At 35.9% G+C, this 236,623-nt stretch overlaps 13 protein-coding genes and 1 non-coding gene across 32 annotated transcripts; 8 read left to right on the plus strand and 6 right to left on the minus strand.

Moving 5' to 3' along the window:
* The first annotated feature begins 13,324 nt into the window (after nucleotides 1-13,324).
* On the plus strand, nucleotides 13,325-19,425 carry LOC128231442 (uncharacterized). Of its 2 annotated transcripts, none has more exons than XM_052944273.1 (4): nucleotides 13,325-13,585; nucleotides 15,233-16,475; nucleotides 17,718-17,777; nucleotides 18,173-19,425. In XM_052944273.1, the coding sequence occupies exons 2-4, from the start codon at nucleotides 15,298-15,300 to the stop codon at nucleotides 19,035-19,037; spliced, it is 2,103 nt and encodes a 700-aa protein (XP_052800233.1). In that variant the 5' UTR covers nucleotides 13,325-13,585; nucleotides 15,233-15,297; the 3' UTR covers nucleotides 19,038-19,425. The 2 variants fall into 2 exon arrangements, with proteins under 2 accessions (XP_052800233.1, XP_052800232.1); XM_052944272.1 differs by lacking the exon at nucleotides 13,325-13,585 and adding an exon at nucleotides 15,102-15,134 and having other exon boundaries at nucleotides 15,211-16,475.
* LOC128231444 (leukocyte receptor cluster member 1 homolog) lies at nucleotides 19,420-26,594 on the minus strand. Its single transcript, XM_052944275.1, has 9 exons — nucleotides 26,577-26,594; nucleotides 26,418-26,477; nucleotides 25,207-25,306; nucleotides 24,857-24,956; nucleotides 24,339-24,475; nucleotides 23,789-23,906; nucleotides 23,231-23,285; nucleotides 22,568-22,664; nucleotides 19,420-20,132 (listed from the first exon to the last, which is right to left on the minus strand). Exons 2-9 carry the CDS (start codon nucleotides 26,438-26,440, stop codon nucleotides 19,842-19,844), a joined length of 921 nt encoding a protein of 306 aa, XP_052800235.1. The 5' UTR covers nucleotides 26,441-26,477; nucleotides 26,577-26,594; the 3' UTR covers nucleotides 19,420-19,841.
* A 13-nt stretch (nucleotides 26,595-26,607) lies between these two features.
* On the plus strand, nucleotides 26,608-41,216 carry LOC128231443 (uncharacterized). The gene is made up of 10 exons (XM_052944274.1): nucleotides 26,608-26,722; nucleotides 34,369-34,408; nucleotides 34,717-34,911; nucleotides 35,281-35,358; nucleotides 35,602-35,727; nucleotides 36,060-36,131; nucleotides 36,720-36,908; nucleotides 38,694-38,801; nucleotides 39,939-40,082; nucleotides 40,461-41,216. The coding sequence occupies exons 2-10, from the start codon at nucleotides 34,384-34,386 to the stop codon at nucleotides 40,487-40,489; spliced, it is 966 nt and encodes a 321-aa protein (XP_052800234.1). The 5' UTR covers nucleotides 26,608-26,722; nucleotides 34,369-34,383; the 3' UTR covers nucleotides 40,490-41,216.
* A 412-nt stretch (nucleotides 41,217-41,628) lies between these two features.
* LOC128229653 (mediator of RNA polymerase II transcription subunit 19-like) lies at nucleotides 41,629-51,106 on the minus strand. Its single transcript, XM_052941431.1, has 6 exons — nucleotides 50,896-51,106; nucleotides 48,104-48,260; nucleotides 47,522-47,621; nucleotides 45,593-45,698; nucleotides 44,753-44,899; nucleotides 41,629-44,099 (listed from the first exon to the last, which is right to left on the minus strand). The coding sequence occupies exons 1-6, from the start codon at nucleotides 51,083-51,085 to the stop codon at nucleotides 44,086-44,088; spliced, it is 714 nt and encodes a 237-aa protein (XP_052797391.1). The 5' UTR covers nucleotides 51,086-51,106; the 3' UTR covers nucleotides 41,629-44,085.
* A 183-nt stretch (nucleotides 51,107-51,289) lies between these two features.
* LOC128230163 (vitamin K epoxide reductase complex subunit 1-like protein 1) lies at nucleotides 51,290-54,582 on the plus strand. The gene is made up of 3 exons (XM_052942214.1): nucleotides 51,290-51,572; nucleotides 52,229-52,338; nucleotides 53,121-54,582. Exons 1-3 carry the CDS (start codon nucleotides 51,391-51,393, stop codon nucleotides 53,357-53,359), a joined length of 531 nt encoding a protein of 176 aa, XP_052798174.1. The 5' UTR covers nucleotides 51,290-51,390; the 3' UTR covers nucleotides 53,360-54,582.
* A 6,795-nt stretch (nucleotides 54,583-61,377) lies between these two features.
* LOC128229858 (peroxisome assembly protein 12-like) lies at nucleotides 61,378-73,382 on the plus strand. The gene is made up of 8 exons (XM_052941737.1): nucleotides 61,378-61,518; nucleotides 62,971-63,079; nucleotides 64,068-64,171; nucleotides 64,619-64,702; nucleotides 65,346-65,557; nucleotides 66,326-66,500; nucleotides 67,589-67,677; nucleotides 71,043-73,382. The coding sequence occupies exons 1-8, from the start codon at nucleotides 61,399-61,401 to the stop codon at nucleotides 71,158-71,160; spliced, it is 1,011 nt and encodes a 336-aa protein (XP_052797697.1). The 5' UTR covers nucleotides 61,378-61,398; the 3' UTR covers nucleotides 71,161-73,382.
* A 534-nt stretch (nucleotides 73,383-73,916) lies between these two features.
* On the plus strand, nucleotides 73,917-106,935 carry LOC128230554 (neural-cadherin-like). Its single transcript, XM_052942941.1, has 36 exons — nucleotides 73,917-75,285; nucleotides 76,971-77,156; nucleotides 77,412-77,661; nucleotides 78,411-78,660; nucleotides 78,992-79,103; nucleotides 79,276-79,402; nucleotides 84,384-84,634; nucleotides 84,756-85,030; nucleotides 85,251-85,709; nucleotides 87,458-87,820; nucleotides 88,046-88,255; nucleotides 88,371-88,548; nucleotides 88,987-89,130; nucleotides 89,387-89,508; nucleotides 89,870-90,034; nucleotides 90,360-90,678; nucleotides 92,302-92,619; nucleotides 92,808-92,950; nucleotides 93,248-93,498; nucleotides 93,678-93,817; nucleotides 94,053-94,349; nucleotides 94,535-94,741; nucleotides 95,965-96,076; nucleotides 96,426-96,604; nucleotides 97,214-97,473; nucleotides 97,692-97,981; nucleotides 98,165-98,513; nucleotides 98,692-98,916; nucleotides 99,032-99,224; nucleotides 99,397-99,578; nucleotides 102,659-102,950; nucleotides 103,228-103,417; nucleotides 103,557-103,683; nucleotides 103,923-104,082; nucleotides 104,385-104,513; nucleotides 104,937-106,935. Exons 1-36 carry the CDS (start codon nucleotides 74,199-74,201, stop codon nucleotides 105,293-105,295), a joined length of 8,901 nt encoding a protein of 2,966 aa, XP_052798901.1. The 5' UTR covers nucleotides 73,917-74,198; the 3' UTR covers nucleotides 105,296-106,935.
* Nucleotides 106,936-110,404: 3,469 nt separating this feature from the next.
* On the plus strand, nucleotides 110,405-127,245 carry LOC128231458 (apoptosis-inducing factor 3-like). 6 transcript variants are annotated; one of them, XM_052944311.1, is made up of 18 exons: nucleotides 110,405-110,577; nucleotides 113,079-113,260; nucleotides 118,658-118,769; nucleotides 118,973-119,085; nucleotides 119,310-119,419; nucleotides 119,637-119,873; nucleotides 120,063-120,149; nucleotides 120,428-120,519; nucleotides 120,944-121,074; nucleotides 121,757-121,872; nucleotides 123,938-124,073; nucleotides 124,285-124,361; nucleotides 124,657-124,774; nucleotides 124,993-125,091; nucleotides 126,024-126,099; nucleotides 126,322-126,426; nucleotides 126,696-126,722; nucleotides 127,113-127,245. In XM_052944311.1, the coding sequence occupies exons 2-18, from the start codon at nucleotides 113,086-113,088 to the stop codon at nucleotides 127,144-127,146; spliced, it is 1,845 nt and encodes a 614-aa protein (XP_052800271.1). In that variant the 5' UTR covers nucleotides 110,405-110,577; nucleotides 113,079-113,085; the 3' UTR covers nucleotides 127,147-127,245. The 6 variants fall into 6 exon arrangements, with proteins under 6 accessions (XP_052800271.1, XP_052800272.1, XP_052800273.1 ...); XM_052944312.1 differs by lacking the exon at nucleotides 121,757-121,872 and adding an exon at nucleotides 123,372-123,487 and having other exon boundaries at nucleotides 110,406-110,577; XM_052944313.1 differs by lacking the exon at nucleotides 121,757-121,872 and adding an exon at nucleotides 123,372-123,487 and having other exon boundaries at nucleotides 110,407-110,577; nucleotides 126,696-126,764.
* Nucleotides 127,246-128,648: 1,403 nt separating this feature from the next.
* On the minus strand, nucleotides 128,649-133,506 carry LOC128231460 (39S ribosomal protein L18, mitochondrial-like). Its single transcript, XM_052944317.1, has 6 exons — nucleotides 133,349-133,506; nucleotides 132,045-132,135; nucleotides 130,990-131,067; nucleotides 130,174-130,281; nucleotides 129,680-129,800; nucleotides 128,649-129,316 (listed from the first exon to the last, which is right to left on the minus strand). The coding sequence occupies exons 1-6, from the start codon at nucleotides 133,422-133,424 to the stop codon at nucleotides 129,152-129,154; spliced, it is 639 nt and encodes a 212-aa protein (XP_052800277.1). The 5' UTR covers nucleotides 133,425-133,506; the 3' UTR covers nucleotides 128,649-129,151.
* Nucleotides 133,467-138,686, plus strand: LOC128231461 (zinc finger matrin-type protein 5-like). The gene is made up of 4 exons (XM_052944318.1): nucleotides 133,467-133,649; nucleotides 134,758-134,817; nucleotides 136,380-136,454; nucleotides 136,877-138,686. The coding sequence occupies exons 1-4, from the start codon at nucleotides 133,523-133,525 to the stop codon at nucleotides 137,116-137,118; spliced, it is 504 nt and encodes a 167-aa protein (XP_052800278.1). The 5' UTR covers nucleotides 133,467-133,522; the 3' UTR covers nucleotides 137,119-138,686.
* Nucleotides 138,687-138,726: 40 nt separating this feature from the next.
* Nucleotides 138,727-208,431, minus strand: LOC128231457 (unconventional myosin-XVIIIa-like). 13 transcript variants are annotated; one of them, XM_052944307.1, is made up of 40 exons: nucleotides 208,325-208,431; nucleotides 205,570-206,584; nucleotides 183,087-183,281; nucleotides 181,747-181,923; nucleotides 181,329-181,539; nucleotides 180,895-181,037; nucleotides 180,251-180,351; nucleotides 179,926-179,986; nucleotides 179,538-179,682; nucleotides 179,127-179,385; nucleotides 178,709-178,901; nucleotides 178,408-178,494; nucleotides 176,351-176,391; nucleotides 173,648-173,699; nucleotides 172,415-172,633; nucleotides 171,696-171,840; nucleotides 171,312-171,474; nucleotides 170,828-171,011; nucleotides 170,506-170,701; nucleotides 170,153-170,250; nucleotides 168,997-169,062; nucleotides 161,916-162,044; nucleotides 160,073-160,216; nucleotides 156,346-156,435; nucleotides 154,795-154,914; nucleotides 154,449-154,563; nucleotides 154,114-154,241; nucleotides 152,237-152,391; nucleotides 151,316-151,439; nucleotides 150,617-150,820; nucleotides 148,936-149,046; nucleotides 148,213-148,336; nucleotides 146,074-146,201; nucleotides 145,706-145,819; nucleotides 145,220-145,420; nucleotides 144,809-144,946; nucleotides 143,464-143,649; nucleotides 143,107-143,234; nucleotides 141,472-141,650; nucleotides 138,727-140,602 (listed from the first exon to the last, which is right to left on the minus strand). In XM_052944307.1, the coding sequence occupies exons 2-40, from the start codon at nucleotides 206,569-206,571 to the stop codon at nucleotides 140,592-140,594; spliced, it is 6,267 nt and encodes a 2,088-aa protein (XP_052800267.1). In that variant the 5' UTR covers nucleotides 206,572-206,584; nucleotides 208,325-208,431; the 3' UTR covers nucleotides 138,727-140,591. The 13 variants fall into 13 exon arrangements, with proteins under 13 accessions (XP_052800267.1, XP_052800259.1, XP_052800257.1 ...); XM_052944299.1 differs by lacking the exons at nucleotides 205,570-206,584; nucleotides 208,325-208,431 and adding exons at nucleotides 187,577-189,575; nucleotides 193,692-193,940 and having other exon boundaries at nucleotides 141,552-141,650; XM_052944297.1 differs by lacking the exons at nucleotides 205,570-206,584; nucleotides 208,325-208,431 and adding exons at nucleotides 187,577-189,575; nucleotides 193,692-193,938.
* A 2,479-nt stretch (nucleotides 208,432-210,910) lies between these two features.
* Nucleotides 210,911-227,446, minus strand: LOC128232846 (trafficking protein particle complex subunit 11-like). The gene is made up of 29 exons (XM_052946611.1): nucleotides 227,325-227,446; nucleotides 226,256-226,514; nucleotides 225,726-225,895; nucleotides 225,198-225,383; nucleotides 224,841-224,940; nucleotides 224,575-224,648; nucleotides 224,329-224,425; nucleotides 223,709-223,842; nucleotides 223,211-223,352; nucleotides 222,898-222,988; nucleotides 222,653-222,732; nucleotides 221,571-221,649; nucleotides 221,385-221,439; nucleotides 220,884-221,029; nucleotides 220,594-220,655; nucleotides 220,149-220,272; nucleotides 218,258-218,388; nucleotides 216,755-216,913; nucleotides 216,130-216,305; nucleotides 215,648-215,773; nucleotides 215,148-215,191; nucleotides 214,755-214,906; nucleotides 214,259-214,384; nucleotides 213,773-213,880; nucleotides 213,618-213,666; nucleotides 213,211-213,316; nucleotides 212,673-212,910; nucleotides 211,739-211,906; nucleotides 210,911-211,433 (listed from the first exon to the last, which is right to left on the minus strand). Exons 2-29 carry the CDS (start codon nucleotides 226,457-226,459, stop codon nucleotides 211,401-211,403), a joined length of 3,360 nt encoding a protein of 1,119 aa, XP_052802571.1. The 5' UTR covers nucleotides 226,460-226,514; nucleotides 227,325-227,446; the 3' UTR covers nucleotides 210,911-211,400.
* Nucleotides 218,687-218,879, minus strand: LOC128233123 (U2 spliceosomal RNA). The gene has a single exon (XR_008260621.1). It is a non-coding gene; the product is annotated as a U2 spliceosomal RNA (small nuclear RNA).
* Nucleotides 227,447-229,410: 1,964 nt separating the features above from the next.
* LOC128230282 (lys-63-specific deubiquitinase BRCC36-like) lies at nucleotides 229,411-231,817 on the plus strand. The gene is made up of 3 exons (XM_052942421.1): nucleotides 229,411-229,906; nucleotides 230,421-230,576; nucleotides 230,860-231,817. Exons 1-3 carry the CDS (start codon nucleotides 229,497-229,499, stop codon nucleotides 231,062-231,064), a joined length of 771 nt encoding a protein of 256 aa, XP_052798381.1. The 5' UTR covers nucleotides 229,411-229,496; the 3' UTR covers nucleotides 231,065-231,817.
* Nucleotides 231,818-236,623: the final 4,806 nt, after the last annotated feature.

A 236,623-nucleotide genomic window follows, 5' to 3' on the forward strand; every position in this document is an offset into this window, starting at 1 on the left:
TCTGCCAACCCTGAACTGGGTACTCAGGTGAACATATAATGCCTTATAACTGCAAAGAGGACTTCCTCTGCCAACCCTGAGCTGGGTACTCAGGTGAGCATATAATGCCTTATAACTGCAAAGAGAACTTCCTCTGCCAACCCTGAACTAGGTACTTAGGTGAGCATATAATCTGCCTTATAACTGCAAAGAGAACTTCCTCTGCCAACCCTGAACTGGGTACTCAGGTGAACATATAATGCCTTATATCTGCAAAGAGAACTTCCTCTGCCAACCCTGAACTGAGTACTCAGGTGAACATATAATCTGCCTTATAACTGCAAAGAGAACTTCCTCTGCCAACCCTGAACTGGGTACTCAGGTGAGCATATAATGCCTTATATCTGCAAAGAGAACTTCCTCTGCCAACCCTGAACTAGGTACTCAGGTGAGCATATAATGCCTTATATCTGCAAAGAGATCTTCCTCTGCCAACCCTGAACTGGGTACTCAGGTGAACATATAATGCCTTATAACTGCAAAGAGAACTTCCTCTGCCAACCCTGAACTAGGTACTCAGGTGAGCATATAATGCCTTATAACTGCAAAGAGAACTTCCTCTGCCAACCCTGAACTAGGTACTCAGGTGAGCATATAATGCCTTATATCTGCAAAGAGAACTTCCTCTGCCAACCCTGAACTAGGTACTCAGGTGAGCATATAATGCCTTATAACTGCAAAGAGAACTTCCTCTGCCAACCCTGAACTAGGTACTCAGGTGAGCATATAATGCCTTATATCTGCAAAGAGAACTTCCTCTGCCAACCCTGAACTAGGTACTCAGGTGAGCATATAATGCCTTATAACTGCAAAGAGAACTTCCTCTGCCAACCCTGAACTAGGTACTCAGGTGAGCATATAATGCCTTATAACTGCAAAGAGAACTTCCTCTGCCAACCCTGAACTAGGTACTCAGGTGAGCATATAATGCCTTATAACTGCAAAGAGAACTTCCTCTGCCAACCCTGAACTGGGTACTCAGGTGAGCATATAATGCCTTATAACTGCAAAGAGAACTTCCTCTGCCAACCCTGAACTAGGTACTCAGGTGAGCATATAATGCCTTATAACTGCAAAGAGAACTTCCTCTGCCAACCCTGAACTAGGTACTTAGGTGAGCATATAATGCCTTATAACTGCAAAGAGATCTTCCTCTGCCAACCCTGAACTAGGTACTTAGGTGAGCATATAATGCCTTATAACTGCAAAGAGAACTTCCTCTGCCAACCCTGAACTAGGTACTCAGGTGAGCATATAATGCCTTATAACTGCAAAGAGAACTTCCTCTGCCAACCCTGAACTAGGTACTCAGGTGAGCATATAATGCCTTATAACTGCAAAGAGGACTTCCTCTGCCAACCCTGAACTGGGTACTCAGGTGAGCATATAATCTGCCTTATAACTGCAAAGAGAACTTCCTCTGCCAACCCTGAACTGGGTACTCAGGTGAACATATAATGCCTTATAACTGTAAAGAGGACTTCCTCTGCCAACCCTGAACTGGGTACTCAGGTGAGCATATAATGCCTTATAATTGCAATGAGGACTTCCTCTGCCAACCCTGAACTGGGTACTCAGGTGAGCATATAATGCCTTATAACTGCAAAGAGAACTTCCTCTGCCAACCCTGAACTGGGTACTCAGGTGAACATATAATGCCTTATAACTGCAAAGAGGACTTCCTCTGCCAACCCTGAACTGGGTACTCAGGTGAGCATATAATGCCTTATAATTGCAATGAGGACTTCCTCTGCCAACCCTGAACTAGGTACTCAGGTGAGCATATAATCTGCCTTATAACTGCAAAGAGAACTTCCTCTGCCAACCCTGAACTGGGTACTCAGGTGAACATATAATGCCTTATAACTGCAAAGAGGACTTCCTCTGCCAACCCTGAACTGGGTACTCAGGTGAGCATATAATGCCTTATAATTGCAATGAGGACTTCCTCTGCCAACCCTGAACTGGGTACTCAGGTGAGCATATAATGCCTTATAAATGCAAAGAGGACTTCCTCTGCCAACCCTGAACTGGGTACTCAGGTGAGCATATAATGCCTTATAACTGCAAAGAGAACTTCCTCTGCCAACCCTGAACTAGGTACTCAGGTGAGCATATAATGCCTTATATCTGCAAAGAGAACTTCCTCTGCCAACCCTGAACTAGGCATTCAGGTGCGCATATAATGCCTTATATCTGCAAAGAGAACTTCCTCTGCCAACCCTGAACTAGGTACTCAGGTGAGCATATAATGCCTTATAACTGCAAAGAGAACTTCCTCTGCCAACCCTGAACTGGGTACTCAGGTGAGCATATAATGCCTTATAACTGCAAAGAGATCTTCCTCTGCCAATCCTGAACTAGGTACTCAGGTGAGCATATAATGCCTTATATCTGCAAAGAGGACTTCCTCTGCCAACCCTGAACTAGGTACTCAGGTGAGCATATAATGCCTTATAACTGCAAAGAGAACTTCCTCTGCCAACCCTGAACTGGGTACTCAGGTGAGCATATAATGCCTTATAACTGCAAAGAGGACTTCCTCTGCCAACCCTGAACTGGGTACTCAGGTGAACATATAATGCCTTATAACTGCAAAGAGAACTTCCTCTGCCAACCCTGAACTGGGTACTCAGGTGAACATATAATGCCTTATAACTGCAAAGAGAACTTCCTCTGCCAACCCTGAACTGGGTACTCAGGTGAGCATATAATGCCTTATAACTGCAAAGAGGACTTCCTCTGCCAACCCTGAACTGGGTACTCAGGTGAACATATAATGCCTTATAACTGCAAAGAGGACTTCCTCTGCCAACCCTGAACTGGGTACTCAGGTGAACATATAATGCCTTATATCTGCAAAGAGAACTTCCTCTGCCAACCCTGAACTAGGTGAGCATATAATGCCTTCTTGTTTATTTTTGCTATCTCACTTCAAATCAACTAACCGTTCCTTTGAAATACCATATAATTGTACATTCAGGCCTGTCATTGATACTATTATATTTTCATGTCACAACGCAAGCGCGTATAGATTTCTCAGAACGGTTACCTTAGTATCGGCATGGCATTGAAAACAGAACATCATTGATATGATCGATAAAGGCGTGGTGGCTGTGTACAGGTATCTCTCCAACTGCCGTGTTAAGTTCAGTGTTTGTCACTGCAGAATGAATATGTAACTGAAAATTGTTATATAAGGGTATAGTATCTGCAAACCAATAAATGTGAAATAATACCTAAAATTTGATGAAAACTGGCGTTGTTTATAATTGTGTGTCAAGGATATTCTAACACCATGCTGTTATTTCTCAGGTGTGCTCCTTAGTGCTGGCATTTCTCAGGCGTGCTCCATATTCCTGCCGGCTGTGTGTGGGGTCGTGCTGAGCGAGATGGACGCGTGGCCTGCGGACAGCTGGGCGACCAGAAAGCCCGTGCACCACTCTCGCCTTCGGAGGGTCGCCAACAGAAGGAAAACGACAATAAAAGGTAATACGTTTTCGTGTAAGAATTTATTTCAAATATTCAGGAAGTTTATGCAGAATGTATACTTATTTCTTCTAGTTCGTGGTTTGTGATATACAAGTATGCTTAATGTATTTTAACGACACACGTTGGTAAATGATAATGCTTATAATTATCATAACAAAAAACATATGTGACTCTGAAACGCAAAATCGTTAATTTTATAAAACTTTATCCCATCAATATGCTTCAGTGTCTCTGCTGGACCGGGTGTTGGAAGTTATGAGGGATATCGTGGAAATCCTGCTGCAATACGCCCTCTACTTGTGGGAACATAACCCCGTCAAGGTCCTCTCCCGCCGACACAGGCGCCTCTACTTCGTTGAAAACTACGGCGAGATAATGATCAAACCAAAGTTCCGGGAACGCGTCCTAGACCTTTTACTCTCCGGTATGTTTTTTATCCATCCTACATATAACAGATAATGACACGAATCTAATACAATACGTATAGCAATTACCATACTTAGTCCCTTTTAGAACTGTGCTAAGCTAATGTGTAAGACATGTACAACTGATGTTCTTTTGTCACTTGTTGTAGACAGTTGGCGGCGGCAGCGGCTGCTAAACTGGGTTCACAAGCGGCTGGGATTGCATGTGGCAGTGGACAACTTCAGCACGAGCTGGCAAGACGGGACGGCCCTATGCGCGCTCTTGGAGTCTATTTGCCCCGGCGTCTGTCCCAGCTACCACCTCCTACCAACCCACAACCGCGTCAAGAACTGCCGCCTCGGACTCAAACTGGCCAATAAGTACCTGTATCTGCCTATGGTAAGTAGTACTGGAGAAGAAATATTTTCGAAAAATATAACATGATTCATGCTTTCGTGTCTCGCTCAATTTATTTATAACTTATTCCTTACAGGATCTGGTATCTGCGGAGGAGATGTCTATCGCGGCCCGGGGGACGGAGCAGCGCCTCATCCAGTACGTGTCCATGTTGAAGTGGGCCTCTGAGAATATACGGGATAAGTGGTCCGCCCTGCACGAGAGCCTCATTGCCGCCAAGTCGGGCCGCTGTTTTGCGAAGGGTTTGAACCGTTTTTACCAGTATCCAAGTCCTTGTACAAGTTCATTGAATGGCATCATATCTTCTTCATATAAGAACAAATATAGTATTGATTTATTCCTGTGACATTTGTGATGTCTTTGGAAAATGCGTGGCAGATCTATTTTGCATGTAGAAAGTGAGCAAAATAAACAGCATAAATAGATATTTACGTAAGGTTAATGATAATATTGATATACTAGCAGAAAACAATAACTGTCTTAACCATGATAGGAATATTGTCTAGATTGATCAAGAGACATTCTGTGATAATTCGCATGTCGTTTCAGAATAAACTTATTTTCAATATTTACTTTTTTGGAGGTATTGAAGAACCGGAGCGTTTTGAATGCTTGTCAACTTCCTTTCGCTATTATATTATGAGCGTTTTTACCTGTTTCAGGTTTGGGTTTAAAGAGCGGAATCGTGGATAAGAAGTGTAAGTTCACGGTGCTGGTGTCGGACACGATCGGTGTGTTTAACCTTCTGGTGGAGGTGAGGGGACCTAACCACGAGTACTGCGGGGAGCGCATCGTCTCCCTCCATCAGGCCAAGGCGCTGCTGGACAAGAGTTTTGACTACGACATCCCGCAGTCGGAAAACATCCGCTACCTCGAGGACTGTGCGGGTAGGTGTGGAATGCTTTATTAACCAGCTTTTCAACGAAAACCAGGTTATTAGAATGGGGATGTCGTTAGGTGGGCGGGCGGTCGCGCGTCAAACATTTGTTTCCGCCGAAAAACCTAAGCTAGCATTGATGGAAATGATGGATAGTGATAAAAGTTGGTGTGTAGGTAGCTTATGTGAAGAGCTAGCTTAGGGTTGCTTTTGAAGGGAGTTGGATCAAGGTCAATGTTACTATTACTAAAAATAGAAAGGGGTTACCGCCAATTGACTTAAGTCGAAATTGATGGACAGTTATGAAAGTTGGTGTGTAGATAGCTTATGTGAAGAGCTAGCTTAGATTGTTTTTAGGTGTATCGGGGTCAAGGTCACTGTTACTTAAAATATAATAAAAGGTTTCCGCCCAATTACTTAAGTGAGAATTGATGGATAGTGATGAAAGTTGGTATGTAGGTAGCTTATGTTAAGAGCTAGCTTGTGATTGCTTTTGAGTGGGTAGGAGTCAAGGTCAAGGTCACTGTTAATAAAAATAGAAAAATGGTTTCCACCCAATAACTTTATTAAGAATTGATGGATAGTGATGAATTTTAGTATGTAGGTAGCTTATTTGAAGTGCTAACTTGGGATTGCCTTTGAGGGTGTCGTTAAGGTCACTGTTCTTATAGAAAATGATTTCTGCCAAATAGCTTAGGCTAGCATTGATGGACAATAATGAAAATTTGTGCGTATTTTATGTGAAGAGTTAGCATTGGATTGCTTTTGAGGGGGTGGTCGAGGTCAAGTTTACTCAAATAGAAAAAAATGTTTTCCGCCCAACAAATTTAGTTAGAATTCATGGATAGAGATGAATCTTTGGGTGTAGGTAGCTTATGTGAAGAGCTAATTTGGGATTGCCTTTGAGGGCAGTGGGGATAAAGTTAAGGTCACTGTTATCAAAAAAAGTTTTCAGTCCTCCAACAACTTCAGTAAGAATTGATGGATAGTGGTGAAAGTTTGTGTGTTTGTAGCTTATGTGAACTAGCTTTTGGTTGCGTTTGAGCGGGCTTGGGTCGAGGTCACTGTAACTAAAAAAAGAAAAATGGTTGCCGCCCAATTACTTAAGGCTATTATTTCTGACTGCCCATATTTAAAACCTGGTTTCGTCGCATTGCGGCTTTTCTAACTTTTTATTTGATATGATAGTCACAATGTACAGTACTGTCTACTGACATTAGATTTTTAAACTCAACGTTACGAGAAGTCACAATATTGACGTGTATCATTAATATAATGCAAAAAAACCCCATACGATTAGTGTATTATATCACCTGACCCTGATTACATTTAAGGGAACACGTTTATTCGGAAGAAAGTGTCGTCGCGGTATGCGGTGGATGCGGTGGCAGGGGATCAGCTCTTCCTGGACGTGCAGTGCGGGGATGAGGGCACGTTCTACGTCACTTATGTTCCCAAACGCGCAGGCATGCACACAGTCGCCATCAAATGGCAGAACCACCACGTGGAATGCAGCCCCTTCAGGGCAAAGGTGGGTTAATTGTTTATGCAAACACCTTCGTTTGAATAGCAACTGTTGTTTTTAGTCAATACATATCGTAGAAGGTGTCCAATGGGTTGTGAGTCGATACTAATTCAACAGATGTTGGCTTTTCATTCACACAAGCAGGTATATAAGGCATCGGCGGTGTCGGTACGGCAGCTTAAGGGCGCCAAGGAAAAGCGCGTTATCTACGACTCTCTCTCGTTCTCCAGCACCAGCGGCGACTTCGTAGACGCTCTTGACAGCGTGGACGACATCGGCACTTCCGCCCGCTCTCTCTCACCGTCCACCATCTCAAAAACAAAGGCTTACAGCAAGGTACATTCAATTTGAGATAAGGTATTAAAACGAGAGAATCAGCAGTTTGTGTACATAAGTATATAAAATATCGCATAAATATACGGCACACACGTTACAAAATGTTGCAGAGAAGAATTGGTACTAATTTTCATTTATGCCAAACTTTCAGTTACACTATTATTCTAATTCTGTGACGATGTTTTGTTACACCTAAACTAATATCAAAAATCATTAATGAAACTGACGGCAGCAATTAAACATATAACGTGCAACGTTTTGTTCTTAATAAATATAGTTTAGGTTATAAAGAATATTTTGGTGTACAAGTATACAACCGTAGCTGACATATGGGTGACATCCTGAAAAACGTAAAGAAGAAAATTATAAAATAGTACATGTATTATAAAATCTAGAAATACAAATTAGTACAAATCGTAGTGGTTGTCTGTTTTATTTGTTTTCTACGATATTGAAAATGTGTATGAGCAGGGACGTCAATTGACGGTGACGCGGCGGCGAGTATTACGTCGGATCATCACGCGGAACGGCGTGGACATTGTGATCGAGGAGGCCATTTCACCGTCTCTCTCGCGGCAGTCGTCCATCAATGACAATTCAGATGACGACAGCAGGTATCATAGACGCCATGTATTTATTACTTTATCAAAGTTTATCTTTGAAATGTGTCTTCAAAAATATGTTTCAGTGTATTCTGGTTACCAAATTACTCTTTAATATTCATGTTAGTCCCGTTCCCTCAATTACTTATTTCAGGCAAGTCAGATATGCTAACGACGACAAAGTCGTCCATGATTCCTTCTCGGTGGCCCGACACGCTCTGTTGGGTACCGTCCCGGAAGAGCGGGGCTCCAAGGACAGTGAATTTCCGGTCACGTCCAAGGATGAGAAACAGTCTCGTGGTTCTCCGCGCAGGTCGCCGCATAGGTGCAAGGAAATAAATGAACACAATCAACTCGAGAAGGATGCGTGTACAGCCTATAATCCAGAGCAAAACCATGCACTGAGAAGCATGCCAGTGGACAGACACAATGATGGACAACGGCCGGATGTTGAATCTCACCTTAGAAGCCCCAAGACAATTCTTAAGCGGACACCTCTCCACAGGCAATGATATTTTGTTTTCGTAGAAGATAGTTCGAAAAGTGTACGCAGCTTACAAGTTATGAAAATATTTATTGGCTTTCCTGTCAGTGTGATACCACAAATACTCATACACTGTTATTTTTACCAGGACGACCTCGATCCACCCGTACAAATCGCCTGCTCGGCGCACAAAGTCGGACGGCCCACTCTACATCCGGCGGAACCTGTGTACGTACATGGATTCTGACTCTGAGGCTTCATCGGATGGTACGTACTAACTTCCACCACCTGCAACTCAGTTACCAACTGCATGTCGTGTGGCAGGGCGAATGTAGAAGCATGTTTTTATCTTAAAAAAGTAGAATGCATTTATATAACTTACGCAAGTCTTAACCGATGTACTAGTATTGATACATTTATATGATCATTCGTAACTATGTGACGAGGCATTTATTACTTTAGGCTCATACCGTGCCGGAACGCGGGCGGCCTATTCAAGTGATCACAGAAGCAAAGGCATGGACATAAGCGATGACGCGTTCTCCCGCACGTTCTCCATCAGCACGGAAGAAGATGTAAATCAATGTTCTTTTTTGCTTAAAACAGGCAAATCACCAGCTTCAAAGTTTTTTTTAATTGTAGCTAGGTTCGCAAAGAACACATGTATACATTTTTGCGCTGCTTAAGTAACTTCAACGCCTTAAAATGTTCATGAGCAGCAATGAGTTTAAGGTTAGGGGACCGTTACAAAAAGATAACATAGTCGTAAGATACACCCGTAAAGTTACGGGAAGAATCAAAAGAATAAATGCTTTCGATAATTTCATTAAAACGCAGTTTACGCCTAAAATTGGTTTACTGAAACGGGGTCCTGGCCTCTGTTAACTTATAAACATAGACACGCAAATTAGTAATAATTGTTAATGTATCGGTTGAACAGCCGTTGACAATGGATAGATCCCTGTTCTTGGGACAAGGAAAGACGAAACTGCGTGCCAGCCAGTCCATGCCGCTAATGCATAAGTACTGGCATAGGGACGCCGTCACAGACGAGACCCTACACTGCCTCATCCAACGCCTAGAGACTATGAAGTCGGAAGTGGGCAAGCTCGAGTTCCCAGTAACCAGCTCGGTGGGTAGCGCTTGCTCCCTTGCTGTTAGAAGTGCCGACAGTTCGTCCGGTTCTTCGATTGGCAACAATTTTGGAAATGTCAAAAAAAATGTATTAAACTTCCATCAACAAGCTATAGACAACAACAATGAACTTTCTGATAATGTACGGGAAGATGTGAGACCAATCGACACTGGATGCGGTCGACGAGGGCTGTCTTACGACGTGGTTCCGCCTACTCCATCTGCGATTCTTCGTGCTGCCGGCTTGACGAGACAGTTCCTCGTTACAAAGAGCAGCGGTGAGTCTTCCAGCGACAAGACAGACTCTGTAGAAAAACGGACGATAAGTCTGGACAGTGGCGCCAGTGACCCGACTTTTTTCAAGGCGAATTACGAGCACTCCCCGTCAGTGGTCATTCCTAAAGCCAAAGTGGACAAAATGACTCAAGTGTCGGCCGCGGAGATCACCAGTGCCACTGGCTGGGACATGATAGAAAAGGTTTATATCCTCCTACAGAGGCTAACCTTCAGTTCAAATACAGACATCGGCCGTACAAAATCATTAGATGACAAAGTTGGGAGTGACAACAGTTCTTCGAAACATAAGTCCATACGTATAATGAACGTCTCCGATGTTTCCGAAAACGTTCGCCTGGAAAATACTACAACCGCACACAGTTCCACACGCGACGAGCGTAAAGGTTTACAGATAGCTTCGTGGCATGACAGCCCTGGTAGCCTTGATAATGTGAACGCCTGGTTTGAGAAAAACAGACAGCTGATGCACACCTTGAGGACGCCACCCCGACAGGCGACCGTCGAGACCATTGACAGCGGGTTTGATGATAATACTGCACCCTTCAGTCGGCGTGGAAGACTCAGCTTACCGTCGCTTAGAACGGGTACTGTTATGTATAAATTCTTATACAAACGTTCTTATTTTTTCATCAACATTACAATTTTATAACATGAGATTAATTAAACAAATATCGGATAATTTGAATGTTAAGTTTGATATGTCGACAGAGAATTCAGCTCTGACATAATTTTTAGTTTTTTTATTACCACTTCTTCCCCCAGCGAGCGGACACACGAGGTTGTACAGACAGTCATACAAGGGTCCCAAGTATCCCTTTGAACCGAGCTTGGTGAACAGCGGAAGTAGCCAGAGCATCTCTGTAGAACGAGGGGAACTAGGAAACGAGGCAGATGATGAACTGATCAGAGGTAACCAGTCGGAATTGTTTGGATTTAAAGAGTTTAAATATTGTGTGCATGCATGATAAGATTATAACGATTCGCACAGGCTTCGTTCAATTTAATCAGGTAATATATCTATAATGAGAATACTTGGTTCAACAATAATCTGATAATGGGTATCATTTTGGAAATATCAAAAGTTAAAAGACATTTCGTTTTAGGCCAGGACTCCCTAGGGAAACTTCCAGCCCGCCAGATGAGACGGCGACATCGGCGGATCAACCGTGAGGACTCATTTAGTTTCTCCGACTCGGAACTTCATGAGCGGCGGAAACGGATGAAGCGCCGGACCTACACGTTCCATCACAGCGTTTCTCGTGTGACGGACTCGTCATCTGACATCGAGCAGCAGAGACAACACTTCCGGGAGATCTTCTTATCGCCAACCAAAAACGCAATCCCTAGTTTTAGCTTCATGTCCTCCACAGAAGACATGTTTGGATGGAATAGTGCCATGGAGAAAACCGACGTTCAAAAAGATTCACCAACTGTGCCGAAAAGGTCGTTCATCAGACCAGGGCTGCGGCACAAGTCTACAACTGACAGTATGGACAGTAACTATGCAGGGTTCGGTGTATCTAAACCACACAGGAAGGACCTTCTGTCGCACTTGGATGCGTTCCAGAGGCTGTGTCCCACGGAAGAGGAGGCTTCGGATTACAGCTCCCTACAAGAGTCAAAGTTCACCCACTGGAACAACGAACAAGAGCTTATTTCGTGCAGTGATGACAACTCCAGGGTCAATGCACTCACCGGAAATGAATCGGAGTCCCAAAACGACACAGAGTCAACGTCTTACGGTGATGACGAGCAACAGCGCAACATGTCTCGGTACCAGGGTGCACAGAATGCATCTGACCATTCCAACATAGACCTTGATGTCAGGTATGATTTACAAAACATCCAAATTGACCCGGAGCAGACAAAAAAAATTGACATATTCGCGAGCATTGGCCGCACTGTTCTTGACGACAGCGTTTTGAGCCTTGGAGACACCTTTATCCTAGATACGGGCACCAGTATGCCTATGACTATCAGGCTTGCCGGTGCGGGGCTAAGGTTCGGAACTGTCAATCACAGCAACTCGTTTCAGGTGAGGCAAATTCTTTGAATGAACTCGGCGAAAAGATAAAAAGTATACATTTTTATACCTCCAATGATTTTCAATAGTTTCCTTTCTCGGGCTTTTTTCTGAATGAGGATATTTTTATCCATTGTTACCAGCAAATTCTCATCTCGCGAATTGTGGTCATTTATTATGAATACCATTTCTTCCGAAAAATATAATTCCGGAGAACGTTATTATTGTTATTGTGAGTACAAAAGTACCTTAATAGAAAAAAAAAAGAAATATCAAACTGAAAAAGTAAGCAAAAATAATAAGACGGACTCAAATTCGGACGATTTCCCCTACCCTTTTTGGGCTTGAAAATAGCATTTATTCGTAAAAAGGTAATTTTACTGCACTAGCAGAGCTCCACTTTAGTTTGCACTAAATTTGCACTAGGTTTTGTCTTAAAAAACTATATTACAACAGTGTGTCATTCAAAGTTATTTATCTGTGTTTAAGACAAAATTATGTCCATTGCATTAAGAAATTAAGAAATAACCACCACATTCCAAGAAACAATAAAGAACTTTTGAAAAACATCGCGGAAAAGGGATAATGAGTCCTTTATTTGGTAGTTGAGACGAGGAATTTGATAAGCAACAGGACCAGTTTTTGAAAGCGAGATTACGTTCATTGATCAAAAGTTAATTCATTTCCTTGTATTTTATTACACGTGACGCGATGTTTCAGCATGTGAAAAATTATTAAACAACATAATTGTATAAAACTGTTCACAGGTATGGGTTGACAACCCCACTGATGGTTCCCTATCTGTGGTCGTCGCGGGATCCAGCGGGGGTGCGGTAAGGGAGACAAGCGTTATGTACACGGGCGACAACCTGTACGAGGCGGCTTTCACAGTTACCCTACCTGGCACGTACAACATCTACGTGAAATGGGGAGATAAATCACTGACAGAAACGCCGTATAGGTGTGATGTCACTCTGTAAAGTGAAGTGTAACCTGCGTTTCTGTTTAATAGAATTTCGTACACTCCGTTTGACATAAAATTTACATACTTGAAATATGAACGGAACTAGCACAACTAAATATTCAGTACAGATCTGTAAGTTTTTGAGGGTCTGTGAAAAACTAAAGTTTAATTCATGGGGTGTGCAAAACTTGCCAGACGGTCGGAAGGTCGCACAATGATTTCAGTCGATCTACATTCTCACGTATTGATAGTGTGTCTTTCTTCATTACATACGATCTGTGAATGCATGTTCACGTGTCCCAGTAAGTAACTGACACAGGCATAGAACTATTGGACAAGGGTCTGCAGCTGTTACATGATGTGAATACTAGTATACTGCTTGGCTTCACTTTAAATCTTTATCTCTAAAACTGTGCAGTATTCATTTGTCCATATAAAGCAAAATGTGGCTTGAAAATTAAGAGCGTTCGGCAATATTCAGCCACTTGAGCAGTGTTTATGTACGCGCCATTAAAGCCAACCATATAATCTTACTCAAACATTGTCTTATAGTTTATCCTGTCTTTCAAAATAAAAACGTCGTTCATTTTAGGCTTCTGATGATTGTGGAGTGTTTGTATAGATTTAAAACCAATGTGAATCGGAATATCGGAATAAGAGTAATTCTGCTGAAATATTAAGTATAGCTGATTTCACTTTTCATATCAGAGAGGGGAATAGTCTGTATATTTTTCACAGCATACTCCCTAGATCGATATAAACTTCACTCATAAAAAAGAACGCAAGAACAGTTATGTTGGAATTAAACGAGCATTTAATCGAACTCAGCGACTGACAGTGATACTTAGATAGATGAAAAGAACTTCGTGTAACGCAACTTTTTTATTTGAAAATACTTTATTTGCTCATTGACAAGATGATATGTTCTTGAACAGAAGTCTAGCAAGCTAGTAGACTGGATTTACGTGATCAAGTTGCTTATTCATCAAGGTAATGATATACTTGTGTTGCTTTATTTAAAAAACAACAACAACAACACCAAATAGTAATGAACTTGAGTGTGTACGCCCATGTTTCCGTCAATGGAATCCCCGGAAGTATTTAGAACGTTACAAAACAAAATGTGATATGTTTGCGTGTTGTTGTTGTTGTTGTTGTTGTTGTTGTTGCTGCTGCTGCTGCTTGTTTTCTCAAACAAAGGTTACAAAAAGTGTCATGAGTTCTTGCATTTGTGCGAGCCATTTCGCAAAAGAAAATCAGTACTGTATTCCCTTTATGACTTTCTCCTATGGTTTTTGCTTGACTGTACAAGTATTCCAATGATTCTACAGGAGATACATATCTGGAAACTGTAAAAAAAAAATGTGATCCAAAATTGTCAAAACAGCATGCACTGCATTTTACAAGTCGGCCCCATTTTTTCTAATCATGTTAAGTCCCTTATAATAAGATTAAGATAAGTTCACTATTTTCGTTTGTGTATTATTTGTATTATGTTTATATTTAAAGAGTTTTAGGAGTTTAAAGAAAATATTTGTTATGATAATTACGAAAAAATCAAGATTAAATAAGAAACTTGGCCTAATGAAATGGGGTACTATGTCACCTCTATGCCACAGAAGTTTAGAAATTAAAAGTCGTAGAAAAATATTTACCGTATTAAGCAAAGCTGCTTGCTAATTGGGTTTCAAATGAAGAAAGTTCAATTAAAATCGAAACGTTTTCACACATGTGGACCAAAAATTAATAACAGGCAATATTATGTATCAAAATTGTACCAGGTCTGCCTAATTGCTATGTGATTCGAAGTTTATTAAGAAAACGTTGTTTACTTTGGTGAACTTTGTTGACACTGTTGCCTTATTTTTAAACCTTTATAATAAGAAACCTGCACTGTATTAAAGCCAATCAATTTGCTAATGAAATGTGGCTCGGTGCAAAAAAAGGGACTTTATCGCAATTCCATGACGAAACAATCCACTCGAATGAACAGGCGTTATCTACATCCTAACTGACCATGCATCGTGTATATACATGCACAGTGTTTTTATTTTATAATTATGTAATGAATATTGAATCTTATTTGCAATTCATATCGCAGAATTGATTGTATTAGCACTTCACAAAGCCGAACTCATTAAGTCATTTTAGTTGTAACACAGACATTAAGTTTTGCATACTTTGATTATGACGGTACGGAATAATAGTGTTACAATGAGTTTAATTGCAGTCTATTAAGTATCAAATTTTCATTAATCTCAATCATTTCGTAGTGTCGTGTCCGTGACAGGCATTCGAAATGCGACATTTCGTTCAAATAACTGGATCTGAGAAAGTGAATTTGAAATTCGATATGTCGTCTGCTTATGAACAAAAAGATCTTCTTAATTAACATAAGATAGTGGGTGTGTAAATCGTACCATGCAACAAACCATAAACTGTTATGAAAATGAGAAAACAACAGATAGTGTTTCAGGCGTCTTTGAACTTAATTGACATGGAACGACTGATTTTCATTATTCAGACGAAAGAAATATTGGTAACTACAAACACGTTTCATTCTTAGTTAGTCACTTTAATAATTGTGGTATTTAAGAAAATTCTTTGCGGTGAAGTTTATGAATACTTGTGTTTTAGGAATATTGGCATCCGCATCTATTGAGTTTTGGTAATAGCTGGACGTTGCTATAAGACAGTCCCATATGCCGGACAAGGATATGGCGTCACTGTCATCCGCCGCGTCACACGCGGATATACTCGGACATATTCAGAATCTCCGTGCGTCCATGGACCTCACAGAAGAGCGCCACGTGGACGGCTTCAGTGACAGCGACCAGAGCTTCGCTGAGGATAACAAGGAAATTGTACCTAGAGCAGCAATTGAACAAGAACAGGATGGAATTCTAGTGAAAGATAAAAGTGACACTGGCATTTTCAACAGACATATACCAGGAATATTCTATAAGACACATGACCACACCAACCCAAATCACAACCGACCAAAGTCATCAACCTCAAGCAAAAGCAAAGCGTCTCCACAAACGGTGAAACAATCCGATCACAATGACAACGACAATAAGCACCACTCGGGTCATCACCATCACCACAATGACCGTCATGGGGACAATAACCACAGCCATAACCACCATAAACACCACCATAGCCATCATCATGACCAACATAAACATTCCTCACATCATCACCATAGCAACGGACATCATCACCACAACCAACACCGTTCAAACGATAGTGAAAATAATGCAGAACCTAAACAAATTTTGCAGTATGATTTACTTGAGCTGATGCCGATCATAGCGGGGCAAAGATTAGAGGACGTCAACATGCCGATCATGACCCCACCCCCGGAAGATACTCGGCCAGTTTCCTGTTTCAGTATTAACAGTCGGGGTGTCGGTAATTCCCCGATGTTTGCAACAACTATGTCATTCCGATTTTTTACTGCCGGTGAACAATTACCGTGTTCATTCCAAAAACCAACAGTTGAAAATAAATCAAATGACTTATTAGAAATAAATGATAGAGACCCCGTAAATCAGTGTTTTTGTTCTGCCACCAACACAACAGAAGATGTGCTCTCAGGATGGGAACTCCCTCCCCGATTAACGAAGACAAAATGTAACCGAAGGAAACGTTCCTCGATGAAGCACGGCTCGTCAGACGTCGCGTTTAACCGGCTAACACAGACGCTCGGGAAGGACCCTGTGATTTTCCACCACTACAAGGACCTGGTGAAGTACATTGAGCGGTACCGGTTCTACCACACGGTGGGCAACGTGGGACGCCCGCCCGCCTACTCCCAATACGGCGAGAAGACAATAGACACAGACCCGTACGTCAGCAAGATGAGGTCAAACATCAGGTACGACCCATTTCAGAAACTCGTTTATTGTTTCAATTGAATGTTTCACATTAGTTTCTATTTTATTATTATATTTAAATATATCAATTTATTTTTCATTCATGTATTTATTGGGTGTTTTGGGATGGCAAATGGGTCAGCGGGTTAATTTGACTATACTCAGTTACAAAATCAGTTTGATTTGAAACATTACAAAATTATTAATTGAGCAATTGGGAAGTCTTTTTCGAGTATTTTGTAGTTATGTTAAATGTGAATGCCGTTTAACCTCTATGACACTTGAGGTATGTCTCAAGTAGGTAAAATACTAAGGTGTTATACATTTCATTGCGCATCAGAAAACTTGCATTTTAAAATACGAAGTCAATACTAGAATGGAGGGAAGTATTTTTGCTGCGTTATGACGATCAAACTACAGACTTATAGAAGTCGGGCCCGACCGAGTGATACATTTTCGGTTATCCTTTCTCCCGTGCATTTTAAAAGACGCAGTGCTATGAAAGGAATATTGACGGATTATTCCAGATTTTTTATAAAATAGAAAACCAAACATGACCTTAGTAATACTTATATAAGTAAAGCATCTTTGTGTACGGCAATGTTTTGTATGTCAAAGAAATTGTGGACATAAATATGTATAAGGAACTATAACCACAGCATGGTCTCACTGAAATGACTTTTTCTACAATGAGCAATTCCAATTTAGGATCTTAGGACCGCAAGCTTGAATGGTGTATCCAATAAAGGTTCGTAAAAGTGTAATTCAATATATGAAATGAATGTTTTAAAGTATTGTATTATATTCGGTAAATGAAAAACGTCATTTTTGTTGACCCGCGCTTACTGATCCATTCATGCTGTCAAAATTGCGCCGTTAATACCATATTCAAAAAGAAACCTCATAACGAACCTAAAAATTTACCATTATTGAACAAAATAATTGACTTTCGTATAATCTGCCACCAACGTCCCTAACGTACCCAGCGTTCCTTACTTAGACTGCGGGACGTAACGTTTACAAGACATTACATGTTTTTTTAAGGATGGAAACATGGAAAATTGTACGAACATAATAAAACCTAGGCTAAGGATTCTTTGATTGTATGCCGCAAAAAGGCGATTTGTTGTATATGTTATTGGCGTATTTCATGAATAAAGTAGACATACAGATAAAAGCTGTCACGTTCATGTCGACTTCATTGAAACAATCACACACTCAGAATCTCGTTCATGTATTTGCAGGGCCATCAACAGTCCCATCTACAGCCATATACAGAGTCAGCTACGAGAGCGGCGAGTCGGGTAGGTCTCCCTGGTACCATTGGGAGTGGGTACAACTGGTACAGACCGCGCCGGAAACATGCCAACTTCCTGCTGGCTTCCGGTCCAGCAGTATCATCAATACGTTAACATGTGCCATTAATTGAAAACTATGGTAGTTTCACGCTGGAAAATTTGAAACCATTTGTATACGCTGCTCCAGAAGAACTAGGCTCTATAACGAGTTAATAATGAGATCCAGAGAAGACCAGACAATCTGATCAATGGATCTTTTCAATATTAACCTTCGATCTCAATATTTCCTGCAATATGACATGATCCATTTGATTGACCGATAAACTAAACATATAACAAAGAATATCCATATCACTTGTACCAGTAACTTGCTTTAGATCTGTGATTTTGTCTTACTGCAGATCGGCGTCGAGCACCGAGAGCAGCCGGGAATGGCCGAACGTGGACGAGGAGAGTCTGGAGGCCAGCAGCATCGACAGCCGCCTTGTGTCCATGCGCGAGCGGGGCAAGGCACTCAATCTGGCGCCCGTGCGCGAGTACACCGTGCCCTGCCTCCAAAAGAGCGACAAGATGGACGTCATTCAGATTAACCAATACCTTAATCTCACCACACCACCCACAAATTGTATCCAGTTTGAAATGGATGACACCAAGGTGAAACGCTATACCACGCGCAGCTCCACTGAAAGCCTGTTTCCTCTGTCCACTGTCCGCCGTGGAGCCCGCCCGCTCCGCTTGGGGAGTGCGGAATTTATAAAACCAGGAACTTTAATTCAAGACGCGAAATGGACACAAGAGAAGGGAAATGCCGCCAACCGTCCGTCCACCTCCACGCCCAGCACCGTGCCGGGAAACTTGATAGTAGGAAGCACTGCCCCGTCGCCCATCTTTCGAGCCAAGAGCGCAAAAATGTCGCCGTATATACAATTTCAGAAAGAACAGCACAATCTCATAAAACCGCAGACGCCTCCGCAACACGTCGCCGGCCGGAAGATGACCGTCACTCTGACAGACCGCGGTGAGGCGTCGTCTGCTTCTAGAGAACGGCGCGGGAAATTCAGCTACACACATGCAGCGAAACCCGAAAAACCACCGCCTATTGTAAAAACGGCAACTGTTATGGACTTTAACACACAGTACCAAAATCCGATGCGCGAACGTATGAAAACGATAACTTTAGACGTCAACCATCTCGGTATACGGGGCACTACGTTCAAGCGGAGTGAAGAAATAGCGGTGTATAAAATAAGTGGAAGGACGCACTAGAGGGATTTCAAACCAGTGACATTTGTTTGAATGGGTCCGACTCAAAATTAGTAACAAGCTAGAAGTCAGGTGCAATCTATTTTATGCAAATTTGACCTCCAATTATGTATTATAAGAGCACAACTTAATCTGAGACATGAAGTGTTGCTTTGAAATAAATGTACAAATAAGTAGAATATGAAATAAGTGTTTCTACGAATTAGGCACACATGACCTTGACCTTAGGAATGAGAGCACAATCTAAAGCGGAAAACACCTTCCAAGAGTGATCATCATGCTGCCTAAAACGGGCACTGTTGACTGAAACAAAAACAGGGAAAACATAAGAATATTTTTTTTGACAGAAAGGAGAAGTTTGCTTCATTAATGACAAAGGCAGGAGGGTATTTCTGTATTTTATTTTGTTTTATACAACAAAAAAGACACTTATTTAGAAATAAAACAGATGAAAATTATAAAATCTATAGGTACCTTATATGTAAACAAGAGCACTGCAAGCGGATGCCAACGCTCCTCTGTTATTTTTCAGTAAAAAAGGGGACACAATACAACACTTATTTCAGTCAGAGTTGTTTGGCCTTGCTACATGTGTGCATATAGTCTCATGCAACATACATACTACAGTTTCAACAGAATAACTTGAACATTTTTGAGTTGTGCCCAAGGTTAAACCTGACCACACGAAGGTTATCACAACTCATTTCACTCCGAAAAAACGGCAAGCTAAGAACAATCTACAAAGTTCAACAGTTTAAGCCAACATTATAAATACATGAACAATTATGTGCAGATCAAATGTTTAAATTAATATCTATCAGTGAACTCATGAGGTCTTTTACGTTTTGGTTTTCTCACAAATTCTGGGTTAAACTGAGAGTTATATCCCCTGTCCCTCTCACTGATTGGCTCTTCAATGTCCTTGACCTTTGACCCCTGACCAGAGAACATATCTCTGACCTTCTGTCTCTCCATCTGCTCACGTTTTAACCTCTCTGCACGCAGCTGTTCGATGGTTTTACTGGATGATGAACTCTTTCTATGTTTTTCTTTGTCCTTGTTTTTCTTCTTTTTATGCTTTTTCGTGTGTGAACTGTCCTTAAAAACAAGACATAATATTTGGATCATAAGCAAATTCCTTGAAAATGAAGTTTATTCAATTTATATGAAAATATAAGCCCTGGCCACAATTTCGTTAACAAGCTTAAAGCTGCAATCTCACAGATTGAACGTTTTGACAACCTTTTTATTGTTTATCTTGGAACGAGACAGTTTTTGCGAAAATCCGTGGAAACCATTTATGTAAGACTGCTGACAAAAATAAGCTCGCATATTTTTATATTTAAGTTCAAAAAATGATGTTTTAAGCAATTTTCTTAAACCATTAGTAAGGGTTTAAGCCATTAAACATTAATTTTTGAACGGAAATATGAAAATCTACAATCTGATATTTTGTCAGCAATCTTGAATCATTGGTTTGCAGAAATTTATGCAAAGATTTGCTCTTTCCATGACAAAAAAAAAAGGTGTAATAATGTTATATCTGTGAGAGTGCAGCTTTAAGAAGCTTATTTCATTTTTAACTTAATCTTGATTTTACTTAATAACAAGAGCTGTCACAGAGACAGTGCCCTCGACCATTCCGCTACTTCTAAGTTTAAGGATTGCAAAGTTTTTGTGAAACATGCATGGATCAATGTCAAATTAAATTACATGCAAAACCGTAACCAGAATTTCTAAGTGAAATAATAAAGGGGCAACATTTACATTATAAACAGGATAGAGTTATTGTACTTGATTGTATAAAGTTTCAATGCAATACATCAAGTAGTTGCTGAGTTATTGACTTATATGTGCTTTCAAGCAAAATCTGTACCAAAAATACTAAGTCGAATAATAAAGGGGCAAAATTTATATTATATGTAAGAGATATCAAAATTGATTTTTGAAAAAAATGGATGGTTGGGAGCCCTAGTAGTATAAAGTTTCATTAAATTCATGATGTATCTGCTGAGACATTGACCCAAATGGGGTTACATGCATAACTTGAGCCATAATATCTAAGTTAAATAATAAAGGGCAATAATTAGCCTTATATGCAAAAAAGACTTATCTAACTTGGTTATTCAAGTACATGTAGGTTAGATACTTAAATACCTTTGCGTAAAATCTCAATGCAATACATCTTGTAGTAGCTGATATATCAACCTGTTTGTTTTACATGCATTAACCTTAACCTGAATTTGTAAGTCCAATAATAAAGGGCAATAATTTGCATTAAATGCAAGATGAAAATATCTGACTTGATTAATCAAGCAGTATGGTTAGTTTGGAACACATGGCTGAAGTTTCAATGCAATACCTGATGTATTTGCTGAGATATTGACATAAATGTGGTAACATGCAAAAACTTAACCAGAATATGTAAGTTGAATAATAAAGGGCCATAATTAACATTTAATGCAAAATAGAGTTATCTAACCTAGTTATTCAAGTAGGTTGGATGTTTGAGAACCATTGCTTATAGTCTCAAAAACAACAACAAGTAGCTGCTGAGATATTAACCTATATGTGCTTAACATGCAAAACATTAACCAGAATTTCAAAGTTCAATAATAAAGGCCCATTCTTTGCATCATACACAAAATAGAGTTATCTTACTTATTGATTAAGTAAGTTGGAAAGTTGGGAACACATGTCTAAAGTTTAAAATTCAATAATGAATACTTCGAGATGAATGCAGTAAAGCATGGTAAATTTCAACGTAATTAAATCTAACATTGTTGCTATGCTAATGCTGGTTCATTCACATGCACTGAATGTGTATAAGATAGAAACTCATGTGACTTTACTTCTGACACATTCTTAAACTTATGGCACTTCATGCATACATGTAGATCTATAATGTCGTTCAATGGAAGATAATGTCAAATACCTTCTGCAGAATAGGGAAAGTAACAAGTGTGACAGCCTTCAAGCAGAAACATGAAGGTTACTATGTAGTATATGTGACAACCATGAATGACCCTTGAGATGAAAACTAAAATGGCATGTAGCCGAGTTTGATCAAAATCTGATTAAAAGTGACAACGTTACAGCTGAGAAACAAATTATTACTTTGAAATCACTATCAGTCTTCATTAATCACATAGTGTGACCTTGACTTTTGAGGTGAGAGCCCCAATTCTATGGCACATTCCCTTGCTACTCCACATTCAGTGATGTTTGATTCAAACCTGATTAACAGTCAAAGTTATAGATGAAACAGGATGTTAACAAATGAACTGACAGAAAGATAAACAGTGCAACTACCGGTACTGTATATACCTCACTTCAGGGACATAAAAAACACTAAAAACAGTAAAAAAATTAGGGAATTGCTGCTATTTATATCTTATTAACATCTACCATCTACTTCATGACTTTCTCTGCAGTATCATGGCAAAAAAGTACCACTCTATGTATGCACTATGAATCAAAGTCATATTGTCCAATATACATTGTCCCCTAAAACCTGGACTATGTCCCCTCACTTTGTGTCTGTCCGTGTGCTTGTGTTTGGTGTGCAGGTACGAGGACATCTGTCTCAGTGGATCATGGCTCTCCTTTAACTTACGGTCCTTTACATCACTGGAAACAAAGCACATACATTTATTCACATGGAATAGAACTTAAATGGTATGCTGATTTATTTAAGGTAATGGTACAAGGTTTTTTCATCCCACCATCTGATGAAGAAAATACAAAAGCTTTACAAGAGTTTTTATTTGACAATATCATAACCAGTATACTAGTATGTCATTAGGATTAAAAACCATTTAGCATTCCTGTAATATAACCAGTATTTATATAATATAACCAGTATTTATTAGACCAGTATTGATCTTCCGTGAGGATCAAACCAAAGGCCATCTAATCCAATGATCAGCTAGCCAGTAGGCCCAAATTACATGTACAAGTTGTGAATTTATCAACACATGCCATTTAAGATGGAAGTAACATAGTTGTGCTAAGAAGCATTCTTAAACACCCATTATTTATTCAAAATATTGATAGTATCTCAGACTTCTCTCAGTTACAAGACATAGCATGCTTCTAAAGTAAACAAATTAAGCATAAAGTTTGTCAGTGCAATACCAATGCCAGTGTGAACATTTCATTTGCAAAAGAAACTGTAATGAATTCTTACAACTTACAATTTCTCCTCTTTAGTCAATTCTTTTCTTTTTGCAAGGTACCAGGGTGTTTTCTCTGAAAAACCAGAATTTAAAGGTAAAATTAAAGAATCAACTTTATTATAAATATAGATAACACCTGGTTTATTATTAATTTGGTACCTGAAAAACATCACCATGAAGATCTTCTTTACAATAAGATTGAGTCAAATTGTCAAATGTTGGATGATATTGATAGTAGAGATCAAAGAAATATTGTTCATGCATTAAACCAGTAATATCCTATATTATATGCATATCTTTTGTTACAATGACAGGCAACAATGTGATCCCTTTACTACAAACTAAAAACCATTATAATGTACTATTTCTCTCCTCTCTTGGATAACTATGAGTAGGTTTACCTTTAAGACAAGAGAAGTTTTGAAAAGAGTTTAAGACACAGTTCCGATATGAAATAATAATACCTGGAGGACTAACCAATTTCTCTTTTAAAAACAATTTTACCAATACCAGCCCATGATCATAAAATAACACTAGTTGGCAATACAAAGTTTGAAATCATAACTAAATCCTAACCTTGTGTCTCAACAGCACTCTGGCCGAGGTATGTAAGCAGGCCTATATCCTTCTCCCACTTCTCTTTCTCCGCAGCTTTCTCCGCCTCATGATCCTTATTGGTCCCTTGTTTCTCCTCCTGGAACATGTCAATACAAGATGATAAGGGCTTTAAGTGTCCATTTTTTCCATTTGCAACATCTGAATATGGAAAAGAGAAAAAAACTAAAGTCTGATAAATGTGTATTGCATTTTTTAAGAGTATTTCCGATTCATTTCATAGTTAACCTTGACCTATTTTACAACAATTGTTAACATGACATTAGGTGATACTAAGTCACTCTCATTGGCATGATGTTGGGCAAATGTTTGGTCTTGTGTTGTGAGGGAAACTGGAGAACCAAGATAAAAACCCACTTGTCTGGCTTCGTGATCACCATCCAAGCTCACATGCACCCAGAACAGGAATTGAACCCGGGTTCCCTTGGTGAGAAGTAAAAGCCCTAACCACTGTGTTTACCACACAACCATATCTCTAAAAAGTTCCCAAACAACTTGAAATGGTTCCTACCCCTGCCTCAAGTTCCTTGAAGAAATTGATGTGCCCTGTGGCGGTGTAGAGGTCTCTGGATGTTTCTGCGATACTGCTACTGCCAGGGGCTACAAGACGGTCACCAGATGGTTCTGCAAGACTGCTGTTGCCAGGAGCTACAATATGACAGTCAAAGATTCAACGTAACAGAACAAACTTTTTTGCACAATTGTTTGTTAGAAAATTCTTAATTTATAGTATTCATTACTATTAAAGGAATAAGAGGAAATGCTCAAACATTTCTTTTAATCTTGCAGCTCACTGAAATTTTTCAAAAGAATTATATGATCTATTCCATTCAAAATGGTTTCTGAATTTTTTTCTTTCAAATGTGAAATGTCCAATCAAAATACATATATGCAATGAAGAGAATTAAATAACTTTGCATTTATATTATATATTTTTCCAAATAAAGTGCAATCAACCTTTTAGACAATTGTGCATACAGTGTTTGTTTCAGAAGCTGTCCAAGTTGTAGAACTGTTTATACTACTTACTTTCTTCAATTCTTCGTCTTTTGTTGGCTGAGTCTTCAATGGCTGTTCCATCTTTGTCTCTGGCCCTTTTTCGTAGCAAGTCTGTTCTAGCCTCTTGTTCCTAATGAATTATAAGATTATCATCAGATAACATCAAAAGTTTGCACTTGACATATGAATTCAACAATATTATATTAAGCTCTGTCAAGCCTTTTAACAGCCTATAATATTAAAATCACTGCTATTCAAGTTGATTTATAGACTGAAATGTAACTTTATTTTACTGTAATGAATTAAGATAATCAATTTATTCCGAAGGATCTAAATATATTTGCAGTAGAAGAAGATGAACAACTTGAGACTGAACGCACAGCAAGAGCTATCTTTCTTTGCCTTTCTTTCTCCTCATCTGCTGCTTTTGCCTCATCTCTTCGTACACGCTCAATATTCTTCTTTGTGCGTACATGCCAGCTGAAATGAAATGGTACATGTTGGTTTATTATGAGTGTATAATTTAATGACCACACAATCTGTAGTTTTTTGTTCCATCAAAGACCATGCTGACTAAGTCCAAAAATTGGTGTAATCAATTAGAGTGTGTTGCTGGAATTATTTTATAAATGATAAAATTAATAGTCAAAAGATTATAATCTTGCTCAGGGCAATAATAATTGACTTAAGTGAATTTGTTAAATAAATTAATGCTATGAATTGACATGATGATTTTATAATCTAGGTAATCTTTTCTTATCATTTATGTATGTAAGAGCAATAAATAAATAAATAAATGTAAGTAAATACTAATTCAGATTTCTTTTTTTTTTTTAGTCTTATATTAAAAATGTTGATATTGTGCTCAGTTTCATTGAAAACAAATCCCCTGGTCTGATATGATATCAACATTGCATGGAATTCAGCCCAAAATCCCTATGAAGCCTCTCAGAAATATGGCATCTATTATGCACCAGTCAATTGTAATCATGCCCCCCCCACCAGATTCGGGCAATAGCCGGGACTTTGACTTTGGTCCAGCCAATCTCAGGTAAAATCCCCGCCCTGCGAAGACAAACTGCTGGTAAAATCCCTGACAAATGCCTGCATTCCCCCCCCCCCCCGAGACATTCTAGATAAGGCCCATTCCACGCTATTTTTGGTGCAAAAACAAATCCACTGCATTCATTAGGCACTGCAGGTCATCTGGAAGGTAAAAACATGGCCCATTTCCCCTGCTTTCTCCAATATACCCCTGGACTTCAAGGGGGGGGGGGCGTGGTTAATAATGGACTAGTCCATTATGGAATAATAATACTGCATATGGTTAGATATAGTTGTTTTATTTTAATCATAAAATTAATATAAAAACCTACCACCCAGGCCTGTATTCTGCTTTATAGAATCTATATAATTGATTTTTGTTTTTCACAAATAAAATATGTTCATCCGAATTGTAGTGGTCCGAATAATGGTCGCAAGAAATAAGTAGAAAATCACATATATATTTACCAAAAACGTATACATATTCGAAAGATAATAACAATTAACATGTTTCACTCATGAATAATTATAAAATGTATAAATATACCTTTTATGTGGTAAAATATTCATTTTTCACAAGTGTAGTGCAGAATGGGACGTTGGGCTAGAATATCCCGACTGACTAGACTGGTACCTTATTCTCCTTTCTACAAAAATATTTTTATCAAAAAGTAACGAAGGGTACCAGTCTACGACTGACAGTCTGGACATTCGGAACTCCTCGGCCATTTATATCGAAAACAACAATAAAAATAGCCGAGGACTTCCGAATACATTTTGGAAATCCCAAGACTGCATATATGATCACGTGATGTACACACCAATGACCCTACTTTAACAAAAATAAAACAAGTAAGTTTTTAGATAAAAAATTAAAATCAATGACTTAGAAGATATGAATACGGTCTTATTTTGCTGAAGACTGTACATAGAAGTGTTTTGAAGGTCTGTGTTCACCCAATATATATCAGATATCCCTGTACAAACTCAATTACTCATACAGTAGAACAAATGTAGGCAGTAATGAACCAGGTAATATGTAATCTTCTAGAGCTCGAACCGAAGACAGGCGAGACACTAGCTCGGCGCTCTTACCAACTGAGCTAATAGGGCGGCTCGTTCCAACCCACACACACTCCTCCCCCATTAATATTTATGGCTGATCCAGGCACTCTTTCCGCCAGTTTAATACACCTCCGAGGAGTGTAGTCTACCTAAATGGCGACGAGTTTTTTTGAAGATTTTTTTACTATGGCAGACTCAAGAATTCCACCATCATCTGGAACACCTGGGCCATTTTTATTGAAAACAAAGTAAACCTGGGAGGAAAAGTGCGCCCGGTGTGGGGCTCGAACCCTTGACCGCCGGAACACTAGCACAGAGCTCTAACCAACTGAGCTAACCGGGTGGCTGGTTCTAACCCACACGCACTACACTCCTCCCCCCATTAACCTTTTAGGCTGATGGAGGCACTCCTGCCCTTAACCGCTGCCACCAGTAAAGTAAACCTGGGAGGAAAAGTGCGCCCGGTGTGGGGCTGGAACCCTCGACTGCCAGAACACTAGCATGGAGCTCTAACCAACTGAGCTAACCGGGCGGCTGATTCTAACCCACACACACTACAACAACAATAAAAATAGCCGAGAAGTTCCGAAATAATTTGGGAAATCCCAAGACTGCACAATCATGATCACGTGATGTACACACCACTGACCCTATTTTAACATCAGACTGAACCCATACCTGTCTCCCCGGTTAGCTCAATCGGTAGAGCGTTGGACTCTGAATCGTACAACCCAGGTTCGATTCCTGGGCGGACCAGTTCACTTCTGTTGTGATTGGTTATGAAATAATTTCTACGACCAATCACACTGTACCACTGCCCCTAGCATGTACAGAAATGGTCAGTTCCTTGCAGAGGTGAAGGCACCTAGTACTGGTTCTGTCCGGGATAGGTGTGCAGTGTTTGAACTGTCACTCTGGGACCCTTCAATGTGCTCACTCCGGGACCCGGAGTATAAACTACTAACAACACCACATACCTGTCTCATCTGGAGTCCCCCAGGGATCTGTACTGAGGCCACTTCTCTTCTTAGTCAACATTAATGACCTTCCTCAGTTTGTTCAATCCAAAGTCAGACTATTTGCTGATGATACTGCCATTTATTTGACTCTGTCAACAGCAACACAATCAGAAATTCTCCCAAAAGATCTTGACACACTTGAACATTGGAGCTATGAATGGTACATGGAATTTAACCCATCTTAATGTCAAGTCGTTCACATAACAAGGGCCACATAACAAGGGACAAAAACCCCAATTCCAACACAGTACACTCTTCACCATTGCTTACTAGAATCTGTATCCTCAGCAAAATATCTTGGTGTTAATCTGTCCTCAGATCTATTGTGGGACACACACATAAATCACATCTCTAAGAAGGCAAACAACACATTGGGCTTCCTGAGGAGAAACATTAAGGTACACTCTGAACCACTGAAATCTTCTACCTACAAAGTTCTTGTCTGCCCAGAGCTTGAATATTGCTCAACAGTTTGGTGTCCTTTCACTGATACCCACATATACCAACACGAATCTGTCCAACGTAGGGCTGCTAGATAGGCCAAACATGACTTTAGACAAACATCCAGTGTCACAGACATGATGCAGTCTTTACAGTGGTGTAGGCTTGATCATAGAAGAATAGATAACAGGCTTTCTCTTATGTACAAAATAACACATAACCTTATAGCAATCCCTATCTCTGGCTACCTTATCCCACTAACAAGACCATCTCGACATGATCACAGCTCCTCTTACAGATTAATATCTGCCATCACCGACTACTACAAATTCTCTTTCTTCCCAAGAGCTGTCTTCCATTGGAACAACCTCCCACCCAACAAAGTGGCCTGCCATACCCTGGAGCAGTTCAATCAGGCTGTCTGCCAGATTGATCATGTCTCGCCATTAGGAGCTATCAAGACTCTTTTACTTTTTAAACCTAATCTGTACCTCCTTTTTTTAACTTTGTTTTTAAAAAGTACTGTTTCTTTCACAACTTTTACTAACATTCTTGCAGTTTGATGCGCAAATGTCTAGGTCCCCAGTAGGTTTTGACATTAATGGAAGATAGATAGATAGATAGACATCCCAGCAGTGTAAATTCAAATTTCTATGAAAAATATTATTGCCTACTATTAAACACATTTTTATTTATGTCATAACGCCCAAAAAACATGTTCATATATCATAAAACAGTAACATGTGTCGATTGTTTATCAAGTATCCCGATATCTGTAAATCTGGGACAAATCTGACGGGTTATGTACATGTATAAAACGGCATTCGTGACCAAGAATATATTTAGTGTGAAAATAACGACTCTATTGACAAATTCAATCCAGTTTAGATCACTGTCCAATATGTATTGAACAATTTTGTCATTATTATTCAACATTGATGCATAATATTACTATATATTCTTTGCACAGTGTTAAATGGTAGAGAGTTGTAGTGTTACAGGGATACATAAGAAATGTTAAAATAATAAAAAAGTATCCCTGATCGCTCATTAAAGTATCCCAGATCGCTCATTATTGAAGCTAAGGAAAGTGTGCCTAGTGCGCTCCTTGAACCCATGACCACCGCAACAGTAGCATGGAGATCAAACCAACTGAGCTTACCGGGTAGCTGGTTCTGATCCACGGGCTTCACACACTGCAGATCTGTAGTGTTATAAAGGAGACCTAACACCTTCCAAAACCCCTCTTTCCGTTAGAAAGTATTACACCTTTTTTTATTTTTTTGTCTTGGAAAGAACAAATTTTTCGCGTACAAATTTTTGCGTAAATGTCTGCCAATGATAAAAGATTGCTGACAAAAGATCAGATCGCAGATTTCCATTTTCCGTTCGATAATTAATGTTTTATGGCTTAAACCATTACTAACGGTTTAAGAAAAATGCATAAACATCAATTTTTGAACACAAATATAAAAATCCGCGATCTGCTTTTTTGTAAGCAGTCTTATATAACTGGTTTCCATGGATTTTCGCAAAAATTTGCTCGTTCCAAGACAAAAAATAAAAAAGTTGTCAAAATGTGCAATCTGTGAGAGTGCAGCTTTAAGTAAGCAAATATGCTGGCCAGAACAGATCAAGAGATCTGCTTTAAGATAAATCGGAGGGCGCCTAATTGCCTGGCTTGATCTCTGCTTGGGTTTACACCTACACATGGGAAAAGTGAGTGAATTAACATGTTTTCCACCATTAAAATTTTTTAGAGCTTAATGTTTATGATCTTTATACTTATCATCGTAAGTTAAAATAGATCTTACCTTCTACTTCACACACACACACATATATATATATATTTATATATACATATATTGTAACGGTCTGCTGAAGGCGGCGGATAAGCGCTCATAAGTCAATTGTAACAGTCCGCTGTAGGCGTTTGATTAGCGTTCATAATAATGTAATGGTCCGCTGTAGGCAGCGGATGTGTGTTCATAGTATCACATTTCTTTATAGACGGAAGTATGTTCATAGTCCGTATGTTTACGTGGTTGGTAATATGCAAATTAGCAAAAGTCTGGGTTCCATGTGGATAGAGAATTGAGTGTATATAAAGACCAGTGGACCCCTTCAGGGTCGAGCATGCTTTTCTCTGAAGGGATCTGTTGGTGTTTGTTACTTCCTACTTTACAAATGATGGTGGTGGCAGCGGTCGGATGTTGGCAACTGTGGGAATGACCACGACTCAGAGGCGAAAATGTAACGGTCCGCTGTAGGCGGCGGATAAGCGTTCATAATAATGTAACGGTCCGCTGTAGGCGGCGGATGTGTGTTCATAGTATCACATTCCGTTATAGACAGAAGTACATACATAGAACATATGTTTACATGGTTGGTAATATGCAAATTAGCAAAGCCTGGGTTCCGTGTGGATAGAAAGTTTAGTGTATATAAAGACCAGTGGACCCCTTCAGGGTTGAGCATGCTTTTCTCTGAAGGGATCTGTTGGTGTTTGTTGCGTCACACGTTACAATATATATATATATATATATATATATATATATATGTGTATCTGAACACCACAATGTTTTTGTTATCAGTTGTTACATGGCCAAATTGTCACTAGCATATTAAACCCAAGGTCATATCTTAATGATGAAATTGTGTATTAATTAATTGTAGATGTGACAATCAAAATTGATGTATATGTATGATTATGTCTTGTTTTTATTCAATGACAGTTTCTAGATTCAGTGTTAGAGGAAGGTTTAATCATCATTGCATCATATGCAGGGAAAGTAACATTCAGGATTAATCATGAAATCCAGCTTGAGCTTTAATTTCAGATTGTGGGTCATTTGTTTAGATTGTTAATTGTTTTTTTAAAGAAATTTGCAACAAAAATAGTAAAAATGCATCTAATTTGTAAAAAATTTTACTTGGTCTAAAAATAGCCCGTTAACTCAGTTTTAGGCCTGTCCAATCCATCATACATACATGAACCACACTAATTTTTCATTCCAGCTACAAGTTTAGTATGTGGTTGATTCTTGTATCAAATCTGCTAGCCACTGTCAGATTGCAAGTTAGGTGCTACGCCTAACACCCAACAAAGTGGCCTGCCATACCCTGGAGCAGTTCAATCAGGCTGTCTGCCAGATTGATCATGTCTCGCCATTAGGAGCTATCAAGACTCTTTTACTTTTTAAACCTAATCTGTACCTCCTTTTTTTAACTTTGTTTTTAAAAAGTACTGTTTCTTTCACAACTTTTACTAACATTCTTGCAGTTTGATGCGCAAATGTCTAGGTCCCCAGTAGGTTTTGACATTAATGGAAGATAGATAGATAGATAGACATCCCAGCAGTGTAAATTCAAATTTCTATGAAAAATATTATTGCCTACTATTAAACACATTTTTATTTATGTCATAACGCCAAAAAAACATGTTCATATATCATAAAACAGTAACATGTGTCGATTGTTTATCAAGTATCCCGATATCTGTAAATCTGGGACAAATCTGACGGGTTATGTACATGTATAAAACGGCATTCGTGACCAAGAATATATTTAGTGTGAAAATAACGACTCTATTGACAAATTCAATCCAGTTTAGATCACTGTCCAATATGTATTGAACAATTTTGTCATTATTATTCAACATTGATGCATAATATTACTATATATTCTTTGCACAGTGTTAAATGGTAGAGAGTTGTAGTGTTACAGGGATACATAAGAAATGTTAAAATAATAAAAAAGTATCCCTGATCGCTCATTAAAGTATCCCAGATCGCTCATTATTGAAGCTAAGGAAAGTGTGCCTAGTGCGCTCCTTGAACCCATGACCACCGCAACAGTAGCATGGAGATCAAACCAACTGAGCTTACCGGGTAGCTGGTTCTGATCCACGGGCTTCACACACTGCAGATCTGTAGTGTTATAAAGGAGACCTAACACCTTCCAAAACCCCTCTTTCCGTTAGAAAGTATTACAACTTTTTTTATTTTTTTGTCTTGGAAAGAACAAATTTTTCGCGTACAAATTTTTGCGTAAATGTCTGCCAATGATAAAAGATTGCTGACAAAAGATCAGATCGCAGATTTCCATTTTCCGTTCGATAATTAATGTTTTATGGCTTAAACCATTACTAACGGTTTAAGAAAAATGCATAAACATCAATTTTTGAACACAAATATAAAAATCCGCGATCTGCTTTTTTGTAAGCAGTCTTATATAACTGGTTTCCATGGATTTTCGCAAAAATTTGCTCGTTCCAAGACAAAAAATAAAAAAGTTGTCAAAATGTGCAATCTGTGAGAGTGCAGCTTTAAGTAAGCAAATATGCTGGCCAGAACAGATCAAGAGATCTGCTTTAAGATAAATCGGAGGGCGCCTAATTGCCTGGCTTGATCTCTGCTTGGGTTTACACCTACACATGGGAAAAGTGAGTGAATTAACATGTTTTCCACCATTAAAATTTTTTAGAGCTTAATGTTTATGATCTTTATACTTATCATCGTAAGTTAAAATAGATCTTACCTTCTACTTCACACACACACACATATATATATATATTTATATATACATATATTGTAACGGTCTGCTGAAGGCGGCGGATAAGCGCTCATAAGTCAATTGTAACAGTCCGCTGTAGGCGTTTGATTAGCGTTCATAATAATGTAATGGTCCGCTGTAGGCAGCGGATGTGTGTTCATAGTATCACATTTCTTTATAGACGGAAGTATGTTCATAGTCCGTATGTTTACGTGGTTGGTAATATGCAAATTAGCAAAAGTCTGGGTTCCATGTGGATAGAGAATTGAGTGTATATAAAGACCAGTGGACCCCTTCAGGGTCGAGCATGCTTTTCTCTGAAGGGATCTGTTGGTGTTTGTTACTTCCTACTTTACAAATGATGGTGGTGGCAGCGGTCGGATGTTGGCAACTGTGGGAATGACCACGACTCAGAGGCGAAAATGTAACGGTCCGCTGTAGGCGGCGGATAAGCGTTCATAATAATGTAACGGTCCGCTGTAGGCGGCGGATGTGTGTTCATAGTATCACATTCCGTTATAGACAGAAGTACATACATAGAACATATGTTTACATGGTTGGTAATATGCAAATTAGCAAAGCCTGGGTTCCGTGTGGATAGAAAGTTTAGTGTATATAAAGACCAGTGGACCCCTTCAGGGTTGAGCATGCTTTTCTCTGAAGGGATCTGTTGGTGTTTGTTGCGTCACACGTTACAATATATATATATATATATATATATATATATATATATGTGTATCTGAACACCACAATGTTTTTGTTATCAGTTGTTACATGGCCAAATTGTCACTAGCATATTAAACCCAAGGTCATATCTTAATGATGAAATTGTGTATTAATTAATTGTAGATGTGACAATCAAAATTGATGTATATGTATGATTATGTCTTGTTTTTATTCAATGACAGTTTCTAGATTCAGTGTTAGAGGAAGGTTTAATCATCATTGCATCATATGCAGGGAAAGTAACATTCAGGATTAATCATGAAATCCAGCTTGAGCTTTAATTTCAGATTGTGGGTCATTTGTTTAGATTGTTAATTGTTTTTTTAAAGAAATTTGCAACAAAAATAGTAAAAATGCATCTAATTTGTAAAAAAATTTACTTGGTCTAAAAATAGCCCGTTAACTCAGTTTTAGGCCTGTCCAATCCATCATACATACATGAACCACACTAATTTTTCATTCCAGCTACAAGTTTAGTATGTGGTTGATTCTTGTATCAAATCTGCTAGCCACTGTCAGATTGCAAGTTAGGTGCTACGCTATTCTACCAACTGAGCTAACCTGCCCAGATTACTTACATACAATCTATTCCATGGAAATGATCATCATAACAATTCAGCACAAATCTAGCCTTTACCAGTACTTTTTAAGTTTGTGCTGTTTGTATTATATTTCAATCTTCTTTTGTTCCAGACATTCAGTGAAAAGATGGAAAAGCAAGATGATGTTGAAAGTAAGATCATTACAAAAAGTTGAATGTTGTATTGTGTTGTTTTTGTATTATTATTATGAAGCCTTAGTTAAAGAAATTACTTGTCTTTTGAATTTATCGAAAAAAAATATTGATTTATCAAAGTGTAAACATAATTAAACATTGTCCTAAGTAAAAAATTATTTGTTAAATTATTCTAAAAATGCTTGCCATTATTTTTTGTAAAATATAGGCAAGTATGGTGCTAGTATCAAAAAGGTAAATATGTGTTCCAGGAATTGTCTCTTCTGTCTTGTATTTGTTAGAGATAATATCATCTTTATTTTCAGAGTTGACCGGCATTATTTTCACAGCATTAAGTACAGAGCATGTTCCTTTAAGTCTAGATGAAATCTGCCTGAGAAACAAACATCTGAGAAAGCGGAGAACTGCTACACAAAATGTGCTGAATACATTTGTCAACAATGATATATGTATGATTATCAACCAAAAATATATCCTTATAGAGAATGCTGAGAAATCAGGTGAGTTAGACACATTAACATAAGGATGATTTTGTTTGGCGTCAGCATCACACGTTTCAATCTCTTTTGAACGACTTGATGTACTGTAGAGATATCACTTTATTATGTACATTGCTCATAGTAAGTCAAAAGGTTCAAGGTCATTGCAGCCTTTACTAAAAAAAATTATGGCTTCCAACAGGCTAAAAAATAAACAATTATCATAAAATTAAATTAACTCAATAGTTATGACTTATTTAAACACAGTTACATGCATAAAAACATATTTTTTCCCTTTCAATTTATTAAATATTGTTTTTATGCTTCCAAAATTTACTAGTAGGTGTATGTTATTGCATTTTTGTAACCATGGTACATCTTTTCTTTCAGAGCACACATATCAAACACAACTAAGTAACCAACTAAGTAGCCTTGAGGTGGATGGTGACTTGACTTCCAGTTTTTCAGGTTAATTAAAAGTAAAGGTGAAGTGCCTATTTGTGACATCAAAGTGTGTGCTCCTTGAATCCTCAATATTTGTGGATACAAAAACAGGAATTTGTTTTGGTCTTTTCTTTTTGACATGTAATTAATTTATTATAAACAAATTTACAAAACATGTTCTCTTTAGTAAATAGATTTTACGATATAAATTATTGTCTGCAACTGAGTAAACAGAGATACATTGAAATAATGATTATTTTATTACAGAGGGGACAAATCACAGCAGAGAGTTGCCCCGGGTTGAGGCTAGAGGGGGTCAGGCCACAGGGCCCAGGCATCAAAGGGCAATGGAGAAGTGCAGCATGGATATGGCAGTGGCTGTCAGATCAAATAGTAGGTGTTGTTAGATAGTTCAGTGATGGCTAAACACAGGGAGAAGGGGGTTTCTGATATGATAGAAACCTTATTTTTATACATACTGATTTTCATAATTTTAAATGCCTTGAATCTTTTTTTAAATGTACTTGTATAAGCAAATGGATTTTGATACAAACAGTAAGGGCAGGTGTTTAATTTCTTGAGACCAACTATTATATTTTTATGGCTTATAGTTAAATTTGATTGAATTTCCCTTTTCAGTATGTATTGTAATAATTTTGAATTTTTCATTAAAATCATGACTTAAAAATTAAACAATATGACTTTAATTACTATATTTTTTGCAGGTACTGTTCAACGTCACATTTCTGAAAAGTCCTTGGTTCCTTGTGATTCGCCAGAAGTCAGGCAGTATATAGGTCAGTCATGCTAATGTTGGCTAATATGGGAAATTGTGCACTGCAATTTTTGCGACATTTTACTCTGTCTAGAGGAGTTAAGGTCCTTGACCTTTTCAAAAATGGTCTGAAAAATATTGTACCACACGAAGCTCCAAAAGTATTGCAACTAAACAATTGGAAATTCATAGAAATTTTGTTCATCATGGGAAATTGTCCACTTTCATTTTGTGTTATATTTCACTTAGTCTGACAAGAGATTTGGCCCTTGACTTAGTAAAAAATGGTCTGAAAATTCTTGTGTTGCATGTAAGGAAGATCGAATAGGATTGAACCTAGTTTACTCACAATAATCTTTATAGGAATGTATTTATCTTGAGAAATGATGCACCTACAATTTGTGACATTTCACTTTGTCAAACAAAAGTTATGGCCATTGCTTTTAGTAAAAATTGCTCTGAAAAATATTTCAATGTCTTGTATAGAAGAAAGAATTCTAAGAACTAATATGGTTGATTTGTGACAAATAATTGGAATTCAGATGTTTTCCATCTTAATAAACCTTATTGTCCGTTATATCTAAAACATTAATGTATGAATTGTTTGCAGATATTTTACAGTCAATAAATGACTTCATGATGAAACAGTCTCTCCCCTTAAAGGCTAAGGACATTGCCCAGGGAACCAAGCTTGGACAATCACGAACTAGTGTCAACCGCTATCTGTACTGTTTAGAGAAAAAGGGAATACTAACTGTTAATGATAAAAGAGAATGGACATTTTCTCGTGCAATAACAGGTATGGTATACAACCCGAAAAGCCATTACATGACCACTGTTAGTAGATGCCAACTCTTATCCATTGTTGTTGTGTAATTTCCAGTCAATAAAAGGGCATAACTCGACATTAATAAAAGCAATAGTTATTGACCTTGATTCACAAACTATGTATTGTTATTGGTATCAAGTTTGTGCTCAAGTACAAATCCACTGATGACAAGGCTGATGAGGACATCAAGTCTATTATGATATCTTGAAAAAAGAAATTGAAAATAGACTAGCTCAACTTTCATTAAGATTCGAAGGTCTCTAGAACTTCATTAGCTTTAAGTTTAACTTGGTACTCGTGTTGCCAGAGACAATAAGCACATGTACAGCAAGGCCCATTTTTAGTGATGATTAGCTTATGAAATACAATTGAAATATTGTTAATGGGCTACCAACATCGGCAATTAACGATTATGATTTTCAATTATCAAGTTTTTTAATCATTATTTTACATGTACTTAAAAAACTACATAATCAGATTATCATTTGTTGAGTCATAGCATCTTATGTCCTTATTGGTTCTATGAATGTGCTAAGAAATACTTCATTCATTTTTTTAATTTCTCTTCGTCATTCCATATATTTGGCCAGCTTTGAGATATAAAAAATGGCATTAAAGTTATTGCAATAAACATATTTGTTTTTTTTATACCCATGTTTAGAATGGAAGCGTATTTAGAATTATTTCCGAATTGTTGATTGTTTAATGTTGTACATTTCGAAAAATTGACAGAACATCTAACACTACCAATTACTCTGGCTTTAATTATTGTCATAGTTTGAAAAAGCAAAAACGTGACCATGATTTAATAACCAATCAAGTTATTCTGTCTCCACAATTCATTGGGAGACATATTGTGTTTGCCCTGTCCATCAGTAAGTCCATCTGTCACTCTTCATTTCCACTCAATAACTATAGAACACTTGGACTCAGGGAACTTCATACTTGATATGCAGGTTGGTCATGACCAGAAAATGGCCCTTTTGATCTTGAGATCAGTAGGTCAAAAGTTGGTGACCTTCAGATGAAAAATATGGTTTCACTTAATATCAAAGAACAATACCATGAAACTTTGTACCATGGTTAACATTGACAATATACATATGTGTACTAGTAGTAAAGCATACTGTTCTGGCTTTAATGACTGTTAACTCCTGACTATTGACATTTTAAGAAAATTCTGCAAACTTGTTTTACTTGGCAATAACTTAATAAACATTTAAAATATTCCCTTCTCCCAATTCAGATAAGAAGATCCAAAAATTTGGCCATGCTGGAAATCCTTATCTTGCCCATGGGCAAAGATACAAAAAGAACCTGTATGAAACTACTCTTTTATTGTCATCACACAATTACCTCTCTCGTTGAAGACCGTCTTCTGTAGCACCATGGAAACCTTATCTTGTTGCAATATTTAAAATTCTAATAAATCTTTTATCGCTTCAAATGGCACCAAAAAATGTTTTCACACTGCATTCAAGAAATAATGCTGTACTTTCTTGAGAACTATTTATTTTAAAGAATGATTTGACTATTTACAACAATGAATTATCACATATCTATATGCGGAATATTTTCAAATGCACAAACGAGTTCCAGCGAAATAATACATTTAAAATTTAGGTTGTTTTATTAAATATCATTAAATAATTCTTTGCATAACCAACTCCTTATGTAAGTAGTTACATGTATTGAGTCAGAAGGGATAAGTAAATATATTTTTGATATTATTTCACCTTTGCCAATGTCCTTCAGGTGATGAGATGGAGGTGTGTGCAGCTCAGCTGGCTAAGAAACCATCGTCATCATCATCATCAACGTCAACGTTGTCATCATCATTGCCATCATCGACATCAACAGCAGGTATATAGACAATGAATCAGTCTGAATTGTTTAGTCTTTTACCACCATTAGCCAGTGTTTTGAAGTTGACTGTGAGAGACACGTAAATTGTGCATGAAATAAGTTTAATTATTTCTATAACTTTCTGCCACATGTGTGGAAACCAGTGATATAAGTATTCTGGCAAAAAATCTGATGAAAGCTTTTCATATTTACATTCGAAAATTGATGTTTTACTAACACAAAAGTAACATTTTCGGCTGTTTTGACGATTGAGATCTGTTCTATCGAGAGTTATCTTGCAGGACTGAATTGAAAGCATCAGTTGAAGCATCGATATGTCATTTTACGAACTTCAGTGTAATACAAGAACCATAACTTTGTGACCAAATCTTATCAACTTGATATGAATACGAGTACAATTTGTTTTAGCACTATGTACTGAGAGAAAATAATGAAAATTGAATGATTGATTAATTTTTCAATGGCTTTAGTTTTTATTGCAGAATTTCAAAAGCTTTCAATAGAAGTAAATGAAACTTAGAACATTAATTGATGGTGACTTTACGTATTTTAAGAACAATAACTCTGTGACCATTTCTGCCATAATTGCCTCCATTGACAAATATGTTTTAAAATTTAAGTCATGAATAATGATTATTATTTAACAGAAATTGGTTGATGCCTTACATGTGTGTACCCATTTGAAGAACTGTCACCCCCAACCCTTCATATGAATCATGTTTTGACCTTACTAAACTTAGTTTGAGCTGTATTGGCATTGCTTTTGCTTCATTAAGATGGGTTTGAGTAGTTGTACACAATGCCAGAAACTGACAGAAACATAAAAATAATATATATCTTTATGGTCATCTCCTCTTCCTGAAAAATTGGTTGGTGTATAAATATATTGTATGTAAAAAGGTTTACATGTGTAAATAAATAAAATTAAATAACAGAACATGATTATAATCTGAGAGCAACATTTTTATTGCTATTGGTCCATATTCGCATAGTTACCCAAATTGGCTGTTAACCTTCAAATTGCCCCCTCTGTGAAAGATATTACCATTGAGGGTCCTTAGTCCTTATCAATTCCTGTGATGACTTTAGTGTTGTTAGTAATGAATATCATGTCTCATCACTGGTTTGTTACAGGTGGTCCAGGCGCAAGATGCCCATGCCCGAATGCTGGTCCCAGATGCACCCACAACCATTACGAGGTCCACCAGCACATCCACAAGCACGAACACCACATACAGGTTGGAGACAACAATGCCATGTACACGAACTCACCACACGGTCAGTCACTTTGATCAGCTTTCAAATTATTTTAGGTTTAATTGTTTGAGCTTAGCAATTAATCATCCCAGTGTTTGCATGATGTAACAAGTTTGGGTATGCCTGTTTACCTGATCCAGATTTTTAGGCAGGGCATTAAGGAAGGGAATAATTGTTTTAAGACTATGAGATGACTTAACAAATAGCAAACACAATGGCATAAAGAACGATCATCATGCTGAGATAGGTGACTATAATTATGTTCAGGCTTATTTTATCTATGAATCAAAAGACAGGCTGAGGCCAAGTGGAAGGTATTTTACTGCAGCTTTTAATTTTAAGGACAAGTTGTTTTTTCTAAATTTCTGTACCATAATATTGCATCTTCTCTATTAACAGAGGGCCAGCCAAACTATAGACTCCAGTGAGCCCAGCAACAAGCTCCAGTGGAGCAAAACTGTGAATCTGTGATTGTATTGATTGTTTGAAAATAAAGCCATATTCTGCTAAATTACTAACATACATGTATGTGTGAGCCTCTAAGGCATGTTCAGATGAATTAATAGCTCATTTATCATTATCTGGAAGAAAAGATACATGGTAACAGATTTGCTTAAAACAATCCTAGAATGAATCTGCAATACAATGTGTGGGGTTAGTACCAGACGGTATCAAAACCTTAGATATTTTTATCACTTGGTACATTCTGGGATTAACCCCACAAATTATGTTTCGCAATTACCATTGTGTTAGAATGCATGTTCATGTTTCTGTACATGTAATGTACTTCATCATTTAATAGGTTTTGTTTGTTACTGTCCAACAGTTATTGTTATCTGCTAAGAATGACCTTTGTGTACACCCTGTAATACTTAGTATTGCTCATTTGCCTGAAGTATTGTTCAAGTCTTTCCTTTGTAGAAGCATGATTTCATGCTCTGACACTTGGAAATTTTTATATAAATCCACATCATTTAATCAGAACATGTGTTCATCATGATTTGATCTTGTATTATATTTTTCTTTTTATTTACATATACTGCATGGAATAGAAAAACAAACATTATTTATGAAGTTGATTTTACAGGCTTTGGTTTTATCTTCCATTAGTGATAATGCCAGTGATATGTTTGTGAATAAAATATTTTTATCATGGAGGCTTTATCGTTTATCAGATTTTATGCTAGATACTAAGTGACTCCAGTCACTCCAGTGTAATGTCTGGTTTCAGTATGAAAACACAGGACTCTGACCTAAAGGAGAGGGCGCTTTTTACTTGGCAAGAGATGCAGCCAAAGAGCTCTGAAAATCTGACACACAGAAATACAAGGGCACCGTATCCAAAAGTCTTTTGCTTTTCTCAATCAGTCAGTAAATGGGGCATTGCTCAGTGAATACTTAAGTCAGAGTAATTGGACTTTATATATAGGTAATGGCATCTGTTACATGTTAAAATGTTTGATGGAATGTGTGTCACCGGCACTAAATGTATAACACCAATTTTTTTCTTTTTTCTCTTGACAAAGGAACCCCTTCACATTGGTACTTTTTATAAAATAAGTTGAGATATTTTAACTTATCTTTATTTACAATATACAAATTATAGTTAAACAAGAGCTGTCACAGTATGTGACGAATGCCCCCGAATGTGACATTGACCTACGAACAAGGTCAGTACGTGAAAAGTTGATCTTGCCTTTACGTGTCAAATACATATGGCAAGTTATTTTAAATTGCCTCTGAACATAAAAAAATACCACCAATACTTGACAACCTACACTGTTATGTCCTTATATTCAGAATTCCCTTGTGAATAAACACTTAGTGTATCTTTCACCTTAGAGGTAGGGACATGGGTCTTGCACACGACACGTTGTCTTCGTATGTGGAACACATGTAGCAAGTGATTTTAAAATCTGTCCATACAAGGGAAAGTAACAGCCCTGACACAACAACCTATACTCTATGTCCTTATATGCAGCACTCCATTGTGAATAAACACTAAATGTGACTTTGACCTTTGAGGTAGGGACACGGGTCTTGCACGCGACACGTCGTCTTGGTATGTGGAACACATGTGGCAAGTTTTTTTAAAATCTGTCCATACAAGGGAAAGTTACAGCCCGGACACGACAACCTATACTCTATGTCCTTATATGCAGCACTCCATTATGATTAAACACTATGTGTGACCTTGACCTTTGAGGCAGGGACACGGGTCTTGCACACGACACGTCGTCTTGGTATGTGGAACACATGTGGCAAGTTATTTTAAAATCTGTCCATACAAGAGAAAGTTACAGCCTGGACACGACAACCTATACTCTATGTCCTTATATGCAGCACTCCATTGTGAATAAACACTAAGTGTGACCTTGACCTTTGAGGTAGGGACACTGGTCTTGCAGGCGACACGTCGTCTTGGTATGTGGAACACATGTGGCAAGTTATTTTAAAATCTGTCCATAGAAGGGAAAGTTACAGGCCGGACACGACAACCTATACTTGTAGTTATATGCAGCACTCCATTGTAAATAAACTCTAAGTGTGACCTTGACCTTTGAGGTAGGGACACGGGTTTTGCATGCGACACGTCGTCTTGGTATGTGGAACACATTTGGCAAGTTGTTTTAAAATCTGTCCATACAAGGGAAAGTTACAGCCCGGACACGACAACCTATACTCTATGTCCTTATATGCAGCACTCCATTGTAAATAAACACTAAGTGTGACCTTGACCTTTGAGGTAGGGACACGGGTCTTGCATGCGACACGTCGTCTTGGTATGTGGAACACATGTGGCAAGTTATTTTAAAATCTGTCCATACAAGAGAAAGTTACAGCCCGGACACGACAACCTATACTCTATGTCCTTATATGCAGCACTCCATTGTGAATAAACAGTAAGTGTGACCTTGACCTTTGAGGTAGGGACACGGGTCTTGCACGCGACACGTCGTCTTGGTATGTGGAACACATGTGGCAAGTTATTTTAAAATCTGTCCATACAAGGGAAAGTTACAGCCCGGACACAACAACCTGTACTCTATGTCCTTATATGCAGCACTCCATTGTGAATAAACACTAAGTGTGACCTTGACCTTTGAGGTAGGGACACGGGTCTTGCACGCGACACGTCGACTTGGTATGTGGTACACATGTGGCAAGTTATTTTAAAATCTGTCCATACAAGAGAAAGTTACAGCCCGGACACAACAACCTATACTCTATGTCCTTATATGCAGCACTCCATTGTGAATAAACACTAAGTGTGACCTTGACCTTTGAGGTAGGGACACGAGTCTTGCACGCCACACGTCGTCTTGGTATGTGGAACACATGTGGCAAGTTATTTTAAAATCTGTCCATACAAGGGAAAGTTACAGAGCCGGACGGACGGACGGTGCGATTTTAATATGCCCACCTTTGGGGGCATAAAAATATGTCATAAACAAAACATTCAAAACATTTTTACACGAAATACAAGTATATGCCCTGTAAAGCTCAACAGACTTTCCATGATGAGGAAAGTATTAGCAGGTGAATCTGTTTAGATCATGAAAAAAGTCTTGTACTACAACTTTAAATGATTTAACTTGTCCATAAAATACCACACCAATTCCTATACATCAGTGTAATTTAACACAGGTTGAGCTTCACAATTTTGCATCAGAACACAAGATTTGTTTCTAAATGTATTTAGTGTAAAACAAAAGATATGGTTTCATAATCTTGACAGTACATGATTTGATTTTTTTCTTTAAAGCGTCTGAGATTGCCACGGAAGATTTCTTTTATATTGCACTTCACATCTGCTGCGGTATATTTGTGATTTTTTACAATGAGCCCTATAATTTCTTCTAACTTGAAGAACATTTTTGCCATTGCACTTGGATACAAAATAAAGTGTATCCTTTGAACAGTATAGCACTCGGTGGAGCATCTCCATGCTGGCATTGAGATCCATCACAGAATCATTCAGTGTTCACACATAGACCATTGTACATCTCATAAGCAGTCAGGTTCATGATGCTGGATCTGTAACAGTGAAAATATGGCATTTTATATTGTGTGGCAAAAATCAAAACAAGAGTGGTGCATGATACAACCTGCTCAACAGTTCATGCTTCATTTGAAGACTGCTAAAGACTAATTTTTCAAGAGACAAAGGCCGTGAACTCATAACCTTCTTCAGAGACCTGCCCATCACCTCTTATTTAAATATCAAATGCATATAGCATTAAATTTGATTTTTTTTTAGAAACAGTAACCTTGACCTTAGGGGTCCCAAACACAATCCCATGAAAGGTATCCATATACTCATCCTTTATTTCAAGTTTGGACACTAAATGTCAATCTTTACTATAGTTATCCAGTTTCACACTGCACGCTGGCCCGCCCGCCCAAACAACGACGTACATCATTCTAAATACCAGGTTTCACCATGTAAAATCCTGGTTATTAAATCAAGCTGATACTGAGATGTATGCATAATTGTGGTTAGTGGTTAATCAAGCTTAAATAGTTCATAACAATATTCACCAGCCAAACATTTTCAATATAAAACATTCATGAAAACAGATTTACACATGATGAAATAGCTGAGTTTAACTATTGCATTTTCAACAAAACAAGATTAACAAATTCAAAGCACTAAAAGGACATCCATCCTCCAACACAAGTTCACATACCTTCATCTTTCTCCCTGCCCTTCTTTTTCTTCTTCTTGTTCCTCTTCTTGCTATCTTTCTTCTCCTTCTCCTTGCTGCTCTCCTCTGCACTCTTCCCGCCCTTCTTGTGCTTTGCGGGCTTCTCGTGTGACCCACCATCAGCATTATCTGCAGGATGGAACAATTTATTCAGTTTTGCACCACAAGCTGATGCCATTTAGCATAATAAATCGGTAATTATTAATGCCAGAGTTATGGGCCTTGCTACACACACACCAATGTATCTGGCAACATATTTTGCTATTGTATCTGGCAACATATGTTCCTATTATATCTGGCAAAATATGCATCTATTGTTTCTGGCAACATTTGTACCAAGTTTCATTTGAATACTGTCAATATTTTTAGCTAATGTTAAAGTAATACTGTAATACATGAACAAGTTGCAACCCAGACGAGCCAAAATATAAAGACTTGACCAATGAGGAGTTTTTACCATTAAGTGTGACCTTGAAATTTGACTTACCGACATGGGTCTTGCACATGTCAGGAAGTCATGGTATTTCATTAATCATCTGACTTCCTAAAAGCATGACCGAGTTACAGCCCAGAAAAGCCTAAATACTCGCAATTTTGACTAATGAATTTTGATGTGACCTTGAACTAAAGACATCTTACTAGTCTTGCTAGTGACAGACCGTCTTCTTTTGGTAAACATTTGTGGCTAGTTATTTCCAATCCCCTTAATTATGGCCATGTTAGAGCGAATTCCCATCTGTCAAGCACTTCTGCCCAATGACGTACACCATTCTATTAACTGTATGCATGAAAATTCATAAATCCTTTTAATTCCTGTCTTACCGGCTGATTCAGGAATGCTACCATTAGCTGTAGACTCTCGTTTCCGTTTGTGTTTGTGTTTCTTCTTCGTGGGCATCTGACTCATGAACTTATACTGCTCCGGTAACTGGAACCAATACATGTTAAATACAATGTGTAATATTGAATTTATGGACAAACCTGTATATCACACAACTGTGTTTCTAAACTGTTTTTTTTAAATAATTTTTAAATTAAAACAGCTGTCACAGTATGTGATGAATGCCCCCGAATGTGACATTGACCTATGAACAAGGTCAGTACATGAAAAGTTGATCTTGCCTTTACGTGTCAAATACATATGGCAAGTTATTTTAAATTGCCTCTGAACATAAAAAAATACCACCCATACTTGACAACCTACACTGTTATGTCCTTATATTAAGAATTCCCTTGTGAATAAACACTTAGTGTATCTTTCACCTTAGAGGTAGGGACATGGGTCTTGCACACGACACGTTGTCTTGGTATGTGGAACACATGTAGCAAGTGATTTTAAAATCGGTCCATACAAGGGAAAGTAACAGCCCGGACACGACAACCGATACTCAATGTCCTTATATGCAGCACTCCATTGTGAATAAATACTAAGTGTGATCTTGACCTTTGAGGTAGGGACACGGGTCTTACACACGACACGTCTTCTTGGTATGTGGAACACATGTGGCAAGTTATTTTAAAATCTGTCCATACAAGAGAAAGTTACAGCCCGGACACGACAACCTATACTCTATGTCCTTATATGCAGCACTCCATTGTGAATAAACACTAAGTGTGACCTTGACCTTTGAGGTAGGGACACAGGTCTTGCACGCAACACGTCGTCTTGGTATGTGGAACACATGTGGCAAGTTATTTTAAAATATGTCCATACAAGAGAAAGTTACAGCCCGGACACGACAACCTATACTCTATGTCCTTATATGCAGCACTCCATTGTGAATAAACACTAAGTGTGACCTTGACCTTTGAGGTAGGGACACGAGTCTTGCACGCGACACGTCGTCTTAGTATGTGGAACACATGTGGCAAGTTATTTTAAAATCTGTCCATACAAGGGAAAGTTACAGAGCCGGACGGACGGACGGCGCGATTTTAATATGCCCACCTTTGGGGGCATAAGAAGAGCTACAGTGGTAAAAATAACAATCTTATTGTTTCAAAATGAAGTGTGAATCAGCTCTTGCTCAGTTACACAGTAATCAGGTCGTTTGTACATGAAGACAGTTATCAAGTAAATTTGTACATGTTAACTTTAACTGGGTATATTTGTACATGTACACTGTAATTTGGTATGTTTGTACATGTACACTGTAATTTGGTGTGTTTGTAAATGAACACTGTAATTTGGTATGTTTGCACATGTAGATAGTAATTGGGTATGTTTGTACATGTAGATAGTAATCCTGTTTGCTTGAACATGAAGGCAGTAATCAGGTATGTTTGTACTTGCACTGAGACACATTTTTACTTCAAACAATGTCTCAATCATTCGGAGCTCCTCGGCCATTTTTTTTTTCAAAAACAACCTCGGATGTATTTGGACGGTTTACATACTCAAAAAGTGGCACGTTTAAGTCCGCTGCAAGTAGATCGCGTAGTAATTTTATTAAGCAGTTAAACTTTATGACTTTACTCGTGGGCATCTTAATTTTGTTTACAATAACTCACTTCACTTACAATCAATTTAAACTAAGATCAATAAATACAACTCTAAAACAATACATTTAATTAATGATATAATTCAAAAAATTACGAACTACTTCAACTGATGTACCGGCATACATCCGAGGTTGTTTTCGATAAAATGGCCGAGGAGTTCCGAATGTGTCTCAATAGGTATAATGTGTACATGTTTTTATAAGAAGAGATCATCTGATGTTGCTTGAAGCAGGTAACATGTATGCATACCGGGCCAGGATGGAGTCTGAAACTGGCGAGGGCTGTGTTGGACAACAGGTTCATCTCCTTGCCAGTGATCGGAGGCTTCTCTATCAGGGAGTGCAAGGAACTGAAACAGTGAGATATAGCATTTTAAATTTTAATCATTATGAGGTGCAATGTTATTACTATTAAAATGTTCTTTAGTTTCATAATGGCCAGGAAGGTATACATGGGCACTGCATGAACAACCAAACGTGTCCATTTTTCTACGTGAATAAAATATTATTATGACATGTTAAAAGAAAAACTAAAAAAAGAAGACCTAAATGAAGGATATTTGCAAATATTACGCTGCCTTAGATTGAATTAAGGTGTTTAAACAAGAAATTTATTGATAATAAATGGGCATCTATTGATCAAGGGCAACCCAAAACTGAAGTTTCATAAATGTAGGTCAAACTTACTGTAACTGGAGTTATTGAGTGGACAAGACATGGTCTACTCTACTGATTGAAAGACCATCAGACATCTTTAGTCACATTCTTTGAAGGTGGCATTAATGTAAAGACTGAATTAAAAATCTAAAATTGAATGTGATCAAAGGGCCACCTGTTATCTTGTATTCCGGGAGCATCAATATAGCCAGGGAGATGAGGCAGGAAAGAACTCAGCTCCTCTTTGCCTTTCTTGTTGCAAAACTTATTGTAGGTGTGTTCAAGGCCATGGTAGTCTATCAAGTTTGTACAGCCCGTCAACTCTGTCTTCTCTAGAATCACACCCAAATATAACAATCAAATAACTTAACAAATCAAGAATTGTAAATGACGTAAAAGAGGAGAGTGAACAATGCTTCTAAATGGGCCAATTATTTGTTATATTCCTTCAATGTACTACAACATAATTCATAAATTATAATAAAGTTATAAAACAATAAATAACTACACAAAAAATAAACTGCACATAATAAATGTATAATATATACAAACACAAAATTAAAGTGTGAAAAATCTGTGTGATTTGATAAACAAACCTCAACCATGAGAGACATGCTTAGCCCTTAGTTTAAACAATAACTTCAGTTTAAAAAGTATACATGTATTAATATTATTCAAGGATAACACATGAAATACTGAACAGACAAGAGAGCAGAAGATTATATAAAAAAATATTAAAGGGGGCGATACCCGGGATATTTTTTTAATAAACCCTATATTTTTAAATTGTTCTTTATTGTGCTCATATAAACATACTTGGGACACAAATTTCCTTGAACTACCCTCTAATACAGAGTACAATTTGATCGACTATGATGCAGTCACAATGGGAATTCAATCCAGAACCTCCAGCATCAGAAGCTAACACCCTTCCAATGAGCTCTCTTGGATATTTTATTAAATTCCCTTTATTTTCACTTCCACTTTGAGAAAATCCATTATCTTATAAAAGTGCACCACAGAACTAACGCTAACACTTGACTTTATAATACCTAAATTGAAAATGTAAGATAACAGGGTTTTTTTCTGTTTATCTTGAGAACAAAATAAAAATTTATTAATTTTGAATGTATCGGCGTTTGCGGATTTCGAGGTTAATTTTGTATCTGTTTATTTTCTGTATTTACAATATGTTGCCAATGGGCAACAATCGGAACACCTTGGAGATGGCCGAGTTGTAAGGATTATATTTACGAGGTCTATCTCAAAGTTTGTCGGAGATGGCCAAGTTGTAATGATTAGGATAATATTTGTCTGTGTCAAATGAAGTTTCGTTTTATTTGAAAGGTAAATCCCGTGTTTTAATGCATTTAAAGATTGTTTTGTGAAAAATATCTTTCCTCTTACATGGTAACAAAATATTTATATAAACCTTAATTATCTATTTCAAACATAAACTAATTCTCTAAATACAATTTCAATAATTTTCAAGACAACCCTGTTTTTGCACAAACCTGTTTAGACGTTAGGGATTAGAAGAATCATGTATAACACGTCTACTATTTTCGACTACCTGATTTGCAAGCCATGTCCAGCACAAAGGGATGATGACTTGCAAAAACAATGGAAAATGGGTAAAAAAGTTTGATTTACAAAAATGAAATTCATCACGCCGAACAATATGGTTCCAACTAATGTTACATGACTCGATTCACAAGGGCCATATCTAAAGTGCGGTCTTTACAGCGGCCAATATAGAAAGCGTTGAAAAGTGCGGACGACATAAACAAAGAAGGGTTTCGAAAACTGCGGCCAATATAGACAAAGAAGGAATTTATTTGACAAATGCATTTAAGGTTGATTGACAAATGTGTGTTGATAATACAAAAATAAAATGAAATTGATAATGTATGGATAAAAAATCTTGGACTTTCAAATGAAGAAAAAAATCTTTTAAATGACCGATTTGGGAAATTAAACTCACAACATATTGATGCAGCAAATAAACTTTAAAAAAAACAATTTGGAAATAAAATTGGCGGTTTACAATTACCGGAAAAGGTGCCGATATACGACGATAACAAGAAGATATGGACCACAACCATTCCCCTGCAACAAACAGATGAAGAATTTTCCTGCCAAATTTACCGTACACATAAAGATCACTGGGTAACTTCAATGGACTATAAAAACAATACTTACCTCATAGACAGTTTAGGATGTGACAGACCAACTGATATAATACCAGACGGTTTAAAAATACAACTTTCGCAAATTTATGGTAAAAAAAAACAGTATTCAAATTATTGTGCCTGCTGTTCAAAGGCAAGATAATTCTGTGGATTGTGGGCTATACGCAATCGCACATGCGACATCATTTTGTTTACATAAAACACCTTGTCATGATTTCATATTCAACTCTGTTAAACTAAGGGAACACTTAATACAATGTTTTGAATCCGAAAAAATGACGGAATTTCTGTCACACAGTGTGCACACAGTGTATTTGAGTTCATTCATCTTCATATGATGGATGATTATGTTTGCATTTGTATTACACGTTATAATTTTTCAAGATGATTTTATGTCATATTTATATTGCTGTTAATCACTTGATTATATATTTGTATGAATAAATACAATAACACAATTTGCTTATTTTTTCCACAATAAAGCCGATGTTTCGATACTAAAAACATAAATAATAAACAAATAAAAGCTCTTTTAACATGCTAGATATTAATTATAATTAAATCATTAACATTTGTAAAATTTAGCTATCGTGAATCGAGGAAAATGCAAATATTATATTTCCTTCTTTGTCTATATTGGCCGCAGTTTTCAAAACCCTTCTTTGTTTATGTCGTCCGCAGTATTCAACGCTTTCTATATCGGCCGCTGTAAAGACCGCACCTGAGTGCGACCCATTCACAAGTACTTAAAGCGCAAGCAACAAAAATAAATCACCCGCAGTAGAAATTGGCATTTCTTTCATCAAGTAAAATGGACCCGAATGAATCACTGAAGGGACTTTTCCTAAGCTGATGGTTGTCTTCAAAGTTCCTGATGAATCTGGCCTTTGATATGCCGGAGAAATTGAGCCACGAGGGCTAGATTTAGGAGAAATTTGCTCCGGTCTTCGCATTTGGTCATTCATTTTTGGTTTTTCACCATTTTACCATCGCCTATGTCGTCAAGGTAAATAATATTAAAAATGCATCAAATAATCTTGTCCATCTCAGGCAGTGTTTTTTATATTTATAACAAAAGTTGATTAATTGTAACAATATATGGAAATGGGAGCATGCCTCCGGTATCTATTTTGAAATGTTTATTTAATCTTTGATACAAGCGGCTCAAGATGGCTGCGCCCATGGGTTGAATTATTTACGTGTCTTTGTCAGCGCTGCTTTTTTCCTTATTCAGCTAGATAATTTAGAAAAATACTCATTTGTCTTCATAATGAGGGCTGGTAGCAAAGTTTTGCGAATTACAAACATCATTGTGCCCATGATTTGTGTAGCTGGCATGTTTTTGTCAGTTTATGCATACCATGTAGAGACAAATGTTCACAGTGATCCAACTTTCAAGGCATTGTGTGATTTTTCAGAGCATATGAGTTGTTCAAAGGTCTTTTCATCAAAGTAAGTTTGGTATTCTGGTTTGTGGTACTATTTATATCCCATGTCATTCATTATTTTTAGGGAGTGAAACATAATGTTGAAATCTCAATCTGAATTGTTCAATAATCAAACATAAATTATTTAGGAGCCAATACATTAAACTAATTATCCTAGTTTTCTATGACAAACTGATGCAGAAAGGCCTCTGTCTACTTTTCTTCGCCATTTTGGTTTAGGAAGGTGACTCTTCTTTTTTCGAAAACGAAAAAAAAGTTCAGTGGTGTCCCATTAGTGCAATTTTATATATTGATAACTGCAAAAATAGAAAAATACACGTTTAGGTTTCATTGCACATATTTAAAAGAACACAGTTTCTATGTTTATGTATTTGATTTACAACAAAGCTGTACTCTGACACTGCAAAATAAATTTTATTCATTGCAACTAAAGAAATAATTCAAAACTTTTGAACTAGAATTAACAGCAGCTTTTGTGTTGAGCTTGATAGTAAAAAAGGATGATGAAAGAGTACATGTACTCACTTTTATATTTAATGGTAAAAATCTGTTCAACATTTCCTTGTTTTCTTATGCAATACTGAATGTATTGTACTACAGTGTACAATTTAATTGAAAGTCTGTTGACTGCTTTAAAAACTGTTATATGTCTATTTACAGGTATGGAACTGGCCTTGGCATTGTTGGCAGATTATTGGGAAAAGATAGCTTTATTAATCAACCTAACAGTGTTTACGGAATGATTTTCTACACATTGCAGTCATTGCTTGGTACGTTGATTTTAAATTTTAATTTTCATAGCATTAAGATACAATTTTTAAGTGATCTCATGTAACATGTTATTAATTGTTGACATGTTCATTCATAAAATATTATTTATTAAACATATATTCTAAGCCTTATTTTCATTAAGTCTCTCCAATGAAACTTTGGTGTGAGATAATAGTATGGTTTCTGTGCAGTCTATATGTAATAGTTAGATGACATGAAGTGAATTCTTAATGATTAAGACTGGGCGGAGTGTGCGTAGCGAATTATTATGAATTTGCTTTTTGTCATCTAACTGACTTAGAATACAACGTTATTAGCTGATAAATAGTCTACGCAAAATCTGACGCAGGGAGTGCGTATCCGATGATTGGCAGAAGGCAGACTCTTTAACACGCGTGGAAGTTGAAATTCTTAATGATTTAGTATACTACTTAATGGTTGCCTTTCTGCAATTTCATTGGCAGAAAATGTAGGTTGTATTCTAAATAATTCTTTAAAATGACAATTCAAAATTTTACTATTATATGTGGCGAGTCTGATGCATTTTCAAGATTCAGATAGTAAAACATTCAACAAAATGTTTTATTGGGTATTTATATTCATTTAAAATTTCACTGACACTCCAAGTTGAATGTGTAGAAAAGACATCCATTTCCTCTAAAACTAACAACTGATACTAGTTAAAGAAGGCAAGTACATGATATTTTAAAACTTTATTATGATATTTTATGAAAATAAATTGTTTAAAAACATATCATTGAATATTAGTTGTATTTTTCAGCTTTCAAGTCAAGCTACAAGTTGGCATTGGTCCAGTTCATGAATTCCATTCTTGCCATGGGTAGTTGTGTTTACCTTGCTTACATTCTATTATTCATCCTGGAGGACTTCTGTGTTGTTTGTGTTTCCACCTATGTGGTGAACATTGTCATCACTATTTGCTCGTACTTGAAACTGCGAGCACTTTCGGAAATGGAGGCAACCAAGAAACAGAAAAATGCCAGCAAGAAAGCAAGTTAACAAGCTGATAATGGAGGTGTAAGCCTTTTATAACCCTGGTATCCGTATCACTGATTGAATGTGTCAAACTTTCTGAATGATCAAGGTTTAGTCATGCTACAAGCATATGGAATATTTGTGTTTTATAGCATTGTTGTGTTACTGTATACATGTATGTGCAGATTTTTTAAAGATAATTTACTAGTTTATGTTATTATAATGAAATATTTATTTCCCTTTAGTGTAAGATATCTAAAAGGAAATCTTTTCTGTTTTTGTAATATTGTTTAAAAAACCTTCTCTCTTTCCGGAAATTATCACCGAGAACAAATAGTTAAGGAATAACTGTTATAGGTCTAAAATGCATATTAAAGAGTGAATAAGATGGTTTGTATTGCATGACTGATTTTGCTGTATGTATTACCGATTGCAATGCCCTTAATTGTATTGAAAAACTTTGTTGTTTTTTCATTGCCAACTAGTAGATCAAAATTATGACATTTTTAAAGTAGAATTGTTGGGTATAGTAGAATTGTACAGGTATATGAAGGGCCAATCCTTTGGGATAACTGTACAATGTGACCTTGCATACACAATGGACTGCTTTTTTATTGCATCACCTTGTTATTGTTTTAAATTTGTACATTGAACATAATCAAATATTTAATTGACTTTTTAAGAGTTGTAAAACTTGTTGTAATTAGATTTCAGTACTTACATTTTAGAGTAGCCAAAAACTGTCAAAATATCCACATTGGAACTCACACTGCATAGTCATGCTTAAAAATGTAAAAATAGACAAGTTTTGTTTTGTGTGTAAGTGATTGGTCTGAAGCTTATCAATGCAAGAACTAGTTGTCATTATCACATAGTATAAGGTCCTTTATTTTGGGGAATCACTAATGAGTTTTTCAGGATGTACATATATCTGTCTCTATAAACACATGGGTGCCATGCAAATCAAATTTTGTGTGTTTTCAGATTTTGGTCTGTAATAAATCTTTCTGCAGTTAAGTTATTGCAATGTAAATGTATGTAATTTATATTATGGCCTATATATATTATCAGTTCCAGCATTAGTGAGATGGGTCACAAATACATCATTTTTAACTTTGTGTGGACCTGCCTTAACCGTTAGCTGTCTTTGTAGTTGTTTTACCTGTCTTGTTTATGTCCATTACATGATGCTATTTGTAAATGAATGTGCATACAAAAATAAAAAGAAATACAATTTATATTAACAAAATGGATACTCCTATTGTTCTTTCATCGTCTGTTGGGCATAGCAGCTACAGTAGCAATATTTAAACGTTATCAAACATGCGCTCTTCCTTATTGTTCCTTATTGTGTAGGTCATGTAAAACTGATTACGTGAGTACGATCATTCTTGTAAAACGTCTGAAGAATACTATACAGTTCCCAGGTTGAAACAAAAACGCAGGAAAATGGCTTTTTTCTATCTATGATTATTATTAAGTGTTAGCTATTTTCATCATGTCGACGTTTTTATGGCTTTGGTTAATTTTTGCGTTAGTTTTTCTATTTAAATACGATCTTACTAAGTAAAATGGAACAATGTTGGAATGCGACTAACCACTACCATGTATTTTCGGTGACATTGTGCGTCCTTTTGTTCCATGGAATGGGGTATATAATGGTCACACTAGGCCAATATTCACTAACGCCGTGAGACTCGGACTCCGATGTTAAGTTTGAAACTAAAATACTCCATTTATATCGTTCTCTTTTGTTAACGATATATATGTGAATTAAAATATTTGTAAATCACAATGGGGAGATGTGTCACGTATTAGACTTCAAGTTCGCTGCCCAAAATGAATTTTATAGCAACATTTTAAGTCTGTTTATATCATAATATGATTTCAATCAAAATTTGATTCAAGATAATATCAATATTTACTGCATTAAATTTTATGAATAACTATCCGTCTGACAAGGCCCAATCAGTGGCATTTGTCACATTCTAATGATCATGTTGGAATGAGTATCGAAATTGACAAAATTCAGACGGGCCTCAATGCTTGCAGCACTCGTAGGTGAACGAACACACAGGCTGTATGAATGATTATAAACTCCGTTCGTCCGATTTATGCTTGTCCGGGCTGTAACTTGTTTGACATCACTTTCTTGCATATGACGGTGCGGACTCGACATGACTACGTTTCACCAACAAACCCCTAATATAAATTAGATTTACGTTTATTTAACAATTAAAATTAACATTCAAACATTTTGGCAGATTTATTGTCAAAACAACATATATATCAAAATTGCCATACGCACGCCGCAGGAATTATGTTTGTGGATAAACACCCGGGAGCTTGAGGAAACGCACACATATAGAGTATGTTAATTAATTGATTGGTTGGTCAACGTCCTTAAATGTAATCACACTATAGCTATAAAGGCTGAGACAACAGCTCTAAGTTTTATTCCGCATCCTCAACGATTCATGGTAAGCCGAGTTTGTGATTATATATATCTTCTAGTTTAAAAATATTTTATCAGATGACAACATTACATGTTTAACTATAAGATATTGAAACGGATTAAAACGAAAGCAGAGCTTATAATGTTTCTCTCGTTTGTCTCCTGAATTCAATAACATGACATAATTTTTGTTAAACTATTGTCTTAAGTATTCAAACTTAAGTTCTTACCATTAATGTAAATGAATGAGTATTTACATGATACGTCTTTGTCCAATGATTGTGCATTTTTTCTGACAGTTCTAAACCTGAAGTTCCAGCGATGTCATCCACACATTCCTTGTTTCTTGTCGTGTTAATGGTGACTATGATGTGGGAACCATGCTCCGCGGCACCCACGGGCTTGATCGATTGCTGGAACACCTGGTCACGCTGCTCCACGTGGAGCTCCGGGGCTGAGGGCATCCTGTGGCGCTCCTGCAGCTCAAGGTGCACGTGTTTAGGGTGGGAGGCCGGAAACTGCCAATCTGTCCCGTCTAACTGCCCGGGAGTTGACAGCGCGCTGCAGTGCCAGTGTAGTGGCACATTCACGGAACCATCGTGGTACAGTATCTGCCTCCTGTAGCGTACACTGATTAACATTACATCTGTGAACGCGAAAACTTGCTTCCATCAAGACTCCCAGGAGAATTTCCGTACATAGATAATCAACAGTGCACTACTAGTCTACTGACATTTATTTTCTCTAACCTTTTTTTTCAAAGATGATAAAAATTATGTTACAACTATCACCTTTGTCGTTGCTCCTAGTTAAATTGGGAGTTTAGTTTCTTAACTAATTTGTAAATATAATTGTTTTTTAATGTCAGTGTTTAAGGTCTAAATCGATTTACATTGTTGTCACCCATTTCGGGTCTTTAGTTATTGAATGTTCATTGTCATATTTTTATTTCCTCCCTATAGATGTTGTTCGTAACAATCTAGAGTGTTTATGCTAGGAAACCTTGTCGAAACACAAACTAAAATGATGATTTGTAACGGTCTAAATAATAAACTTCTGTATATGATATTTAATATTGTCACATCATTTTGTAAGTAATTCTTATGCTTGCCTATTTATACTATGTTTGATATTAAAAAAATCCATAATCACACACCTTTCTGTTACTTGATTACACCTTACACCAAACTTATTTTAATTAAATTTTCGGTACACATAGTTTGATATTTTATTCGGAAATACATGTGGACATAATGACCATTAGTATACATCTGAGATGTAAGTATATATAAGCAGTCAATAGATCAATGCAATATTAATAACGTATACAAAGAAAATATAACTTTGCATACATTACAAAATCAAATTATTATTATAAATAGAGTTATAGGCAATACGAAACATGTCAATATATCAAATATGTGGCATCGAGAGATCAGCGTTATATATATTTTTGTAAAAATAGCAATGCTACGTATTTCTTAAACTAAATTTATGCATACTGAACATATACATGGCTAATTTTCTATTTACTTTAGCAATTTGGATTGCATTAATTCAACAAACTTTGGTCAATACAATAAGGTTTATACATACGATTGCGTATGTAACGTTTCTTCCCTAGCTAGCTCGGACACGCTACCTTAAATTAAACTATAAACCTATTCTCGGACTGCATTGTCCCAAAAATTATGTATGAAATTAATATTATATACACGTGATTGACAATGATTGCTTACAAAACCGAATGATTAGAAATAATTGGTATGGTTCAAGAATCAACGTTCAATTATCCCAAAAGCAAGAACGAACAAACAGAAACACTACAACAACTATGCTATAACTTCAAACAGGACCAGCATACAAAACGCTTATAAACCAATCACAATATATCAACGAAACCCACAGTCCTAAATGTATAGCTTTTACGGGGAATCAAACCATTGACCCTGTTCCGTCTGTATCGCAATGATCCAGGCTTACTAAGAGGCCAAAAAGAAACCCCACGGATGTCCGAACCTGGAAACTAGAAGCTGTAGCGCAATGCTTCACTTTAATTCTCCTAGCCTCCAATAGTTCAGAACCCGCCCTAAACAGTACAAAAAGATACTTCAAAGCTTCCCTATATATTAACTTGATGTTTTCACATCGGCGTCGAGACACGAACTAACTAATTCTATGCATTTCGCTTGTTATATACCCTCACATCACGTGACCAGAATGGAATGGTCCATTCTTAACAAGCTCTAAGGGTGAAACCATTATATATAACTAGCGTTACAGAGTAGGGGTGTCAAGTTTATCAAACATACGAAAACGTAGAAAACTATTAAGAATACAACTTATTCGTATTAATTAATCATTTACTAGCTAAATTTAGACATTTAATACTAAAACCATAACATAAGTATAAAATACACGAAATCATCATAAAGAACTCATAGCGATAAAGCGAAAATCAAATACTCTATAAAATTCACTAAAACAGAAATGATTATTTTCCGGGCTCCGGACTACATGAATCCATGAACATTACATTACCCACGCCTCCGGGTACATGCGTCCGCGCATAAAAAAGTATATCACACGAGAAATAAAATAAAAATATTATAAAAAAAAATTGTTCAGTTGCTTTGGTTTCTTTAGTTTGGCAGTTGCCTCTGCATATTCCGAACCAATGTCTCAAGCCTTGAGACAGACTTTGTCAGATTCTCAATAGCCATAGCCAGTGAATCAGTCTCAGTGGATGCAGACCTCATTTGTTCCTGCTGTCTTTTCTCAGCCCGATAAAAAGCTTCCAACTCCACTGCATGCCTCACAGCATCATTCAGGTTGGTTGGTCTTGACTGCTTGATTTTTAATCTCATGTCTGAATTAACCAACGCATCCATAAACTGCTCTTTTGCTAAGGTTTCTCTTACATTTATAGGAGCACTAGGGTACGCAAGGTTCGTAAGGCGTCTAATATCCTGACCTAGCTCTCCCATGGACTCCATGGCCTTCTGTCGCCTATCCCGAAGTTGAACCCTATATAGTTCAGTCTGGTTGGCAGGCGAACACCGGTCTTCTAATGCTCTGACTAACTCCTTGTAGTCAGTTGCGTTTGAGCTAAGGTTACCAAAGACACCTTGGGCATGGCCCCTCAATGATACCGAAAGGTACAGACCTTTTTGTTCTTCAGACCATCCGTTTAGCTGAGCGCATGCCTCAAAATGTGCCTTGTAGTCCGTCCATGCTCCCGTGCCATCATATGTAGCAGGCTTCACATGGCACGTATTCTGGCCTGTACTACTTTTAGGTTTTATAACCGGCCGTTTTATACGCTGGGTAACATGTCTGTCCATGCTCCTGTCCAGGGTCTCATCCGCTATTGGAGACGAAAAATTGCTATAGCCAGTTTGAGCATCATCCGATCGTCCACTCTTTATATCAAACCGTATGCGTGGTTTAAGCTGAGGTTTGGGCGTAGACGTCATGCTCGGTGCTGCAGTTTTATCGAGCTCCTTTTGCAACGACGAAATTTCCTGCTCCAACTTAAGCCTTGTAATTTCTTGTTTCAAGACAGCATTTTCGTCGATCAGCCTCGAAACCTCGTTCTGGTTTGGGCTGTCCATGCTTCTTTCGTATTCAGGGTAAGCTAGATTGCTATGAATCTATATTGTCCCTCGTTGGGCGCCAAATTTTGTAACGTTTCTTCCCTAGCTAGCTCGGGCACGCTACCTTAAATTAAACTATAAACCTATTCTCGGACTGCATTGTCCCAAAAATTATGTATGAAATTAATATTATATACACGTGATTGACAATGATTGCTTACAAAACCGAATGATTAGAAATAATTGGTATGGTTCAAGAATCAACGTTCAATTATCCCAAAAGCAAGAACGAACAAACAGAAACACTACAACAACTATGCTATAACTTCAAACAGGACCAGCATACAAAACGCTTATAAACCAATCACAATATATCAACGAAACCCACAGTCCTAAATGTATAGCTTTTACGGGGAATCAAACCATTGACCCTGTTCCGTCTGTATCGCAATGATCCAGGCTTACTAAGAGGCCAAAAAGAAACCCCACGGATGTCCGAACCTGGAAACTAGAAGCTGTAGCGCAATGCTTCACTTTAATTCTCCTAGCCTCCAATAGTTCAGAACCCGCCCTAAACAGTACAAAAAGATACTTCAAAGCTTCCCTATATATTAACTTGATGTTTTCACATCGGCGTCGAGACACGAACTAACTAATTCTATGCATTTCGCTTGTTATATACCCTCACATCACGTGACCAGAATGGAATGGTCCATTCTTAACAAGCTCTAAGGGTGAAACCATTATATATAACTAGCGTTACAGAGTAGGGGTGTCAAGTTTATCAAACATACGAAAACGTAGAAAACTATTAAGAATACAACTTATTCGTATTAATTAATCATTTACTAGCTAAATTTAGACATTTAATACTAAAACCATAACATAAGTATAAAATACACGAAATCATCATAAAGAACTCATAGCGATAAAGCGAAAATCAAATACTCTATAAAATTCACTAAAACAGAAATGATTATTTTCCGGGCTCCGGACTACATGAATCCATGAACATTACACGTATACATGTACTAGAAGTAGTGTTCAAACTGTGTCAGTCGTCGAAAGGTTTGGATTTTAGGTCACTAGACTATGAAATTCAGCAACGTCTTTAAAACGGTTAGATCAACTGGTTGCCCGTTTTGACATTAAACAATAATATCTAAGGTGTCTAAGGTAACCAAAATTTCTTTTAATCACAATTTGACTGAAATCCGGACCTGATCATCAGTTTCATTCGCCCGGTCGTGCCCGGACTTAAAATTCATACTCCATCAGAATTTCGAGTCAAATGCCCTAATTCAAATAATTGCAACATATGTCAGAATCATGCCGCCGTTCGCCATTGCGACTATGAATGTTTAAGGAGTCCCTCTCCACACTCAAAAGCGGAAGACTAGACACTATTAATACAGGGACAAGTCCAGCAAAATCCTGTCACTTAAAAACACAACGTCACAAAACATCATAGAAAACATTCACGTGTATTAAGATATATTCATATATGTAGGGATTACGGCTTTGGAGCGATCAGTATAAAATGTATAAAATGTGCGAGTATATAGCCGTTCGGCTAGCTCAGTTGGTTAGAGCGCGTTTAAGTAAATAGATAGCCTGATAGATAATTTTTTAGTTCCTCTTTTGAAGAAGAGATTGAACATAGCATTACATACATATACATAAGCGTCGACCTTAACAAAGGTAAATTGGGGAGAAGCCGCCCAGTTGATTAGACCGCCCTGCTAGTCGGGTCCTCCCTTCCTCGAGCCTTACACCGGACACACTTTCCTTCAGTGAGGTACTTTAAATGATATTTTGTTTTGATACGAAAAACAACACTGTTAACAAACACGTGTTAACAATAAGTAATTTTCCAGCTGCTATCTAGACCCAAACCTCTAGCCTAGAGGCAACTGTCGGTTCATAGTATGGGATGTAGTTGCGCAGAAGAGGTAATTAAGAAACTTATTGTTGTGTGCTCCTTTCCGGGGTTAAAATGTAGGACGTTGAAGATGGCTGAAGGGGCGCACATCACATCAGCTTTTTCCCACGAGCGCCCGTCATTTTTTGAAGTTCTGGCACAAGAGAGTTTAATTTCAACGATAAGACCTGCTCTCAAACATGCTATCAGGGTAAATAACAAGTTTGTAAATTTATTGAACTGTTTGTCGTTGGCCATTTTCGGATGCAATGAATTTCGGATAGCTGTGTTTGATATGGGGTTTTAAAAGCTGTAAATCACAAAATCACACACATCGTAACAATGCAAGCAATAGTTAAAAATATACAGTCATATTCGGTTTGGCAATATGCAGTCATCAAGAGAGTATCAGTTCAAACTACGTTTTGTTAACCGGTAAAAATGACCGGTTAGTGCTGAGGGCACATCTATACCCTGGTAGGTTAGCACTCATGTGAATGAATATCTCTGTAAGAGATATAGCATAAATTTATAACAAAAATCGCCAAATGGGCATATCCCTCATGGTTTACACTTTTTAGTTGCACATTTTGCATCAAACCAAATCTTTTGACAGGCATTGCGGATAAACCACACAATTGTTCATCATTATATAAATACCCCGGTACCGGAAATTGTAATTACATATTATCTCACTGGAAACAGCACCCTTTTAGCGCCTGGATTTAAAGCAAGTTAACAATATAATCACCAGCTCTGATAATTATTATGATTAAAATCGGATTTATTTCTATAAAGGGGTCATCTTTCATGAAAATAGGGGTAACTTGTGCTAGCTTAAGACTATTTGGAAATGATCCATGCCAACTGTGGCTTATGATTTAATTGGCCATGTTTCGGATGGGAACCATTCAAGTATCTTTACCGGCAATGATGATTTTTGGTGGAATCAGATATATTCAAGTTGCTTTTTTTTTATTTAACCTATCAATATATTTTCCAATAGTTATCGTTGACCAGGGTGACATGAAAATCAGGTGACATTTGGCAATTTTCCTGTATTTTGTCAAGACAAGTGTGTTTATCTTTAAGCTGAGTTCAAGATATTCCAATATTTTCGGCTATATTGATGAAAATTGAGTTCATTTTGTTCGCCACCAGCTTTTAATCAGAAGCCAAATTCCCTATGTCTTCTTTGAATATTATTGGGTTATCCGATTTATTTGTAGGTTGTTAAGGTGTTGTTTTTTTAAACTTCTATAATGTAATATCGGCAATTGCGGTTATCATCCGATGAACGCAACATCTTCAGATATGTTAGGATCGCAATTCATTGCATAACAATATACATGAAAATTGTTGAACTGTTATTGTTTGTATTGTGTCAGCAGGTCCCGTAAACTATAAATCAACATTTTAGAAAGTGTTAATTTATTCTCAACAAATCTTCATGAATAAATTCTAAAACTATTATAGGGAAAAACATTTCATGAATCAAGATCACTTAACAATGAAACTAGGCTATTAAACAATGAAGTACTTACATGATTGAAGCATATTGCAATGGAAAAAGGGCAAGTACTTTTTTCACCATTGCCATTATTGAATGATGTATAGAACTCCTTGACTAAGTTCTTGAGGAAATGTTGTTTTTTTCTGGCAGGTTGCTGCAGAAAGCCGTCCTGAAAGATTTGGATGGCTACTCAGGCACTTTGATGAAGTCTATGTTGGTTTGCATTTACTTCTGGAGCAGCAGCACCTCCATAAATACTGTAAGTCCCACTGGTTGACAATAATTATTATTCCATTTTCTATTTTCCTTCCTTTTTATTCATGTTAATCTTGAGGAGGCTTCCATTTAGCCTGCATTATTTGTGACTTTGTGAGTGTAATATTAAAAGGACATAGAGGCCACATCAAACTGATATTTCATTCGTCAGATTTACAATACCTATATTTCAAAAAAATAATTCTATATCGCTTGTTTCAGTTTTATGATTATTTATTTTGCTCACTAAAATCAGTTAAACAAAATATTGTTTGGTCTTAAAGGGACACAATATAGGTTGATGCATATTTGTTGTTGTTGACTTTAATGCATTATTATGTTAAACTCCTTTATAATTAGCCTTTATAAATGTTGTTGTTTTTTTCAATTTAAAGCTACGTGGCCACAAAGTCCCTGGTTGAAAAAGCTAAAATATGGCTTTTACATATAGGTGTATATTTGCTATATCTGGCCTGTCTTTTTTTATGTTACCTGTGACCCATGGCTGAAACACTACAGAGATCACTTTGACTGCTTTGGTGTAACACGTTTGTTTGGGACCAATAACTTAAATGAGTTGGTGTTGTGTCCTCAAACTTTATGTCATTTGTCATGGTCAGTAGATTATCTCTATTCATAATCAAATTTGAGTCAGAAATTTAAAGGTCAAGATTGTGGTGTCCCCTTTATTAAAAAAAACTATTTTCGATCAATAACTTTTAAATGTCTTGTTGTCATACATTTTTGCACATTTGTCAATAGTCAGTAGATTGCCCCAATTGCTTTCAGAGACAATTCAACAAAGTTCATGGTAATTGTGACCTATACTTGATAAATGGTTACCGCTGTTTGTTCTTATTAGTATCAAAGAAAATGGATCTAGGGGCCTCATTAGCAGTTAGAATATTAGTCATGACCAGTATGTGACTGATTATGAGGTCAAACCGCGCAGTGACATTTACTAAGTTTGAAATAATGTATTTCTATAACAGGTGCCACATTTTCCGAGCATTTCTACAACCTGCAGAGACACTGTCCAGGATCTCAGTCAGAACAGCTCCCAACACCTATATTCTTGAAGTCCCTTTTATTTGTGGTAAGCAAATTTGAAAAAAATAAATAATGTCAAACTTGTGATTTCATCATATTTTGCCCAAATGGCACTCTAAGCAATGGCCATAAAAATAGTAGTTGTTATGAAAATGCTTGTCAGACACTTGACTGACAACCTGGATGCAATCTTCAGACAATGAAGTTCTTTGACAGACTTGTTTGACTATTAAATTTGTATGTGGTGACTGAGTTATTATATTCTTTTAACATATTGTGGTTTATTCAGAATAACTTCCTGAATCTATCTATTAAAAATATCATTCATTATGAACTGCCTATTTTGGAGCAGACTCAGTCACTGTTGGTCTAACTTTTCTATTCTGATTGGATAAAAGTCTCTGTACAAACTTTTCTGTTATGATACTGTAATTGTCTCTGTGTCCGAGCTTCTATTTGCATGTTTGACTTGTGAATTTCTTGCTATTTTCAGGTTCTTATACCATATGTGAAGCAGAAATTAGATGACTACTTTGAAAATCAGCGGCATTTACTGAATACTTATGCAACAAACAAGGTTTGACATATTTGTAGTAGTAGGAAAAGGGACAGTATACAGTTCAAATGCTATTTAGTTGCTTCCCTTGAATCTATGAAACATGTATTTATGTAGATTTATAGATAACAAACCTTAATATCTATATATTTTATATCATTAGTTTATAGTTACATTGTTTTTTTTAAAGCGACTCTCTTATGGATTGGCACCGAATTGAAATCAATCCATGATCATAAACACACTTAAAATGAATGTATTTTATATGTTTCTGTTTCACAATAATGTTGATTTCGGCCAAATATAGCAATATTCTAGTAATTCTTATCAATGCTAATAGGGAAACCTGTTTTAAATTTAATGTTAGATCCAGCAGTAGTGTATGGACAGTATCTGTATCATAGTATTGTCAGCTGCGTGTGCACGATCTTCTACTTAATCTGAATCACATCAATAACACAGTTTAGAGTTAACAACTTCAAAAACAGTGCTTGAAAATTTAAGACATTACCCGCATGGTGCATGGTGTCAGGTATTAAGGTTTACTTTTACGAACAACTTGCATTACTTGACTTTGGACCAGGCTTTTTTCTCTCTCAAAAGTTGCTTTTTGCCAATCTATATCTCTTTAACCATAATTATATAATTTTACGTTTTTCTTCAGAATGTGCCTCCACTGACCAAAGCCTTTGTAGCCATTTATCCGTACTTGCATACAACCTGGGAGGGGGCCATCCTGGCCTATCAGACAGCCTACCTGTTCAAGAAGTCAAATCATCACTCTCCATTCCTGCACATGTCTGGGGCCAGACTTATAAATGACCTTGACACTGAACCCATTGAAGGTCAGCTGCTACAGCCGTGGGACCAACTAAGGTAAGGCTGGTTAATAATAACAATAACAATACAAAACCTGAATACTGATACCAGGTAGTCTCATAGCTGAGTACTATAGTTTGATTCTGCAAAACATGTAGATCATTATGAAGGTTTCTTATTCTTAGCATGTCTGTCATTTAAAAAAAAAAAGTATGTTCATGTGACAGCCTTGTGTCAGCATCCAAAAACTAGGCCATATCTCAAAAACTGTTCCAAGATATTCACAAACACATGTTGCCTGAGACGGTACACTCACGTACACTAAGGTCATAACTCTTGGTTTAATAATTGTCAACTTATGCCCCTTGATTGTTTAAAAAAGTCATGCAAAAATTTGGCCACTTAACATAATAACCATTCAAGATAATTACATGAAACTTGTGCACATGTACCTGGATACAAAATGCACATGCACATGCCTAGCGAGGCCAATTACTCTAGTTGTAATAATTGTCCCTTCATAGTTGGAAAAAGTCTAGTAAAAACTTCAACTTGGCTATTGCTTGATAACTGTGAAATATGATTACATGATTTCTTCATACACAAATCACCTGTGGCAATGTGCTTATGTGAAGCAAGGCCCATAACTGTTGCCATATAACCTGTATAGTTAAACCCCTTATTCAACTAAAAAAAGCAGACGAGCATTGTACCTGTTTTGTTTATAACATGATGTTTCAAAAATATCAAATTATAGACTTGTAGATTTTAATAAGAAGTACAAATGTACATTATTATGAAAAAGAATTATCAATTGTTTTGCAGTGGTTCAGAAAAGGTTATTCATGTCATCAAGAAGACATCTAGTGTTGCTGCAGGATGTGTAACAAGTGGTTTGTCTGTGGGAGTGTTTTTCGTGCAGTTCCTGGACTGGTGGTACAGCGGTGAGACAAACCATGCCCCGATAACAGCGCTGCCTGTTCCAGACCCGCCAAACAAGGTGGCAATAACACAGTCTGGTTTAAATCATGTGTCTTCTTCTCGTATCTGCATATTATTGAGTAAATTTTGTAAAACCAGATACAACAAGGTTGATGTGTGTATACATTATTTTGTCCAAAAAGCTGTATACATGTATAATGAGGTGTTTTTTTTTCATTGGTGGCAGCATCGCTGATATCAGTTTAACCTTAAGCAGACAAAAGATAGAAATAGGTTAAAAAGATCTCAATCCTTTTGTGGTATGCCCATTTTTCCTAATCATGATGAACCTTTATACACATTATAGGGCATATTGTCTCAATCAAGTTTGATTGTGAGATAAGTTATGCCCCATTTACATAAAAAAGTAGTATATTGTTCAGACAATAGCTTAAGTAATTATTTTCCATTCAAAATGCAACTAGGTGACCATGCTTATGCTCACAATGTCCATGCCAAGTAAGGTCCTCAGATGATGGGGGGGAGGGGATGGGGGGATTATATTTCCCAGCATAATGTTTAGGACCAGTTTGAATATGGGTTATTTCGGGTCAAAAACTGGGTCACAAGATCATGTTAAGGAATAAAATGCTTTGATAAATTGAACAGTGTTAATCCAGTCTTCATAATACTTGATCAGAATATTTGTCAACATGATATTTAAGATGAGTTTGAATATGAGTCATGTCAGGGTTAAAAAAATATGTCCCTGTAAGTCAATTATAGACAAAAATGAGTGTTTAAGTTTTTTATTCCTTTCATATTTTCTACAGGGTTTAACCTATCTTCAAGAAAATCAGAATATTTGTTAGCATAATATGAAGGACCAGTGTGAATATGGGTAATCATTTGTCAAAAACTATGTTGGACCAATGTGAATATCAGCAGCATTTATACATTCAGCTGCAAAATCGTATTCATCAAAATGAATAAAATGGCTTTAATGCGGCTTCCGTTTAAAAGCCTTCATGTGTGTATAGGATTTACAATTGTACTACATGTACACACCTTTCTTCTGACTTGTAGATTGAGATGATAGTACCGGGAATGTGCAGGTTATTTGAGAAGCCTGGTTTGGTTTTATTACTAATGTACAAATGTTTTCAGGAAGATGAAGATGAGGACACCTTCCACTTTAGTGTGTGTCCAGTGTGCCACAGAACAAGATCTAACGATACAGCACTGTCTGTCTCAGGGTAATTTGTAAACAGCATTTGAAACAAATAGCTGATACATTAATGTAGACTAGGGGATAGCCATACTCATTCATGTCACATTGATATATTAAAATGGACATTGGTATACATGTCACACTGAGATATTAACATGAACCTTGGTATACATGTCACACTGAGATATTAACACGAACCTTGGTATACATGTCACACTGAGAGATATTAACATGGACCTTGGTATACATGTCACACTGAGATGTTAACATGGAGCTTGGTATACATGTCACACTGAGATGTTATCATGGACCTTGGTATACATGTCACACTGAGATGTTATCATGAACCTTGGTATACATGTCACACTGAGATATTAACATGGACCTTGGTATACATGTCACACTGAGATATTAACATGGACCTTGGTATATATGTCACACTGAGATATTAACATGGACCTTGGTATACATGTCACACTGAGAGATATTAACATGGACCTTGGTATACATGTCACACTGATATATTAACATGGACCTTGGTATACATGTCACACTGAGATGTTAACATGGACCTTGGTATACATGTCACACTGAGATGTTATCATGAACCTTGGTATACATGTCACACTGAGATGTTATCATGAACCTTGGTATACATGTCACACTGAGATATTAACATGGACCTTGGTATACATGTCACACTGAGATGTTATCATGAACCTTGGTATACATGTCACACTGAGATGTTAACATGGACCTTGGTATACATGTCACACTGAGATATTAACATGGACCTTGGTATACATGTCACACTCAGATGTTATCATGAACCTTGGTATACATGTCACACTGAGAGATATTAACATGGACCTTGGTATACATGTCACACTGAGATATTAACATGGACCTTGGTATACATGTCACACTGAGATATTAACATGGACCTTGGTATACATGTCACAGTAAGAGATATTAACATGGACCTTGGTATACATGTCACACTGAGATATTAACATGAACCTTGGTATACATGTCACACTGAGATATTAACATGGACCTTGGTATACATGTCACACTGAGATATTAACATGAACCTTGGTATACATGTCACACTGAGATATTAACATGGACCTTGGTATATATGTCACACTGAGATGTTAACATGGACCTTGGTATACATGTCACACTGAGATGTTATCATGAACCTTGGTATACATGTCACACTGAGAGATATTAACATGGACCTTGGTATACATGTCACACTGAGATGTTAACATGGACCTTGGTATACATGTCACACTGAGATGTTATCATGAACCTTGGTATACATGTCACACTGAGAGATATTAACATGGACCTTGGTATACATGTCACACTGAGATGTTAACATGGAGCTTGGTATACATGTCACACTGAGATGTTAACATGGAGCTTGGTATACATGTCACACTGAGATGTTATCATGGACCTTGGTATACATGTCACACTGAGATGTTATCATGAACCTTGGTATACATGTCACACTGAGATATTAACATGGACCTTGGTATACATGTCACACTGAGATATTAACATGGACCTTGGTATATATGTCACACTGAGATATTAACATGGACCTTGGTATACATGTCACACTGAGAGATATTAACATGGACCTTGGTATACATGTCACACTGATATATTAACATGGACCTTGGTATACATGTCACACTGAGATGTTAACATGGACCTTGGTATACATGTCACACTGAGATGTTATCATGAACCTTGGTATACATGTCACACTGAGATGTTATCATGAACCTTGGTATACATGTCACACCGAGATATTAACATGGACCTTGGTATACATGTCACACTGAGATGTTATCATGAACCTTGGTATACATGTCACACTGAGATGTTAACATGGACCTTGGTATACATGTCACACTGAGATATTAACATGGACCTTGGTATACATGTCACACTGAGATGTTATCATGAACCTTGGTATACATGTCACACTGAGATATTAACATGGACCTTGGTATACATGTCACACTGAGATATTAACATGGACCTTGGTATACATGTCACACTGAGATATTAACATGGACCTTGGTATACATGTCACAGTAAGAGATATTAACATGGACCTTGGTATACATGTCACACTGAGATATTAACATGAACCTTGGTATACATGTCACACTGAGATATTAACATGGACCTTGGTATACATGTCACACTGAGATATTAACATGAACCTTGGTATACATGTCACACTGAGATATTAACATGGACCTTGGTATATATGTCACACTGAGATGTTAACATGGACCTTGGTATACATGTCACACTGAGATGTTATCATGAACCTTGGTATACATGTCACACTGAGAGATATTAACATGGACCTTGGTATACATGTCACACTGAGATGTTAACATGGACCTTGGTATACATGTCACACTGAGATGTTATCATGAACCTTGGTATACATGTCACACTGAGATGTTATCATGGACCTTGGTATACATGTCACACTGAGAGATATTAACATGGACCTTGGTATACATGTCACACTGAGAGATATTAACATGGACCTTGGTATACATGTCACACTGAGATGTTAACATGGACCTTGGTATACATGTCACACTGAGATATTAACATGGACCTTGGTATACATGTCACAGTGAGGTGTTAACATGGACCTTGGTTTACATGTCACACTGAGATGTTAACATGGACCTTGGTATACATGTCACACTGAGATGTTAACATGGACCTTGGTATACATGTCACACTGAGATGTTATCATGGACCTTGGTATACATGTCACACTGAGATGTTATCATGAACCTTGGTATACATGTCACACTGAGATGTTATCATGGACCTTGGTATACATGTCACACTGAGATGTTATCATGGACCTTGGTATACATGTCACACTGAGATGTTAACATGGACCTTGGTATACATGTCACACTGAGATGTTTTCATGGACCTTGGTATACATGTCACACTGAGATATTAACATGGACCTTGGTATACATGTCACACTGAGATGTTATCATGGACCTTGGTATTCATGCCACACTGAGATATTAAAATAGGCCTTCAGGTTTACATGTAAGTCACAGTTACAATGAGTATGTCTGACTTTGATTAATTGTTAAGCTATGCTCTTAAGGAAAAATAGTTAAGAGCTTTTATTTTCAGTGGTCACATCATTAAAAAGGTTTTATTTTCAGTGGTCACATCATTAAAATTCTGTTATGTAATATTTTACTATGTTCTGAGATGAATTTGAAATAAATTTATTTCACAGAGCAATTGTTAGATCATAAACGTTTCTGGTATTTTAGGATAAATGTGCAATAGGAATGTTTTAATTTCCAGGTATGTGTTCTGCTACCCATGTATATATGACTATGTGAGAGAGTACAAAATGTGCCCAGTGACAAAATACCCTGCACAGACAGACCACCTCATCAAACTCTATATCTCCGAAACCTAGCAGAAAGTGAAGTGTTTTTGAGGTCTTCTGTGATATTTTAATGTCCTTAAAGGGCACAAAATGTAAAGTAATTTGAATATTGAGCATGATGTGTCAAAGAAATCTGTCTTGGTAACATTCCTGCTTTCATAAACAAATATGTGGGTGAATATGTGAAATGAAAAATAACCCACTCCTAGGGCATGTCATTAATGATTCGCTATTTATCCTATAATTTGTGAAGCATACACAGATATTTGTATGACTACAAAATATTGATGAATGAGATTAAAAGACAAAGGGAAGTGTATTGACTGTCCGGGTAATGTAGATGCTATGGGGAGCTATTCCTTTGACTCCAGTTAAACTGTAGATAAATGTTATCTGATCATAATGCTGTGTTTAAACTCCAAACCAAACAGACCGGATCATATATGGCAGTTTTCAGGCTTAAGAAATAGTTTTACATGTATAAATAATGCCAACTTTATTCTATAAAATTTATCAATTGATGGTCAATATATTTCCTGTATTTTGGTCAACAATGCTACAATGTTCTATGCATGATTATTCTCATTTTTAAATTGAAAAGTATGGGACAGAATAGGATAATTTTACTACAGTCAATGATCATTTGCTCTTGAAGAATCCAATTTATACTTGAAATTTCATTTAATTGATTTTAATGGGATGTCCAATAATGTAACACTCAGATCTATATCCTTCAATAATCAGGTAATGAGTATAGTTGCAAATTTTATGAAAGTAATGGGCTGTAAATATGCCGTTGTGAATGGTCCTTCAAGGTAGCTTTTATGTTGACAGAAGAATATTGTAAACTGCAATTTAGATTCCTTCCCTATGATTGTATTGCTGTTTCATTGTTTGAAGAAATGTTAAGTTCTCATGAAAACAAACCTATACTTTTGTTCTGGCATTCCTGTATACAGGCCATGTTATTTGTTCTGGCATTCCTGTATACAGGCCATGTTGTTTGGGGTACTGCTTATATAATAACACATTCTAATTTTCTAGCTATTTTGGGTGGAACAAGTACGAGTCTACATTATATATTAATGCAGAACTATTTTGATATAGAAGCTTTGGATGAAATTGTAAGCAAAGGACTTTTAAATTATCCTTGGGCTGTGCCGTTTGTTCCATTTCACTGAAAGGGTTTCTTTGGTTTCCATAAATCTACATGTACATTATGTTCCTTTCTATTTATACTGACTTAGTGCATTAAAAAAAAAATGATGCCTTTTCTTTTAGTATTTTTTTCCTATAGGAATTCATTAAGCTTTCTATTAAGCATTTGTTTTTACTTGTCATGTATGTCTGTATTATATGATGAGCTTGATTTAATTGAATTGCAATGTTGCCTTTGAATAATTCATGAAAGAAGATAATAAACACAGTATCTCCACTTTTGGTCAGTGAAGCAGATGAGCAATTTGCCCTGGGTGACATACCAGGTACGTGGGCTAACCTGCTCAAATACCATTAAGGTCATTCTATCGTAATTTAATCCAATAAACACTTGTTCTAATGAGATCTAAGGAGATCAAAACAGGTTAAATACACTGAATACTTTCAGCTTAAATCTTATGGATATATCCCCATTGTGAAATAATTGAATTACTTGTCTCAGTTAACAATATTTCTTCACATAAGTTTGTCAAAGATTCATTGGGTGTTATCTTGTTAAAATTGTGTATGTCTTAAAATAGTATTTTTTGGATGTAACAGTAATACATGTTTTACATTTTAGGTTACAAATACATGTATTAATGCAGTGATTGTTAATTAAAAGCATGTCAATGCGGAATCATTTAGCTGCTTAAATAAAATGGCTATACAATTTTATATTCACAAATATATTAGTAATCTATGTGTGAATGTATGTGCTGCAGGGCTCAAGGTGTCCAAACCCAATGCCTAGTTATCTTGGTAATGTTGACATTCATTTTGAAATTGATGTGTTGAGCAGTCTTACTTTATGTTCAACATATCATTAGATTGCCCTGACCCCGGTGATATCTACATACATTGTTCAGTTGTTTGACTTCATCTTAAAGCATTTATGTACTGATAATGCTGAAAGGATTTTACCTAATGTGGGGATTTCTATTTGCAAATAAAAGTTCTAAATGCATACTCTGTCTGGTTGAACGATATAGCTATGTATTTTAACTATAAAAATGATATATTTACTATTTAGTACAAATAAATATGCTAAAATCGATGGTTTACCTATGATAAATTCCTAGCGTTCTCATCACTCTTATTAGCCTAAATGATTTGATATTTGTCAAATATGTACATGCAGAATTAAAAAATTAATTTAAGAATGTCCTTTCTATGAGACGAATTCAATGCATGGTGTATGAGATCTTTATCTTGTCCACTGTCAATTTTCACTTAAGCAATATTCTTGTTTCAAAACATGTAAAACTATGCATAGCACAGCTAGGGGCTGATTGAAATGATATACACGTTTGGTCAACATCCCCTATCTTTAATCGCCCGAGGCCAGTTTCAAGTGTAATGACAACACGCAGTAATAGGCCTGTCCTCATCTTTCACACAATACCCGATAATTAGATAAACGCCAGTTTTACTACTCCTATTTATAACTTCATCTACGCACCGTGTAGAAATTGATGCGTTCAATACAGTAAACTAAAAAATGTTCTTCAAATTGCATGTTGAAATGCATTTTACATAATAAGACCTTTCATAAAAAGCTCTCTGTTTTCCTTCTATATTTAGTTTGAACAGTCATACAGGTGTGTTCAATGGTTAAGCGCTGTATGTGTCATTATCGTATACCTGCACTTTACCTGTCGAGGACTTAAACGGCGTCGTACCGACTTTTTAATAGGATCGCTCTGCTGGACCAAAGTAGAATGGATGGATTTACCCAAACGTGCTGAATTAATGAACATGTAACTTTTCTTTGTAAGGATATAGTTAATAGATGGACTTTGAACACCTTTGTGACTAATTACAAATATTCGAGGAATTTGTTTTGATTGGTGTGATTTTCAAAATCCAATATGGCGGCTTTCTCAGGTAGAAAGCGTCACAAAAATGTGGTTTTTCGTGCCTTATTATTGTGTTATGTTCTTCAAACCGTGCCATATTGCTGTGGATCAAATATACCGTTCGAGGACTTAAAATTGTCTGTGTCGGAAGATGCCGAAATCGGAACAATTGTAATACGGGATGACATAATTGTGAAAGAATGTATACAAATACTTCATATACAAAGGTCAAGACAAGCCCCATCTCATCCGTTTTCATTACAACCAGATGGATCGCTAGTCACCAATTCTTCATTAAAATACTTTGTTGGGGACCTTTTTGTTGTTAAACATCAGAGCTCAGAGTCGTGCTCTGTCTCATCACCAAATCTCACGCCCATCCATATCGAGGTGATCCCGAGTAGGGACGTCCTTCGCTTTCAAAGGAATGGCTACCGCGGCCTCATCCCAGCTCGCCCGGTGTATGGCACCTTGGTCGAGGGAATCTCAGACCTTTACGCTGTCTCTGACGCTGGGCATGAGAACAATGTGGAATACAAGATCGTTGGGTCGGACAATTTCTTCCTTCAGACATTCTCAAAGGAGGGCCACATCCAACTTGCTGTATATGTTAAACGCCCATTGTCTCAAACTAAGCAGAGCGAGAAATTCATGATTATTGCAATGAATGCCAATGGCCAAGAGGGTTATACACACATTGAGGTGAAAACCATTGCATCCATAGACCATTACGCTGTAGCAAAAATTGATGACTCAAATCTCTACTTCAAGCCGACGTACAATGAACACAAATCACGCCACCGGCGTCAAACAGCCGTTGACGTAATTCTTCCTGATAAAACGGTACAGGAAACTGCAACAGGTACACTATTCAGCGTCCAAAACGCCACCCAGGACAATGACAACTACCGCTACACGCTCAAGAGCTCCACCTACCAGAACGCATTCGCGGTAGACAGCGTTAGCGGCGGCGTTTCCGTAGTTGCTGGTTTTAAACTGGACTACGAAACGTTTGTGCCGTTGAACAACGGTTCTGCAAGGATCGAACTTACAATCACTGTGACAGACAGCTCCAAAGCAGAGAACAGCAGTGAATATGGTAAGAAGCACACCGAAGTTATTGTAAGTGTGCCATTATTTAAGGTACGTTAACGAGTTGCCGCTCGATTAGTGCCCATGTGAACAGAATGTTCTGGGGCCCCTTTCAATGAAGGATCTTAGTCTTATTTATTTGCCTACTGGTAATTTCAAAGATCTCCAATCTGTAGGTCTATCACTGTTGTCAACAAGTTATTTTTTCTTCGTTTCTTCGTCTTTTTTTTTCAACTTGAAAGCTGCACAGATTTACCGCTTTTACAAATTTTCATTTGTCTCAGAATGAGCAATTTTTATGTAAATTTCTGCGAACCAGTGATAAAAGACTGCTGACAAAATATCAAATCACAGATTTGCATATTTCCGTTCGAAAATTGTTGTTTAATGGCTAAAAGCGTTATTAACGGTTTAAGAAAAATGAAAAAAAACATCCATTTTTGAACTGAATTATAAAAATCTGCGATCTTATTTTTGTCAGCAGTCCTATATGACTGGTTTACGTTTTTGTTTTTGTTTTCTCATAAGTTGGCTCGTTCCAAGACAATGAATAAAAACAGTGGTCAAAACGTTCAATCAGTGAGAGTGCAGCTTTATACTGGCTTATGTTTAGATATATATTTCACTGTATCGAATATCGGACCCTTACATAATTTCATTTTGCGATGAAGATCTTGATTGAAACAGGCCCTAGTTCAATTACGCGATTATCCGGCAACGAAATTATGACAATAGATTTGTGAAAAACACTGACAGCAGTGTCTGAACAAGGACTTCATATATAATAAAATAATTTCTTAAAATATTTCATATCAAACCAGGGTTGTTTTATTCTATGCATTCTGTGTTTACATTATTGCAAATAAGAACTACAGTAATGAAATGAAATTACAAAATCAATATGGACTTATTCCATGATAAGGATAAATAGCGAGCTGATACGAAATTCAATGGACTCGAAAGTCTCAAGCTTTGTCGAAATTGAACCATGCATTTTCTTTTGCGGATTTGTTTGAACATGAGTCAGCCGGGCAGGAAGTACAAGATTAGTTTCACGTTCGTAATAGACAAGCGCAACGCTCCGTGCTAATAATATTACACATGTACACATAAATACCTCGGATATGACTTCGTCAATCAGAAGTAACACTAGTTAAAAGGCACAAATCCGAACTTATATTTTACATTTTTGTTATGCATTCGCATATAGTTTCATGGTCTTAAATCCGTACATTAAATACTGCACTCGCGATTCAAGTATGTGCACGTGAAAATCTCAGTTTGACGCTACCGACGACGTTTACGGTGTGTCATTAAAAGACACGTTACGTCGGACTATACTGAATATGCGTTTGAATAAACGTAACTTCACATCTGGCACCAATAATACTGTAATCCTACTCCCAGCTTCACATTAAATACTTTTTTTGCAATTTTATGTCGTGTCAACTTTAACAAAAAGTCATAAGCTTTAAAGCGTCCTTTCAAAAAGTTCGTGATGATTTTGTTTACTGCAATTATCACTTTTCGATGTTTAAGTATATGCTATGATTATGCTTCAACTTATCTGGACATTGAAAATAACTATTGTTTAAAAAAGTGAAACTTGACATATTCATCGATCAGTGAGCTTGATGGTTTTATTTTGACAGTTTCAGATGAATTTTTAAATGTTTTCTGTCTTAATTTCAGTTGTTAAGACGCTCCTTCAGCCCGTGATACTGTCGGACGTCAACGACGAGTCGCCGGTGTTCACCAACGAGTTTTTCCCTTATTACGCGGTCGTGTCGCTCAACGCCGCCGCCAACAGTCTCGTTTACTCCATCACCGCTAGCGACCCCGACAGAGACGCCCAACTCTCGCTCTCACATGAGTTTGGTATGTATCACATTATGTTTTGATCCTGTTATACATTTATATATGTACATTTTAGTGCAATATTTCGCCGTGCGTTTGCGTTCTTAAAGGAGATATACCACAGTGGACATTCGTCTACGGTGTAGTTTTAAGAAAATTATAATATTTACAATAATATTACGTTAAAAACAAAAATTTCATTGAATGGAGTTTAACTAAATTATAGTGCTATATTATAATTGGCGTTTACTAATTACCAAATGGCCGCTGTTTCAGATGGCAATGCCGGTGATTTTTTCGACGTGACGTTTAACAATGCCGTGGCTGACATCAAACGTAAGGGCCAGCAGCCATTCACGCAGGACCAAGTGCTGCGAATCACCATCAAGGCCACGGACACCGCTGGGGCAAGCTCCCAGGTGACGAGTGCAGTTGTGGAGGTCAAGGTCGGCACGCGGCGCCCGCAGTTCAGCAAGGAGAACGGATACAAATTCCAGTTCCAGGAAGACAATGCCGTCAACCAGAAGTAAGTGCCGAAGAACTAGTCCACACAGCCTTTACTGTAACCATTGAACTCTTATAAATACGTACATAAGTTAAAGGGACAAGTTCACTGAATTTTTTTTTTTTTTTTTTTTTTGCTTTTCAATATGTAGTTTAAAACCTTAATTGCTTATATAGAAGTTAACTTTAACACCATTCTCCAATGATGACATTCTTATATAAAGCCTAATAAAAAAAATAAATAATAAAAATAATAAGCCTACCTACCCTACCTATTTTTGAAAAGGATGTAACCCTAACCAAACAATTTTTTTTTAGGCCTAGGGTCAGACATCAGTATTGTTTTTTTTTATTGAAATGTGAAAAATGCTTTCAATATTAACTGATAAAAAACATCATCAAAAGTTCAAAATAGAGCTTTCCTTTAAATGTTAAAGACTGGAACGAAAAATTAGTAACACTTTGTTCAGGCTTGGGTCTACGTAATTCAGTTCAAATTTCTGTTTGTTGAGAAAAGTAAATCAAGTGACCATAACTCAGTTTTAAAAAAAAAGGTCACCAACATTAAATATGTGAACGAGTATGTCTCTTCAATAGTTCGTTATGTATTCTGGTTACTTTTACTTATTTATGTTTTGGATTCTTTTTTGGCATCACATTCAAGCAGCTTGATGTTTTGTTCTATACAAACATTGTTTGGTTTCATGTATGTATAGATAATGAATGAACCAGGCTACAATTGTTGTTAAAACTCTTTTATTTAATTTGTAGGATAACCACACCACAGAATAGAATAAAAGTGAAGAGTTTCCAGCCCAACAGCATATCTCTGGCAGTTCTAGATGAGTTCAGCCAGGTGTCCCAGATGTTCGAGGCACGGGTGTCGGACTCATCTGTTGGGGGTGTCTACAATGCTGACCTGCACGTGAAGCAGGTGGTGGACTATGAGACGAACCCACAGATCTACAGTCTCACCATCCGGGCCACAGAGGGCAGTACTGGCCTCACCAGCACCACTACAGTCAGTACTGTCGAAATTTTCAAAGAGAACATGGGGCTGCTTTCAATAAACAACTTAGATCTTACTTAAGTCTAAGAGTAGAATATCTGACTGTTTTAATTAGAGTGTAAAAATAACTGGCCAATACTAACTTGGGCATATTTAATGATAAGGGCGAGAATAATTGTGTCTACTGCCCATGGTTTTGATGGAGTTTATTGATGAAGGGAAACAAAATTTGATCCTGTCCAATTGAAATTTGAGTTTTGTTTATTTTTGTTTTCACATTGACATCTTTATTTTTGTATATTGCTGATTCCTAAATATATTACCGACTTTTCTTATTTTTCAGCTTGAAATTGATGTCACAGACAAGAATGAATTTGACCCAGCTTTTACCATTTCAACATACAAGAAAGAGAATGTCAGAGAAGATATTGCCACTGGCAGTGTTCTACTTACTGGTACACTTTTTCTTTAAAGTGTTAACGTGATCAGATATTAAGCTATTGATTGTTTATGAACCCATTTTTTACCATTTAATACAACAACAATTGATACCATTTGCGATTTTTAAAGAGCATATCATCAGTGAATTACAACAGAATGCAAAATGATGCACATTGTCATTTTCAGTTACTGCAAGAGATAGCGACCTCAATACAAAGATGTCATTTTCTGTTAACAACGACCACTTTAGAGTTGTACCACTGAATCCAGAAAACACAACCAGTCCATATACTGCCAACATTGTTGTTAACAAGTAGGTGTCATTTGTGCACTAACTAGTTTATAAACCAATTGAATATGGACCATAGATGTAAATAAAACAGGATACCATTCTCATCCCCAGTATATAATGTGCTTATACTGTTACATCATTACTTATAATATCATAATTAGTCATTGATTTTCTGTTAAAAAAAATACCATTAAAGATAATAAGAAAGTACACTTATATTTAATTTTACTTTTTTTGAGAAGCTGATGGGTTTTGATTAAGATTTTAAACCATTTTAAAGTTGTATACAAAGTAAAGTGTTCAAAAAGACACACCATAAAACATTTGATTGGATTACATACAGCAGAGTGAAACTAAATGGGTGTGACAGGTAGAACATCAATTTCATTCACTTTGTTCCTAAAAACACTGAATGCTGTTCAGTTAAGGGGAACAAAACTAAAAGAAGCATTTTAGATAGGTGATCAGTGCACAAGGTTTTTGTACTACAAATTGAAATGATTTCTATTAATACTAAAAAAAAATCATACTTTTCAGTATTTATATCATGGAAAGATATGCCCTATGTCAATTCACCTACCTGTTACAAAAATGGAAATCCACTGAAATAATATGACCATTGTGATCCACTATATATCATGCTTGACTTATTTTGCAAAAGGCAAAAAATGTTCTAAGCTTTAATGCCAGAGATGGCTGAGTTGTTTTGATTGCATTCCTTTGGCATTCAGCAACTAGATCAGTACCTGAGTACTATTCTAAAAATAACCTTTCTGATATAAACTACAAGTATTTTTTCACAACACACTAAAATCCTAATTACTATGTCAACATGAAAAAGTAGAATAATAACAGTATAGAATTATACCATTGAAACAACTGAGTGTCTCTCTTCTGCTCTTTTATATTATCTTGCATGTTTTCTTATTCATCATAAAATAGGGTTTGTTCATAAATTTTGCAGAATTCTAGTATTAATATGAATTTTGTTAAAAAATAAATAAGCTCAATACAATCCATATTGATGATAGAAAAATGAGGTATTTTTTATCAAACACAAACATTCAGCATCCTTGATAACACATCTAAGCCATTTAGCTTTTTTTTTTAAATCTCTTATTAGTAGTACCATCTTTTTAGCTCACCTGTCACGTAGTGACAAGGTGAGCTTTTGTGATCACTCTTCGTCCGTCGTCTGTCCGTCCGTCCGTCCGTCCGTCCGACCGTCCGTTCACAATTGCTTGTGAACACAATAGAGGTCACAATTTTGACCTAATCTTTATGAAACTTGGTCAGACTGATCATCTCTATAAAATCTAGGTCAAGTTCGATATTGGGTCATCTGGGGTCAAAAACTAGGTCACTAGGTCAATTAGTAGAAAAACCTTGTGAACACAATAGAGGTCACAATTTTAGCCTAATCTCAATGCAACTTGGTCAGAATGGTCATCTCTATAAAATCTAGGTCAAATTCGATATTGGGTCATCCGCGGTCAATAATTAGGTCACTAGGTCAATTAGTAGAAAAACATTGTGAACACAATAGAGGTCACAATTTTAGCCTAATCTCAATGCAACATGGTCAGAATGATCATCTCTATAAAATGTAGGTCAAGTTCGATATTGGGTCATCCGCGGTCAACAACTAGGTCACTAGGTCAGTTAGTACAAAAACCTTGTGAACACAATAGAGGTCACAATTTTAGCCTAATCTCAATGCAACTTGGTCAGAATAATCATCTCTATAAAATCTAGGTCAAGTTCGATATTGGGTCATCCGCAGTCAATAACTAGGTCACTAGGTCAATTATTAGAAAAACCTTGTGAACACAACAGAGGTCACAATTTTAGCCTAATCTCAATGCAACATGGTCAGAATGATCATCTCTATAAAATGTAGGTCAAGTTCGATATTGGGTCATCCGCGGTCAACAACTAGGTCACTAGGTCAATTAGTACAAAAACCTTGTGAACACAATAGAGGTCACAATTTTAGCCTAATCTCAATGCAACTTGGTCAGAATGATCATCTCTATAAAATCTAGGTCGAGTTCGATATTGGGTCATCCGCAGTCAATAACTAGGTCACTAGGTCAATTATTAGAAAAACCTTGTGAACACAACAGAGGTCACAATTTTGACCTAATCTTTATGAAACTTGGTCAGACTGATCATCTCTATGAAATCTAGGTCAAGTTCGATATTGGGTCATCTGGGGTCAAAAACTAGGTCAGTAGGTCAATTAGTAGAAATACCTTGTGAACACATTAAAGGTCACAATTTTAGCCTAATCTCAACGCAACTTGGTCAGAATGATCATCTCTATAAAATCTAGGTCAAGTTCGATATTGGGTCATCCGCGGTCAATAACTAGGTCACTAGGTCAATTAGTAGAAAAACCTTGTGAACACAATAGAGGTCACAATTTTAGCCTAATCTCAATGCAAATTGGTCAGAGTGATCATCGCTGTAAAATGTAGGTCAAGTTTGATATTGGGTCATTCACCGTCAATAACTAGGTCACTAGGTCAATTAGTACAAAAACCTTGTGAACACAATAGAGGTCACAATTTTAGCCTAATCTCAATGCAACTTGGTCAGACTGATCATCTCTATAAAATCTAGGTCAAGTTCGATATTGGGTCATCCGCGGTCAATAACTAGGTCACTAGGTCAATTAGTACAAAAACCTTGTGAACACAATAGAGGTCACAATTTTAGGCTAATCTTAATGCAACTTGGTCAGAATGATCATCTCTATAAAATCTGGGTCAAGTTCGATATTGGGTCATACGCAGTCAATAACTAGGTCACTAGGTCAATTATTAGAAAAACCTTGTGAACAAAATAGAGGTCACAATTTTAGCCTTATCTTAATGAAACTTGGTCAGAATGATCATCTTAACATAAGCTAGGTCAAGTTCCATATTGGGTCAACCCAGGTCAAAAACTAGGTCACTAGGTCAATTAGTAGAAAAACCTTGTGAACACAATAGAGGTCACAATTTTAGCCTAATCTCAATGCAACTTGGTCAGAATGATCATCTCTATAAAATGTAGGTCAAGTTCGATATTGGGTCTTCCGCGGTCAACAACTAGGTCACTAGGTCAATTAGTACAAAAACCTTGTGAACACAATAGAGGTCACAATTTTAGCCTAATCTCAATGCAAGTTGGTCAGAATAATCATCTCTATAAAATCTAGGTCAAGTTCGATATTGGGTCATCCGCAGTCAATAACTAGGTCACTAGGTCAATTATTAGAAAAAACCTTGTGAACACAATAGAGGTCACAATTTTGACCTAATCTTTATAAAAATTGGTCAGACTGATCATCTCTATGAAATCTAGGTCAAGTTCGATATTGGGTCATCTGGGGTCAAAAACTAGGTCAGTAGGTCAATTAGTAGAAATACCTTGTGAACACATTAGAGGTCACAATTTTAGCCTAATCTCAATGCAACTTGGTCAGAATGATCATCTCTATAAAATTTAGGTCAAGTTCGATATTGGGTCATCCGCGGTCAATAACTAGGTCACTAGGTCAATTAGTAGAAAAACCTTGTGAACACAATAGAGGTCACAATTTTAGCCTAATCTCAATGCAACTTGGTCAGAATGATCATCGCTATAAAATGTAGGTCAAGTTTGATATTGGGTCATTCACGGTCAATAACTAGGTCACTAGGTCAATTAGTACAAAAACCTTGTGAACACAATAGAGGTCACAATTTTAGCCTAATCTCAATGCAACTTGGTCAGGGATGTTCCTTGCATGAAGCTCTACCAAAGTTGTTCAAAGACTTGGATTCCATGCGAAACTCTGGTTGCCATGGTAACCGATAAGAAAAACTTAAAAAAAATTCTCCTCCAAAACCACAAGGCCTAGAGCTTTGATATTTGATATGTAGCATCACCTAATGGACCTCTACCAAGATTGTTCAAATTATGCCCCTGGGGTCAAAAATGACCCCGCCCCGGGTCACGTGGTTTACATAGACTTAGATATGGAAAACTTAACAAATCTTCTCCAAAACTAGAAGTCCTAGGGCTTTGATATTTGGCATGTATAATTACTTTATGGACATCTACCAAGATTGTTCTAATTATGCCTCTGGAGTGATAAGAGGCCCTGCCCGGGGGTCGCAAGTTTTACATAGGCTTATTTAGTGAAAACTTAAAATCTTGTCTAAAACCACAAGGCCTAGGCATTTGATATATGGTATGTAGCTTTACCTTGTGGTTCTCTACCGAGATTATTCAAATTATGCCCCTGAAGTGATAAGAGGCCCCACCTAGGGGGTCACAAGTTTTACATAGGCTTATATAAGGAAAGTGTTTAAAAATCTTCTTGTCTGAAAATGCAAGGCCTACGCATTCAATATTTGGTATGTATCATAACCAAGTGGTCCTCTACCAAGATTGTTCAATTTATGCCCCTGGGGAGAAGAGGCCCTATCCTGGGGGGAGTCACAAGTTTTGCATAGGCTTATATAGAACAAAAAACTTCTTGTCTAAACCAACAAGACATTGGCATTTTATATGTGGCATAACCTAGTGGCCCGCTACCAAGATTGTTCAATTTGTGCACCTGTGGTGAAAAGAGGCCTCACCCTGGGTGTCACAAGTTTTACATAGGCTTATATAGGAAAAAACTTTAAAATTTTCTTGTCTGAAGCCACAAGGACTAGGTCTTAAATATTTGGTTTGAAGCATTGCCTACTGATAGGGTCATGTGGGGTAAAAAACTAGGTCAGTGGGACAAATAAAAGAGTGGCCTCTAGGGGCCATACTTTTCATTGGATCTTTATGATAATAGGTCAGAATGTTCACTTTATTTAGCAAAGCTACAGGTGAGCGATACAGGGCCATCATGGCCCTCTTGTTTAGAAATATACAACACTATTACATAAGTACAGTTGTAAATGCAAATGAGCATCCATTATATATTGATTAGAGAAACAATTCTATTATTGTTACCGAACATATTCAAATTTTACAGAATACTTGATTATGACCGGTTGCCAGTGAAGCTGTACGGTTTTGACATTTATGCCACTGATGATGGGGACATTCCTAGGTCAGGAAGCGCTACTGTTCAGATATTTATGACAAATGTAAATGATGAGTCTCCGGAGTTCCCCGCCGACATGCAGTCTGGCTTGCGATATGATGCGGCAGTCGGCTCTGATGTCTATCTGGCCAAAGCCACTGATGCTGATGGTGATAGAATCACCTACAGCTTTCTTGAAAGTAAGTCTGCAAACATGAATAATGGACCTTTCTGTATAATAATTGAATTCTAGTTAAATTAAATCTTAAAATTGCCATGTACAAATTTTCCAGTACGTAAACCATAATACATCCATTTTAGCTTACCAAAAATTCCGCCTGGATACAAGCACAGGAAGTGTGACACTGCGAGAGACCATAGCTTCAACCCAGAGTTCAATCACACAGTTTGAGTATCAGCTCAAGGTGATCGCTGTGGATGATGGCTCATGTTGCGGAAGTATCACCACACGGAGCAGCACCGGTACTCTCACTGTCAACATCCTTACCGATAATGAGAACCGGCCTCGGTTCCCTGACTGTCAAAGTTTGACACCTCACATCGAGGAAGAGCAAGCTGATGCATTCATAGTTAAGGTATATATATGTGTCTGAACTTATATTGTTGAATGAACAATGTGTTGAATATAGTAATATAATTTGAATTATTTGAAAAGTTGAAGCAACTGATAAGACAAATAAAAATGTCTGCAAATTAAGGTTAGATTTCCTAAATTAAAGCTGCTTTAATGGGACTTATGAAATTAGGATGAACATAAATTCATGCATAGATGTTATATACCTGATGACCTTTTAGGTGACTGCACTAGATTCAGACTTCGGCAGAAATGGAGATGTGACATATTCTCTTCGTGAAGGCACAGCATCCCAATTTAGGATAAACAGCACAACGGGGGATTTATACACGAGGATAGCAATCGACAGAGAAACCCTAGGGAGTACGAAAATAGCTGTGAACATAATCGGGACAGATGGAGGTGGCCTAAATGGAACCTGCCCACTGTTGATTCAGGTGGATGATATCAATGACAATCCACCAACGTTTACAGAATCTGAGTTTGTTTTTCCGGTGTTGAAGACAGCCCTTCCTGGAACAGTTGCTGGGCTTGTTGAAGCCAAGGATATTGATATTGGAGTCAATGGACAGATTGTGTATTCGTTTACTGATAATCCTGGAGGTTACTTTCGTTTTGATGACTCTGGACAATACATAGGCAGCTTCAAAGTCAACCAAAGTCTCCCTCTAGAAACACCTGTACGTTATTCATTTGTTTGACAGGAGAATAATTTGAGAATTTTTTGTTGTCTTATTTATTTACAGTTTTTGTGTCGCCTGAAAAGACGACATATAGGGGTTACTTTTGTTGGCGGCGGCGGCGTCCGCGTCCCATTTTCGCTTGTCCGGGGTATATCTCCTAAACTATTAGTGGTATCAACTTGAAACTTCATATGTAGATAGATCTAATTGAGGGCAAGTGCAGAGCACAAGAACTGTTACTCTTGCTTCCATATTTTTAAAGTTATTGCCCTTTGTTATTTTTCATGCTTAAAGTTTTGTCCGGGGCATATCTTGTAGAATATAAGAGTTATCAACTTGAAACTTCATATGTAGATAGATCTCATGGAGGGCAAGTGCAGTGCACAATAACAGTAACTCTTGCTTTCTTAGTTTTAAAATTATTGCCCTTTGTTAATTTTCATGCTTAAAGTTTTGTCCGGGGCATATCTTGAAGAATATAAGAGGTATCAACTTGAAACTTCATAGCTAGATAGATCTCATTGAGGGCAAGTGCAGTGCACAATAACAGTAACTCTTGATTTCTTAGTTTTAAAGTTATTGCCCTTTGTTAATTTTCATGCTTAAAGTTTTGTCCGGGGCATATCTTGAAGAATATAAGAGGTATCAACTTGAGACTTCATAGCTAGATAGATCTCATTGAGGGCAAGTGCAGTGCACGATAACAGTAACTCTTGCTTTCTTAGTTTTAAAGTTATTGCCCTTTGTTAATTTTCATGCTTAAAGTTTTGTCCGGGGCATATCTTGAAGAATATAAGAGGTATCAACTTGAAACTTCATAGCTAGATAGATCTCATTGAGGGCAAGTGCAGTGCACAAGAACCATTACTCTTGCTGCCATATTTTTAGAGTTATTGCCCTTTGTTAATTTTCTTGCTTAGGTTTTGTCCGTGGCATATCTCGTAAACTATAGGAGGTTTCAACCTGAAACTTATTCCGTAGGTATATCTGATTGAGGGTTCAAATGCCACCTACAATTGAAAGTTAAATGGCAACATCATTGTCTAAATGAATAAAATGCCAATCTAACAGCTATAATGTCGACAGTAAATAATTCGTCAGGCGACACATCCGACACGCGGAGTTCTAGTTTAAATTAACTTTTTTTTCATGATGTGAAATCAAAACTAGTGTTTACTTTTGCTAAAAAAAAACACTCGTTCAACAAAAAGTTTGTGATAGAGAAGATAGTTTTGTTTCTGGGCTGTTATATGATAACAATGGAAATGACCATTTTAATACCTTTGCCAAAAGAATCTGCTCTGTCTTTTAGCTACTACTCAGTTCAGGGTATTTGCCAACCAAACATTGAGAAAAGCTACTGAGCTCAGTGTTTATTAATAATATGATAATGAGATATTTAGCAAGTTAGCATCTTATTCTGTAGGCTGTGATCACATTAAATGATCTACATGTACACGTACAATAAGTTGTTTTGATATAATTTATGTATTATATGTGAAATTCAGACATGCTTGTTTTCAAATATATAGAAAACTTTTTTTGTTTGTCATACAAGTATCTTCTGCTTTGAGTAGTGGTTATTTTCAAGTTGTAAAAGGTTTACATAGGTATCAAACTCATCTTTGTTATTGTCAATTGTTATCAGAAAGCCTAAAAGGTTTTCAAAGGGCAGTAGCACATGACTATGTACAGCCTGCCAAACATTTTTTACAAGTGATAACAACTGATTTTTCGTTTTTCAGCGACTGGTACTGAAAGTTATGGGTCGCGATCAAGGCGACCCTGCTCTGTCTTCATCAGCAACAGTTGTTATCAACTTAATAACAGATGCCGATGCCCAGCCCCCAAAATGGCTAGGGGCCGATAGCAGCTTCCAAGTGAGCGTACCAGAAAACCATATTAAGGCCAATGCTCTGATTAATTTTGCTGCAAATTCTAGCTCCGCAATGCCAACCCTTAGTTTTGGAGTAACAGACAGCTTTGATAAACTCTTCTACACATTTGCTCAAACTTCGAATGGTCGCATCCAGGCAGGATCACTACGACATCTGTACGACTTTGACTATGAGAAAGTTACTCAGTATATTGTCAGGCTGAGGGCAACTGTGAGTATAAAACATTTACTAACAATCTTTCAATATTCAGTACAATGATAATTATATGAGTCTAATGAATGATGTTTAAATTATATGTTATGCAAATTTTGTAAAGAAATAGAATTTATCACTTTTCATTGATGTTGTAGTTGATGCATTTGAATGCAATGTATTTATTTTATAGAAACACTATGAACATCTTTAGTTCACATGGTTTGTGATTTTTTACCCCAGGATGTGGAAAACCAGCAGGCCATCAAAATCAGCACAGTGACTATCACTGATGTAAACGATAATCAGCCAAGATTTCTCGGAATTAATCCTGACAACTCTTTCCTGGAACTGCGTATCCAGGAGGGTGACTACACAAATGCTCCTCAAGATGGGGAGTTGGTCGACACTATAAATGCGGTAGATGATGATGGCACCGCTCCAAACAATCAGGTATTTACAATATCTGGATATTAAAGATAGATTTCTGCATTTGACTTCTTTATACTGTGGGGGTCATCTTAAACATATACATAATGAATGTGATGTTTATGATTTTCCTTTACAGATTCAAGAGTACCGCATCACCTCCGATGACAGTGGCTTCTTCCAAATAGATGCCACATCAGGAAGATTGACTACTAGAGCAAACATTGACAGGGAGCAGAATGAAGTTTACACAATCCAGGTGGAGGCCGTTGATGCTGCCCCCTCATCCTTCCTGCCTAACGGACAACACAATACAGGTAAACACCAGAGATACCATGAAGTGTGGTGAATACTATATGGACTCATTTATTAATCATAAGATCATAAAGGTATTTGTTGAGCTTCAGTTGTCAATGAATCAGTTGACTGTTTCATTTGAAACTGTTCTTGCCAATTTTATTCATGTTCATTAAATGAATGTAGTATAAAGAATCAGGCACATTTGCCACAGCAAATTGTTTTACAAAGGAAGTATGTGGTGATAAATAGCAATTGAAATGATATCTTTGTTTTTACACAACAATATATTCTTAACTTCTACAATCATGTATGCAATTGAGTGTATTTTATAAGGTTTTACCTAAAATGGAACCAATGGGCTGGAAAAAAACTGTAAAACAATATCTTGATGAACACATCTCCGTACAAGAAGAGACAAATTGAGCAAATTAAACGGTATTAAACTCCATTTGCAGGTCAGGTGACGGTGAAGGTGATCATTGGTGATGAAAATGACAATGCACCATACTTTGACAAATCAGTGTATACATTTGATGCGAATGAAGACATGCAGATTGGAACAGTTGTGGCCAGGGTATCAGCAAAAGACCTAGACTCAGGTATGCAGCAAGTGTACTTGAATTTTTTAATCAGGCATTTAAAATTAGTAATTTTATTAACTGGAATAAATACTGGTTAAAGCAATCATATCCAGTCTCTAAACATTGTTTGTTTATATAGGGGTAAGCGTCCTATACATGATATAATACGGTGTGTCAAATGTTACGCACCATTCCTAAGGCTTCTAGATCAGTATGGAAGCAATATCATAAGGATCCTTCATGAGGTTAACTCAAGATAATGTAAATGTTCCAGATTCTGTGATGACGTACCGGATCCTGGACCCAAACTCTGGCAAGCCGCTACCGTTCTCCGTCATTCCCCAGACAGGGGACATAACTGTGGCTGGTGACCTTGACTACGACGAAGGAGAAAGGGTAAGGCCATACAAGATGTAATGAGGTTTTACAAGAGTATAAGTGTACCAAGCTCTAGCTAGGGGTAAAATAAGTTATTATTGCTTATAATTGATTCTGGTTCTCAAAAATTGATTATTGCTTATAGTACGTACAAGTACATATAAGACATATATCCTTCTATATAATTATTAAAATGTATGATTTTTTATTCGAACATTTGGTTTTTGTCAGATTTTCAATCTCTAGCGCTAAGTACTATTTTTTCTATTTGTTTTCGTTGTCAAAGATCTATAAACCTCAAGTAGTCCCTCACTACTATCAAAAGTAGTCCCTCACTTTCAGAGGCTTTCTTCTTTAGATAAAAGCTTTTCTTTTCCAGAGATATGTTTTTGCCATTGAGGTGTTTGACTTGAAGTTCACCGGACGTACCAATGTGACAATAAACATCATGGATGTAAATGATAACCCGCCAGTTGTTCAGTCATACACATTTGACAACATCACAGAAAACGACCTCAGTGTTGTTGGCCAAACTCTTGTCAAGGTTGGTGGATTGATAGTTTCTGATTTAATACGTTTTTGATTGTACTTTAAAGAGTATTCTCCTTGTTTTTTAAATTGTTTACAGTTAAATGATCACATTTTTCATGGCTTGTTCAGCAGTTATGATGTAATTTATCAGAAAGCTTATCTCACTTTTAAATGTAAAAACTTTTTTTTTTTCACTATTGTTTGCATCTAAAACTAGTTATATTCGTAATGTGGTATGGAATTGTGCAGTTTCAATATATTGTAATAACATTCTAATTAGAACCAGAACTGTCCAAGACCTATAAGATACATGTGAATACATCCTTGACTATTTACAGGTTCATGCTACTGATAAAGACAACAATGGTGTAAATAGTTTCTTCTTCGATCTGAAATTCACCGATGATATTGGACCTCAGTACTTTGAGATTGGCCAAGACACAGGAGACTTAAAAATAAAGAAAGCTCTTGATCGAGACTATCCGAATGGGTTAGCAGAATTCAAGTTCACTGTAGAAGTATCAGATGCCCCAGCAAACCAGAGGCCACTGATTGGTTATGGTGATGTGACAGTGAAGCCCATTGATGTGAATGACAATGCCCCTGTTTTTTTGGACCAGTATATGCAGCTGAGTGTGCAAGAGGAACAGGATCCAGGTTAATACTTCTTCAATCTGGTCCAACTGGTGGTCTTGATATATCATAGTACCTATGTATTGTTTTTCTCTTTAATGGAATTACGAAATAGTCTGATATTTGAGCTGTTTTTAACCAGGTTTTCACATAGTGAAACCTGGTTATTACAATGGCGAACGTCGTTGTTTGGGCGGGCGTGCGGCCGGGCGGCGTCAAACTCACCTATGAAACTTAATAACTTTAGTAAGGGTTGACATATCTTGACCAAACTTGGTCTATAGAAAGAGTTTATGGGTACCTTTCATGGGATTGCGTTTGGGGTCCCTAGGGTCAAGGTCAAGGTCACTGTTACTAAAAATAGAAAAACGGTTGAAACTGAATAACTTTAGTTAGGGATGACATATCTTGACTAAACTTAATCTATAGGAAGAGTTTATGGAGACCTTTCATGGGATTGCGTTTGGGGTCCCTAGGGTCAAGGTCAAGGTCACTGTTACTGAAAATAGAAAAACAGTTGAAACTGAATTACTTTAGTTAGGGATGACATATCTTGACTAAACTTGGTGTACAGGAAGAGTTTATGGATACCTTTCATGGGATTGCATTTGGGGTCCCTAGGGTCAAGGTCAAGGTCACTGTTACTAAAAATAGAAAAATGGTTGAAACTGAATAACTTTAGTTAGGGATGACATATCTTGACCAAACTTTGTCTATAGGAAGAGTTTATGGATACCTTTCATGGGATTGCATTTGGGGTCCCTAGGGTCAAGGTCACTGTTACTAAAAATAGAAAAATGGTTGAAACTGAATAACTTAAGTTAGGGATGACATATCTTGACTAAATTTGTTGTACAGGAAGAGTTTATGGAGACCTTTCATGGGATTGCGTTTGGGGTCCCTAGGGTCAAGGTCACTGTTACTGAAAATAGAAAAACAGTTGAAACTGAATAACTTTAGTTAGGGTTGACATATCTTGACCAAACTTTGTCTATAGGAAGAGTTTATGGATACCTTTCATGGGATTGCATTTGGGGTCCCTAGGGTCAAGGTCACTGTTACTAAAAATAGAAAAAGGGTTCAAACTGAATATCTTTAGTTAGGGTTGACATATCTTGACCAAACTTGGTATATAGGAAGAGTTTATGGATACTTACATGGGATTGCGTTTTGGGGTCCCTAGATTCAAGGTCAAGGTCACTGTTACTAAAAATAGAAAAACAGTTGAAACTGAATAATTTTAGTCAGGGTCTACATATCTTGACCAAACAAGGTATAAAGGAAGAGTTTATGGATACCTTTCATGGGATTGCGTTTGGGGTCCCTAGATTCAAGGTCAAGATCACTGTTACTAAAAATAGAAAAATGGTTGAAACTGAGTAACTTAAGTTAGGGTTGAAATATCCTAACACAACTTGGTATAAAGGAAGAGTTTATGGATATCTTTCAATGGATTGCATTTGGGGTCCCTAGGGTCAAGGTCATTGTTACCAAAAATAGAAAAACAGACACAGGATGAAGTTTTTCTGTCAATCATTAAAAACCTGGTTTCGTTGCATTGCGGCGTTTCTTGTTTTTCTTTTTATTCATCATGATGATACACAGTCATGCAATATTAATTTTCTTTTAAACAAATTTATATTTCAGTGGTTCAGGTTGGCAAAGTTACTGTTTTAGACTATGATGACCCTAACCTGGACAACAGCAAGTTTGACCTTTCCCTGCTGGGTCAGACTCCGGACTCCACAAACCCTCACTTCGAGTTGAGGATACAGGACGTGAGTGCCATATCGAGGCTGGACCGGGAGACACAGGACAAGTACTACCTCTCACTGCAAGCCGTGGATAAGGGAAATCCTAGCATGACAGGAACTGGAACACTGACAATAACGGTCACCGACATCAACGATAATGCCCCGTTCTTCAACCAGTCATACAAATTTGTCTTCTCAGAAAACCAGAGAGGTATCCTTGTTTCCTTATATAATTTAACTTTATTATTGCAGATTCATAACTATTATTTTGTTTGATTGCTTAAATGTGTTTAAAAGAAAACACAGGGGTACATGATGTCATCATTATATTATTCCTTAATAGCTACTTTTGATACTAAACCTTTGGTTTCTCTTAAACATATTGTTTGCAATTTCCAGATGAGTTTGGGCGCATTCAGGCATATGATGCTGACATTGGGGTGAATGCAGAGTTGACGTACTCCCTGGATGAGGATTCATTCAAGTATTTCAAGATGATGCAGGACCGAGAGGAAAATCAGGGTGTTCTTACCATCTTCCAGGTATAGGTCACACTTGTGTTGAGGCTAAATTATGAAACACTACTAATTGTGTGGAAATAGATATAAAGGACTTCATTTACAAAAAAAATCTACATTATTGATCAAGTTTAAATTGGTATTTGTATAACTATTGAATATCTCTTATAAGATGTTTCAAAAATGTTGATGTCATGTTTTGTAACAATCAAAAGACAAACTAAAGTTGCTTGTAGAAAAATGAGCTGTAGTGTGCAATTGATGTACAACATGTTAATCTCTCCCCTTGGCCTGTTATGATAACCAATCCTTGTATGACAGGCTGTGGATTATGATGACCTGACTAACCTTCAACGGAACTTCAACCTGACGGCGTATGTCGTCGACTCGAACCCGGCTCACCGGGCCCAGACGTATATTGAGATCGAGGTGACAGACTATAATGACGAAGTTCCGAAATTCGTAGAACCACAGAAGTCTGTGACACTGAGAGAGGACGTGGAGGTGGGAAAATCCATCGCTCATTTTAATGCCACCGATAGAGATGTCAACCCAGACTTCAGTCACTTTGAGTAGGTTTTCATAAATAATGTTATTGTGCTGATTACAAACTGAAATCAATTGATTAAACTAAACCGTTGAGGGTCATTTAAAGAGTCATTTGCCTGTATTCGATGACAGTTTCTTTGTTATAAGTACCCAGTACCATTGTGATGCTGTACTTGTAATTTCTCTAATACGCTTCCAACAGATACTATATAGCCCAGGCTTCAGACCGCTCAAACAGGTTCAGAATAAACCAGGATGGGGAAGTTTTCATTAGAAACCCCCTGGACTTTGAAACACACCAAGTTCACATTGTGCACATCCTGGCCATTGACAATATAAATGGTAAGCACTTTACTAAGAACAAATAAATAATTCAAAATAATTTCATCCATCAAAAAGGTCAACATTAGCTTTTATTTGAAAGCTTTATAGATACTGATTTTGTTAGAATTGATTATTAAAAATACATCTGTAAAGCAGTGTTTACACAATTTTATATACCCGGTTATCTTCTTTCAAACAGATACTATCTTCATTCCTGTTTCAAGTTCTTATTTAAAAATGTTTTCATTTCCAGCTTACCCACAGAATACAGGAACTGCAACATTGACAGTGTCAGTGCTTGATGTCAATGACAACTACCCTGACTTTGCCCAAACCTACACACCCTCTTTGATGGAAAACAAGGAGTACAATGCGAACCAACTCCTTGTGTTCTCTGCAATTGATGCAGACGGGCCAGGAAACGGGTCCCCTTTCTCATTCGAGCTTGAATGCAGTGCAGTGGGTGCCTCCCCACAGTGTGATTGCAGCAGACAGGGAGCCAACTGCCGAGACAATGAGAAAGAAAACCGCTTTACTCTCAGTATGACAGGTAATTGAAGTTTTCACCCCAATGTAAAATACTGTTTGTTTTTACAGTTTACATCACAATATTCTACGCCCAGAAAGCAAACATCAATAGTATTTGCATATCACATTGTAGCATTTTATTTAATCACAATTTATTAAGTTATGAAAATGTTCACTGTTTTACAAATACCTACAATTCTAATGTAGCAATAAGTGCAACAATTACTGTGACTGGAACCTTTGATCGCGAAAATGAGAAGGTTGTAAGATTGCCAGTCAAAATGTGTGATGTTGCCGGGATGAATCGGCAAGACCAGCAGTGTGGTATCCGCTTCCTAGATGTCGACATAACTGACGAAAATGACAACATTAATCATGATGGGAACCAGTTTATCACTGTTTACAATTATAAAGGTAAACTATATCTGTATGTTGTTTGCCATAAAATGTGCTTAAATAAGCTTCAGAAGTTTAACCAGAATGCTTTTCAAAAAATGTCTTCATAAAATTATTTACATAATCTTTGTTTTAAAAAGTGCAAGCACATATCATCATTATATCCCCCTTCCAAGAAGAAGGGGTATAATGCTTTGCACATGTCGGTCGGTCGGTTGGTCAATTGGTAGACCAAAGCTTGTCTGAGTGATAACTCAACAATTCCTAGATGTCAGGTCATCAAACAAGACATGCAGGTTGAGTCTGACCAGTAGATGACCTCTATTGATTTTAGGGGTCATCAGGTCAAAGTCACAGTGACCTTTAACCCAAAAAGGATATCAAAAGTTCTGCGAGTGATATCTAAACAATGTATGGATCTATGATCATCAAACTTTAAGGCTGGGCATGACCAGTAGATGACCCCTATTGATTTTAGGAGTCATCGGGTCAAAGGTTAAGCTCACAGTGACCTCGAACGGGAAAAGGTTTGAATAATAACTCAACAATGCCTGCACCCTTGGCCCACAAACTTGACTTTGGGGTTGGGCCTGACCAGTAGATGACCCCTTTTGATTTTAGGGGGTCGTCGGTCAAAGGTCAAGGTCACAGTGACCATGAACATAAAAAGCTTGTCTGTGTGATAACTCGACACTCCCTGCACCCATGGCCCTCAAACTTGACATTAAGGTTGGGGGTGACCAGTTGATGACTCCTATGGATCATTAGGTCATAGAGTCAAAGGTCAAGTTCATAACTTCATATTCATCATTAAAATTTAGGTCATATTTACTTATTCCCTGCTGCTATGAGGATAAATTTCTATCTGCAAATATCAGTCACCATCTGAACATGATTAAAAACTGCACCTACTATCCTCACGCTTTGAATGGTCATAATATTAAAACTGCCTCAAATGCATCCAATGACAATCACAAATCAGCTTTCATTTCTGTCCATGCATATTTCATTCAATTGTCCAAATAATCCTGACAAATGGTGCTTAGGGGGAGCATATTGTTTGACAAACATCTCTTGTCTATATAAAGGCCAGATAATCATACATATATATCTCATTCTTCTAACATGTTAACAGCAAAGTGTTGGAGCTTTAGGGATTCTCTTTGACATGCATTTAATGATACCAGTTCATTCTGTTGAAAAATATCAGTCATTTACAAAGCTGAGTTACTTTATTGCAGGTTTGTTCGGAAACATTGTGATTGGAACTGTGGATGACTTTGATCTAGATGACAATGATAACGATAAAGTCTTCAGTCTTCAAAATGAAGCTGTTTCTGGAAAATTTGTTATGTAAGTGGAACCTGATATCAATTACAATAGACTTAAGTTAAGATTATAGAAAACAATTACAAGAATTTAAATCACATTTTGCTTTTAATATTTATCTTAACATTTGTTAAAAACATAATTTTGTATTCAATCATGCAATAGGAACTGTTGTAGTATGTTTTTGAACTTTGTTAAACTTAATGTTTATTTCTTATTAATCTTTAAAGACTGAATCAACTGTACTTCAAAATTGTAAGAACCTCTGAATGTGAGATTGACGATTTGCAAAAGAAATTGACTCATGAAGTAAAACTATTTTCAACCTTTTTGTGTTTCCTGAAATGAATTTAAAGATATTTCTTTTTCATAGGATTGACCCCACGACAGGTGACATAACCCTCAAGCCTAAGGTTCCAGAAATGAGTTTCTCCATAAAGGTTAGCGTTCAGGATCAGACAACTCGCCCTGCAACCACTACCAATGTCCGCATCACCGTTGTGTATGTCACTGAGGATGCTGTCTTTAACTCCGGATCTATCAGAATCAATGGTAAGATGATATAGTGTGTCGCCCGTTAGCCACTATGTAAATAATGTTTGCAATTGAACTAAGCAGAGGGTACTTGTTAATCAGTTAAGAATATCACTTTCTCAATGCCACATTGCAATGAAAAAACAATTTGTCCTGCCCCAAAAACAGGTTTTATCAGAATGCTTTTTGGCACTTCAAAGATATTGGATTGCAACTGTACTGTTCATGTAAGCATAATTGACACTGTTTAATTGGTATGTTGATGTTAAGCCAATGCAAACTGTACATGTATGGATGGATGCCTTGGAGAGGTATGATTCTGCATCTTTAGTAGTTAGTTCATGGTGATATGTCAAAGTATATATGCAAAATAGCTGATGACTGCAGTCGGTTCCTTGTGGGTAGTCAATTAACAGGCTATAGAATATGCACCTGATTTGAAATTCACATGTTTGATTAAGTAAAACATAAAGCCATAATTTTATAATACATCATTTGAAAACAGTAGTCATTTACAACACAAATGACAATTTATGGAGCAGTAGTTAGATTTATCATTAAGAGCAAAGTTATTTGTTATTTTTGTTTATTACTGTTTTCTGATGATGAGTATTTATTTTTGTACAGGAGTAAGCCCATCTGATTTCCTGCACCAGCCGTTTCTGCCAGGTTCAACTACAAACTACCGTGACAGCATGTACATAAAGTTCCGCAAACTGCTGGCAGTGAAGCTGTACGGGTCAAGCAGTGGAACAGACGTGGAGAAGGTACAGATTGTCAGTGTGATGGGCAATAGCTCGCACACAGATGTACGGTTCTCAGCCCATGGCTCACCATGGTACCAGAGCAGCAGGATGGACGGCATTGTCACGGCAAATAAACAAGAAGTATGTGATAATGCAAAAACCAAACAATAATTATAAATAATATAAATAAATTATATATTATTTAAATTTAGAAGAACAGAAAAATTTAGAAGAACAGAAACATGCATAAATGTATCACTTTTGTAAGGAATGTCATCAGTAAAGTGTCATATTAAGTACATAGTCTTAAAACATTGTTTAAATTTCCTTCATTAATTTGCTATTTTTTATTTTTTCAGTTCCAAGATACATTGACAAACGAGGACTTAACAAACACTGGCGAAATTGACATGGTTCCTATAGACATGTGCCGCTTTGAGACATGCGAGGGAGGCTGTTTTAACAAACTTGTTGTCAATGACAACCCGGTTCTGGTGAAGTCTGGAGGAATGTCATATGTTGGTGTTGACACAGATGTGCAAGGCAGATGTGGATGCAGGTCTAAAGACTTTAGTGGGGGTGTAGAATGTACACTAGGATACTGTTATCATGGTGGAACTTGCCTCAAGGACAGCTGGGGAAAAGTCGGGTAAAACTTTTGCATGGATAATTCTTCCCTCTTTAGCTAGAACTGTCATGAATAGTGATATTCATGTGCTGAGGAAAAAACAATCATTGGTAATCTCTTCATAGTGTTTTATGAGAATTCATGTCGATTTTTTGTGAATGAAATCTTATGGTACACCACATCAACATAAACCATTCATTTCAGTTGCACATGTCCCGAAGGGTTTGAAGGACCAAGATGTCAGAAGTTACGTCAGAGCTTTAATGGCACAGGATATGCCCTGTATCGACAGCTTGAACAGTGTGAGGAATCCAGGACCAGCATCCAGATACTCACATCCAAGGCAACACAGCTTATTTTGTACAATGGTCCTATAGCTGACCTAGAGCCCATCGACCCAACAGACTTTATCCTGTTGGAGCTGGTGGACGGCTTCCCGAAGCTGCGTATCAACCATGGTACTGGGGAAGTCGCCCTCAATCTCACCGGCAGTAGTAAGAAACGACTCAATGACAACACCTGGCACACAATTGACATTCACAGGAACAAAAAGGTGAGCTTTCCTTTCAGAACAAAATAAAGTTTAATGATCGCCTTTCAATGAAAATTGGTTTGAACTTAAACACATATAAGTAAAGTAGAATTGTGTGTACATCTTGTTACTTTAATAACGTTGAGTTGAATATATCTCAAAATGAAATGTGGTACCAACAATCCTATCATTTTTCCAGTATGTGCGGATGGTAGTGGATCACTGTGTTGACAGCACCATGGTCAACGGTGTGGAGGATCGGTCAGGCTGTGAAGCGTCTGGGTACACGCGCGGAGAGAACATTTACGTTAACGTTGTGCAGGTCTTGCAGCTCGGAGGGCGCATGACCCAGCCCTCATACCCAGCTAACGTCATCACAGAAAAGTTCAACGGTTGTATGAGGAACCTTATCCATAATGCTGAGGTGAGACACATGCTCAGAATAAGATAGATAAGGATACATTCACATTTTAACAAAATACATTTTACCAAGGTATAATATATGATTTTCTCAATACCGGACATACCTTTTTTACCAGATATATGACCTGAGCACAGGGGGTCAGTTCATCGGATCACAGGATGGTTGTCCAAGGGAGGATGAAGCATGCGGCACTGCGGGATGTGGCGAGGGTCAATGTCAAGTGACCGGGGTTGTCGGGGGTCAACTCAAGGGCACCTGCATCTGTAACCAGGGTTGGAGGAAATCCACTTCAGACTTATGTGATACAAGTATGCCTTTCTTTGATTCAGTTAGAAAAGTTGTAAAATAAGTAAGAAATGAATTCTTATACCAGTAGTTATTGATTTCATTGTATATATATTTCATATTCTGCATGTTCAGATTCAGAACAAAAAAGGCATTTAACAGACAATGAAATATTCATGTTTCTTGTATTGCTAGTGGTGTCTGAGTGCTCTCTGATGACTGAAAGCTTCATGGACTGGAAATTGAAGAACACATTTAAGGCAGCCTTGAACTCAAAGGAGATGACGATCAGCTTCCACATCCGCACAAGAGACACAGACGGACTCGTCTACTCGGTGTCAGACGAGACTACCAGCTCAAAGTTCATTAAGTTTATGGTGTGTACATTGTTTACATGTATAATTATGATATACTCCTATTATTATTGTGCCCCTACTAAAAGAGGGGTTTGGGCATATAGTTTTGCCCTTGTCACATCTTTAGCCAGAGTGATTAATCTTGACAGAGTGATAAGCATGTGAAGTTATGCACCTGGTGTTTAGTGTGTGACTGCAAAGCCATTGCCTTTGTAAAAAAATAGCCTGAAGACCATGCAATCTTGTGTCACCCATATCTCCAAAAGTGAATAAACCAGAGTAACTTCACACTGAACATAATTGTTGAGCAGCTCGTGACAGTGTGCAGCAGGAAATGTTTGACTGCACCCAGTAAGTGGAGAGTTGTGACCCTTGACTATGTGAAAGTATGGCATAGAGAGTATGCAATCATGGGGATATCTCCAAAGGTATGAGAGCCAGAGACAGTCAGTAAAGACTGAAGGCTTGAGATCGTAACCTTTTAGACATAACTCCTTTTTGTGTCGCCTGAAAAGACGACATATAGGGGTTACTTTTGTTGGCGGCGGCGGCATCCGCGTCCCATTTTCGCTTGTCCGGGGTATATCTCCTAAACTATTAGTGGTATCAACTTGAAACTTCATATGTACATAGATCTAATTGAGGGCAAGTGCAGTGCACAAGAACTGTTACTCTTGCTTCCATATTTTTAGAGTTTTGCCCTTTGTTATTTTTCATGCTTAAAGTTTTGTCCGGGGCATATCTTGTAGAATATAAGAGTTATCAACTTGAAACTTCATATGTAGATAGATCTCATGGAGGGCAAGTGCAGTGCACAATAACAGTAACTCTTGCTTTCTTAGTTTTAAAATTATTGCCCTTTGTTAATTTTCATGCTTAAAGTTTTGTCCGGGGCATATCTTGAAGAATATAAGAGGTATCAACTTGAAACTTCATAGCTAGACAGATCTCATTGAGGGCAAGTGCAGTGCACAATAACAGTAACTCTTGCTTTCTTAGTTTTAAAGTTATTGCCCTTTGTTAATTTTCATGCTTAAAGTTTTGTCCGGGGCATATCTTCAAGAATATAAGAGGTATCAACTTGAAACTTCATAGCTAGATAGATCTCATTGAGGGCAAGTGCAGTGCACAAGAACCGTTACTCTTGCTGCCATATTTTTAGAGTTATTGCACTTTGTTAATTTTCTTGCTTAGGTTTTGTACGTGGCATATCTCGTAAACTATAGGAGGTTTCAACCTGAAACTTATTCCGTAGGTATATCTGATTGAGGGTTCAAATGCCACCTATACTTGAAAGTTAAATGGCAACATCATTGTCTATAAATGAATAAAATGCCAATCTAACAGCTATAATGCCAACAGTAAATAATTCGTCAGGCGACACATCCGACTCGTTTAGCCTAAGCTTCGTTTCAATAAAAATATTGTCACATAGATTCTGCCCATAACTTTGCGGTAAAATCCAAGCACTCTTAAGGGGCATTGGGTTTACGACTGAGATATCTTATTGAAACTGGGCCCAGGGGTATAATGTGTGGCCTCCAAGAAAAAGGGTAGAGTTATGGCCCTTTATTTAGTTAAAAAATGCATTTAAAGGATGGAACCTTATGTAACCCTTATCAGGATACGTATGTGAGCCAGAATCATAAAACTAAAAAAACAGGAGGCTGAGAAGTTGAATCATATATCTTCACTAAGATGTAAGTCTGCTTGACTTTGTGATGTTGTGCAGCTGGGGTCAAGGTAAATTTTGCTAAAAAATAGGTTTCTTTCTCATATCTTTGCATTCAAATTAATTATAGGGTTAAAATATGGTATGCCGGTACTTCCTCTTCTTTTCAGCTCGACTATTTGACGAATAAGGGGGGCTATACTACTCGCCCCAGCGTCAGCGTCCGGTTGAAGTTTTAGGGCAAGTTGGGATATTCACTTATAAGTCCAATACCCTTTATTCAATTGACTTAATACTTCACACAGTTGTTCAGGGCCATCACATGATTAGGTTCGATAACTCCATATTTTCCTTTACACAGATTATGGCCCCTGATTGACTAAGGAACTAAGGTTAAAGTTTTAGGGCAGGTTGGGATATTTATTAATAACTTCTATACCCTTCGTTCAATTGACTTAATACTTCACACAGTTGTTCAGGACCATCACACAATGAGGTTACATAACTCCATATTATCCTTAATACAAGTTATGGCCCCTAATTAACTTAAGTTAAAGTTTTAGGGCAGGTTAAAGTTTTAGGGCAAGTTGGGATTTTCATTTAAAAGTCCAATACCATTTATTCAATTGACTTAATTCTTCACAAAGTTGTTCAGAGCCATCACATAATGAGGTTAGATAACTTCATATTATCTTTTATACAACTTATGGCCCTTGATTGACTATGGAACTTGGGTTAAAGTTTTATTGCAGGTTGGGATATTGTTTAATAACTTCTATACCCTTCATTCAATTGACCTAATACTTCACATAATTGTTTAGGACCATCACCCAATGAGGTTACATAACTCCATATTAACCTTATTACAAGTTATGGCCCCTGATTGACTTTTAGGGCAAGTTAAAGTTAAGGGCAAGTTGGAATTTTAATAAAAAAACTTTTGTACCATTCATTCAATGCAATTAATAAAATTAGAAATTATTTACGACCATCTTACAACAAGAAACATAACTCCATTTTAACCCTAAATACAGATTATGGCCCTAGATTTAAAAAAAATAAATATTTTAATTTCTTTTGAAAGGTATATTTGTATATACTTTACCACATTTTCATAATGGGAAATCAAGTTATTTGAATGACTTGCGTCATTGTTCTGGCGGGCTGGTGGGAGGGCAGCATCAAAGTCACCTTATGTATTGAATAATTTTAGTTAGGTTTGACATAAAGAGACCAAACTTGGTAATATTACATCGTTATTGTATTCACTTCTAAGTCAAAGCGGCGTAGTCGAGCGCGATGTCTTACGACAGCTCTTGTTTTGAATTCCTGTAACTTAATTGTATGTTGTTACTAACAAACTTTTTGAAAAATCAAGCAAGAATGACTTTCAAATTATCAAATTAATGTATCTATGTTTGTACTGCAGGTTGTAGGAGGGCGTCTGCAGGTGGTTTATAACCTTGGCGATGGGGAGGTCACTCTTAGGTTGTCTGAGGTTGAGGTAAACAATGGTCAGTACCACCTTGTCAAGCTCGAGCGGTACGGCAAGGAGTTTATGTTGAGGCTCGATGGAGGTGAGAGGCAATTCTACACAGAGACAATCGGCCCGACCAATGGCATGAAGGAGTTCAGAACACGGCAAGACCAGATCTACGCAGGAGCCACTGTGTCATACACCTCTGGGTCTCCAGTATTCACCAGTGATGACTTCTCAAGCTGTATGTACATACATTTCATGTATCTGTTTAGAACTTTATTAAGATATTACATTGCATGATTTCTAAATGGAAATACCAAGGTTTATGTTTAAACCGACTTGTTATATATATATAGACAATACACTTCAAGGCTAATGAACACATTGCTTTGGTTTTTTCTATCATTAAAAACTCTTGTTTCTATTATAATGCAATGTAAAACAGATTTAATGTTCTGTTGTGTTAAAATAAATTGTGCTTGCAATGAATGACAATTCAATATGTTTATTTTTTACAGCATGCATGAAGGACATTCGCTATGACAATGGCTGGTTTCCAGTAACGAATGAAGAGGAGGGTTTGAGCCCTGCAGCAGAGATAGTCTCCATAGTGAACACGGAGGCCAACTGTAGCCGTAATGACTGCCCAGTTGGCAAGTGTACCCCACCCCTCATCTGTGTACCCTTGTGGGAGGACTTTGCTTGCAGGTGGGTCAACAAGTTCTCAAGTTGGGATTAAACTCTTAATTGATCATTTTTATATGTAATTACAAGTTCAGATTCATTACATTTGATTGTGTTATAAAAGATATTTTTTTGAGAACCTTCTTTTTCTTTTTATGTTCAGCTGTCCAGAACATTACATAAAGAGTGGAGCAAACTGTGAAGAGATAGATTATTGTGCCGACAACCCTTGCTTTGGAGGAACCTGTACAAACAATGTACCCCCTGGTCTAAATGAAGAACCATACATGGTAAAAAGATATATTGTGTTACTTAACTAAGTCAAATCTCGGACATACTTTATAACTCAGAATTTTTTCTGCAGAAATGTATTAGCATGCAATATTTTGTCTTTTGTTTGTTATACATGTAATAGATACCTTAGTCAATTTGGTTCTAGCATTCCTTTATTTTTGATGTTCAAGGAACACACATTGTACACAAGATAATACAATATAAATATATACATGCCCTAAATTGTGTATTTCAGTGCACGTGTACGGGAGAATGGTACGGAAGCTTGTGTCAGTGTCATCCATCCTTGGAATCCGGGGGAGTCCAGTGTAATAAGGAGACAGAAGAAAAAGCAGTTGTCGGCATGGCCGGTGGCATCATTGCTGCCATCATTTTAGGCATCCTCTTTGCCATAGGTATGGCTTTCATATTAGCAGAGTTTTGTGCTAGTGGCTCCCAAAGATTGTTAAGCAAGGTTTATATGGTACCCTATTTTTGTGTTTTTAATCTACTATATGTTATCTAAGAAATTGGCATGATTTTAGTAAGAGGTGCAATATTATGTTACTGAAATAGAAAAGAAACATAGTTTTAAGCACATGCATAGAAACAGTGCTCAAATGCCTATAAAAAAATGCAAGTCACAGAAAATTTGTCTTCCCAAACTTTTGTTCCCTCAACCTACATATATCATCATATATCATCACTCCATGTGCAGTTGCTGTGATTCTTATCATCTACCTCCTCACTTGCCGAAAGAAGGGAGAAGAGAAGGGCGAGCCATTTGAAGACGATTTCGATGACGACATTCGGGAAAACATCATGTATTACGATGAGGAGGGTGCAGGTACTCCTAGACCCACATGATACTTCTGTCTCTTCTGTCTTAAATGAGAACTAATATTATAAGTTGCGGGGTTAGGAGTTCACCCGATATGGGATATACAGGGCAAAGGAAACCTGCGCCCCATATACCTACTTACCCCGTAACTTATGATATCACGTCGACAACCTGTTAACATGTTTAAATGTTTCATTTATTCAACAGAATCTGAAAATAGACGTCATTTTGGTATGATATAAATTTGGTGACCCAATATGGAAAAATATTTCAGAAAAGTTGGAAATTTTGATATACATGTATACATTGACTACCTTCTATGTTCAGCCAAATTGAGGGGAAAAACTTTTAAAGTTATGATATGGTGAGAATAATTTTCTCGCTAAAGTTAATCATAGCCATTTTTCACCATTTTTAATTCTTTTACAGGTGAAGAGGATCAGACACGTTATGACTTGAGTCGCTTGCGGAAGCCAGACACAGGAGACCATCCGGCAATCTGGCCTGATGTTCGGAAGGATTCAGTCAAGCCCCTGGGCAATGCTGATCGGCCAGACATTGGTGATTTTATTGGGGACCGTCTGAATAATGCTGATGATGATCCTAGTTCCCCACCATATGATGTGCCTCACAACTTTGATTATGAGGGTGGCAACAGTGATGCAGGCTCCCTCAGTTCTCTCAACACATCAAGTTCTGGAAGCCAGGACTATGACTATCTTAATGAGTGGGGACCAAAGTTTGCCCGTCTGGCTGACATGTACAATAACTATGATGATGCAGAATAATGATCAACATAGTTACTTTTATCCTGTTGAAATGTGATCTGAATAACATGCCTGTGTCAATATGTGTGAGCTTTAAATCGTGTGAACAAAGACTGTGAGTGAGAAGGGGTGTTTTTTTGCTAGCATTTTGGTACAGACTTTGAATCTGCAGTGCTCCTTTATAACACTAGCCTTTCTTTTGCAATTTATCTGTTTTGCAAAATTTAAATTCATTGTTTGAATGAATTGTTTTGTGTTTTGTTACAGTGAAATCTAATGTTTAACAGAATTTATGCAGCATTTGATAGTCATATAATATATTAACATTCCAGTTTTACATGTGATTTTTATACACCTTGTACTATTTTTTAAACACTTTATGACGATTTGAGAGGCCTTCTTTATTACAAGACACTGGATTTAATACTGATCATTCATTTTATGAGTACAAAAACCAGACTTGTACATTTTTCATGAATGACTATTGTACATTGTTTGAAAATTGTCTACGCAATTTTTAATCATCGTTTTATTGATCAATCTTATGCATTTTCAATGAACATTTGCATTCCATTATATTTGTAAATATCTCTCCCAATTCACTAATTCACATGTATGTAGATTGTTCCATATCATAACAACTGTGATGCATTTTTAAAGATTTTAAGCTCCCTATAATTAGTGTCAGACTGTGGAGTTATAATGAAGTGTATGGCTATTGAGGTATAGTGAAGTGTCCAACTATAAAAATATAATGAAGTGTCAGACTATTAATGTATAATGAAGTGTCTGACTATAGAAATATAATGAAGTGTCAGACTATCGATGTATAATGAAGTGGCAGACTAATGAGGTATAATGAAGTTTCCGACTATTGAGGTAAAATGAAGTGTCAGTCTTATCAAGGTATGATCTTTCTCATTATTTTTTTAATACAGATAGAGAACACCCATATTGTTAGAAACAGCATATTTTTGTGTATAAATGTAAATATCAATGATGCTTTTCACATAATGTAACAAGCCATTTTGGCTATAAACATGAGAAGAATGTTCAGTTAATTGTTGTTTTAATAGTGTCCTCCATTCATCCATTTTTTATTTTATTATTTTTATCAGTAGTACAAATATTGCTAAGCGCTGTTAGATAGAGATGTTTCTTTTCTTATATTTACATGTGTTATACTTCCACAATACTTTGTGAATAAATTGTGAATTAAATTCATTTAAAGGATTTTGTCTTACAAACAGAGCTTTTTGTGTTGAACTGTTTATAAAGCTACTGGGTGATTAATTTCTTTTACATCAATTATGTGGTCATTATTTCCACGCAAACACGCATGACCTTTTTGTTTTAACATACAGGATATGTGTCTGTGCTATTGATTGAGATCAAATAGCCAGAAAAGGGAATTATGTTTGCTTGAATATACAGAAATCCAAATGTATGTACTTGACTAAAAGATGATCATCATGTTTAATAATTAATAATATGTTGTACTTGGAACAATGCATTCCACTTATGGTAACTTCTTTATTTTACATTCATGGGACCTATTTCTGTTCCTTATATAATCATATTTCATTATGGAGTTGACCGAATATTTTGTGATTTTTTAACAGATTGTATATTTTGTCTTAAAATAAAATGATATACAGGTATGTATTTGTTTGTTTTTTTACAAATGTTTCAAGAGTCACATGCAGCAATACAAGTACAAGTAACTTGTGACATAAAGATCAATCTTCCCAGTTGTGTGCAGAAACAGGAACTGCCGTTATCCACTCAGCAAAGTAGTCATAACTGGAATATATGTGCAGTTCTTCAAGTACAGTTTTTGCTTTTATTATATCACATTAAAGGTGATTCTTAGCCTGTTACTCTGAGCTACCAAATTCACAATAATTTATTGTAAATGACATAGCGTTCTTTTATACTTAGATATTAGCCATGGAATGTTGCAAAATAGTCCTTTCTTTGTTAAAGTTCAAACAAAGTCGAATTAAAGTACTGTAATCTTTTATCGAACTAATTTTGACAATAAGATCACCTTAGTGACTTATCTTTTTATTTTTATCTCATATTCTTAAAAAGGTACAATAAATATTGGCTGGTGTAAATGCACCAGTCCTTTTTAATCAAATAGCTGTAAGTTTTTTGTCAAATAATTAACTCCGGATATGTGAGAGCGCAAATTTAAATGTGGTTATTAACATAATTTTTTCAACAATGGCGTAAAACTTGTTAAAAGGACAAGTTTATTTAAAATGCATGTAAATATTAATGGTTTCAACGCTAGATCACTTGACTCAGTCAATAGATTTAATCCTGAATGAAATGGAGAGCAAGTGACAACGGTTGATGTTTGTTTATACGCACGTAATCTTAATTTCTAAGGGCAACATTGCTTGTTTTTAGCGCCACTGACCAACATGAAGTTGTAAGTTACAAGTTCTAAGATGGAGGTGGATCTTGAACATGAGCCTGTTTTTAACAAAGCTGTCCACTTTCTTCTATTTTAAACCGAGAAATCAGGGCTTAATGAAGTAGTTTCATTCTGTTACTTGCAAACCATACATGTTATCACAAATCAAGGATTGCATTAATCATTCATGACTCAAATCGTATTTCCATTTAAGGTAGCACACCCCTAATGGGCACCATTTCAAACTATGATCAGTTTGATAATTTCTTAATGTGTATCATTTCCTGGATTCAAAAACAAAATTTAAAAGAAATTTACTGTCAAATAACAATATTATTTAAATTTGAATTACCCTACCCCCATTTCAGAATTGTCGATAGAAATGACATCACCCGAGAGACAAGAACAATCCTTTATTTCATTTATTTTTCAACATTTTGATAATAATTTGGTATCAGAGTAACAAGAAATATATTTGCTTTCAGAAATGATACATTATTGATCACATCATCAACATATATAATCATACTGTACTGAAATAGCCAATGGTATTTCAATTTTAACATACTTTTTTGACCGCGTAAAATTGGAACATCGATGTTTAATTACAAAAATAAAAAAATCTAGAAATACTCATGACCTGTTATTTATTAATAATAAATCTTTTGGGAACATTATGCCAAAAAATCAAAATGTTTTACCGTCTCATTTGAAAAAAATCAAGTTTGTTATTCCCAACCACCTATTTCAGCCGTGCTTGCAAGTTATAAAATCTTCACAGAAGCTAATATTTATGTGTAAAAATGTATTTAATTACTTTTTAATGAAAATAGAATATTAGCTTTTGTAAAAAAATGATAGCTAATGAAAACAGAGAAAAAAATATATTTGTGCTTCTGGTTGGATTCGAACCACTCCCTTGAAACCCTCAAAAGATTTGTAGTCATGTGCTTAACAACAAAGGCTAAAACATTAAAATTGAAGAGTTTCAAGTGGAGGTTTTCATTAGGGGTGTGCTAGCTTAATCTATTTTTTCATCACATCATGAAATCCATGTCAAATAAAATGTTATCTCTTAATTACATGTACATCAAAACCATACGATAAAATTTGAAAATTGGCATTACTGTCATGATATAAAAATAAATTAAATTTTGGGACTTTCCATGCCAGACGCCCACACATGGCAAATATGCTTTTAACGTTTTAAGTTATTATTGAACCGTATTTCACCTACATAATTTATTAGGGTTGGTAAGGGTCTACCTTTTCCGAAAATTGATTCATCTTGCGACTGATAAATATTTGTTTTCAAATATCGACATAAAACGTGCAGTGTTGCATGACTTTTTGCCCAGTATATATTAGTAAAAAGTCGATAAAAAGACATGGATATGATATATTGAAATGCTGACATGCTTTGTGGGGGTCATGAAATGGTTTGGTTTAGTAATACTAGCAATGATAATAATGAAGTAAATACCTTAAGAACTTTTCAAGTCATGCTCCGGACAAAAAAAAATAATAAGTATAAAAATAAACGCACCTGTGTTGTTGGTTATCAATTTAACTTAACAGTCCCGTACGAATTATAACGTAGTTCAAACGCAACTAAATCAATTGGCATATAGTGCTTTTACGGACGGAAAAGGCGACGGACGGACGTGTCGGGATGCACAAACTGATAGACACACGCACACAAAGTTTTTTTGGTCATAGAATGTATGCAAAATTTATATTAATTCTTATATTATGTTCATCATGGACATATAAGCTCTCTCTTTATATATATCATTGACATCATTAAGACTTAATACATTGCTATAAGTAATATACAAGGGGATAGATTTCACACTTGTCAACTGTTTCGACTCTTCAGAAAATAGTATTTTCACATTTAAAATTCTTTCGGACCTTTCGCCCCCAGTGGTAGAAGTGGCACCCAGCCATTTTGTATCATCAATGAGAACTATCAAAAACCTTCAGAAGTATTATGCCAAGGTTACTCCAAGATATCTTTTTCTCGTGTTCCTTATACTAAGTGGTGACGTGCACCCGCACCCTGGACCTATTGAACAGGACAAGTATGCTGATAACTCAAAATCCTCATATATGAAGAAAGGGAGACAACCTAGATTTCCTTGTTCAGTTTGTGGAAAAGGTGTAACTGCCCGTAGTCAAGCTGTCAACTGTGATTTTTGTGAAACACGTACACATATAAGATGCTCTGGTTATATTGGTGATTCTCACTACTCAACTATATACGTAATTGAAAAATCATTTGGATGAACTTGGAGTGAAATACACAGTTTTATAGGAAGTAAGCAGCAATAATATAAAATATTGCTTTTAAATAAAAATAACTTACTAGTTCGCTTATTTAAATTTAGTATTATGTGCATTTTTGAGGTGTAAGGAATGCTTATATAATTTTCAAACAGTTACACAAGCCTAGATGTTTCTTGTGTTTTTAAGGTATTTTACACATCAGAAATATCCTAACCCTATATGTTTCTCAATGTTATCGTCTGTGGTAATCACGGCCCATTTCACTTCATTGATCGATATATTAGTCAATCGGCCGTTAGATAGCAGTTATAATTCCCAACAAACGCTATCAGTTGAATGTAACCTTCAACTGCTACACCAAATTTACTTCCCCTGTTAATTAATTTGACATGAGCTGCTAAAGCCGATAGTAACGGGCCGACAATAACAAGGCTTTACTTGTATTTTCGGCAATACAGATATATATTTTTAACGGTAAAACCTGTTCCTGTCATACCCTTGGGGAGTACGTAAACATGAGGGTGTCACCTCTCGGAAGAGGAGTTGACATTAAACAGAGATAGATAGATAGATATTATAGTGTGTGTAGGTAAGAACCAGCCGCACGGTTAGCTCAGTTGGTTAGAACTTAGAGCAGCGTGCTGATGTTACGCACAGGCGGCAGTGAAGTTGATATGACCCACTCTATGGCCACACACCCTCCTTGAAAAATTAGAAGAAAAAAAATCAATACCAAAATTATCTATCGCACTGGCACAACCCTAAAAATCAACCTAAAATTAAAAAAAAAAATCCCCCAAAATACTAATATTTTAATTAATGGTTGACATGTTAAGACCCTCGTATGGACGATGGGTTTTCATATAGCTCGTAACTAACTTATTTTTTAACCAATTGTCTTCAAACATCTTCCATTCTTCTCAGAATAATTATAATAAAGTTTCAGAAAATGTACAACTACATTTCCGCCAACAAAATGAATATTTTTAGACCCAAACTCAAAAAAACCCTGAAAAAAATAAGTTTAATTTTGTTTAGGAAGGGGGTGTGGCCATAGGGTGGGTCATGTCAACACAACAGCCGCCTGTGGTGTTATGGCGGCTGTGGGTTCTGAGTCACACAACATGTGAATTTTTCCTCCCAGGTTTAGATATTAATGCTGTTAATTTTTGCATCAGTATATCCGTAATCACCTCTGACGGAAGTCCTATAGATGTTTAAAACTCCTGTTTCTATGTAAGGCCATTCATATGATCACAGAAATATAAACTAAGAAGTCCACCTAAATGGAAGTTGATGAGTCTGTTGACAATTTTATGACTACGGTATATTACAGGGATACATAAGAAATGTCAAAATAATAAAGAACTGATTAAAGACGGTAAGGAATTTTGTTTAGTGTAGACACAAAACCAAGTGTATGTCTGTGTAATTAGCCTGTTTGTAACCTTGGTCTCTTACTGAATATTGATTTGTCCTCGTATATTTAATTTTTGAACATTGACTTTAACATCTTGTTATGTTGATTAAGGGTATTATAAGATAAATTTTAGTTAAATTTAGCTCAATCTATGTTCAGGTTATACATAAATGGATTTTGAGTGTTCTTGTCATTAAAGATCAACCTTATTTCTTTATTTAATATCATCACACTGTTGCATATTGCAAGAGCCTGGTTTGAATGATATTGCCTTTTGATTTAATAAACCTTTGTTTGCCATAAACAAGCAGGCACATAGCTGACTGTAGGCAAATACGCAGTGTGCGTAATGAAATTTTGACAGGTCGAAGTTTTTGTCATACCAAAATCGCCTAATTTGAAATACCTCCTCTCACACGAACCCCCAACCCCTCGTCCATCTTAAATAATGACATTCTTACTAATCTAATGGTTCTGCATATATATTTGAAAAAAACGTGTTACTGGTGCAAAAATACTTGGGTCAGTTAGGTGCAAACCCTTTACTGTGTATATAGTATAATAGGCTATGAAATAATAAAAATAGTTTAATTCTGCCCCCTGTGAGTGAAACACATTTAAGATTATTTTGTTTTAAGTTTTTCCTAAAAAAAAAATTTTTTCAGTTTTTTATCATGGGAAGAATCATTTGAGACATAATTTTTGTATCTCAACTAGACCCATTTCCAGGAAAGTGACTGATATGATTATATAGTTCATAGGTAAATTAAGTGCATGGATAAATTAGCTACTTTTCACTGTATAATTTTTTTGTCTTTTCATTTGTCAAAATCAATTTTGTGCACTTAAATCTTCGATACAATATTTATCTATGCAAAATGGATTGATCGTTTAATTTTGTGTTTTTCCTTGTTCAAAGGGACTTGTTCACAGATTTAAACTTGCATTTTTTTGTTCATACTTTGTTAAAATAGATATATATTACATTATTTCAGAGCACTCTTACTCCCTTTAAGATGTACCACAATTAATAAAATTGTTTTAATTAACCGAAAAGGATTAATAGATATTGAAAGCAATGGTTCTTATGAAGAAGACTGTTTACCTTTAAGGAAATGTGTAGCAAACTCGGTATTTCTACCTTATGAGATGATAGTTGATCACTGTAAATCTTTTAGGACCCACCAGTCATTTAATATTTGTGCATTTTCAGCTATTGAATACATGGTTACAATCTAGTTATTAGTAATTTAATAATTTCCATAAATGCATAAATTAGAAAGTAGTTAAAGGTTTATCACTCAAAATTTATATTTGATTTAAAAAAAAGTGTGTTACTTTAACAAACACCAAACGACAACTGACAGGTACTCATTCAAACAGAATGCCGTAATTTTTAGCCTAAAATCCTTCAATCGTGTTACTAAGGTGTTTTCAACAAACAAGCAATTGTATGTGGCATTTTTAAAAAAATATTTATAATACTGCTGTTATTTGAACCTTTAATTGTGTTTTATCATTGTTACAAATGTTTTGTTCTAATTTCATACAATTATTTTTTTGATGGCTGACCCTCGAAAACATGAATGAGTTCCTTTCAACAGTGAGGATCAGAGTTGCCTTTTAAGTCTTCCTTTCCCTAATGCAATATATTCTACTATTTTTAACAGGTTTGATATGAACATCATTTGTTCACGACTGGCTTTACAAGCGTCAAACGGTGGAGGCCATTTGTTGAAAACAGCTGTATATTTGACAAGAAATGTATGCATAAAACACAGGACTGTGAATGACTTGTGGCCAACCAGTAACAATCGATTCCAGCAAATACAGTTTCAGCAAATACTTTCAGGTAACAGCATCTATCTAGATAGTGTTCAGGTAATAGCACCTAGGCTTTGTGGTGTTCAGGTGATAGAACCTAGGCCATGGTGTTCAGGTAATAGCACATAGGCTTCATGGTGTTCATGTAATATAACCTAGGCCATGGTTTTCAGGTAATAGAACCTAGGCTTCATGGTGTTTAGGTAATAGAACCTAGGCTTCATGGTGTTTAGGTAATAGCACATAGGCTTCATGGTGTTCAGGTAATAGCACCTAGGCCATGGTGTTCAGGTAATAGCACCTAGGCTTTATGCTGTTCAGGTAATAGCACCTAGGCTTCATGGTTTTCAAGTGATAAAACCTAGGCCATGGTGTTCAGGTAATAGCACCTAGGTTTCATGGTGTTCAGGTAATAAAACCTAGGCCATGGTGTCCAGGTAATAACACCTAGGCTTCATGGTGTTCAGGTATTAAAACCTAGGCCATGCAACTTATAATAAAAGGACGGGTCAACTTTATGACCCTCATAAATTCTGTATTTCTTATCTGCCTTAATCTTAAACATCTTATTATGTTGATTATCTATTGCTCATTTTTGTTTAGTTACTTAGCCTGGTTTGTTAGATTATGGTTGCTACGGTAAAGTTGTGGGAGGTTTTTGCAGTGGTCGTTTTGACTGTGACCTGTCAATTGGATGACTGATGACTGTTGTAAATGTATGTTGACACAATGTCAAGTGCGCTATATTCATCAAATCCATCAAATATATTTTAGGTGACTGTATGACTGACATTGCAGCAAATGAAGGTTGTTCACAAAGTGCATGTTTTCACTAAAGAGGTGTTTATGTGTACTTAATTTTCTCAACTTTGTCAGTGAAGTTCCTTGGTTAACAAGCAAAATTTGTGTATCATGGTTGCTATCCATTTTCATTCCAACTAACCTAAATGGACTGTTGATTGAACTAACCTGCCAACTCAATTGAAGCGCATGGTGTAATTATTGCATAAATATAATATTTGTATATATGGTGTAGGTAGTAAAACAAGCTAAGCAGGGCGAATAATAAATATATAAAGCTACGTGTAGTGAAGGATACAGAACAAAAGTGAATCACACCAATCATGGGAGCAGCTCTCACAAAAAGTTGCAGAGATGGTAAATTTATTTTACTTCATTCTGTTTTACTTGTATAGAGAATTCATGTTTGAAAATATTATGTAAGTAAATTCTCTATATTCTTTAACTTCATCTTTATGAAGAACAAAGCATATACATGTATGTGTATTTTTTTTTTAAATAAAAATTCATTAACTTGATATATTTATCTGAAAACAATACCATCTATAGATAAGAGTCTCGCTCATTTCGCACATTTTGTTAGGTTGTTCTAGCACATTTAACATAAAAAGAAATGCACCAGCAAGCATGCAGGAACTTCTCAGGAATTTGTTCACGGCAAGATTTACAGTAAAGAAATGACTCATTGTCCAAATACAGAACAAGTAACAAAATATTCCTTTTTTCAAACATACTGAATACATGTTGATAACTAATAGTATTAATCATCAGGATACTCCAAGCAGGGTTCAATCCTAGGACCCTCTGATCAAGAGTTTTATAATCCACCATTTGGCTGTTGCCACCATCCTAGGACCCTCTGATCCAGAGTTTTATAATCCACCATTTGGCTGTTGCCACCATCCTAGGACCCTCTGATCCAGAGTTTTATAATCCACTATTTGGCTGTTGCCACCATCCTAGGACCCTCTGATCCAGAGTTTTATAATCCACCATTTGGCTGTTGCCACCATCCTAGGACACTCTGATCCAGAGTTTTATAATCCACCATTTGGCTGTTGCCACCATCCTAGGACCCTCTGATCCAGAGTTTTATAATCCACCATTTGGCTGTTGCCACCATCCTAGGACACTCTGATCCAGAGTTTTATAATCCACCATTTGGCTGTTGCCACCATCCTAGGACCCTCTGATCCAGAGTTTTATAATCCACCATTTGGCTGTTGCCACCATCCTAGGACCCTCTGATCCAGAGTTTTATAATCCACCATTTGGCTGTTGCCACCATCCTACCCTAGGACCCTCTGATCCAGAGTTTTATAATCCACCATTTAGATGTTGCCACCAGATTACTTGCATACATACTAGTACACATACACTTTGGTGAAACTTCACATCCAAATTAACATACATGTGGGTGAAACTATACATACTAGTACACACACATGTGGATGAAGCTATACATGCTAGTACACTAGTACACTTACATGTGGGTGAAGCTATACATTCTAGTACACGTACATGTGGGTGAAGCTATACATTCTTGTACACGTACATGTGGGTGAAGCTATACATACTAGTACTCACACATGTGGGTGAAGCTATACATACTAGTACACATACATGTGGGTGAAGCTATACATAATATTATACATACATGTGGGTGAAGCTATACATACTAGTACACGTACATGTGGATGAAGCTATCAATACTAGTACACGTACATGTGGGTGAAGCTATTAATACTAGTACTCATACATGTGGGTGAAGCTATAAATACTAGTACACGTACATGTGGGTGAAGCTATCAATACTAGTACACGTACATGTGGGTGAAGCTATTAATACTAGTACTCATACATGTGGGTGAAGCTATACATTCTAGTACACATACATGTGTTTGAAGCTATACATGCTAGTACACATACATGTGTTTGAAGCTATACATGCTAGTACACATACATGTGGGTGAAGCTATACATGCTAGTACACGTACATGTGGATGAAGCTATACATTCTAGTACACATACATGTGTTTGAGGCTATACATGCTAGTACACATACATGTGGGTGAAGCTATACATGCTAGTACACGTACATGTGGATGAAGCTATACATACTAGTACATGTACATGTGGGTGAAGCTATACATACTAGTACACGTACATGTGGGTGAAGCTATACATACTATAACACGTATATGTGGGTGAAACTATACATACTCGTACACGTACATGTGGGTGAAGCTATTCATACTAGTACACGTACATGTGGGTGAAGCTATACATGCTATTACACGTACATGTGGGTGAAGCTATACATGCTATTACACGTACATGTGGGTGAAGCTATAAATGCTAGTACACGTACATGTGGGTGAAGCTATACATTCTAGTACACGTACATGTGGGTGAAGCTATACATACTAGTACTCACACATGTGGGTGAAGCTATACATACTAGTACACATACATGTGGGTGAAGCTATACATAATATTATACATACATGTGGGTGAAGCTATACATACTAGTACATCTACATGTGGGTGAAGCTATACATACTAGTACATGGGGGTGAAGCTATACATACTATTACATGTGGGTGAAGCTATACATACTAGTACATGTGGGTGAAGCTATATATACTAGTACATGTGGGTGAAGCTATACATACTAGTACATGTGGGTGAAGCTATACATACTAGTACATGTGGGTGAAGCTATATATACTAGTACATGTGGGTGAAACTATACATACTAGTACATGTGGGTGAAGCTTTATATGCTAGTACATGTGGGTGAAGCTATGTATACTAGTACATGTGGGTGAAGCTATATATGCTAGTACATGTGGGTGAAGCTATATATGCTAGTACACGTACATGTGGGTGAAGCTATATATGCTAGTACATGTGGGTGAAGCTATATATGCTAGTACATGTGGGTGAAGCTATTTATACTAGTACATGTGGGTGAAGCTATATATGCTAGTACATGTGGGTGAAGCTATATATGCTAGTACACGTACATGTGGATGAAGCTATACATGCTAGTACATGTGTACATGTAGTGTTTTGCAATCTTTCTTATATTTAAAACCTCACTTGAAATATGTTGATGTTTGTTGTAAAGTTGTATGCCATGATAATTTACACTCATGTGATGTGATAGAGAAGTTGTTAATCACAACGTTAATCAGGACATACAAGGTTGCCGCAGGCACACAGCGATGTTTATATCAGCTATATCACATGCCAATCCTTAGCCACATCCTGGATTGTTTTGTATTCTTTTGAAATTATCAGGTATGCTATTTCTTTTACAAAATTGAATAATGCATTTTAAAATGCCACAATTTGCATAGCAAACAACACTATATCTTGTTTTATTTTAGAAAAATATAAAGGGATTTTTTTTGGCTATTCGATGTTATTTTCAAAGTGAAGGGTTTTCGTTTTGATTTTATTGCCTGATATTCTGATAGTACTGAAAACAAATTAAAAAGAGAAAAACCCTGATAAACTTGTTATAATGATATGTATGATACCAGATGAAAAAGATACCAAAAGCACAGCACAAAATGATTTTCTGGTAAAAATGGAAAACATTAAAGAATCCTTCTCTTTCTTATATTGGTCACGAACTCCTGGTTTTTGTATGTTAACTGTGAGGAAATGTAATGAGATTGATGATTAATAAACATTTATGTAAACACTATTGTTCAGAAAATCATGTTTTCATTCATGCAGGGAGTGAATACCAATTATAAAAAGTTGGTCATCTATTCATATTCAAATAACTTGAAGTCACGATTTCAAGTTATTGAATATTGGTTTTTGAATTGAAGGCTGATTCTTGTGTTTTATATTGCGGTGTGATTCAAATGAAATTTTAAGTTAAAATTTGTGATGTACTGAATTATGGCCTGGATATATACTCAAGATAAAGTCACTAATAATTTACAATCAGTGAAGTTTATGGAGACCCAATATATTTGTGTACAATGTGCTAATTTATGAGTGAAAGAGCATTCACTTTGAATATATCAGGAGAGTTTTGTACCTATATTTAGAAAAACAATATTGGATGGTCTTAAATCATTGTATAAGATTAAACGGAATACATGAGTGATAAAATTGTAAATTTTAAATACTTAAGTGTTTTGCCTGATTGTATCCGGGAGAAACAGAATCATTTGAGACAGGGACAGTAAATCAAACATTTGTGGTGGTTGGATTAAGTTGTGTGTGCACAATGTACAAGGCTTACAGGGCAGGGGATCCAGGTACTGCACAAGAAACACATTTAGTGTTAGCATATTAGGCGAAATTCATACACATGTAATAGAAGCTGGTTGAGAGTCTGAATTTTAAAAAAAATATATGGAATGAAACTTTTCATTTCATTTAAAAATGTGTTTATGGATTATTTTTTTCTGTTTTTATTTTTTACTATAATAAGCAGCTTTGCTTGATAATTTAAACAAGTAAAGATTATAGTTTTAAAACCAGGAATTGACACTTGTCAGTTGAAGCAAGGATGTTTTATTTAAGAATTTTACAGTTTATATGCATCAAATCAGAAGATGAACTATATTTTAAAAATAATCTCATGTATTTCCAGGTTCCAGTGGAAAGTCTCCAAAGAACACCTTGGATACACAGAAAACAGTTACCATGGCAACAGAACAGGTGGAGGCCATTGTCTGTGATGTGGACGATCTCAAGTCAGGAGAGTAAGAAAACTTTTTATTTTTTGTATGCTAAATATATAGCATAAAGGTGTACATAAAAGCAAGATAATAAATGGAATATTAAACCTGTTAAATGGATTCCTTATTTTAGTTCACTGTCCTGAGATACTCATATACCCTGTTTTATGACCCCAGTGGTAATAATTGTGACTGTGTTGTTATATTGTGACATGTGTTGTATGCAGGATGAAAGAGGTAGATGTGGGTGGAGCGGGCACGGCCCTGCTGGTACGGGATGGGGACAACTTCTATGCCATGGGTCCTAAATGTTCACATTATGGGGCACCCCTAATCAAAGGTCTGTTCTACATTTGTTGTATGTACCTTAGTTGAAGTTTAGGTCACTTATTTCTAGTGAGATAATAAGTCATGAAATGTAGAAAATTGTATCCATTTGTTACATATTAAAACATATTTTTGTGGCTGTAATACCACCAACTAGTGTGCATTTGTAAAAAATTGTCAGTTTCTCAAAAACTCTGGCCCAAAAGTATTCAGAAAACAAATGTAACATTTTCACAGGAGTGTTATGCAATGGGCGTGTACGTTGTCCATGGCATGGTGCATGTTTCAACATCAAGTCAGGAGATATAGAGGAATTTCCTGGTCTGGATAGTGTCCCCTCATACAAAGTAAGTGAAATTTTTACTTAAGGAAACATTCTCTTGTTAGTTAAGACTTAAATTTTCTCTTGTAGTCTTTAAAATCCTTTTCAATGGTCACTGAGTTTTAAAATCTTCCTTGTTTAATGGTTTATGTTAAACCAAAAACATTTCTTCAGTAACATGTCAACACGGTATCATAATAAATAAAAAAATATACCATGTAACCCCTCCATTTCGTCTTCAGGTTGAGGTTTCTGATGGAAAGGTGAAGGTCCGAGCAGACAAAGCTGCCCTCACCAACGTGAAACGCCAGAAGGCCATGTGTCAGTCCTCACCTGGAAATAAGGGCGTGCTAATCATTGGGGGTGGGCCATCATCTGTGGCGTGTGCAGAGACCCTGCGACAGGAAGGGTTCCAGGGTGACATCACGATCATCAGCAGGGACAAATACCTGCCTTACGATCGCATCAAACTCAGCAAGGTCTGTGATGGTTTTTGTTTATTGATAAGAGGCCATTTTTCACAGAGTAAAATTCTTGTGAAAAATATGATTATTAGATTCAGCCAGACTCTATAAATGTTATTGCATTCTTAACCAAGCATTTTGTTACATTGTTGCATGTACATGTATTGAAATATATATAAATGTTGAACATTATTTTTTTTGCAGGCAATGGACATAAAGCCAGATGCTATAGCTCTGAGAAATGCTGACTTCTATCAGTCCAATGACATCACTGTAAAGACGAACAAAGAGGTACATGAGTATGCCATCTCACTTAAAGTGCACTTGCTTAAAATGTGTTGGGATATACTTTACTGACACTGGAAATGCCAATGATGAATACATAAAAAGTAACCACCCTGGCAAAACTCAGTCTGGGATATAATTTGGATGAATAAATATGAATAACCCAATACATTATTTTAAAAAATCAAATTATCATGCATTGGACATGCTATTATGATTGAGTGTGTAGTGTTCACACTTAGGTTGCCTTGTTGAGAGATAAACACTGTTATGTATTGTTGAAGGTGAAAGCTGTTAACACATCAGACAAGACTGTCAAGTTTGTTGATGACTCAAGCAGCTCGTATGACTCACTTCTCATTGCCACAGGGGGACAGTATGTAATGTTACCTTATTGTTAATAATTTGAGTCCTATCAATTTTGTGTAAATAAACTGAAGGCCATTTTTGCAAAAGTGTGATGAGGTAAAAAGCATTTGATATCCAGACTAACTGGCCAGGTCTGTACCAGGTAGTACGTATCCATTGTACATGTACACTTCACACCACAATAAAGATGTGGTTTAAGAAAGATAGTTTTAATTTCTGTTACTACTTTATTCATACTTTTGTTTCTATTTTGTGTTTCCAACTTAAGACTCTATTCCCAAAAAAAATTAAAATCCATTTGTGAAATGTATATAAATAGTTAAGTTGTCAAGATGAAATAGTTTTTAGCTAGTTCGTAAATTGTAAAGATTGAGCTATTGGATAAATAATAAAGAACACCTTTTAAAATGTATACCTTCTATTTAATCCAGACCCCGTGTGCTGCCTATACCAGGAGTTGACCTGAAGAACGTGTTTTCTCTGCGCACACCAGACGACGCTAACGCTATAGCTGCTGCTGCCACAGGCAAAAATGTGGTTATCATTGGATCTTCTTTCATTGGTTAGAGGATAGATTTGTCTGATACATATTCCTTAAATTCAGTTCATTGGTAGTAAATTTGTATATTGATCCTGGAATATACAGTAATCAAGTTTTAAAGTATTTCACAGCATTCATCAGTACATGTGTATTGACAGTTTTAAGAGTTACATTACCATTATTGTTAGTGTTTTCTGCTTGCTTATCTGTTCACACTAACATAACTGACAAAATCTTCTATTTTTGCTTGTTGTTGCTGTTACAATTGAACTTTTTAAGTTCTACTCAAGAATTTCCAGGCTATTCATTTATAAAAAAAAAAAACCATATGGTAACTCTCCTGTTTTATAAATTTGAAAATTTTGCTTCTGTGAACTAGCTGTTATTGCTAAATAGAGCACTTTCTCCTTGTCATATACACTTTAAAATTACTTGATGCAAAACACAATTCAATAGATCAATCCACCATAAAATAATAGGATATTGTGACTGTTTAGAAATTGTATAGTATTTGGAAAGGGTCATGGGTTCTATGAGAGAACAGTGTGCGAGTCTACACTGTATATAGTATTTGGATGGCAACAGTAGATTTCTTCATAAGAAACAATTTGAGAACTCTATAAGTTTTCAGCTTTTTCAAGATCCAGCTAAAAATATATAGCATTTACTAACACAAAGTGACCAATGGGCTGGACACTTGCAGGTATGGAAGTGGCTTCTTACCTGGCGGAACGGGCCGCCAGTCTGTCCGTTGTGGACATTATCAAGGTGCCGTTCCAGCTCCCCCTGGGGGACAAGGTTGGGGCAGTCTTGCAGAAGGTACATCCACAGTTATAGCACCTTGCTAACTCCCTCCTTCCCTGTTGTTGACTGGGTGTGGGATATGCGCTTTATTCTGCTCTGCTTCATAGCTTCACAGCCATGCAGATCTTATTCTTGTTGATAGAAAACCAGCTTAGTTGTGCAGAAACAGATGGAGAAAATAAAATCAACAAGGATCAGATATAATTAAACAATAACCTTTGCTTACATTTTGATTCAACCTAATACGGAAACTGTGTATTTATGTTTAATTTGCTACATTTTACCCACTGAGCCAAATTTGTCTAAAACCCCAACAAAACCGCCATTCCAAAATATACATGTATTTGTAAAACTTGATGGTAGCAAACATTTCACTGGTGACATAGATAGGGGATTAAGCAAGTTTGTTGTTTTCCATAAAAACATTCAGTTATGGTATACTTTTAATATTGTGTAAAATATTGTTTACCAGTGTCAAAATCAAAATGTAAGCATTTGCTTGTAATTAGTGCTTTTTGAGGCCAGTATCTCATGTCCAGGCATACCCCTATGTATTATACAAATTGCCTTTATTTGTTGTTAAGTGTAAAACCGTGAACCGTAGACTCGCTCATTTTTTGTCACTAAATATTAGTTTTTTTTGGTAATGCATCTAACTTACTTATTTTATAATTATTTTACTCTTTGATACCAAAATTTCAGAAAAAAAACAGGTATCAAAAAACCCTGGTTGTAGTGGGGAGAGTACTCAAGCTGGTACAGCGAAGAAAAAAAACTGATACCATATCCAGTTGCCCACAAGGATTCATACATTAGCCGACAGATATTTTAACCTTTACGGAATACATTTGTAGCATCATGTAATAATGTCAAACAACCAATAACGCTACAGCCTTTTGCTGTATCGCTTTCTAAGGCTTAACAAAATTGTGGACTTCAAAGACAAAATTTGAGCATATATCAACATTTGTTGAAGGGTTCAAACCATCAGTATTATTTAACAACAAAAAATCATTTTACAAACTATAAAATAGTCCCTTTACAAACAGCAATTAAAGTTAAGTACTGATTTGAGTCACTAGCCAATATCTTTTTATGTCAATGTCAGAGAAAATAATCAATAAAACGCACACCAAAATGCACAATTTCAGACTAAAAAAATGCTGATGTTTTAAAAGGCTATACCCTCTACCAACATGTCAACAATATTTATTTAACTTCTGTAATACCAATTCCAGGATCTGCACCAGCGAGTATTGGCACTATGGCCATAAATGTTTCTACAGATCATGAAATGAAGTCTTACGAGCAGTCTTTAATCATCAAATAATTGAGTTCAAAACAGATCTAGTGGTTGAGACATTGTTATTGATACAGAACATGGATCCATTGAAATACTGGCCTCTTTCTTAGCTTGCAATGTTTCCAGCACTCCAATGTTATACCTCCACAGATTAACATACATCTTTTACTGTGGTCCATGGCTTTTATGTTGTTTTTCTGTTTGAATGTAGGGTTAGAAGTGGCGTCATATATGCATGACAAGGCTGCCAGTGTTCATGTTCTATGTCGAGGTCAGTGCCCTTTAGAACATGTTTTTGGAAAACGTGTGGGGCAGGTTTTCACAAAGGTAACATTTTACAAAAGATGATTTAGTCTTTCCTAATACAATGTCAACCATTCCAACTGCACAAGCACTCCTTGTCATGCCAGTGATGATTTCAGTTCCTTAACTATGTTGTAAATACATGCAATCAGAGGATGTAGACTTCTAGTCATGGTGTTTTCTTGTAATTGGAAAAGCAATTCCCTTTTATTTAACATTGCATGATGGTTAGGTATGAACTAATATTCTTTATTTATTATAAATTGTGATTAAACTATCATAAAAGTGATATTCTTAATTGTGAGTAAAGTCATGATCAGAGTTTACTTAAGAAGTCAAGAAAGTTCTGTTATTTCTAAGATGTAAAATCTAAAAAATATTTCTTATTTTATTCAAGATCAGTTAGAATAAATTCACTTGTTATGACAAAAACCTAACACAAGTAATGCTTAGTTCATTAATTATACCCTGCAGCTACATGAGGACAAGGGTGTCAAGTTCCACTTTGAGGCTGGGATCAAAGAATTTGTGGGCGTGGATGGAGCTGTGACAGAGGCCATCCTGTCCACTGGGGTCCGCATCCCTGCCGATGTGGCCATCCTTGGTGTAGGTCTGTATCTGGTTATGGTTGGTAGGGCGGGCTGTACATTGATACAGGCATGCAATGTGGACATCAAACACATTAAGAGAATTATTCCATTTAAGAATATTTGAAATCAGCTATTTGTTGAAGACATTAATATGAAATATATTACAATTATGGTTAGATATTTTTTCTAAATGTTTTAAAGGTTGTTCTCATTTTTCCTATGTGTTTATAGGGGTGGTGCCTGCCACCAGCTTCCTAAAGGATTCTGGGATAGAAATGACAGACCGAGGCTTCATACCCGTGAACGAGGTAGTGCAGATTAACATATGTTTACTGGAATTAGATTTTGCTCGCATAACTTACAATAATTGAATACGGTATCTTATTCTTCCATTCATCACTGTTAAGCAGATTTCAGGAAAAAAAGATACATGTAAGTTTGGAAAAGTAGAAAAAATTTAACAGCAAACACTGAGTCTGACACTGCCAGACAATTTGAACTATATTATGCTAGGCAGATGACACAACCAATTTATCAGGTTGACAGGTCTTAAAGCAAAAGATATTAATATTAAAGGATTTTACATTGTTTTGTTTGTTTCAGAACATGGCGACAAATGTGAAAGATGTGTATGCGGCAGGTGACATTGTGGAGTTCCCACTGTTCAGTGTGGGTGGGAAGTCTGTCAACATCCAGCACTGGCAGATGGCACACGCACATGGTCAGTAGCTGGGCTTAACAGCAATATGAAATGGATTGAATCTTAGTAATAAATAGTTTCTTTGAAAAAGTGCACAGTAATAGAATATTACTTGCAGATGTTCTGAGAATTAGATATATATTAAATTATATAGTGAACAAAGACAGTGTAATATTTTGTCATTATTATGTGAATGCTTTTAGAGAATATTTACAGAAGTGAAATATTTTGTCTTACAGGTCGTAATGCTGCATACAGTATATTGGGCAAACCCTCGCCTATACGCAGTGTGCCGTATTTCTGGACAGTCATGTATGGCAAAAGTGTTAGATATACAGGTGCTTGCTACTTTGATGTTTTTCTATGTAATCGGAAGTTGTTGTTTTTCAAGAATTTATTTCAATCACTAATGCTTAGTTCTATATTGGTTTTTAGCCATTAGTTTATCAAAGAAAGTCATGATATTTTGAGAGCATTGGTGTCAAAAAGTTTAAACTTTTAATAATTAAAAAAACATTTTAAGATATTCATATGAAATTTGGTATACATGTTGCCAGAGACAATGTGCTCATGTATAGTAAGGCCTCTTTGGCTCTAATAATTGTCCAGTTATTCCCCTTTTTGACTAGAAAGATACAACAGTATGTTGGGTTCCATCCCCAGCGCTCTTGTTATTGTACCTATAGCATAACTGTTTACCATCTGTAATGCACTCGTATTGACAGGAAAAATCAAATTCCATTTGAAGTCATTATTATATTTATTGTGTGTATTCTTTTACAATATAATATATTTTAAAGTAATTTGGAGAAAATGAGTTTTTTGGGATCACGCAACTGACAATGAAAGAATGTTTTGAATAGAACTTAAAGTAGAAAGTGCAATGTTGTTGCGGTTATCTTTAAGCTTCAAGACATTAAGTTGTCCTTGTGGAGAAATATACATTTTTACTATTTGTTTAAAGGTTGGCTTTACAATGAGAAGTTACGTTTTACTTTTCTTCAAAACTGTTCAATGAAAAAACAACCCTGTTATTTGTCATATGAAGCAATATAAGATTTGATACAATTCACCCTATTTTGATAACGATGGAATGTATAACCAAGTTGATATTATCAACCCTTTTGATCCTTGTTTCTACATATGTGAAACACACAAAATTTAATATTAATAACTATAGTCACGTTTTTAAACCACCGGATTGTTATGTTAAACAATTTCAATCTGAGGATATTTGTGTTCATCCTTGATGGTTCTGTAATTAACACAGGTTATGGCCCTGGCTATGATGACATTGTGGTTCATGGTGATCTCGAGGACAACAAGTTTGTCGCCTTCTATACAAAGTAAGTGCTTTGAAATACCTTATTCTGTCACTTTTTTCTTGATTAAAACTGTTGCTAATTAAGTTACTGAGCTGAAATGTTTCAAGTGTATACAAGTAAATGGATGGTTTGAGAGGTGAATGAATTGAAGTAAGCACATTAAGGGAATGGTTTTAAAAAATGACTACTGGTACTAAATTTGGTAATAATGATTTCTAGTTTTTGTGTTTGATAACTTTTCAGAGGTGATGAAGTTGTAGCTGTGGCTAGTCTCAACTTTGACCCCATAGTTTCCCAGGCAGCTGAAATGTTCCAGGCCGGGAAAACTATCACCAAGCAAGAGATACAGTATGTAAAACGAAGAACTTTCATGACAGTTTCACTTAAATGTAAACATGATCATTTTTCAAAATAGCTTTGTTCTTGAAAATTACTTAGTGAAATACATGCACATTGCACTGAAACTAATAGTTATCTTATATGGACATATATCTTGCTACAGTACAAAAATAGTGGAAATAGTTCATTGATTAGAATATTAAAAGTTGAAGTTATAAACTAATCAAATCAAATGTTTACTATTGGTACATTAAGAATAATATTGTTTTCTATTTCAGAAGTGATCCAAAGTCTTGGGTGACCAGGTTGTGAAAGTCCCAATATGACAGCATTAATATATTTTTTGAGTACATATGTTATTAATTAAATGTGAATTAAATGTTTTACAATGTTTCATTGTATTTAAAGTGATGATTATGTTTCCTTTTTGTTCACAGATACATGTATACCATCTGTGGTAACAGTACATGTTTTGAAGTTTGTTATTTGTGTATTTGTTATCTTGAAAATTACTTAGTGAAATACATGCACATTGCACTGAAACTAATAGTTATCCTGTATGGATATATATCTTGCTACAGTACAAAAATAGTGGAAATAGTTCATTGATTAGAATATTAAAGTTGAAGTTATAAACTAATCAAATCAAATGTTTACTGTTGGTACATTAAGAATAATATTGTTTTCTATTTCAGAAGTGATCCAAAGTCTTGGGTGACCAGGTTGTGAAAGTCCCAATATGACAGCATTAATATATTTTTTGAGTACATATGTTATTAATTAAATGTGAATTAAATGTTTTACAATGTTTCATTGTATTTAAAGTGATGATTATGTTTCCTTTTTGTTCACAGATACATGTATACCATCTGTGGTAACAGTTCATGTTTTGAAATTTGTTATTTGTGTCTTTGTTATCAGCAGTAGTATATCTCAGATGTCTGCTTAGTTTCCAGTCGTCCTAAGCAATATGTGCACAAGTAGACAGGAACAGAACATTTGAAGTGCTCAACAGCTTGTATATCACAGCAGGTTTCATTCAGACTGACATATACTCGAGTGTTTCATGGTGAAATTCTTCATTTACTCTCATGCACAATTTTATTTGGAGTTCTTCTTTTTAGCTTGTCTGCTTTTCAAAGAAAAGGTCAGGGTGTTTTGATAACATTGGTGTCGTGTCTTATGAAACTTAAACATTGGACATAACTCAAAAGCCTTCGAAAGTACATTCAATGAAACTTGTATAGCAAGCTCCATCATTCTGGCTTTGATAATTGTTGTTGAAGTATGCCCCAGTAAAAATTAACTTATAGCCCGAAACTCAACAAATGTTCAAGATATTTAGATAAAACTTGGTAAACATATTGCCCAAGACAATATGCACATAATAATATTGCCTCGCCCATAGCTGTAATTTTATTTATTCTCAAGCAATGCTCCATTTTCAAGGAACAAACATACTGACAAGAATTTGGAGTTCGCTCCACAAAGCTTTTGTTTATCATACAGTAGTAAATATGTTTTTGTATAATAGTACTTGTGATAAACTATTTTTTGAGAAATAGTAGAATTCACATTGTTATTACAATGCAAATAAAATGCTTCCAGCACGGTTAAAATCTGCTGTCTCACACTGTAAATATAGTAGAATATCTTCATTTGTTACTTTTGAATAATTCAATAAAATGTTTTAGTTATAACCCATTTTTTTTTATAATTACCCTTACAAGAGCACCCAGAGATGGAGCAATATGCCCCATTTTTGCACAGAAATATCTACAAGACAAGGAAATCGATAAGAAACTTCTTAAATATAATATATTGCATTTGCGCACATTGTGATGAATTGATCAATTGTCCAGGAAATTATACCCATGAACATGGTAAAGAAGTTTGATAAAGAAGTGCTTGAGTGAGAGATTTGATGACAGGGGCATGATAGCCAATAATCCTGTTGAATATCAGTCTTGTCTAACAGCAGTGGTCAAAATAAGCACATGCATGCCAGCTTTACTCTGGTAAATGGCTTTCCAGGCTTGCTCAAATTCTAGATTTTATATGTATATGTTTTATATTACGGCTTGTCTAAATTGTCAATGCAAAGCAGTATTGCAAGAATTTGAGGTTTATCTGAATTTTAAAGACTGCAACAGTTGAACACATGTCCACAACAGTTGGGCTGTGAAAAGTAAGATGAAAAATGGTCAGGTTAGACTCCCAAGCAGACAAAGTAAATTTCATCATTTTTTATTATTAATAAATGGCCCTTATTGGGGAGTAACAAAATGACACTGGCTGTTAAGTGAAACTTTCAGAGACAAAATGGCCATAAGTTTGTAACAAAGTTTGGCTGAAAGCAGACCAGGTTAATTTGGAAAAGTGTTGACAATTACAGGGCCAAACTCTAGTTACCGGTACATGATGTGAAGCATTTGGGCTGTTATTAAACTCTTCTGTGATATCATGACGATAAACTTTGTATCCAAGGTTGCAAGAGATTATATTTGAACTGCTCATGTCAAAAATATACATTGCTTACTGCTAACAAAAGAAGACCCATTAGCTTGTTTATTGACATATTCACAGAATAAAGTTCAATATCATTATGAATTTTGTTCATATAGATTATATCAGACAACACTTTATTAGGAACAAGCATTATATGGACTAGTCTTTATTTTCAGCCAATGTCTTTTCTAGTTTCCGATCTTCATAAACACTTTGACACTGCTACTCATTCATCCCTTGTGAGTTTCTGGTAGTCATGTCTGTACACTGGTTTTTCACCCAACCTGCTGTAGCCCTCGTAATCGATCCCCGGTTCGCTCTCAAACTTAACAACATCAGGCTCACTCAACTTGATAGCATTCTCCTCTAGCGCTTTGAAAAAGGCAGATTTCTGGAAAGCAAAGCCAAACTGATATACTGTATCTGTATATATGGTAGTTATTTACAAGTCAAAACTTTCAACTACAATATATTCACAAGACCTTGGACATTTGTCAGTTCTTACTAGGTATATGATTGTGGTTACTGGTTACTACAAGTAAAGGAAATTTAGTCACTTTTAAGAAGGATAGAGAAAATAATATTTCACATACAACAAAAGGTTCAGTGGTTGATGAAAGCAAACTGAATCTTTATGAAATGTGTCAAACATTATTGTTTTTGTGTGAGAGCAGTACTTTAATATGGGAAAATATTTTGTCTGATACTACAATGAATGTAGAACTGTGTAATGACAAAAGCAGACATAAGGTACCTTCTCTGAATTAAGGTCAGTGTCTAAGTCATGGTCATAGAAGACATCGGTAATACCAGCCTCCAACATCCGACGGGCCAGCAGGATGCCAAGATTGTACGAGGCACTTACATCCTTTGTACTGAAAGTGGATTGCAAAATGGCATTTTCATTTTTAAAAACTTACCAGTACTAGGATTTTTTTTTATTATTTTAACAACTTTGATAAGTTTAGCTTTGCCTAATTTCTACTATGTTTTCTTAAAATAAAGAAAGAATATTAAATTCTGAAGATCGCACACTCAATTAATTTTTTTTGTATATTCAGAAACAACAACATGTTGAGTTTGTGTATTTAAATAATTTTTAAATTGTGATCTTTTTAAATCTGTTTATTTCCAATAAAAATCAATGTAATTATTACAAAATATTGAGTTCTATGAAAACTGATTTTCTACTGAAGTGGTAGGTGCTCCCTGACTTATGTAACGTATGTAAGCCTTCAATACACATACCTGTAGAGGTATCTGAGGAGGGCAGGTTCAGTGCTGGAGGCCTCCAACACCAGCTTACCAGACCCGTGTACCACACATGCATACATACGACTCTTGTCATATACCAACCTGCAACACACAACAACACATTGTTGTATTCAAAGCAGAAAAGTTGTCAATTATACACGTCGCATTTCAGCATCTACTATAAAAAACTTACATATAATCATAGTGTTGGGGCGGAAGAAAATTGGTTTGATGTAAACATTAGGTGAGAAAAATGTTCTGTTGCAAACAAAGTGGTGCATTTATAAGAAAAAATACTGTTACCGTTGTGCATGTTATGGGGACTTCTTCTTTATATTTTGAAATATGAAGTATGCATCCGATATGTGTCGAAAAGTATATTCTTTGATAGGTATCTTAGCTTGGTATCATAACTTAAAATATTGAGCAGGTTACAAACTTTGATGTACCGCATGAAAGTGTAATGTTTTGGTATATACATTCTTTATTTTATTCCATAGTCACAGTATTTAAAATGACAATAAAAATTGACTGTGCACCAGACCTGGAAAATGACACTGAACAGGTTCAACTCACACAATTGGCAAAATGACACATGGAAGATTTTCTAATAGCTTAATTATTTTTATTTCTTTAAAATGCCCAGGGGTGTTCTTATACAGAATGCAAAAGTTTGATTTTGACAGACAATATGATACAAAACATTTTTTTCACTGATCCTTAAAATTTAAATTCTACATAACTCATGCTTTTTGCTTGTGGTGTATCATTTCAATAACTCAAGAAGTGAGTACATTAGCTGTTACCTACTTATGATAAAAATCCTTTCTTGGGGACTGGAATTTCCAGCCTTTAATCTTTGGTGCTATCCCCTTGTGTTCCAATGCGCTGAAAAGTTAGAAATCAGCAAACATTTCATTGATGTTACAAGACATTTTTTTACAAAGTTCTTAAGAATTGTTATTTTCATAAATGTCTGCCAATGAGAATGTTTCATATGTGTTATAACATACAAGGCTTTTCACCTTCTTTTAGCAGCTCAAGGCTGATTTACAGCTTCTTGCTAATTCAATTGTTCCCCAATTCAACATGTATTTCCAAAAACAAAAAATCACGGAATTATTTTTTGTCTTGATGTTATTTTGGTGTTTGTTTTAAATTATATTGTCAATCTTACGTACTTTTGAATATACAAGCTTAAATCTTTTGCATGTTAAATGTTCCAAATTTGAAGCATGTACTTGTAAAACTTCCCCAAAATAAAATGCCAAGCCCCTTCCCAATTATTGTGTAAAAAGCCCTAATAAATATCAAAATGTAAACATTATATATTTTAAAATCAAAATTATACTTTTATCATTACATGCATATAACCTTACCTGAGGCTATACCAAACTAATTTAATGTTTTAGTTTAGCGCCAGGTTACAATTTAAAAACCTACCTCCCCGGCAGAAATAAACAAAGTGACAAGTTTCCAAAACCCTTAGACGACAAGCCACAAGGGTTTTATCATGAGAACTTAAGGATAAGGTCATAAAACATTTTCTAGCGACATATCTTACAGGATATAAAAATTTTACAAACATAAATAATTTTCTGAGCATATTTTATCATTAGCTCCTTGAATCTGATCATTTTGTCTGAATTTCGAGTTCTGTAATTGTTGCTTTTTTAAAGAAGAACAAAAACAACCTGTCGGATGACGTTAAACATAAAATCACTTTGGCATGGTCTGATAGAAATCCTGCAGGAATATTTTATAAAAATAGAGAGAATTTCGATATTTATCAAAATATCATTTCTACAAGTACTAATGATGTATTTGTTTACTTTCAACACAGTCACATATTAGCAGAAACATACCGTGGATTTCTGTTCAGGAACAGTGGATTAATCTTGATGTCTCTATTCGGTATACTTTCACATCTACAGGCAGTATGGATGCTTCGTAGCCCTAAATAATAGAGTTATAGTAAAACACCTTGCATGATTATATCATAGTCAACCACAGTGAAATATTTGTAGTCACATGGGGAAGGTTGCATCTAGTCAAAGTGCTCAGAGAATTTGCCATTTATAAAAGCAATATATATATATATATATAATATGTATATTAATATTGTGCTCTATGCAATGTCCTATGAATGAGCAATCTCTTATAGTGACATATTACTCAACAAATATAAAGTAAGCTAAGCAGGTAGTTAAAAAATGCCTCCTGAAAGTCTATTTGATTTTAGTTGATTATTTCAGACAGAGGTTTACAGATCTTGGCCTTAACCCAGTGTATTTAAAACAGCACTTCCTGCAAGAGTGTTAAAATGATAAAAAAAAGTGTTTTTACTGCATACATAACACCATTTTATACGGGTCTATTTACATTGGGCCGCACAGTTAAAAAAATAATAAATGGATCCTGCTCCTTGTTATACTGATAAAAACTTTGTAAAAATTGAGATTGAAGTGAACACAACCTAGAGTCGTAAACTGATACTGGTGGAAATACAATGTGTAAGATACACTGTCTGGTAGGCTTTATCAGTAGAGATCTTTGCTGTTGTTCCAGTGGTCAACAAAAAAACAACTGGAAAAAATCAGACCCATTCACAATCAAAACCCATAAAAGTATTCTTTTGTAATGCACCAGTCAATTGTTACCATGCCCCCCCCCCCCCAACATCCAGGGTATACCGGGGATAGTGGGGGAAATTGGCTGTGTTCTTACCTTCAAGGTGGCCAGCAGTGCAGAGTGAATGCAGGGGTTTTGTTTTAAATAGCGGGGAATGGGCCTTACCTACATGTAGGTCTCCCGTGGTGTGGGGGCATTTGGTGAGGATTTTACCAGCAGTTTGTCTCCGCAGGAGATTATACCCAGGATTGACTGGACCTGAGGGGTCTTGGTTAAAATTGACTGGTGCAGAAGAATTTTGGCAGACATTGGCTAAAACTCATAATGGATGCACATTTCTATCAGATTATCTGCAAACCTTCCTGTCATAAAAATATAGGTATCTTTCGTTTAAGACTTCTTTATGTATTTTGTATTATATTAAATGCATTTTCGATTGATTCGGTTATAAATTCAATTCATGGCTCATCCGCCAACTATGCCACTTTTTCTTGGAATCCTGGCAAAATTTTATAAGTTTTCACGATTGTATATTTACCTGGTACATTGAGAATTTTGCAAGAAAATACTGTTGTATCAAGAACGGCAGGTGAAATATTTCTTAAAAATGACATTTTGTTTGTTTATTACACCACAATGTCAAGTGTGTATAACTTGCTTTTCTCACAAGGTGTTATTTTCTAATCATGAAGTAGTGAGTACGGTACAACAAATGGGCAAGAGGTATTATTGTGACTTTTGTGATAGGTCATTCGCAGACACGGGTGTAAACAGGAAAAATCACTTTAAAGGCGTTCAACACCAACGTCTAAAGAAGCAACACTATGATTCTTTTCGAGGTAAATTATTTTTTATAAAGTATTTTATCTTTCGTACTCAAATTTGTCGTACCGAAAGAAAAAAAGGTTACATTATACTAAGCATTCTTTCCTACGATTGGTCCCAACTGTTATGAGAGATGATTAACAACTTGTATATTATTTAGTTCAAGATTGCTTCAAATTGATGTAATATTGCCCCGGCCGAAATAAGCACAAACCTGTACGGGTAAATCGCTATCCTGGCTTGCTCAACATTTTAATTTTATGTAGCTTCAGCCTAGTTTAAATTGACGATGGCAAGCACTACTCTTGTAATAAAAGTAGTATACAGACTTAGGCTTGTTCATCCAAAACAATGACTGATATTTACATGAACATGCCCTCTCAATCCATATTTGTTTGTGGTGCACTTTTGGTAGTGGCTGTGTACATGTGTGTAATGTAAATGATTATCAGCAGCTGCACTACCAACCATGCGTCAAAAACGCGTTGCCAATGCTGTAACATGTTACAGTGGGCATTATTCTTCAATTGCGGCATATAGTGAAAATTAGAATTAAAAGATATTGTCCGAGGTAAGGAAAAATGTGGCAATGTGCAAAATGTGCAAAAAACACGTGGTTGGTAGTGAACAGTAACTGTACCTAAGATCATATAGACATATATGTATGACCTCTTGTTTGTAATATATTAATGTTTTTAAATTTGTAGGACTTTTAAATCTACTCTAGTTCTGTTCTCCAGTGCTTATGGACCTATTGATAAATCTAGGCACATTTGTATTCGAATAGTCAGGGTGGTGAGCCACCCTTAGTGGCTGTTGCGGTGTGGCATATCATTATGTATACTGTATAATAATTGAAATTTCAGCACCTGTCCTGTGTCTAAAATGTGAATTAGCTAATTAGTCATTAGCTTTGTATTATATTCAATTTATTGAATGACTTGAAGTTTTTTTTTATTACAAATACTTTAATTTCATTTGTTCAACTTAGTCATTTTTAGTTGATTTTTTTTCCTATTTTGCAGGTCTTGTAAATATAAAGAGCTATTGCTTCGACAGCTATATTATTAAACTTAATTATATGGTTAAACTGTTAAATATTTTTGTTGATCTCCTTTGTAGACCCAGCCACCATTCTTTCTGATGATTCTGGAAAAATGCCCTGCAAACGATTTCATGCAGGTCAGTGGTTAAAACCAAATATATTCTATATATTTACATTACTAAAATGAAAGTTCAGTTAACTATTTGGATATCCAAATAACATGTTACAGTCACTGATTTATATATATATATACTGGGTACAAGTTAAAAGCATTCAAAAAGAATTATGACAAACTTTAACCAGTAGAGAATTACATGTGTATACTCTCCTGCGCCTTCTTAATTTTGTTTTATTCTGAATAATCAGATTTAGGCTGATTTGTTATTTCGAGAGAACCATAATTAATTTGTATGCCCAAGCTTACTAGAAAATGCCTAGGTACACCCCTGGCAATATAGGAGCTGTATTTGTTCATCACATTCACACGTCACATTTTTTGCCAAAAATCTTTTTTGTATGTAGTTTCAAAAGTATTGAAGTAAAATACATTAAACTGCATAGAATGTTGGTATGCACCTACTATTTTTGTCACATTTCTCAAAAATTAACCAGAGTTATGGCCCTTCACTCAGTAAATGATGAATTTAAAAAACATGATGTTGCATTTAGCTCCAAAAATATACATGTATGGTTCCCACACTCATGAAAACTCGGGAATGTTTTTACAATATACAGTCATTCACAGCTAAAATTGAAACCTTTGCAAATACCTGCCTTTGACAATGACTTAGTACTGTTTTCAGTAGTAAATAGAATGTATTCTTTTTGGTCTTTTATTACTAAAATATTGCAAAAAATTATATTTGTCCATGGTCCAGCTGTGTCTCTCCTTAATTTTTATCACTCTGACTAAGTTAAGGGCCATAACTCTTTTCTAACTGAAGGAAGCCACACACTGTACTCCAGGTCCACAACCCGCTGGCTAATTCTTGTCTGGAGTCATGACACTAGCTCTCATATATTTGAAGATATGCATGACACAAGAGTGCATGCTGTAAGAGGCACATTTTTTCCAAAGAGCCACTTATTGGGCAAAGCACCACACAAAAAGCTGTAGAACTAAAAATGCTGGTGAATGCTCCTGTAAATTTTTATGACTCTGGCTCATATACTTTTGGAAATTCGTCCAACACAAGATTGCATGCTCTTTAGGCTATTTTTTATTAGATGTAGGGCCATAACTCTGCACTTACTGGCTGCATCCTAGCATAAAGCCCCATCATGCACATTTTCACATATGGTTCATTACTCTGGCAATAATACTTACCAGTATGGAGATACACTACACTGGATTTTGTAAAGATATCAAATGACTGTGATAGGTTCAATTTTATATTGAGAGACAATGAAAAGAATTGTAATGATATTTTCATTTAGTTAAACATGCAATAAATAATCGGTGACCATTGGCTGGGGGCTATCACCTTAACCAAGATATTTTGACAACTGATAGTGCATCAAAGTAAAAAATAAACTCTTTTGAATAGCTTGTTAAAAGTATACACATTGGGCAATATCGTTGTTTTCTTGGTGCAACAATGAGATAAATTGGAGGTGACTATATGCACTTAGCTCAGAGTAATATAATAGTGGTTTAGTAATTTAAAGCTTGTTTTGTACCTTCATGGATGTTTTTCAGGGCAGTGTGATTATGGTGACAGCTGCAAATTCTCGCACATGACTCAAGAGAGACGACAGCAGTTACAGAGCATGGGTATGTACTGTCTGCATTTGATCTTCACAATGTCATGAATGCAGCTGAAGTATGATATATTTTCTCTATGTAAAACAATACACATGAAAACACAGCGAAGTTTCATCATTTTACTAGTCATGATTTGAAGAGCAGAAGCTTTTTAGTGAAAATAATCATTAAAACAAGTTTAGAGAGTTTAAAAACATGACATAATTGTTCTCTATTTGTTTACCAGTAAAAAACATGACATATTTGTTCTCTATTTGTTTACCAGTTATGATCTGCTTGAAGGTTTTTGAAGAGCAGATTCTGAAGCTTTTAGTGAAAATATTCATTAAAGCCAGAAAAGAGATTTACATAAAAACATGACATAATGGTTCCATTAAAGCTATATATACAGTATGCTATTTGTTTTACTACTATGTTTTATGTAATTGAAGTTGCCCATCAACAAGCAGAGAAAAAGAGGAAGCTGCATGAGCAATTAGCAGAGCCAAGTTTGGATGAGTGGTTGGAAAAACGGCAAAAACGATTAAGAAAGGAACAGACACCTGGTGCTCAAGAAGTGTCAGATGTGACATATGAATTACCTCCCTTCTTGAACAGACCAAACTTACCTCCCTCCCTCCTTCCACCAGCCAGTGAAGAGCTCAAAAATAAACCCCAGTGTGAGTGGGGTTGAACTGGAAGGAACAAGATAGGCCCTGACAAATCATGAACTTTTGGAGGAATGGATTATGTTCAGATGTATTTGTTTGCCATTTTTTTTAATACTTCACTTGTTTCTGCAAGCACAAACAGTATTGCTTAAGTGGCAATTTAAACTCATCTTGTGTTGGCATCACTGCCACTTTTGCAACTTGGATAAAGTTTTACATGCAAAGTTTTCTACTGTGCACACCCATGTATCTCAGATATTAAACTTTGATGTGGTCGATTAAATCAATGTTCACAGTGAACAGTCAAGATAAATACATATTTGTGTCTCTTTGGCAGCCTGCTTGCGTTGAGTGAGTCATAGTTGTTACAATGGCAGTTCAGTGCCATGAAAGTTTACCAAAATGAGATTGTGTGTCACCCACAAGTCCCAAGTCTGTACCTCAAATGTCATGTGCACCCTCAGAGGTCAAAGGCTAAAATGATCCTCATAAGTCCACCATGAGGAGATGGCATGTTGCCCCATACCCCCAGATCTGTACCTCAAAGGTCAAGGTCTAGCTTAGAGGTCAAAGGTTGAAATGATCCTTGTCCGGGCGGGCTGTATCTTGAGCATGCGTTATAGGATTTTAAGAAAAAAAATACCTTGAAGGTAATAATTGATTTAAATGCAGAAGCAATATTTTGTTTTGCAAGTCATTACTTTGTAACTATAAACAGAATTCCTATCAAACTTGACAGAACTGTAGTGTACCATTTCATGATTGGTCCATTTCCATAGAACTTAATCAGATAAAATAAGTCAGTGGCCCTTTTCAATCACTCATTGAATTGATAGACAGAGCAATAGGACAGGTTTCTTACGATTATGAAATATTAAAACAAGAGCAGTCACACACTGCCACACAGACTGCCAAATCCCCTGTCAGATTAAGAACAGTATCATTTTTGCCTTTTGAAAAAGAATGGCAATGAACAGTAACAAAGCGCAATAACTGAAATTAAATACTGCAGCCAGAGTTATGGTTACTGTGCACTGCACTTCTTCTCCATAGGATCTATCAGTATATGCAGTTAGAACCTTAAAGACTTGACAAGTGGTCAGGATAAAAAAAACATTCTGCAAAAAAATACTGCACCCAGAGTTAAGGTCCTTGTGCACTGTACTTTATCTCAATGTCATCAGCCTGTATATGATGTTTGAAGTCAATACCTCAGACCTTTTTGAGTTATGCGTCAAACAAAAAAATAATTATGAAAATTAATAAAGTGCTGTAACTAAAAAATACTGCAGCCAGAGTTATGGTTACTTTGCCCTGTACTTCTCTTAAATTGGATATATCTGTATATGAAGTTTGTAGTCAATACCTGAAAGACTTGACAGCTCCGAACAAAACATATGTATGAACATTCACAAAGAGCAAAACCTAAAACAATACTACAGCCAGAGTTATGGTTCCTGTTCACTGCACCTTTTCTCAACGAGATCAATTTGTTTAAACAGTCGGAAGTCAATTCCTTAGATCGTAAATTGTTTTTATAATAGTATATTTTGTTTTCATGAAATACGATAAAAGTGTCTCATGTAACTGCAGTGGCTCTGTTGGTGAGGAAATAAAACAAGATAAATGTGTTGTTTTTTATTTTTATATTTTATTTCTATATCCTCATTAAACAATATTAAAATTAATTATTACACTTGAACATTTCATTACATGTTTTATAGGTTTAAACATGTACAATAAATAACATGTATACAGAGAGCACTCGGTTAATAGTTATTATTACATGTATAAAAGATCATTTCACACTTCTTGAAACAAATGCAACTGCAATGGCATAAATTATATATAGTTATAACATTTTACGAGTCCAATGCATGTTGACCCAGGTATGTAATCAAAAGATAAATATTTAAGATGATTACAAGCTAGCAAAGTTTACTGTCGACTGTATTTTGATTGAAACATGTCATGAGAGATGGGCATCTTGTTAAACTCCAGCATTGCTTTGATGGCCATAGTTTATGAAACTCATGTAATATAAGTTTGAAAACTACCAGTTTTACAGTTAGTTTGTAGTTGTTTCATGCATAAACTTCATTGAAGAACAATACATTGAAATTTTAAGTACATGAAGATCCAAGTTTGTTAGTCAAATCTGTATTCCAAATACAACTTTTAGAAGCATTTAATAGGAGAAATTATCGAGCATACACAAACAAGGCTAATTGTTTGGAAATTTGTTAAAGTTAGCAACATGATTTACAGCACAAATGTTGACTCTAAAAATCAAAATACTTTATGATAAGCTCATATATTTAGACAACACATATAAAACCAGTTTGCAAAGCTGAAAAAGCTGTCTGAAATATTTTTTTAAATACTGCAGAGAACATATTTTTCCACATAAGTTGCAGATCACTGAATACTTAAAAACTGAACAAGAATTAACACATTAAATTCTGAACAATCTGAATGAAAAATGTACATTGTACCTTGTTTCTTGAATGCGAAAAAGATCACTACAAAGTTTAGTAACAATTCATCAACTGTGTCTTGATGTGTAGGCCAAGAAAATGATTTGATGTTTCTTTTTTATTTCCATATAAGAAATAACCTCGGTTGTATCATTCCAATGCTCTTCTTGTGGACATGAGCAAGGTTTTGTAACAATTCAGCAACTGTTTCTTGATGTGTAGGCCAAGAAAATGATGTTTCTTGATTTTTTTTGTTTCTAAATAAGGAATAACCTTGGTTCAATCATTCCAATGCACATACACCAGCAAGGTTCTGTTAAAGTAGAGATCAATTTTGTGCTGAGTTTATGATAATTCCATACACTATTTAAAAGTCATTTGTACATAAAGGAGTTACCTTTTTATCCAGTTAGGAATCAATGAATGGTGCTACAAAAAACATGTACACAAGAACTGATGCAATCGTTTTTATCAACATGATCAGTTGAAATCCATGGTAAAATGTTGCCATTCCAAAGGGACTTGACATAATATTGTGCTTTAAATAATACTTACAATTAACAAAGCTAAAATACTGAATAGATTAAATTAATATTGAAATAGTTAACTATAACATCAAATTACATTTGTATGAACATTTAAAGACACTTCCAACAAATGCATATTGGGTGTGGACAAAAAAAAACTACACTTGCAATTAGATATATTGGCACAATACTGGCATATTTATAATAAATATCTCCCCTCTTATTTTTAATGTCCTTACTTCCATCTAAGCACGTTATCACTTCTCATCAATGTGGGAAGAATAATTACATGCATTACATAGCTATATCCATGTGGTTCCACAAAAAATAAATGTGTAAGATATAACAGTTCCTATGTGTTTTCGTGGCTGTGGTGACCTTGCATTGGGTGTTGGTCAAGGTCTGCCAGGGTCAGAGCTGCTGTAATGGAGCCCAAAGTTGCACATGCCCGGATAGGTGGAGAAGGAGGATGTAATTACACTTCATCTACTGTCATATCTCACCTGGAAAACATACAGGCATACACTTGATACATGATTTTACAACTCTTAACAGTATGGATAAGTTTACAAGATATTTTTATATATTCGTAACACAATCAGGAAAATCTGCAACATCGCACCTTACATAATCAACTTATTTTATTTAAATTTATTGTGTTTATTTTAGTTCACTAATTCTACTTTCTAATTCACACACAGTCATGCAGGACATGCTTGGTATAAAACACAAATGTTATGTGGAATCTACAGGCTGTTCATAATCAACACAAATCTCAACTTGATTGTTGTCATATTAAAATATGGTTCATCATAAGCAAGGCAAAGGACAGACTTCTTCAGTCTTTTGTCACATACTGCTACTGCTTCTTTCCAAACAATTTCTTTTAAAACAAAAAACTAAATGCATATTTACATTTCGATGCATACAATAAAATAAGAGCCACTATTCTGACTAAAAGCTGCACTCTCACAGATTGAAGGTTTTGACAACTTTTTTACTTTTTGTCTTGGAAAGAGCCAATTTTTGCGAAAATCCATGGAAACCAGTTAAATAAAACTGCAGACAAAAAATTAGGTCACAGATTTTTATATTTAAGTTAAAAAACAAACTGCTTTTATGCATTTTTCTTAAACCGTTAGTACGCCATAAAACATGACTTTTCGGACAGAAATATGAAAATCTAGGATCTGATTTTTTGTTAGCAATCTTATATCATTGATTTGCAGATATTTACGTAAAAATTGTTAAAATGGTCAATCTGTGAGAGTGTAGCTTTAACTACAAGTTCATGTAATATTAATATTACCATATACCAGTGAATATATGTATGAATACATGTATAAATGGAACTAAACAACTGCATACATACTATGATCAAGGTTATTAGTTAATCTGGGACTAGAGGGGATGTCTGTCATGACACTGGACGAAGATGATGTAAGACGGGACCTGCTGTCACTGTCGAAACTCCGCTGTCGCAGCACAAGGGGTGAACGTTTATGACTCGACAAATATGAACCCACATCCGAGTCAGAATCATCTACATCACTGTAACAAGACGATGGCAAAACAACGCTTACATAACATACACACAATAACGAAACCATACTTGGATGTTGTTGGCTTCTCATACCAGGGTCAGTTGTAAAGTTTCCAGACTGACCAAGTAAAGAAATAAATCAATAAACTTGCTTCCTTTGAATGCCATAGCTATCTTTGATAAATCTACATTTTTTATTGTCAAACAATATTAAATAATAGATTTAAGGGGCTAGTTTTTATAACTACGGTATACTATTAAACCCTACTGTACACTTCGGGCATACTTTTGGGCGTTGTATGGAAATTCTTGGTTATGGAAACTAATGGCTCTTTACTTTGAACAATTTAAACAAGTTAACCTCATCATCTTTTATTTATAATGTGATCGTGAAAATATAATATAAGAGATTTTGTTTTATAAGAAGCTGGTTTGTTTGTATACATGAATTTTTATAATTAGTATGTGTGTTAAGCCAATATTATACCTAACAAGGCCTTTATTGATAATGAAAATGTCCTTTTAGAAATGTAATGATTTTGAAATGTCAAATTAATTCTTTGTTTATACATACAATTATGTACCAGTCATAAAAAGGTTTTCATTTCATTCTATCATAACAAGCCAAAACTGCAACAGTACTGCTTCACGTTGGTTGAGGTTTCATTTCCTTTTTATGTCACTTTAAATTACACAACCTTGTTTAGATGTATTGAATATTTCTTTAATGTCAAAAGATAAAACATCAATGATGAATGTATGTGTTACAGAGTTTGAATAACAGAAAAAGTACAAGCATTTTTTTTATGGTGACATTCCACAAACTTAACAACTGCCCCTCGTATGTAGACTGACCATACCTTATCACCAGGTGCTAAAATAACAACATAATACAATATAAATTATAATGTCTACAAAATATTAAATTCATAACAGTGAAAGTACTTGTTATGTTACATGTAGTGTATGTTAGTTACTATGTTCTATAATGCACTAGTGAAAAACCCTGTCAGAAATCACACTTAGACATGCTTTTTTGACAGACAAATATCCACTGTGACATATTATATTCTTCACTCCTAACTGATCAAGTATGACTACATAATTATGTTACAGTAACACCATCTTTAACCTACGCAATTACTCATATTTCAGTAGTTAACATTATCAGATAGCTCTATGTTATTTATCACACCTGTGTTATTATTTTCTCAAGATTACCAAGATCAAATTCCACTTTCACTGTAGCCTCATCAGGAACCTTGTTTTCTTCCCTCTCACTTGTATATGAATGCATGTATGTAGTTATACCTTAGTTGGGAGTTTTTACTTTCCCCAAAACATGAGTATATAAGTTAATTTACAACATATATAAAGATAGAGAAATACACGTTCCTACAAAACATGGGAGATAACAATGTGTGCAAATAAATGGCAGTGCAGGAATCAAGGGACATAACCTACCTGTCAGAGAAGTCTGTGTCTATACCCTCCTCCAAGGCAGCCTGAAGGTCAGATATTCTCTTGAAGGCCAACTTTAGATCTGACTGGTTCTGCTCAAAGTCACCCTCCAATTCAGCAACTTTGTTCTCCTATATAAAAGATTCATTTTATAGATACAGTATTTTATTAAGAAAGGTGACCCTATGCCAACAGTAAAACAGAACAGCTTTGGGAGCAATTAGGTTGTATGTATATTTATCAAATACAAGCTTGTTAACCAATCATACAACCATTTGATCAGATTGGCTAGTAATCGTCTTTTACTTAATTATATTCTGATTTAACTGGGTTCTTTGCACGCCATAATCCTAGACTCACATTTTCCTTGTATTTGTGAGCCATTTCCATTTCGCGTTTCTGCACATCTGAGAATTCCTCACGTAAGTCACGTAGCTGCCTCTGTACGCGCTTGATATTTTCCTCGGCATGTATGCGAGCTGCGCCAAGCTGCTCCTTCTCCTCGTTAGTACGGTCATACTGCTCCTTGGTCCGCGTTACCTGAACCTACATGAACACATTTTCACGCTTGGTAAATGACTGGTGCATGTTATATTGTACATGTCCTCTCTTAATACTAGGGATGCAAACGAATGGGAAAATTGATATTCGAATATTCGGTTATTCTTTCGATCGAATATTCGAATATTCGATTAACAAAATTAATATTTAAGAAATGTAGTTAACTACTATTATTATTCTCTACATTTATAGCCGGGGCTTTTGCCATAGCCGGTACACGCGACGGACCCTGATAAATCCAACAAAAAGCAAAATATTTTGAACAAATAAAAAGCCATATTAATTTCAATTCCACAGCATTCATATTTGCAAAAAAAAACATGATCGTAAATTCCCGGTCGAATGTCGTGATCACCAACGGAGGGTCTTTCCGTAGGACGAGAGCCTCGTTCTGGGATTGATCTCTACTTAATATATCTATGTAAATCCAAACCTAATCGGGGATTAGTTCAGTAATAAAACGAAAATGACCCTGAATTTTGACTCATTTATTGTACAACATTATCCTAAAACGCTATACTATACAGTTACATTTCATCGCACGAGCGACATTTTGAAACATGGAAGATAGTTTAGAGCACATAACTAGCACATGTCATTCATATTATTACAGCGATTTGAGCTATATTGCACAACTTAATTGGCAGCCATGACACCACTTTGGTTGCTGTTTCCGTATATCTTTTATTGGCATGGTCATTAAAATTTACCGAAAATAATTGTTTGATGTCACTTGTCTAATAGCCATTTTTCGTAAATTTACGGGTACTGTTTATATAGTCGCCGACGATATGTCCCTTATTAACATGTGACACGTGTATAGTGTCATAGCGTTCACGACCCTGGCATAAGGGATCAGTCGTTGTAAAAAGACAAGTGAATAAATACAACAACACAGTTGTAGGCAAAAGGTTTATTTGTTATCAAACAAAAAAAACATCGAATATTCGAATACCGATTTTGACATTCGAATATCAAACGTTCGATCGAATATTCGTTTGCATCCCTACTTAATACCCTACTTAAACTAATGATTGTAAATATTTGATGAATGAAATTAACTTTTAAATGCATGAAATCAAAGGATTTATATAATGTATATTTATGCCACACATTTTGATAACTATTACTCTACGAGGTGTACCTCAAGCCTGTGTTTGTTTGTTGTTTCTAGCTCAAGGCGTGTCTCCAGGTCTCGGATCTTGTTTTCCAGCCTCTGGACAACAGTTTTGTCCACACTGTTCTCCTCATACGTCTGTACACGAGACTTCAGGTCATTCACCTGAAACAAACATTAGCCCTATTGTAGTATAATGAAGATTGTCAGCATCACATGCTGGACTTGGTTCATCTGACTAGGTCAATGTAAGTACAAATACTTCCTTCAAGTAGCTTAAAAATGAGATGTGAAGAGGATAATGTCACAACAAAAAAGACAGGATATCCAAACCTGTCAAAAGGATCTGTGTACCTGGCAAAATTATATTTATATATATACCACATATTTTTTCAACAAATCAAAATTAGACGTCACAGTGGCCGTCTATATACATACCTCAGACCTGAGTTTGTCCTTCTCCACAGTAAGTTCCTCAATCTGCTGGAGTTGATCGTTGAGTGTGATGTGGTCAAGTGACTGTTGCTGCACGACTGCCTTGTATTTCTTCATCGCATCACCGAGGTCCTCCTCATTCTCTTCCAGCTGGGACTGCAGCTCTGTCTTCTCACGCAGCAATGACATGCTTTTGTTCTCCGTCTGAATCAAAAGTTGCAGGATTGATTGTTTTATTTAATGAGGACACTGAGTAAAAACTGTTTCCATTTTAGCCAAACTAAAAATTAAAAAATACATTCTCGGAGTAATTCATAATCTATATAATGTCATATTTGCTTCAGGCCACAGACTGGCATTAAGAAATTTCTAGATCATAGATTGCAAAAGGTCTTTCAGCTGTTTAAAAGTACTCGGAAAACTTTTCATGTTAGTCATAACAACAGATGAGAATCTAGTTGGAAAATATTCAAGGATGTTAGCTTTTACCTCCTGTTTAGACTTGAAGAGGTCATCCAACTGTTGTTGCAGGTCGGCCAGTTCCAGTTCCATTGTCTTCTTAGCCTTAATGGCTGCCGCCGAAGAGAACTCCAGGTCCTCCAGCTACGCAACAAAGAAATCAGTCATTACTTTTTGTTAAGATAAGTTACTCAAAAAATTGCCACATTTCTAGTATTTATCTTTATGTATTTACATATTAAACTTCATTTTTTCTTCCCATTTGGAGTCTTTTTACAACCTTTCGCCGAAATATTCGCAAATACATCTTGAAACATTAAATTTAAGAGATATAAATGTATCAATGTTTTAAGGACTTAATTTCACAAAAGTTATCAAGTCATTCAGAACAGCCCTACCTGGTTCCTAAGCTGTCGGACCTGAGCCTTTGATCCTTCTCCGGTCTTCTGTTTCTGCAACACAAGCTCGGCGTCTCGCAGCAGGGCCTTCGTCCTCCGTAGGTCTCTACGCAGACGCTTCTCAGCATCTAATACATGAAACATGAGTGTATTATCTGACCTTACAGGGTCTTGGTTATTTATTTTTAGATTTGGAATGTCACAAAAAAGGAAATTTCAACCTGAAATTCAGATTACTTATTTTCAACTAATATCATACTTTTACATATGGGCTGCGTCGTGCAATTTTAGGCCTTCGGACATAATAATTACAAATAAAATAATAATTAACAAGAGGCCCAAAAGGGCCTATGCTCTACTGGCATGGCTTTTGTGGTCATATCAATCCAGAGCATGTATGTATGGGTAAAAGGCAACAGACGTATACTTTATGTTTTGTGTTTGGCTTACCTGAAAACGTAGCACGTTCAACATCTGAGCCCAGAAAGTTGTGTAAGCAGATTAGTTCCATGAACTATTTTAATATGTGCCAAGTAAAAGTCATCTGACAAAAAAAAAATGCTTTCAAAACTGTACTCATAGTAAAAATTTCTGTAGTTTTAAAAGTTAAAAAATGTTGGTCAAAAGGTCAAGTCAAGGGCATCCTAGGACAACATTGATCAATTTGAACAAACATTCACAATCAATTGTGCTGAGATGGATGCACGAACACACAAAAAGATTTTCAAACCTTTCCAGATTTATGTTTACCAAACCTGTGAACCCTGGGTTTGGCCAGTAATGACACCAGGTGCATAACTTAAACATTCACAACCAATTTTGTTAAGATGAATGCGCAAACTACAGAACTTAAAGCTAAAAAATGGCCTTTGGGCTTTCAACAAGAACAAGGCAGAGTAATTCACAAAATCAGCTGCAGAAGCAAAAAGCATATTGTCTCTCAAAATCCTATACTTGCAAATTGTCTCCCTTAACTCTAGACTTGAATTTACATGTACATGTAAACTTGGCTAAAAATAGAATTCGCTCATGCAGACCTGGCTAAAAATAGAGAGCATTTCTTTAAAACTTTCATGGCCCATAATCTAGGCATTCATGGGCGGATCTGGCTGGTTTTCGAAAGGAACCGAGCTCTAATGGATATCTAGATACTGTACAAGTTTCATTGAGATACAATACAAACTGAAGACTGTATCGTGTTCACAACCAATTGTTTACACAATAGCATTTTTTTATACTATCAAGGGCCATAATCTAGGCATGCATGGGCAGATCTGGCTGGTTTTCGAAAGGAACCCAGCTCTAATGGATATCTAGATACTGTACAAGTTTCATCGAGATACAATCAAAACTTAAGACTGTATCGTGTTCACAAGCAATTGTTTACAGACGCACGAACACACGACCGCACGGACGCACATACTACGTACACATTACCATCGCATAAGCTCTTCTGGCCTTTGGCCAGTAGAGCTAATAAAAAATGCCAAAAATAATGATTTTTTCTATGTAAATAAATTTCTTCCAGACTTCTTTCTTTTAAAGGTTTTTCATTGGTGCATCATTTTCTTGATGATTTATGACCATTGGTTTAGCCAACTTTCCATAGCAACCATGGATTTCGTCCCGACATATTTTGACTGCATTAATAGTACGTGTTTACAACAGCCAAATGTATTAAAAATACAAAACTGATTCATTATTTTTATCTTAATTGATGTTCCTTACAGATTCTGTGATAAGAAAATAATATGCTTATAAGCTTTATTTTATATTGATACGTTAATTTTGCACGACATTCCAATAATGGGTTTTTGTTACGACGTCATCTGAATGACGTCAACTTTAGTATTCAAAATGCGCAATACATGGTCTCACTTGAAAACACGTATCTTACGCAAATTTAGTGATATCATCATGAATTTTTCAGAATTTCTTCCTGAAATATCATTTCATTCAAATACATTAAAACATTGTAATACCAAATATATGTCCGAAGGCCCAAAATGGCGCGACGCGGCTCATATTTAAAACTAAATGATGAACATGATTTAAGCCACAATATATAAATCCTTTAACTTAAATATCGTTAATATAATTATAATAATTGTATGTCAGTCACATTATGCCTTACGATACCTTTGTCCCTGAGTGCAGCCTGCCCCTGTAAGTCATGTAGGCGTTGTTCCAGGTCCCGTGTCTTCTGCACCATCAATTTCCTCTCCTCATATTCCTCCTCAATCTGGCTCTCCATCTGCTTCAACTACAATAAAACACATATACTGCCACTATTACTGCTGTCACAAACAAGAGATCCAATAACATCTCTAGCAAAACATAAATTTAAATCCTCTTTGTGATAGGCTTCTGTTGTTTTCTTCAATACTGAAATGCAAAAAAAGTTTAAAAACCAAACTTCAATGGATATGGCAGACTTAATTTTCAAGATCTTTAAAACAAAATATAAACTAATTATGAAAATTTAAATATCTCTCCCAGGAGTGGCCATTAAAAATTGTTATTAGTCTCCATAACTAATATGCATAAATGAACTTTTGCTTGTCAACATTGATTTCTTACAGTTACAATTGTTTTCTCTGTTTAAAAAAATCTATTACAAAAAATCAGCTGGTTTGTTATTTGACATGGCAGAAAGCTACACCCACTTCATTAATATTCATAAAACAAAGAGTTAAAACATTTATAACTTCCTTCACTTTTTATGGATTTGAAAAAATGTTTCAGCTTGGTCTGTGCAATTTGAGAATCATAATACATCAGGATTGCAGTTTAATCTCAATATTTCTGTAAATACTCTGCCACTGGTATTAATATGATACACTATGTCTTTTATTCTCATACCTTTTTCTGTGTGCTGAAGCGTAAGTCTTCCATCTCCTGGTCCTTCTCCTCCACATCCTTCAGGCTCTGTTGTCTTGCCTTCTCCAGTGACATCTCTAGTCGAACCTTCGCCTGCAATTCACAAACAAACATAAAAAAGTTTGTACTGTACATATTTAACATAACATATGTCAAATCTTATCCCGAATAAATCTGGATTTCAAAATCAATATTTTTTGGTGACATGAAAGATAAACAAGAGCCGTGGTAAGACAGCGCGCTCGACTATGCCGCTTTGACTTAGAATACAATAACGATGTTATAATACCAAGTTTGGTCTCTTAATGTCAACCCCAACTAAAATTATTCGATACATAAGGTGATTTTGATGCTGCCCTCCCACCAGCCCGCCCAAACAATGACGCAAGTCATTCAAATAACTTGATTTCCCGTTATGAAAATGTGGTTAAGAATATACAAATATGCCTTTCAAAGGAAATAAAAAAAAAAAAAAAAAAAAGTTTCTTGTAGTAAGATGGTCATAAATAATTTTGAATTTTATTAGGTGCATTTAATGAACGGTATAGAAGTTTTTTTATTAAATTCCCAACTTGCCCTTAACTTTTACTTGCCTAAAACTTTAACCTAAGTCAATCAGGGGCCGTAACTTGCATTAAGGATATGGAGTTATGTAACCTCATTGTGTGATGGTCCTGAACAATTGTGTGAAGTATTAAGTCAATTGAATAAAGGGTATAAAAGTTATTCAACAATATCCCAACCTGCCCTAAAACTTTAACCTAAGTTCCATAGTCAATCTGGGGCCATAATTTGTATAAAAGATAATATGGAGTTATCTAACCACATTATGTGATGGCTCTGAACATCTGTGTAAAGTATTAAGTCAATTGAATGAATGGTATTGGAGTTTTAAGTGAAAATCCCAACTTGCCCTAAAACTTTAACCTGCCCTAAAACTTTAACCTAAGTCAATCAGGGGCCATAACTTGTATTTAGGATAATATGGAGTTATGTAACCTCATTGTGTGATGGTCCTGAACAACTGTTTAAAGTATTAAGTCAATTAAACAAAGGATAGAGAAGTTATTAATAAATATTCCAACTTGCCCTAAAACTTTAACCTAAGTTCCATCAGGGGCCATAATCTGTGTAAAGAATAATATGGAGTTATCTAACCTCATCATGTGATGGCCCTGAACAACTGTGTGAAGTATTAAGTCAATTGAATGTAGGGTATTGGACTTATAAGTGAAAATCCCAACTTGCCATAAAACATTAACCGGACACTGACGCCGGGGCGAGTAGTATAGCCCACCTATTCTTCGAATAGTCGAGCTAAAAATACATGTCCCCTCCAAATATCATTGAAAAATATTGAATCATAACATAGATTTTCAGAAAAACCTTGGTTTTACAGTTAGTACCAGAAAAAAGACTCATTTCAAAGTTTTAACGACAATAATATCTACATCAACAGGCAGTCAACAGTTCCATATTGCCTTCTTATAGGGGCTAAAAACTGAAATGTTCTTTTCAACAGAACTAACAAATGACATATCAAAAACAAATCACACATATCAAAGACAAATCACAGTATGTGTCAGATATTCAGTTACCCATCACACTATGTGTGAGATGTTCAGTTACCCATCCTCTCATTTCCTTACTCCTACCAGCATACCTGTTCTAGCTGCTGTATCTGCCCAGCCTGGTCGTCCAGTTCCTCTTCCTGGTCAATCACCTTCGCCTCAAGGTCAGCCTTCGCCCTCTTCAGTGCTGCCACCTCGTGGTCATCCTTCACACCAACGGAAGTCAGTGTGTCGCCAAGCTCCTTCTGGATACGTTCGTATTTGGATTCTGATGACTCCACATCTCCCTTCAGTCTCTGTATAACAAAACCACAAAGACTAAATTAAGACTACTTCATTTTCTGTTTGCATTTATGGGCATCATATACTTTAAATCTACCATTTCATTTTGCATGATTTATAGAACGTCATTTTTAAATTCCTTAGAGTTCACAACTTCAATTTGAATTCATAAAGAAGGCAAAACTTTCTCAAAAGCACTCCAACAAATGCCATAATTTCATGTTAACATGAAAATAATAAAGCCAAGGTTTAAGGTTGTTTATTTGTATAAAATATAGCCTTAGCTAAATGGTGAAAATCCGACGGATATCATCGGAATCTTCGAGGGCCTCATGGAGCTGGAAGCACACAGTTCGTACATGAACTTACTATCTTGTGTGTAATAGTTTTATTTGAAATAAAATCCAGAGTTCAAAGCCATCACATAATGAAGTTAGATAACTCCATATTATCTTTTATACAAATAAACAACCTTAACACTGAACATAAACTTTAAATCTTTTGCTTACCTCCACTTCTTTCTCTAGAGAATATTTATCAGCGGCGAGTGTCTCTCGTTCACGCTGGAGTTTTTCCTTCATCTGCTTCTCTGTCCGAGATTCATCATGCGCCTTGCTCAACTCAGTGTCAAACCTATATATGGAAATGTTTTATAGTTAGCAATGAATAAACAAGGGTATTGCTGGAAGCAATGAATGCCACCATAAAGCCCATTGTCCATGAAAAGGCACCAAGTTGTAATCCATATATATTGGTAGAGAGTGAATGGTTGGAGCATTATTATGGACTGGCTTAAACATTTCATAACATGTTGTTTTTTTTCCAAAATTTTAGAATAAAATTTTAAATTTGAGTGCAAGAAATATGACCAAAAAAGCAGCAATTTTAATACAACTATATTGACAAAAGAGGAATTGCTGTAGCATGACTATGGATCTCAAAACCTTTTTACAAAATTAGACAATAGAAATTTATTGTAGATTTCAAAAAATTGAACCAAAATGATGACCACTTGCAATAAATGAATAGGTTATAAATGCATATTTTAAAAGTTTAACAGGATTATGGTTCTTGTGCACTGCACTTGTGCATATTACTCCTGTGTTTTAAAGATCATTGACATCAAATCTGATTTAGAAGATTTTAAGTTATTCTCTGGACACAGTTTTTATGGACAGATGGACTGAAGGACAGATGGATCAAGTGGCAACTTAATGCACTCTTTTAGGGAGAATGCATAATGCTAGTACAATGTAAAAGCTACAGAACCATTTACAGGTGCATAAAGGAATTAACCCAAGGCATTGTCAATGAAAAATACAGTATTTTTATACAAAAAAAAGCAAAAAAGTGGTGTTCCTTTCATTTTGATATGACTTCGCAAGCCTTTCGTATACACATACACAAGCCTTTGTAAACAAGGTTTATACCTGCGTTGTTTGCGTTCAAGGTCATTGTTGCGAGCCATCTGTTCCTCAAGGTGCAGTTTGGAGTCCTGCATCTCCAACATCAGCTTCTGGGCTTTCTTCTTGGCGGCGGCCAGCTGGCGACGGATATCATCGGAATCTTCGAGGGCCTCATGGAGCTGGAAGCACACAGTACGTACATGAACTTACTATCTTGTGTGTAATAGTTTTATTTGAAATCTGAGAGCGTTAAAATGAAGTTGAAATTTGCATTAGTTTTCACTTTTACTTTTAACTGAAAGGAAATAATTCCTATATCAAACTCGAGATTAACACAGCAAATTGATCCAATATATAGGTTGATAAATTAATTTTGTATTTTAATTTTACATACATGTTCCTTATTCTTTTGATGTCTTAAGTATGACTTAAATAAGCTTATGCCTTTTTATTCTCTTGTCAACACCTTCACCATTTAGCTAAGGTTTTTTGTGCACTATCAATCCAATAATGTGGATTGGAACAATTCAATTTTACAAAATGTATGTAAAGTTCTAACAATATTGGTTCTTACATGATGACCATTATCTCTAGATCTTGTTAAAATCATTTCTCCTAGCATTTTAAATCCAAATTTCACCAATAGTAAAACAACTATTCTAAAATTATCTACATAAATTCTTTAACTACAGATGAATGTGTAATTAAATAATTGAACTATCTGTTTCACAGGCCGTTCCAATTGTCATTATCATACCTTCCTTTCAGGTAGATTAACTCTCTGTCTTAACACTCAGCACATTACATTTCTGATAAGCAATGGGAATAGATATAAGAAAATCAGTGCACAATCGGATAGGCCTCGTGCCATTTTATCATGGATACCTAACTCCTGCTGCACCCTTTGTTATCAACATATCATAGCAACATTGCACAAGCTTTAACATTTATTGAAGAATTTTCTTGAGAAGTTTAAATTTGAATATAGTTAAGTTGAGTTTAGACCAGTTACTAAATATTTTAATGATGTTTGGCATTCACAATATTCTATAAAGATTGGTACTTACTAGTTTATGTAAATCAGTGGCCTGCCTATGTGTGCTATAACCATGTATACAGAAAATAATAATTTCAGGGACAGTCTTTTGTCTATTTCAAACCTAGCAAAGTGTGAACAAATATGTGCATGTGTATCATGAATATAAAAAGAAAAGGAAAGTGAAGAAATTTCAAAATGAAATTATCATTGGTTGCCCTACAGAAATTATATTTACCATGTAATTGGGTATGAATTTATGACCAAAGTAGTATTTTGAAGCACTTATGGCAATGTGTTCTTGATCCCAATACAAATGTACCCCCTTCCACAATACCACCAATATACATGATGATAATACCTTCACAGCCTCCTTACCTAATACACACACAAAACCTTGTCATCATGCACGGCACGCACACACGCACACCAAAATCAAACTTTTGGATGAACAAGCTGAAACTCTTACACATGTGCTTGGAATAAAAATTCTTAACAAAACTTACTTTATAAAATCCAGAATTTCAGCAAGCCCAGAAAGAAATTCACCGTTGCAGGGCTTACGGTTTGAACCAATTTTGACCACTACATACATGAAATTGTCTTGGCACTCCTACAATTCTTGTTACCCTCACTTCCTATCCAACCCGACAAACACACCAAAATACCAGTTTCTTAATCAAGAAGGCATTGTATACCTGGTTCAACCCCAGCCTTCAACCCGCACAAACACACACACACCTCAACATACAAATGTAATTTTTAGAGGGCATTTTTAATATTGTATGTATTTCTAGTCCCATAACCGCCACTAGACACAACTTTATGCAAACATCCCATTCCACCTTCCTTCCCCATTACATACCCGTTTCTCGAGGACCTTCTTGGCGCTATGCTCCTGTTCCATCTCATCTTCATGCTGCTGTTGAATCTGCCGCTTGGACATCGCCATCTCACGTCTGATCTTATCATACCGCTCCTTGTATATACCGCCTGCAGAGGGAAGGATCCATTAAGAGTAATGCAGGTGACATGATCTTACAAAAGTGAGTTTAGCTAGCAACATATCTCCCTCATACACTGCTTATTGTCTTTGAAATATTCCAATAACTAAAACGGAATATATTCATGCTTGCTCAATTTTATAGACAACCACTTAATATAACCAATATTAAATACAAAATCCCTTAATGTTCATACCATCAACTTCGTCCTCCTCCAGTTCACCATCCAGTGTTTCGGCCTGCCAGAGCCGCATCTGGGACATTTCCATCTCCAATTTGTCATGGGTACGCTTCAATGCATTGTAACGACCCTGAAGGAATGCATATATATGAACACACACTTAAGCATGAGATGGCACCTCATTTACATATAACATTTTGTCAATTTATAGGTCCTAACATGAAGCTACCTTTAAATGCAATAATTGTAAACAAACATAGCGGTAAAGAACATTAAATTCCTATCACATGATGATACTATTTACTAAAATCAAGAGGTATGGTCAGTCAAGCAAGACTGAATCAGCAAGTGTTGAAGTTACCTGGATGTCTTTGAGCTCTTTCTCGAGCCTCATACGCTCAGCGTTTTCGGTCTCCAGCATCTCGGAGGCCTGGGTGGCTGTCGTGTTCTCTTCGGCAAGATCAGCAGTCAACTCAACCACCTGTGTACATAAACAAACAGACATTGTATATTATGTGAATGGCTATTAGTATATTTATGTTATAGTGGATATATACAAAGTTGGAACAAGTTAGACTGGAAAAATTGTACGCTTGCCAGAAAATGCCTTTATGGTAATCATGTCATTTTTAATTATCCCATCTTGGACAAAAACTAGCAAAAAGGGATGTGCTGGAATGTTGTTGTTTTTAAATTGGGTTATGTACACAGAAATACAATTGAACAGACACAAGTTTCATTTAATATAAATCTTCATTAACTGATTAATATTTTGAAAATAAACACATGTTCCAGGTCTTCATCAATAATTGACAGAAGCATGGCATTGGGTACAAATATTCTCCAACAGAATACTAAACTATGCAAGAGGTTAATGGCATAATTTTGATTTTTAATATCCAATTTCAAACAAACAGCAACAAACCAATCTTACCATACCACTTTAACTAGAGCCATCACAGGATGTGTGATAAGGGCCCTTAACTAGCATATTCGACAGAAGGAGCAATTTGAAGGCATGTTTTGAGTCAATCAGGATAATTATGCAAATATGGGCCATGCAGCAAAATGTTGCTTTTAGATCATGAACATTTTCTGTGAGATATTTAAATTTGAACTGAAAGTTCTTATTTTCAGTATACTAAGCATGTGTGACGATTAATCAAAGAGGATTGTTAAAAAATTACTATTCTTGCATTGTGTAAAATTTCACAATGCCTAAGCAAATGTATATAAAAATAATAGTTTTTCAAAAAAAAAACATATCAAGGGAGTAAACTTGGGAAGAATGGATGACAGAGTTATGGTTATACACATATTTACAAATATATTGCCATTGTTGCATCAGATTTTTAATCCCATTCTTGAATATTTTTATACAACAAACTTGTTTTAACAGTTATATTAATTCAATTTCACTGAAGTTCCTATTGTCATCAACCTATCTTTCAATTTTGTTATTTTTTCCACAAATTCTATTTACAAACAATTACCATTTCAGGAACGTCGATTTGGTAAAATGGAGTTTTATTATTTTCAAACCAAAGTAAATCCACTTGATAAAACACTTCCATTTCTTGTGAGACAATTGAGAAATGATGGGTGGCAGAGTTATGGTTCTTGTATATCTCACAAGCCAAACATGTAATCCCCTTTATTATTTGTAATTCCAGTGACTTTTTTCAATATATTGGGCTTAATTCAGCAAAAACTAAAGCCTTTTAATGAAAATAGGTATTGTTGTTGATAACAGATGGGTCACTTAGTAACTTTTCTTTTACCACACACGTTAACATTGCCATACTTAGTATTGATGCTTAAGTTTCATACATCTCCTTTGAGAACTTAAAGTTCGATAAAAAGTAAGTTAATTTGCTGAACTTTCATAAGTCAGAAATCATGCTATACATACCCTGTTCTCCATTTTCTCCATCTGCAGCTTGTACTCTGATCGTTCCCGCTCCACTCTCTCGAGCTTTGTCTTCATTGTCTCGAGCTCGAGCTGTAATGACGAGCATTGTACACATGGTGTGTGTGTCTGTCTGTACACGTAACTGTAACACTTCACCTTGCTTCCCATCATTATTGTGTATTGTTACTCACACAAGATACAGTGCAGTCGAAAATAACGCTAGGCACTCAAAATAAGACTATTACACTGTATATATCCACGAAAAGCATTGATTTTTATTGTTTATGGCTGCACGTAACTTCAATGTCCAAACTTTACCTTAACTGAAGTAATAGGCCATCTTTCAACAAAAGTTGTATGTGTTAAATTGGGCCAATTCATCAGCTCAGTTGAAAGAAATCCGAAAGTAAGTCCCTTCTTTTATTTCTTGTGTATTATCCCAATATAACCAAGAAATGCAATTAACATAGTGTCATTTTCAATTTTATTCCTTTTTAACAGCAAATGATGCAATGTTTTATTGAATCACTTTTCCACTCTGTACTAGCAAAGCAACAATCAACACCTTTACATTAAATTGCACTTTTTAATCATAAAATGTCACATTATCGAGGATTACTTATTTCTTAAACAATTATAATCAGAACATCCAAGATTAGAATTGAATTCTATCACCATATATATATATATATGTCCTATCAAATTCTAAAAGCCATTTAGTGACACTTCCCAATGTTAAACACACTGTTGCGAAAGGCAGAGCTAGAATAGATCCTACTCTGGACGTACTTCCAACCAAGCACCAGATAAACACACATGGGCTCTGCAGTCATTACATGTAAACAGTTTATGATCTGCAATGCCAAGTTCCAAGAGGCCTGTGAACTGTTTCCAGAGTGTGTATATTATTATGAAGCAAAACACCTAAATGACCATAGCATTAAACCTTGGAATCATTAAAACAGACTTTACTTAATCCGAGCTGAAAGAAAGGAACCAAGTGGATCCAAATAATTATCTCTGAAAATTTTATAAACTGTTCCCTTTTTAAATGAAGAATATGTGATTTTATCTTGCAAATGCACTTTCTGTTTCATGAAATAGCATCTGCATATTAAATCTCTTAGATATGCATCCAGGAATTCATAAATATCAAAGACATATCTGCGCATCTGATGATTGGAGATGTTTCAAGAAACTTTCATTACAGATACACCACAATTGATGAGAGCCACAGATTAACATGGCAACCAAGTCAAGAATCAACAATTTCTCAGGAAAAATGATTTTGTTTAGAAAATATTTAACAATGAATAAACTGTTCACTCTAATATATGATATAATTCCTCATGGATGAACACAATTTCATTGAATTAAATATAATTTCCATAAGACACACAGGATAAAAACATAAGACACAGTCACACTAGTAACAAATTAAATTAAATTTCCTACAGAAGACTGAGATGCACTATGTTGTGGACCAGTGACAGTCCCCTGTCAAGGGCATCATTCCCGCTGACCCTACACAAATCGTGACATCATTATCATCATACACCTGTCAAACACTCTGATCTCTACACAGATATCTTTAATGATCTGCCTACTTAAGTCAAAGGAATCAACACATTCTCTCTTTATTCAAGCTTATATCTCTAATTAAAATAATCAGTACCCAAAACTTTATCTCAGAAATCTTTTACGTATCTTAAAACCAGTAAAATGTTAAGGAAACTACAAATCACCATCTCTTTATATCTTAAGCAACACATCAAAATCATAAAGTCTGCCAGAACTCTTTTAACAAGCACACCAGTAAACAAAACGAAACATCTTAAAAACTCAAAAAAGGCTTTAAATATCCAATTTTGTTCTTATTAAACAAGGCAAAGATGGAATGAAACACTATAGTTCAACCAAGTTACAAATGTCCGGAGTGATGTTGTGAGCAGGCCAGCAAGGAAGAATAAAGAGGGGGATGATAAATGGCTGTGTCCCTGCCTTTGTCATCATGGATAGGCAAACCGCTCAGGGCACAGGCTGAATCATAGCCAGCACAGTCAGCTAACACATACTGACTCTAAACTTTAGTAATCTTTTGATAGCAAATTCAATGGTAAGCTCTTGCCAGAAACAGCCATAGTCAACCTTTGTGATTGTTCAACATGAAGACGCTCAAAACGTTCTTCAATTGAAATTATTCTACATTATTGTAAGATGTGAAATAACAATATTTCGTTAAGTGCATTTTAACGACAGTTTTTCATGTTTTAGCAATATGTGAACTTTCACAGAAGTCATTTTACACTGTTTAAGTTTGTGACAGAGTATTTTAATATGCAATTATTATGCATAGTCTGATGAAATTCATAATTAAGTGGTATTGTGCTCATTATGTATATAGTATTGTGAATTGTTTATTTGATATACATTAAATGAAACTAAAATAAACTATAAACTAAGCTTAATTTTAAACAAACAAAAAACAGTTTCATCACAAATGTTATCAGCCAATTATGGTCATTAGGTTTTAAAACCACAGCTACATGAATAACATTTATTGTTGGACAGGGAGACAGTATTTATCATTAAAACAACATTTTACAACCTGGAATCACTGTTAGATTTATGGCCATCTATTGCTACAGTCATCTGGTAATTGTCTCCAGTGAATGGGTGTAATTACAGTGTATTTGTCACCTGTCATGTCATTACTGCACTGTACTTCTATCATTATACATTAACTAGGACTTAAGACATAAAATTTACAATATTGAGCAAACCAGTGAATATTCTTAGTTTCTGACCTTATAAACAAAATATATGAATTAAACTTTATAAAAGTTTTAAACCAGCAAGTCTGGTTGAAGTGTTGCAGTTACCTGAAGAGGTTGACAAGATGCAAATTCATCATGAGGAGGATGAGTCACATTTGCCAGATTTTTTTTGCATATCATACATATAATAATTTAACAAAAATAATAATAGTTTAAAGACAAAATTTAAATACAAAATCATCATGGTATATTTGCTGTAATATCTTATCACAATGTACAGTCAAAACGCATTATGCCGATATCTGATAACTTGATTTTCCGGTTGTGTCAAACTTTTTTAAGGTCCGAAATTCATTCCTTCTGTTTTTATATAATAAAAATTCCGCTTACCAGTATGTTGATTTTATTTTCTGCTGAATCAAAGTCATATTTTAGTCCCTAAAGAAGAGTTTCATGCATTTCCAATATAGTTTATGTTGAACTGCAGATCAAGCTGATGGAGCAAAATTTTCATGACAGTTTGTGGCATGTCACTTAATTAGCATGCATATCAAAATGTATTAATTTTAATACTCAAGAGCGTGTCAGGAAAGAGTGATTTTAGGCTTATGTACAATATATGGAGATATTCAAGATTTAATCACAACGAACCTCTATTTTATTCTGTTCTAATCTATCGAATGATCGTTGTCTAGACCTTTTTCACGATCATAACAACTTGGACATAACGAGTTTCAACTGTACATAATTTCTTATTATCAAATGTGTTCAAAATATATGTATTCATTACCCAAATGTGGTATAATTTTTTCCCACATTGTACTAAAACTAATTGTTGGCACAATGCTTCACAAGATGCAGACTTAAATATTGTAGACACTTGAGTAGCTGATAATTACTACGCCAATCTGACATTGTTTATTCCATGTATTTGCCCCCAACCTCCTCACCTCTTTATCATGGAGTTCCTCCTCGGTGCGGTGAACGTTAAGCAAAGGCTTCACCTTCACGTACAGCTTCCACCAGTCCCAGTCCCTGATCTGGTAAAACTTGCGCACGTTCTTCTGGATGCAACTTATGGCCACATGCTGAACCTGGGAACAGTATTATAGGATATTGTTTGAGCTCTCAAAAACACCTGAAACATTTTACTTTTTAAATATAGTAACAAATGAAACACTTCAGAAACAGATTTTATTTATTAACAACGAGAGCTGTCACAGTATGTGACGAATGCCCCCGAATGTGACATTGACCTATGAACAAGGTCAGTACATGAAAAGTTGATCTTGCCTTTACGTGTCAAATACATATGGCAAATTATTTTAAATTGCCTCTGAACATAAAAAAATACCACCCATACTTGACAACCTACATTGTTATGTCCTTATATTCAGAATTCCCTTGTGAATAAACACTTAGTGTATCTTTCACCTTAGAGGTAGGGACACGGGTCTTGCACGCAAAACGTCATCTTGGTATGTGGAACACATGTGGCAAGTGATTTTAAAATCTGTCCATACAAGGGAAAGTTACAGCCCAGACACGACAACCTATACTCTATGTCCTTATATGCAGCACTCCATTGTGAATAAACACTAAGTGTGACCTTGACCTTTGAGGCAGGGACACGGGTCTTGCACGCAACACGTCGTCTTGGTATGTGGAACACATGTGGAAAGTTATATTAAAATCTGTCCATACAAGAGAAAGTTACAGCCCGGACACGACAACCTATACTCTATGTCCATATATGCACCACTCCATTGTGAATAAACACTAAGTGTGACCTTGACCTTTGAGGTAGGGACACGGGTCTTGCACGGGACACGTTGTCTTGGTATGTGGAACACATGTGGCAAGTTATTTTAAAATCTGTCCATACAAGGGAAAGTTACAGCCCGGACACGACAACCTATACTCTATGTCCTTATAAGCAGCACTCCATTGTGAATAAACACTAAGTGTGACCTTGACCTTTGAGGTAGGGACACAAGTCTTGCAGGCGACACGTCGTCTTGGTATGTGAAACACATGTGGCAAGTTATATTAAAATCTGTCCATACAAGAGAAAGTTACAGCCCGGACACGACAACCTATACTCTATGTCCATATATGCAGCACTCCATTGTGAATAAACACTAAGTGTGACCTTGACCTTTGAGGTAGGGACACGGGTCTTGCACGGGACACGTTGTCTTGGTATGTGGAACACATGTGGCAAGTTATTTTAAAATCTGTCCATACAAGGGAAAGTTACAGCCCGGACACGACAACCTATACTCTATGTCCTTATAAGCAGCACTCCATTGTGAATAAACACTAAGTGTGACCTTGACCTTTGAGGTAGGGACACAGGTCTTGCACGCGACACGTCGTCTTGGTATGTGGAACACATGTGGCAAGTTATTTTAAAATCTGTCCATACAAGAGAAAGTTACAGCCCGGACACGACAACCTATACTCTATGTCCTTATATGCAGCACTCTATTGTGAATAAACACTAAGTGTGACATTGACCTTTGAGGTAGCGACACAGGTCTTGCACGCGACACGTCGTCTTGGTATGTGGAACACATGTGGCAAGTTATTCTAAAATCTGTCCATACAAGGGAAAGTTACAGAGCCAGACGGACGGACGGTGCGATTTTAATATGCCCACCTTCGGGGGCATTAAAATCAAACTGCAAAAGAGATGCACTTTTCCCACTATATACTGCATTGCATGCAAATTCATTATGGCGCTATTGAAGAATTATAACAAGTAATCATAGAGAGTTCAAACACCCTTACTCTTAGTTTTTCGAGACGTTTACGTGCGGTGTATCCCCGACAGTACGCCTGGAACGCAGTGATTCTGCCGGTCACTCGATCATCACGCGACGACTCAAGCCGGTTCAACGCACCAGCTCGAAAGAACACCTAAAAATGGAACATTTATCGTGATTACTTCACTTACATTAGTAAACTTAGTTTGACAGACATTATAACTACATCTGTTGTTTTTTTCAGATAAACAACATACATCAAAGTTATAATAACATTAAACTCAGGTGAATTGTAATTGTAAATAAACGCGAGCAGGAATCCTTTTTAGTAAAACAGATTCTAATAGTTCTTTGAATTTCAGTGTATATTGGAGTTAAACCTTCATTAATACACATTCAACACACAGCTAAGAAGGGGAAAATGAGACATGTGCAGTGAAATTTAAATGAACGCTGTGATAGCTAGAGATGCTGCTAGATATTTTAACCCTACAAAAACAACAAGCAAAAACACCACCAGTAGATAATGATTGGTCACAACAGATGTGATGATCATGTTGGTACAATAAATAGATGTGATGATCATGTTGGTACAATGAAAGAGTTATCAAAATGTAAATCATCAAAATAAAGATACACCAACAAAATGCACAGCACAGCCGAGCTTCATCATAAACAGGACACCCTCATATCTTATTGATATCAGTTACATGATTAATTGCTGAAGTAAAAAGATTCATTTCCAATGAAAATAGTTATCTGCAGATTTGAAGAGTTTCAGGAGACACTACAGAAAAACAACACCAACATTTGAAACCACAACACAATTGCTACAGTTTAATAAGTCCTGCAGCAAATCATAATTAGATAATAACTGACTGTATCACTACCATAGAATATAATAAAGGCTACTAAAAATAGCTTGAATGGGGAATTAGTAGGGACTAGATGTTACATGTATAGTCAGACAAATAGATAAAAGCATTTCTTAATATAAAGAGGTGACTGTAGTACTGTAATTATTTCACTGCTTTGTAAGAAAAATCCCAGTAATTTTTCATATTCCAGTTTCAGAGTAATGTTTCCTTTATACTACTCCAATTGCTGCAGGACAGTTAATTGAACCGACCCTGGCTTACAGTCTGCCTTATGCCTGACACAAACATGATGGGGGAGTGCACATGGTATTTGGTGGCGTGGTGGTGCACCTAGGCATGAAGGAATGGTAGCTGATTATTACATGATAAATATACAGTCAAAACTTGTTGGTTAAATATTGCTTGGCTCGATATCCTTGTTGGCTCGAACTTGATTAAAAGGACCAATATTTTTTTCTATATGTGAATTCGATCAGATTGCTCGATTACTCGAGGGTCGATTTTTCTCAACGATGTCATTTCAACCGTCCGTAGTAAGAATTTGCTTGGCTCGATGACATTTTCGCGGTCACAGATAAGAATTTTACACCTTGACTTGTTTGCCCAGGCACTTATCGATTAGATTTGCTCCATTGGTATAATAATTATTAAATGTAACTGGCTTAACAGTTTGAGCAAACATGCCATCATTTTAATTTCTATATCTAAAGTGACACTCTTATTCAAAATCAATAAATACACGTATAAAACAAACATCAATTTTGGGTGATAGACCTTTAACTACTTACTGAATAGTGCATTTACGGAAAATAATAATTACTGATTACAAGATTGTAACCGTGTATTTAATAGCAGAAAGCGGATAAAATATTAAATGATAGGTGAATGCTAAAAGATTTACTGTGGTTTACTATAGTCTCATAAGGTAGAAATACTGTGTTTTCTGCACCTTTCTTTCAAATTAAACTCGGTATCCTTCATAAGAACCATTGTTTTGGACATTTATTCATCCTTTTTGGAATATTAAAACAATATCACCAACTTTGATAAATCTGATTTGGGAGCAAGAGTGCATCTTTAATTGGCACAAGTACAATACATAAAAATTATTTTATTACAAGTATAAATCTCATTGCATTTTGAGAAGGCTTAAAATTGGAACTTTTGCCTTAGGAACTAAGAGGACATAGAGTAATCTGGCTGTAAAACGCTACATCCAGATGTATGAGGTCATAATGGCTGTTGAAGATGGGAGCTAATCTAAAAGTCAAAATGCAGCCGACTTCGGCATTCCGCAGAATACAATTCAACTTGGTTGAAAACTGAAGACCAAAAAAAGGACCAGATTCCTGTGACGTCTATATTTTTATATTATTGCATAAATAAATCAGAAAAAACACGGCATTGTCACAATTTCGAATGTATAATGTTGCAAAAATAACGATGTGCGAACAGCAACTATGTCGAATAAATACTCTTCTCTAGCCAAGATAACGTAGGTAAATAACAAAACGTATCAGAGAAATAAACACATTCAGTAAACATTCCCACTTGGCTTCATATTCGCAAGGCTCGAAGTGTTTTGCCCAGTCCCTGGAATATCAAGCCAACCGGTTTCGACGTTACTAATACCAGTTTTTAAGAATAACAGCACTGCAATCTGCTAACTGATGCAGGTATGGGTCCATTTTTGACAAAGGGACATAACCTGAGAACTATTTTTAGCCAGAGTAATTGAACATGAGAATCATAATCCTTATCAGTTTTCTTGTTATTAACATATGTAACTATGCATCCTGATAATTTCCATAACAATTCACCTTTATAATTATTGTGCAAACAACAACCAAAAATGTAAAAATATCTTTGTGCACAGAAGAATCAATGAGGTTAATAGTCCAAAACATGTGGTAGATCCCAAATATTGACACAATAACAGCAAGCAGTGTACTAGTAACAAATCAACGTTCTGAAAACACCACAGGACAACAGGGAAAATCCAAGAAAGTGGCATCAATTGATTACTCAGGAATTTCCACAAACTGACAAGGACACATTCTGCACATCTCAGGTAGAGTGACAGACGTCTAAGCTGCTTATCTCAATGATTCAATGCTTTATGCCATTATTATTTCAATATCTTTAAATATCTATAGTAGTTGAATACAGAATCAATGACATTTATTTCTATTTTTAATAACAACACTGAATCCTGAGTTACCAACTTTATTTAAAACATGTTGTTAGGGAAACAATGAAAATTAAATGTCTTGAAACTAGAGCTGTCACAGAAGTAACAAATACCTCCAACATGCTGCCAGGACACATGAGTGATAAGCTTTTTCCTCTTGTATAATCACATGAACATGTAATGTATATTGCTAAACCAATTTATCAAACCCAAAATATATTTCAATCTGTTGTACCTTTCATTACTATATATATTTTTTTTTTTTTTTTTTTTTTTGGGGGGGGGGGGTATTTTTTATTATTTATTTAATGGTTGGGGGGGACAAAATCATTTGAAAAGGGGCCATAACTCTGTCAAACTCATGTAGATTGTAACCTAGGTCGAACATCAACATTTTCATGTGTTATTGTCTAGAAACTATTTTTGACAAATTCTAAATTGAAAAGGGGGCCATAATTCCTTCTAATTGGTTGCTTGCAATCAAAGTTAAACCTAACTTGTACTACATGGTGTTAGGCAGGTGTACCAGAATTTTTATCCATCGACTCTTTCATGAGATAATGTGTGGACAAAAATGAACAACTGACAACCTTACTCCTATATACCCCAAAACATATCCCATAAATCTTGTTTTGTTGGGGTATTATGATCAAATATTGTCAATTTGTGCTACCATTTTTAATAGGTAGCATTACTATACAACTATCAAATGATCTTTAGGAAAAAAATGGTAGTTCCCTGACACATTTCATAAGACTACAGTACTTGTAGTAGAGAAAAAAATTGGTATGCACAGATTGTATTGTCAAGATTAAAAACACAGTCTGACAGTCTGACACAAGAATGTTGTGGTATCACAAGAGCCAGGATTAAGGTAACAGAGCAAGCACAGATTCATTCACTACAGTCATTAAATGCACTTCTCACTTTTATTCTCACTATTAAGACAAGCCATTAAGCTGCAAGTCAACATAATCAATTTTCCACTACATTTAAAGATAATGGCCTCCATACTATTTAAGAAAGAAAAAGAGTCACTTAAAATAACTGAAACAAAGGTAAACACTGCATGAATGACACTGCTATGATACACTGTATGACGAATGAACATTGTATTGTTATGTACATGTATGATCAAGATGCTGTATTTGAGTTTACAGTAAAACTGCAAACTCAAAGACCCAACCCAAAACCTCGAGTCATCCGATGTATCAAGTTATACTGAGTTCCCATTTTAGGCCTGTATAAAATGCCTTATTTTCAAAGTTTAAAGACAAGAACATGTCTAGTAGAATTAAATCATATATATATATCAGGGCTTCTAAAAGTTTGAACCTAAATCGGTCCGGTTACGGCGACCCCCCCAAAAAAAACCCTGATAAAAATCCCCCCCCCCCTAAAAAAAGAAGACCAGTTTCGAAGTCCGATAAATGTCTGATGAATTATGTCACACTTTTTCACGATGTGGATTCTGTCAATATTTTTTTGCGATGTGGCAATTCGTTAGGGTGGCAAGCACATAATTAACACATAATTTGTGTAATTGTGTCTTCTGCGACCTACCACAACACGTGATTGAACCGATTGCAAGCGTATGCCAAATTAACAGATATCGAGTGTTCAGCGTAGCGGAAAAAGCAGCTGGTCGTGTTGGTCTGATGGTAACTAGGACACTTTTATTGGGGGTTATTTTGAATGTGTGAATGACCCAAGAAGGTTTGTGTATTACAATTTCTACAAATTTTACTGACTTAAATCGTTTCGGACCGAAATTATAAAAAAAGGAAAAAAATTCAGACCGATTTTGTTTACTTTTTGAAACTGAAATCGGTCTGGCTTGGTCAAAATCGGTCCAGATCGGCAAATTGCCATTTTTTAGAAGCCCTGATATATTTAATATGTTTCTCACAATCAATTCTCATCATCCTCTTCGCCATTGTTTAAAACAATTAATAAACGGTGCTTATCGGTCTTTACCCTTCCTTAATGTTCCTTTTGTCTGTCATTGCAACTTTTAAAACTTGTGAAAATTTTAACATCTGTCAATTGTTTGTTTATTTTGTAACACGCTTTCGGGGAATAATGTGCAAAAATGACTTACAGTTATTTATAAGATTTGTGTATGATTTGTGTATTTGGAACTGGCAATGGTGCTCGAGTGCTAGACTTATTAAGGTTTCAAGTTATCGTTAGTATATTTAAAATGAAAATAGAAAGAAGAACGGTCAGGATTTAGCCAAGATCTCGTCCATTCCGCATTTCTCGAGTTATCGTCTCCTGGAGTTATCGCAGTTTCACTTTTTTCATATATTGTAGTTTGAATCATTTGGTTCATAGACTGGTTGTGGTTATAATGCAACTATGAGTTATCGCAGTTTCACTTTTTTCATATATTGTAGTTTGAATCCTTTGGTTCATAGACTGGTTGTGGTTATAATGCAACTATGAGTTATCGCAGTTTCACTTTTTTCATATATTGTAGTTTGAATCATTGGTTCATAGACTGGTTGTGGTTATAATGCAACTATGAGTTATCACAGTTTCACTTTTTTCATATATTGTAGTTTGAATCATTTGGTTCATAGACTGGTTGTGGTTATAATGCAACTATGAGTTATCGCAGTTTCACTTTTTTCATATATTGTAGTTTGAATCATTTGGTTCATAGACTGGTTGTGGTTATAATGCAACTATGAGTTATCGCAGTTTCACTTTTTTCATATATTGTAGTTTGAATCATTGGTTCATAGACTGGTTGTGGTTATAATGCAACTATGAGTTATCGCAGTTTCACTTTTTTCATATATTGTAGTTTGAATCATTTTGTGCATAGACTGGTTGTGGTTATAATGCAACTATGAGTTATCGCAGTTTCACTTTTTTCATATATTGTAGTTTGAATCATTTGGTGCATAGACTGGTTGTGGTTATAATGCAACTATGAGTTACCACAGTTTCACTTTTTTCATATATTGTAATTTGAATCATTTGGTGCATAGACTGGTTGTGGTTATAATGCAACTATGTTACAGCATATCTTTAGCATTTGGAACGTCCGACTGTCCATCCCAACAGTTTCCTATCCATAACTTACAATTGCTTAGGCCATCAAACTCGGTAGACAGGTTGGTCATGACAGGCAAATGAACCTTATTGATTATGAGCTCAGTAGGTCAAAGGTCAAGATTGTCGAGACCAAAAGTTGAAAATCTGTTTCAAATTAATAACTAAAAGGGCTTAAGCCTAGCGACCTCAATCTTGGTAGGCAGATTTGTCATTGCCAGAAGATGAACGCTATTGATTTTATGGCCAGTGAAGATCCCGGCGACGTTGAAAACATAAAGGTTGTCCAATTGATAATTAGAGTAAGGCTTGTGCCTAGGTCATCAAACTTGGTAAGGAGACTGAACATAACCTGCAGATGACAACTAAGAATTGAACTCTTAAACCTACAATCCTAAAAGTTGGTGTGAAGGTTGGCCTGCATATCTTTATTGTAGACCGAAATGGACTTTAAGATCAAGCTCACCAGAACTACTACAATCTTGCCCATTTTTCAAAACAGGTATTTTTAAAAAGAAAACAGTTACAGTTAGTAATTGAAATGTTTTGTTTGGAAGGTGCAAAAACATTATAAACATCATTTTGGTTATCACTTATATTGACCTTTAAGCAGCTCTATGTATATCTATATAACTTGCATTGCCCATATTCTCAGCTTTATTTCATCCATTTAACTTATTTACTGCTATCAGGGGGATGCATTCATGATTAACTTGAAACTATAACTTATCAACTACTATAACAAAATTTAAAACTGGTCAATAGCTATACCTACTATCCACAAACTTGGAAGGTATATTTGCCTTAACCTTAAATTTACCTAGATAGATTTAATGTGCCATGATTGTCTGCCATAAGGGAGGCATACATTTTTTACAACCATCTCTTGCTTTTAAATATTTCTAAAAGTCCTTGCTTTATATCAGTAACATTATGTAAAGCGAAATGTATTCAGTTCATATAAATGATCTCACCTTGCTGAGCCCTATGCGGTAGTTGAGCTTGTCAATGTCCAGATTCTCTATGATCTGTAGCACAGCCTGAAACAGCGAACACCGAACATATAAAACATGGCACAGTTTACCTCTCCCTTCACAAACAGCTGATGGAAAACTGAAAAATTCTTTCTCAAAATAATAATATACAAAAAATAAATCCTTTAGCACTGTTGCAAATACTGAAACATAGCATGCAATTCAGAGTTTAACCATCTACAATCCACATTAACAAAATCGTACTGGACAGTGTGAAGCCAGGATATGTATGATATCTTTGACACTTTTCTTTTACCTCATTGCTAAACCATCAATCCTAGTGGAGCACTTTTGCCTTTTGTTCAGCATTAAATGAATTTGGCACTAAATGCTGGTCTGGGTATGATAAACCCATTACAATGCTCATTTGAGCTAATCAATTTGAAGTTTGGGTCTCACTATTGAAACAAAGTATGTAGTACTGCTATTAAGAGCTCTTTTATTGACACTGTAAAGCTGTTTATGTACAACCCATATTTGAAGACAATATCCTAGACAATAATATAGCAGGCTAATCTATGTAATTAGCAGGTATTTGTCAACAAGCTTTTGGCTTATTAAAGATAATATCTATAATATCCACACATTGCAATCTTAAGAAGATATGATTCAGTTTCAACATAGCAATGTTTCACAATTAAAGTGTGTACCAGCAATAAAACTTTTAATATTCACTATCACAGCAAGTTACACTTTAACTATAAAAAATCAAATAAAAGAATTACAATTCAGATTTTTTATGTTAAATTTCCTACAGAAACACTTAGTTGAAAGAGAACTGTCCAGTAACACTAGTGGTCATCAAAAATGTTTAACTGGATGTCCTAAGGGTATAACACAGCTGGTCTGTATTTAATATTGCTTTAATTTCAAAACATTACATGATATGATGTAACAATGTAGTGTACATACTGGCCAACAGTTAGGCCAGAGATTTTATTTGACAGATTTTCATCACGCCAACCCCAATCTTAAACTCCCTACCCCCATTTTTTATCCCCCTTCATCCATTTTGTTATCCCCTACCCAATTTTTTCATTTGACAAAAAATCATCTTCTCTCAACCAACCACACCAGGCATATACCATTCACTCACAGATTTCTCGTTCATGTCCGGTGTCGGTCTCACCCCAGGTGGAACAAGACCTTCAAACTTCTGTATAAACTCCCCAAATGGGATGTGGTCAGGAAAACCTGAAGAAAATTAAACAAAATTTTAATAATAATATACAGTGAGTTTTTTATTTGATTTCCTTTCATCAAATAAATATTTCCATAAGGTGAATAGAAAATGCATATACTGTAAAGAAGTTAAATTCAAACAATAAAGAAAGTAATTATTAATCAAATTATTTAGGTTCATTTCTAGACAATGACTCAACTCCTTTTTTTGATTCTGAATATGTAGAACATTCACTAGAACACCTCATGACATGATTGGCCTCTCACCTTGCCGATGTATGCGTACAGACTCCAGAATCTCATTTCCGCGGAACTGGGCGCGTACCAGCGGCACATTCATAAGGATATCATCCTGAGTCTGTTCTGCAGTGCTCCTTAACTCACACAAGCCCGCATTTGCCTGAGGCAGCAGGCAGTGGATAAAATGGCACTTTGTCTTACGCAGGGTCTCTATTATAGTGTCCTGAGGATAGAATGAAAAACAGTTTTATCATGGTTAAATATTTTTTACACTTATATACAAAGCTTTAAATCTTTAAGGACAAATCATCGTAACAGGTTTGAGAAAAAACTTAAAATGATTACTCACCACCTGGAACTTCACTTGTAGACACATGGATCGTTTCTTGAGGCCGGCTGTCCCAGACATGAAAGTTCTCCTCATGCTGCCGACGCGTCGGAGTGTATTGGACCCCTCCATACCAACAATGGAACCACTGACCAGTCCACCAACCGGAGCTTTCACGCTGTTGAACAGCTCCTTTATGTTGCCCCTGTAACATAAACCAACAAATAAAATTGAGAAATTTATGTTTTATAAAACAACGACAAATGAATGCTAACACAAGAGGCATAATAAGACAGATATTTTAGCCAGAGAAATAGGAATTATATACAAACAGGAATATATATGACCATCATGGACAGGTGTACTGAGTTTAATTTTTCTCAAAGTTCCTATCTTATGACAACAAAGTTTTGTCAAAATGCTGATCACGCCAAGCCTTGAATAATTATTACTTTAACACCTCAACTTTTTTCCTTGTTTACAATTTCTTACACACACTACTCACTTCTTTGAGTCCTGCAGAACCTGTGTTGCCACCTTGGCGATGGGGTTCTCCCGGCAGACCTTAAGCCAGCCACTAGCGTTATACTGTACAGGGTTTGTGCCCTGGAAGTGGTTCAGGATGAACGTGTTACCAAGAGATGACGCTTTCCGCAGTAAGCTGTCACCTGAAACATACACAGTAACTGTTATACTTCGACATCTAAATTTTTCATAAATTTTATGAATGTTAAAACACATCTCTTGTGTACATCTTACTGAATGGTCATCGCATACATGTACATGAAGTTTCCATTTTCATTCATGCATATCAATTATAAACAGCTTAAAATGAAAAAAAAAAAGTGCATTTTATATTTGTTTCATCAGCTTGTGGTATGATACGTACGTTTGACCTTCTGTTCCCCATGGTAGGTGAAGAATCGTTCCATAAATGTGTCCTCTGTCGCCCCAGGGAAGATGGCCTCCTCATCCAGTATCCATAGCAACCCTTTCTTTTCTGCCTCACGGACCTCTGGCGTTGATGTTCGTACCTGCAAGGATATTTTTCTATTCTATAGCAAATTTATAAATAAAGATCCTGTGATATTCATTTAGTTATTATCCACACATAAAATTTTATTCTATAAAATATATTATTTAATTATATTTAAATTTGTTAGGTTTTACCGTTCTGATTTATTTCCATGCTTAAAAGAAGGTCACTTTCTGAAAGGTCAGAGTTAAAAAAAATGTAAATTAAAAAAATATATTTTCAAACACTGCAGTATAGAGTTTTGCCATTCACTGTGCAAAAATACAAACAGGAGACGTGCGCCTGAAAAAAGAGACAGAATTCCACACAGTTGACAAGTGTTAGCCCTTCGCCTTTCTACTTATAACCTGCATTAATTTACCCCACAACATTCAGGAACATGTACCTGTACCATCATTAACTAACTAGGTCTGGGCTAATGAAGTGAAACAACAGCACTGCAAAAGTATGTCCCCTGTAAGGAAGTTAAAGCTTGCTCAGTGATGAAACACCAAGGTCATAATCAAACCCCTAGCACTCTTCTCTGGTGAACATCACATCAAGCAACATTGACCTTGACCCGACATGGATACCTCTTCATGGTCACCAAAATGGTTGCCATGTTGATTGCGAGCTGTGGGGGAGGTTGGGTTTAAATGCTGGTTGCATTTTAACGAGGTCACTTTCACAGGTATTTTAGAGTTAAAGCTTGGATTGCTGGTGCTTCTATGATACTGTTCAGAGGACCTCGTGGTGCCATCTACTGAATGGGAATGATTTGTGTCCTCATAGTAGCTGGATGGTCGCTTGAGCTAATTAGCAAAAATATAAGGTGTTTCTCAGAAATCAAACCAAATTGTATATATAGTAATCTGAACATGGTAATTCACATAGCAGTGTGCGAAATTAACATTAGCCCAATCGCTAGAGGCGACAAAAAAATTACTCCTACTTTAAGATAGCCTGACTGGTGATGAAATTATGGGCTTTGTTGATTAAAAAAAATATCAGGTTGCTATTTATCTATACTTTACTGTTTGAAAACAATTTTTCTGACTATTTAGTGTTGTTTTTTTTAAATAAACTTTATGTAGTTACCAATAAATCTGAAAATGATGCAGCATATGTTGACTGGCCCGTCCCCCCCACCCACCCACACACACCAATACCCCCACCCCTGCAACACTGGTTGGCAGAACCAGCCCCCCACCCCACACTTGCATCTCTAATTGAATAAAGTAAAATGTTGTGCAGTTTTAATATCATTCCTTGTCTTTAACCATATAAAGCACTCATAAAGATTCCCCATTTTTTCTGTAAACTACATGGCTACGGAAATTTGGCTCGGCTACAGTAATCTCAAAACCTGAAGCCCCTTTGGCTTCCACATTAAAAAAGTTAATTTCGCACACTGCATAGATAAATGTTTTCATTTATTCAATGTCGAAACAACAATATACAAAAGTACTGTACAAGAAATTCCTTTAAAAAAGAACATAAAACAAAGCAAGAAAGTCTGTATATCTATGCTCTTGAGCATGGCAAATTAACATACATAAGCCTTAAATGATTTTATGGTGCAAAGCTAAAGAAAAATAAAATAGATTGCTTTATAAGCTTGTAGCAAATATTCAAGTACTTCAAAAAACTTTCTCTACTGTAGTAGCATTAATTCTTGTTTTATTTGATTCTTCTTTACGGGCTGCTGCAGCAGTGCAAAAAGTAAAATATTTAGAAAAAAGGCATTAACAAACTATTAAACAGTTTTCCTAAGTTTCATTCCAAATATTTGAGGATAACATTCATGTTTAAGAAGTATAACATACATCATTCATGTCGTTATTCTGGAGACCATTCCAGGGGATTTGTTCACAAAGGCTGAAAATTCAGGGGATTTTGGTAGTATTCTGGGGGATTCATTAAACAGGGCTAAGTTGGCGAAATATCAAAACAATTTTAGGCACAAATACGAAAAAAGTTATTGACATATTTATTGCTATGAAAACTAAAATCAAACAAGAGATGTTTGTCAAACATTATGCCCCCCCTGAGCGCCATGTTGTCAGGATGATATGGACAATTGAATGAAATATGCATGGACCGAAATGACAGCTGATTTGTTGCTGTTTTAAGATTATGACCATTAAAGTGTGAGGATAAAGTGTGTTATGACCGTCATGACCTTTGACTCTATGAACTCAAAATCCAGAGTCATTAGCTGGTCACCAGAAACCTAAATGTCAAGTTTGAGGGCCATGGGTGCAGGCATTGTCAAGTTATCAAAAGACAAGTTTTTTTCGTTCAAGGTCACTGTGACCTTGACCTTTGACCCGATGACCCCTTAAATCATAAGGGGTCATCTACAAGTCAGATGCAACTCCAAGTCAAGTTTGGAGGCCATGGGTTCAGGCATTGTTGAGTTATCACTCGGACAACCTTTTACCATTCAAGATCACTGTGACCTTGACCTTTGGCTCTATGAATCCTAAAATCAATAATGGTGATCTACTGGTCAGGCTTAACATCCATGTCAAGTTTAATGATCATAGGTTCAGGCATTGTCGAGATATCATTGGGGGAAGATTTGTTAACTTTTTTGCATTAAAGGTTACTGTGACATTGACCTTTGGCCTGATGACCCCCAAAGTCGATAGGGGTCATCTACTTGGCAGGCGCAACCTTCATGTCAAGTTTAATGACCATAGGTCCAAGAATTGTCGAGTTTGCTTTCAAGGTCACTGTGACCTTGACCTTTGACCCCTAAAATCAATAGGGGTCATCTACTGGTCAGGCCCAACCTCCATGTCAAGTTTGAGGGCCATGGGTGCAGGCATTGTTGAGTTATCACTTGGACAACCTTTTATCATTCAAGGTCACTGTGACCTTGACCTTTGGCCCAATGACTCCTAAAATTAATAGGGACAATCTTCTGGCCAGGCTCAACCTCCAAATCAAGTTTGAGGGCCATGGGTGCAGCCATTGTCAAGTTATCACTCGGATAAACTTTTACCATTCCAGGTCACTGTGACCTTGACCTTTGGCCCAATGACCCCTTAAATCAATAGGGACCATCTTCTGGCCAGCCCCAACCTCCAAGTCAAGTTTGACGGCCATGGGTGCAGGCATTGTCGAGTTATCACTCGGACAACCTTTTACCATTCCAGGTCACTGTGACCTTGACCTTTGGCCAGATGACCCCCAAAAACCATAGGGGTCATCTCCTGGTCAGGCCAATTCTCCAAGTCAAGTTTGAGGGCCATGGGTGCAGGCATTGTTGAGTTATCAATCGGACAACCTTTTACCATTCAAGGTCACTGTGACCTTGACCTTTGGCCCAATGACCCCCCAAAACAATAGGGGTCATCTACTGGTCAGGCCCAACCTACAAGTCAAGTTTGAGGGCCATGGGTGCAGGCATTGTTGAGTTATCACTCGAACAACCTTTTACCATTCAAGGTCACTGTGACCTTGACCTTTGACCCATTGAGCCCAAAAAACAATAGGGGTCAGCTACTGGTCAGGCCCAACCTCCAAGTCAAGTTTGAGGGCCATGGGTGCAGGCATTGTCACGTTATCACTCGGACAACCTTTTACCATTCAAGGTCACTGTGACCTTGACCTTTGGCCTGATGACCCCCAAAAACAATAGGGGTCATCTACTGATCAGGCCCAACCTCCATGTCAAGCTTGAGGGCCATGGGTGCAGGCATTGTTGAGTTATCACTCGGACAAGCTTTAAAATTATTTTACCATTAAAGGTCACTGTGACCTTGACCTTTGACCCGATGACCCCCAAAATCAATAGGGGTCATCTACTGGTCAGGCCCAACCTTCATGTGAAGTTTGATGACCATACGTCCAGGAATTGTTGAGTTATCACTCGGACAAGCTTTGGTCTACCGACGGACCGACCGACATACCGACATGCCTGTGCAAAGCAATATACCCCTCTTCTTCGAAGGGGGGCATAATAAATTCAAGGATATCATAATACATAAAACATCCGAGCATACATGCCATATTTCTGGAGACCATTCCAGGGGATTTGGACATTAAAAGGAAATTTGCTCCATCAACATTATCACATATTTTTACCTTTTTCTTCATATAGATGTTTTTTTGTTTATGCTTCTTAACTGATGAGACATTGTGATGTTATATGCAAATACTGTATATTGTAATGCACTTGCAGAACAAAATATGCCATAGAAAAAAATATATGTTAGAGGCAATTTAATTGGCTTACCTTCCTCCAAAGTCAATTAAAAAAATCTGCTTACTATCAGAAATAATGACTTTCAGACTTAAAGAGATTGAAATAATTATTATAAATATTGTTTATTTCTTCTATTTTCAAAAAAGTTATTATTGTTTGCCTTTGATCATTATTAAAATTAATTAATCATTACTTGTAAAGTTGATAATCATTTTTCCTTTTGGCATTTAAAAAAAACCCTACATGTTCATTGTAATTCATGAAGTCATTTTCTCCCTTGTGGAGTTGTTTGTTTGCATTCAGTTTCACTCACTGTGGTTTCACTTTCTCATTATTGCCTCTTGTAAAATTTCCCTAAAAAAATAAATATACATATATTGAGGGTAATTGTTTCAGTGAAAGATCATAATATATTTCACCGAGTGAGCACCAAAATTTAATGGTCTAGCTTCGAATGAATATATTACTTTTAGTATTCACAAGGTGAAATACATTGCTATCTTACACTGAAACAATTTTTCTTTTTATCATATGCCATAAATTAAAGTTAATGTCATTTGATAACACTTTGTTTGAAAAAAGTGCCAATTTGTATGCGCATGTATATAATGTCAATTTTGAAATGATGTGGTTGAAATTGAGTACCAGCCTTGTGCGTGCTGACATTCGATGTTGAACTCAGGCCTGGCTAAAATTTCATAACGGTGGAAAATATGAAATTGATACTTTCACTGTTTGAAACAGTGAAATATTAATTTTATTTCACTGATAAAACTCTATTAACCACCAGAAAGCATATATTTAATATAATAAATATATAATTTTGTTTCTTTATTTTGTTTAAAATTCCAGGGAACAATCTTCACCTGCCGGGAGACCTGGGAGGGATCAAAATTTCTGTAGATTTTTGCCCCTGCTTGGGATTATGACATGAATGCATACATGTAGTTCCTCTCAGCTTTTAAATCAGCAAACACATAAAAGTCTTAAATGGACAACAAAACAACAGAATACAGTGATTTTAAAAAGAAGTGAACTAGGAAAACATACACAAAGTAAATTGGAATGAATTAAGGAACTACAGGGAAATAACTCTAGGAAGGACATGTAAGGTGAAAACAAGGAAAGCTGCTCACATATATGGGACTGGCAGTCTGGAATTGAACAGGCTTTGTGTCAACACAGACATACGACACTGTGTGTCAACACAGACATATAACACTGTGTGTCAACACAATATAAAACCCTGTGTGTCAACACAATATACACCCCTGTGTGTCAACAAAGACATACGACATTGTGTGTCGACACAATACACACCCCTGTGTGTCAACACAATAAACACCCCTGTGTGTCAACACAGACATATGACACTGTTTGTCAACACAATATACACCCCTGTGTGTGAACACAGACATACGACGCTGTGTGTGAACACAATATACACCCCTGTGTGTTAAGACAACAAAAAACCCGTGAAGGGGGAGTCTCCTCTGTGGCAGAAAAACAGCAACATACACATCTTAAATAGCAGCATGGCCTTGACACAATATAAAAGCTTTTTGGACAGTGACATCTATGAAAATATCCCAATCACAATGCCTCTATGATATTCTTAGCATCATATAAAACATCTGATTAATATGAAAGCATTGAAACTTTTAAGTCAAAACAATTTAATTTGTAGAGTAGGTCGCCTGTTTCTAAATATGAAAATGTAAATTTAAAGGAATCTATAATTATCATCCAATTTTGCATTTGTACATTTTCATAAATGATTTAAGGTCTACAAAAATATCCCTGATTGTCAATAGATAATAAAGCAGCCTATATAACTACATAAAATAATACAATAATTCTACAAATAGATAAACATATGCTAGCAACAATAATTGTTTTGTTTTCTAAACTACATGTATAATTCTTTAAGCAACTTTCATGGCACAAGTGGCCTACAACAGTTTACAGTTTGTGTCTGCAAAGCAATGTGTTCGAACAAGGGAAAGTGAATACAAGTACCTGATACAGCTAGCAAATATAATCACAATTCACATGTTAAATGAAGCAGTTTTTTCTTTCAACCACCCAATCAACAATAGAGCTTTTTTTAGATGTTTTTGAAGATACGCCAGAGAGCCATACGTATGTGTATCAGTATTTCCTTCAATATAATATTCTTTTCTTGCATTGAGAGTTAAAAATATAACAGTATTTCTTTTTATTTATTTCAATAAGGTATATATATTTCAGAATATCATAAAAATCTTACAACACACACAAAAAGTAGCAGTACTTTGTAAGAGAAACATAGCTGTACACTAACAATAATACAGCACTAACCATTGTAAAGGAACTAAAAACTACACATACCAAGGACTGTTGTGAAGGTTTCTCTATCAGGGACACCATTGCAGCCGGAGAAGTAGTCACAAACTCAAAGTCACACTCAATGTTTTCCTAAAATCAGTGTTTCATTGTGAAAATGAATGTCCAAAATAATGATACTTTGCTGCAGGTGTACTTCAAAAGAATTCATAAGGAAACATGATATATCAAGTGCAGCTGAAAATAATATTTTTAAAGAGACTAACACATTTTCAAATTATTGTTTAAGTTATCAAAAGTTAAAACAGTTGTTCCCCTTTACTCAAAATAATAGTCGCAAAAAAACCTGGCTGTATCTGTCCTGTGGTGTTGTGAATACAAGTTCATGAAAGAGAAGCTGGAGTTTCTCCTGCGTGTAGTTGTGACAGAGGTCCTCAAAGCTCGCACCTGTCTGTCGCCCACACGTTGCAGGGTTCTGGAAGCCCGGGCTGTCCACCACAGTAATGGATGACATTGACCGGAAGTTTGATGACAAGGATCTTAAACACACACAATCCTTATACAACAACATGTAAGTGATACCTTATCATGGTCCTATATTAATAAGAAGATAATTTACTCTCTTTGTTCAACCACTCTAGAATAAAATGCTTGATTTTGGCTTGTACACTATTTAAATAATAATTCATGATGAACGAGACACAGAAGTATTAACATAACAAAAGACTAATTACCAATTGCTAACAATTAAAGCAGAACAGTACCTGTTGATAAGTGACACAATGGCATTAAAGACATCAGAGTACAGTCCTATAACAAATCCCTCCAGGGCCTCCATGGCAGTTGTGTTGGCCTCAGCACCCTTGTCGGCAGGGCTGTTTCTCATGGAGGTGGTACGCCCAAGGGTGGCAGTGCCCGAGGAGGAGAAAATGTTCCGGGCCAGTTCCTCTGGGGAGATTCCAAGCAGGGAGGCAGCCTTCTGGGCACCAGCTGGGCGAGCAAACTGACCCTTGTTGTTGTTTCCTGACATAGTAACAATCTCATTAAGCAGCATGTCAGTTTGTTTTTGTTTTTTTTCATGGTTGTCTTTGCACCAGATCTCTATTGAAATATTCGAAATATAGGACTAGGTGTACACTGAGAATGTATACATCACTGTAGAATGGAAATCATACCTTTAGAAGCACCGGCTACCCCAAGGTGGTAAATGGCTGCAAGAACAGAGCATATGGATCTAATCTCCTCCTCAGTCATGCCAACCTTCTCCATGGCAGCATAGATTCGTGCCCAGTATTGCATAGCTCTTTGCTTATCCTCTGCCTGTTCACAATGTTCCAATATGTTTCAAGAAAAACTCGACTATCATCATTTTTTAAACCATATAGAATAGACTACAGGTAAAGTTTGTGGTGGAAGTGACATTTGTTTCAGTAAATTTATGAAAAAAAGTTTAAAACATTCGAAATTTATCAATCTCCACAACATAACTAAATAATGTTTCTGGAATGTAATTCTATAAATGTTTAAAAGTTTTTACAATAAGTCAACTTTGGCAATCATTACCTTTTGCAGAGGAGTCATGAAAAGATTTGGGTCCGACAAATTGTTCAGCTGGAGCTCAGATCTGGAAGGTAAAATTGTGTCTCTTTCAGCACATGATTATGTATGTGCAAGTTCAATAAAACCACAGTTAGAGAATTTCATCATTTAATATTAAAACCCAAATCCTTAAACTTGTGAAACTTTTTTGTAAAGAGATTTTGTAGAGTGTGATCCATGACTTAACTATTCTAAATAAGATAACACACAAAACCATCTTAATATCTTAATTTTATCAGTTTTGCCCAAAACATAAGATTAAGCTGATGAAGCAGGTCATTTTGGTTACCTAAGTTTGGAATCTACACCAGCCAGCAGCTGGTAGAACACATGGAAAGTGGGCTCTCCCTCCGGCCGCCGGACCACACGTGTCTTTTCAAACAACAACACCTGCAAAAAAAACATGGACTTCAATTTTATATTTTGCTAAAAGCTCAATTTATTGGTCTTACATACCGATTTTCAAAACTACACAAATTCAATTCTAACTGCTTTAAATCTTCCAAGTCAGAAATAGTTTTAAATTGGTCATAAGATTATTAACATGAGCCAACTATCACAAAATATGTGCCACCTGCTTTTAGGACTCAAAGCTGGATAATCATTGGTGTACACTTTACACAATTAGAAAAGGGACTTTTTCAATTTCGTATTTTTGTGTTAATTGAAGGGCCATAACTCTGAAATGACTTGGTCTTACTGGTTTGTTATTGAACTTTTTCACAAACATGCTGACCAATTTTGGTGATTGTTAATGAACAGACAACTTTTGTGGACACTGTGAGCTACTCGCCCATTGGTTTTCCAATTATATGTTAAGCATATGAAAACCATAATAAGATTGATAAGTAACTCCATTATCAAGTTCACATTTTGCTTAGTGTTGTAGATTTTGCTTAGTGTTGTCTACAATGATAGACCAACCACTGTTACCTGTATGGCTGCAGAGACAATCTGGCCATTGTGGTCGAAGTCCATGGTTGTGAGTTGAGCAAATCTGCTGGCTGAGGTGTTCAAGATTGTGCGGCTGTTGCCAAAGGCCTCTAACAACACTGTTACTGCATTCAATTTGTCAACTGTAAGAAGAATTTTAATTATATGCCAGCTTTGTTTGATTTGAAAGACATTCACAATCAGACATGAGTTAGATGTAATCCTATGGAAGGCAATTTCCTCTGAACTCACCCTACTATTATTCTTGCTGAAAACATAACAGTGGTCAAAATCATGCAGAAAGTATCATGTTTAAGACATTTTGAAACCAGACTGTGAGAATAACAAAATTTTGAAGACACCCTTCCCTTGACATCAACAAGGCCAACTAGGAATCCAGGCACAGCCAATAACATTATCAAAGGCCCCCTTACCAGTAAGGACCCCGCCAACAGACCCAGCACTTGTGGCGAGGTAATGGAGCAGGTGATGGGCATTGTATGACTTGCCGCCACCACTGCGCCCCGTCAGAACCAGAGACTGATCCTGGCGCGTGTTCAGCATCTCCCTGTACGCAATCTGAGCAGAAGCAAAGATGTGTGGGGGCATGTCCTCCTGCTTGCAGCCCTTGAACATCTGAATTACCTACGGGAGTGAAAACAAGGTTTGTTAGCCACATTATAATGAACTCAAGAGATGTTTTTCTTAAAATCAATCTTAAACCATTTTCAAAAATCCTTGTCACTTGAATTTCCCAGTAAATTAATACTGCTGTCCTTTTTCACTGTCTTTAATTTACATTCATGTTCACACTACAGTTGTAGTACATACAATTATTGATTATAAATTCACCTTTTCTGAGTATATCTGAAGAGGCTGCATGGGGTTGACAATGATGAGCGAAGGTCCGCCATATGTGTGTATGAGGTTACCCCCGTACCGCTGACGGACTGTGTGCAGGGAGCTTGACTCATTCAGAAATCTCAGCAGGGCAAGGTCCTCTGCACGGTCCAGTTGGGGAGGATTGGTCTGCAAAAAAAACCCGGTGGACTGACTTGTTGGTACAATTGCAATATGTCAAATAACTGCAAAGCATTGATGGTACAGTGGAAACTCACTAAACCGGACAAGGTCTGGACTGGGCAAAATTTCCGGTTTAGTGAGGATTCCGGTTTAGTGAGGATTTGATGTACGGAGTAAGTTTACTCAAAATATTAACTGAGTTAACCTTTAAAGGATTTTGCCCTCTAGGGACAGTTCAATTCTCCGAAGTATAGACGAAGGTTGGGACATGATTAAAGCACTTGCAAAAGTGATAAGCATAATTAAACATTTCTGCGTTTTTATAATCATCTTTTTTCCAAGTCTTGATATAAAACAACTCGCGTAATTTAATGTTTGTTTAGTATGTTTGATAGTTTAATTAACGCACCACTCTAATTTGATTCAATGATAGAAGTCTTTAGATAAAACAACCCTTCAAAATGATCACTAAATAACCTTTTGTAGTTGGGTATCATATAAATTGTAGTTAGAAATTTACAATGTATCTGCCGCCATGTATGTATATATGTTTTGTATATGACCTCATTTGCCATGTGTATGGTATGAGGGAATAAACGGTGTTTGACTTGACTTGACTTGAGTTCTTTATTTTCTGCAACAAACAAATTAATGTTTCAATCAATTTTCTTTTCACAAGTTTGATTATCGCGCGACAGTCAATCCACAGCGCAATCATCATTATCGATTATCGAGTTAACACAACATCACAGGTGTAATATTTAACGACACACCAGCTGTCAAAACAAAGTGACACATGATTCGCGAATTACTAATACACAAAATTATTTTGACATGTTTGAACAAATAAACGTCCAGTTTTGTGAGGCAAAATTACGTTGACAACTAACAAATTTTCTCGATTTTTTGTCCGGTATCCGGAAATCGGGGGTTCCGGTTTTTATAGGGATTTTTTTACATTGAAAATAGAAGGGGAAAACCGGGACTCTTAAAAAAGTCCGGTATCCCGAGATTTCCGGTTTTGTGGAGATCTGGTTTAGTGAGTTTCCACTGTACTACATTAACTTAGAGACATTGATCACATTTATTTCAACAGTTCAACTTGAGCATTTATTGATCATTTACAGATAATATATTTTCTTTTCAAGAGCAATAATAAAATCACTGACCTTTTCAACATCATCCTCATCCACCTCCAGAATTTCACCACCATGGTCGAGGCGGATCTTGACACGGCCCTCTGGCACCCCATGTCCCTCCCCCCTCAGCTGACTGGCAGAGGCAAACCCGCCCTTGTGCACCAGCCACACACGCTCGGCATCCATCCATGTCTTCTCTGACTGCACCTCCGTCTCTGATCGTGCCTGAAATGTATCGGTGCTGGATTAGAATATGACAATGCTTTCTGCAAAATGTAGCAAGAAAGGGTACACATTGGCACATGCTTACTCACTTCTAAACTTGTATTACCTGAGTATTGGCAGTTCATCAAGAACACATCTAAGCATTGTCAAAAGAAGTACATTTATTATTTAAAATTTGTTTGACTGCAATGCTTTCCAATAATAAACAATGCAAAATATAGCAAACAAGTGATTAGACTGCCCAGTCTTCACTACATTTGATATTCTATAAATCTGCATGGAATTGAGGTGGATAACCATTATGTTACGTGTTAAACACAATAGATTTTAATGAATATCTGTGATAAAGTCCCACTACCAACCTCAAAACAATGTTGTTAACAATAGCCATATTGTGATACATAAAATATCAACAAGTTTCAAGAAGAACCACAATCAAATATGGTATCAAATTGGATTTTATGAATGCTACAATATTACAAGAATGGGTTTTAGAAACATATTGAATAAAACCAAATGTGTTAGTTTTAAGAATTAAAAGATGGAATCACGAAACAGTGAGATAAGTTGTCTATTGTCATGAACATTCCAACAAAACTGGAACAAAAATATTCAGAAAAACAGTAGTTATTGTTTTCTTCACCAATCGGAAATACTTTAACGTAAACCCTTTGCTTAAATTCATCAATAAACACTTGCTAAAGCAGATGCAATCTGTTATAAAGAAATAGAAAAAAACTTACTTCATGTTAGAGACTTAAATAATTGCAAAATTTATAAAAATAAAAAAATCTGTTTTTTATCTAAGCAAAAATGACACCAAAAAGAATGACAAAATTAACGTTGCAAAGAAAAAAAAACAGTTCAAGGGCAGTTGAAGGCTAGCTTCACAATAAGTCTAATGCTTATTAAGATGTTTTATGATGGATTGCTGATATAAAATACTATTACAAGTGTCTAATTTATGGTTCATTTCAGTGTTTCAGGCTGTCCATTATGGTTTCACAATCATATGTAAAGACAAGAACATCATTATGATTGTCACAGAAAATCATCAAAAATGAAAATATCACCTATAAAAACCTTTTGCATTTACATCCTAAATGCAACAATCATCATAAGTGTTTTTGCCCATGTTTCCGCCGGACCTACCTGATCTCATTGCTTAAAAAAACTCGGACGTAAACAACCAGCATAAGTTCAATTAAGTCATTAATTTGTTACAATGGTTAAAATCATTTTTAAACCAATGGGGATGCAATATTTTTGAACATGTTCAAGTTTTAAAATCCATGTTGACCAATGTTTTTTGTGTTATACTGGCCATTAACTTTGAAACGAAATAGCTTATCCGTGTCATAGGGTCTAACTTCTATGACAGTGCTGTGGAATTATGTGGATATTTGTCATAATGTGGTTCTGCTTAATAAATTAAACCACATTTTAAAATGCAATATTTGTTTTGTTTCAAGACCAACTTTTTACACATACAAGTAGTATCAGCATGTTTTCATATTGCTTCAGTGTCTTGTGCATACATATTTCAGCAGTTGGGATGAAAACATGTTAACAAAAATGATGTAAACAATTATATACTTTATCATTTATTTGGAGGTATTTATGAAAATTTAATGTTTTTCTAGCTGTGCTGGGCTTAAACCTTCATTTTCCAAGAAGACCCCAATAAATGATAACCTATACTATTTAGGTTACTTCACAATATTTCACAAAACACACGTGAAGTTTCATGTATACATATTTCGAAACAAGCAGATTAATTTGCATTTTAAATCTGCCTTTGGTGATCCATCACACAGATATCTGAAACATTAACTGTTGAATAAGTAATGTTTAACGTCTGAATACCTCTAATTATATGCACATAAATATGGTAAGCTTGAGAAGACAGTTTAGTATTTTTTTAAAGTAGAAAAACAATAGCTTTTAGTTCAGATAATAAAGCAAAATAGTCTCTGATTAATTGGTCTGCAAAAAACCCTCCTCATTTGCTTATTCGACAGTATTCATATTAAACTTATCTCAAATAATTCAATTTAACGGAAAAAAATCAATTTAAGACTAATGAGTTGGAAAAATTAGCATTTCACAAATTCAATATGACTCTTCACAAATAGAGTCAATTTTCAAAACTCATTGAAAGGTGTTGAGTTTTTCTTCAAATGAAACATTCCCAATTTTGCTATTCAAATTATTTGAACAAAAATAACTTAGTATATATCAATCACTTATTCAGTCAATATTTTTTATGACAAAAAATATTTTGAACAATTGTTGTTGGTTAGAGCTTACAGTCAAAATAATTGTTGTTTAATGTAATAGTTTTACTGAGTATAGCACTAAATAAAATATAACTGTAATGAATTGAAACAATTACATGTTTCATAAATGCACAGTCTTGCAAATAACTCTTGTTTCATTTAAATTCCATACGAAGTCTAAAGGCATAAAATTGTTCTTTTGATCATGACCCAACCACAGGTAATAAAATAAGGCAGACAATATGCAAAGACACTGGCAGCAATTTAAACCAATTAATGTTTTGAATGCTTAAAGGGATTAAATGTTTTAGCAAACAGAAAGGAATTCAAACCTTATGCTTGACGTGATGCCCTCGTTGCTGGTAATGTAACGCATTACCATGATGGGGCGAGGAGGATCCATGTTTATGCATTATTCATAATCACAAAGCAACACAATATAATCCACAGCACACCAAATGAATCCACCATTAATGAGTAACCAATAGGTATATACTAACGGAAATTTAAGACACAGGTAGTTTATTGTTGACTTATCAAGCATACCATACAAAGTATAGTACATTGTATACTCAAATAAATAGGTAGATATTTTGTCTGTGTAGGTAGTCGATGGCATTGTAAAGCTATATGGTATATCTTTGAGTATATTTGTCCAGCATGGATTGACCAAACACAGCCTGTATCACTATCCACAGTTGCTTTGTAAAGGTTCCTCGGTAGTTCTTGAGCTAAACTATTACAAGAAACACACTTATTTAAAACTCTTATCATTAAGACAAAGCATAACCATGTTTCCGAAATATTTTTATACTAATTTGTTTATTCAACTTCAATGAAAGCTCCTAACAAAAGCGATCTGACAAGCCCATAAACATTGTTCATTGTAAGAAGTTTCAAGGCAGCGTGCCAACCTGGCATCTTGAAACAATATCATTTAAAACATTTCTAATTTTGAAATGAATTTGATTTTAATGTTCAATGAAAGGTTTGTGTAAGCCCAAATGCTTGAACAAATTTCACATTCAGCAATTTAAACGTTGTTTGATTATAATAATCAATTATTTTAAAAAAAAATGCTAGCCCATTATCAAGACATTAAGGGTCACCAATGATGGCATATTGTGCAAAGCTAGGTAGAAGTATATGAACCACAACAACCAACACACCCCAATGGAATGCAATAGTGAATGGAACTCTTGTTTATTTATTTACACGTTAATCACAGTGCAGAGTATATATATGCATAAGTGCAGAATACTAAAATATATAGCCAAACCTTCAAATATCAATACTTCAAAAAAAAAATCTTAAACAGAAACACCTAGGACAGAAGGCAGCTTTAACAGCCGACAAAGGGCAAATGACCAGCACAGGAACACCAGTGTTCTATTCCGGCCTTGTATCTATTGTTTACATTGAAAATGGCCTTGTTTGCTTACATGCTTATATAGCTAACATGGTCACTTCCACTTACCTATTTACAAAGTTTAATGCACTTCAAAGCTACCAGCTCTTGATACCTGATACATGTCATTTGGTCAATCAAAGCAGACCTATCTGATAAGGACTATTTGCTGCCAACAAAGACAAAGAGAACAGGCGCAAATTAGGAATGGCAAATCAATATACAATAGTAGATCATCAATTCATATTTCATTAGCATTCAACAATGGAATTCATCGTGACTGAACTTACTATAGATAATATTTCTCAATATACACCTATCATATCACTAGTTTGAAAAGCTAATTAAATTAAATAAATATTCCTTATAAATCAAAGTCAGCATTTAAAGACTATACAAAATACAGCAACTTGACACTCCATCCCCTCTTTCCACAGAAGGGATAATCAATAAGAAATGGTTGGCCATGCCATCGCAAACAAGAGAGCAGACTGATATGCTCCCAGCCCTATATAATAAGGATATAAAACTCAACCACATAATACACCTACTTCCTTACATACTGTAGTTACCAGTATCTGAGACCTTTGTACCCTGATTGTTTTCACCTGTGAGACCAGGGAATCTTGCACCCTGAATGTGTCAATGGCTTGCTGGAGGTCCATCTGCTGGCAGCTGTCCTGCCGTGTGAGGCGGGGTCGGGATGGGACAGGCTCCTCCTCAATACGAGAGCCCTGCAGGGCCCCATTGACCACCAACTGAGAGCGCCCCTTCAATGGAGAGCCAGGTCGAGGTGAGACCAAACTTCCACCACTTAATGTCCTACGCCTTGTATTGACTTCTACATTAGTTCCATTTTGCAAGGCACCTTCACTTTGGGAGTTGCCAGTTTGTCTCTTTCTATGATCAGTATTGTCAACAGTTTTGAGATTTTCTCTGCTAGATTTTCTATCAATATGTCCACGTGGAGTGGTTCTGTCCGTAGCGTCTCTTGGGGAGGCCCTTGCCTGTACTATGGGAATACCCCTGGGTGAGGGCTGCAGGCCTCTGGGTGAGTTTGAAACTCTTGGGGAGCCTGACACCCTGGGTGAGGCTGGTTTTCTGGGGGAGGCTGCCAACACTTTCCGTGGGGAGGCTACTGACTTCCTCGGAGAAGATGGGACAGCTCCTGGAATAACTCCCCTGCTTGATTTTCTTTCCAACGGAGGTTTTGCTGTTCTGTCCCCAGATGGGGACTTGACATTAGTTTTTCCTTCATGTCCAACTGATAGAATATTATTTCCAACACCCTGTCTATCTGCGCTTTTCTTCACTGATGATTTACTTGTGCTGTTCATGGTTGTTTCTACACCATTTATATCCTTTAGTTGATCAGATTTACTGGAAAGACCAAAACTTGAAGACTTTGGCAAATCTAATGCTACATACTCTGTGCTTCCATCTTTCAATATGGACAAGAAACTGCTTTCAGAATCACATGTTTTCAAAGGTCTAATAGGTTTAGAATTTGGAATTGGCAATTTTCTGCCTGATGATGTTCTCTTCAATGTCTTTACTACTTCATTGGATGCAACTGATGTTTCAGATAAGCTTTCATTTGAAAATGTTTTCAATTTCAAACCCTGTTTAATAACTGGAATATGTTTACTTGATGTTTCATTAACTATACTACTGTCACTGTCTCTTCTATTTGCAAATGGTGAGTTGACCTCCACTTGATTGTCTCTAAGAGCAAAATTATCTAGCTTTCCAGTAGCTTCATTGTCTTTAAACTGTTTGTCATCAAAGTCTTCGATGTCATCTTCATCTGAATCAGAGAGACCTTTTAAGGATAGTTTGAGTGATGTATCAAGTCCCGCAGGTGGAGTGCTTTTAATGTAGGGTTGTTGTCTGCTTGAGTAGGATCCCGCAGATAACGGCCTCTCTCGCAGTGACTGTATAACCTGCCTGTTCTTCCGTGCTATTTCTGATGGAAGGTGTTTTGGTGTACTCGTTTTGAATCTGTCCTTTATTTGTTGTCTCGGATGCTGACTATCTGCTACATCCACATCATTCAAATTTGGGTTTGTTCTTGATTTCACAAGTACATTTCTTATTGGTTTTCTTCGTGTTCCTGGTGAATCTACAATAGTATCAGTAAATCCAAAACTATTACAAATTTCTGCCTCTCTTCTACTACCAGAGGTACTTCCTACAGCATTTCCTATTCCCCCATCTGTCTTGCCTAAATTAGAGCTTTCACCATCAGTATGGTTAATGACCTGGTCAGTGGCCTTCACAATCTCATGAGCCACTTGCAGGATTTTGTCACTAAGATCACTGCGAGTACTCACATCACTTCTAGGTGAATCCTCTTCAACACCCTGACATCTCCCACTGTTTTGTAATGCCTCAGATTTTAATGTTTGCTGAAATTGTGGGCTATATCTTTCACCTTTTTTCACCTCACCGCCCTCTATTGCGTGCCCCTCAAGCAGCTGCCTTTGACGACTGACGAATGTAGAATTTGCCAGACGACTGTTAGATGCTAGGCGACTGAGGCTACCTCCCCTCCGCAGAGAGGAAGAGCTCCTCTCTTCTTCCATCACAGAGATCTCCTATCGCTTCCTGTAAAAGATGAACATACCTTATAGGACCAATCATCAACTAAATATTGCAAAAAAAAAAGTAAAGAAATGTTTTGTTGTCATGATGACTATAATACGGCTTTTTATAGATGGATGAATTCCCCTTCATCATTTTTATTAGATGTGGTGTTTTGTCCGAGAACGTATTGTCTTACACATATTTAATCAGGTGTTGTTAGGGGCCTGGGGAGCAAAGGGTCACTAATAATTTTCCACACTTCACCCATTTGTAACATCAAAGCGATATTGCATACGCTGACAATGTTTAGCAAATTTAAGAACGCTGCTAATCAGGGAGTATTGGGCCTCTGATACAGCTGTCAAAACATCAGTATTCATTATTCACAAGTCATTGGTAGTCTCATAGATGTCCTAATGCGATACAGTAATTGGGTCGCAAAACAGTAACATCGAAATATTTAATCAGTTCCAGTGGACAGCGTTGATGAAAGTCAATCAGTCAACCAGAATGTACATTGTGAAAACCATAATCAAAAGTTTACGTTTGTTAAATACGATAAAGTTGAAGGAATTATTTCAGAATGAATTTTGTTCGTTGTTTATGGCGATGTGAATATATATATAATGTATTTGCAAATCAAATATTGACTTGATTGACTTCATTAAAAAATGTTGTAAACCACTCGTAAACCTTAGAAATCAATTGGTTATTAGTATATTGTACAAACCAGGCACGCCATTTTAAACATTGTTGTTTTTGTCAGTTTTGAAGCAGACGGTCATCCGCAGATTATTTGTAAACATTGGCAAGGTGGCGCTAAAATCGAATTAATATTTTTTTATTTCATTTTTATGATAAAAGTTTATTTTATCACCACAAAAATATTTTGTTCAGCGTTTCCTATCAGTATTTTCCTAATGTCAACAATGTCATAAAATGATTCGGCGAGACCGCTACAGTAGCCACAGTATCGTATTTATTTTGTCAGAACGATTTTCGGACTTTTTTCTCAACGTTCTATTTTGTTTTTCATAGTGAGTTATTCATCAAGGACACTGACTTTAAATGTCATTTGATTCTGAAATGTCAGCAAATTCAAAGTTATGAATCCAAACACAAGTAAATAACAAAGCTGAATGTGACATTCGTACCCTATCCCGATCGTACCTAAATATGATTCGCCCCCTGCACTTTTTTATCAGTACATGTAATTGGCGAGTCTGATTGACTTTGTAGTTTGTTTTTCTTCATTTTTGATGCGTTTCAAGAAATAAACATATGGCATTGCAAAAAAATAGACTTCCGAAAAGTACCTTTACTACCCCAAAAAACTTTTTTTTTAGAAAAAACAATCTAGTAAAAGCCACAAGCTCAATGTGAACATTAATTGAGGTTTGAGGTATGGCATAGTATTTGTATCAGGTGTTACAATAAGCCATTTTTCCTTCAAGTCTCCCGTCTTTTCCCTTATTTGGCTTTAGGGAGAAGACACTTTTCCCAAAAAATTCAGCCTAATGAGAGCCATATATACATAATAACATAAGTGTCTATAAATAAGCATCTACAAGGCTCAGGGCATCATAGCAAAATCAGTATGGTTTGAGTGCTTATAAAATTTTAAACTACAAAAGGATTGTGTAAAGCTTAAAAATGCTGACAAAAATAAGGCTTCTGTACAAAGGATTTCAAAATTTGTTTTTAAACTGATAGTGATCTCTAACATTATTTTCAAATGCTTTGTTTTTCTTTTACATCTACACATTCACAAGCAGGTGCTCTAATGTTTTACTTTATCACAAAATTTACTATTGCCATGATGTCATTCATCATAAGCATACGTATTTAAAAAATATCATTTTATTAAATGTTTTAAAAAAACTATTTTTAAAGCAATGCATGTTTTCAATCATTGCCACTGTGATAAACTTTTACTAACAAAACATAATTATGCAATGCCCTCAGGGAACAAGACTTACCACTCAAACTCACCTATTAATCCATTATTTTAAACAATTCATAACATTAGTTACTCCTTAAAGACATTTATGCCTGTTTTTTCATTCATGTCTGTTGATTGATGCCTTAATTAAATTTCAAGATTAAATGTAATCATTTAATTATCAATACACTATTTTTGTAGTGCTCTGTTATAACAAAGCAGATAATGATGATAAAACTCTTGTAAGTTAAACATGCTACTTATGAAATGAATGATGAAAATATTGATGAAAAATCAATTGATGCTTTTAATAAGCTAGCATCTCAAATATTCAAGTTTTCAATACAATGGCCAAAGTATATTCAAATTAGAGAAGCCCATCTTTCAAAATTTTACTTCAAACAATTAAATATCAATATAATTTGATTGAACTGTAACATGATTAAAAATAGACTGGTTTCCTGCAGTCATTTTTTTTATTTATAATTTAGAATACTACAATGGTTCCTAACATGACTGGTTTAACCACTGACTGTCTTTCCAAAGTTTTCAAATGATCAATTAAAGCATAGCAAGTCTGTTGATATCATCTGAAAATGCACTTAACTTTAAACTCCTTTTTGGTAAAAAATCAAATATGATTATGTTGAATACTCTGCCAAATACTGTTTGACATGACAAAGTATTGCTCCTATTGGTAAGAAGGGTCTCATGAACACAAGATGGCCCCTAGTCTTTATTGCTCCTATTGTTAGGAAGGGGTCCCATGACCACAAAATGGCCCCTAGCCATTATTGCCCCTATTGGTAGGAAGGGGTCCCATGACCACAAAATGGCCCCTAGCCATTATTGCCCCTATTGGTAGGAAGGGGTCCCATGACCACAAGATGGCCCTAGCCTCTATTGCTCCTATTGGTAGGAAGGGGTTCCATGACCACAAGATGACCCTAGCCTCTATTGCCCCTATTGGTAGGAAGGGGTTCCATGACCACAAGATGACCCTAGCCTCTATTGCCCCTATTGGTAGGAAGGGGATCCATGAACACAAGATGGCCCTAGCCTTTACTGCCCCTATTGGTAGGAAGGGGATCCATGACCACAAGATGGCCCTAGCCTTTACTGCCCCTATTGTTAGGAAGGGGTCCCTAGCCATTACTGCCCCTATTGGTAGGAAGGGGTCCCATGACCACCAGATGACCCTAGCCTTTACTGCCCCTATTGGTAGGAAGGGGTCCCATGACCACCAGATGACCCTAGCCTCTATTGCCCCTATTGGTAGGAAGGGGATCCATGAACACAAGATGGCCCTAGCCATTACTGCCCCTATTGGTAGGAAGGGGATCCATGACCACAAGATGACCCTAGCCTCTATTGCCCCTATTGGTAGGATGGGGATCCATGAACACAAAATGGCCCCTAGCCATTACTGCCCCTATTGGTAGGAAGGGGTTCCATGACCACAAGATGACCCTAGCCCTTTATTGCGCCTATTGGTAGGAAGGGGTCACATGATCAAAAGCTCGTTTACCAAACTTTCATTCAGGTAGATTTTCATTTCAGTTTAAAGACAAGCCCAAATTATTGTTAACTTGTATGTTATAAGTCTTGCTTTTAAATATTTAATTACAGTTTGCCACTTAATTATGACATTGCATGACTGACAATACCTCTTCATTTCATCTAAAAAAATGCTTCACAAACAGAGCTCTGGATACAGATTGAGACCAGTCTACAGTTCATATTTCCATAATTAATTTATATAGTGTTATAATTGTTCAATTGTGATTTATTTCAGCCCTAAAATGAATCAGTTAGTTTAAAGAAACCTGAGCCCAGCGTGCATCTGGAATGAGTTCAATCAGGCAAGCCACTTGCCAAGTGGTTAACACCTAGCTATGGTGGGCCAGAAATTACTGCAAATTTCTATATCTAGATCTTATAATCATTTTTCCAGCTAGGCACTCACTGATTTGTTGTAGTTTTTAGAAATTTTATTTTTCTTATTCATTTTAAAGAACTTTTGGACATTTCTTTGCAAATTTCACTTTTGTTCATTGATTCTTATTTTATATCATTTAACCAATTTTAACTGTAATATTAAAACAATTGGGTAGCTGAAAATAGGGAGACATTAATGCAATTTTATATTGAAATAAAATGATAAAGAAATGAAAAACTAAAAATGTAATACATACCATTTTGCTTTCGATGTTGTCCTGTTCTGAAGTTTTCTAAAGTAAAAGCTGATTTAAATCCAACAGCAGCCGAATTTCACGATCAATTAAAACGTGCAGTAATCAACTTCTCTTTATATAATGTGTGTTCACCGTCACTGATGTGGAATATGACCGCCTACCGAAACTTTCCACGCTTTCATTTGCATATACAAAATAATATTTCTATTATTACTCATCTCAGTTTGTTAAATTAAGGTTATAGTCATGTACAAAACATCAATTTATAACCAAACTGAGAAAGAAATGAGCCACATTTAGGAACTTCAACACAATTAATATGATACCAAACATATTGCACCTTCCGCTTTCGTTCTTGATACCACTTATGATCTTGGATTTCAAGACCATTTTAATGATAATGCACAAGACATTCGCTCAAATGTCACTATTGATGCAATTTAATGTAAAGTAAATACACAAAAATATACTCCAGTACTTTCAATACACAGCTTTAATTTCAATGTATATAAATTACTTTCAAGTGTACTATTTTCAATAGGAAACCTTTAGTTTATTTAAGAGAAGTATTGCCTATTTCAAACTTTTAACCACATGTTGAGAAGTTACAGGAAATTTAAAGACCTTTATTTGAACACTTTACAACAGTGTCCTACAAAATTGGTGAAAATATCAGGCTACAAGGCCTATTGAAAGTTACTGATCCTTCAATGTCCACACTATTTATTTTCGGCACTTAAAAACTCGGTAAATCATTGTTACAGTGTGAACAAATAATTCTTTAATAAAAATGCTGTGAAAAAAGAACATAATAACCTTCTTTCTGTTGCACAGAATATTTTCATTAAACTTCATAGTATTAAGAATTACTATAGAACAATACTCAACTGACCCAAATTCACAGTTAGATTTAGAAATGTGGATTGAAGGCCATATGATTTTATTATATACATTGCTCTTTCAATTAAAGTCATACATCAGTGAAAGTTCTTGTTATCACTTTCACTATTAAGTCCAGATAAAATGCCTGTATTCTTGATGAAGGTATCAGCATCCATCACCAACTTTCCGGCTGGGTTTCAGCCAGTACATTTCAGGTTCATAGCGATCAGACACTCAAATAGTGAATACATTGTGCTCTGCCAGTGTGATTATGCATAACAATTGGTTGCTTATTTAGTATTTAAAACATTGTTAATTTATTGAAGCAATCCTATGAAACAAAACATGATTGTTATTTAAATTGAAATCATTTTTTGTTAGAAATATTTCTTAAAACTTGGTTGCTTTTATGAAGCAAAACCTAGCCCTATATTAACATGACACAACTGGGAGTGTAGCTCAGCCTGGTCATTTGTTGGAGGTTGTTTGTCAGAAGTGGTCAAAGTAATCCATTGGATTGTACAACCATGTGCTTATATTTATTGATTAAAGATACCGTAATTATTCTATCATCGCCCATCCTCTAATAATCTCCCACCCCCCAGCTTTCGGCCTGACAATGACCATCTTTTAGGCAAAATCGTGCAAAAAAACATTGCCTCCAAAAACCATACCTTTCAAACAACAATAATGTTCAATACCTAATCATGTTCTTTTCGCTAATAATATTTTGTTAATTATTCAAAAGTTGTCAAAATATTCTGGTGTGTGGAAAGTAAAATCTTAAAATAAGCTCATTTCTTTCTCTTTGCCTCGGCAACAAAAATCCAACAACTCCATCTCGAATGACAGAAACACGAAATGGCATCCAAAACAGTCATGGATTCAAGCGCACTGCATTTCCAGTTCAAACCAATCACTGATAAACAAAATAGCAAGATTGCAGATATGTTGAAAATACATCCAAAAGTGTGTGGCAAAACAAACATTTAAACAAAAGTTACAAGAGTTGTGTGACCCAAACAAGGTGAAAAGGATCCCTCTGTAAATGGAGAATAGTTACATGCTATCACAGGCAGCTAGGTTATACTGAAGGAATTAAACTCTATACAAAGTTGGAAACTGTCATGTTTGTGTTTGCCCAGGTTGATAAGATCACTAATGATATTTCTACAATTTCTGTACAGCTTTATTAAAGCTAGGGACTTAAGAAACAGCCTTCCCTATCTAAGCAATCTGTCAATTTTGTATACGTTTTTATTTGAAATTGTTTTGATAAATGGTCCAAGTATGTATAATCATTGCAGATAAAACGTAGTCAAAATATATATTCCATGTGTATGCAATATATTTAAGCAATAATTTTTTAAGTATATAATGCAATAAACAAACACATCCGAAAAAACAACTCAGATGGCTGTAATAATCTACAAATTAGAGGGATCTTTGACAGAGGCAATGAACTGTACAATATTCTTCATTGACACTTTTATGAAAAATGTTTAATTTATAATAATGGGCCCAAATAGATCTTCCCACAATTTAGACAGTGTTGACAAAATACCAATTCAATCCCATCGCCAGTATGAATGGAGAAGTGATCTCGTGTTACCTACAGTCAATGGTGGTGTCCAATCCGCTGAAAACAGCACAAGGTCTTCACTTTAACAACCCTATCATACCTTTATTCTTATGAAATATGATATCTTACTATTTTAAAGTAGGCTTTCATAATAATTGGGAATTCCCTGTTTCATCTTCATGTTGCACAATTCAAGGGAGGAAACAGTTGCATAACAAAGTAATAATGTAATTGAAGTTACTTCCCCTAGTCATTAAACGGCCTATGTTCTCAAATCTTTATTCTTTGTAGGTATGTGTGAACTTATATGGCAAGGAAATAGCCATTTTTTTAGCAAATAGAGCAAAGCATCAATACAATTTTCAAGCTTGAGATATTTTAATTATTTCCATCCTCCATAACAATATCAACACAGTGAAATGGAATTTATACGGTAAGCGACGACTGAGCGCTACACCAATTAATATAAAAATGTATGAATACTTACAAAGGTTAGCATAAAGTTTAAATATTTCACATATAAATTTGTCGATTTTAATTAGGAAAATTTTATATACTTTTGTAAGAATTGCATCATTAAAAATATTCTTTACAATTCATAGACTGATGTTTAGGAATGTTGCACAGGGCTAACATATATATTTCGCTGTCCATTGTAATTGCAGTGAAACTGCAGTCGTTTGAACAGACGGTCGTTCCAAAACTGGGGGTCACTCGAGGTAATAGCTTAGTCCTGACCATTATTCCTACTATTTTCATATGAAATATACTGATGCTGGATCGAAACATAAATAAGTCGAGGAGTCAAGTACGATCACCGGTCCCAAATACACAAATCATGCACAAAACCTTATGATTAACTGGAGGTCATAATTTCACAGATTTTCCCGAAAGCATGTTCAAAAATAAAGAAACAATGGGCAGGTGTTTAAAAATGTGTTTTTACCTGCCAAAAAATTGCTGTTAATTCATGTATTGGTTTTTATTTTACATTTTCACGTTTAGTTTACGACAGTTTTTGAACTTATGAGAGATTTCCACAACGCAATACATAATCGGTGCCGAAAGAAACGGACGACTTCAAACTTTGAAAATATATTGTAAGACATTTTATAAAAGGCTGGAAACTGAGGTAACCTATAATAAAGGGCTACAAATATATCTCAACTTATGCCACTTCCACTGATCCAAAGTTTATCAACATAAATATAAATAATAATATTCTTCATAACAAGCAATAACATTGGATAACAATGACAATTAGATGATCATCTGTACATGAATAATTTACTGTTTTCTGTGTCAAGGTAAATATATACAGCAATGAATATTGACAATTCAAGTAATAGACTGATGACATGAAGTAAAATATAAGTGATTGAGAATGGCCAGAGTGAGTGTAGCCAATGAGCCATTGAGTTGTTTTGATTCTTCAAATACTGTTATACTGCTTCTTCTCAGAATTGTACAGAAGACAACGACAGTAATATTTTATTGATTCTGCATGACCTTGCTTCACCGGCACTCTGCCAATAGACCAAACCCCCCATGTGACTTACAACACATCATGTTTACAAATACAGTATAATTTTAAAAATTTAAAGTTTATACAAAACTAAATAAACATGATATTGACATTGACAAATTCATTGAAACGAACTTATCAATTGCAAGTATAAATTCATAAATTGAATACCAAACAACAAATTTGTTAAAATGTAAAACTGTTAGTTAGCCATCCTACATCTTTTATTTATTTGTTTAAATCAGATACATATTACAAACATTACAACAATTTAAATACTGTCTGTTAAAAGAGCATCTGTTTCAGAGGCAGAAAGGCGCACAAATGAGTTGTGTCTACAGTAATGGAACAGTGACCTACCCTTCGAAGTCGTTTCACATGGTTCAGATTCGAGTTTGACGACTTCAGTCTCGGACTCGACCGTCGTGTTATCAGAGTACTCATTGTGGCCGGCAATCTACAGGCAAGCTGGCACTCTAGTGTTCAACATGCTTGTATTCTAACTATTCCCTTGTTGTTTTCACAATTATTACATTTTTATCTTCCCCTAGAAACACAACTAGAATGCTAATAGATCCATGAAGTTTACTCACAGAAAAAGAACTGTTATAAAGTTCAAGTAGACCGGATTAATGTACTTCCCAACTTTGATTTTTCAGTTGCAATCAGTCAAAACAAATTCCATAATCACTTTTTTTATCAAATAAAATCAGCACGCTCTTTGTTTAAACAATTTCCTTTCAACCAAGTTTTATCGGTCAAAAAACACTACAATTTTCAAAAAGGATTGCAAAACCTCTGAGATTACAAACAACTAGGATTCCACAACATTCAAACACATATATATCCATTTATATCATCTTATTCCAATATATGAGAACACTATATTGGCACTATGTGACCCACCCATAAATAGCCTGCCGGAAACAAGTGTACATCAACACTACTTGAGGTAGGTATCATTTCTCATGTATTTTCCTCTCTATTCATCATTTCTGTTACACTTGTATTTACTGTGTGGCCAGCGATCCATGACCCTGTCATAATTGACGAGACACCCCAAACCGTCTGTTCACACTTGGTGACAAAACCCGTCCTTAAACCAATGTGCACCCAACACTCATCATTATTACTGATTCATCAACTGTGAAAAATAGTGTATCTAAATTATACAGTAGCACATTTGGTTTGGGACAGCAAGAAAATCCCTTGAAATAGCAAGACGGCTTAAGCTTTGGATTTTCACTCCTTGTTATTTTTAATGATTTATGGCCAAAAATGAGATTGCTTAAGTCGTTTTTTAAATGGCCTCGGGCAGGAGACGGAGCTTGTTTCGCAACGCTCAGAATATGTTATTTGGCATGGACTTGTGACCAAAATATATTAAAAAAACTGGCTTATGTCATAAAAATGTTTGAGTTAAATCATTAAAACCCAAAACTGGGTTAAAATAGTCTTGGTTGTCATAACCTTTTGTATGACATTAACATAACATAATACCATAAAATAATTTTATATCAAAAGGGCCAAGGTCATTAAGTTACAATATTTATTTAATAATGAAAACTTCTTATTTGGAAGAAACCTTACCAATAGAAAACCACTCTTCTTTACAAAGACATGACAATGGCAAGCAGTGAAGAAGTTCTACATGTGTATATTGATTTGCAGATTTTCTCCCTCAATACCTAAAATTCCTTCAAATATGCTTAATACTATATTATCGTTCAACTCAAGCATTTTTAATACTTTAAACTATCTCATGTCTTTTTCATAGTGAAATATTATATGGCTATCAAAGGTTAATGTCTACTATAATGATTCAGAATTTCTCCGGTTTCAAAGACAGTCAGAAAGTATGATGGCAAAGGAATTATATCTCAATGTCCTTGTCTATTTCTAGTCTTAAATTTGTGGTGTGAATATCAATCTTCTAATACATGATTTGTTGACAATAGATACCTCTGTTATACAGAAAAATATTTTTCTCTCTGCATGGTTGATGATAGAAAAATAGAAGGGTTTAGAGACAAATTTGAAAAATCACCACCCTAATAGAAAAGCATGTAATACCGGTATATATTTAAGAATTTATACAAAAACAAATATGCCGGAGTTCTGGACTCTGGAGCATACTAATATTGTGTAATATAAGGAGCGCAATACTTTTTATACGCCAGAACAAGTATTTTCTTACTACTCAATAACCTTTTTTTAAATCACTAATAACAGTAAAATGTCACTTTTAATCAATGTATGCATCATTTTATTGCAGCATATTTTATAGAAAACATGAAAAAAACGACAAGTATAAGGAATTTAAAAAAAGTGTGATTAGATTGTATAGGATAGAAACTGACGTGACATCACTTCAGATGCACCGCAAACAAATTCCGCATGTATGTCTATGACGTCCAATGAATATGTAGAAGACTCTGCGCTGAACAGTGGAAGTATTCCCGCAAAGTTAACCCCCAATTTCAACAGTTTACAATCCTGATATCAAATTATATTGGACAATAGGAATATATAGGGAAATAATTTTGTGTACGTAATATATACTTAATACTACTAAAATAAATCATGACCAATGGCACCCAATAAGAATGGTTCTAACCCTAACCATATTGTTAACAACTCTGTTCTTATAATAAGATTAATCTATACAAAATCTAAGTTATAAAATCTGGTTAAAATCAATTATTTTTATTTAAAATTTATCAACATGACAAATATTTGATCAGTATCGAGAAAGAAAATTATTGACCTATCCTTAACAGATAACAATCTCAAGAAATCCGACACGGGGTAAACATGTAGTTATGTCCCATTGGCGAACAGAAGTTAATTAAGCAGAAAGACTGGATGATGATGCATGATCAGCAAGAATGACTATCCAATAAAAATGCTTCCAGAAAGACCAAAATACTGTTTCTGAAGTTTGAATTCTCATTGATTACTCATCATTAAGTTAACAAGAAGTCATTTGTTTGTTTGTTAGTAACTGTCATCATACAATCTTGTCCATATGCTATACTTCGCAGTTATAGTTTAATTTGTAAGACCTGTTTTCAATCAATCAAAATGGTTTCCTTCCATACAAAGTGATCACAGGCTACCAAAGAATGTTTGACATAACATTTTACTACTTCAGAATATCTTTGCTGCAGCTTCAGCAATACTACCCTTTGTAGCAATATATATAGAGACATTGCAAGGAGTGACAATTCTAATTGTTACAACTGTCAATGCTGTCCCTTCGAGGGGTAAAATTAAGAAGTGGCTCATATGACAGCTGCCAGAATAATTACCATTACAACAAGTTATGTTTTGCTTTAAAATGAACGCTGTTTGTCATAAAAATATTATTGGATATTCCCACAATTTTAATGGCCATCACAATATTAACATAAGAGGTGGTAGTTGCTGGGTATTTTCGAAACAAAAATTGTCAAAATAAGGTTAAATTTAATAAGCGCATATCTTTTGTGCCTTGCTCTTAAATTTTAAATATATAAGATACAATTTTAAACATTTTTAACACTGCAATGTTCTTAAACTAAACTTTAAAACATGGAATAGAAGTTTTGTTTAAGATATTATACGAATGCTGCTATTGGTATTGTATACAAACTACTGAAATACAGAAAAATACAAAACCATTCACTACCAAACTTACATGCAAACATACCATTTTCTATGAGTTTCACATGATGATGATCAGTCATTAACTTTGGAGTGTTCTGTGAAAGCTTATCTCTATGGACAATTAAACATGAATTGGTAGCCAAAACCCTGGTAGTCTATTAACAGGGAAATAAGTCGTAAACTTTTCAGTTGCAATACATTTTACAAGTTGCTTCCCTTCATACTGAATTCATGGATGTATGCATTATCATTCATTACATTCTTTTGTCATTCTAACACTTACAATTGGTTAAGTACCTCTGTATTTGTGGCCTATACAGATAGCACAATTGAAGGACATCAAAACATTGAATTTATATCTTGATAACATAAATTGATTATACTGTAAAACAAGATTAGATACATCTATTAAAATAGGAACGGTATCTTCTGTATTATTTTATTTAAACTATTTTTTTTTAAATGACTCATAAAGATAGCTACATTATGACCACTTGAAAATTTACTACAAAGTACAGTAAATATAACAACAAGTTGTACTGTTTTGGAGTGTTTTCTTAGTTTTTGTCTATACTTTAACTCCCATAACAGTAACAAGAAGAATCGGTGCCGATAATTATACCGCTATTCTTATTCCCTTGTACAACGCATGCTATTTATTGAACGTTTAAGGACAACATAGTACAAAACTTTTGTTGCATCACTCCCTGCCCTCATGATTGAAATAATATATACTTACGCAAAGTGCTTATGGAATCATGAGAAAAAGAAGCGCCATAATAAAAATATTTTGAATAAACAATTTCCATTAACAAGAGGTGTCATAAGACAGTGTGCTGAGCTAAACCCTATACTTGTATTAGGATAAAAATATTTTGAATAAACAATTTCCATTAACAAGAGGTGTCATAAGACAGTGTGCTGAGCTAAACCCTATACTTGTATTAGGATCAAATGGGGTTACCGTAAGTAACATAAAGGTCTAATGCCTTGACCACCAAAGGTGATGTATAATGTCCGTTGCATAATTATTTTTGAGAACTGATCAAACATGCCGAAAATCTTAAGGAACAAAAAGCTTGTCTACCTAACTAAATTGTCTAATGGCCCTGTACACTTGTGTGAAGTATCAAGTCAAATGAAAGAACGGTTTTTAAAATATGGTCAAAAAGTGCCAAAGTGACAAAATATTTTAACCAAACTTTGTAAGTCAATCAAGGGCCATAATTTGTATTTTGGATCATAATAGAATTGTCCAACTTAATTGTCTGATGGCCCAGAACAACTGTGTAAAAGACCAAGTCAATTGAACAAAGGGAATTGGAAATATATATTTACGATCATAGTTTTTAAAGTTGTCTTACTTCATTGTGAATGATATTTGAGGTATGAGTAAAAATCCTAACCTGCCCAAAAACTTTAACCAGACACAGATGCCAACAAAGATGTGAGTAGAATGGCCCTCCTTATTCTTCTATTAATAAAACTAAAAATGGTTAAATGCTATAAAACTATTTTCTTGAACTGTTCGACTGTCTAACTGCTATGGGTGTAGCACACTCCACCTCTGCCAGACCCACACCTATCTCCCCTATAACAGGCTTATCAGCAAACTGGCTTAATACCTTTCTCACAATTTCACACAATAGGCATAACTCTGAGCTATGAAAATAAATAATACAACTGATGTATTTCCAACAAAAGTCGATTAAATTTAAAGGTTTTCTACTGATGAAAAATAAAAGAAAGTTGAAATGTAAAGACCCAAATGCAATGTTTTCACTTTAGAAAAGCTCTATATACATGTTAATATTTTGGTAACCAGGTAACTACCAATGAAAGGGGTGAGAAAAACATGAGTGGATTACCAAAGATGTGTTCTAAAATACATACATGTAAAAAAGCAACAATGAATTTCGTAGGAACAATCTACAATTATATGGGTTATGAACTTAAGACAGCCATGATATTTCAATACTGCATGTATGTGTACCTTGACTTGGGGCTAACTAGGCAATTTGAGTAGTTTACCATTGTAGTGGGCGACAGGGCGCTATCTGTCCACATTCCTGCCAAGATAACTGGTCAATATGCAGGAACCCTGACTGTATGACCTTAGATTCAACAATCTAAGAATAAACATGAAATAAAAAAATGTTTGATGTTTCCAAACTATTTCTTTCCAAGACATTATAACCTTGAACAGTTAAAAACCTGTTATTTGTCATATCCTTTTTACACTGTGATCTTTGCATGTACAAGTAATTCATTTATTTATGATTATAACACATTCATAAAAGTAAGCCCATAAAGTTTATGGGTGTATATATGTATGTAGTGAGTCATTCTTTTTCATATCACTTTTATAGTTGCTGATATTTAAACAAGAATTTATGCTTTTACATTCAATTATACAAGCAAGCACTAAAATTTACAATGAATTGGAAGAATGAACAATATTTCACATACTTTGCAAAATAGAAAATTATGAAAGAATGTATACATATTCTGAAGAAAGGAGAATCAGTAATAGATATGTATTAAGTACAATCTGCAGTCATTTTAATGTCATGTATACATGTATTTCAGAAATCTCAGAAACATGTCAAAAATGTGTCCTGTTTTTGTGATATATCCCGGTAGTTTTATTTCAGTAGCATGCATTACATACATTTTACATCATCATTGAAATAGATTTGACATATTGATTAAGATATCAATAAACATGATTTAAAAAGTGTAGATATACTTAAAGGTGATATTGGTATTTGTTACACACGAGATGGAAATATTTTATTTATTTTATTTGTTTTTAAAGAAAAATATTTTTTGTAGAAAAACAAACCAAAAAAAAATAATTGTTACTCAAAATTCAACCAAAAAAGGTGAAAAAATATTTAGTCAAATAATGAAAAAATCAAATATAGTTGGAAATGTGAGAAAATGTAAGGTTGCCATTAAAATAAAGTTCAATTTGTATTGATTTGGTTCCATTTAAGGTAATGTACCTGCACTTTGCCCTTTGATTCTGCCAAACATCTCTCTTGTTTTCTTTGTTTGAGATATTTTTAAGCAAAGCTTTCAAAAACTGGAGCATCGTTTGTTAGTTTACATTACCAATATAAAATTTTGATAAAAGGAAAATAAAATTGGTAAGCATCACTCTTGGAGTTTGTTTCTCTATAATTCCATATGATATAGTTTTGAAGAACATTTCAGTTTGAATACTGTTCCATTTAAGGGATAATATCAACTGTGGCCAGAAATGTTGTACTGGGGAACACTTCCAATAAAGATAGTTGATATCCTCAATATACATATAATCATATTACAGAAACCACAGGGGTTTGAATTGGCGAGATTATATTTAACAACATTTTTTATATTTAACAACATTTTTTATTGTAAAAAACATGTCTTGATAAAGGAATATGCAATTACATGTATTTCCAGAATTGAGTATTTTTATTTAAATACAGTATTCATCTATATACCTACATGTAAGTCTACTGTTTCTTCAGATTTCCTTAAATCATGACTTTTCTTTCAAACTTTACAAATTGGTATAGTAAGACTATTTGAAGGAGTCAATGTGAAAGTTACATACACATGTACATGTACCAATTTCCCCCATGATAATGTTATGGTATTTTAAATGTTCAAATACCAATACTTGTAATTATCCACAGAGAATGTAATTGTACAACCATACAACCAACATACAATAAAAGCTGCCCTCAACAATGGGTTAAATGGTATGACATGAAGCTTGTAGACAGCAGACAGAAATGTCTTCAACTCAATGAATACCAAACATTGCCATGTATAACATAGCAGTTTTTCTATTTGAACACTAATTTAAAGGTTTACTTAACTCTTAATAAAAAATCTGTCACCAGCATATATATCTACTTATCAATCAAGTCTTCAACTTCTAGAGAAGAACCATGCTCTTTTGAAAATGTGCCTTTAAATCTAATTTCATTTATTCTGATATGAAGTTTGATCCCAGACATCTCTTATTTCATTGTTTTTATCCAGATTGAGAAACAGTGTTCTTGATATCAAAATCACTTATAATTATGAATGGTAAGTGGCAAGGATGTAAGTTTCTTGATGAACAGCTTAATACAGTTATAATAAATTTAACAAGTTTGTGATTCTTCTATAGATCTTAAAAATCTACAACTAACAAGCACACAAAATAAACTCTGTGAAATGTAGGCAATTGAAATACATACTGGTTTCTTGTATCTGAAGCTGCCTGACCGCTTCAGTGTGCCACCTTTCACAACATCCTCTTGGATTTCCACTAGCGAGTTGCCATCAATGGAGGGGCGGACGGACAGCTCAACCAATTCTGGAATTGGTTGAACCTTCAGGGTGACACCATCTCCGGTCTTACGGATCATGTCAATGATGTCTTCCCTTGATGTGTTTTCTACATTTACACCATTTACTTCTATCAGTTTATCACCAGGTATCAAACCAGTATGGCTGCTGCCTTGACCTGCACCGGGTTCAGCAAATATTACTGTGTGTTTTCTTTCATTGCCTGCACTGTCTTTTTGAGTAATTGTTCCTTTTCTTAAACTGAAGCCAAAATCCCCAGCTTTAGTTCTATTTATTTCTAGTTCTCTGACTCTAGGTGGTTTACTGGGGATGATATCTGGGAGCTTCAATGCAGCTTTGAATGCTTTCTCTGGTGGGGGTGTATCAGGAGGGGGTGGAGGGGTAAACTCAGGGGGTCTGTCCTTGACAGATGCCCGAGATCCCCTCTTTTTCTGACTATCATCCTTTGTGGGAATGGCAGCAGTCTCATTATACACAGTATTGGATTTCAAGACAGTGCTGTCATCCAGGTTTTCTGATACAACTGGCTTCTCACCTTTGGATTTCAGGATGCTCTTTGGTTTAGGCATGATTTGGGGAGCAATTTTGCGTGGCATGTCTCCACCTGCTCCTGGGTGTTCTTTCTGTGGACTTAGTCTTCCTGCACTTCCTATACTTGTACTGCTATCACTGTCTCTTTGCAAGAAACCACCATCATCATCTGGAGATGCTGTTCCACTTTTTCTTTTAAAGACTCCTTTCTTAATTTCTTCTAACCTATTCAATTCATCTTGTGTGACAGGTTCCCGGTGTTTATCCTTCTTCTCTTTTTCTTTCTTTTCCTTTTTTTCCTTCTTTTTCTCTTCTTTTTCTTTCTTATGCTCCTTGTCTTTTTTCATAAAACTAAACATCTTGACAGTTCACCTGGAACATAAAAACTAGGATTCAATGTATTTATTTTCAAAGACAATGTAAAATATAGTTTTATGCTTTAGGTTTCCTATGTTTATGTGAATACTTATGTGAATTTGATGCCTCCATTGACCATTTTTTATAATGGCATCATTTGAAAGTGTGTTATGAACTTATGAGTTAGAGTTTTAGCAAATGTACCACCCTTCTGCCCTAATGGATGCCTTCTTAGAATTAATTGCGTAAGCTGTCCAGCTAGTGCAGTGGATAGCACACTCCCTTCTAATCTAGGCAACCCACATTTAAATGCTGGTCTGGGCGCATGTGAGTTTGGTTGGTTGTCACCAAAAACAGAAAAGTGTGTTCTCTCCAGGTTCACCCACATCACAAGACCACACTCTGGCACAACATTTGTGCTACTGAGAGTGACTTAGTATAAGTTGATATAACTTTTTTTCATTGTAAAATAAATAAAATTTAAACTATTATGCTTAAGATACCATATATGTCCTATTAAACATGTAGGACACTTGTCTTTTTGAGAACCCTGCCCGCTAAAAACAACCATTATTCCTCATTCAGTAACTTTTTAAAATACGCTAAATTTGATTTAAAAAACATGAAATATTGATCAGTATCTGCTGCATCATCACTGTATACATACCCTGATGTGTAAATCAATAAACACTCAATCAATGAACACTCAGCTGCGATATAATTGTCAGTACAAAGAGTGAGATTGTATAAAAGCCACTTTTAGCATGAATAGCCACAAAGCATTTAGTGTTGTAATTCACTGAATTCTCAGCAATGTTTGTGTTATCGTAATCTTCAATTTTTCAAATGCTGACTATACCCTATGGGAATCTAGGCTCTAGCTACCATAATGAGCGATCAGGGATACTTTTTTTCTTTCTTTTTTTGACATTTCTTATGTATCCCTGTAACGCTATAACTCTCTGCCTTTTAACACAAGGTGAAATAATATATAGTAATATTATGCATCGATGTTGAATAATAATGATAAAATTGTTCAATATATACCCGACAGTGATCTAAAATGGACTGAATTTGTCATTAGAGTCGTTATTTTCACATAGATATATTCTGGGTCACGAATACCATGTTATACATGTACACAACCTGTCAGATTTGTCCAATATTTACAGATAGGGATACTTGATAAACAATCGACTCATGTGTTTTATGATATCTGAACATGTTTTTTTAGCATAATGACATAAAATAAATATGTGTGTAATAGCAGGCAATAATTCGAAATTATAACGGAGATTATTTCAAAATTGTGGCAGTGAGGATTCTCTGCGCAAGGACTGTTTGCTGCTTGTTGCTGGGATGGTAGACGTCTGGAGTTTGCCATAGTAAAAAAATCCTCAAAGACTCGTTGACAGCCATTTAGGTTGACTAATCTAGGCTCTAGCTGGTTCAACAAATATTACCTATGACATTGTACACAATGTGGACCTACATATTTAATATGTACTAAATTTACAGATAAGCAAATCAGTGAAATGCATAGACTATACGAATTAACCTGTGAGATATATAATACACATCTCCGCCCTGAAATCTGACTCTGACAGTAACAGCCTGATTTGCTTCCGGATTCGATTCTCTATGAAACACATCGGATTTAGTCATACAAGTATACAGTTTGCAAGTGAACAATTGACCGAACTTGGTGAAATAAACATTTTAACAATTATTGCACATAAATACGTTGCAAATTACCGTATTGATTATGAGAAAATCCACAAATTATAACATGTACTGGATATTTGTTTCTTTCCAAACTAAACGTTGGGAAATAAGTGAGTTGTAGAAATAGCACGTTTCTGTTCAAGGTTACAAACAACCAAGAATAATTAATGCAAGACTTGAGGCAATACCCTCCCCTTTTTTGCGAAAAAACGTAACACGTAAAGTAAAGGAAAACTTAATAATTTAAACAATGCTGTTTTAAACAGGACGGTGGTTTTTCCATCACAACAAATATAAAACATTTCACTTATTCCCACAAACATATCTGAAGTTGAGTGAGACGAGCAACATATAGCTGGTGCTCGATTTACGGCTGATCTCAGGCTTTGTGTAACTTCTTTAAACAAAATACTTTTCCCCGTAAAGTTGGTCATAATATATAACAAAAAAACACATACACAAAAAGGTGAACGTAAGAATTAGAAAAATATCAATTTATTGACCACATGAATTATTCACAAACAAGAACCCGAATAAACCATCACCGTCATAATTAGCAGATAATGCGACAACAGCGGGTCTCCCTTCATTAGAAAGATGTCGAATAACGACCCGAAGACCAAGTTCAGCGTTTTGAATTATCAGTTCAGCAGCGCTTTCTCCGGGGAAAACTTGTCACGCATGAACTCGATGTTTGGTTCCCGTCTCCCCAATTAAAGTTGTCTTTGCCCAATAAGGCTCAAGGACCAAACGCCATTACATCGCGTTCCGTGAACGAAGAGATATTCCCAGCTCCCATTCTAGTTTCCAGGATTTCCGACAAAATAACTTTGAGTAAACTACCGGCCAATCCCCCACTTCCATCTCCTGCAGGTTGAAGGAACACACCATCGACACCCAGGTCATGCAAAACCTTTACGCCTATAGCTAGACAACATCCTTTCTGACATTCATCGTGGATTCTTGAAGAAACGCTCATGCGACAGTCAAACTATCATTATGCTACAGAACCTCTCCACGGGAGTCGACAAAATAGAGCTGATGAATGCACTTCTTGATGACTTCTCGGAAGCATTCGCAAAGATGCCACATCAGCGACTCTCCTTGAAGTTTCGCCACTACAGCATTAATAGACACTCTACAGTGTATCCAGAGCTACCTCTCCAACCGCAATCAACAGGTCTTGACCACATTTTCGCAGTCGATAGTCTCTTCAACAGGAATAATTGTACAGAGTAGGATGTAACTGTACTGCATGGTGATCTTGACCGCCTGAAGGAATGGGAGAAGAATCGAAATCGAAGTGTCCTGATCACCAAGTAGCGCAACCAATTCAAGGCCAGATACACTATCCATAGCTATTACTTAGCCACAGTAACACCGGCAAGTACCTTTTAAGTTTGTTTAACTCACACGGACAACTCGTTGGTGATAATATGCAGGATTACCCGCTGCCTGATCGACTTTCCTGGGTGACAGATTCCTCAACCAGTTACACTTACCGGACTTGACTGCATTATGCGATACATGTTCCCATTCTGCAGGACGGATGTATATCGCCAGTTCTTCTTGCCGGATGATATATATGTCTTTGGAACCAACTGTACGAGATCGTCGTTACATTTCCAACCTAGGACGCCTCAAAGGACAGGCTGGCGTGACGCCATTAGCCATGTCACGGACCCATGGTTTATAGGTCCGTGGCCATGTACTGGGATTTTAGCTGCATAAAATATTATAAATTTAATTACATATACGTGCTCCGCTTTACAACGACCTGTGCGACGATGCATCAGAGTGAGCCTGCATATTCCGTTAGCTGCCCCTAATGACATTATCTTTGTTTACGAGTAATAGTTCGTATTATCTCTCTGTTCAATCATTTGACCCTATAGTGTCCGAATTTCCAGGACGAATTTCAAAATGAAGGAGGAAAGTGTAACGTGTTCGATATGTACAAAGCGGCACCTAAACGGTCGCGTTAACCAAGTGCATATATATATATATACAATGTAGCAATTTGTGCACTTTGTTACACGATTAACCGATGATGAGAAGTACGCTGACGGTGTTAGATTCAGGCTTCACTCACCCAGAAGGGATAATTCCAGTCCTTCGAAAGCCATGATATACCAGTAACTTCGGCCATATTTGTTGTGGAGTGTATTGCTTTATAAGCAATAAACTTAAGACTGAAACCAGCAATACTACGTATATTACGATATTCATATAAGATTATAGTAGATTAAAGGCTTAGAAATGACAATTAAATACGATTTTAAGTCTTTAAGAACTCGGGTAATCGCATGGAAGATCTGGAGGTCGCGTTGTTCTGCGGCTGTTTTTCGATTTTACTACTAATATCGGGACTGTTTCTGACCGCACTATGCTCAATGTTGATATGTGTGAGAGTGTTTACTTTCTTGATGAAATATACAAAAAAGACATCTTAAAAAAAACGGTAGCAACAGCTTAGTTGCATTTTATCAAATGCTTATACAAATAAGACACGTACATACTTGAATTAAATCACTCGTGTTTGTTTGCGGTATAGAAATCTAGAAACGTTTGTTAAATTAGGCAGTTTAAATCGACTAAATCAAACAACAAAGCAAGGGTTGTATACTTAATTTAATAAGACAAATATTGCACATGGGAGCAGCAACAAACATTTATTAGTGAATCATCATCAACAATAATATGGAGACCACATACATGTCAATGGTCTTTGACAAAATAATAACTAATGTCCTTGTCCACAGGTAAGGAGTGTTATAACTGCTACAAGAACAATTTGAGACATCTTAAAAGATTATTACAGAATTACATAATGATTACATTGAAATATTTACCAATAAGTAAGAGTATTCACACTTTGTAATATACATTTGCATGTAAGTTGATTAAAAATTTTATATTTACTAGGGAAGATATTCTGGAGTACATACAACTGATCACACAACCAACATCACATGCTTTTAACACACCTTATGATCATTAATCAATAAGCATTTAAAGCACTAGCACACTGTTACACACCAGTCAACAACCAGCCATAGTACACAAACATCAAGGAATGTAATTCAACACCGTTGCCATGTCATGGTTATTTCTCCCCAGGTTGCTTCTTGCCGAGGGGCTGAAATAGTAACGACCATCAAATTGTATAATTAAAAAAATCTTCATCTGATGTCATCAGTACAGTGTCATTAAATGCTGCTTTTGATTGGGTGTTGATTGTATCAGAGAGAGTTCATTATTGTAGGTCAAAGTCACATTTTCAACCAACCTTGAACATATAAATGATCATCAAAATCAGTTTGAAAAATAAGAACATCATTGTGTTCCTTAGTATATCAGTAATATTGTCATCAAATGATGTTGTGACATGAAACTTTAGGGTTAAAAACCATACCGATATATTAACATATGTCAGTGACTAACCTTAATGAATATATGTGATGGAAGCATCTTCTGCACGATTGGGTCCATTGTTCCAGCATATCGTGTCATGTTAAGGTGAAGTTTGGGCAGAGAGACGTGCCCGGCCACCAGTGGAAACAGGTTGTACGTCAGCTGATATGGTTTCCCAGGTAACAACCGGAAATGAACCTACAATGTAACACTAGTTTTACTATCATTACCTGAATGACCCAATCCTGGTGACCTCTATTAGTATAATTTCACAGCTGAATTATTTTCTAAAAATTATCTTCAGGTCTTTCTGTGCCTTTTTATTACAAACAGGTGGTATATTAAACATGGTCATCACTTCAAGTTTTATTTCTGGGCGAAGAATCATCTTGCATAATAACTTAAATGGTAACAAGCTTGTATTTAAGCAATCTCAGTCTTAGTACAATAAACCATGTGAGTTTATTCCGGGCACATGCCCATGTATTTTTTATTAAATAATTAAGATCTTTATTGCATTTTCTAAGTTTCTAAATACTTAAATAGTTATATTTAAAGTATTTTGCACTGTTTGATGTTTCATGTAATGGCTTTGTGGAATATATAATATCATTTACCAACACCATTTATTGAAAATTTAACTGTTCCAGTGTTTTAGTTTGTTTTAGTTATCTTGTTCTAAAAACTTACAGGATGGTTATAATATTAGTGTATGTATATGGTATACAGTAAATATGAATAAAAAAAATATGTTACATGTTGACACAATATGAAAAGTCCTGCATGCTGACCACTTGGCTACAGAGGATTACTGAATACTTCCTGATTTGAACTGATATAAAAAAAAAACTGCATAGAATTATTAAATAATAATTAGTCGCTAGTATACATTTAACTGTTAAGACTTAAGCTTTAATGTTTCTATGTACAGTATATGACCACTTCTACCAGTGTGGCTGCCCACCTGTTTATTCCCAGAGAACATGAAAGCCTCGCTGGCCTCCATGTTCACCTCGATCTCTTGTGGGAATCCCGTGCGGTTTGTAATCATGTAGCAGATGGGTAGCAGGCACTTCATCTTTCCGAAGGCAGGCAGCTGGAGGTCAATGGACAGTGGCACATGCTCTACGCTCACAGTTGGCAAGGAAAACAGGCTCGTCACGGAAGGATGCTCTATAGTTCCGGCCTTGTCAGACTGGCGCCTGCAAGAATAGCATCACAAGATGAAAAGCATATGCAACTAGCAGTAAACTGTTATGAGACATGACATATGTACAATGTACTTTTGTTAATCATTTTGATAATTAAGATTATAACTGATATGAATGTGTAAATTTATGTGTACGTGTAATATGACTTTTTCTTACTGCATATACAATGTATAATACCAAATCCTCTGAATTTACATGTAAAGTGCAGATTAAATCAATTAAGCAGTTTACACAAATAAATTCCATGAATGATGGAAATAAGAAGATTTACAGAAAAGATTAATGTGTGACCTTTTCCAGTGGAGCACATAGCTGCCGAGGTTGACGGAGGCAGGAACGGTGTTGGCTGACGTGAGACAGTAACACTCCGCCGCACACTCACTCTTTTCCAGACACACTGGAAACCAGCAAAGAATTCATTGTTTGTTTTTATCTGAGACATCCTTCTTTTTTCTTTCTAAGACATCTTTAAAATGTTTTTATGTCTACTTGCCAAATACTAACGAAGAAATCTTATGTAAATTCAAGTCGTCTTCCATTTCTTTTTATTCATTGAGATTCAATTGTTTGGATATTTTTATCATAAAAATACTTAAAAAAAATGTACACTTCTGTTTATGACATTTAATGACATTTATGTGATTTATTCTTATCAACAAACTTACCAAACTTAAATGATTATTTTGCAAGGTACTTACCTCCAGGTAGCTGTGACTTGGTCTCATCTTCTTTCGCAATGTAACTATTCTGAAATTATGATCAATCAAATATTTCATATGTTTTGAGCTCTGACAACTAAATTTTTAGAATTATACATCATTATGAAAAATGAACACAAATTTGTGTAACCCACCAGTTGCAGGTCACTATCCTGGATGTCCACGGGCCAGGGGGATGTACATTTCAGCTCTGGCATCAGCAGGAATGGCTCCTCTGCCTGTACAGCCTCGATTGTCTCAAACTGACAGAAAACAGATACACTTAATCATAGACAACTCACAACTCAGTTTACTCTTTAAGATATACGCTAAGCTTTACCAACGCTGTCTGACCTGAAGGTGAAATTCCTTTAACTCTTTCTAATATCAATAGATGAGTTCTGAGCAGATTAAGGCTTTATGAACGCCTTTATAATATAAAAAAAATTCAAACTAATCTAAATATATACAAACTTTAATCTTAATTTGAAGGTCAATTTACTTCTTTTGTTTAGCTTTCAATAAAATGTGACACTATAAAAACATGGATATATCCTCCATACATGATATTTAAGACTTTAATAGCACAAAGTAAGTTACATTGCTGTGTTTTCTTCACAAGTATTACTTATAAGAATTACCTTCATGTTCATGAGTTTGACAGAGACCTCAAAGGCGCTGACAGTGTTCAAGGTGAGTGATTCCAGCTTGCTGCATTCACATGGGATCACATGCCCCTTGGCCTTAACATCTATGCTGTAATCGACCTACAAACACAAAAATAATTGAAGCCATATCTGTTATTGGACTGCTGATGGTTAACAATTAACAGTGAGTGAAAATAACGTAAAGATATAAGAATTAAATTCCTATTCATTAGCATAATAGTAAACTTATATCTGCTCTTATACATTTAGTAGTAAAGGTAAATATTGACAATTAATGAACATTGTTGGCAAAGCCTACCATGCAGTTGCCAATTTTAGATGCTTATCACCTTAAGAAAATTACTATGAGAAGGTAACCCTGGTGGGGATAAAACCCACAATCTCTTGGGTGAGTGGCAGACGCCTTCACCAAAAAACACAACATCCCAACATTTCCTTTATTATTTATATGTAAATTGTTTCTACCTACTTGGAATGTAATAAGTTTTGGCCCCGTTTGGAGACATTTGACAAAGATGTTTTTGGCCGTCTCTGCTGCAGGTTCGAGTGAGCCAAGGTCAATGTAGGCCAGCCGCCCAACCACATGGCCATCAAACTCTGGCAGGTCAACACTCAGGTGGGCTGTGAACATATCATTTAGCAATGTTTCAACTTACAGAAACCCACCAAATATATATACATATATATACATATCTGCAATTAATATCACAATATTTCAAATACATTCCTGAAGTCTTAAATAAAAAAAAAAAAACATAACTTATTTTGTTGATTTTCACTTCTAAAAATCGATAACAACACGTGCAACCATTTTTCTGGCCAGTCAGAGCAATTCAAAACAGAAAACTATCCTACTACTTACTGGCCCTATCAAAGTCATCCCTCTCAGGAACTGTGACACACAGACTGCAAACAACAATACTGTTAGTAAAACAATGAAATGTTGACTTTTGCTTGTATAATGGTTCAGGCAAAATTGTTGTCGCGAAATGATTATATGATTATTAAAATGACATTCTCGAGTCTGAAATATCAGTTATAGAGAATTGAAAATCACCAAAGTTTTTCATAATGTATTGATACCTTTGAACATGTCCGCTACCACAGAGTTTATATGTCTGTACCGAAACAACCAGATTTTCCATTGTTTGTTCAGATAGATATTTGAGTTTTTCTATATGAGACTATCAATTGGTCAGTTGCCTTTCCCTCTCTCTTTATTTGTTCAAATGATCAATTCCATGTAAGCAACCATTAACAACCATTAACATTCAACATTTTATGAACAACAAATGCAGGCTGTAACTAATCTAATGTGCTAACGACTTGTTTCAAGCATTAGTACAAGCTATTTGTATATACCTGACATTGGTGATGGCGGTGTCTTCACGGTTATGGACGACCACACGGATCTGGTAAAACTCGTTCTGCAGACTCGGAGCCTCGTGCTGGAGACAGATGTCCAAGTGCGCTGGTCTTGATACTATCCTGAATACAGACATTGACACATGCAAAACATATTTTAAATACTACTACATTTATAAAAATTTATGAAACTGAAAATTGCTCTTATTTACGTGTTCTCCAATCCACATGAAAGGCTGTATAAATTCTTCTCAATGTTCAAAAATGTACCGGTAGTGAATAGAAGTTCTCTTTAAAAAAAAAATCTGCAAAACTATTTTTTTTTTAAAACTTAATTCAAATAAAATAACGTTTTTTTTTAATATACTGTAGTTAGATAATCCAAATTGAATTTCTGCCAGTGCTAGTGTAGTGAGATGTTAATAAAATGTCTTATAATAATAATTTTTTTTTAAAGACAGCTGCACAGCAAGAGTTACTTTGTGACACTGTCTGTGTCGATCTGGTCCCAGTCTATAGTGTGTAAGCGGAGTTTCCTGGGCAGGAGTGTGAGGGCAGTCTGTATAGGGGGTAGGGCATCCCCTCCGGCCCCCACCCATGTCATAACACCACAACGAGCGGTCTCAGAACCCAAAACCACACATACACCAGTAATCTGAAATCACCAATGGCATTAATTTATCAAACATTACACCACAAATCATGAATAAATTTAATATAATTTTTCCGCCTTAATGTGCAGTTTTGGCAATTCCTGTAGGCAAACAGGATTAGTACTTTGACAGTTGAGAATTTCACCTCATTTTGGAAGTTACATATCAAGCGCCTGGTGAATATCAATCAGGTGCTTGAAACATCTTAGCAGATAACCACACATTTCATCAGGTTAGGATTTTTTGAAGTAAAAAACCCATAGTTTCCAAAATCAAATTTCACTTCCACTGGCAATCTTCAGCACACCCACAGTGAATGAGAAAAAAGAGAAAGTGCCAGCTGCTCGGGGTTTGTTTTACTCGAAGGGAACACTATCTGAATGCTTATGAATGCATGTAAAATTTAAAGATGTACTGAAATGAAAAGTAGTAATAAGTTTCCTACACTGACCTCAAGCTGACTGCCCACGTCCTCCTGTACGGGGAGGAAGGAGAACGAGTAACGTCGTGTGGTGCCAGGGACCAGGTACAAGTTCCCCTCCCGACTCTCACCCTCTGATGCCGCAGAGATACCATGACCATCGATCACCTCCAGGTACTGGTTGTACATCTAGAACAGGGGGATGCAACACATGAAGGAGTCTCAGTCAAACTGTCATTGTTGGTGTAAAAAGATAATAAAGCTATTTGCTAAGCATTTTTAGTGTAGGTGAAATGGAATGTATATAATAATTATCCAGCTTCATATATGTAATGCTTTAATGTGAAAACTTGCTGATATTCAAGTAAGTGTGCAAAACTAAACTCAAGGTATAACAGAAGCTGTCACACTTGATTATGCGGCTTTGAGATATAAAACTGAATAGCATGCATTATTAATGAAATATGTGGATGTGAAAAATAGGGGCCATAAGTTGTGTTGAGGATCATTTAGAGCTAACTATAATCATTATTGCCCTGAAAACTAAGGAGAAGTATTATGTTAATTGCAGAAGCATTTTTTTATCTATGACCAAACATCCTAAAATGCAGAAAACCCCCCCAAACCTCCTCAGTCTTATAGGGGCCATTATTCATATTGAGGATCATATAGAGTTGTCTACTATATTTTCTGATGTCTTTTAACACTTGCATAAATAATCAAGTCAAATTCCTTACTTGCCAAAAGTTAAAACAGGAGCCATAACTTGATTAGGAGCAAATAGAGTTGTCTTACTGGCCCTAAGCACGAATTGAAGTATTATGTGTATAGTATGAACAATTTTGTGATGTGACCCAAAATCCTTGCTAAAAAACTTAAACCAAACTCTCTAAGTCCATCAAGGGTCGGTGATCATTTAAAGTTTAAAAATTATCTTAAATGCCTAATGGCATACTAAAATAAATTATTTACATAAATGATTTTTAAATTAGATCAAAAGAACATGAAGAAAAACATAACCATGTTTTTTAAAACAATCAGAGGTCATAATTTGAATTGAGTATCAGGCACCGATATAGATGCCAGCACAAGTAGAAAAGCCCTCCTTATACTTTAAATAGTCAAGCTAAAAAGCCAGAATGGTCTTAAAACATTAATACAATTTTAATTGAGATAAAAAAACAAATAATCAAAAACTTAAATAATAATGAAAATATGAAGTGAACTTGTCAGATAAAGCAAAAACAAATGTGCACACTTACATATTGATTTGACATTAAAATAGAGAGTCATAGAGAATACATCATAGCTTTTGCTTTTCTGTGTGTTTTTTTCCCGACCAAAAAATAAAATTCCAGAAATGTAATTTTATTTTTATGTTTATTTCCTCCTCCTCCGACACTTCACAACTCTGGCCGCTCATAAAACATATAATTAAAAAAAAAGGCCTAAATGAACATAGAGTTAAGTTACATTTATTTCACAAGAAAGCACTTTTATATACCGACATGAAAAGCTTCCATAGCTACGTACCGGGTTGTTGAGCGAGACGCTGACTTTGGAAAACCTGACAGGAAAGGGGCAGCGAACTCTGATGTAGACCTCAAGCCCCACCTCCTCATCCGCGGCCACTGTCAACGACGTGAACCTTGCCTTACACTCAACTGGAAGCAGACACATTTGAATCATGCAACATTTATGTTATGTGGTGCTGAAAGTCTCTCTTAGTCTCTCTTTATCAATACAAAAATGTTTAATTTGTTTTCATGTTAAGCACACTTGAAGGCCTCAACTATGATTAATATGAAACAATAGTGTCAAAAAGATTTTAATGAAAAAAGAATGATGGTCATTCATTTAAACCTCATAATAACTACCAGTCTATAAATGATATAATACAACACTGACTGGTGGTTTTGTGAACTTTTGTTTCTTGAAATTAGTTTTTATATCTCCCCAGATGGGGAGTGGGCCGATCCCGGAGGTACTGCAATACCGGGCCAACCCGTGACGAGAGCGGAGCAAGCCCCTGACTTCTCATCTGTGTTCAAAAATCAGTTTAATATCGAAGTCCCCCAATGGGGGACGTATCAGATATTAAGCTGATAAGAACAGATACTACACTTTGATCTTAGCCAAAAGGCCGAGAAGCGATACCTGCTTTTTGTTTTCTCTCATATTTATAGCTCTAGACTGAATCTAAAGCTTGGTGCATTCACCATGAATAACTAATTAGCTTGCTGCTTTTGCTAAAAAACGTGATTACAAAAGTATAACAGCTTCACTTCATGTTGAATTTTATTTGATTAAAAAGAGCTTGATTTCTTACTAGGGTTGAAGATAAAATATACCCATATATATTGTCAGAAACTAATTTAAATCAAAATAAAGTTTTAAATTTAAATTTATTTGAAGACATAGCTCTGACAAGCTCTAGGCTAAAAATAGAGCTGTAGGACTAGCAGTGCGTGAAGAAAAAAGATTACCGTGATCAAGTAGCGTGAGAAATTGTACAGTAGTTGTCATACTTTCAGTATCAGATAACAAAGAGAAAATCAATACTGACTGAAAATGTTGAATTCAACCTCAAATATTTGAAAAACAATTACATTTTTATATCAACTATTGTATTTCTTGCTATTTAAAAGAAGATCTGAAAAATATAATATTAATAATTTGATAAGGTAACTTGTGATCAAGCCAGTGTATTCATAAATTTGTTTACATTGTGTGTAAACATTAGATCAAAGGATAAATAAATATAAAAATATAAGTTAACTGATTTTAGTGTTTACATATTTGTAACATTTGACCTTATTTCAAATAAATTGGATTGATCTTGTAATTTTATACTTGCATACATTAAGAAACAGCTTTTGTAAATATTTGTTCCAATATTGTACCTATTTAAAACTATATGCTTTTATTTCCAGGTTACCAGCTTTTTGTTATGTTTTGATATGTTATGTATATTTGTTATTCATGTCGGAAAATAGGTCATTGAGCTAATGTTTCTTGTAAACATATACCCAACTTTAAATAAAGATTTTTGTATTTTCAAGTGAGCAGTAACAATTTCAAAATTTACACCTAAGAGAAGTTAGCTATTCGAAATAGCTCCAGCTGTACCTACATGCAGTTCAAGAACTGACTGACAGAAACATCTAAGGGCTTAAATACATGTACATGTAGATACAACTTCAGGAATAATACTCAAATACAACAAACATGAAGCTTGCTCAGCTTGAGGTATATTGTATGCATTTTTTAATGCATCCAAACAAAGATATGAATTAGTATGCAATCTTGTACAAGTATAGATACACCTACAAAGGAGTACATCTACCTTCTTCCATCCTTGTTAAATAAATATGAAGGTCATGCATTATCGCAAGACTGACAATCACCACAGGGGTTTACATACCACATGGCACAATGTTCTGCATCTCCACATTAAACACAAAGGGTTCCGATGTGGGGGTCCACAGGGAGCGGGCCTTCTCCACACACCCACTGTCCAGCCCAGGCTCTGCATCAGGAGCATCATTCTGCCAAGAGGAAAACATATCTGTATGATACTCATTCATTTGAGCATGATTGTGAAAACAGTAAAAATCATATCCAGTAGCTTATGAGAGGCCATGAGACATTAACTCTGCATAGGATCTTGAGTGAGAGGTTGACACCTCTTCCAGTATGCTAACACACTCAAAAATTGGTATATTTTTTATGTCAGATGAAAGATTTTTCCTAAATTGTATGTTTGCATATTTTTAAGATTGTCAAACTGAAAGAGATAAATATTACTTTTGTTCAAAATTTAATTACTTTCCTGGTACAACAGATATTTAAAAAAAAATTCAACTTACAGACATGACACGCAGAAGGTTCATTTGTATTCGTGTTTTCTCTTCCACAGAACATGTAGTATCTAATCTAAGGTTAAGGAGTCACACCAGTACTGGCAAGTTTGTTTTAATATCATGGCTTATTTTATATCCATTAATTGAAAACATGAATTTCTACACAGTAAATAAAAAAAAATAATTATGAAACAAAAGCACAAAAGCTATTACTAATTATCATCTCTGAATAAAACGGAGCTCAAAATGCCTTGCTAAACTATTAGCATGTGCTGACTATGCATGAGGAAAGATACAAGGTCCAATGAGCTCAACACAGTTGACAACGTAGTCCTGCAGGCGGCCAGTCAGGTAGGCACACTTGAGGGCTGTGGTAAGAATGGAGGTAAGCAGGGACCACCAGCGTTCTCCACGGTACTCCCATGTCACCTTGCTCAACAACCTTGGGAGGTGATTATACATCATTAGAATTTACACAACAAATATGCATATGACTTTGAGTGAAATAATATTCTATCAAAATTATTTAAGTGTTAAAGTAACGAAAATAAATAATACTCTAAAATTTATGTGTCTAATTAAGGGATGAATTTCAGACAATTGTAGACAAATGCCAAGAAGCCCAGAAGAACTTTTTGTAATGTTTGATTAATTTAGGTATATATATAAAAACATAATTTATCACCATCATGACTGCTCTGACAGTCAAAAGTAATCAGAGTGAATCTGTATGATTCTAAAAGCTAGGTCAAAACTATGAAAAGAATGCTGGTCGATTTTACATGTCAGATACATACATTAGGGCTCTCTGGTAGTCCTTGGCATGGAAATATTCTTCTCCCATCTGCACCACTGTAAACAGAAGCATATCCTTCCAGAAAAATGTACAGGATAATTTGTATATGTTTATATTCACTTACACAAAGACCAATACAGTAAACCCCAAATGACAGTAACTACACGACAATGTTTCCAATACTCACTGAGGAATCGTTTCATCCGTAAGGACTTATACTTCTTAAACTGAGCCACAGCACTGTTTAACAGGGGAATGATCAGCCACTGGAATAAAGAATTGTGCAATTTTGAAAAAAATAGTTGCCAGTAGTAAGTTACAACCCTATTTTCATCAAATATGTATATTAGTAAGGGAATAAAAAAAAATGATTGAAACATATCAAGGCCAAAAAAAGTCCTTCCACTAACATCTCCAAACAAAATAAGGTCAGTTGGTAGGCATTACTTTTTTTGGGCCATTTTCTTTTTTTGAAAACTGGGATTCTGTAACAGAACTATTTCAGTGTATATCATTATTGCAGAAAGTTTTAAACACAAAATCGTCAAATTTCAACATTTTCAGGAACTAACGAAAAAAAATCCACACTTCGTCAAAAAATGTGTAGCATTGGGAAGAAAAAATTTGGAAGGTCGGTTTAGTGGAAACAAACACATATTATTTTATGCCTAATCATCAGTGTGTGTATACCACATGATAAATTACGTCATATATGCTTCGTCGGAAGGCAACATTTTGCTTAAAATGAAGACTTCAATCAAAGATAACTTTTCTTTTACATCACCGTTTTAAATAAAAGAAAAGGCAGTCTAAGCCGCTTAAAGAGCCCCGCATTTGTTTTATTACCGAAATTTGATAAATTCATTAGTTTCATCAAACACTTCGACAAACCTGTTTCCAAAATAATGTTTTGACAGTGCTTCGTCAGACGGCCGTATTGTGGAAAGGTTTTAAAAAACTAAACTCTCAATCAATCTCTGGTAAAAGACCGAAAACAGGGCTCCGTAAGCAGCGTAAATGTTTCATTTTAAATGGTGAAGAAATAGTAAAATTATCTTTGTTTAAAGTATAAACATACTACACATTAAAATATTGCCTTCCGATGTAGCATTTATGATGCAATTTATCACGTGGTATACACACATTGATCATGTTCATGCAGATCATCATGAAAATAGGCAGTTTGGTGTCAGTTGAATCAAACATATTTGATTGGTTTTGTGTCCTACAAAAATCGACAAAGTACAAAGAGAGGGGTTCAACACATACAGAGTGATCCTCCTTAAGTTCCTGGGCCTGGAGGGCTGCAATCCCTTCCTTCTCTCTTTGCTGGTCAGGGGGGTCAATACCTGAAAAACCCCAATAACTTATCAAACAAAGTTTATGATATGATAAGTATAATTTTGAGAGACAATGACCATATAAATATAATACATAAGCTTTTAAGAGCTTTGTAGACTAATGAATTGAAATATAGGGCCAAATAAAAACAAATTCCTCAGCAAGCTACTCACTCTGGTGTCCCTGCCTCCAGGGTCGCTGGCCATAGAAGTCCAGATTAGCAAGACTTTCCAGCGGGTCTGGGCTCAATGGTGAAGTAAGAGCCTGGAACACAGGGAGGGGTGAAATCGAATACTTAGTTACAGTGACTCAATACTTTAATTTAAGTATGGCATGTACACAAAGTAAACATCATAAAAAGTGTGCACATGAATTTGATTTTTTTTTATATAATTCCTACCACGAGCACAATTTATGTCTATTCCTTTTATCCTGGGGCAATCTCATTTGCCTTTTACTACAAATAACAATGTGGCCAGGACTTACCTTGCAAGTTCCTCGGGCGAGATGTTTGCGTGCGATGGCGTGGTTGGCAGCCTGCTGGTAGTAGAAGCCCGGATGTTGGGTCTGGATGGCTGTGAGCCCAAGTTTGATTGCTTCATCAAACAGGTCACCAAACACCTGGAACCTGACAACACACAGAAATCATTCTGACAGTACAGAACACGGCAACAATTACCCCAGTATTTATTTAAATGTACTACTGTTCTCGCATTATGATAAACCGACAGGAAAGTGAATCACTGAAACCCTCAATTACAAGCCTTTATTTAAGTTATTGATAGAAAACAGTTTGATAAAGAAATCAAAACATAACCTTAATAATTATGAATTATTTCTAAAATTTCCTTAGTGCAATTGAGTGCTATAAATAACTATGCTAAATACATTTTTTGAAATAGTTGATTGTAAAGTAAACAAAATTGACAAGTCTGAGATTTAATGTGAACCTGAAAAGTTCAAACAAATGTGTTCAGCACATACTGTTTAGACATCCATGCACTGTGTTCAAATGCTAGGTCTGCAATTCCAACCCTGGATTTGAAGAAGTCAATATGCTTCCTGAACTGAGCAATACCATCAAGTGGTGCATTGTGTTGGAATGACAGCCTGCATATCTGAAAATATAACAGCTCGGCTAGCAAACTCAGTATTCATAATCTAGAATAAAGAATCAATAAGTGTTTTTTATCAGAACAAAATGCAACACATAGTTTGTGAATATCATGGAAGTTTCACATCTGATAATTGTTCATTTACTGTTTTGCATTTTTTGTACTAAAACTGTGAAATGTGAAAGAAATTAAGATTCCAGTTTGATTGCAATCCAGTATGCTCAATCATCAAGTATACATTGCAGAATAAACATGTTCAATGTCACAAAGTATCATTATTAACCATAAATAATGCCAAATTTTAAGGATTCTGGGTAAGGGGGTGTGCATCCAAAGTCTGCAAACTCTGCATAAACTTTACTCCCTAAAAGGCCGTTGATTTATACTGCATACCGAAAAAGGTGTTTTCTTTTTTAAAATACTCTGCTACTACTTACCTACAAAAACTATGCTATGGCTATGAAGATTTTCAACAATATGCCAAAATACCTTATAGTTGATGTATCCAGCAATGTTTTTGTTCTCCAAGATGTTGGTGTCATGCATTCTCAACTCCAGGACATGACCATACGCCTGCTTGTAGTGCCTACAATTGCCACGCTTTTATTTACGACATCAGGTCAATTTAGTTCAAAGCCGTAAAACTGAGATTCTAAATTGTTCACATAATTATATACTCTGATATTGTAATTGGATTTAACTTTTAGAATGGGCTATGGTTGAGTGATGTCTTACTTTATTGCCGTGTGTGTGTCTTGCTTCAGTTCATTGAAGAAGGCAATCTTAAACTGGTGTCGAACAAACAGCAACTGCAATGTAAAATCAAGGTACAAGACTTGATACTATAAATACAAATTTCCTTACTTGATATTGGCTATAATCACCAAATAACATGCTTGAAGAACAACTTTGAAAGTTGCTACCTGCCGTCACTGACAGATAGCACAACCAAGACTTTCTATACTCAAACATGTTTCCCAAGGTAAACTATGCTAGCCTACCTGGTGTGTGGTCCTGTTGAGGAAGTCCTTGTGGGATTTCACCTTGCGTGACTCACCATGGTAGTATGCCTGTGACAGCTCATAGAAGGCATTCTCCAGTCTGTGACACAATACAAGGTGCAGCCCATTATTAATTTTAGCAGCAGAAAAAAACACAAATTATAGGAAAATATTTACAATTGGTTATATACAAACATATATTCATCAATGACTTGCTCATACTTTTGTTTAAAAGTCTCATAGCCTCTACTTTTTATGTTCACATTGTTACCACAATTTTATGTAGCTATTTGTATATATGTATATGTACATTTTATTACATTTAAACTTATACAGTTGAGTAATACAATCTACTACCTGATGGTGTATCCAATGAGGTGGTCAGTCTGTGGAAGGACATATAGGTGTTTGGCAGAGAGCTCGCAGGAGCTACACAGGGCAGCAGCCCTCTCAGCAGCTACAACATCCTCCCCTGGGGGTAGTGGGGCAGCCTTCTGGATCAGCACCACACACACCTTTGTTCCACGACCCTGCAGGCTGTTTCTGAGATATAAAGAGCAAAAGGATATGACAAACAAAAAAATGTATGATTGTGTATTATATTTTTTTATTATATTCTGAGTATCAGAGGTTAGTTATAATAACTAATAACAACATGTCTTTTTTTCTGTTTAATAATTTATGACTGGGTAAGAAAAGCAATAGCCAACTGTAACTGCATTTATAAATAAACCAACCACACTCATAGTATCATTTATAACAAAAACAATAAAGCTACAAAGTATTTAACCATTCATCTGACAAATATCAAAATCTGTAAAACAGAAAAAAAGTTATACACAATCATGTGCATTATTATTTGCCATCATATATCTGTCTGAATACCTGACAATCTCTACCCTGGTGGCACACTCCATTTGTTTTTCCTTCCACATGCCTTCGTCCCAATCAAGATCGTAGAAGACAACAACTACAGCCGGCACTTGGCCAAGGTGCTTCTTCATCCAACCACTCTTCAGAATGCCCTTTGGAATGTACCATTCATAGGACTGCCGCTGAAATAATCACAGAGCAAAGACTAGCATTCAGCTTATAAAGCTAATCAGTGATTGAAACATTTCAATGTACAATTGAGTACAATAAGTACAATCTTTATTAGATGCATTTTTTTGTACTTTGTTTGTAGTCAACATTATTTTTAGGTATTTAATTTTTTTAGACAAATCATTCCAGCAAAAGGGCTTTTTAGGCACAGTCTATTATATAAACCTTTGAACAACAATTTAAGTCGAGATGGAGTCACGGCGGGGTCAAGCCATAATGCAGCCAATGGGCATGGGCAGACCTTGATAAACTCAAACAAACTAAACCTTTGAACTTTTTCCTTTATATTCTTATGCATCTTGACTCAATACCTTGTTAGTCCTACACTTCGGGTATTCATGGTCTCCCATGACCACTTGGAATTGTAACGGGACCCTATCTGGGCGCCGGTTGTTGCAGAATGAGTCCCAGATTGACTTGTGAACAGCATTGTATGTCACATCCAGACCAGTCAGGAAAATAAGCCCAGTTGGACGGCAAACAAGTTCTTCTGGCAGACTACTTGCCCAAGACATTTTGCAGTCTCAGTACTTTGGATTTCTGACAGTACTATTAGGTAATCTGCAAAATCTGAAAATTCAAAATATCAAACTTTGTGACAATGTTGGACTCAAGAAATACAATCGTAAACTTCAATTAATGGCCCTAGCCCAATCCACAACAAGTAAATTCAACAACTTGATATCACCCGCCAGAAAATGCAAAGTAGATAGCACTGAAATAATGTCTTGGTGAAATACTCCGATAGAAACATGCAATTCAGCTGCAGATTGATGGACTCTCATGAACATTTGATATAAGTTATGAGTTTGTTTGCAACTGTTTGAAATACAAGAATATCATATGTAGTGTAGCATTAAGATTTGACCTAGTACATTTGTAACTACTTAACTAGATTTTGGCTACTTTCATTTCAATATTCAAAACTGTTTTTGAGTTATGAGGTTTAAGTTTTAGCATTATGATTACGACACAGAGGTTATGACAATACCAGGACTATTAATGTTTGAAAAACAGACAGCTAAAATGTGTTTTGGAATAAGTTTGGAGGGCTGAATATACTATTGTCATAGGTATGATTTAGTTTAAAAAACCTATGTCAGGCGAATTTTTACGATATCTGATTTTGCAACTCTCTCCCTGAAATGGGGACTAGACTAGACTAGCCTGTATGTCCGCCAACGAGTCTTTTGAAGAGTTTATGACTGTGGCAGACTCAAGACAGGGATACATAAGAAATGTCAAAATGATAAAAAAGTATCCTTAAATGCTCATTATATTAACTAAGTCTGGGCCAAGTTGACTCAAGTTTTGTACCACATTATTTATGCAGTCTCAACTTTGTTCAAAACTTTTTTTTTATCTATTTTAGTTTTTTACCTTTTATAAAAAATATTTAAAGACACAGACAACAAAGCGTTCACAAAAGCAGATAATGCATCATAGTTTGCCCCGTTTGTGACAACTTGAACATTTGGGGGATATGTCAACTTTGATATTATTTTAACTTGTACGAATAGCAAAGTAGCAATCGGTGCGATTACAGGATTTACAAATTACAGGACGGGTAAATGGACATTCGGAGCTCCTCGGCCATTTTTTCAAAAACAACCTCGGATGTTTTTGGACGGTTTACATACTCAAAAAGTGCTACGTTTACGTCCGCTGCAGATAGATCGCGTAGTAATCTTATATGGCAGTTAAACTTTATGACTTAACTTTTGGGAATCTTAATTATGTTTGCAATAAAACACTTAACAACAACATCAACATCATCATTATAGGTCCGTGTCATCAATCATCATCATCATCATCATCATCATTATTGCCAGACCTCGTCATCGATGCAAATTTTCAATGTGAGCATGCTTCGTTTAACACATTTACAAGCATATATTTCACTATGTTTTATTTGCAAAAATAAGTATAAACGCACTTGAAAGAATATTCAGTGAATTGCAGCACGTTCAATTTTAAAAGACGACCGTTAATTTGCAACAGAACAAGAGCAAATGTGGAAACATATATACAAATGCATGGGTGCGAAAAACTACCAACAGAACAACTGCAAATGTGGAAACATATATACAAATGCATGGGTGCGAAAAACTACCAACAGTTTGTGAGTCTTGAACCCGACAAACAAATTCTCGAACTACTATCTGGGTTCGTTCACATTAGCATGAATGATATGAAACGTGTGTCCTGCTTTAAAATTGCAGTACGCTATGTGCACATTTTAGGACAACATGGGTGCAATGTATTAAACATATAAAATATTTGAAAATATGTGATAATAGTTCTTTAATGTCATAGAACATGTCTAGTACATTTCGTTTCGACCCTAGAATGTTTAGGTTGATTATTATTGAACTTACACGTATTTGTTTGTAATTAATAATTACTTATATTTTCCTATAGTCTTAATAGGTTATGCTCTAAGTATTATTAATTTGCACACTTTGTTTGTTTACATGTATACTATTTATTTGCTGTATGTAATGTTTAATATGTGCCTATTTGTCACCAAACTTTTGTATCTATGTCACATTTGTATGTAACTCTGTATTTGCTTTGTTTTTTTACATGTATACTATTTATCTGCTGTATGTAATGTTTAATATGTGCTTATTTGTCACCAAACTTTTGTATCTATGTCACATTTGTATGTAACTATGTATTTGCTCTCCAATTATGGAGGAAATAAACAATCTATCTACTTTATAACGCACGCGGAAGAAAAGGAACATATAAAAATATACACTGATTTCCAAAAAATATATGGTTGAAAACTATTCTAATAATCCAATGAATTGTTTCATCCTTATAGAATAAATAATCCTTCTTTATTAATACAATGTATGACTGGTTTAAGCATGCATAGTGCAAACATCGGGGTTGCAGATGCAGTTAAAAAATTCTATGTCGCTTCTGGGAGTAAGATTACAGTGTATTATTGGTCCCAGGTCGCTTTAAAAAAATGCGAAAAACCGCCACCACTGGACAGCTGCACGTATGGTCCCTGTCACCCATATGTAGTATGCCTGTTTTTATCTGTTCTGTGTGTATTCACGTTCCACCATGTCCATTATATATTAATACTTAACTCCCTTTATTGCTTCAAACATATTCACATGCTTATAACAAATGCAACGTACAAAGGCATGCATTTATGTATTGGTCAACAAGGTTTTGCAGAAGAGTATTTAAATAGCAATATTATTATGGATTAACGGAAACAAATAATTACTAGTTTCTTAAGCTGTTTGCATAGGAGAAACGCTGTGGCGGGTTATTCGGATTTTCTTTTGGCCTCTGATGAATTAATTGATACATTTTTGCTTTGTTGGTCACGTTTAATAATATGTTACCATTTGTTCATCCTGTTTACAAGTTATCCGTCCTGTCCATCCTTCAAATATTCGTATCCTGTAAGTCTATCCAATTATTTCGGTGATCAAGGCATTCAAGCTCTCAGAAGACTCTGATGAATAAATTTCCTACATAAAACAAGTATTTTATTTACAAACTATCGTTGAAAATAAAGTAAATATGGCGGTACGATGTGTTTATTTAGAGTCAGATGTATATTACGTATGTTTAACCCATGCATTATCTACAGAAAGGGAAGAAATAATGGGGCTGCTTATTGGTGAAATAGACGAGAATTATTCGTCAAGAATCTCGGCAGTGATAATGCTTCGACGGTCGGATAAGCAATCTGATAGAGTAGAAATCTCGCCTGAACAACTATCAGACGCATCACAGACAGCTGAAAGGCTTGCATTAGAATTGAAGAGACCAATGCGTGTGATTGGTTGGTATCACTCTCACCCCCATATCACAGTGTGGCCCTCCCATGTGGACATCAGAACACAAGCCATGTATCAAACAATGGAACCAAGCTTTGTTGGACTTATTTTTTCTGTTTTCAATGAGGACAAGACTACAAAGTTTAACAGGTTAAAAACGTTGTACAAAGAATTCATTAATCTTATAAAACCCAAAAGTTTCAATCGATTGCCAGATTAACCATTTGGTTACTTGGTATTGCATGCTTTAATGTACTGGTAAATGAACGGTATAGAGTGTTAGGTAAAATGTGATTTGGCGTCAGGCAGGTCACTTACAGGTACAAGATTAAATAACAAACGAATGTATTCAACTCACAAGATGGATTTGAACAACTTAATCACATTGAATCTACTAGCACTGCATTAATTTATTATACACTTGTTTCAACATTTTTAAGGCATTATAATGAAATATGTACAGTAGATAGGTTAGAACATTGAATTTGTTATTTCCTGAATAGCATCTTTATTCACCCGAAAATGGTAGGTCTGACAACTCTATGTCTTGTCTGACTCACTGAAATTTTAAAGTTGTCATACCTAAAGTCTGACAAGAAATTTTGAGGTCTAGAAGTGTCTGTGGTGTATATCAGTTAACTGACTTTTGAAATAATTATTTCAGGGTTGAAGTGACCTGCTTCCAGGCACGAGGTGATAGCCAGAGAGAAGAAGTTCCTCTTCACATTGTTCCCAGTGATAAGATAAACTCTGCCTGCATACAGTCATTGATGGGCCTCCCATCTATACTCACCATGGAGGAGGAAGAAGCCTACCAGAAGTAAATATAGTATTCTTTTAATATTATTTAAAGTATGCTGTAGGGAAGAATGAATTCCAATACTTGGATTTGATAGCTTAATAATTTAAAAAAGAACAAAACACACTTGTTTATTACAATGTTGACAGTATTTTCAAAGCTTTTCATGTAGTTTGCTGTTTGATTATTTTCAAATGTTTATTTTGGTAGGGTTGCTTTACATTGACCTACAAGTACACAGGTAGTTCGGGGATTTATCAGAATGCTGTACATGTATGATAGTGGTTTGTTACATTTATTACAGAACAACAGAGAACAAGGACCTGGATCTGATCACCAAGATACACAACGCCTCTGTGTTCACCAAGTCTCTATGCCATGTGATTGATGTTCTCAATGGCCCAGTGCTGCAGATGATGGAGAACAGGCTGGAACACAACCAGAACAGGATACGCAGCCTGCAGGAGGAAAAACAGCAACTACTGCAGTATCTCCGAGAAAAGTCATAGACATTGTTGCCTAGATTTTGAACATTTAGTCAATATACCAGATATCAAACCCAATCGTGTTCACAGGTCTTTCAATTGAGCCTAGCTCTCGGGTTTCAGGCATAGAGATTGTAAATGACCCCAAATTGTCACATCATATGTTTATAGAAGGCGCCAACTTTTACCGGTGAAATTTCAGGTTAAGTTGGTAAATGAAGATAAAAGGTGCCACAAGCCATGTGCTGAATGTTTGTTTATTAAATCTAAGTACTTAAAACACATCAACTGCAATATACAGCCAAAAGTGGTTGCTTAGTGCCTAACTCTTAACATTGAACTTATCAATGGGTCATTATTATATTGGCATATTTATATGAGTTTAAGGTTTATTTCAAATTTGTTGAGCAATAAGCCCTACTGTACACAAGCAGTAAAACATATAATTATATCATATTTCATAGTCGATCCAAATGTTATATATTTAGTAACAATTTTAACAATTATAAGCTACATGTAATAATACATTACAACACATCAATAAAGGCTGAGGAGAGTATAAAGCATAAAGATTTGTCCACAATAATGATAGGATTTATTTCTCAAATCTATAGCCTTTATTACATACATTGCTTGTTTTATATTAACATATATATATAAACAAAATTTGTGACAAATTACAGATTGCTCAGACATTTGCAAGTTAAAGATGACTTTACTAAGCAAAGATATGTATGAAAGATGTTACAAAACAATAAAAGGAAACATGAGAAATAACTTAGCGTTTTCCTTTGTAACATTAATTGTTAAACGATTGTTATATTGCATATTGTTAAAGGGCTGTGTCCATAAGGGGTAGGAGGTTAATTGTTATCTTTATATAGGAGTGAGCTTGTCGGTCGGTCGGTCGGTCTGTCTGTCGGTCGGTCGGTCCGTCGGTTTTCATGGTTTCCGGACGATAACTCATGAAAGGCTAGACAGATTTGAAAAAGTTTTGGTACACAGGTGTAACATCAGAAGATACAGGTCAAGTTCGATATTGGGGCTGGTGGGGCCAAGGTCAAGGTCACTCTTACTAAAAATAGAAAAACGGTTTCCGGACGATAACTCATGAAAGGCTTGACAGATTTGAAAAAAATTTTGGTACACAGGTGTAACATCAGAAGATACAGGTCAAGTTCGATATTGGGGCTGGTGGGGCCAAGGTCAAGGTCACTGTTACTAAAAATAGAAAAACGGTTTCCGGACGATAACTCATGAAAGGCTTGACAGATTTGAAAAAATTTTGGTACACAGGTGTAACACCAGAAGATACAGGTCAAGTCCGATATTGGGGCTGGTGGGGCCAAGGTCACTGTTACTAAAAATAGAAAAACGGTTTCCGGACGATAACTCATGAAAGGCTTGACAGATTTGAAAAATGTTTGGTACACAGGTGTAACATCAGAAGATACAGGTCAAGTTCGATATTGGGGCTGGTGGGGCCAAGGTCAAGGTCACTGTTAATAAAAAAAGAAAAATGGTTTCTGGACGATAACTCATGAAAGGCTAAACAGATTTGAACAATTTTTGGTACATAGGTGTAACATCAGAAGATACAGATCAACTTCGATATTGGGGCTGGTGGGGTCAAGGTCACTGTTACTAAAAATAGAAAAATGGTTTCCGGACAATAACTCATGAAAGGCTTGACAGATTTGAACATTTTTTGGTACACAGGAGAAACATCAGAAAATACAGGTCAAGTTCGATATTGGGGCCAAGGTCAAGGTCACTGTTACTAAAAATAGAAAAATGGTTTCTGCTTCATAACTTTAATTGGGCATGAGATATTGTGATGAAACTTGCTGTATAGGCAGCCTCTGTGAAGACAATGCTTGTGATTGAAAATGGGGCCAGTGGAGTAAAGGTTTTTGTGCACTGTTACGAAAATAGAAAAACGGTTTCCGGACAAACAATACATGCATGATTAAAGAAGATGCAGTGTGCAGTAACCTTGGAGTTATGGCCTCTTTTCAAAGGAATGGTTTGCCATTCCTGTGTCCAGGCGGCATTTGGGGGTATTCGTCACTCCTGTGACAGCTCTAGTTTCTATTGTGAAACCACATAAAATGACACAGCTTTTCAAAAAAAGGAAATATAATGCATAAACCAGATAAGTTAGTCTGTATGTCCATTACAAATCATGTCCTTTCCATATCTCTTGACCTGCTTGAAGAACTTTGAAATAACTTGCCGCAAATGTTAACCATAATAAGATGATATGCAGAGCGCATGTAATGACTAGTTCAGTTCAAGGTCAAGGTCACACTAAGAAGTCAAAGTGATATGAATACATTTTGTGTCCGCTCCATATCTCTGGAGTCCCATGAAGGATTTTGAAATAACTCCACAAATTTTCATCATATCAGGATGTGTAAAGCGCAGATTTCAAGCAACTGGGGTGAAGATCACATTAAGAGGTCAAAGGTCATACGACTACATTTTGTATCCACTCCATATTTTATAGACCACTCGAAGGATTTTCAAAAAAACTACCGTCATATTTTCAACATATTGAAACAATGTACAGATCACATGTTACAACTAGCTTTATTGATGGTCAAGGTCACACTAAGAGGTCAAAGGTCATGTGACAACATTTATGGATTTCGAAATAACTTTCAGGAAATGTTCATCTTACTGAGAGGATGTGAAGGGCGCATGTTACAACCAGCTGGTTTAGATTAAGGTCATTTGACAACATTTGGTGGTAACTCAATATCTTGTAAACCACATGGTAGGATGTTGAAATAACTACCCACAAATTTTCAATATATTAAGACAATGTGCAGAGCGCATGTTACAAGCCCGGTTCAAGGTCAAGGTCATACTTAAAGGTCAAAGGACATATAACTATAACATGACTGTTTCATGTCCGCTCTTTATCTCTTTAACTACTTAAAGGATTTTGAAATAACTACTGGCAAATGTTCACCATGTTGAGACAATGTGCAGAGCATATGTTACAACAAGCTTGGTTCAGGGTCAATGTCACACTTAGAGGTCAAAGGTCATATGGCGATATTTTGTCACTGTTTCTTGATCTCTTGAACGGCTTGAAAGTTTTTAAAAATAACTTGCCGGAAATGTTCACCATATTGAGACAACGTACATATATTGTTCTATTTCCCAGTGCCAAAAATTATGGAACTGAATGAGACAACCATTAAGGGAGACATCTGTTTTTATTAGAAAAACATCTGTCTAGTTCTCATGGTGTCTCTGCTGCAGGGACTGTTTAAAATGATTTCTTCAAAGTTTGTACTTATAATTAAAGATGAATCATGTTTTACACACAAACGCATTGAAGTTTTGTAAATTAATCGGTGGTACATTTAAATGAGTATATCGCACATATTTTACAGGTGCGTAGCCAGGGCCATTTTGGGTTTACGCAGATCGATGACTTGTGGTATATTAACCCATTCACCCGCTAATCCCCCCCCTTTCAGTTTTTATTTCAAATTTGGGGGGTTTTGGTATGACAAAAACTTCAGCCTTTGAAACTTTCATTATGCGTACAGTCAGCTACGAATCTGTTTTAGTTTTTTCCACTGCCACTCTAATACTGCAGCCCAAGCAATAGTATTTTTTAAAAGAGACAACTTTGTATGGAGAGTTGTGTATTATTGTAGAATTTTTTCCCTTTGCTCGAAATGTTGCTATTTTTATAAGGGAGTCAACTTTTTACAGTGTTGTGTATTATTGTAGTAGTTCTCGCTCTTTGTGAAACTACCTTTGATATGTGAGTTCAGTAAATTACCAAATAACTCCTGCCAGTAGAGCATAGACCTTCGTTGGCCTCTTGTTATCCGGCAATGTTACGTCCAAAATACCTTATTTTTTAGATTTTCCTTTTATAAGTCAATGTAAAACGAGTAACCCCGGGGCATGGGTAATATTGACCCTAGGGACATGATTTAAATAATCTTAACATTCTTGGTAGAGGACCCCTTGAAACCAACATGATAAGTATCTAAGCTCTGGCTCTTGTTCTTTTGGAGAAGTGTTTTAGAGTGTGTCCCTATTCAACCAAAATTCGCATTTGAAAATATTTCTTTGAATAATTTTAAAGAGTTCCACTCAGGATAATATTTGTGAAATTTGTCGAAGCAGAATGAGATGTCGTAGGGAGCAGTTGTTACAAATAAATTGAATGCAGATGCAACAAGATAGATCGGAGAAGTGCACCTGGTTAAACAGGCTAAGAAGGCAATACATTTGTGCAATTAAACACATGTCATTCATACCTCAAGTAATTAATTAGTAACCGACTTTAAGTAACAGTGACCTCAAACTTACCTACATTACTCAAAATGCAATCCAAAGGTACATATTCACACGGTCATGCTACATTCCACGTTTTATAGCTGGTACTAGCTACTCATAACCTAAGTTATTAAGCACAAACCGTATGAATATTACTAATTTTTTAGGAATAGCTTCCTCGATCCCACTGACACATAAGTCCAATCACAGGTTACGCTTTCACATGAGCCTCCTTTATACTAAGTTGCACAAGCACAAGTTTTTCTGAACTTAAGTTGTTGTGCAAAAGTTTTTATAGGTTTTGTAATTTTATGAAAAATAATTTTGACATTGAAACCACTCATCCCAAATATAATCCTCAAGTTCATATTCACATACACTTGTCATTTACCAAGCGGAAGTAATGTAGCAGATATTTTTATTCTATTTTGAGTGACAACAAACCTGACAAAGCTACTGACCAAAAAAGCAATCCCAATATTCATACTCGAGTTTCGACACTATTAAAATTCTGTTATTGAGCAGAAATCATTTATATTTGATTTTACAAACGGCGAACTCAACCCTGACCACACCTACCCAAAAAGCAATTCACATCAGCTTCCATTAGTGTTCATCAGTTCTATCAAAAGTTACTGAGCAAAAACCACCTGTTTGACGCCCGCCCGACACCAAAGACATATCTCAATTGAATAACCAATAATTACAACTAATTAAAATCGAATAGAAATGCACATGTTGTTAAGACAATTAATAAAAATCTCATAATTCTAAACGTATTTCAACAATAAATTTGTCGGGCCAATTTCGGCGCTAAAAGCATAGGAAACAATCATTAGGAAAGCTGAAGTGCTCAACTATGGGCCCTTATGTTACAATACGTACTGTTGTTTCTTGTCATCAGAGGAAGTTTTCGATCATTTCTTGTCATGGGAAATCACCACGTCAGAGATTTGGTCGAACATGTTGGACATCACAGTCTGATTCTAAATTTGTTAAAAATGTGAACGGGGATTAAGCATGCCGAAATGTGACCCATGTCAAGTATATGACATTTAAACATTAAGACGGTTTGACACAAACGTAAAGTAGTGGCTGGGAGTATTGGTCCCAGTTTATGGGTTCATTATCACAGTGTGGAGGCCCGTTCATCTAAATTAACATATATGTACCTATGTCTTAGGACTTATGTCTGCGATTCATTGTTGACTTCGTGTCAAACATTTATTCATCAGTCCGTGCACTTGCTACTTGGTTTAACACGTTGCTTTT

The sequence above is a fragment of the Mya arenaria genome, chromosome 4 (assembly GCF_026914265.1).
Source record: "Mya arenaria isolate MELC-2E11 chromosome 4, ASM2691426v1".
Classification (NCBI taxonomy): domain Eukaryota; kingdom Metazoa; phylum Mollusca; class Bivalvia; order Myida; family Myidae; genus Mya; species Mya arenaria.

Bases quoted from the DNA above. Each gene is read 5' to 3' on its own strand.
- LOC128230282 (XM_052942421.1), top strand. From the start codon at position 229,497: ATGGCGGTACGATGTGTTTATTTAGAGTCAGATGTATATTACGTATGT. The intron at 229,907-230,420 runs GTTAAAAACGTT...TAATTATTTCAG, and splicing joins AAGACTACAAAGTTTAACAG to GGTTGAAGTGACCTGCTTCC. The intron at 230,577-230,859 runs GTAAATATAGTA...CATTTATTACAG, and splicing joins GAGGAAGAAGCCTACCAGAA to AACAACAGAGAACAAGGACC.
- LOC128229858 (XM_052941737.1), top strand. From the start codon at position 61,399: ATGGCTGAAGGGGCGCACATCACATCAGCTTTTTCCCACGAGCGCCCG. The intron at 64,172-64,618 runs GTAAGCAAATTT...TGCTATTTTCAG, and splicing joins TGAAGTCCCTTTTATTTGTG to GTTCTTATACCATATGTGAA. The intron at 65,558-66,325 runs GTAAGGCTGGTT...ATTGTTTTGCAG, and splicing joins CAGCCGTGGGACCAACTAAG to TGGTTCAGAAAAGGTTATTC.
- LOC128231461 (XM_052944318.1), top strand. From the start codon at position 133,523: ATGGGCAAGAGGTATTATTGTGACTTTTGTGATAGGTCATTCGCAGAC. The intron at 134,818-136,379 runs GTCAGTGGTTAA...GATGTTTTTCAG, and splicing joins CTGCAAACGATTTCATGCAG to GGCAGTGTGATTATGGTGAC. The intron at 136,455-136,876 runs GTATGTACTGTC...ATGTAATTGAAG, and splicing joins ACAGCAGTTACAGAGCATGG to TTGCCCATCAACAAGCAGAG.
- LOC128231443 (XM_052944274.1), top strand. From the start codon at position 34,384: ATGGAAAAGCAAGATGATGTTGAAA. The intron at 34,912-35,280 runs GTGAGTTAGACA...CTTTTCTTTCAG, and splicing joins AGAGAATGCTGAGAAATCAG to AGCACACATATCAAACACAA. The intron at 36,132-36,719 runs GTCAGTCATGCT...AATTGTTTGCAG, and splicing joins AGAAGTCAGGCAGTATATAG to ATATTTTACAGTCAATAAAT.
- LOC128229653 (XM_052941431.1), bottom strand. From the start codon at position 51,085: ATGAATGACCAAATGCGAAGACCGGAGCAAATTTCTCCTAAATCTAGC. The intron at 45,699-47,521 runs GTATGCATACAT...TATTGGTTCCAG, and splicing joins TCAGACTCCATCCTGGCCCG to TTACCGGAGCAGTATAAGTT. The intron at 44,900-45,592 runs GTAAGACAGGAA...TCCATCCTGCAG, and splicing joins TAGCATTCCTGAATCAGCCG to ATAATGCTGATGGTGGGTCA.
- LOC128230163 (XM_052942214.1), top strand. From the start codon at position 51,391: ATGAGGGCTGGTAGCAAAGTTTTGCGAATTACAAACATCATTGTGCCC. The intron at 51,573-52,228 runs GTAAGTTTGGTA...GTCTATTTACAG, and splicing joins TCAAAGGTCTTTTCATCAAA to GTATGGAACTGGCCTTGGCA. The intron at 52,339-53,120 runs GTACGTTGATTT...TGTATTTTTCAG, and splicing joins CACATTGCAGTCATTGCTTG to CTTTCAAGTCAAGCTACAAG.
- LOC128231444 (XM_052944275.1), bottom strand. From the start codon at position 26,440: ATGAATATTTTACCACATAAAAG. The intron at 25,307-26,417 runs GTATATTTATAC...ATTTCATTTCAG, and splicing joins AATATTTTACCACATAAAAG to CTGGCATGTACGCACAAAGA. The intron at 22,665-23,230 runs GTAAGTTGTAAG...CTTTGTTTCCAG, and splicing joins TTGACTAAAGAGGAGAAATT to TGATGTAAAGGACCGTAAGT.
- LOC128232846 (XM_052946611.1), bottom strand. From the start codon at position 226,459: ATGTCTTGGGCAAGTAGTCTGCCAGAAGAACTTGTTTGCCGTCCAACT. The intron at 213,667-213,772 runs GTGGGTTACACA...TCATAATTTCAG, and splicing joins AGGATAGTGACCTGCAACTG to AATAGTTACATTGCGAAAGA. The intron at 211,434-211,738 runs GTTAGTCACTGA...TTACTATTTCAG, and splicing joins CATCACATATATTCATTAAG to CCCCTCGGCAAGAAGCAACC.
- LOC128231460 (XM_052944317.1), bottom strand. From the start codon at position 133,424: ATGTCATTTTTAAGAAATATTTCACCTGCCGTTCTTGATACAACAGTA. The intron at 132,136-133,348 runs GTAAATATACAA...TCTATTATTTAG, and splicing joins CAAAATTCTCAATGTACCAG to GGCTACGAAGCATCCATACT. The intron at 130,282-130,989 runs GTAGGTAACAGC...TGTGTGTTGCAG, and splicing joins AGAAAGGATTTTTATCATAA to GTTGGTATATGACAAGAGTC.
- LOC128231458 (XM_052944311.1), top strand. From the start codon at position 113,086: ATGAACATCATTTGTTCACGACTGGCTTTACAAGCGTCAAACGGTGGA. The intron at 119,874-120,062 runs GTCTGTGATGGT...TTTTTTTTGCAG, and splicing joins ATCGCATCAAACTCAGCAAG to GCAATGGACATAAAGCCAGA. The intron at 121,873-123,937 runs GTACATCCACAG...TATACCCTGCAG, and splicing joins TTGGGGCAGTCTTGCAGAAG to CTACATGAGGACAAGGGTGT.
- LOC128231457 (XM_052944297.1), bottom strand. From the start codon at position 189,553: ATGGAAGAAGAGAGGAGCTCTTCCTCTCTGCGGAGGGGAGGTAGCCTC. The intron at 171,475-171,695 runs GTACGTATCATA...TGTATGTTTCAG, and splicing joins TGGGGAACAGAAGGTCAAAC to GTGACAGCTTACTGCGGAAA. The intron at 156,436-160,072 runs GTGAGGAGGTTG...TCGTCATTACAG, and splicing joins AGGAACTCCATGATAAAGAG to CTCGAGCTCGAGACAATGAA.
- LOC128230554 (XM_052942941.1), top strand. From the start codon at position 74,199: ATGGCGGCTTTCTCAGGTAGAAAGCGTCACAAAAATGTGGTTTTTCGT. The intron at 89,131-89,386 runs GTATGCAGCAAG...TAAATGTTCCAG, and splicing joins AGCAAAAGACCTAGACTCAG to ATTCTGTGATGACGTACCGG. The intron at 103,684-103,922 runs GTAAAAAGATAT...TGTGTATTTCAG, and splicing joins TAAATGAAGAACCATACATG to TGCACGTGTACGGGAGAATG.
- LOC128231442 (XM_052944273.1), top strand. From the start codon at position 15,298: ATGCCGGACAAGGATATGGCGTCACTGTCATCCGCCGCGTCACACGCG. The intron at 16,476-17,717 runs GTACGACCCATT...ATGTATTTGCAG, and splicing joins AAGATGAGGTCAAACATCAG to GGCCATCAACAGTCCCATCT. The intron at 17,778-18,172 runs GTAGGTCTCCCT...GTCTTACTGCAG, and splicing joins CTACGAGAGCGGCGAGTCGG to ATCGGCGTCGAGCACCGAGA.